Below are 280,586 nucleotides of genomic sequence, written 5' to 3' on the forward strand. Positions count from 1 at the left end.
AAACAGCAAAGAAACAAAAATAACAATGCAACCACATAAGTTGGTTGCACTGACCAGATTTAAATCAACACTTTCCACCCATAAAAGATTAACTTTATATTCTAATCTGATGTAAATAGTCTTACTAGGCATATTAAACTTAACTCCATATCCAATTGTAGTTATGTTTGTAACCTATTTGAAGTATGCTGCAGGGGTCTGCATTAGGTGGCGTGTGTTCCACAGAATTAAGTATATTAGTCAAGCAAAACCATAAGCAGAAGAGCTGTGCAGGACGTAGTCAGAAACCTCACACACTCTGACCAAAGGGAGTGTCCTTCCTCACACCCTTCCTCTTCACTCTAGAGGTCTCACTTTCAGGGTTGCAGCCAGTGCACTGCCAGAGAATAACTGAAGAGGTTTCAGAATAGTGTTGACTCAAAACATTTAAAATATGGTTTTATTTTTCTGAAGCATCTCTTTCTTATATTTTTTGACAGAATAGATTGATATATCTTATGTGGATTGTTTGACTATGCAGTCACTTACAAGGCCATAATTGCACTGTTTCTCATTTTGGCAAGTTACTATCATATATTAAATGTATTTTATTGGGATTTTACTGTTAACTAAAACAGAAATGTCACAATTTTCAATGTGTTTTACTTTAAAAAAAATACATATTGTATGAGTCCCCCTGAGATAAATCACTGAATTCAGCTTGTTTCGCTTTAATTTGTCATGCAGGTTTTATACAGGATTCTACTAATCCTTATCTATGTAATGATTTTGTTTGCTCATTCATCTTTGTAGAACCACTCAAGCATACACAATCAGATTGTATAAGGCGAATCTGTCAGCAGCAATTTCATCTCGTCACAGATTCTCATTTGTATTTCGAGCTGCAGTTTGATTATGTCAAATTCACACCAAACGCGTTTTGAGCGTCAGGCGCGTCTGGTTTACATTCAAAGTCTATGTGGAGGCGCGTTGAGGGACGTTGCGGCGCGTTTCGAGCGCTTAGCGCGGCGTGACTTGAACCGTTTGAACCGTTTTGAGCTTTTGACGCGTCAAAAGCGCCCAACGAGTCCAACGGAAAATAACGGCTGGAGCTGACGCGTCTGACGAGCCCTCCACGCGCGTTTTTGACGCGCGTAATGCGTTTGGTGTGAACGCACCATAAGCAGTGAATATCTTCCAAACTATTCAGTTTATCTGTTTGTTTTGAGCTGTGCTGCTGCTGGAAGGTTGCCTTAGTCTCAAGTCTTTTGCTAATGACCAGCTTATCTCTTTCTGGTGGGAAAAAAAACAAAAAAACAAGAATGGCAACTGCTTGTGTTCAGGATGTGACCAGCTATTCACACCATTTCATATGTAGACTAAAAAGTTTAGTTTGGAGTCAGTTTAGAAAAAGCTGACTCCATCAGCTTTTTCATTTGGTTTGCAGTGTCATTGCATGGCTCATGGCAAACTGCAAAAAAAGACTTCTTCTAGCTTTCTGTTGCCACTGCATTCTGGCTTGATTTGTGGAGTGCATGACGGCTAGTTTTTCTGTCAGCAGATTCCCCCACCTGAGCTGCAGATCTCTGCATCTCCTCTAGAGTTAGTATGGGGCATTTTGGCTGCCAGTTTACATAGATAGTCAGATGTCATTTAAAACCGGAGATTAATTGTGAAAATGGAGAAAACTCATCAATTTTCTCTTTTTCCATTAGTAAGCACCATTAGTGCTGACCTTCACTAGAATTCAAACTAGAAATATATGTCATGAAGTTAGCATTTGTATTAGTGTGTGTAGTTGTTTGGGCCTCAGTTCTCTCACATATCATACTCTCTTGACCTCCAGGACATCCCTCGAGGATCTTATAATACCGTAAACCAAGACGGTTTACGATTTAAGGTTTAATATGAGGATCATTTATAAACTATACCCATTTGTCTTTTGGGACTTAACTAATTTAAATTTGTCTTTCAGGACACATAAAGGCAGCTTCCTCTTTTTTTTTTTTTTTTTTTTTTGCAGAGTATTAATTTAAATATTTGATCTTGGCTCAACTCTAGTAACTGCCAGTGACGAAGATGAGAAGTGCAGAGACTTAATGATTGAGGGAGCCTGTTTCCAAAATAACACATGTAATATTCTAATGGTAATTAGGATTTAACTTGTATTTAGAACAAAATTAACATAAAAATAATAATTGCTGAAAAACAAAATGTCGGATAAACAGTTCTGGTACAATCTAACGCTTTCTTGATAATTTTCAATCAAATTATTGATGTGGTTTCCCTTTGCCTTTGAAGTAAATACGTTTATTGCTATTGAAAGTCGAGCTCTATAAGCGTGAGAATACATGACTGAATGGCTCGTTGGTGTGTTGTGGGGTTGATGTGCACATGCACACACAGAGGAATCGGTCTGACACTAAGACTGTGAAGATCATTATGAGTAAAAGAAATGAAATAGGAATGGGGAACTGAGAAACTGCTGTTAAAAAAAATCAATATCTGTGAAGGGAGAATGACAAATCTGAATGTAGACCTCACTCTCCCTCTAGTGGTTTACAGGTGATAATGTTCATTAAAGTCCAACTGTGAAAGAAAATGTCAGAGGGAACATAACCCTGAAATCCTAATCACGAGCGCAGGATTTTAAGACCTAAATGCTTCTGAAATCATGGTTTTCTTCACTCTTAAAATGGAAGAACATTTTCATCGGTTGCCACTATATTGCGACTAAATTGCAAATTGCAACTGACAGTACTTGTGCAATGCAGCGCACTACTGCAAAGGTTGGCATCTTACAACATCTTACTTATCCATTTTGCATTAACAAGCTTTCTAGAGCAGGTGAAAATCTATATCAAACTGCTCAAAAAATATAATTTGTAATATTTTAAAACACACAAAAGCTAGTCGGCAGAGGAACGCAGCATTACTACATGATTGGACAGGTGCATTAAACAACCCAGATTATTGTGTCATTACTTTATGCAGAATTTAATTCATGGTGCAGTGTTGGGCTAGTTTGATGCATTACTTGGCATGAAGTTAAATCTAATATTCTTACCATATACCTATGAAAGATGAGCGAAATGACATTGACAATAAAATTGCAGTAAGATACCACTCTATCAGTATTCTGAGTGGCTCTCTGAGCCTGGTTTGCCGCTTGTGTTGCTATGTAGCGTCAGGCTGCATGTTGCACACTCTTTCATATGGTAATAACACTCCAAAAGGGTTACTGACCTTATCCTTCACAAAACCCTGGTGACGCAGGTAGCATTACATGATGCTACAGTTTTTGAAATGTTACATTAAAAGATGGTGTCTTCTAAACTTTACCGGTTCTTAGCATCTCTTCTTTGGGATGCCACAACCCTTAAAGGAAATCGAAAGGACTTTCAGAACCAAATGTGCAAGTCCCGAGTTTTTTGTTTTACTACTTGTACACTTTTAGGCCATTAATGATCTGATTTTTATACCGTAAGCATAAGAACAGTGATGATGACATGTTCAGAAAAAAAAAGATGCGGATAACTGGGTGTTGATCTGTGAGCAAAGATAAAGACTTATTCATTGTCATCAACGTGGTTCAAAGAAAATATGAAGTGTGTTTAAAGAAATTAGCAATCTAAACTCTTTAGAGTGAGGACAGTTGTTGCGAAGTTTGATTTTCAAAATTCATTAAGAAGCTAAATGTGGAATTATTTTTAAGTCTATTAGTTGAAAGGGGGCAAAGTAGGTTACTTTAACCTTAAAAAAACAAACAAACAAACAAAAACAGGAAATCAGCACTGTTACTGTTGTCTTTAGATGAATATATGTCAGAGGATATGTGAGCTGTGAAATTATACAATAGACTTTTTGCAAGGACAAGTCACAGTTTCTACAGTGCTTTGCAGATGCATTTATTAAAGTATTTATTATCAACAAATTTCATTGGAATTTCATGTTAGACTAACAAAGTAATGCATGAATGTGAAGCTGAAGAAAAACAATCCATGCTTTTCAAAATGTTTCAAAAATAAAAGTCTAAAAGACGATGGATTGAGCCTTCTTTATTGTGACAACCCTAAATAAAACCCAGTGCAACCAATTGCTTTCAGATGCCACCTTATTACTAAAGCGTAGTGTTGTGATTTTCATTGTGACTCCAGATGCTCTGTGAGGCCTCAGGTTTTCTTTTAGACAACATTAGTGAAAACACAGCCTAATGAAGACCAAGGAACACAGCAGGTTAGAGAGAAAGATGTGGAAATGTTTAAAGTAGAGTTAGCTTACAATTCATATGACATCAATAACCTGGAAACTGAAATGGTATGGCATAACTACAAACCTATAAAGACATGGATGCTCACAATCTGAAGCAGCTTTAATCAGTGAAGCAACCAAGAGTAACTCTAGTAGCTCTGGAGGAGCTACCGATATCATAGCTTAGGTGGAAAATATGTGTGCATCAAGGGTTCTCAAACTGTTTCTAAGGACATTCTTATAATCCTCAAACTGACAACAGTTTTAAGCTGCATTTTGTACTCACTGTAGGAACTATCCATTAAAAAAATGCTCCCAATCTGTTTCATAGAAATGTAGACTTTATAGTAATTAAATTATATAACACATTAACAAGGGACACATTATTCAAGCTACAATTTAATCGGTGTCTTTTTTCAAATATCAAATCTTAAAGCTTCCAAAAATGAACAGAGTAAACACTGGATCAATTCAATTGAACCTATTCATTCTTAGCCATCAGTTTAAATACTTTTAAATTGGTTTAACGTTAACACAATCAATATATTACTTATTTTGCCTCATCAAATATTTACTTTGGGCTTTATTGCATTCAGTTGATCCACTCATCACAAACCTCAATAACCTCCTGAATAAGTGTGAAAAATGAGCCTGTCTCTCACAGCACAGTGTCTCTATTCTCGGAGGGACGGATGACAAACGGACGCTCAGAACATCTTCCACTTGTAAATGAACCCTGTGCTTATTCTTCATTACAGTCAGAGTTAAAAATGATGATTCACAGAGGTAAAGGCGAGCAATATTTGCATAGCCTCAGCGACCATGGCAGTAATTTGAGAGAGAGACATGACTTGCCTGATGGAATCTGGTCCTCAGTGCTAAGTTACAGAATAACACCAAGAGCTGTTCTTCTGTCTTACCATTTTCTGCTACAGCTGGTGAATTGGGTGTCATGCACCCAATCCCAGGCATCAGTGTTGACATCAGAGAAGTAAGAGCTAAAGTGCTCAAACAGGGACGTTGGGTTCCTTTGTACCTTCCTTTGTACATGTATGTTATCCCATCTTGCATCCTTCATCTCTATTGGTCTGTTTTCTTCATAAAAGCAGTGATTTTGTCTCTGACATAAAAAAGACAGAAGACCTTGGATTGAGAGGTTGAGGCTGATCAGTATGTTGAAAATGTTTGCAAAATATGCCAAGCTGGAAACACATTTTGAGTCAATGAAACAGTGTGCAATATTGATTTTTCTTCTGTCATGAATTCAGGCATTTTATTTGTGCTGCTGAGAAAGTCACTCCAAAACGCTCTCCTGAGACAGCCATGGCATCTGAGTGTGACATAGTTGTGCGTCATGTCCATCGATCAGATTTCAGCAAAGCTGACCAAACTTGATTGCAAAGCTCTAGATCACACCGCAGCGGGAGTTGTGTTCAAGATTTGATTCCATCATAGATTTTTCATGTCTTTGGAAGCTAGCTACAAGCCACAATGCTTGCATTGATAGATTTATTCCATGATGCAACTCCATGTTTTTTGCCAGTCATCACTGCTGCACCGTCGACATAAATTACCAGATGGTTTTCTCTTTGCAACTTTAGAAATATTCCAATATAACCAATTCAATGCGTGTTAGCTGTGCTCAGTCTTTACATGCATTCATTCAAAATCGCTATAGTCTTTCAGTGAAGAAAGACTATAGTGAATTGCAGACATGTACAAACCTCGAGTCTGCAGTCAGCGTCTGTGAATGCCAGTAAGTCGAGACGAGTGTTATGTTTGATGAAAGCAGAATAAGAACAAGAACTCAAGATAAAAAGAAATACAACAACATACTGGTGAGGATTGATCATGAGGGACTGACTCTTGTTTAACATAAGACCTACACAGTCACTAATCAAGAAATCATTACTGCTTAAACTTTACCTTTAATAATATAAAGTTACCCGATTTTTAAAGTGCAATCAGTAATACTTTATAACAAATTTATATCAATAATGATTTATTGGTTAATGTCAAGTTGTCATGACAAAGACATTTTGAATAATGTCAACTTTGTATTAAAAGTGTCATAATTAACCGAATGACACTTTATGACAACAGTCATAAATATTCATGAAGGCTTATTCATGTTCATGACAGGTGTTATGTCATGTTTATGACAGTGTCATGTCAGTCTTATTCAACCCCCTTCAAATAAAGTGTTACCGAATACTCATCATATCTCTTCACTTTGTCCTCAAATGGGAAACATGCATTCACACCAAAACAAACGCCACATTTTCCGTGACCACAAGTGTCGGTAAGTGGGCTGAGTGACGTCACATCAACCAGTTGGGCAATGTCTTCAGGTCACTGTGCAGGCTGCTGCTCTGCTAAGAGCTTGTTAGAAGGACACACTGATGCCAACACTGCTCTGTGTGATCAGTGTCTTTGCAAGAAGCCAATGAGGTTTGATTTTTCACAACGTTCAGGCGGAATAACACACTGACTGGTATCATGTCTGCATGGTGCACTTTGTTTGAAGTTTAATGATGCACAGCCAAGGGCTGGTTTAATGGGTTTGCTGTGTCCTTTGTGATTCAGAAATAAACGTGATGAGTGTGAGATGTCAGGAAAAAAAAGTATTTCTGAACAAATGGCTTTTATTAATCTCTACTCTGTGCTGACTTGCTCTAGTACAGGTGTGATTGTAGGTGGTGGAGAAAAGTGAGAAATAAATTGTGACACAGAAAAATAAAGGTAATATTTAAACACCGGATCTCAAAGGCACACAAAAATATCATTTTTCATAATTCTTTAAGTGTCAGCATGTACATAATTTACTTGAGTCTGTTAAGTAGTACAATTTTATCAGAACTTTATATAAATCTGTTTTATGCTGAAACAGACTGCAGCAAAAAAGCATTAAAAATGTATGCACTTTAAGAAAGCTTCTTCTTTCCATCACCTATAGACATAAAAATTGAGCCAAATTACAAATGGATAAAACAATATTTATAACATGAAGTAACTTTCAGAGCTTGTCATTTCTTTCTTTTTTTTTTCTCTCAGATAGTGTTAAGAAAACTTTTTCAATCTAATATGTCTGACTTCTGGTACATAATAACATCGAATATGTCCGAATGGCCAGTGAATGGTTTCGTAAATATATGTGATTTTAGAATCTGTGACCAATGATTAGTCCAGAGGCCAGAATAGCCTCTTCTTTTTACATGATCTTTGAAGTTGGAAAAAGGTTTCATGATCCTCAGTCGGTGTTTTAAAGACTTTCTATTTAGTGTAGAATGATCCAGTTCAGTTTTTTTACTCCTTAAAAAAGAATAATGACTTTAACACAGAATGGGAAGCTGTGAACTAGATTGGAGCTGCTGCACCATTAACCACACTTCTGGCATCGATATTTTTCTCACAGTTGTTACACTGCAAACGGTGGGGAAACTCATCGATCATTAACGGGACACATGTAAATATATAATGGACTGAAAGACTTTTTAGGAGGATATTTATGTAATGAGCAAACAGCTCATGACCTTTACCAAGTCTGCACGGGGGTATTATGTATGTAAAGTAAATCCACCACAGGCCCAGTAATCTAATATATTTTGTCTTCATAAATTCATGCGCCGTCTCAGCTTCCTCTTTCTCCCGTTTGTCTTATTTTGCTTTTATTCCTCTCCCACCTCCTTAATAACTTTCTGTCACCAGTGGCCATGAGACTCCATCCTAGACGTGATGTTGAAATGTTTATTACTTCTCCACCCGCCCCTTTCTCAATGTCTCCCCAAGTATTCCCTTTCTCCTCTCACCACGTTGTAATGCATTTAACCATTAGACTGAGTCCCGCAGGGTGACATAAACTTCCAAAGATGAGAGAGAGAGTGTTTTGTTCTGCCTTCATTTATCGCTCCTTTGCCTCCCTCTGCCTCTCCCTTCTGTGTTTCTAATGCGTTACTCGGCTATATGAGGTTTTCCAATAGGGCCGCTGAAATAAAGTCGGAGCTGATGCTTTGCCTTAATGGCTCCTGTCTCATCAACATCCATCACCATTGATCACGACACCAACGGGGGACGCACACAGATAAGCAGCACAGAGGGAGCGAACCTGACAGCCGAACGAATGCCACATATTTTACCCAGAAGTGTCCTGGCATTACTTATCATGCAATCCACCAATCAGTGTCAGTGGCATAAAGATCCAGCACACATGAACAGAAAAACTATTGATTCAATCTCTTATGCGTTCATAAGAAATCATCTTGGTGCCAAAACAGCCAGACCCTTAAACAGCCTCTTTTCCCTCAGCTGCTGAACTGCTGTTCTTATAAAATAACATTCCCTTGTTCTATTTTTTGTGCTGAAATGTTTTTGCTATGTAGCGATTTCCAGCCTTACGCTAGCCTGCAATATGAACTTTATTCTCTCTTTTTTACCTATGAGGCATAGCCTGTAACAATCAGTTTCCCAAGTGTTTAGGACTAATATAGTCAACAGGATGGACCCACAATTCAGAATGGGGGACATAAACGACAGGATGTCACATAAAAGCAAATAAATCAACAAAACAAAGATATTTTATTTGAAATTGTGCAAATACCATCAAAAATCATTCTCACCATACAGAGCCATGCAAAAATGTCCAACTACTTTAATTTTTCTACATTTGGTCATGCTACAATGTCAAAATTCAATGTGTTAGTCAATGCACAGTTGTGAGGTAGAAGAAAAATGAGGTTGTAACATTTCCCTTTAAAAATAAAAATCTGTAGTGTGACCTAGTGCAGATGTGAGGCGTGGAGCTCATTTCTCAATCATCAGGAAGAACGCTTCGGAACTGACCTTTCCTCCCTTCTTGGTACCTTATATTTCTTCTGTCATCTTGTTCCCAGTGCTGTCTAAACCTTCCAATCTATTTTTATTTCCCTACGTCTGCCCCTAAAGTTATTCTCTCTGTTGGTGGATTTTAATGGAAGTGACAGCAGTGAGCCCACCCAACGCCCACTCTTCTAGATTTCTTTTTCTCTCTCTCTCTCTTTCTCTCTCTCTCTCTCTCTCTCTCTCTCTCAAACACACACACACACGCACGCGCACACACACGCACAGAAATGAGTGTATATCCATAGGTGCAACAACAGACAACCAAAAATTTTGTGCACACAAAATGCTTTCACTCACTCATTCTGATGTGTGAGCACATTCATGTTTTCATATAATCACGCTCAAATTTGCTCACTAAAATTAACACGCTCTAACTGATGCATGCGCACACACACATACACACACACACACACACACACACACACACACACGCCCACACACCCCCACACACACACACACACCCTGCTCCACCCACGGCTTCCACAGCTGCCTCCATCCCCCCTATGCACCAGTTTGTACTCTTCCAGGATACATTGATCAGAGTCAAACATCCAGTTAATTTACACGCTTGCTTTGAAGACCAACACACAAAAACGCTGTGACACAAACTCTGGATGAGAAACATCAACTGTTGGGGACATGCAAGCATTCAGTCCAGAGAAAAATTGTTTAATCAGGTTCACCCTGAGAACAGGGCAATTTCCTCCCCAGCATTTCATTTTCCACTTAATGGAAAACACACAAATCCAAACACACGCTGCGGTGGTTTCAAGCGAATCCCCCTCTGCAGCGGGGGACTCATTTGTCACTGTATCAGAGTTTGCATTGATTTCCTTACAGAAGTTGGTGCAGGAATAGGAATTGAGCTTATTAGATTCTAAATTAGAGTCAAAGGATGCGGATAAATCACGATAAGTAAGGAAGGAGAATAGCCGTTTGGTGTAGAAGGCAATTCTTTGCAGTGCAGTTGGACAAATGAAACAGAGTTGGAACAAAAAAATAAAGGTGAGATTATGAACGAGAATAATAATGGCAAGCAGAGAAGGGGAAATGAGGAACATATCTTGACATTAGTTGAATTCCAACATCTGTGAACAGGCAATTAAGTCAATGTGACAAACCCTGACTTCATTCAGCCTGAACGCTGCAGATTAGCCACTATCTGTCCACGCAGGAGTGAACAGCAAAAAGGACACCTTGATGCTGACAGAACTAGTCATCCACTTGGCTCTGCAGAACGATAATTTGTCAAGCCCTTATAGTCTGGGCCTGCTGTGTCAAGTGTCTCTTTTTTTTTTGCCTCTTTTGGTTGATGTGATGATTAAGGTGCTTTGATGTCTAAATTAAAACTCCAAAGTCAGCAGTCTCAGGCTGCACTTCAAGGCTGCTGCCTGAGCTCAGGACATTTTTTTTAACAGCAGTATAAGCGTATTGACAAGCTGTCTTTGTGCTGAAGCAAAACGGTGACAGACTGTATAATTTCTAGTGCATCCTGTCTTCCCTAAATTACATTTCCAGTGAAGTAAACTGAAACAGGTGGTTGGATTTCAAATAACATTTCTGCTCATATAATCAGAAAATCTTATCAGGAACACATTTAGCGTCTTGTAAAAACAAAAAGAATTTGTAATGCAGACAGGGAGAAATTATGAAATTATTAATCCATGGGTTTCCATTTCCCTGGAGTGATGTGACAGAGACCCGTTTCTTTTAGTCACTGGCCTCTAGGGTTGAGCAGGACGAGAAGGGAGAAAGTAAAAACATCTCCAAAGCTTCTTGTTAGACAGTTTTAGCAAAAAAAAAAAAAAAAAAAATAGACATCTTGGGGGGGTGTCACCAAATCTCCATAGCAACCATTACACACTTTCCCTATTTCAACTGGTTGTTTGGGAGGGATGCCAGAATAAAGCAATTCTTGTCATACCACAACAACCTAAAAATGTGCATTTTGTTCAACTTTACTTGGACTTTAACTGGGAATGATTGATTTGTTCGGATGAGCTTATGAACAATAATAATAATAATAAAAAAAGAAGAAAACTTTTGGCATTTCAAATAAAGATGAACATGTTTCAAAGGTCCACACTGAAAATGGGTCATCACTGGATCAACAACAATCTTTAGTAAACATTTCATTCCTGCTGTAGAAAACCTCTCAGGTTAGCTGAGGAGGAGGACTAGGAAAGAAAACTCTTTGTGGCAAAGGAAGGATTAACAAAACCACCGGTGATTTAAAGAAAGTTGTGTCCTGGAGAAAACTAAAGAAAAATATTCAAATCAAAATATGGATTTTATTTTATTACTTTAGGAAAGTATATAACTGAGTTCAGTTTATTTATTTTGCTATTTCTTTACCATCTGGTGCTTTTTGAGATTAGGGAAATCGAAATGAAAAATTCATCCTTTCTTCACACAGAACACTATCTCTTCCTCTGAATAAAACCGAGTTGCCTTTCCTTTTGAACCTCATTATGAGGTCTTCCCCTCATAATAGTGTTTTTGTCACTATTTTACAGTGTGACAAAAACAATCTTAACTCTTTTTTAAATGATGTGCAGTTTTTAAAAACATCTTTTTTATTATTATTAATTTTTTAACCAAATATCCATTTAATTATGTTAAAAAAAAGGGGAAAAAAAGCTCATTAAAAACATTTTAGGTTGTGCATTTAAGGAGGTTTGGGGTAAAACCAGTCCTCGTCTGAAACTGGGAGCTCTGCTTGGGTTTAGATCTGATGACAAGAACAAAAGATTCTTCTTTATCATTTATCTTGTAAAAGATTTGCAAAAACTAAACCAAGAGACATTCATACTGAAGTTTTATACTCTCCTGACTGCACTGAATAAAAGCTTAAAATATAAAAAAAATGTTCTTCTGTGTTTGAGGAGGAGAGAAAAATGCATTGTTAGGCAGTTTGAGCTGACTTTTAGTAAATGGTAATTAAAGAAAATGGTAATTAATATATGTTCTCAACTTCCCACTCTGCTACTGCTTACAAATATTTCAAACCAGTTTGCTCAGAGAAGAACTGATGGTGCAAAAATCCACAGAGGAAGAAATATAAGCAAAGAGATGAGGAAGGAGGTGCAGGTGTGACCTAAAACCTTTTCTGTTTCATTTATCTTTTCAGTAGCATCTCTGTGTACAACTATTTGAACTAATATTAGATTTATATGACATAATACAACAATACAGTTTTGAAGTAAAGTTGTAAACTATATTCTTAAATAAATGACCTAATTGAAATGTGCATTTCTAATAAGCTTACAAACTTGTGTATTTAAAGAAAAGAAAAACGTAAAACATAATCTCTTTCAATCCTCTGGTATTTATGATGTGGAAAAGAAAACATTCCGGTCGTTTTAGTGTCAGATAGTTAAAGTCATTTTTTAATCTAAAAAAAAAATCAGGTTTTGACTGTTTTACCCAAGGGCCATATTGCCTTTTCTATCTTGAAGCGTTTCTTTGTGTTACATAATATTTCTTCCCTCAGGAAACAGTAAGTTCAAGTTTTTCCACATTTTTACTGGGGGTTGCAAAGAAATTCATAGGGTCCTATTTTCCACCCTTTGAAAAATTGCACTTCATTCTACATTTTATTTATATGAATATGTATTGAACTATGCTTCTTCTTTACATTTTTGCTTCTCCAGTCTGTTTTCATTTCCAGTGTACAATGTATTTGCTATTTTTGTTCCACTGTAATCTTTAGACTTTATGTGTTTATTAAGACAAACAACTAATCGGTTCCGACTTCTGTCATTTCATTTTCCTTTAAGGTGGTTCTGTGTGAGTGGACGATGCTAAATGAAGTGAAGACAATTACAGTGCTGTTAAAAACTCTCTACTGAAGAGATTACAAGAGGACGTAACACAAAACCGTCAGCTCTAATGAAAACAATTAACTCCCAGGACTTCAGCTCACACCAGATGTCTTGAAGGACGTTTAATGTCTGCTGTTATGAGCCTCACATTGCATCAATGGAATACTACCAGCAGCATCTATCAGTGTTTGTCCCAAGGCACAGTATCCAGTGAAGACTGCATTTCCTCAGGGGGAAACTCACACATTTGTGCACATCCGCAGTGTGCTGTATGTGCAAATTAACATGAAAGAGGCAGCCCAACTGGAAAATCATGCTCCTGTAAAAACACACCAGCATGCAAACATGTCACGTTTTTCTCTTGCGTTTGAATGTGATTTTGTCAAAATATTGATGTTATGTTTTGGGGTTGATTTGTTAAAATATTAAGAATCCCTGATCTCAAACGCCCACCCACTCCCACACACACACGCACGCGCATACACACATGAGCAAAAAGCCGTAACTACATGCCCCCACCTCACCATCCCCACACCATGTCATAAACCACCAGAGCATTGTAATAAGACATTGCAGCACTATTGCAGCACAACGGGCAGGATAATTTGCACTCCGGTGGCTTTTACTTCTAACCATTTGCACACACACTCTTACACATGTCCACACACACTCAAAACACACACTGATAATCCACAGGTAGATGTTTTGGAGGATTTTTTTTTTTTTTCACTAAAATTAAAATAAAATTAAGTTCATTTTTCATTCAATCTTGACCATGCAAAGATTCAGAGCACACGTGGGAGAGAAAACCTGCAACTATTTCAACAAAAGCCTACCTCTCCAGCTGGAGAGTTGTCACTCTAGTCAGCACACACACACACATGCACGCACACACACTTTCAATCAGTCACTTGGCTTCCTCTGAGCTGTGGTCACCAGCCAACAACAGCACCAAAAAATAAAAAAAAATTAAAAAAATCAACATTAACATCTTCGCTTCGTTTCTATTCCAGAGGAAACAAGTGTGAAAGCTTTACCTTGAGTCCCCTGCGGATCCTTTAGAAGCTGGACTGAACATCTCGCAGTCAGTGGATGCTGCAGCATCAGCAGAAGAGCAGAAAAAAGGAGAAAGAGATGGTGAGTGTGTATATCTGTGGGAAACAAGAAGAGAGAGGGAGAGAGAGTGAGGGGAAACGGAGCACATATAGGGGGTGGGTACAGCAATGAAGCCCAGGGTAGGGCAGCATCATGAGATGAGAGACAGTGAGAAAATGTGTGTGTGTGTGTGTGTGTGTGTGTGTGCGTGTGCGTGTGTTTGTGTGTGTGTGTGTGTGTGTGTGTGTGCGTGTGCGTGCGTGTGCGTGCGTGTGTGTGTGTGAAAGAATTGGAGACAGTGTTACCATGGAGAGGGCTACGCCTAACTCCTTTAAAGCCTTTTAAGGCCAAATGATGAAAAACAGAGGGAAAAAAAACTGAAGTTGGGAGAAAAGAAAAGGGCAGGTTATGTTTTAGGCAAAGGCAGAAAAGGACAAAATAAATGAGCAAAACAGAGTTGGTGGACAAGGAAATAAATAAGGACAAAGAGGGAGGAAGAGATAAGGGCACTGAAAAGTTTAAATATCACAACCTGTGACAAGATGCATCGTTGTCTGACAGAGACAAAAACATCACATTAGCCTCTTTATATGTTAATGTGCAGACATGGCAAAAACAAAGCACAGGCTCCATCAATTCCAGTGTTTCAATGTGTTATTGTGGTCTGAACCAGGTTCTTAGATTTAATGTTAATCTATCAAAACATGAAACAGATTCAATTGGTGCCATTATTTATTACACGAGTCTAAGCTAAAGTTTAGTGGTAGGTTCACCTTCAGTCCTAAGAAAAAAAAAATAGCTTAAAACGTTAATTTCCACAAAGCTATTACACTTTAATGCTCTTAGTTTTCAGATTGTTGGTGTGAAACTTAAAAAAGATCCAATCTAATAACATATCCCCGCTTTCTCTTATACGTACAGACGAGTGGATGGAAAACACCAGTGTTGTTTTTAAATACTTAGTACTTTGTAAAACATCCCTCTACTATGATTTCCCCTGCTAGTCTTTCAGAGTATGTTCCTCTGAGCTCTTCACATCTAAAGACAGAGGTTTTAGTCATTTTTCCTTTGTAAAACAGCTCAAACTGAGTCCGAGTATATGGGGGGTGGCTGTGACTGTCAAGTTTTATCACTGCATTTAAATCCGGACTTTGACTGGCATTCTATCTAGCACATCGGTACGCTTTGATATGAAACATGTCATTGTACTGTGGCTCAAAGTTTTCAATTATTGTCCTAATGGGCAGTAATCTGTTGCCCCGCTTTCAAGTTTTTTCCCAGCCTTTAGCTGGCTGTCATCCAGTATTGAACTGAATGACAACAGTCACAGCATGTTCTATTGTTTTGGTAGGTTTGTGACTGTGTTCAAAGTGTGAGATACTAACCTCCTGTTGTTGGCCAAACAATGCTTCAAAGTTGAATTCTGTTTTTTACATTTGCTTTATTTTTATTTTCTGGGTCTTGTTTATGCTTTTAAGTGCTGCAGGTGGCTGGTTGCACGAAAAAAAATATCTCACCACTACACCACTCTCTCAACCTGTTCCACATTTTTCAGATTCATAATTGTGGAAAAAAAGGAAAACAAAAGCTTAAAACCATGCGGTTTTCTATTTTTCATAAATCTGCACTACTGTGTGATGGTCTGTAACACCAAATACCAGTAAAATGCAACATACATTTAGATACATTTAGAGATGTTGAAGGAGTATAGATACAATTTAAGGCATGGTAAGTATTTTATAGCATGTGTTTTATGCAATGGGAGTTACAAAGTTTTTTTTTATGTGCTTAGCATGTTTTAAAGGTAAATAAACATCAAATATTCTGAAAATACTAAAACTATACACAGTGAACATGATGCGACTGTCTTCAGGATTGGTGAATTCACTGCTTTAACCTCAGAAGATTGTGCTGAAAGGGTTTAACTCTAAAGGTCAGTGACTCTGATATCTAACACACAGGGTCAGTGGCACACACTCTCAAGCAGCTAACACCATGGGATAATGGTTGTGTTTTATTCAATAAAGTGGATTCCCTTTTGCAATACAAAAACTATCAGTTCAGCTGCACATACACATGCATGTGGTTGGTATGTGACTGATGTGGAGCTCAGAGGCTACAGCTTTCCATTAATGGTCCTAAACAGAAAAAAATACATCAGCCCCTTTAAACTGTTTCTTATTGATTCTGTTTTTTTGCCTGCAGCTTTAGCAAAACGCATGGACAGAGAAGTCTGACTGAGAGAGAAAAAGCAAGAGCGGATAGCTGGTTTAATGAAATCTTTCTTAATTAATAGAGAAAAGCAGAGCAGGTGAATACTCACATGGTGTTAGTCATTCTTTGTCCAAAGCACACTTTTTTTTTTATTTGTTGAATTAATTTTGAGAATGCTTCCCCCTCCCCTGATTTCCACACAGCTTAATTCTTAGGTCTCCTTTGTTCTAATTGGTCCAACTGGTTGGCGTTGTCTTGGAAACCAGTTTAAAAAGTGCTGGCTTGAGTTCTGCTAAAGGTTTCAGATAAAATTAGCTGCAGTGACCATTTGGAGCCAGTATGGTACCATTTATGCAGACAGAGAGCAGTTAACACACAGAACACCATGTTGCTGAACAGTGAAATCATTTGTTTTGTTTTCAGTCAATAATGTTCCAGATCCAACGTTTGCAGAGGACATGAACTCAAACTTCTCTGAATAGAGATAATAATAAAAAGGACTTGCATGAAAGAAAGGAGAATACCCAAACCATACATTACTTGTACAGATTGAAGAACTATTTTTATGATCCAAACCACAGGAGTGTTGGCAGGTGTTGGATTGTGACAGCTGGTATCACTGCTGCATGGTGTTTACCATAGTAACAAGTCTCCCCCATAGGCCCAAATCTGTCTTATGAACAAGTGATGTGTCAGAAGCCTAGTCAGGGCAAGCTGACGGCACCTGCCATAGCCTATATGCCCAATTATTTATAGGCCCTTCTTTCATGTAGATAGTTTTTCTTGACATAATCAAAACATCAAACCCTGCAAGTGCCGTCTTTGATTTCCTTTTGCCTTCGCAACTTCCTGAGTCTTCATTGCATGGCGTCCGTTACTTCACATTTACCAGTTAGTTTCTCTTCCTTGATATGAATCTCCAGTTCCAAAGTGTCTCAGAAATTCCCTGTTGGATTGAAATGTGGTTACTGTGGAAGTCATTGGAATGAAGTGAACTATTCTGCTCGAGGAACCAGTTTGACATGTTTTGAGCTTTCTGACACGATGGTGCATTATCCTGCTGGAAGTAGTCATCAGAAGATGGTCACTGTGTTCATAAAGGGATGGAAACTGTGAGCAAAAAAAAAACCCAACACAGGTAGTCTGAAGAATTTAAAACATTGGTTGATACTAATGTCTCTAAAAGTGTCTGAAGAAAACATCCCCCACACTATTACAGCAGCACTGCCCATTTCTCACCTTACTAGTTGAATTTGAAATACTGGGATCAATGCTCATTGGAGGAAGTAACATTTGTAATTTTAGTTTCTGTTGCCTTTCAAGCATCTTGAACTAGTCTTCACATTCTTTTCCAATATCAATACAACATTTTCAATCACACAACTGCTGCTTACTGGATGTTTTCATTTTTCAGACCATTCAATGTAAACCTGAGAAGAGGAATAAATCATATAAAACTGCAGTTTCTTGAATTAATGGCACCATGGGTGAGCCCATACTTCTGTAAAGATCAGCCATTTAAAATGCAGGAAATTGTCTTCGATTCTGATTCAGAATAAAACGTAGTAACGGCTGATGCATGTTAATATTTTGCATTAGAGCTCTGTATTAGTATGCACGTTTCCTCTGCTTTATCCTCTTCCATCCTTTACAGTTTACAATCTGCACCTTTGATACAATTTATTATAACAGTGGACTGCTGTAAAGATAAAGACAAAGAGTGACACTAAACGTACTTCCCAACAGCAAATTTTGCCTTCCTAATACACCTCCTCTGCCAAAGCAGCATGACACCAAATTTACATAATTTAAGTGTGCTGCATTTCAACTTGTGAAATATAAAGCTTTCTTGTTTTTTCTGTTCTTTAAGAAATATGTTTCTCAGATTCTGCAGCAATGACCTTGTGTAGGAGGAAGTACGCTCCAGCAGGCTCCGTTGTGTCTTCTTTTCTCTACAGAGTCCAACTATTGCTCAGTTGTGAGGTTGATTTAATAGTATTAACAATTATTATGATGATGATATCTTTGTAATCAAGATCAAGATATAATCATCATTTGGTTGTGTCTATCTCTTTGTCTTAATCATTCATCATCTTGACTTAAATTTATAATTGATTATTGATCTTGTCCAAGTTCAAGTAAGAAGGTGCAAAACTAATAATAAAAAGGAATTTCTCTCATTTTGACATCAGGTGCTGTGTATGCTGCAGCCAAACCTTCATTACTCTCGTCACTCAGTATCTGCTTGTGTCGTCTGAAACCCCAAACAGAGGGGAGGTTGGACTCTGGTTTATGTCAGTAAAACGTGTTTCAGATGTTCCTGTCTCTTGTTTTCCATTGTATGCAAATATAGTTCAAAGTCGACTTTTCAAAGAAAAGAAATCTGAGAGAAAGTACAAAGAAAGCAATCTCAGATGCTGCGACATGTTGCTTCTGATTTTAGGAGTCACTGCACACTTTAGAAATAATAATACGTGACAGACAGACCTGCTTTGAAGAAAAATTTTTAGAGACAGAATTTCTCATTGCTAATAAGCAATATTTTTTTTCCCAAGAAGTGTAGGTTCTCTTTATTTTTTGTTCCAACTACATTGAAAATACAGACCAATGAAATCAATCAGTGCAGCCACAGAATAATTAAAGGCGCCCATAGAGGTAAACCAAGACAGCAAATGCATAAAAATGGACATAGTTGATCTAGAGCTGCAAATTACTAGAAAACCTTTGGATAATCGTTGCTAATGCAATGACTATGTCAGTTGTTTTGTTCTTTGCATCTGATGCAGCATCAGGGGAAAGGGAAGTGCGCAGGCAATTTATGTTACAGAGATGGAAATATGCAAGATTATTAACATGAGACTGGAAAGATAATGTGCTGTCAAGGATGACACCCTGACTCTTAAGATGAGAGGAGAGGAACATGTAAGAGTTGTTAATGGTGAGAGAGATCATTTAGATTTCGTACAGACGAGGAGAATTTCAGTTTTATCGTCATTAAGTCTTGAAGTGAACCAAGATTTCACTTGGTTTGGATAGAAAATGATGTTGGAAGAATGGAGTTAGATTTCCTAGATTGGTAGAACAGGGTGCAAAATCATGAAAACAGGTGTTAAATTTATGAACTATTGTCAGCGGGGATGATGCAAGTGATGAAGAGGAGGGGCCGAGGGACGGAGCTCTCCAGGGACAACAGAGATGACAAAAGCAAGTTGAGATCTGAACGACTGGAGTCGGATGACCCGACTGCGACCTCAGACGCATGACTCGAAATCCGGCTGATTGTGCAGGAAAAGTTGAGAGGGGAAGGAAAGCAAAGAACTTAAGCTTAGTTACTGGTGGAGTTTTTGAATCGTCATTTAATATAAACAACTTTAAGGGACTACGCAACTGTGGAGGTTGGAGGTATTCAGGTATCTGGTGATGGAGCGAGTTTGTTTCTGTAGCAGAATCACAGGTGTTCCCTTCATTGGAACAAATGATACAGCAACCTCAGAGTCCCAGAGCGTCAGTCGTCACATTACAACCCAACAGGACATTCCCAGCTTCCACACACACCGTCACGCCAACAGCTGAGGAAAGAAAACATAAGTTGGCGTTTCAATAAGGTTAAACATCAGTGCAGGTGTGCCGAGAAGGAAATTAAATCTGGTGTTTATGTTTAGGGACAGCGGTTACCTTTCTCAGCTCTGAGCCACGAGGCAGCCTTCATAGCAAGAAGTTCCCATTCGACCTTCACATCTTTTTGATGTCCATGAAGCCAAATTAGAGCCAAAATGGTGCCCCACACTTTCCTTTTGGCCTACTTAAAAGAAAAGAAAAGGTTGTTTAAGTTCATTTTATTTTATTTTCCTTGTGCTTATGCTGTAAAATGTCATGCTTCATTTTGCTGCTCAAATACAGCTCGTCTTTTACGCGACGCCAACCCACCGATGAAGGCCTTGTTTTTACCAACTCCTCTATGCTTTTTCCAAGAGCAGCAGCCAAACATGGATCAAGCAGCCAGCAGCCAGAGGCATCCTGCAGCGAAACGAGCTCCAGCAGCGGATCTCTGGCTGGCTCACAGTCTCCTTTTATCGCAAAAAGACGTTTTTGAAGAGAATATCAAAAGTTGAAATAAAAAGTGCAGCACCTTAAAATGAAAATGCGATTACAGAGACTGCTGTTAAAAGGACACATCCATCCTGCTGCTTGCTGGTATAGAATTAAAATCGTAAATGCAAATTGCATTTATAACATCAAACAAACAAAAACATCTTGTTTTCTTACCTCTATTTTCAATAGATTCACTTTGGTTCTTCTTGGAGCTGGAAGCTTTTGGTAAAAAGAAGAAAAAATGTATATAATCGCTTTGTTGATTTTTAATCTGTTTTACTAAATTTAAACTTAAAACAAATATGAGATCATTTTTACAATACACGTAAGCTTACAATGCATGGTTGAAAAACATACTGAGCCCATGTCCATCTTTGTTGTCATTGTCAAAACCCAGTTACTTGTTATTGAGGGACTTTTTACCTCCGCTCTCAATAGATAGTTGCCTAAATTAAGGGGTTGATTTTTCTAGGTTTTTTCAGTTTGAGCTTATGCAGAAAAAGAGAAGCAGTTATTTCATGGTTTTTTTACTCATTTTTGTGCACCAAATAAGGGGAATGTGGCAACGTCTTTGAACATTTATACGAGCCTTTCAGGTGATTACTTCATGCATTTAGTGAGATAAATACTAGCAAGCACAAACTAACAAATAAATCCACATGTTGAATATATATTATTTTTGAACCAAATTTTGGTTATTGCAAGGAGTCTAAGCATTATTCCAAAAATAGAGTTCAACAATTTATTCACCGCACAGAAGAAAACTGTATAAAAAAAAAAACAACAACAACAAAAAAAAACAACCACCAACGCATTTAGGAACATCTAAACTTTTGGCTTTAGAAAGACCGGTTCTGATCAAACTTTTATTTTCCGTTTAAGAAACCTTCTCAGTACTGGCTACTATGTTAAATAAACATCTGATATCTGTATGTTTCTTGAGTCAAAAATATGTTGCTTACCTGAAAACAGATTGTTTTTCCAAGCTTTTCCTGAAGATAAGAAATAGATAAAAAAAAATTACTTTAATCAGAATTTGTAAATAAAAAAAAATATGTATATAAAGATAATAACACATTTGGTGAAACAATCTGCTGTAACATGCAAACTGACTAAGGGAATTAAATTAGCAAGGTGAAACTGTATAGTAACTAATACAGCCAATGTCCAACAGGCCAGATACTTATCCAATAGTGCCCTCTGCAGGTCAAAATGTTACAATACATACAGGCCATCCCCCATATACAGGAAGAAATGTCAGGCCGTGTTACTTACCGAACTTACTAGCTGATGTTCTTTTTCTGATAGACGAGCAAATGCGTCTGAAAACTAAAGAAAGAAGAAATTATTTCAAAGTCATCGTGTTTTATCAAATTAAAAAAACAACAAAAAAAAAAACATTTCTTTAACATTCCCAGACTGTCAGACACACAATATTTGGTTTGATCCCTTTTAAAAAAAAAGGTTAAAATGTCAAAACAAGGTTAAAACTTACTGTTTTTTTCACCCCATGAATTATCAAACATCAGATCAATCAAACCGCCACGAAGCACTGGCACTGTACCAGAAAACAGTAAAGAGTTACACATCATTAGATAAAAAAACCCCAAAACATTACATTCCAGCCATGAAACAGGAAGTACCAACAAAAGGATCTCTGATCAAAATGATGTACTCAACACACAACATGTAACAATTTAAAAAAATGTCTCATTTCAGATTGAGCCCCATGTAGCCACTCACTGTATGTAGGATTCTCCCTGTAGATCAGCGGACCTTGAACAGGCTCCCCATTGCTTTTGTTGACGGCAATGAAGGCGGTGAAGATGCTGCTGACTCCAGACTGGACGCTGAGGTCCACCACCTTCTCCATTTCTTCCGGCTTCCCGTGCTCCCTCTGCTCCTGCTCCAGGGAGCGAATGAGAGTACGAGCAGCCAGCCTGTGGATTGAGGAGCTGCAGGGAAACAAAACAAATAAAAAATAAAATATTTCCCCTTAAGAGGGGAAATAAATGTGTATTTTTATGTCTACGTTTAAATTTAAAAGCAACCATTATTTGTTAAACATAACATTTTACCACTAGAGTTGTTAATACACTACCGAGCGAATGGCATATCTTCTTTCTGGTCAAAGTCTAGATCACATGCAGGCTGTAGAGAGAAGTGCAGCTGGTTCTGACATGGATGACCCGCTGTGGCAAACCTCACTGTCAAACAGCCATCGGCTGCTTCAGAACACTGAGAACGCACAACAGAAAATCCATGTGTTACTTTGATTAGAAAACAAAAAGCACATTTGTCGTCAATCCCAGAACTGTGTTGCTCCTTGCCTCTCCGGTGAGCTGAGCAAAAATCAGTGACCTCTGACCCTGGAAAAGTGCTGTAAGTGGTAGAGACAGAGTGGTGACAGAGACACCCTCGGGTAAATCCCACGACAATGAAATGTCAGTGACGAGCGGCTGCAAGGCGAATCTCAGGGACTGCATCACCTGAGGACAAATTTTAAATGTGTCAATAGCTAAACTGTGAACATGAATGGCGAGAGATTATCATTTTGACAAATAAATTCAGGTTAACAGAAAGGCTCTTATGGTGTCACATTAAGTTTCTTGTGAAACAAAATAACAGACTTTAAACATTTCAATAGATTTTCAGACCTTAAGTTTATTTTTTGAATATCGTTTGTCTTTTTTGCAGCGTGTGTAAATATCTGGGTTGAACTGTGTGACTTTTCTGGAAAAAAAACATTCAAAGTCACCATGCGAGTCTCCTGACTTGTGGAACTAAACGCAGACTTTCAGATTAAAACTGAAGTTGTTTCCAGAAAATGATCAGTAATTGGAGGCAACTAATGATTGCCTCCAATTTATTATTTGAGCCGATGCCAGTAATTTGCCCCGTATTGTTCTGAGTTTGTTATTTTTTTATTCTATCTTCCATTTGCATTTTTAGTGTTCTGCATTTGTTAATGCACTGAAGTTGCCTAAATAAAGAAAAACACAACTACCTAAATAAAATCAAATGATTCTTAATGCAAAAAAAATAAAACATGAGAATATTTCCAAGTTATGCCTCACTTTTGGTTGCATCCTTTCTTTCCCTACAATGAACTGAGCATGTCCGCCTCCCTCTCTGGCCATCCCATTGATAAGTTCAGAGCTGGCACCTTCTCCAATCCCAAAAGAGAAACACCTAGAGGAAATAAGCATAAATGCTTTCTACACATTTGTAAAATTTGCCACATTTTACAATACAGAAAAATTTGACTGGTACTGCGATATTGTATTGCAGTGGCGTTTACCTGTGAAATTCAGAGTGTTCCTTCACCTCATCCAGAACAGCTTTTGTGTAATTCACCTCACCATCAGTAAAGATGAAGAGCTAAAAATAAGGAGAAACGATTTAAAATTATAACCTGAAGAAAAAAGATGTTTTCAGATGAAAAACTTTAGACACGATGCAGGAATCCTGGAACTGGGAAATTTTCAGCTTGATCAGCTGATGAATACTCTGCTGTTTTTACTGATTTAAAGTGATCTGCTTTAGCATCAGAGAGGCAATTTAATAAGAAGAGAGATTAAGCAATAACAATACTTTAAAAGACAACAGAATTTTCTACAACATGTCTGCAGTTCATTCAGACATTTCTTGAATACTTTAAAGAGTTGATGCCCCTGCAGTAAGTGAGAACTGCGCTATGGTTAAAATTCCCTGCTAGCGTCAGCTTGCTGCCATGTGTGTTTGTGCATTACTTGTCTGGGATGTTTAGGAATGCAGGGCTGTCTGTAAATTTGTCGCAGAGGCTCCAGGATCTCCGATCCTCCCAGATCTGCGCCCATCTCCTCAACTTTTTTCACAGCCCGTTTAAGGTTTTTCTGGTTGTACTTTGCACTTTTACTGTTGGAGAAACGGTGCACACTTACTGCAAGTCTGTAGATATGTTCAATCGGAAAATCTACAAATGTCCATATTAAACTGTTTCTTCATATACTGGTCCTGGTAAAGAGGTGTAAAAAGCCTCAAAATAAAATAATCTAACTGCAGTTCCAGTATGTGTGCAATATCACACACACTTAAAAATGAAAATTAAACATATATATCCAAAGAATACAAAGTCCTACTGGTACAGTAAATGCAGGTCGTGAAAAGTATTAACTGCAGAAATGTCAATAAATGTGTCAACTGTTAATTAAAATAAGAGTTTCTCCTAACTAAACACATTTAGTTGAATTAAAGTGGAGATTTTTCCACCATATACATTTTTATTTTTTAATCTTAAGGCTTTTGGCGAATGTTTAGCAGGGGAATCAATAGCAGTAGCGCTGTATGCACTGTCCAAACTTACGGGAAGACTTGTTCGTAACTATCTCCAAAACCGTAAATATTAAAATAGCAGCCCATGGGTAAACTCTTCAACAGGAGCATCAGAGTATCCTTCAAGGAAAAAGAAAAGAACGTAAATGCCACGATATGACTGGAGGGCCATAAATCATAAAAATGTTTCTTCTAAAAGATGACCTTGGCACTGGCTATGCGACTCTGGCGACTTCCACAATATGTCGGGAAATCCATGCTCCCTGATCGATCCAGTAAGAACACAAACTCTCCACAGGAGGTGAAATTAGACGTCACAGATTCAGGAAATTCAGGATACAAGCTCACCATTACCGCTGGATCACCCATCAGAGTGCCTGAAACAAATGTGAATGCCAGGTACCATCATGACTTTGCTATTCATTCCAACACCTCCTGTGATTTTATAGAGCTAGTCAACAACATGGACAAAGTAAGCATTTAGTTTGAAAAGCACCATCATATTTAGTTTTCACAGTCACAATATCAATAATGGATGACGTTGTGCCTAATTGTTAAGCCTCTGACATTAGCTAGCTTGGATTGTTTTCTCACTCCGACATGTAAGTTCACAGTTGCACAATTGTTCTTTTTTTTATTATAGTTTTTTTCCCTTCATTTCTGTTTGTAATGTTTGATTTTAATAAATCTGTGTAATCACTAAAACTAGAAGTGGGAATTAACCTTGCTACTTTTTGACTCTCAATTTGTTTTCTTAAACCAGTTTTTTTGATAGAATCTGCAGATGTGAATTAGCTCATCATTAAAATCTGGTACAACACATTATATTATGACATTTATCCATGATCTGTATAAAATACTATTTTTTTTTAGGAATTATCCATGCTAACACACCCTCTTTAAAACTCAATTTGAGATTCCAGAATGACGGCTTCATATTAAGATTTTTTTTTTATCTGACAAACTGTAACAGAAACACAATTAGCTAGAGACATGGGTCATGGTAGTGGCATTGTTCATGCTTGCTCCTTCACTTGACCAGGAGAGACAGATAATTGACATCGTAGTGGACCTTCAAACAGCAATGCCAACCCTGAAAATTCTCTCTAATACATACTGCATAAAAAGTGTTCCTCATACTTGTGCTTCAGAGCGATAATTACAAACACAGGCGGCTGTAAACCTTTTACAATACTTCTAAGCTGGTTTAAAAGAGATGAAACATCTCCTAATCTTACAAACAAATCATGAACAATCTCTACCCACCAGGTTTGGCAGAGACCTGTCCTGCCTCCACCACAGCAGAGGGCCGGTGGGCGTCTTTGTAGTAAATGAGTAGTTCAACGTCTCTGTCAAACTTGTGTCCTGTAGCCAACTTCACCGTGGCCTGAGTTTGATCAGCGTTGAGGTACTGAAGAGGCTCCAGAGGACAACTAGACTCTATTTTAGAGACTGGATGAGGAGAGGACACTCTGGCAGAAAATGACAGACTGTAGGGCACCAGAGAGGCTGGAACTGAGGTCACCTGGACACTGGGACCTTCACTACCTGGAAACACGAGACAGAACAGACAGACAGTGCGTTTTAATAGCATTAGCACCCCTGTCAATTTTGAAGAGTAATTTCAGAACTTTATCCACCTTTAATGTAACATTTATCCTGTACAATTCAGCTGCAAAACATTTTAATCTTTGAAGAAAATAGTTTGAAGAAATGCACACTTTTATCACCAGGTCGTTGCAGTTTGTAAAATTAAACAGGATATAAGTTTCAATGAGAGAGTTGGCATACTTTGCATGCTACATTACAGAGAACCTCATGGCTTCTACAACCTAAACCAGCACTATCCTTCAAATACTGTACCGATGAAACCAGAAATTCACAGACACTGATAAAAATACAGCCACGGTTGTACCTCCAATTAACCCAGGGTTTCCAAAGCAATGACTTCATCACTTGGTCTTCTTCTGACCGTTTAAAGAAATAGCAGGCATCCTGTATATTAACTTCTGATTCTGAAAGACATTAATAAAAAATAAATAAATCACCTACATATCATTCATCTCATTATTGTGGCATTTGGCAAATAGAAATACTTTTGGTAATTCTAGCTAACCTAAAGCAAGAGCAGTTTGGTTGGATGTAACTTCAGGCAGTGAAAAAAGGTGCATGTGGCTTTTTTTCTTCAGTGTATGTAAACTTCTTCTTTCAACTGTTTGTCTTTCTTGGACAGAAGAAAGAATCGCCATAAGTAACTTGGCTCAGTTTGCTGACACTGTATTCTGCAAATATTTCATACTTGCGACATTTGCTTGGAGCTATTCTGCAATAACAGGAAATGACTACCTTGTGTTGTGTAATAAAGCTGAACATTACACACCGTGGAAATTTCAACCACTGTATGGCCCCAAACTTAGATAAAGGTAGAAACTCCCAGAAACACTTCAGGATTTTCTGTGTTTGTTCATTCAGAACTCCAGTAATGTGTTAGAATATACACCATGATGAAAAAAGAGCCATTTATTCCTAAAATAAAGCTCATTATCCAACATTTTCTTCCACAGTGGATGGTAGGAGCAACTGTGTGAAGTTTGGCATTTTTAAGTATTTTGCTAAGTATTATCAAGTTGGTTTCTGACTGTTTTCCTACCCCGTGGTTGGTATCGAGGGTTGGGAACAACAGGCAGACAGAACCTCAGCCCATCATCGGCCTGCACAGCCAGCTCAGTGACGTACTCCAGCCTGATGGAGGCGCTCTCTCCTGGAGGCAGACTGCCCACGGTCAGAGAGAAGATATCTGGACTCTCGTCACTCTCCTCCAATACGAATACCTTCTGACCGGAGCTCAAAGCGTCATCATACACCTGCCGAGCCTGCAGTCCACAAGAAACATGTCGACAATGTCCACTTCACTGTGATTTAGCTCCTTTATAGAGAGGACATTTGAGTCCAGCTCACCTGCTGTCTGTCCATCACCTCAGCTACAATGTGTGTTTCTCCAATCTGAGCACTGAAATGACACACAGCAGCATCTCCAGGCAGAGGGAAGACAAACACGGTCTCCAGAGGTTTGTCCTCCTTGTTCTCGAAGTTAAGAGTGGAGACCAGAGTAGCTACATGGTCCTTCACCTCCAGCTGAGCATCAATGCTCTTCAGAGGAACTGAGAAAGAAAGATCTGATTGTTGCAATAATAAAGATCTTTTGGATGTCAAATGGGGCTGCACAGTGGCGCAGTTGGTAGAGCTGTCGCCTTGCAGCAAGAAGGTTCTGGGTTCAATTCCCAGCCCCAGTCTTTCTGCATGGAGTTTGCATGTTCTCCCTGTGCATGCGTGGGTTTTCTCCAGGTTCTCCAGTTTCCTCCCACAGTCCAAAAACATGACTGTCAGGTTAATTGGCCTTTCCAAATTGCCCCTAGGTGTGTGTGTGTGCATGGTTGTTTGTCCTGTGTGTCTCTGTGTTGCCCTGCGACAGACTGGCGACCTGTCCAGGGTGTACCCCGCCTCTCGCCCGGAACCTGAGCTGGAGATAGGCACCAGCACCCCTCCCGACCCCACTGAGGGACAAGGGTGAAGGAAAATGGATGGATGACAAAACACACTGAAACATTATTTCAAACTATCTGTGAAGTCAGGCTTAATATTATGATTTGCATCATGGTATAATAAGATAAGAATTGTATTGCTTCTAAATTTAGTTTATAAGACTACAGCCACCCAGTTGCACCTAAACAGAAAAATGTCTAAAAATAATAATAATAAAAAAAAAAACTACAAATAAAACTTTTGCACATTACCTGAATCTTTTTCAGGGGTCAGCAGACAAAATAGGTTGGACATCCTTCCTGAACTGAGTTTGTGAGACGGAAACAATTTATTGGAAAATTAAAAATAAACACAAACAAACTTCGAGATTTAAACATTGTAACCGATTGATAGGCTAACATAACTGATGGTTTACAGTGTTACAACTATTAATCTTTTGAACCTTTAAATCAGAAGGGCTCAGCGGTCGGGTTTGGACGCTGAAAATCTGTCTTTTACATTTTAAAAGATAACGCTACACAGCCTGGGCTGCTATAGTTAATCCAAAACACAAATACCTTTACAACAACGTGCCTGTATTCAGGAGACAGGACCAGGAAGCTCTTCCGAAGGAAGTTTTCTTGTCAATCCTTCATGTTTTCAGTGTCTGTTACTTACTCAAGTCTCGCTCAGCGTCACAGTCCCTCCTGTTGGGAGCGCTCGTTTTAATACATGGGATTGGAGAAGGGGGCGGTGCTATTTCCCCGGTTCAGTTCCACAATAAATGGGTTATTTCTAATTTTTACCAATAAACTCGACTTTTACATGAATGTATTAAAATGAAACTATTCTAATATATTTAAATTTTTAAATTGATAATTTAGGTGTCCAAAGTCGGTCCTTGAGGCCCCATCTGATACGGATCCCCCTGCGTCTTCTTGCCGCTCCGCCCCGCCCCGACCACGCGGAAAAATACGCTCGTGCACGTGATGAGCACTGAGAAAGCACGATGCTCAATATTACCCATCAGATAAGCTTTCCCAGCTGTGTGAAGCTGACACCCCATCCACGTCAAAAAATCCAGCAAATAGTCTGAATGGTTAGTGCTCCGTTTGTGCAGGTTTGTGCCGTTAAAATTTTCGTTTGTGCAGCTTTCGTTTTCGAGAAATTAAAAGTTATAATTTTGACCGATGACGTCACCGTTCCCCCATTTTGCGCCAAAACAAACCAAAGGGGGCTAAGTTCGTTAGTGCTCCGTTTGTGCAGGTTTGTGCCGTTAAAACTATCGTTTGTGCAGCTTTCCTTATGAGATATCAAAAGTTATAATTTTGGCCGATGACGTCACCAGCCGCCCCAATTTTGCTCCAGACATCAACATTTTTTTCTTTTTCCCGCTGTTACGTCGCCGCCACCAACTTTGTTTTGGAGCAAGATGGGGGGATGGTGAACTCTGGATGACCTAAGAAATTATTTTTAGTATCTCAGAAACCAAAACTGCACAAACGAAAATTTTAACGGTACAAACGGATCCACTAACCATTCAGACTATTTGCTGGATTTTTTTGTGGGTGGGGTGTCAGCTTCACACAGCTCCGTTTAACCTATGGGAACGGTATGTGATGCCTATATTTCGCCATATTATAGGCATCAAATACGGCCATATTTCACCCATCAGATACCGTTGCCCCTATGATAAAGGGGGAGTATAAGAAAAAATTACATGAGAACAGCGAAAAAGTTGTACCTTCATAAACTAACCGCGATCTGATAAGCTCCACCCACTCAGTTCATTCTCATACCGAATCCAAACGCACCCAACAACTGTTTTATTCCTAAGTTGCTGTCAACACCATAACTGACAATTTACAAAACTTTGATGAAATAAAAGCTTAATTTTGGTATATTGTAAAGATTTCATGGACCTGATGAGCTACAATATGGACTCCTTCAGAATAACATAATATAAATCAGATGTCAACTCCATCAGAGTTTTTGTGACTCTTTCAGTGATGGTGTTGACAAATGTCACTTAAATGTGCAGTTAATTCATTTTAATGTATGTAAATTGCATTACTTCATATGTATCAAGTATTTCATTTTACTCACTAGTTTGTCACCACCTTCAGTTCTGTGTCAACTCCGTCAGATGGACTTTTTGTTGTTTTTTGTTTTAAATATTTCTTTTGCTTCTTGAGAAGCATTTGTCTGTAAAATCGAGTAAAAATATCACTAATAGGGTAATTAAATAATTATTTTATATTTATTTCTGTCAGATGGTGATGACAAAGTTCTGGGTCAAGTCCAATAAAAATGTAATTTTCAAAAAAATGTTGCAACTCGGAGCCTGCACCTTAGCATCTTTACATTTCCAAAACATTATTTGTCATATTTGTATGCATAAGCTTGAGGAATAATAAAAAAAAAAAAAAATGGGGTAAATTTAAACCCATTTTGTCCCTATTCTCAAGAATCACTGGAATAACCGTAATTTCCCAGAAACATCCTCCTACTGTTCCCAGCATTACACGCCTCTTCGTTTATTTCCCACAGGCACGATGGTGAACTGCTGTGGTCTGGTCACTGACAGGAAGGAACCACTTATCTGTTAGAAAACAAACTGAAATAACAAATTTTATGTTTGTTCCTCAGTCATGTTCTCTTTTTAATCTAATTGATTCACTTGTTTCTTCTCAGAACTTGTCTTAAACAAAATGCAGAACCATAGGAAGTTTAAACAGTTTAATTAGACACTTCAAAACAGTTTCTATGGTTTAATCATGTCCTTGTTTTGCTGCTTTAGTTCCTCTGAAGAGCATTGATGCTCAGCTGGAGGTGAAGGACCATGTAGTTACTCTGGTCTCCACTCTGAACTATGAGAACAAGGAGGACAAACCTCTAGAGGCTGTGTTTGTCTTCCCTCTGCCTGGAGATGCTGCTGTGTGTCATTTCAGTGCTCAGATAACCTGCTACCTGGTAAGTTTCGTCATAGTAACCAGCTTTGTCACAGCATAAGGTTATATAGTACAGAGAATTTTTATAATAAAAGCATTGAATTATGTAGTCAAGACAAATACATGGTGCTCATTGGGTAAAAAGAAAGAAAATAAAGATAATGTAAGTTTCAAATTCACCTTAGAAAGTTACAGAGTTGCTGTTGTGAATTAGAATCCACCAGTAAAAAGCCTATCCCCAAAGTCTTATTGTTGGGGGGAAAAAACGGAACAACAAGTTACAAACTGCCAAAGAACAGACTGGCTGGATTACAGAGAAAAATGGTGCAATGCTTTACAGGCTGACAAAAGCAAAATTCTTTATTTTTCTGATTTAGAATATTTCCCTTATGACTGACAAACACCGAATACAAGTCACAGCAAACTCTGAGGACACTAAAGCAGGTCGTTAGTGTCTTTCATACTATGACATAAGATCTATTGATCGCTCCCCAGGCGTCATGGACTGGTTTGAATACATCCAAATAATTGCAGATGTCATGCTACTTCATGATGCAATTCTGTTGAAATTAGTGTTTCAACAAAACAACAGCCCCCAAATACACCAATAAGTAAAAGTGGAAAATTAAGATTGTGGCATGGTCATCCATATCCCTGGGCCTTAATCTAAAAAAAAAAAACACATGCAAAAAAGTGTAGAGGAACTATTGAATATGTTCCAATCACTCTGGGCTGGTATTTGGTTGCAACACATATAAGAACTTCTCAGAAACAGTGGTTAAGCAATAAAACTTTGTGTAGTGATTCACACAAAAGCTTGACTCAAGTTTTTGTCAGATTATAGAGTCTGAACAAAGGAACAGAAACTAACTTTTGAACACCTAAAATAGCAATAGTTTCTCTTTTCAACTTAAACTTCAGCATTGTGATTACTAAAACTATACATTGAAGAAAACTCCTTAATTTTGACTAAAAATGTCTAAACAACATAGAAAGTGTTAAAATAAAAAAGCAATGTAACTTAATACATTTATATGTTGTTTTGCAGCCAGCTTATACAGTACCAATCATGATGTAGATCAGCAGTAATTAACACTTTTATTATGAAGAGGAAAATAAATTATCTTTTCTCACATGGACATGCTGCTTTGAAATACAACTTTGTACTTATCAAATATATAAATAACTACATTAATTACAAAAAATACCATTGCCATTTTTAAGGATATGCTAAATAAATAAATAAAAAGTACAGTCAGTCATATATGTCAAAATATTTCTGCCTCTAGACACAAGTGATTGAAGAAGATTTTATTAAACCTGATGGAGAGAATATAATTTATTGCCATTTGCACAGATAAGCAATAAAAGCACATTGAAAACTCAAGGAAGGTTTTTAAAAAGATAGAAAGGTTTTCCATTCAAAAACAAAACCTGAAGAACTTTAGAAGTACTGTCTTTAAAACTAAAACATGAGCTCAATTCCAATGCTTTACTTTAACTTATAATAGTTATCAGATAATTTAGAATGCTTTGTCATTTCATGTGAATCGGTTGTTGCTGTCCATGATACACTAGAAGGGAAAGAGGTGCGGTTTGATGAAGAGTAAGGAAATAAAAACGTTACAGCTAAAAATAAATTTGCTCAAAATGTAAACATATTCATTTTAAAATGGACCAGCAGAGACTGTAAGCAAATAGGCTACGTACGCAAGAGGCTGGGCTTCACCGTCAATGCTCCACCCACCCGGTGCGTTCCCAGAAAAACGAGCGTTCCAGATAGAGGAACAGCTGCTTTGGTTTTGTTTGAGCAGAAGCTCTTAACGCGCAGTAAATTCTGCATTTCTCCGTGAGAAGGGTCTGTCCTCACTGGTAAGCTTTCTTCTCTTCTTTTCTGAGTTTATTTGAGCTGACGCACTTGCTAGCACTTAGACCATCACAAACAAAAACAGCTATGGTTTGGCGTAAAAGCAAATCCAATGGAGTCATCGCATTTCTAAGAAAGTCTTCCACGTTACTTGGTTTGCATGCAGTCAAGCCCACCTTTTGACACACCCGGTTGAACTTTGTACGTTTTCTTGAGAAGATTTTTAACTGACTATTTTAAAATAAAAATATTTATTTTGGTAAATACTATCAAGCTATATCTTGATAGTGTCAAAGAAATTAAGAAAACTTTACTATAAATTTTTTGCTCACTTAAAATCTTTCTGTTGTTCAGTGGCGCAAAAGGTGGGTATGCAGCGCATGCAACGCATAGGGGCGCTGCACCAGAGGGGGCGTCAAAAACCCCGTCTGGAGGGGGCGGCGCGCCGATGATGCCCTCGCATACGCTTCACCGCGCCCTTACGCTCCTTCACCCTTATGTTCCTTCCTTTTGGAGGGGGGCGGGGGGGGGGCGCCGATTTATGTTTTCGCATCCACCTGAATAATATGTAGCTGCGCCCCTGCTGTTGTTTAACTTAACAAAATTCATCTAAAGCCTGAGATTTTTGAGATGCTTGTGGTGTGACACACCCTAAAGTAAAAATGCCGCAGTTCCATGCAGGTGCGGAGCTATGGGTGGGGTGGGGGGCGGCGGCCCCCCCGAACCCGGGCCTAGGGGGACCGCATGAGAGGCAGAATATGAATTCAGAGATCCAAGTCTGTATCACATCTGATGAGAGCTGGAGAAGGTGGGCCCTTTCCTGTTGAGTATGGTGTATGTAGATTATAAAAAAAACAGAATGGTCCCCCAGTAGATTATATAGTAGGCTGCCCCAGTCATTGTTGACTCATGGTTGCTAATAACTTTACAAGACCGAATTATTTTAGTGACATGGTGGTTGTAAAATATTGAATAAAACGTTCTGCTATATGAGTGGCTTAATTTTCATTCTTACATTTAACTTTATGACATACAGATTTACAAGTTGATTGCTGATATTGTCTCCAAGTGTATTCTGGGTAAAACACGTCGCCAACCATCCACAACGTCATCATCAGTCAGATACTTAGAAACGGATTGTAAACTAGGTAGATTGGAGCATTTGTACGTCAAATATGAGTGACTTTTTTTGGTATTTTATAAAATTATGTTTTCAGGAGCTTTGTTATTTTGGGTATAAAAGGCCCGGTTATTAGCCCCGACGCCGACTTGTTCCGTCACTGGTTCCACGATCTTTACTGTGAAGTTAGCAATGAAATTGCTTGTCAATCCTACTATGTGGCGCTTTTTGATGTTCCCATGCCATAATGTGGTATATAAGTGTAAAGATGATAATATATATCTATCTCAACATATACTTCCATGTACCACAAAACACAACCATTTAAAAGATTAATTTATTTAAAGTAATTCAATCTGATTTTTAAGCGCAATACTTCACTGTCATGTCCCCTTTATAAGTTTAAGTTTTTCCTGATTAATTGTAAATGTTTTCTTTGTTAGCTTGTGATATCAAAAAAGTAGCTGCCTACTTTAAAGCTTTTTAACCCATTTCCCCCCAAAGTTGTCTGCCTCACAGGAACAATGACAAACTGCTGTGGTCTGCTCACTGAAAAGAAGGAACCAGGTACTCGGCTGTTTGAAAGCAAACTACACTTGGTTTCTTCTCAGAAAGTATTTTAAGCACAGAAACTGTGAAGTGCAATAAGATATATTTCTATGGTTCAATCATGTCCTTGTTTTGCTGCTTTAGTTCCTCTGAAGAGCATTGATGCTCAGCTGGAGGTGAAGGACCATGTAGCTACTCTGGTCTCCACTCTGAACTATGAGAACAAGGAGGACAAACCTCTAGAGGCTGTGTTTGTCTTCCCTCTGCCTGGAGATGCTGCTGTGTGTCATTTCAGTGCTCAGATTGGAGAAACACACATTGTAGCTGAGGTGAAGGAGAAACAGCAGGTGAGCTGGAACAAAGATGTCTTCTCTATAAAGAAGCTGAAACACAGTAAAGTGAACATTGCTGACATGCTTCATGTGGACTGCAGGCTCAGGAGGAGTATGATGATGCTCTGAGCTCCGGTCAGCAGGCCTTCCTGTTGGAGGAGAGTGAGCAGAGTCCAGATATCTTCTCTCTGAAAGTGGGCAGTCTGCCTCCAGGAGAGAGCGCCTCCATCAGGCTGGAGTACGTCACTGAGCTGGCTGTGCAGGCTGATGATGGGCTGAGGTTCTGTCTGCCTGCTGTGCTCAACCCTCGATACCAACCTCAGGGTAGGAAAACCAGCCAATAGATGGAAGCACTCATATACATTTTAATTACAAACTAAGTGACTCCCATTTTTCTCTCATGTTGTTTCCAGGTAGTGAAGGTCCCAGTGTCCAGGTGACCTCAGTTCCAGCCTCTCTGGTGCCCTACAGTCTGTCCTTTTCTGCCCAGGTCTCCTCTCCTCGTCCAATCTCTAAAATAGAGTCCAGTTGTTCTCTGGAGCCTCTTCAGTACCTCAAAGCTGATCAAACTCAGGCCACGGTGTGTAGAGAGCTAATGTTACTGCTGGATGTAGTTATTACATACAAGATAAATCACTTCAGTTTTCTTGTTTCTTGTTTTCAACTGTAGGTTAAATTGGGTGCTGGACACAAGTTTGACAGAGACGTTGAGCTACTGATTTATTACAAAGACGCCCACCAGCCCTCTGCTGTGGTGGAGGCAGGACAGGCCTCTGCCAAACCTGGTGAGAACAGATTAGTTTAGGTGTTACTGATTAGTAAATGTTAGAATAACAGAAGGTTCCTGTTTGTTTTTCTTTTTTCCATCTCCAACATGTCCCAGACTCTCTGATGGGTGATCCAGTGGTGATGGTCAGCCTTTACCCAGAGTTCCCCCAATCAGTGATGTCCTCACTCGCTGCCTGTGGAGAGTTTGTGTTCTTGGTGGATCGATCAGGAAGTATGAGCTTCGGCATGAACAACAGCACACTGCAAGAAACTCGTATTAGCAGTGCAAAGGTATTTATCCATGTTTTATAGTTCAGATTATTTTAGAAGGGTGTTTGTTGAGAGTTGATGACTGACAATATCTTACCTCTTGTAAGATATTACCTTGTTGTTATTTTACTAAAGGTAATGTATTACCTTTAGTAATATCTCACAATAGATAAGATATTAGTTATCACTTCTTAAGAGACACCTGGTTGTCGAACAAATATGTCTTTTCGGACTTTACGAGCCATCGTTGCTGAGGGATTGTGGTTAAAATTAGCATGTATGTTTTGCGCTACTTCATGGGGTAATTGCAGTGAAATCGTACCCGATTTAGCCATTGCAGTTTTTTCCACAGTTGTTTTCAAAGCATGTTTCCTTCTCTCTCTAAGTGTGTTCTTTACTTCCTGTCTTTCTTTAGGACACTCTGCTGCTCCTGTTGAAGAGTTTACCAATGGGCTGCTTCTTCAACATTTACAGTTTTGGATCCTCCTTTGAACACATCTTTCCGTGAGTGACATCTAACTCCCAATCCTCAACACCCTTTAATAAGTTTCTTTTTTTATTTCATTTTTCTTTTACTAAAGATTTCACAGATTTCATGTATAGCTGTAACTTGGTGATAATTTTAAGAGATTATAGCCGTTTTGTGGCTTTTGATATTTATCATGATTTTATTTGACATATCTCCTACTTTTCTGGCAGTACGAGTGTGGAGTACAGTGAGAAGACCATGAAGGAGGCTCTGGAAAAGGTTGAAAAGATGGAGGCTAATCTTGGAGGGACAGAGATTCTTCGGCCTCTCAAACACATTTACAGCCAAGCCTGCATTCCCAAACATCCTCGGCAGGTCAGCTGATATTGCACCAAACCTGTTTTATCAGGTTTGGTGGGCGTCTTTGTATTCTTGCATAAACACTGTGGTTGTTCGGAATAACTCCTTGTGCTCCACAACTTGTGAAATGTTCAAAAAGCTGGTTGGTCTAATTTGTCACCCTTTGTTGCTCTTCATCCATGTTAACACCACTTGTGTTGTTACTAAAACATCAGAGATAGACTCCTCTCAGACAGATTCTCCACAAGACTTTCAGCTCCTGTTTGGTTCTGACACGTTTGGTGTTTTCTCCTCCCTCAGTTGTTTGTCTTCACTGACGGAGAGGTGGGAAACACCAAAGAAGTTACTGATCTTGTTAAGAAGAATGCAGGCTCCCACAGGTGAAACCATAAACACACAGATTCCCAGTCTGGTTCATGTTCTGATGCTATTGTGAGTTTGAAATCAAACTCTTGTATCGTAGGTGTTTCTCTTTTGGGATTGGAGAAGGAGCCAGCTCTGCTCTCATCTATGGGATGGCCAAAGAGGGCGGAGGTCACGCTCAGTTCATCACAGGGGCTGACAGGATGCAACCAAAGGTAAAAAAACAAAACAAAAAAAAAACTGTAAAAATGCACCAACACATGAAAATGTGATTATAGTAAAAGTAAATAATTTTACAACTATTGTTTGAATCACAGGTTATGCAGTCACTCAGGTTTGCACTGCAGCCAGCTGTGGAGGACATTTCTGTCTCCTGGGATTTACCAAAGGGAGTGTCTGCCACCGTTCTCTCTCCACCCATTACAGCTATTTTTCAGGGTCAGAGGTCACTGATTTATGCTCAGCTTACAGGACAGGTAGGGTCACCAGCATCTCACTTTGTGTTTTCTGTATCAAAGCATTTAGCATGACATATTGTTATATTTGTATCTATTTTTGTAATTTTTTATGTCTCAGAGTTCAAAGGAAGCAGGTGGCAGAGTGACAGTGAAGTACAGCCTGGCAGGTCATCCCTCTCAGAACCAGCTGCACTTCAATCTAAAACCTGCAGAGGACTCTGGGTAAACGCCTTATATCCTGGTTTGACAGTATTGGCAAGACATATCACAGTGTTGTTGAAATGAGGTAGTATTTTGAAAATGTCAAGGATCTCTGACACTGAAATATAAAATATTCATCCAGTCATAGTTGTTATATTACTGTTTTTTAAGAGACAGCGTACAATATGGACAAGTTGGTAGGACATCATGCAGCAACACAGAGACGCTCATAGCCAAGGGTAATTTAAAGACACCAGTCAACCTAAATGTAAACTTTTTTACTGTGGAAGGAAGAAGAAATACCAGGAAAAAACTCACCTTGTTGCTGCAAGGTGAAATTACAAACAACTGTGCTGCTATTTTTGTAGCTCCTAATTTGATGTAATAAACATGTTATTTCTATTTTGTCTTTTTATAAAAACTGTATATTTTTTTAGATTTAAGGTAAGATGTGGACATTTTAGGTTATCTTGGAATCAAAAGCAAAGCAAGAGCACATATTGAGAGGTCACCTCGGTACTCAAGTTTAAAATACACAAAGGATCAGATTAGTGATATTAACAGAAACTGAATTTGATTTAATTTTAAGAAATGTGGAAACATTATCTTCCTTCACCTGCTACCATAAATGTTGCTGACTGAATTGTTGATGAATAGTAAACAAAGGTAAAAAAGATTGACATTCCTCCTCAATGAATGAAAAAGTAGTTTATTTTACCTTTGGGACATAAGAAAAGTAAAGGAGCATGATGAGAGGAAAAGGTTGAAACTGAGAAAGGAGGCAGTTTGTGTTCATAGAAAACATTTGATCTCCATCAAATGTTAGATGTTGGATGTTTCTCCTTCCTGTCTCAGATTAACAGTCCACAGGCTGGCTGCTCGCACTGTGATTCGCTCGCTGGAGTCAGAGGAGAGGACACGAAGAGGACAGCAGGATGAAAAAGTGAAGAAGAAGGTGGTGGAGCTCAGCGTCCAATCAGGAGTAAGCAGCTGTTTCACTGCCTTCATTGCTGTCAACAAAGACAGCGGCAAGGCAGTTCAAGGACCGCTGGTGCGCAGAAATGTCCCGACAGGTGAGTGATTTATTTTTTTATTTTTTCAGTCAGTGGATTGACATTTGTTGATGTTCATATGTAATTTATATGAAGATGTAAGCTATTGATAATATTAACACCTTTGATCTCTCTTGAAATGTCTTTGTTTTCTCCGATTTTCTGCTTCTGATGGGCTGGCAGCTTTTCTACCTCAAAGTAAGTAAAGCATCAAAGAAATCAAAAATGCTAAGGAGTTTGTTGAGCACTCTGAAGTGTATATATATATATATATATATATATACCCTAACCCTATATATATAACATGCCGGCTCAGACGTCGCCCGGCCAAACAAGGTCTGCGTCAGGTGCTGGGGAACCAGAGCACCTTGATGAAAAATGGGCTACTGGAACAAGACGGAAATGGGCGAGAGACGAAAACATGGATCTGTTGGAATGCTACTACTCAAGTAACCCTAGTCAGAGGGGTTACATGCAAAGACTGAGGGTGGAATGGTTACTTCGACACCCACAGTCTACAATGACTGCCAAACAACTAGTAGCTCAGTGCTCCAACATCCGCAAACGGCAACTGCTATCACAACTTGAGATTGACGAGGTACAACACAAATGCTACGGCAAAAGGGAGGAGCCCAAAGGTAAGGTCAGGGGGGAGTTAACTACTCCCCACCCCGAGACTGGGTATGCAGCCCCAGTAATGAACGAACTATCAAAGCTGAACGAGACAGCAACTGACCTGAGAGAGAGAATCATGGCCCGAATGAACACCAGGCAACCCCGACGCCAATTACAACGGCTGAGTGAAGTACCATCAGAAAGTCTCATTCAAGATGTGAATGCAGCATTGAGAACAATCCCTACCAACACCATAACAGAAACCAATGAGCTGATATACAAGCTCGGCTTGAAATGCTCGGCTATAAGAGCAACTATGAGACCCAATATCCATCATGGAAAAGACGGAATACCACAAGCAAATGGCAACCTCGATGAGGTCACAAGGAAAGGAGCCACAGCCAAATACCTCCAACGAATAAGGCAAGTCCTGAGAAGCCAGCTCAATGGCAAGAACAAGATCCGTGCAATAAACAGCTATGCCTTACCAGTAATCAGATACCCTGCCGGAATAATTAGCTGGCCAATGGAAGAGATAAAGGCCACGGACGTTAAGACTCGGAAGCTACTAACCATGCATGGAGAATCCAGCACCCTGAGACTGTACACAGAGGACTTGTGAGTGTGAGAGCCACTGTCCAGGATGAAACATCCAAGATCCATAAATACATCAAGGACAAAGCCTCAATGGACGATGTGCTCAGCGAATGTCTCAGACAATGGGGAACAGAGGACGAGGTGCTGGAGGAACCATCATGGGAAGACAAGCCCCTACATGGGATGTACCACCGACAAATAACTGAAGTGGCTGATATCAGGAAATCCTACCAATGGCTGGAGAAAGCTGGACTCAAGGACAGCACAGAGGCCCTCATCCTGGCCGCCCAGGAACAGGCACTAAACACCAGAGCAATAGAGGCTCAGATCTACCACACCAGACAAGACCCAAGGTGTAGGTTGTGCAAGGAGGCCTCTGAGACAGTCCAGCACATAACAGCAGGATGCAAGATGCTGGCAGGGAAAGCATACATGGAACGACATAACCAAGTGGCGGGCATAGTGTACAGGAACATCTGTGCCGAATATGGACTGGAAGCCCCGAGGTCAAAGTGGGGACTTCCAGATCCAAACAGACAAGATGGTAATGGCGAACCAACCGGACATTGTGGTGGTGGATAAAGAACAGAGGAAAGCCGTTGTGGTGGATGTAGCAATACCAAGTGACCACAACATCAGGAAAAAGGAGCATGAGAAACTGGAGAAATACCAGGGCCTCAGAGAGGAACTGGAGAAGGCCTGGAAGGTCAAGACCACAGTGGTGCCTGTGGTCATAGGGGCCCTCGGGGCAGTCACCCCCAAACTGGAGCAGTGGCTCAAACAGATCCCAGGAACAACATCAGACATCTCAGTCCTGAAATGTGCAGTTCTAGGCACAGCCAAGATACTGCGCAGAACCCTCAAGCTCCCAGGCCTCTGGTAGAGGACCCGAGCTCAGAGGATGAAAGAGACCACCCGCGGAGGGTGAGAAGGGAATTTTTATATATATATATATATATATATATATATATATATATATATATATATATATATATATATATATATATATATATATATATATGTGTGTGTGTGTATTAGAGATGTGCCGGTCAGGTTTTTTCCTGCCGATTCCGATCACATAATTTTTTTTTTTTAATCATAAACACTACCGGTTACATTATGTGGAAAAAGGAACCATGAATTCACCTTAATTTAGACAAAAACTTGTTTTTAATAACTTTTTCCAAGAAGAAAACTAAACAAAACAGGCATTGTGCAAATTGTACTGCTATTGGTAATACTATCTTTAACAGACTGAAAACATATGAAGGCTCTGAAGAGGCTAAATAATACAAAGAGTCAAAGTAAAACCTCTCAACATTGCCAAAAAATTCAAGTATAAAACTTAACATTCAAAGGCAAAAACAGGTTCCATTACAATAAACAATCCTGAGTTACTGATGAAAACTTCCTGATAGCATGGCGGCTAGCTGATTACTGCTAGTTCTGATTGGCTGCTTCTGACTGAGCTGAGTAATTATGCAGAACAGGGAGGAGATCGATTCTTTTTTTAGAGATTATCTGTCATGTTAGGACAGCGAAAGTTTTAATACGTATGCTGCAGCTTTAATCAGCCGATTATGATCGGTGGCCGATCGATCGTCACACCTCTAGTGTGTGTGTGTGTGTATATATATATTGTAATTAATCAATTTAAACAAGCTACAATTTAAATGACTAGAGCATAATAACTATCCAGTGTCCAATTAAATGGATGGTTATAGTATGCTATTCCCAATAAAGAATGAATTGTTTTATTTAATTTTGGTTTAATTATCACTGTGTGAGCTCTTTGGAAGGGACAGACTTCCAGACATATTTGCTTTTTCTGTTGAAAATAATGTATCTACCATAATGAGAAGAGCTAAAACATATATTTTATGCACTACAAGATGTCTAGAGTGCTTAGAAATAGACATTGTATGAGAACCATATTTAATAGATAAAGTTACGATGACATATTCTCAAACTAGGACTGTAGATTTACAAATAAAATTTTAATAGTTGTAACTGTGTTTAACTTTGATTGAAAATGTTGATTCTAACTTGCTGTGAAGCATCTTCACCTGCAAACTTTTGTTAATTTAATATCACCTGTTGTTTTTACTCCTTTTCTGTTTTAGTGATGGCTTGTTCACTTTCACAACAACTAGATCGTAAGTAAATGCTTCAAAAACAAAGTAAAACTACAATAAATAACACAAGATATTTCTGTCCTATAACTTATTAATTATATGGTTGGTGATGTTGATGGTATGCTCTTATTTATTAAGGATGAATAGTTTTGTTTTATTGTGGTTTAATTCTTACTTTGAGATATTTTGGAAGAGCTCATTCAATGTATATTTTACCCTGTATTTTTTTTCTCCTTTTCTGGTTTTGTGATGTCCACTAGGCTCTAGTAAGTAAAACTACAAAATTAATTACATTGTCCGAAAAACCCTCAATAACAAATTATCATTCTCCTACTGCTTCCTGTTGTCTTCTTTTCTTTTCTGCCAGTAGTAACAGACACCTGTTGATTATGTGACTGGTGTGACACAAAAAAGTATTTCCATCTATTTCAATGCGAGCAAACAACTCATTGTCGAAAAATGTTTTATTTTCTCCAAATTGATGTTTCCATGAAGTAAATTTATCTCTGTATTTTCAGTTAGTGCAGTTCTATGCTTGTGAGAAGAGATTTGCCAATATAGATTTAGGAAGATTTACATCTTATCTGTTGAAAATAAATCACATTGTCTCTGGACTTAGACCACAATGTAGAATAATATTTTAAGGATCAAACTATGATGAGATTTTCTCAAACTAGAATTTTCAATTTGTTTGAAATGAAATTTGCTTAATTTTATTCACTTAAACTTTTTAATTTAAGAGAATTTGGGGCCTAACCTAAAAATCTCAGCAACTTTAATTTCCTGATTGATTAAATGTCAGTAAAATCCTCTCTGTCTTTGAAATGGTGGCTTGCAAACATATTTATACTCCTCAAACTTGTCCATATTTTGTCACAATACAACCACAAACAGAAATATTTTTATTGGAATTTAATATGAAAATTGAACACAAAGTAGTTATACAATTGTGAAGTAGAAAGGGTATGAATACTTTTGCAAACCACTGTATGTAAAACTAGTTTTACAAAAAATGTGTTTTTGGTAAATTAGTTCACTAAAACAAAACAAGGTACATGCAGAGAAGAAGCTCAGTGACAGTTTGTCAACATAAAATTTGATTTTCTTGTTTTGAGATGGGAATGGTCCCAAAATAATCAACTAAATGTAACAAAGAATTAGTCTCGTATTTGAAACAGTAACAAACTATTATTTATTTTAATAACACCTCTGGTACTTGTTTGTTTTGTTCCCCTCGGCAGTTTCTAATTGATAGTTTGTCACTGAATGTGCTTAGAGGTCAGACAGCATGCACCCCTACTGATTTAAATTCAACTGGACAGTCTAAGTAACTGATCTAAAGGTCAAATGAAATCAGATCTTAGTTTAATGATTCAGATGTAAACACATCCATCATCTACAGAACACATTAACACATGAGCCTTTTCACAGACTGCTCTTGTTTTATTTTAGCTTGTGTCTGAATAATTCTCACTAAATTTACATTTGTTTTGTCTTATGTTTCTGAAATCATTCACCAAGTATAAGGATTTGTGTATATTGGATTTTTGTTCAGCCATTTTGGACACATGGTAGTTCCAGGTCTTACTAGAGCCACAGTTAGATTGTCTGAAGTTGTTGTTGTGATTCTGATGTGTTTTCAATTGTCTGTTTTAGCTCCAAAGAAGAAAAAAGGTGGAATATTCTCTAGTAAGTAAATCAATGAATGATTCTCAAGCACATCATTAAACTGTTCTCCATCTATTATTGGTGATGAGAAACTGAATGACATCGTTTGGTCTTATTGTTTATTTAAATGGACTAACCTTAAAATTAGGAACATGTTAAATATATTGTTGAATGGTTCTGTCATTTAAAATGTTAGTAATCTGCAGCAGAAACTGACCATTAGATGGTGCTGTGTTTTCAAACACTGAGTCAGAAATATCCTCTTAGTCAATTTGGGCTCCAGCATCTGACAGGCATTGCTAAGTAAAACAACATCCAAGCCCTGAAACTACTGATGAATAAAACTACAGCAGTTAAAATTTTAATAAATAAATAATGTAATGTAATGTAACCTCTGTATATCGTTGTTGTGAAAGAGTAATACTGCTGTCAGATTGTCATGAATATATGGCAGGCAATAATTTTCAGTAAAGACGCCTCCTTCTGTTAACCCTCCCATGCTGTGTGACACTCGGACAACAAGACAAGAAGGAAGCGGGGGTTGTCCCGTCAAACCGTCAGTTCCCAAAACCACAGACTAAGAAAACTTGTAAAACTGTACTAACTTGTAAAAGTGGTGCTTGTAAAAGCTCTCTGCTTTTTACCACGCTTTATAACGTGGGAGGGTTAAATGATGCATTATTCAATTACACATGCAGAAACATTTACTTGTACCATAATGATGGATGACGTTCCTCAGTAATGCTAAGTTTCTTTTTTTTTCTAGACATCTTTCATAAGAACATGCTTCATGGGAGGATAGATGCAAAACCTTTTGTTATAGAGAGGTCAATTGGGTCAGCCAGGTATGTCCCGGAACCTGTGCAGCCCCATAAAGACCCTCTGCTGCAGCTGGTGTCCCTGCAGAAAGCGTCTGGCAGCTGGATGCTTGATGAAGATCTGGCTGCTGTGCTGGGAAAGACCAAAGAGGAGGTGGAAAAGACAAAACCAGAATTGGTGGGTTGTAGTCTAAAATAATAATTTTAAAAACATCTTATAATGTAAATATTAAATAGGAGTTTTTGTATAATAATAATAATTAATAACAAAAATTAACATTTAAGGTTGCAAAGAGGGGAGTTTAACTAGAAGCAGGGTTAACACCGACTTCCAGTCCATCTGACCAATTAGCCTAACATGCATATTTTCACACTGAAATCCATAGAACACAGAGAGAACACACATATACTTAGGGAGAACATGAAGGAGCCTCACAGAAAGACCCTTTAGTGAATTTAAACCCAGAACTAAGACCACATACATACTTACTTAGTAACTGCTGATCTCCAAGTAGTCAGTGAGATACTTCATAGTGCCGCCTCAGTGAAGGAAAGCAGCTGTATAACATCTCTTCTATTCGTTGTCCTGTTTCATCTCTCTGTGTTTCATCAGGTCAACAATGAAGTGTGGGCCTCCGTTCTGGCTCTGATTTGGCTTCATGCTTTTAAGATGGATGCAAAGGAGGAGTGGGAGCTTCTGTCTATGAAGGCTGCATCATGGATTAAAGCTCAGAACGGTAACATACATAATCACCAGGGAACTCCTGTTTTTAAGTGTGTATTAAAACAGAAGTTAAACTGGATGCAAAAATAACATTGGTGAATCTTTTCTTTCCTTCAGCTCCATGTGTGTCAGAGTGTGTTGAAGCTGGAAATAAACTGTTGGGTTGCAGCGTGAAGAAAGAAGCTCTGAGCCTCTGAGGTTTTCCATGAACAGCCTTCAGCTTTACTATGGAAACTATGCTGCATTTGTTGAGGATGTAATAGTTCATTGCTGTTCTTTCTGTGTTTAGTTATAATGTTCAGCCTTTCTATGCTTTAAGCAGTTTTAAAAAGCAAAGACACCAAAGATGTGTAAATATTAGTTAAATGGTGATTTTGTAACTAACTCACAAGCTGGTTTTCTGGACCAGTTGCAGTCAGGTTTGTTTGTAATGTACATCTTGTCAAATAAAGCACAATTTGTCCAAATTGAGTTTTGGCTTTAATTCAGTGAAATAACTCCAGGTTGGCAGCAGAGCCAGAATGGGTACTCGGGTAAAGAAGTGTTATTTCAAAATATTATTAGAATATTGCAATAAAATCACTCCCAGAGCGTACATTTTTTCTAAAACCTATTTACCATCAAACTCTGACATAATCCTATTAGAATGTCAGTAAAAGTGATGGAATTTGAGAGGAAGATTTGTTGAAACCTTGATGATGTTTTTTTAGTCAAACTTTTAACAATAGAAACATGAATCATTTGATGTGGCAATTTCACGCAGTTGAAAATAAACCATTGATTCTTTTATTAATAATTTAAACATGAAGCCAACTCTGAAACTCATTCTAACATCCACAAACTTCACATTAAAAGAATGTTCAAAACTCTCAAAATAAGTATTGCAACCCCCCGCGCCCCCCCAAAAAATATTCAAATCATACTTTTAGCTGGGAAACTAAACTTTGGGATACATTTACTGTTTAACTTCGATTGCTTTTGTTTAGGTAGGAAAAAACAGAAAGACGGAATCCTGTAAATATATTTTAGTAGCGCCACCTAGTGCTAAGTTTCTTTACCCATCAAGTTGTATCCCACTCGTCTTTCAGTGATGAAAGAGAATTCTGCTGAAACCAAAAAGTCCAAGACTTTTTAATTTAATCTTTTTTTATTATTCAGTTAGTATCTACAGACTTTATGCACATTGTGGCATAGGGACACTTTTTAAATCTAATGTAAATCTGACCTCTCACTGTGCTACTGTCCATGGTGCTGAAAAGTCAAATTTACATTGTTATTGGCTGACAAAATTACTCACAAAATAAATGGTTTCAGTATTGTACACTGCTCAAAAAAATAAAGGGAACACTCAAATAACACATCCTAGATCTGCATGAATGAAATATTCTCATTGAATACTTTGTTCTGTACAAAGTTGAATGTACTGACAACAAAATCACACAAAAATCATCAATGGAAATCAAATTTATTAACCAATGGAGGCCTGGATTTGGAGCCACACACACAAAGTGAAATGTTCCCTTTATTTTTTTGAGCAGTATATATACACTGGGGAAGACACTTTCAATTGTATTGATTGTCTTTTAGTGACTGGTGACATTTGTCAATGTTCAAAATTGGTTTATCCTCCTCTGTGATACATGCATAAATTCAAACATAGAGATTTAAGAACTATAACAAATAAAGGAAAGCAACACATGAGAAAAACAAAAATTTGAATTAACAAAAACCAAAAGAAAAAAAAACATGCCTGAGATGGAGCAACAGAGACTGCAAGAGGTAGAAAGCAAGAAGAAAAAGGAGCAAGCAGTCACAGGAAGTGATGGATCTTCTCTTACCCTCTTCGGTGGAGACAACAGCCACTCAATCTCTGAAACGCAAACACATGAGCACAAAGGCCCAGAGGAAAGGCTTTGGGTCTTGATGCCTAGCAAAGGCATTTTTAGTATTAAGGAAATAAATAAATCTTACCTAAAGTGAAACACTGAGTCAATCAACAAATGAATCAAAATGCATATTGATTATTATTTTATTAAGAAATTATGCAAAGAATATGAGCAATGACTCCTCTGACTAGTCCAGGAAAGTGAAAAAAAAAAGATGAAAGTATATCGCTTTTAATATCCACCATCTTTCTACAAAGAGGGGAAGAAAGGGAAGTATCCCGTTTCAGTTTAGTTCACAACTCTGGTATTTGCACTTGCAGACTGTGACCTTAGACGGTTCAAACCAAGTACGGAGAGGAAAACAATTAACTTGTTATCTTCTATATTCCCAGCAAAGTTGCATTTTCTCGTAAGTATGTAATCAACAATATCATCCAGATGCTTCCGTTTCTCTTGAATTAGTCCTGTAAAGTTGTTGTTTTCTAAGCTATGTATCAACTACATCAACACGATGTTCAATCAGATGTGTACAGGATAGAACACCTGCAAATTAATTAAGGTGTCCTCTATTTTAGGGTTAAAGGAGAGGGGACTCTATAGTGAGACTTGAACACTATTGAGAGTTTTTGAAGGATTGCATTCATTCAGTGAATCCCACCCTTAATAATTAATCAGTGGCATTTTGATCTTTGATCGTTTTTTTAAAAAGTATTAACATGTGCTCATGATAAAAAGCTTGCAAACATTTTTAAGCGATTTCTAAAATATTTTTTTAAAAAGACGAAAAGAGAAAATAATATTTTTTCTTCTAGGACACATATATATTCTACATATCGTTTTACGAATGTATTATTGAAGAGTTTGCAGACCGAGAAACAACCAAAGTGCAGTTTGTCTCCATGTGATTCGCAGCATGACAGACTTTATGCTCAAGCTCCACCCACTCAGTTCATTCCGTGAACGAACCCAAACTCACTCAGCAGGTCCGTGTTCATATTTCCTGCTGCAGCTTGAACGAAAATTCAGAGACAGCAGCGGACGAAGCTTCGTTAACAGCGGTCTGTAAACCTAAAACATATCTCTGTTATCAGCAACTGTTCTTACTGGTAAGTTTTCCTCTCATCTACTTTTGTTTCTGCAGTTCCGATTCGTTTAACGCTAAAGATTGATCAGAGCTAAAGCAGCTGCAGACAGTCGTGTTTTGAACAATTGTTGGTTTTAGATACTATTATTTTTTTATTTACAGCGATGTTTTCCTAAGCATCAGAAGGATAAAATACGCATTTGTTGTATTTGTTTATAATACGACGAAGACCAGACCAGACTGGTCTGTCTGGTCAGCTGTTCCCAGCGTTGCACGCCTCTTCGTTTATTTCCCACAGGCACGATGGTGAACTGCTGTGGTCTGGTCACTGACAGGAAGGAATCAGGTACCTGATAGAAAACGAACTAAAATAACAGATTTTATGTTTGTTCCGCAGTCATGTTCTCTTTTTAATCTAATTGATTTACTGACTCTTCACAGAACTTGTTTTAAACAAAATGCAGAACCATAGGAAGTTTAAACAGTTTAATTAGACACTTTAAAACATTTTCTATGGTTTATTCATGTCCTTGTTTTGCTGCTTTAGTTCCTCTGAAGAGCATTGATGCTCAGCTGGAGGTGAAGGACCATGTAGCTACTCTGGTCTCCACTCTGAACTATGAGAACAAGGAGGACAAACCTCTAGAGGCTGTGTTTGTCTTCCCTCTGCCTGGAGATGCTGCTGTGTGTCATTTCAGTGCTCAGATTGGAGAAACACACATTGTAGCTGAGGTGAAGGAGAAACAGCAGGTGAGCTGGAACAAAGATGTCTTCTCTATAAAGAAGCTGAAACACAGTAAAGTGAACATTGCTGACATGCTTCATGTGGACTGCAGGCTCAGGAGGAGTATGATGATGCTCTGAGCTCCGGTCAGCAGGCCTTCCTGTTGGAGGAGAGTGACGAGAGTCCAGATATCTTCTCTCTGAAAGTGGGCAGTCTGCCTCCAGGAGAGAGCGCCACCATCAGGCTGGAGTATGTCACTGAGCTGGCTGTGCAGGCTGATGATGGGCTGAGGTTCTGTCTGCCTGCTGTGCTCAACCCTCGATACCAACCTCAGGGTAGGAAAACCAGCCAAGAGATGGATGCACTCATATACATTTTAACTAAAAACTAAGTGACTCCCATTTTTCTCTCATGTTGTTTCCAGGTAGTGAAGGTCCCAGTGTCCAGGTGACCTCAGTTCCAGCCTCTCTGGTGCCCTACAGTCTGTCCTTTTCTGCCCAGGTCTCCTCTCCTCGTCCAATCTCTAAAATAGAGTCCAGTTGTTCTCTGGAGCCTCTTCAGTACCTCAACGCTGATCAAACTCAGGCCACGGTGGGTAGAGAGCTGATGTTACTGCTGGATGTAGTTATTACAAACAAGATAAATCACTTCAGTTTTCTTGTTTCTTGTTTTCAACTGTAGGTTAAATTGGGTGCTGGACACAAGTTTGACAGAGACGTTGAGCTACTGATTTATTACAAAGACGCCCACCAGCCCTCTGCTGTGGTGGAGGCAGGACAGGCCTCTGCCAAACCTGGTGAGAACAGATTAGTTTAGGTATTACTGATTATTAAATGTTAGAGTATCAGAAGGTTTAAGTTTTTTTTTTCTTTTTTCCATCTCCAACATGTCCCAGACTCTCTGATGGGTGATCCAGTGGTGATGGTCAGCCTTTACCCAGAGTTCCCCCAATCAGTGATGTCCTCACTCGCTGCCTGTGGAGAGTTTGTGTTCTTGGTGGATCGATCAGGAAGTATGGGCTGCCCCATGAATAACAGCACACCACAAGAAACTCGTATCAGCAGTGCAAAGGTATTTATCCATGTTTTACTTCGATAGTTCAAATTACTTTAGAAGGGTTTTGTTGAGAGTTGATGACTGGCAATATCTTACGTCATGTAAGATATTACTAAATGTAATAAAAATTTAAATGTAAGATATTGTAAGATATGTAAGATATTGCCAGATATTACATTACTAAATGTAATATCTTACAAAATTTAGTATCTTACAACAAGGTAATATATTACCTTGTTGTTATTTTACTAAAGGTACTACCTTTAGTAATATCTCACAATAGATATTAGTCATCACTTCTTAAGAGACACCTGCTTGTCGAACAAATATATGTCTCTTTGGGCTTTATGAGCCACCGTAGCTGAGAGATCATGGTTAAAATTAGCACGTATGCGCTACTTCATGGGGTCTTTGCAGTGAAATTGTACCCGATTTAGCCATTGCAGTTTTTCCCCCAAGCGATCCAAAACAAATTGTGCAAAACAAATCCTCATACTTGTGTCTGACAAAAATAATGTGTGAATATTTCTTAATCACTCACTGACACAAACTACTGTTGCACCTTCAACGATTCTTAAATACATTAATTAATTAAATTGAACTACACCTGTATGTAATTTGTCAAAGCATGTTTCCTTCTCTCTCTAAGTGTGTTCTTTACTTCCTGTCTTTCTTTAGGACACTCTGCTGCTCCTGTTGAAGAGTTTACCAATGGGCTGCTACTTCAACATTTACAGTTTTGGATCCTCCTTTGAACACATCTTCCCGTGAGTGACATCTAACTCCCAATCCTCAACACCCTTTAATAAGTTTTTTTTTATATTTCATTTTTTCTTCTTACTAACCCTTCCACAGAAGATTTCATGTAAAACTGTAACTTGGTGATCATTTTAAGAGATTATAGTACGTTTTGTGGCTTTTGATATTTATCATGATTTTATTTGACATATCTCCTACTTTTCTGGCAGTACGAGTGTGGAGTACAGTGACAAGACCATGAAGGAGGCTCTGGAAAAGGTTGAAAAAATGGGGTCTAATCTTGGAGGAACAGAAATTCTTCAGCCTCTCAAACACATTTACAGCCAAGCCTGCATTCCCAAACATCCTCGACAGGTCAGCTGATATTGCACCAAACCTGTTTTATCATTTTAGTCTTGCATAAACACTGTGGTTGTTCGGAACAACTCCTTGCTCTCCACCCCTTTGTGAATTGTTCAACAAACTGGTTGGTCTTATTTGTCACCTTTTGTTGCTCTTCATCCATGTTAACACCACTTGTGTTGTGTTACTAAAACATCAGAGATAGACTCCTCTCAGACAGATTCTCCACAAGACTTGCAGCTCCTGTTTGGTTCTGACACGTTTGGTGTTTTCTCCTCTCTCAGGTGTTTGTCTTCACTGACGGAGAGGTGGGAAACACCAAAGAAGTTACTGATCTTGTTAAGAAGAATGCAGGCTCCCACAGGTGAAACCATAAACACACAGATTCCCAGTCTGGTTCATGTTCTGATGCTATTGTGAGTTTGAAATCAAACTCTTGTATCGTAGGTGTTTCTCTTTTGGGATTGGAGAAGGAGCCAGCTCTGCTCTCATCTATGGGATGGCCAAAGAGGGCGGAGGTCACGCTCAGTTCATCACAGGGGCTGACAGGATGCAACCAAAGGTAAAAAAAAAAAAAAAAAAAAAAAAAAAAAAAAACTATGAAAATGTGATTATAGTAAAAGTAAATAATTTCACAACTATTGTTTAATTCATAGGTGATGCAGTCACTCAGGTTTTCACTGCAGCCAGCTGTGGAGGACATTTCTGTCTCCTGGGATTTACCAAAGGGAGTATCTGCCACCGTTCTGTCTCCACCAATTACAGCAATATTTCAGGGTCAGAGGTCACTGATTTATGCTCAGCTTACAGGACAGGTAGGGTCACCAGATCTCACTTTGTGTTTTCTCTCTCAAAGCATTTAGCATGACATATTGCTATATTTGTATCTATTTTTGTAATTTTTTATGTCTCAGAGTTCAGAGGAAGCAGATTGCAGTGTGACAGTGAAGTACAGCCTGGCAGGTCATCCCTCTCAGAACCAGCTGCACTTCAATCTTAAACCTGCAGAGGACTCTGGGTAAACGCCTTATATCCTGGTTTGACAGTATTGACAAGACATATCATAGTGTTGTTGAAATTAGGTATTCCAACAATTTCAAGGATCTCCGTCACTGAAATATAAAATATTCATCCCTTCATAGTTGTCATATAACTGTTTCTTAAGAGGCAGAGTACAATATGGACAAGTTGGTAGGACATCATGCGGCAACACAGAGACGCTCATAGCCAAGGGTAATTTAAAGACACCAGTCAACCTTAATGTAAACTTTTTTACTGTGGAAGGAAGAAGAAATACCAGGAAAAAACTCACCTTGTTGCTGCAAGGTGAAATTACAAACAACTGTGCTGCTATTTTTGTAGCTCCTAATTTGACGTAATAAACATGTTATTTCTATTTTCCCTTTCTATAAAACTGTATATTTTTTTAGATTTAAGGTAAGATGTGGACATTTTAGGTTATCTTGGAATCAAAAGCAAAGCAAGAGGATATCTTGAGAGGTCACCTCGGTACTCAAGTTTAAAACACACAAAGGATCAGATTAGTGATATTAACAGAAACTGAGTTTGATTTAATTTTAAGAAATGTGGAATTATTGATGAATAGTAAAGGTAAAAAAGATTGACATTCCTCCTCAATGAATGAAAAAGTAGTTTATTTTACCTTTGGGACATAAGAAAAGTAAAGGAGCATGATGAGAGGAAAAGGTTGAAACTGAGAAAGGAGGCAGTTTGTGTTCATAGAAAACATTTGATCTCCATCAAATGTTAGATGTTGGTGTTTCTCCTTCCTGTCTCAGATTAACAGTCCACAGGCTGGCTGCTCGCACTGTGATTCGCTCGCTGGAGTCAGAGGAGAGGACACGAAGAGGACAGCAGGATGAAAAAGTGAAGAAGAAGGTGGTGGAGCTCAGCGTCCAATCAGGAGTAAGCAGCTGTTTCACTGCCTTCATTGCTGTCAACAAAGACAGCGGCAAGGCAGTTCAAGGACCGCTGGTGCGCAGAAATGTCCCGACAGGTCAGTGATTTATTTTATTTATTTTTTCAGTCAGTGGATTGAGATTTGTTGATGTTCATATGTAATTTATATTAAGATGTAAGCTATTGATAATATTACCACCTTTGATCTCTCTTGAAATGTCTTTGTTTTCTCCGATTTTCTGCTTCTGATGGGCTGGCAGCTTTTCTACCTCAAAGTAAGTAAAGCATCAAAGAAATCAAAAATACTAAGGAGTTTGTTGAGCACTCTGAAGTATATATATATATATATATATATATATATATATATATATATATATATATATATATATATATATATATATATATATATATATATATATATATATATATATATATATATATATATGTATATATATATATGTATATATATATATATATATATATATATGTATATATGTATATATGTATGTATATATATATATATATATATATATGTATATATGTATATATGTATGTATATATATATATATATATATATATGTATATATGTATATATGTATATATATATATATATATATATATATATATGTATATATATATATATATATATATGTATATATATATATATATATATGTATATATATATATATATATATGTATATATATATATATATATATATGTATATATATATATATATATGTATATATATATATATATATATGTATATATATATATATATATGTATGTATAATGCAAAACAAAAGCAGCTTGGTTAAATGTGATTAACTAATTTAAATAAGCTACAATTTAAATGACTAGAGCATAATAACTCTCCAGTGTCCAATTAAATGGATGGTTATAGTATGCTATTCCCAATAAATAATGAATTGTTTTATTTAATTTTAGTTTAATTATCACTGTGTGAGCTCTTTGTAAGGGACAGGTTTCCAGACATATTTGCTTTTTCTGTAATAATGTATCTACCATAATGAGAAAAGCTAAAACATATATTTTATGCACTACAAGATGTCTAGAGTGCTTAGAAATAGACATTGTATGAGAACCATTTTTAATAGTTATGATGACGTATTCTCAAACTAGGACTATAGAATTGCAAATTAAATTTTAATAGTTGTAACTGTGGTTAACTTTTATTGAAAATGTTGATTCTAACTTGCTGTGATGCATCTTCACTTATAAACTATCCCTCTATGAATACTTTGTCATTTTAAGAAAACTTTGAAAACTTTGAGAATCCACAACAAAGTAGATGGTAGCATCTTTTATCAATCAAACAGAAACAGGAGAGAGTTTTTGAAAGATTTGTTTCACCACTACATCTGTTTTGATTAAATTATTCAGTCTCCGTATCAGACCAGATTGTCTGTCTGTCTGTCTGTCTGTCTGGCTGGCTGACGGGCGAGAGATTCAAACCTTAACTTTTTAATTTCTATCTTTTTTTATGTTATTTTTATCCTGTTTTAATTATTTTTACATGGGCCTGTGTCTTTAATAAAGGTGATGATGTTGATGAATATCTTTTTTTTCCAGATTGGCAACTTTTAATTTAATATCATTTTTTTTTCTTTTACTCCTTTTCTGTGTTAGTGATGGCTTGTTCACTTCCACAAAGACCAATTTGTAAGTAAATGCTTCAAAAACGAAATAAAACTACAATAAATGACACAAGCTATTTCTGTACTATAACTTATTAATTATATGGATTGTGATGGTATGCTCTTACTTATAAAGGATGAATAGTTTTGTTTTATTGTGGTTTAATTCTTACTTTGAGATATTTTGGAAGAGCTCATTCAATGTAGGTTTTACCCTGTATTTTTTTCCCCCTTTTCTGTTTTTGTGATACAGTTTTGAAAGATTTGTTTCACCGCTAAATCTGCTTTGGTTAAATTATTCAGTCTCCATATCAGACCAGATTGTTTGTTTGTTTGTTTGCATGCATGCATATATACATATATATGCATCCTTTTTAATTTCTATCTTTTTTATGTTATTTTCATCCTAATTTAATTACTTTTTACATGGACCTGTGTCTTTAATTAAGGTGATAATGTTGATGAATATCTTTTTTTCCAGATTGACAACTTTTGTTAATTTAATATCACCTGATTTTTTTACTCCTTTTCTGTTTTAGTGATGGCTTGTTCAGCTCCACGAAGACTAGCTCGTAAGTAAATGCTTCAAAACAAAGTAAAACTATAATAAATAACACAAGATATTTTTGTTCTATAACTTATTAATTATATGGTTGGTGATGTTGATGGTATGCTCTTACTTATAAAGGATGAATAGTTTTGTTTTGTTGTGGTTTTAATTCTTACTTTGAGATATTTTGGAAGAGCTCATTCAATGTATATTTTACCCTGTATTTTTTTCTCCTTTTCTGCTTTTGTGATGATTGTTCCTTATCCACGTCCACTAGGCTCTAGTAAGTAAAACTACAAAATTAATTACATTGCCCAAAAAAAACCCTCAATAACAAATCATCATTCTCATGCTTCCTGTTGTCTTTTCTTTTCTGCCAGTAGTAACAGACACCTGTTGATTATGTGACTGGTGTGACGCAAAAAAAGTATTTCCATCTATTTCAATGCGACCAAAAAACTCATTGTTGAAAAATGTTTTATTTTCTCCAAATTGATGTTTCCATGAAGTAAATTTATCTCTGTATTTTCAGTTAGTGCAGTTCTATAATTGTGAGAAGAGATTCGCCAATATAGATTTAGGAAGATTTACATCTTATCTGTTGAAAATAAATCACATTGTCTCTGGACTTAAACCGCAATGTAGAATAATATTTTAAGGATGAAACTATGATGAGATTTTCTCAAACTAGAATTTTCAATTTGTTTGAAATGAAATTAGCTTAAGTTTATTCACTTAAACTTTTTAATTTAAGAGAATTTGGGGCCTAACCTAAAAATCTCAGCAACTTTAATTTCCTGATTGATTAAATGTCAGTAAAATCCTCTCTGTCTTTGAAATGGTGGCTTGCAAACATATTTATACTCCACAAACTTGTCCATATTTTGTCACAATACAACCACAAACAGAAATATTTTTATTGTAATTTAATATGAAAATTGAACACAAAGTAGTATACAATTGGGAAGTAGAAAGGGTATGAATACTTTTGCAAACCACTGTATGTAAAACCACAGTTTTACAAAAAATGTGTTTTTGATCAATTAGTTCGCTAAAACAAAACAAGGTACATGCAGAGAAGAAGCTCAGTGACAGTTTATCAGCATAAAATTATTTGATTTTTTGTCTTGAGACAGGTATGGTCCCAAAATAATTAACTAAATGTAAGGATGGAAATGTAACAAAGAATTAGTCCAGCATTTTAAAGATTAACAAACAACTATTATTTATTTTAATAACACCTCTGGTACTTGTTTGTTTTTTTTTCTTCCCCTCTTTTCTTATGTTAGTGGTGTTTGATTCAGCTCCACAAGTTGATTGTAAGTAAAACAGTAAGTAATTAATAAAAGTAATTTGATTGCTGCAAAGGAGTCTGTTTGGTTAAATAAAGACATGTCTGAATATGTCTTGTTTCTTTTAGTTTGTAGATGTACGAGGGCTGTTTACATAATTTTTGTCAGGGTGACATAAAATCTATGCTCTCTCTTTGTTTTTTCTTTCTCTCTTTTTGGTCCAGAGTATGGATTGGTCAGCTCCAAGATGTAAATAAAGCCCAAAACAAATGATCACTGCAATTTCTTGGAGTACTCTGAACCAATATCAGATATTCTAGTTGTACAGCTTATTAATTAAATGAATGGTGATAGTATGATATTGCGATATTGCCTATAAAGAATGAATAATTTTATTTTTCAGATATTTTTGCTCTTTATTCGGATTTAATTTTCACTGTAAGATCAAAATAGATTGCTGAAGATTTACATTTTATATGTTAAAAATTAATTACATATTTTTCCTCTGTTCTTTTGTAGTGGTGCCTATGTGTTGTTCACTTGACACAGAACTTTGTAAGTAAAACAAAAAAAAGAAATTACAGTCATTAAATAATTTATGTAAATCAGTCTTTTTGCTTGAGAAAAATAATGTCTAAATATATGTGTTGTCTTTTTTAGTTTATAGATGTATGATGTATACTTTTTAGATATTTTGCTTTTTATTGGGATTTAATTTTCATTGTGAAATCTTTGAAAGAGATCCATCAGTATAGATTTCAGAGTATTTACATTTTATATGTTAAAAATGGTACAATAATTTTTTGTTGGTTTTACAAAAATTGTAACATTTGACAGTATAAAACCTGTTCTTTCCTAAATTAATGCTATATTACCTTTCTGCTATCTGGTTAGGGTCAGACACGATATTATGTATGAAATTGTGTGAAATAGAAAGACAATTCTTTAAAGTACTTCATACTTTATGTGTATGAGATACTATTTCTGTGCATAATCTAAATGTGGTCATATTTTTATAGGAACTTTGCATTTTTAAAATATTAGGTTTTTGAAAATTTTATTTTATGATGTGCTTAGATGTCAGACAGCATGCACCCCTACTGATTTAAATTCAACTGGACAGTCTAAGTAACTGATCTGAAGGTCAAATGGAATCAGATCTTAGTTTAATGATTCAGATGCAAACACATCCATCATCTACAGAACACATTAACACATGAGCCTTTTCACAGACTGCTCTTGTTTTATTTTAGCTTGTGTCTGAATAATTCTCACTAAATTTACATTTGTTTTGTCTTATGTTTCTGAAATCATTCACCAAGTATAAGGATTTGTGTATATTGGATTTTTGTTCAGCCATTTTGGACACATGGTAGTTCCAGGTCTTACTAGAGCCACAGTTAGATTGTCTGAAGTTGTTGTTGTGATTCTGATGTGTTTTCAATTGTCTGTTTTAGCTACAAAGAAGAAGAAAGGTGGAATATTCTCTAGTAAGTAAAACAATGAATGATTCTCAAGCACATCATTAAACTGTTCTCCATCTATTATTGGTGATGAGAAACTGACTATGACATCATTTGGTCTTACTGTTTATTTAAATGGACTAACCTTAAACTTAGGAACATGTTAAATATATTTTTGAATGGTTCTGTCATTTAAAATGTTAGTAATCTGCAGCAGAAACTGACCATTAGATGGCGCTGTGTTTTCAAACACTGAGTCAGAAATATCCTCTTAGTCAATTTGGGCTCCAGCATCTGACAGGCATTGCTAAGCAAAACAACATCCAAGTCCTGAAACTACTGATGAATAAAACTGCAGCAGTTAAAATTTTAATGAAAAAATAAAAAATGTTGTTAATAAATGATTTTCTGATCGTTGACTGTCTTAAGTGTTTCTTAATGAATGTCAGTCAAATTTCAAGTTTTATTTTCAGAATTTCAGAAGCAGAGAATCGAGTGAAAATACTGCAATTCCTTAATGGATGATAAATTTATGGAGTACATTTATAAATTCACCAGCCTTCAAAGAAAGTGGCAAATATCCTGAGAAAGATTGGCTAATTTCAAGAAAAATTAAAAGCTTCATTAATGATAATCTGTTTGCAGAACCTCTGTATATTGTTGTTGTGAAAGAGTGATACAGCTGTCAGATTGTCATGATTATATGGCTGGCAATAAATTTCAGGAAAGACGTCTCCTTCTGTTAACCCTCCCATGCTGTGTGACGCTCGGACAACAAGACAAGAAGGAAGCGGGGGTTGTCCTGTCAAACCATCAGTTCCCAAAACCACAGACAAAGAAAACTTGTAAAACTGTATGCGAGGAGCTCGTAAAAGCTCTGTACTTTTTACCACGTTTTAGAACATGGGAGGGTTAAATGATGCATTATTCAATTACACATGCAGAAACATTTACTTGTGCCATAATGATGGACGACGTTCCTCAGTAATGCTAAGTTTCTTTTTATTCTAGGGTTCCATAGTAAAGGGATGTCCTATAGGAGCAACGCTGCAGAAGCCATTGATTGTAAGTAGTGGATTGATTGATTGTAATGAAGTGGATTATTGAAACTCACCTCATGTAACCACTTATCAAGCTCTTTTCACTTCACATGTGATGGTGATTTAGATTCAGAAACGTCAGCCCTCAAATCTGTGCAGCCCCATAAAGACCCTCTGCTGCAGCTGGTGTCCCTGCAGAAAGCGTCTGGCAGCTGGATGCTTGATGAAGATCTGGCTGCTGTGCTGGGAAAGACCAAAGAGGAGGTGGAAAAGGCAAAACCAGAGTTGGTGGGTTGTAGTCTAAAATAATAACAATAATAAAAAATCTTATAATGTAAATATTAAATAGGAGTTTTTGTATAATAATAATAATAATGATAATAATAAGAATGATAACAAAAATTAACATTGAAGGTTGCAAAGAGGGGAGTTTAACTAGAAGCAGGGTTAACACCGACTTCCAGTCCATCTGACCAATTAGCCTAACATGCATATTTTCACACTGAAATCCATAGAACACAGAGAGAACACACATATACTTAGGGAGAACATGAAAGAGCCTCATAGAAAGGCCCTTTAGTGAATTTAAACCCAGAACTAAGACCATGTACATACTTAGTAACTGCTGCTCTCCAAGTAGTCAGTGAGATACTTCCTAGTGCCGCCTCAGTGAAGGAAAGCAGCTGTATAACATTTCTCCTTTTGGTTGTCCTGTTTCATCTCTCTGTGTTTCATTAGGTCAGCAATGAAGTGTGGGCCTCCATTCTGGCTCTGATTTGGCTTCATGGTTTTAAGATGGATGCAAAGGAGGAGTGGGAGCTTCTGTCTATGAAGGCTGCATCATGGATTAAAGCTCAGAACGGTAACATACATAATCACCAGGGAACTCCTGTTTTTAAGTGTGTATTAAAACTGAATGCGAAAATAACATCGGTGAACTTTTTCTTTCCTTCAGCTCCATGTGTGTCAGAGTGTGTTGAAGCTGGAAATAAACTGTTGGGTTGCAGCGTGAAGAAAGAAGCTCTGAGCCTCTGAGGTTTTCCATGAACAGCCTTCAGCTTTGCTATGGAAGCACCTGAGTGCAGGAAATAAAACAATACTTATGACCAAGAAACAGATGTACTGTTCAACATTTAATCATGTGTCTGCCAGTGTGCCTTGTGATATTTGCACCATATGAATAAAAAGAAGCTAAGGATCATTGAAATACTTTGTTTTTTATTTACTACAATCAATATATCTGCATTTTAACCAGTTTTATTGAAATTATATATATATATATATATATATATATATATATATATATATATATAAATATAAAAATTCCCTTCTCACCCTCCGCGGGTGGTCTCTCTCTTTCATCCTCTGAGCTCGGGTCCTCTACCAGAGGCCTGGGAGCTTGAGGGTTCTGCGCAGTATCTTGGCTGTGCCTAGAACTGCACATTTCTGGACTGAGATGTCTGATGTTGTTCCTGGGATCTGTTTGAGCCACTGCTCCAGTTTGGGGGTGATTGCCCCGAGGGCCCCGATGACCACAGGCACCACTGTGGTCTTCACCTTCCAGGCCTTCTCCAGTTCCTCTCTGAGGCCCTGGTATTTCTCCAGTTTCTCATGCTCCTTTTTCCTGATGTTGTGGTCACTTGGTATTGCTACATCCACCACAACGGCTTTCCTCTGTTCTTTATCCACCACCACAATGTCCGGTATATATATATGTATATCCATCCATTTTCTTTACATCCTTGTCCCTCAGTGGGGTCAGGAGGGTTGCTGGTGCCTATCTCCAGCTGACGTTCTGGGCGAGAGGTGGGGTTCACCCTGGACAGGTCACCAGTCTGTTGCAGGGCAACACAGAGACACACAACCATGCACACACACACTCACACCTAGGGGCAATTTGGAGAGGCCAATTAACCTGACAGTCATGTTTTTGGGTTTTTGGACTGTGGGAGGAGAAAACCCACACATGCACAGGGAGAACATGCAAACTCCATGTCGAAAGACCAGGGCCGGGAATTGAACCCAGAACCTTCTTGCTGCAAGGCAACTACCACCTGTGCCACTGTGCAGCCTTATATCCACCATTCTGTTTTTTAAGTGATTCTCCAAATCCTTTCTTAGTCAATCTGACCCTTAGACTGGTGTCGACCATTTTCTCACATTTCTTTGACATAACCCTTTAAACTCTATTTAATGGAGATTCAATGCAACATTTAGAGCAACTTTGCATTAAAAGTGTCATTATTTACCGAATGACACTTCATGACAACTGTCATAAACATTCATAAAGACTTCTTTGTGTACATGACAGGTGTTATGTCATATGACAGTGTCATGTCAGTCTTATGCACACCCCTTCATATAAAGTGTTACCAAAACTTGTTTGCGTGTGTGATATTTTAGTAGTGTATGTATGCAATTGTAGTATTTTGTATGTGCGTGAGCGAGATGTTGGTACAGTGTATGTGTGCGACAAATATAAGATTTGTGTGCGTGTGCGACATGTTAGTGATGTGTGCAATTTTAGGATTTTGTGTATGCGTGTGGGAGAAAATTTGTGGGAGTGTGTGACATTTTAGTAGTGTGTGTTTGCGCAATTTGAGTATTTTTTGAGTGTGCGTGAGTCTTTCGTAGTGTGTGAGAGACAAAACATAGATTTTGTCCGAAACGGCCCCTCATAAAAAGTTGTACCTTCATAAACTAACCGTGATCTATAAGCTCCACCCACTCAGTTCATTCTTACATCGAACCCAAACTCAGCAGGTTCGTGTTCATATTTCCTGCTGCAGCTTCAACAAAAAATTAGAGAGACAGCAGCGGACGAAACTTCGTTAACAGCGGTCTGTGGTGAACCTAAAACATATCTCTCTTATCAGCAACTGTTCTCTTATTGGTAAGTTTTCCTCTCTGTTTCTGCTGTTCTGATTCGTTTAACGGTAAAGATTGATCAGATCTAAAGCAGCTGCAGACAGTCGTGTTTTGAACAATTGTTGGTTTTAGTTACTATTATTTTCATTTACAGCGATGTTTTCCTAAGCATCAGAAGGATAAAACACGCATTTATTTGTTTGTTATACGAATAACCATCATTTCCCAGAAACATCCTCCTACTGTTTCCAGCATTACACGCCTCTTCCTTCTCACAGGCACGATGGTGAACTGCTGTGGTCTGGTCACTGACAGGAAGGAACCAGGTACCTGTTAGAAAACGACCTGAAATAACAGATTTTATGTTTGTTCCTCAGTCATGTTCTCTTTTTAATCTAATTGATTTACTGGACTCTTCACAGAACTTGTCTTAAACATAATCCAGAACCATAGGAAGTTTAAACAGTTTAATTAGACACTTTTAAAGATTTTCTATGGTTTATTCATGTCCTTGTTTTGCTGCTTTAGTTCCTCTGAAGAGCATTGATGCTCAGCTGGAGGTGAAGGACCATGTAGCTACTCTGGTCTCCACTCTGAACTATGAGAACAAGGAGGACAAACCTCTAGAGGCTGTGTTTGTCTTCCCTCTGCCTGGAGATGCTGCTGTGTGTCATTTCAGTGCTCAGATTGGAGAAACACACATTGTAGCTGAGGTGAAGGAGAAACAGCAGGTGAGCTGGAACAAAGATGTCTTCTCTATAAAGAAGCTGAAACACAGTAAAGTGAACATTGCTGACATGCTTCATGTGGACTGCAGGCTCAGGAGGAGTATGATGATGCTCTGAGCTCCGGTCAGCAGGCCTTCCTGTTGGAGGAGAGTGAGCAGAGTCCAGATATCTTCTCTCTGAAAGTGGGCAGTCTGCCTCCAGGAGAGAGCGCCACCATCAGGCTGGAGTACGTCACTGAGCTGGCTGTGCAGGCTGATGATGGGCTGAGGTTCTGTCTGCCTGCTGTGCTCAACCCTCGATACCAACCTCAGGGTAGGCAAACCAGCCAATAGATGGATGCACTCATATACATTTTAATTACAAACTAAGTGACTCCCATTTTTCTCTCATGTTGTTTCCAGGTAGTGAAGGTCCCAGTGTCCAGGTGACCTCAGTTCCAGCCTCTCTGGTGCCCTACAGTCTGTCCTTTTCTGCCCAGGTCTCCTCTCCTCGTCCAATCTCTAAAATAGAGTCCAGTTGTTCTCTGGAGCCTCTTCAGTACCTCAACGCTGATCAAACTCAGGCCACGGTGTGTAGAGAGCTGATGTTACTGCTGGATGTAGTTGCTACATACCAGATAAATCACTTTAGTTTCCTTGTTTCTGTTTTTCAACTGTAGGTTAAATTGGGTGCAGGACACAAGTTTGACAGAGACGTTGAGCTACTGATTTATTACAAAGACGCCCACCAGCCCTCTGCTGTGGTGGAGGCAGGACAGGCCTCTGCCAAACCTGGTGAGAACAGATTAGTTTAGGTATTACTGATTAGTAAATGTTAGAATAACAGAAGGTTCCTGTTTGTTTTTCTTTTTTCCATCTCCAACATGTTCCAGACTCTCTGATGGGTGATCCAGTGGTGATGGTCAGCCTTTACCCAGAGTTCCCCCAATCAGTGATGTCCTCACTCGCTGCCTGTGGAGAGTTTGTGTTCTTGGTGGATCGATCAGGAAGTATGGGCTGCAGCATGAACAACAGCACACCACAAGAAACTCGTATTAGCAGTGCAAAGGTATTTATCCATGTTTTACTGGGATAGTTCAAATTACTTTAGAAGGGTTTTTGTTGAGAGTTGATGATTTACAATATCTTACGTCATGTAAGATATTACTAAATGTAATATCTTACAAAATCTAGTGTCTTACCTCTTGTAAGATATTACCTTTAGTAATATCTCACAATAGATAAGATATTAGTCATCACTTCTTAAGAGACACCTGGTTGTCGAACAAATATGTCTTTTTGGACTTTACGAGCCACCGTAGCTGAGGGATTGTGGTTAAAATTAGCATGTATGTTTTGCGCTACTTCATGGGGTAATTGCAGTGAAATCGTACCTGATCTAACCACTGCAGTTTTTCCATAACGATCCAAACCAAATAGTGCAAAACAAAACCTCATACTTGTGTCTGACAAAAATAATGTGTGAATATTTCTTAATCACTGACTGACACAAACTACTGTTGCACCTTCAAAGAATCTTAAATACACTAATTAAATTGAACTACACCTTTTATGTAATTTGTCAAAGCATGTTTCCTTCTCTCTCTAAGTGTGTTCTTCACTTCCTGTCTTTCTTTAGGACACTCTGCTGCTCCTGTTGAAGAGTTTACCAATGGGCTGCTACTTCAACATTTACAGTTTTGGATCCTCCTTTGAACACATCTTTCCGTGAGTGACATCTAACTCCCAATCCTCAACACCAAGTTTCAACAAGTTTCTTTTTTTATTTCATTTTTCTTTTACTAACCCTTCCACAGAAGATTTCATGTAAAACTGTAACTTGGTGATAGTTTTAAGAGACTATAATACATTTTGTGGCTTTTGATATTTATCATGATTTTATTTGACATATCTCCTACTTTTCTGGCAGTACAAGTGTGGAGTACAGTGACAAGACCATGAAGGAGGCTCTGGAAAAGGTTGAAAAAATGGGGTCTAATCTTGGAGGAACAGAAATTCTTCAGCCTCTCAAACACATTTACAGCCAAGCCTGCATTCCTAAACATCCTCGACAGGTCAGCTGATATTGCACCAAACCTGTTTTATCATTTTAGTCTTGCATAAACAATGTGGTTGTTCGGAACAACTCCTTGTGCTCCACAACTTGTGAAATGTTCAACAAACTGTTTGTCACCTTTTGGTGCTCTTCATCCATGTTAACACCACTTGTGTTGTTACTAAAACATCAGAGATAGACTCCTCTCAAACAGATTCTCCACAAGACTTTCAGCTCCTGTTTGGTTCTGACACGTTTGGTGATTTCTCCTCTCTCAGGTGTTTGTCTTCACTGACGGAGAGGTGGGAAACACCAAAGAAGTTACTGATCTTGTTAAGAAGAATGCAGGCTCCCACAGGTGAAACCATAAACACAGATTCCCAGTCTGGTTCATGTTCTGATGTTATTGTGAGTTTGAAATCAAACTCTTGTATCGTAGGTGTTTCTCTTTTGGGATTGGAGAAGGAGCCAGCTCTGCTCTCATCAATGGGATAGCCAAAGAGGGCGGAGGTCACGCTCAGTTCATCACAGGGGCTGACAGGATGCAACCAAAGGTAAAAAAAAAAACAAAAAAAAAAACTGTAAAAATGCACCAATACATGAAAATGTGATTATAGTAAAAGTAAATAATTTTACAACTATTGTTTGAATCACAGGTTATGCAGTCACTCAGGTTTGCACTGCAGCCAGCTGTGGAGGACATTTCTGTCTCCTGGGATTTACCAAAGAGAGTGTCTGCCACCGTTCTGTCTCCACCAATTAAAGCAATATTTCAGGGTCAGAGGTCACTGATTTATGCTCAGCTTACAGGACAGGTAGGGTCACCAGCATCTCACTTTGTGTTTTCTGTATCAAAGCATTTAGCATGACATATTGCTATATTTTTATCTATTTTTGTAATTTTTTATGTCTCAGAGTTCAAAGGAAGCAAGTGGCAGAGTGACAGTGAAGTACAGCCTGGCAGGTCATCCCTCTCAGAACCAGCTGCACTTCAATCTAAAACCTGCAGAGGACTCTGGGTAAACACCTTATATCCTGGTTTGACAGTATTGGCAAGACATATCACAGTCTTGTTGAAATTAGGTAGTATTTTGAAAATGTCAAGGATCTCTGACACTGAAATATAAAATATTCATCCAGTCATAGTTGTTATATAACTGTTTCTTAAGAGGCAGAGTACAATATGGACAAGTTGGTAGGACATCATGCAGCAACACAGAGACGCTCATAGCCAAGGGTAATTTAAAGACACCAGTCAACCTAAATGTAAACTTTTTTACCGTGGAAGGAAGAAGAAATACCAGGAAAAAACTCACCTTGTTGCTGCAAGGTGAAATTACAAACAACTGTGCTGCTATTTTTGTAGCTCCTAATTTGACGTAATAAACATGTTATTTCTTTTTTCCCTTTCTATAAAACTGTATATTTTTTTAGATTTAAGGTAAGATGTGGACATTTTATTTTATCTTGGAATCAAAAACAAATCAAGAGGATATATTGAGAGGTCACCTCGGTACTCAAGTTTAAAATACACAAAGGATCAGATTAGTGATATTAACAGAAACTGAATTTGATTTAATTTTAAGAAATGTGGAAACATTATCTTCCTTCACCTGCTACCATAAATGTTGCTGACTGAATTGTTGATGAATAGTAAACAAAGGTAAAAAAGATTGACATTCCTCCTCAATGAATGAAAAAGTAGTTTATTTTAACCTTTGGGACATAAGAAAAGTAAAGGAGCAAGATGAGAGGAAAAGGTTGAAACTGAGAAAGGAGGCAGTTTGTGTTCATAGAAAACATTTGATCTCCATCAAATGTTAGATGTTGGTGTTTCTCCTTCCTGTCTCAGATTAACAGTCCACAGGCTGGCTGCTCGCACTGTGATTCGCTCGCTGGAGTCAAAGAAGAGGACACGAAGAGGACAGCAGGATGAAAAAGTGAAGAAGAAGGTGGTGGAGCTCAGCGTCCAATCAGGAGTAAGCAGCTGTTTCACTGCCTTCATTGCTGTCAACAAAGACAGCGGCAAGGCAGTTCAAGGACCGCTGGTGCGCAGAAATGTCCCGACAGGTGAGTGATTTATTTTATTTATTTTTTCAATCAGTGGATTGACATTTGTTGATGTTCATATGTAATTTATATGATGATGTAAGCTATTGATAATATTAACACCTTTGGTCTCTCTTGAAATGTCTTTGTTTTGCTTGGTTAAATGTAATTAATTAATTTAAACAAGCTACAATTTAAATGACTACAGCTTAATATCTTTCCAGTGTCCAATTAAATGGATGGTTATAGTATGCTATTCCCAATAAAGAATGAATTGTTTTATTTAATTTTGGTTTAATTATCACTGTTAGAGCTCTTTGAAGGGACAGGCTTCCAGACATATTTGCTTTTTCTGTTGAAAATAATATATCTACCATTATGAGAAAAGCTAAAACATATATTTTATGCCCTACAAGATGTGTAGAGTGCTTAGAAATAGACATTGTATGAGAACCATATTTAATAGTTACGATGACATATTCTCAAACTAGGACTATAGTATTGTAAATTAAATTGTAATAGTTGTAACTGTGGTTAACCTTTATTGAAAATGTTGATTCTAACTTGCTGTGAAGCATCTTCACTTATAAACTATCCCTCTATGAATACTTTGTCATTTTAAGCAAACTTTGAAAACTTTGAGAAGTAGATGGTAGCATCTTTTATCAATCAAACAGAAACAGGAGAGAGTTTTTGAAAGATTTGTTTCATCGCTACATCTGTTTTGATTAAATTATTCAGTCTCCGTATCAGACCAGATTGTTACTCTGTCTGTCTGTCTGGCTGGCGAGAGATTCAAACCTTGACTTTTTAATTTCTATCTTTTTTTATGTTATTTTTATCCTGTTTTAATTATTTTTTACATGGACCTGTGTCTTTAATAAACGTGATGATGTTGATGAATATCTTTTTTTTTCCAGATTGGCAACTTTTAATTTAATATCGCTTGTTTGTTTTTTTTACTCCTTTTCTGTGTTAGTGATGGCTCAGCAATGTTCAGCTCCACGAAGACGAGTTCGTAAGTAAATGCTTCAAAAACGAAATAAAACTACAATAAATAACACAAGATATTTCCGTACTATAACTTATTAATTATATGGATGGTGATGGCTCTTACTTATAAAGGATGAATAGTTTTGTTTTATGGTGGTTTAATTCTTACTTTGAGATATTTTGCAAGAGCTCATTCAATGTAGGTTTTACCCTGTATTTTTTTCCCCTCTTCTGTTTTTGTGATACAGTTTTGAAAGATTTGTTTCACCGCTAAATCTGTTTTGGTTAAATTATTCAGTCTCCATATCAGACCAGATTGTTTGTTTGTTGGTATGTATGTATGCATATATGCATACATGTATGCATACATGCATAGATACATACATATATACATCCTTTTTAATTTCTATCTTTTTTATGTTATTTTCATCCTAATTTAATTATTTTTTACATGGACCTGTGTCTTTAATTAAGGTGATGATGTTGATGAATATCTTTTTTTTCCAGATTGACAACTTTTGTTAATTTAATATCACCTGATTTTTTTTTACTCCTTTTCTGTTTTAGTGAGATCTTGTTCAGGTCCAAGAATACCAGATCGTAAGTAAATGCTTCAAAAACAAAGTAAAACTATAATAAATAACACAAGATATTTCTGTCCTATAACTTATTAATTATATGGTTGGTGATGTTAATGGTATGCTCTTACTTATAAAGGATGAATAGTTTTGTTTTATTGTGGTTTAATTCTTACTTTGAGATATTTTGGAAGAGCTCATTCAATGTAAGTTTTACTCTGTATTTTTTTCTCCTTTTCTGTTTTTGTGATGATTGTGCCTTATACAGATCCACTAGGCCCTAGTAAGTAAAACTACAAAATTAATTACATTGTCCGAAAAACCCTCAATGACAAATTATCATTCTCCTACTGCTTCCTGTTGTCTTTTCTTTTCTGCCAGTAGTAACAGCTACTTGTTGATTATGTGACTGGTGTGACGCAAAAAAGTATTTCCATCTATTTCAATGCGACTACAAAACTCATTGTCGAAAAATGTTTTATTTTCTCCAAATTGATGTTTCCATGAAGTAAATTTATCTCTGTATTTTCAGTTAGTGCAGTTCTATGCTTGTGAGAAGAGATTCGCCAATATAGATTTAGGAAGATTTACATCTTATCTGTTGAAAATAAATCAAATTGTCTCTGGACTTAAACCGCAATGTAGAATAATATTTTAAGGATCAAACTATGATGAGATTTTCTCAAACTAGAATTTTCATTTTGTTTGAAATGAAATTTGCTTAATTTTATTCACTTAAACTTTTTAATTTAAGAGAATTTGGGGCCTAACCTAAAAATCTCAGCAACTTTAATTTCCTGATTGATTAAATGTCAGTAAAATCCTCTCTGTCTCTGAAATGGTGGCTTGCAAACATATTTATACTCCACAAACTTGTCCATATTTTGTCACATTACAACCACAAACATAAATATTTTTATTGTAATTAAATATGGATATTGAACACAAAGTAGTTATACAATTGTGAAGTGGAAAGGGTATGAATACTTTTGCAAGCCACTGTATGTAAAACCAGTTTTACAAAAATGTGTTTTTGGTAAATTAGTTCACTAAAACAAAACAAGGTACATGCAGAGAAGAAGCTCAATGACAGTTTATCAGCATAAAATTATTTGATTGATTTTTTGTCTTGAGATGGGAATGGTCCCAAAATAATTAACTAAATGTAAGGATAGAAATGTAATAAAGAATTAGTCCAGCATTTTAAAGATTAACAAACAACTATTATTTATTTTAATAACACGTCTGGTACTTGTTTGTTTTTTGATTTTTTTTTTCTTCCCCTTTTTTCTTTTTTTAGTGGTGTGTTTGGGTTCAGCTCCACAAGTTGATTGCCAGTAAAACAAACAAGAAAAAAGTCATTTGATTGCTGCAAAGGAATCTGTTTGGTTAAATACAGACATGTCTGAATATGTCTTGTTTTTTTTAGTTTGTAGATGTACGAGGGCTGTTTACATAATTTTTGTCAGGGTGACATAACATCTATGCTCTCTTTGTTTTTTCTTTTCTCTTTTTTAGTCCAGAGTCATTTTTTTCACCTCCAAGTTGTAAGTAAACCCAAAACAAATGATCACTGCAATTTCTTGGAGTACTCTGAACCAATATCAGATATTCTAGTTGTACAGCTTATTAATTAAATGAATGGTGATAGTATGATATTGTGATATTGCCTATAAAGAATGAATAATTTTATTTTTCAGATATTTTTGCTCTTTATTTGGGTTTAATTTTCACTGTAAGATATTCATCAAAATAGATTGCTGAAGATTTACATTTTATATGTTAAAAATTAATGACATATTTTTCCTCTGTTCTTTTGTAGTGGTGCCTATGTGTTCACCTGACACAAAACTTTGTAAGTAAAACAAAAAAATAAATAAAAAGAAATTACAGTCATTAAATAATTTATGTAAATCAGTCTTGTCAATCATCAGGTTGGGCCACTTGGGAGCCCAATCAGATGACAGGGGGGGCACTGTCCCCTCCGTCCCCCCCACTCCATTCTAGGGCTGTGCCACTGTTTAGGTCAGCCAGGTCTGTCCCGGAACCTGTGCAGCCCCATAAAGACCCTCTGCTGCAGCTGGTGTCCCTGCAGAAAGCGTCTGGCAGCTGGATGCTTGATGAAGATCTGGCTGCTGTGCTGGGAAAGACCAAAGAGGAGGTGGAAAAGGCAAAACCAGAATTGGTGGGTTGTAGTCTAAAATAATAAAAAAAATAATAAAATTGTATAATGTAAATATTAAATAGGGGGTTTTGTATAATAATAATAATAATAATAATAATAATAATTAATAATAACAACAACAAAAATTAACACTGAAGGTTGCAAAGAGGGGAGTTTAACTAGAAGCAGGGTTAACACCGACTTCCAGTCCATCTGACCAATTAGCCTAACATGCATATTTTCACACTGAAATCCATAGAACACAGAGAGAACACACATATACTTAGGGAGAACATGAAAGAGCCTCATAGAAAGGCCCTTTAGTGAATTTAAACCCAGAACTAAGACCACATACATACTTAGTAACAGATACTTAGTAACTGCTGCTCTCCAAGTAATCAGTGAAATATAGTGCCGCCTCAGTGAAGGAAAGCTGGTGTATAACATCTCTTCTATTCGTTGTCCTGTTTCATCTCTCTGTGTTTCATCAGGTCAACAATGAAGTGTGGGCCTCCATTCTGGCTCTGATTTGGCTTCATGCTTTTAAGATGGATGCAAAGGAGGAGTGGGAGCTTCTGTCTATGAAGGCTGCATCATGGATTAAAGCTCAGAACGGTAACATACATAATCACCAGGGAACTCCTGTTTTTAAGTGTGTATTAAAACAGAAGTTAAACTGGATGCAAAAATAACATCTGTGAATTTTTTCTTTCCTTCAGCTCCATGTGTGTCAGAGTGTGTTGAAGCTGGAAATAAACTGTTGGGTTGCAGCGTGAAGAAAGAAGCTCTGAGCCTCTGAGGTTTTCCATGAACAGCCTTCAGCTTTACTATGGAAGCACCTGAGTGCAGGAAATAAAACACTGACGTTACTAATGACCAAGAAACAGATGTACTGTTCAACATTTAATCATGTGTCTGCCAGTGTGCCTTGTGATATTTGCACCATATGAATAAAAAGAAGCTAAGGATCATTGAAATACTTTGTTTTTTTATTTACTACAATCAATATATCTGCATTTTAACCAGTTTTATTGAAATTATATACATATCCATCCATTTTCTTTACACCCTTGTCCCTCAGTGGGGTCAGGAGGGGCAATTTGGAGAGGCCAATTAACCTGACAGTCATGTTTTTGGGTTTTTGGACTGTGGGAGAAAACCCACACATGCACTGGGAGAACATCCAAACTCCATGCAGAAAGACTGGGGCCAGGAATTGAGCCCATAACCTTCTTGCTGCAAGACAACAGCTCTACCAACTGCACCACTGTGCAGCCTTATATCCACCATTCTGTTTTTTAAGTGATTCTCTAAATCCTTTCTTAGTCAATCTGACCCTTAGACTGGTGTCGACCATTTTCTCACATTTCTTTGACATAACCCTTTAAACTATATTTAACTCATTATCCAACCAAACATTGTGGTATAGATATGAAAAGCTGTTTGGGACTCATTCTGTTCTCTACTTTATATGTTCCTATAAGAAACATTCCTGTAACTTCATACTGTAAGTCAGTTGTGCTCCAATAAATATGAAATACACCAATCACAGAAAAATTGACTGGAAATAATAAATACATGGTTTATAAAAAAAAATAAAATGAAGCAGCTAAGTAACATGATCTCCTTGGTTTTAGGCAGGTTGATCAGGAGGTGGTTCTGTTGGCACCAGTCCATAACGTGCCGAGTCACTGTGTGTGATATGTTTCACACGTATCTGAAGAATAAGCAGCTCATGTGGGTCACACGCACAGAAACACTCGATTTTGTTTGCACACATTTCCATCACCGTTTCACTGCTGAACTGAACCCACGTCTGAGGATTTATTACTGAGCATCAATACTTTATTAAATTGCTTACAGAACAGAATCAGCTGGCTGGCATCTTCACTGCTTCAATGTTTGTTTAAAGCTTAATAACTTTACACCATGTCGAGCAGGAAAATGAAAGAAGTCTGTATCTGCTGTTTTTGACAATAGGGCTGAGGGGTTTAACTGCTTAAAAATGTAGTCGTGTCCTTCAACTACTGTTTATTTCAGCGTTTTCCTGTCTTTTACAGATTTCATAAAACCATTCAAGTTTTATGCTCAGACCTCAGAAAGCAAAAAAAACACTAGCTCTGAGGGTTCCCGGTGTACCGGTCCTCCCAGCCCTTAAGACATTAAGACATGCTCAGATTGAATTACTTCTTTCTTGCATCCTCCTTTTTGCTTTTACTATGTGGCACTTTCACAGAGAAAGCGCCAAAAGTTTCTCCTTTGATCGACCAGCACTGCTTTTTACATCTGAGGTGTAGGAGGTAAATACACGCATTTCTTATTTGGATGGTTAGCCCGCGCATCACCAGGATAGCTTTCTCTCATAGCAGTATGGATGTGCATTGCAAATTAGACAAGGGTATAAATGTTGCTGTGCTTGGTATCATGTATGGTAAACGCTTATATCCATTTAAATGAGCAAAAAGCAGAGGCCGGTATCCACCTGCATGCTTCGTGCATAGTTTTTCCACATGGGGAGTGGTATGTGTGATGGGGCAATTCCTGTGTGTGTGTGGCAGGCGGGGTTGGAGTCAGTCTTGTCAGGCAAAATTACAAAAATGTGGAACACAGAGATTGGCTTTTAAATCCACAAGTGTCATCTTAGGTCAGACACAAAACACTCCAAAAAATGTAAAAGGGCCGCTTTAGCGCCACATACATCTGTGAGTGTGTCTGCTTAGGACTCAAGAAAATAAGAACAAAGGGGAAGAAAATTAATGGCATTTTTTTTATTTTTATTAATTTATTCCTCATTTATTACATGAAGATATTGTTTCAGTAAAACTGGTTAAAATCCATATGCTGAAAGTTAAGCATAAAGCTGCGCTCCATGGCTTCTTTGTTAAGCAAAGAGTGCAAATATCAAAAGGCACGCTGGCAGATACATGGATAAATTTTGCAAAAAGAAAATAAAGTCCTAAGCTTGTTCTTGTTAATCAACAACTTCAGTGTTTTCCTTCCTACACTGAGGTGCTTCCATAGTTAAGCTGAAGCCTGTCGATAATCCTCAGAGACCCAGAGCTTCTTTCTTCACGCCGCAACCCAACAGTGTATTTCCAGTTTCAACACACTCTGACACACATGGAGCTGAAGGAAAGAAAAGATTCACAAGTATTATTTTTTGCATCTAGTTATACCTTCTGTTTTAAACACACCATGGTGAACGTAACAGTTCCCTGCTGATTATGTATGTTACCGTTCTGAGCTTTAATCCATGATGCAGCCTTCATAGACAGAAGCTCCCACTCCTCCTTTGCATCCATCTTAAAAGCATGAAGCCAAATCAGAGCCAGAATGGAGGCCCACACTTCATTGTTGACCTAATGAAACAGAGACGAAACAGAAAACAGGATTATGCCATGCTGGCATGATATTGGATTGCAAGTTCTTTCAGGTATTGTATTAAAGCTGCATTATGTAACCTTTTTAGGAAACAAAAAAAAAAAGGAAGTTTTTTTTACATATTTGTTAAAACTGTCAATCCCATGTCAGTATGGGATGAGATAGATAATTTGTCAACGAAATAAAAATCAAGCTCCTTCCAATGCAACTACTGCAACCTGCAGAAGTGCACTGCTCCTGTTCGAAATCAGAGCCAGGAGGAAGATATTAGTGCTGTGGATCATACCCACCGCTCAAGTGGGCAGATGTGAGCAGCGAGTACACAGCGTTGATCGACAGTGCCAATATCTTTCTCCTGTCCCCGTTTGGTTGTTTTTGACCCAAAGCGGTGCAAAGCAATGGGAGGAGGCAGACATTCACAGATTATCTGTCTCACACTATGACATAGTAGCAATCATAGCCAATATGTAAAAACATTTAATACAAATTAAATTCTGCAGCTTTAAATCTCATCATTGTCACTTGTAAACTTTAATATTCCTTCTTTGTTATTACTGTACAAGAAAATAATGATACGTATGTTACTCTGTATTTTGCTGACCATTTTCGGTTTTAAATCTCATGTCATGGTGTGTGTTAAAGAGTTTAGTTTCATATGCTTGTTTAGTTGATCAACTCTCTCTGTTTACAGCTCAACATTAAAATATGTTGGTCGACTCGGTGGCCTCACAGGAACAAGGTTCTTGGTTCAAATCCCTGGAGACTTTCCGTGTAGAGTTTCTGTGTTCTCCATGAGGATTTTCTCTCTTGATACTCCAACAATGCAAATACATGGATGGTAAGATAAATGGCATCCAAAGTGGTTTTCAGGTATGAGTGTATGACTACATGTCTGTTTTTCCTGTATTTTACCCATTACCTCTGCAAACGATCTTAAACTTCCCTAAATGCAAACAACCATAAATATTAAGCAGATTTTGAAAATTGATGGATAGACTGCTGATTATTTCTCCTGCCAATAGTTTCACTTCCAATTTCCTTCATTTGGCAATGCTTCAAAGATGACGCCTTAAACTTAAGTATTCGTTCAGAACTCACCGGTGGTGGTTTTGCCTTTTCCACTTCCTCGCTGCTCTTTCCCAGCACAGCAGCCAGACTTCCATCAAGCATCCAGCAGCCAGACGCTTTCTGCAGGGACACCAGCTGCAGCAGAGGGTCTTTACTGGGTAGCACAACTTCTGGCTCATTGAATTCTACCCCAAAGTCTTCACTGTCATCATCGCAGTCAGCATAAAGGAAATTATCTGTGACAAAGAGAAAGCTTAATACAAGTCTAGGTCTTTGACTGGTGTCTGATAATGAAACTAAAGCTATTTTTATTACAGTTATTCTATAAATCCTATTCACAAGTAATTAGGAAAACAGATGATTGCAATATCATTACAGAGTATTGTGACAATACAAGTTACAACTAACCCACATTTTCAAGACACTATTCTTTCTTTTTCTTCATGGTCATGTCTACACCGCTGGGTGTTAGTATCTCAGCAACTAAAAACATACAGTACATCAAAAAGTAGATGCAGTTGACAGTGAAAGTCTACCAAACAGGCCAAATATATTATGGCCTAAAGGAAAAATAAAAAAAATCTATGGATTGCACCTAAAAAAAATAATATCCTATGAAATACTGCATCCTTTGTTATTGTGAAAATAAATACTCATTATGATTTGAACCTTACTTGTTGCGGACAGCCTAACTTATCTCACATGACTTGTCTCTCCAAAACTCTTAAGCAACAAGTCATGGGGGAAAAAGATGAAGTCATATCCCATTTTCAACTTGAGTAATTTTGTTACATCCCCTGTAGCTCTGCATCTAGAAGAAGTGTGTGTTTATAAGCCCTCCCCATTTTAATCACGGCCCTGCGGAGACTGCACTGGTAACGTTTTGAATAACATACGTCTAAATGTCTTGCATCAAAAATCTTTGTATTGGTTTTACAAGATCTCAGTGCTGCATTTGATGTAGTTGATTATCAAATCAAATTTTACTTGTATGGCACCTTTCAGCAACAAGGCAGTTCAATGCGCTTCACGTCATACAAAGTCACAGAACAAACACACAGTCAACAACTGAAACATTATATGTTGTGCAGGTCAGATTGTCGATTAATGTTTCATTGATTGTGTTTCAAAATGTTCTCTAAGTTGCCCCTAGCAACTACAAGTTACAACTAACCTACATATGTTTGCATTTTTATCTGTTCATAGTGTCTGTCTGTGTGGGGTTATGTGATTCACAACACCACACCGTCACCCACTGACCGCTGCAGATGGACGCCAGCCCCATCTATAACTATGCATGGGAAAACTGATGTAAACAATGGATGAATAGATGTAGTTATGAAAGTACACTTACCTGACTCTTGCATACCTCCACATATATCAGGAAGAGAATCTGCACATGATGAAGAAAAAAAAAAAGAGAATTAGAGGTAGACATTTAAAATAAAATAAATCAGTATACAAGGAAATTGCCTTGTATGCTTAAGTTCATGACACCAAACCCTAGAAAGTAGGGTCTAAGCAATAAATCAAAGAAGGCGCCTGAGATCTTATTTCAACAAGGTTTATGCCTGAAAGAGGGTCAATTATTATTATTATTTTTGTATGTTCTTCAAAAAGTTAAAAACAAGCCTAAAATCTTAAATGTTCAACTCTGAGCATCAAGAATAGACAATATAAGTTTGCCATACTTGCACAATATTTTGTGGTACTTATTGTGGCAACAATACAAGTGATAATAAAAAGTCATTTTGCAACCTCTTTGCTAGACTTTTCTAACCAACTGTATGGCTGTGATAACACATTACTGCAGTCAAAGCCCCACAAACAAATACTGGAATAAAAACATGCCAATTTCTAAGTAGGATTCCTTGAAACATCTCTGTTATATAAATTGTGTTTTATTCAATTGTTAAACTATATACAGTGTTGCATTCCATCTTATTTTTGAATTTATTGATACTGTCATTGAACCAACAGTGGAGAAAATAGCAAAAATAATCCTGGCAACAGAGTCATTTTTGGAGATTTTCAGATATTAATCGTAATTTGATCAATCAAAATTATCATCCCAGTTAAGAAATCTTTCACATCGATAAGTAAGCAAAAGCTGTTCACTGATTTTTCTGTACGGTGTGCTTGTCTGTAGATGTATACAGTTTTACAGTATTATCTGACATAAGCTCATAGAAAAACTGAGCAAACAGTAACAGGTTATGAAACATTTGGTTGGTGAACTTTGACTTGGTCTTTACAAAAAAAAAGTTACACTAAAAATAATCTATAAAGTCTACAACTTGATCATTCTTTTCTCATCTCAGTGTTAATTTATACAAGCTTACTTCGGTAATAACTTTTAGTTATCATTGATTGTAAAAGGTATCCAAGTATATAGCGACCATGTTTTTCAGTTGTAGTTTCAATGATTGATTGTTGATGAATCAGCTCTTTTTACTTACCTATAGCAGTCATACACGCCAGAGCTAGATCAGAATAAATAAAAAAGGAGTGAGATTGTGACATTTCATTCTAACAATTTCTTTCAGTCTAGGGTATTGAGGCCTTAATTTTATCTTTACCAAAACGATCTGACTAAATGTAAACTAAAATAACCTTTAAAGTTTAAATTTTCACTTTAAACAAATGACTATAAGGAAATCTGAGTGTGCAAGGTCATCTCAGTGTTAAAGTACATAAAGGTTTTTCAGTAAAATCTTTTAATAAATTTGTATCATGTGAACGACGGCGAGTAAAATACATGCTACTGATTTGAACAATATAATTAAAGCACATACTGTGGCTGTGCAGCAAATCATTGATTAACTTCTGTTCCATTTGTGTCAAATGTTATTCAAATTTTGTCGTAAATTATTGCTGATGGTAAATGCTGTCCAAGTATATAGTGAAAATGTTAAGTAACGGTGAGTTAGAGTTTTTACTTACACATAGGTGCACACGGAAAACTCATGCCTACATGGAGACACAGAGAGACATAAAAAAATAGAGTCCTAAGATTGAGACATTTCATTCCAATAATTTTATTTTTATTTTGTTGAACATGTCACTGAATACTATTTAGACACCTTCAGGATACAGTCAGAATATGCCGAGATTGAATCTCTAATGAAAAATGTAAAATTCACTTTACCTGCTTTAATCAACAGGTAAAATCAACACTTTTTTCACTTTATGTCATAAAATTCATACAAGTATTTTCAATTATTTATTCATTTATTTTTTTTTACATTAAACATTGTTTGGAATTGATTGAAAGACAAAATTAGTGAACAAAGAATAAGCTGATATATTAATTGTTACAATTATTTTATAATGCTTCTTACCAAAGAAAATAAAACTTAGTGCATAATAATTTCATAACCTGATACCTTAATTTTATCTTTACCAAAATTGTTAAGACAAAATGTAAAACAAATGTAGAATAATCTATATACTTAACTAAATATGGTTAAAATGAAAGTACACAAACTTGCTGCAGTATAATTTTTTAATAAATTAGTATCTCGTAAACAGCAATGAAAAGTACAATACATGCTATTGTGATTGTTTAACTTATCTCCCATTTGTGTGAAAATTTCTCCAAAATTTGTAGTAAATTATTATTGATGATAATTTACTACAATTATCATCAATAATAATTGATGGTAATTATTATTGATTACTTAAAAACACGAAGTAATCGTGTTTTTAAGTTGTAGCAGTTCCTCAGAGTTTTACTTACCAATAGATGCTGAAGCATAACAAGCTGTAGCCATGCTTCCCACTAGACCAGAAGAGATGAACATGTTTTAAAAAATAAAGGACAGAAAGACTATTACATTTTATTCCACAAATTGTTTTCAGAGGGTTGTGTTCTCACTTTTTGAATACACCAACAAATATTCAGACGAAGATTAAATCTGATGCTAAATGTACAGCTGGCCTGGTTTGCTCTTACTAACAACTTTGACAGCTTCAATACAAAAAAACTGCTGAAATTAGTTACAGCTTCTAAATTATTTCAGACTAAAATTCTATTAGTCCGTTACTAAATATATAAGCCACTGGAAACATCCTGGTGTGAATTTGGGATTTTTCCTAACTTGGCTCATGTTTTGTCCTTGTTCATGATGTAGAGAGTAAGATTCAATATAGATTATAAGTTGAATCATTGTAGTGGAAAAAAATAAAATCAGTATTTGAAATCAATAAAATAATTAAAAACATTGGAGAAAATACATGCTTCCCCCCCGATCAGTTTTTCTAAATGTAACCAGAAACGACCACAAATGTACATAGGAAGATTCAGTCCTAAGTAAAACATTTACATTAAAATTCATTTGAAATTAAGTTAATTTATTCACTTGGAATAGTAAAGAATTTGGTACTGCAGTGTCCAAACACAGTATGTGTTTAATATTATCAAACAAAGCCAAATCTTGTTGATCATAACTCATTTATAAAAACTAGTAAAGAGTGCAAAATATCCAAAGGGGTGAATACTTTTAATAAACACTGTGTTATGGGAGAAATTCTGCTTCTTCATCTGAATAATCTCAGACTGATCAAACAAGTTTAATGCCATCATATGAGTTCATATTTGCAATCAATAGGAAGTTTACTTACCACTTATACCCTATTCTAACTGGCTAATAATGATTATTTAAAAATAAAAATCACTCACTTCCATAGAAAGGTGTTGGGACATTTCTGTGCACCAGAGGTCCTTCAACGGACTTGCCACTGTCTTTGTGAACAGCTATGAAGGCAGTGAAAGAACTGCTCACTCCTGACTGGACACTGAGCTCCACCACCTTCTTCTTCATTTCTTCATTCTGTCCACTTTGTGTCCTCTCCTCTGACTCCAGGGAGCGAATCACAGTGCGAGCAGCCAGCCTGTGGACTGTTAATCTGCAGGCAGGAAGAAGAAAAATCTAAAGATGGAGTTCAATCTCTTTCAACATAAAGATCAACCCCTCTATCATATGTTTTTTTTGCATGCTTTCTGTAACATCCCCCTTTTTTCCTTTAGGGTACGGTTGGATTTCTGTCAAGATTGATTTTTCATTCATCATTGGAGTGAAACCAACATACATCAAATGTACAAATATAATTTCTCATTTATAAAGCAAAGAGTTGGGATCCTATCTAGACTTACATTTCCTCAGGCACCTTCTTTACTCTTCCAAAAGTATTTTGTAAACTAACCACATGGTCAATTTAGAAGCAGAGAAAGGGAGAAGTGAAGAAATTAAAACCAGCACCGTAGATTAAAAACATCCTCCACTATACAGCTGCACACTGGGTGAATCCTGACTATGAACACGACAAAACATCAGCTTCTTCGGACAACTCCTGATCACACCGAGTTTCCCCACCATAGCAATTCCGATACCCACAGAATTAATCTGCAAACATGATTGTCAGGTTTGACATGCCTGACCAGCAAGGTTTTACTTGACAGTAGCTCTAAAACAATGTTTCCCAACCCTGGTCCTCAAGGCACACTGACCTGCATGTTTTAGATGCCCCCCCTGCTTCAACACACCCCCTTCAGATGACTGCAATTCAGCAAAACCCTGTTAATCAGCCATCAATTGAAATCATGTGTGCTGAAGCAGGGGAACATCTAAAACATGCAGGTCAGTGTGCCCTGAGGACCAGGGTTGGGAAACACTGCTCTAAAAGACTGGACTTAAGCAGTCTGGTTGCCACCCAAATAGGCACCAATGAAATTCAGGCCACAGTTCATGAGAACTGCATCTGAAGTGGAAGCCCTGAAGATGTCCAACAACCCACGCTGCTCAGAGAGCAGTGGTGGAGAAAGTACTCAAAAAGTGTACTTAAGTAAAAGTACAAATACACAGACAAAAATGTACTCAAGTAAAAGTAAAACTACCACATTAACATTTGTACTTAAGTAAAAGTGAAAAAGTACTGGCTTTTAAAAATCCTTAAGTATTAAAAGTACTTGCTGAATCGCTAATACAATATCATTAAGTGAACCGGTCGTATTTAAATTTAATACATTAGAAATGTGCCATTTTAATGAACAATGCCACAGATAAAGCATGTTTTTATTATGTTCACTCTCTGTAACATAGTTTAGACTTAGATATTTGATTCTATGCATCATATTTTCAGGGATGGAAACATCTTGTCTCCTGTCCTAACTTAGCATGAACTTCACTTTTTTTGCCACTAGTGGCATTTATTTTTTTTTAAATCCAACAGAAAGGGGATGGAAAGAAGGTGGGTGGGGGAGGACATGCAACCAGGAGCCAGTAGCAGTTTTGTAGTCAAGACCACCTACCCATGACCACCACCCCGCGCTACGTGACACAAAAAAAAAAGTTTTACCTATCAAAATTGCTTCACAAATTGATCTGCAAGATCCACATTCCCATAAAATACCTAGATATTAAATACTTAGAACTGAAATAAATTTAATCAGTAAAGATCCGTCCAGAAGAATCGGATTGTTCCTGAATGTCATATTACTATATTGCACTTTTGTCACAGCGTTGTCCCATATATGCGACACCTCAGTCAACACCTCCACACAATAATTCAGCGCATGAGTGACAACTTTTTTTTCATTGCAGATGCAACATATGTGTCTCTGTACAGCTAGCTTTGCTAGCATCACGTCCACAGATCTTAGAGCTGTGGACGTGATGCTTAATACATTAGGAATGTATTAAGCTTAAAGAAAGGTTTCTTTAAGCTTTCCTTCCAAGTGACACTAAAAGTTGGACTAAGTCCCCACCGTCTGTGAAAGCGAAGCGCTGCTTATTTTACATGTCGCCATATCTTCTGAATTATGCGATTAGACAGAAGTCACGTTATTGCTTGGATTTTACAGCGCCACCTTAAGTCCCTGAACTTCACATTTTAACGGACAAAAAGCACAACGCGTCTTGGATGTAACGAGTAACGCGACAGTTTTGTAGAAATGTAGTGAAGTAGAAAGTACAGATACTTGCTGTAAAATGTAATGGAGTAAAAGTAGAAAGTACCATTATTAAATCTACTTAAGTAAAGTACAGATACATGGAAAATGTACTTAAGTACAGTAACAAAGTACTTATACTTCGTTACTTCCCACCACTGTCAGAGAGAACATGCAAACTCCATGCAGAAGGATCCCAGGATTGTCTTGCTGTGGTGCAACTGCACCATTGTGCAGCCCCTCTGCTAATAATATCCAGTTGACAATTCTTGACCCATACACCTTTGGCTGGAAATTTTCTAAAATGTCCTAAAATCTTGTTGATTACACAGGACACCGAGCCCCTCTAAAAAATAACTTGACACAAAGGGAACACTTTATATTGTAAAGCTTTTGAGCAACAAGGAAATATTAAAATACATGGCTTTCATGATAATCGTCTGACTTACACAATGCAACACAGTTGGTGCCTTAAAACAATGATCAAAGCCGTTTTACCCAGAGTCCTCTGCAGGTTTGAGATTGAAGTGCAGCTGGTTCTGAGAGGGATGGCCTGCCAGGCTGTACTTCACTGTCACACTGCCACCTGCTTCCTCTGAACTCTAAAAAAATTATTTGATTTGGAGGAAGAAATATATCTTTGGTACGTTTTAAATCTCACCAATGTAGTTTAGAATGATGCTTAAGGAGGAAACAGACAGAGGTGACCCTACCTGTCCAGTGAGCTGAGCATAAATCAGTGACCTTTGACCCTGAAAAATAGCTGTAATGGGTGGAGAGAGAACGGTGGCAGACACTCCCTTTGGTAAATCCCAGGAGATAGAAATGTCCTCCACAGCTGGCTGCAGTGCAAACCTGAGTGACTGCATCACCTGTGGTTCAAACAATAGTTGGAAAATTATTTACTTTTACTATAATCACATTTTCATGTGTTGGTGCATTTTTTACAGCTTTTTTTGTTGTTGTTTTTACTTTTGGTTGCATCCTGTCAGCCCCTGTGATGAACTGAGCGTGACCTCCGCCCTCTTTGGCTATCCCGTTGATAAGAGCAGAGCTGGCTCCTTCTCCAATCCCAAAAGAGAAACACCTACGATACAAGAGTTTGATTTCAAATTCACAATAACATCAGAACATGAACCAGACTGGAAATCTGTGTGTTTATGGTTTCACCTGTGGGAGCCTGCATTCTTCTTAACAAGATCAGTAACTTCTTTGGTGTTTCCCACCTCTCCGTCAGTGAAGACAAACAACTGAGGGGGGAATGTAAATGAGCTTTGGAGAAAACAAGTTTGTCTAACATTCCAGAAATGGGTGGAGCAGTAGGAGTTATTGTGGTGAACAACCACAGTATTCATTTTACATGGATGTGATAAACCTGATTTTTTGCTGATGCAACTCCTACAGTTGGTGCAATATCAGTGTGTATAGCTGACCTGTCGAGGATGTTTGGGAATGCAGGCTTGGCTGTAAATGTGTTTGAGAGGCTGAAGAATTTCTGTTCCTCCAAGATCATCCCCCATTTTCTCAACCTTTTTCAGAGCCTCCTCCATGGTCTTCTCACTGTACTCCACACTCGTACTGCCATTAAGAACAATACAATACTCCAAATAAAAAATTCATACTGAACAAAATAAAAAGAAACAAGAAACAACACTTTCACATGAACTCTTGAGTAGAAATTAAGGAAAGTTAGGGACTAGAAAATGTTTCCTCTTTTGAGTTGTGGTGGGTAAAAGAAAGAGATTACACTCACGGGAAAATGTGCTCAAAGGTGGATCCAAAACTGTAGATGTTGAAGTAGCAGCCCATTGGTAAACTCTTCAACAGGAGCAGCAGAGTGTCCTAAAGAAAGACAAAATGTTAGGAGCTGTAAGCGTTTCTTTACATTTTACATCAGGAGTGCCAATTACTTTATGACAAAGATTATGGCAGGTCATACTCTCCAACAATGAACTTTAATAAAGAAGGTCTGAACAGAGAAAGCAACTTGGATAAAAGTCAATAATACCAAGTGACTAAATTGCTAGATTTCTGGATTTGACAATGGTATGCAGTCTGATAACATTTTTGAGACAATTGTTTCAGTGTAGCAAAAGTCTGATTTTGTTCTTACCCTTCTTGGATAAACATTTAAATTGAAACATTATTTTAATTAGTCAAACCTAAGACATATTCAGTATTAAATAAAATGAACAGTCATCAACTCTACACAGAAATGTATGTCCCTCATGGACCAGATGAATTGCATTTAAGTGCTTTTGGGGTGACTGTTAAAGGGTTAAAACAAAATCAAACATTCCTTTAAAGTATGGATAAACACCTTTGCACTGCTAATGCGAGTTTCTTGCGGTGTGCTGTTATTCATGGGGCAGCCCATACTTCCTGATCGATCCACCAAGAACACAAACTCTCCACAGGCGGCGAGTGAGGACATCACTGATTGGGGGAACTCTGGGTAAAGGCTGACCATCACCACTGGATCACCCATCAGAGAGCCTGGGACATGTTGGAGATGGAAAAAGGAAAAAAAAAATATATAAACCTTCTGATACTCTAACATTTAATAATCAGTAACGCCTAAACTAATCTGTTCTCACCAGGTTTGGCAGAGGCCTGTCCTGCCTCCACCACAGCAGAGGGCTGGTGGGCATCTTTGTAATAAATCAGTAGCTCAACGTCTCTGTCAAACTTGTGTCCTGCACCCAATTTAACCTAGAGTTGAAAACAAGAAACAAGAAAACTGAAGTGATTTATCTGGTATGTAATAACTACATCCAGCAGTAACATCAGCTCTCTACCCACCGTGGCCTGAGTTTGATCAGCGTTGAGGTACTGAAGAGGCTCCAGAGAACAACTGGACTCTATTTTAGAGATTGGACGAGGAGAGGAGACCTGGGCAGAAAAGGACAGACTGTAGGGCACCAGAGAGGCTGGAACTGAGGTCACCTGGACACTGGGACCTTCACTACCTGGAAACAACATGAGAGAAAAATGGGAGTCACTTAGTTTGTAATTAAAATGTATATGAGTGCTTCCATCTATTGGCTGGTTTTCCTACCTTGAGGTTGGTATCGAGGGTTGAGCACAGCAGGCAGACAGAACCTCAGCCCATCATCAGCCTGCACAGCCAGCTCAGTGACGTACTCCAGCCTGATGGTGGCGCTCTCTCCTGGAGGCAGACTGCCCACTTTCAGAGAGAAGATATCTGGACTCTCGTCACTCTCCTCCAACAGGAAGGCCTGCTGACCGGAGCTCAGAGCATCATCATACTCCTCCTGAGCCTGCAGTCCACATGAAGCATGTCAGCAATGTTCACTTTACTGTGTTTCAGCTTCTTTATAGAGAAGACATCTTTGTTCCAGCTCACCTGCTGTTTCTCCTTCACCTCAGCTACAATGTGTGTTTCTCCAATCTGAGCACTGAAATGACACACAGCAGCATCTCCAGGCAGAGGGAAGACAAACACAGCCTCTAGAGGTTTGTCCTCCTTGTTCTCATAGTTCAGAGTGGAGACCAGAGTAGCTACATGGTCCTTCACCTCCAGCTGAGCATCAATGCTCTTCAGAGGAACTAAAGCAGCAAAACAAGGACATGAATAAACCATAGAAATATATCTTATTACACTTCACAGTTTCTGTGCTTAAAAGACTTTCTGAGAAGAAACCAAGTGTAGTTTGCTTTCAAACAGCTGAGTACCTGGTTCCTTCTTTTCAGTGAGCAGACCGCAGCAGTTCATCATTGTTCCTGTGAGGCAGACAACTTTGGGGGGAAATGGGTTAAAAAGCTTTAAAGTAGGCAGCTACTTTTTTGATATCACAAGCAAACAGAAAACATTTACAATTAATCAGGAAAAACTTAAACTTATAAAGGGGGCATGACAGTGAAGTATTGCATTTAAAAATCAGATTGAATTACTTTAAATAAATTAATCTTTTAAATGGTTGTGTTTTGTGGTACATGGAAGTATATGTTGAGATAGATATATATTATCATCTTTACACTTATATACCACATTATGGCATGGGAACATCAAAAAGCACCGCATAGTAGGATTGACAAGCAATTTCATTGCTAACTTCACAGTAAAGATCGTGGAACCAGTGGCGGAACAAGTCGGCGTCGCGGCTAATAACCGGGCCATTTATACCCAAAATAACAAAGCTCCTGAAAACATAATTTTATAAAATACCAATAAAAGTCACTCATATTTGACGTACAAATGCTCCAATCTACCTAGTTTACAATCTGTTTCTAAGTATCTGACTGATGACGATGTTGTGGATGGTTGGCGACGTGTTTTACCCAGAATACACTTGGAGACAATATCAGCAATCAACTTGTAAATCTGTATGTCATAAAGTTAAATGTAAGAATGAAAATTAAGCCACTCATATAGCAGAACGTTTTATTCAATATGTTACAACCACCATGTCACTAAAATAATTCGGTCTTGTAAAGTTATTAGCAACCATGAGTCAACAATGACTGGGGCAGCCTACTATATAATCTACTGGGGGACCATTCTGTTTTTTTTTTTATAATCTACATACACCATACTCAACAGGAAAGGGCCCACCTTCTCCAGCTCTCATCAGATGTGATACAGACTTGGATCTCTGAATTCATATTCTGCCTCTGTTCCGGTCTCCCTAGGCCCGGGCCGGGGTGGCCGCCGCCCCCCACCCCACCCATAGCTCCGCACCTGCATGAAACTGCGGCATTTTTACTTTGGGGTGTGTCACACAACGAGCATCTCATAAATCTCAGACTTTAAATGAATTTTGCGAAGTTAAACAACAGAAACAAATTTTAAGTGAGCAAAAATTAATAGTAAAGTTTTCTTAATTTGTTTGAGACATTGACCCTATCTAGATGTAGCTACCAAATAAATATTTTTATTTTAAAATAGTCAGTTAAAAATCTTCTCAAGAAAACGTACAAAGTTCAACCGGGTGTGTCAAAAGGTGGGCTTGACTGCATGCAAACCAAGTAACGTGGAAGACTTTCTTAGAAATGCGGTGACTCCATTGGATTTGCTTTTACGCCAAATCATAGCTGTTTTTGTTTGTGTTGGTCTAAGTGCTAGCAAGTGCGTCAGCTCAGATGAACTCAGAAAAGAAGAGAAGAAAGCTTACCAGTGAGGACAGACCCTTCTCTCGGAGAAATGCAGAATTTACTGCGCGTTAAGAGCTTCTGCTCAAACAAAACCAAAGCAGCTGTTCCTCTACCGGGAACGCTCGTTTTCCTCATGAGAGCGCACCGGGTGGGTGGAGCATTGACGGTAAAGCCCAGCCTCTTGCGTACGTAGCCTGCTATTTGCTTACAGTCTCTGCTGGTCCATTTTAAATGATTATGTTTTCATTTTGAGCACATTTATTTTTAGCTGTAACGTTTTTATTTCCTTACTCTTCATCAAACCGCACCTCTTTCCCTTTTAGTGTGTCATGGACACACAACAACCGATTCACATGAAATGACAAAGCATTCTAAATTATTTGATAACTATTATAAGTTAAAGTAAAGCATTGGAATTGAGCTCATGTTTTAGTTTTAAAGACAGTACTTCTGAAGTTCTTCAGGGTTTGTTTTTGAATGGAAAACCTATCTTTTTAAAAACCTTCCTTGAGTTGGCAAAACACACAAGAATTTCAATGTGCTTTTATTGCTTATCTGTGCAAATGGCAATAAATTATATCCTCTCCATCAGTTTTAATAAAATCTTCTTCAATCAATTGTATCAAGAGGCAGAAATATTGTGACATATATGACTGATTGTACTTTTTGTTTATTTATTTAGCATATCCTTAAAAATGGCAATGGCATTTTTTGTAATTAATGTAGTTATTTATATATTTGATAAGTACAAAGTTGCATTTCAAAGCAGCATGTCCATGTGAGAAAGGATCATTTATTTTCCTCTTCAGAATAAAAGTGTTAATTACTGCTGATCTACATCATGATTGGTACTGTATAAGCTGGCCTGCAAAACAACATTTAAATGTATTAAGTCGCATTGTTTTTTTTTAGCCAAAATTAAGGAGTTTTCTTCAATGTATAGTTTTACATAGTAATCACAATGCTGAAGTTTAAGTTGAAAAGAGAAACTATTGCTATTTTAGGTGTTCAAAAGTTAGTTTCTGTTCTTTTGTTCAGACTCTATAATACAAAAACAAAAACAAAAACTTGAAAAAACTTTAAAAAAAACTACAAAAACTTGAGTCAAGCTTTTGTGTGAATCACTACACAAACTGTTATTGCTTAACCACTGTTTCTGAGAAGTTCTTATATGTGTTGCAACCAAATACCAGCCCAGAGTGATTGGAATATATTCAATAGTTCCTCTACACTTTTTTGCATGTGTTAGTTTTTTTTTTTTTCTTTTTAGATTAAGGCCCAGGGATATGGATGACCACGCCACAATCTTATTTTTTCAATTTTACATATTGGTGTGTTTGGGGGCTGTTGTTTTGTTGAAACACTCATTTCAACAGAATTGCATCATAAAGTAGCATGACGTCTGCAATTATTTGGATGTATTCAAACCAATCCATGACGCCTGGGGAGCGATCAATAGATCTTATGCCATAGTATGGAAGACACTAACGACCTGCTTTAGTGTCCTGAGAGTTTGCTGTGACTTGTATTCGGTGTTTGTGAGTCATAAGGGAAATATTCTAAATCAGAAAATTAAACAATTTTGTTTTTGTCAGCCTGTAAAGCATTGCTCCATTTTTCTCTGTAAGCCAGCCAGTCTGTTCTTTGGCAATTTGTAACTTGTTGTTCCGTTTTTTTCCCCCCCCCAACAATGAGACTTTGAGGATAGGCTTCTTACTGATGGATTCTAATTCACAACAGCAACTCTGTAACTTTCTAAGGTGAATTTGAAACTTACATTATCTTTATTTTCTTTCTTTTTACCCAATGAGCACCATGTATTTGTCTTGACTACATAATTCAATGTTTTTATTATAAGAATTATCTGTACTATATAATCTTATGCTGTGACAAAACAGGTTACTATGACGAAACTTACCAGGTAGATTGCAATAAACAAGTTATCTTCATAAACCTGGGTCACCAGTGATTATTCCACAACTGTCAGTAAATCCATTAGTAAGTGATTTTGAGAATCACTTAAGAATAGCGGAAACATTTTGCTGGTCTCTTTTTCATTTTTCTTATTTATTACATGAACATTGTTTCATTAAAACTGGTTAAAATGCATATGCACAAGAAGTTGTATTTAAAATGTATTTATGTGTTACTCCTGGTTTCCTTTTCATGCAAACAATGTTGTTGCAAAAACAAAGTGAAGTCATAAGCTTGTAGAAACAGACTAAATCTGCTTTTAGATCATCATCAACTTTCATATGGAAAACCTCAGAGCCCCAGAGCTTCTTTCTTCACACTGCAACCCAACAATGTATTTCCAGCTTCAGCACACTCTGACACAGATGGAGCTGAAAGGGGAAAAAAACGGGATGAAAGCATTCATTCGATAACTTTCTGTTTTTAACACACAGTGTTGAAATGTGCATTACCGTTCTGAGCTTTAATCCATGATGCAGCCTTCATAGACAGAAGCTCCCACTCCTCTTTAGAATCCATCTTAAAACCATGAAGCCAAATCAGAGCCAGAATGGAGGCCCACACTTCGTCGCAGACCTAATTAACAGAAATGAGAAACACAAAACAAGATCATGCCAAGTGTCGCTTGATGGATTGCAAGTTCTTCCAGGTATTTTATTAAATCCCATTACTATCACTTAATTTTATTATTCTTTATTACTGTGCAAAAAAAAAAAAGATACTTATGTCACTCTGTATTTTGCTGACTATTTTCAGTTTGGTGGTTAGTTTTTTAAATCTCACATCATGATGTCTATTAAAGAATTTTAGTTTCATATGCTTGTTTAGTTGATTAACTCCACATTAACTCTCTGTTTACAGCTCAACATTAAAACATGTTGGTCGACTCGGTAGCCTCACAGGTACAAGGTTCTCAGTTCAAATCCCTGAAGACTTTCTGTGCAGAGTTTCTGTGTTCTACATAAGGATTCTCTCTCTTTGATACTCCAACATCTCCCACAATGCAAATACGTACGTGGATGATGGTAAGATAAATGGCCTATAAGTTGTTATCTGGTGTGAGTGAATGACTGCATGTTTGTGTTTCCTGCATTTCACCCATTATCTCTGCGAATTATCATAGATTTCCGAACTTGCAACCATAAATGCTAAGTAAACTTTAAAAATGTACGGACAGACTGAAGATTATTTGTACTACCTTTAATTTTACTTCCACTTTTCTTCATGTAGGAATTCTTAAAATAAAATGAATTTTATGTTAAATATTAGTTTAGAACCCACCGACTGTGGTTTTGCCTTTTCCACCTCCTCTTTGGTCTTTCCCAGCACAGTAACCAGATTTGCATTAAGCATCCAGCAGCCAGATGCCTTCTGCAGGGACACCAGCTGCAGCAGAGGGTCTTTACTGGGTAGCACAACTTCTGGCTCATTGAATTCTTCATCAGAGTCGTCTTGTAGCCCATCTAGAGGCAAGCCGGTTGTGGCAAAAAGAAAGTGTGATACAAGTCTTGACTGGTGGTGGTTAATGAAACTCAAGCTATTTTTATTACAGTAAATTCCACTCACAATAAGTAATTATCAAAACAAATAATTTTAATACTGTTGCCGAACATTGTACTAACGCAAGCAGTTAGTATTTCAGCAACTAAAATACACACTGTACATCAAAATATAGACATGAGGATGGTGAAAATCTACCCAACAGGCCAAATATATTACAGGCATGTGGAATTTGCATGAATGGCACCTAAAAAAAAACTAATACTCTGCCAAATGCTGCATTATTTGTTATTGTGAAAATACACATATTGAAATTGCAATGACTTTTAACCTTGTTTGTTCTTGTCTACAGCCTAACTTATCCCACATGATTTGACTCTCACATACTCTTATTCAGCATGTTCTGGAATAAGATGCGTGGTATCCACTCTGAAATGCTGCTCTCATCATTTTTTTTCGGACTTACACATGGATCATATTATATCAGCTGTTAAATCACTGCACTGGCTTCCTATTTTGTCGAAGGAAGGATTTACAGTCTTAATGGTTGTGACCCTAAATACGTTAGAGTTGCTGGTCAGCTATAACTCCTCCGCACCTCCATGTGTCTCCCTGCAACCATGGTTAGCATAGCTGGTATAGAAAGTGGATGAATAAGAACACTTACATGAATCTGGGAGGGCTTGAAGAAACTCAGTTTCATAAGCAGATTCATCAGCAGAATCATCATCACAATCAGAATCCACGTTTGCTGAAGAAAAATTCAAGCTGAGCATTACAGGTAGACCTCTTTAAAAAAAACAAACAACAAAAACAATAGCAACAAACAGCAGCATATAAGTAAATATCCCTGTAAGCATCAGTTCATAAAGCCATATACCAGAAAATAGGGTGTTTAAAAAAGAAATCTTTCATTACACACTATATAGATGTTGCTACCATACAAATGAAATGTCATATTTTTAACACAAAATTCAGTGCCTTAATACCATCACTAGACTGATAGACTGTGAATTTATATTGGTTTTATATTCTGTGCAGAGCAAAGTGACAAATTACATCTATCACTAAAGAAGTGGCGCCAAACCCCCTTTCGGACAGTCCTGTGAGCAAACATAATAAAGCTGGTATAGACAATGGATGCACTTACATGAATCTGGCATGTATTTAGTGTTTAAATAATCCAGATCTTTGTCAGAAGAATCATTGGAAGGATTCCACGCAATTGCCGAAGAAATAAAATAAATGGATCATTAGAGGTAATCAGACAATCAAACAAGAATATAAGTAAATCTCCATGTATGCATCATTTTATTAAGTTATACACCAGAAAGTAGAGTCTCAGAAAGTTGACTTCCAAATCATGACCGAAAACATTACTCTTTACTGCAGCTTATGTGGGTTTTTCACAGGTATTCCTGGTTCCTTTCATAGCCCAAAAATATGACAGGTTGATTACTTTCTCTAAATTGCCCCCTAGGTATAAGCATATATGCTTGGATGGTTGACTGTCCATTGTGTCTCTGCGGTGTTCTGTGATTCACTGGTGACCCCACTGACACCCAATCATAGTCGCCAGCCCCCCATATGTCCATGCATGGAAAAACTGGTGTAAACAATGGTTGAATAAATGTGGCTATAAAAGTACACTTACCAGTCTCTGGCAATGCTCCACAATAACCGTGGAAATAATCCATGCTTGCTGAAGAAAAAAGTCAAACGAGCAATAGAGGTAGATGTTCAAGAAAAAAAAAAATCAATGTACAAGTAAATCTCATTGTATGCAACAATTCATGAAGACATACAAAAGAGTCTTTTCCAATTAAAAAAAAATAATCAGAAATTAAATTTCTTGAAAAAATGAAAATGATCACAGCTAGTCAGCTCACTGAGTGCTCTTTAAATTTATCATACTTTAAGTTCAGTTTGACAGCATAGAAACAGCATAAGTTTAGTTTATTTAGAATTCCTCTTAACATTTGAACTTAAATCAATTTTCATGGCCATTTATGATAATTCATACAAAAAGATTAAGAATGGGAGATTTTATATCACAACTGGTTTCATTCATTGTTACAGTATCTCTATTAAAACTTGTCATGCATCCCAGTAATCTGAATGGTCACCTGTCCAAGGTGTTCCCCACTCTAACCCAATGACCATTCACTACCCAATGACTGCTGGAGGTAGGTGTTAACCTCACTTATCCTTTAGACCAGCAAATCTGGTATAAAGAATGGATGAATAATACACTTACATGAATCTGGCATGACTGATCCATAATTTGTTTCTTCATTTGTGACACCAGAAGAAAAAACAAACGGAGCATTAGAGATAGACAATCAGGCAATCGAAAGCAAAACAGAGAAACAACACACAAGTACGTCTCCCTGCATGCATCAGGTCATAAAGCCATACACCTGAGAGTATGGTCTTTTTTTCCATTGAAAAAATAATAATCTGAAACTAAGCCAAAAATGAAAATGACATCCACCTTGAGATTACTTAGCACTCAGAGTAATTTCACACCTGACTCGGTTTGATCGGAGACCAAAACTGCAACATTTGTTACATTTTGTGTCAAGCAAACCAAAGTCTTTGAAAAACTTGTTTCTCCCTTCACCTGTTGTGGCGTTGCACCAAGAAGCTGACATAAAAGTTGCTAAGTTTACTGAAAATATTAAACATATATATATTTTACCAAAACAGGAAAAAAAACAGACCATTCAAATATTTTCTGAGACATCTGGGTCCTGAACTTTGATTTTACCCTTGAAAAAAAAGCTATGTGGGCATTTCACTATTAATGTGCTCAAAGATAATTCAGTAAAGCTTTTTCAGAAACCAATATAATGTATTGTGCAAGTAGAAAGTGCAATACATGCTACTGATTTGAACGATATGATTAAAGTACACTGTGAATGCTGTGGCTGTGCAGGAAATCTGTGACTCATATTTGTGCTAAATGCCAATCAAGATTACTGGGACACCAATATTGATGGAAAACGTACCCAAGTATATAGTGATGGTATTTTTCAATTTGCAGTGATTACTTGTTGATGGAGCAGTTCCTCATTAAAGTTTTACTTACCCCTATAGTTTGAAACCCATAGATTTGGATCTAGACCTGAACCTGTATAAAAAGAGAAAGTAGTATTATTGTGATATTTGATAAAAATAACTATTTTCAGACAGTTCTATTTTACTTTGGGGAATACATCAATGAATACCTACTTAAACATCTTTAGGTTTGATTCAAATTATGTCAGAATACAGTCTAATCTCTAAGGCCAAACATTTTCCTAATTTCTGTTCACTAATTAGATTTGGATAGGATAATACTAGATTTTCTTAGTCTTAATTTGCTAAATGGTTGAAATAAAAAAGGAGAAAAAAATAAGTCACTCACATCTAAGGATAGGTGTTGGGACATTTCTGCGCACCAGAGGTCCTTGAACCGACTCGCCGTTGTCCTTGACAGCGATGAAGGCAGTGAAGGAACTGCTCACTCCTGATTGGACGCTGAGCTCCACCACCTTCTTCTTCATTTCTTCATCTTGTTGTCCTCTTTGTGTCCTCTTTTCCGACTCCAGAGAACGAATCATAGTGCGAGCAGCCAGCCTGTGGACTGTTAATCTGGAGACAGGAAGGAGAAACATCTAAAGATGGAGCTGAATTTCTCTCAACATAAACATCAAGCCCACTCTCAGTGACTTTTCCCTATTTGTTTTAGTTTGTTGTTGAATTTGTCTCAAGATTGCTTTCTCATTCTTGATGAGATGAAGAAAAACACCACAGTGCTTGGCCAGAAGCTTGCACTCTTTGCTCTGCTTAGGGAACTCCAGAGTAGTAGATATTGAACTACAAGAATTTGAGTTTTGAACATATTAGTGGTCATTCTTGGCTCCACACACCACTTTTGCTAATTTTCTTTCATTAAAGAGACTTTAAATGTCCCAAAAGCTAGATGATTACATGAGGAATCAGGACATTCATCCCCCCTACAAAATAACCTAAAGGGAAATAGAAATAAGATTTTAATTTCCTGTTACAAAGGACAAAATACTTTAAATGACATTGTTTGTGAGCAAGATGGAAACATTAAAACACTACCTGGTTTTTGTGACAATCATGTGGCAATTGCAATATGGTTATTGATTTAAACCAACGATCTAAGCAGCTTTACCCAGAGTCCTCTGCAGGTTTGAGATTGAAGTGCAGCTGGTTCTGAGAGGGATGACCGCCCAGGATGTACTTCACTGTCACACTGCAATCTGCTTCCTCTGAACTCTGAGACATAATTTTATTTGGAGGGAAAAATACCTTTGAAATGTTTTAAATATAAGCAATCAAGATGGTTAAGCAGGAAGGAAACAGAGGTGACCCTACCTGTCCTGTAAGCTGAGCATAAATCAGTGACCTCTCACCCTCGAATATTGCTGTAATGGGTGGAGAGAGAACGGTGGCCGACACTCCCTTTGGTAAATCCCAGGAGACAGAAATGTCCTCCACAATGGGCTGCAGTGCAAACCTGAGTGACTGCATCACCTATGATTCACACAATAGTTGTGAAATGATTTACTTTTACTATAATCACATTCTGATGAATTTTTTTTCACCAACTCATATTTTCTTTTTACCTTTGGTTGCATCCTGTCAGCCCCTGTGATGAACTGAGCGTGACCTCCGCCCTCTTTGGCCATCCCATAGATGAGAGCAGAGCTGGCTCCTTCTCCAATCCCAAAAGAGAAACACCTACGATACAAGAGTTTGATTTCAAACTCACAATAGCATCAGAACATGAACCAGACTGGGAATCTGTGTGTTTATGGTTTCACCTGTGGGAGCCTGCATTCTTCTTAACAAGATCAGTAACTTCTTTGGTGTTTCCCACCTCTCCGTCAGTGAAGACAAACAACTGAGGGAGGAGAAAACACCAAAAACGTCAGAACCAAACAGGAGCTGAAAGTCTTCAGGATCATCTGTTTGAGAGGAGTCTATCTTTGATACTTTAGTAACAGAAATTACTAAAGTGACAATTATGAGCTTTAAAGAAAACCAATTAATTCCATGACAAGGTGGAGCACAAAGAGTTATTGTGGTGGAAAACTGCAGTATTTTCATAAAATTTGAAATAATAACTCTGACTAGTGGCTCTTCTAGATCAGTGGTTCTTAACCTGGATTCGATCGAACCAGGGGTTCGATGAGTCGGTCTCAGGGGTTCGGTGGAGCCTCTGCCGCGTAAAGACTTGTGTAAAGTCGTGATGCCGTCCCGCTTTGCCGCCTCCACTTGCTGCAGAGGATCACGTTACATTGCTTAGCCAATCAGAGCTGCGGAGGAGCACTGATTGAAGGAGTTCCACTCTCAGCATGGATTTGAACGTTTTTACCAAATTCTGTAGCTTTCGGTGTACTTCTAAATCTGCTCCTTAGTCGCATGTTTTTGGTGTTGCTACTGCCTCTAGCGGCGTGGGGGTGGTAACACAACTAATATAATTACTAAATCAGAATAGGCCTACCTCAAATTATTTTTGTGTGTCGGGGTGGTGGGGTGGGTAGAGATCATAACCCACTACAGAAGGGTTCGGTGAAAGCGCATATGAAACTGGGGGGTTCGGTACCTCAAAAACGGTTAAGAACCACTGTTCTAGATAAACCTCCAATATCAGTGTGTAAATCTGACCTGCCGAGGATGTTTGGGAATGCAGGCTTGGCTGTAAATGTGTTTGAGAGGCTGAAGAATGTCTGTTCCTCCAAGAGTAGCCGCCATCCTGTTAACCTTCTTAAGAGCCTCCTCCATGGTCTTCTCACTGTACTCCACACTCGTACTGTAAAAATATAGGGAACATGTTAATGAAAACAATTTCAATAAATATCAAAAGCCACAAAACATGTAACTGTTTCTTGAAATGATACCTAAATCACCAGTTTTACATGAAATCTGCTGTGGACATAGGTAGTAAAAAAATCTAATGGAATTCTGTTTAGGGGTCAGATGTCACTCACAGGAAGACGTGCTCAAAGGTGGATCCAAAACTGTAAATATTGAAGTAGCAGCCCATTGGTAAACTCTTCAACAGGAGCAGCAGAGTGTCCTAAAGAAAGACAGGAAGTAAACAAGATTATTTGAGAGATGAAAGTGGTTTCACATAAAGTTCAGATTTCTTTTTATTACATAAAAATCTTGTAAAAATTCTTAAACAATTAATGTCTTATCCAGACCATTCAAATCCCATCAAATTAGACTTTGACAATGTTAAAGTAGCGGAAATCTGTCTCTTATAGGATGAACTCCTACCACCTTCCCCACATAATAATGTCAAACATTGTCTCAAAACATGGATAAATACCCGTGCGCTGCTAATGCGAGTTCCTGGTGTGCTTCTGTTCATAGGACAATCCATACTTCCTGATCGATCCATTAAGAACACAATCTCTCCACGGGATGATATCACTGATTGGGGGAACTCAGGGTACAGGCTAATCATCACCGCTGGATCACCCATCAGAGAGCCTGGAACACAGGAGTAGGTATGAGAAAAGAAAACCAACAAATTTTCTGACATTCTAGCATTTAATATTCAGTAACGCCTAAACTAATCTGTTCTCACCAGGTTTGGCAGAGGCCTGTCCTGCCTCCACCACAGCAGAGGGCTGGTGGGCGTCTTTGTAATAAATCAGTAGCTCAACGTCTCTGTCAAACTTGTGTCCTGCACCCAATTTAACCTACAGTTGAAAACAAGAAACAAGAAAACTGAAGTGATTTATCTTGTATGTAATAACTACATCCAGCTGTAACATTAGCTCTCTACCCACCGTGGCCTGAGTTTGATCAGCTTTGAGGTACTGAAGAGGCTCCAGAGAACAACTGGACTCTATTTTAGAGATTGGACGAGGAGAGGAGACCTGGGCAGAAAAGGACAGACTGTAGGGCACCAGAGAGGCTGGAACTGAGGTCACCTGGACACTGGGACCTTCACTACCTGGAAACAACATGAGAGAAAAATGGGAGTCACTTAGTTTGTAATTAAAATGTATATGAGTGCTTCCATCTATCGGCTGGTTTTCCTACCCTGTGGTTGGTATCGAGGGTTGAGCACAGCAGGCAGACAGAACCTCAGCCCATCATCAGCCTGCACAGCCAGCTCAGTGACGTACTCCAGCCTGATGGTGGCGCTCTCTCCTGGAGGCAGACTGCCCACTTTCAGAGAGAAAATATCTGGACTCTCGTCACTCTCCTCCAACAGGAAGGCCTGCTGACCGGAGCTCAGAGCATCATCATACTCCTCCTGAGCCTGCAGTCCACATGAAGCATGTCAGCAATGTTCACTTTACTGTGTTTCAGCTTCTTTATAGAGAAGACATCTTTGTTCCAGCTCACCTGCTGTTTCTCCTTCACCTCAGCTACAATGTGTGTTTCTCCAATCTGAGCACTGAAATGACACACAGCAGCATCTCCAGGCAGAGGGAAGACAAACACAGCCTCTAGAGGTTTGTCCTCCTTGTTCTCATAGTTCAGAGTGGAGACCAGAGTAGCTACATGGTCCTTCACCTCCAGCTGAGCATCAATGCTCTTCAGAGGAACTAAAGCAGCAAAACAAGGACATGAATAAATCATAGAAATATATCTTATTACACTTCACAGTTTCTGTGCTTAAAAGACTTTCTGAGAAGAAACCAAGTGTAGTTTGCTTTCAAACAGCTGAGTACCTGGTTCCTTCTTTTCAGTGAGCAGACCACAGCAGTTCATCATTGTTCCTGGGAGGCAGACAACTTTGGGGGGAAATGGGTTAAAAAGCTTTAAAGTAGGCAGCTACTTTTTGTGATAACACAAGCTAACAAAGAAAACATTTACAATTAATCAGGAAAAACTTAAACTTATAAAGGGGGCATGACAGTGAATTAAGTATTGCATTTAAAAATCAGATTGAATTACTTTAAATAAATTAATCTTTTAAATGGTTGTGTTTTGTGGTACATGGAAGTATATGTTGAGATAGATATACGTTATCATCTTTACACTTATATACCACATTATGGCATGGGAACATCAAAAAGCGCCGCATAGTAGGATTGACAAGCAATTTCATTGCTAACTTCACAGTAAAGATCGTGGAACCAGTGGCGGAACAAGTCGGTGTCGCGGCTAATAACCGGGCCTTTTATACCCAAAATAACAAAGCTCCTGAAAACATAATTTTATAAAATACCAAAAAAAGTCACTCATATTTGATGTACAAATACTCCAATCTACCTAGTTTACAATCCGTTCCTAAGTATCTGATTGATGATGACGTTGTGGATGGTTGGCGACGTGTTTTACCCAGAATACACTTGGAGACAATATCAGCGATCATGTTGTAAATTTGTATGTCATAAAGTTAAATGTAAGAATGAAAATTAAGCCAGTCATGTAGCACAACATTTTATTCAATATTTTACAACCACCATGTCACTAAAATCATTCGGTCTTGTAAAGTTATTAGCAACCATGAGTAAACAATGACTGGGGCAGCCTACTATATAATCTACTGGGGGACCATTCATACAATTGACAAGTGAAGAACTTGTCAATTGTAAATTAAAACAATAATTAAGAAAATAGGCACCCCAACATAATTTTTATTTTTGTATCTTTAATTTCTCATTGTACTAAGTTCTGTAGTGTCATTTTAGTTAGTCCTATGCTATTCCGCACACAACCGCTAGGGGCGCTGCCGCGTTGGTGGCATAGAGAAGATTGAGCACACAAGAAGAATAAATCTTCCAGTTGAATGAGAAGGAAGCTCAACGTGTGTGTCTCGTCTTTCCCATTCCACAGGTCAGTAAAAATGTGTTTTTATGTATATGTTTCTTGGAATAGTTGAGGAGGTCCTTGGGTCAGCTGTCGACTAATGAGTCGCGAAGTTCGTCTTGCAATTGTTGTGTACGAGGGCGGGACTTGTTCTGGGGGCTGGTTGGAGCTAGTGCTAGCGGGCCTGTGCACGTGTGTGTGAGCTAGCTGAGGAGCTAGCTGACGGACAGCAGAGTTCATTTGAGCTTGTGTTTGGCACTTTTTGGGAGAGTTCTCACTCAAGGGACATTGTTCTGGTTTCTCTATTTTATAGATGTGATGTTGTTTTTTGTGGGTTTGTTGAAAAACCTGATAAATCATATCTTTGTGTGAGGCTGAGTGCCGAGGCACAGTGTTGAAGAGGCATTGCGCCTTTTTTTTCAGTTTATATTGAAAGTGATTGTTTGGTTTAAAGTTATATTAGTCATTTCTGACGTAATGAAGTTAATAGTTCTCTACTGAAGCATGTTGTATATGAAGTGTGTTTATAACACACAAGAAGAATAAATCTTCCAGTTGAATGAGAAGGAAGCTCAACGTGTGTCTCGTCATTCCCATTCCACAGCATCACACGTTGAGGGAAGATCTAATACATTACCCTCAGCCATCCAAGGTTGCAGGGTAACACATACTTTAACCGTCCAACAAATTGCTTTGCACAGAAGTGCTTCGGTACAGGGAGACTGAATTTGAACAAAAGATGAAGGGAGAGACCAGTGGCAGGCTGAGGAAAGAGAGCTTGTAGGATCTCTCTTGGTATAGGGGCTGAGAGAGATCACACAGGGGACTAGAAAATAAATCTAACACTAAAGAATAACTAAAAACCAATTAACCTAGAGTAACAACAAATAACTAGACAAGAAATAAACATATAAGATCAAATCACAAAGAAAGGACTGCACCAAAGAAAATCAAAAACACGGCTGATCTAATCAAGGAAAAGGATCTAAAGAACACAGAAATTAACAAAACCCAAAACCCAAAATTTGAATTAAGCTAAAGAGCTAAAATAATGTCCTATGCTACACCTGCTTGAAAATATTTCCAAAAGCAAAATAAAGTTATATTGCTTTTCTTAATAATATCTGGTTATGTGTAATTATTAGCATGTCTTCCAGTTTGAAACACAATTTATAATGATGCATATTGGTCAAACATCTAACCCTAATATGCTAAAGTATCTCAGGGGTTACATATATTTAAAAAATGGCTAAATAACACCACAAACACATTTTTCTTCATTACAATGTATAAAAAAATGTCCTAATTACCTTTAGGAATATATATTGTTATATTATTTACTGAAAATGAATATGACACAAATATGATTACTTACCCTCCAGGATGCTGGTTCTGGTGACTGGCATCTGAGACTGGTGACCAATACGTTTTCTGATCAGTCTGAAGAATCGACCGAAGACACTCTGAACCGAATTATGTGATCTAGGAGCTGACATCAGACAAGGCATTTGATAAAATGTTAAATTTATGAAAATCCTTTTGCACATTGCTTGACATGGTTGTCTTTCTCTGAGCTTAAATCTTTGTGTGTCTTAAATCAGACACTCTACGTTTGAAAATTGTTTCATGTGTTGTTCTTACACGGTTCTCTCAGTTCTCCTATCAGACTACAGCGATCCATCATGACACCTGTGCCACAAGAAGCTTGATGATGTTTTGCTGCAGGAATAAATCTCACTACTGGAAAATAAGTAGGAAAAAACTGCATATGATTAGACACGCATCATAGTAAATACTTTCTTTTATGAATTTAGTTCTGATGAGGATGAAAACTTGTGAGACGTGAGTGCAGTGAGAGAACAGAAATTAAATCTACCCTGTTACAATGTCAAGAACCACAACTTCCCACTAAGAGAAACAAACTGATCTTTTTTCACCTTTGTATCCCAAGCATATGCTACAGAATCAAATCTATTTTGCATTACATGACAACAGCCTCTACTGTTGCATCTTGAACCAGATACCCTAATTGTCAAATAAGAGAAAAAAAGGAGACATACACAGAAACTATTCCTACCTGAAAGTACGAGTTACCAAACAGAATAAGAGAATACCCTCTCTTTTTTCTTTATTAACTTATAGCAGAGGGTTGAACTTGAGGTTTGACCTGTTTAAACCAATGATCAAAGCGAGTTCATGTCAGTTTCCTTTTTCATAAACTGTTTCATCTAGGCCTGCACTCTTCCTGTCAGATACGTGTTTCACGACAAACCTTTAAATATCAGATATGCGCTCCCCTCCCCCCCCAATTTTTAAGGGAGCCGCAGAATTTATGTGGCCTATCGTTAGTAAACTTTTTGTCAGCTTCGCTAGGAGCTTGGAAAACTTTTTTAGCCCACAAAACAACCAATACAATATAATCCCTGCGATGCATGTAATCACATGCAAATTATGTCTTTGGTCAAAAATGACTGCTGAGGCTCTGTGTCTAAATTCACCTTGAAATGTCTATATTTCAAGGTGAATACTAGAAATATAAAACTGACTTTTCTTAGCAAAAGAAAAGTCAGGTTCTGTCGTTAATTTTAGTCCACCTGCAATGAATGCACAATTAATTAAACATCACTTCACTGAGAATAGGAAAGACAGGAGAGCGTAGTGACTTTGAATGTAGCATTGTTGAAGCTATGAAATGGAGAAAATATTCAGTGACTTTGTTGTGCATAATTTAGGCAATCAGACGTGCAAATTAAAGTCTGCTGGGTGAGATCAATCTATTACTGTATATTACTCACAAACATGAAGCCACTAAAGAAAACCTCAGAGCCTCAGTGTTTCTCTGCACGCTGCAACCCAACAGTGTGCTTCCTGCTTCAAAGCGCTCTGACACACAGAGTTTGTTACAAAAGCTGTTGCAATCACAGAACAATTGCTGGGAAGGTGGCTGAATTTATGACAACAGGCATTCACATGAATAACTTCCCATTTCTTAATGTTTACTAAAAGGTAAAGATTATAAAACTAAAACTAAGAAGCATAAACACATTCACACTTCTCTATTGCTCCTTAGTTATAGGATGAGGCATCATGTTTTTTAAGTTATCAGCTTTAAAATGTATTGTTTTTACTTCTTTTTTAATGTAATTATTACACATGCATAATTAAAAACAGACTGAGGGGGTTAGCTCCTGTTGGAAAGTCGTTTGTTTCTCCAAACCGTTTGTCATTTCATATTCCTAGCGGGGTATTGAAAACCAAGATCTTCATGCAACCCCATTTCAAAAACCTTTAGAAGTCTGTTTTCCCTTTGTTGTTGGAAGATGTAAGAGTTTATGGGAAGCAAAGTCACAAGAGTTACCAAAGCCAGAAGAAAGTTAGGAACCAAGATATCAAAAGTAAATCATACAGACAAACAGAGGGATAAGAAATAAAAAGTTTTACTTTAATTCAAGTAATTTCAGTGGAAATACTGGACATTCCATTACAAATCAAAACGTTAGGAAAATATATGTTTTGTATAGTAATCTCAATGCCGAAATTGAGGAAAAAAGAAACACTAGCTATTTTGAGTGTTCAAAGATGAGTTTATTTTTTGTACAGACTCTGTATAATATGAAAACTGGTTGAGTCAAGCTTTCATGGGAATCACTGCGCAAATGGTTAATTACATAACCATATTTCTGAGAAGTTCTGCTCATTTGTGTTGTGACATGTCAGCTGATTAAACAGGCTGATCACCTCTATGCCAAGGAGCACTAAAGAAGTAATTCATGCAAGAGGAGGCCCTGCAGTATTGAGTCATTGAAATGGTATTGAGAAACCTGATATTTGTGCTTAAGACATTTGTTTTGGATTAGTCTAATGGTCTAATGTGATATTCTAATTTTCTGAGGCATTAATTTGGGGATTTCTTTAACTCTAAACCATAATCATAAAAATGCAACAAATTAAAACTTAAAATACTTCACTTCTGATACATCTGTAAAGAAATATTCCGTGTTTTTAGATGCAGTAGTACAATCAGCAAGGAGATAATTTGCAGCCTCCACCTTTAAATATAGGTCACTTATTTATCTCATGCTTGTTCACAGGATCAGTGACCTCATTGACTCAGCAGGATACCTGGAATGACTCATGGGTGTGTTGTGTTTCTAGTACACTATTAAGCTTCTAATAGTGCACTGGAAGTTAATTATTTGTCTTATAGAAATAGAATTTTTGTCAAAAGTGTGTTGGATCTGATTAGTTATGTTTGACTGCTATTATCGTGACCAGAACCACACATGCAAATATACATATAAATACCACTAAGCAGAGCTGGGTACTTACTCATGTTGGGTCGAAAGTAAGGTTACAACAACAAATAGTAACTGATAATTTGTTCAGAAAATGTTACCTGAACATTACTAATATACAGCAGAAAAGTCAAGGAAAGCTGGGACTTAGTTTTTCATATTGATGGAACACCAAATTTATTTTAAATGGAACATTTTCGTGTAAAATATCATCTTAAAATACCATGTTTAAGGAAGCATTCACTCAAAATCTGATTCATTCATATCAGTAAAAACAAGATCAGGTAGAAAAGAAATGTTCCTCGTTCTGATATTGAAAACCAGGAAACATGGAAACTCTTAGATTCCCAGATGCTCTTTTCGCACACTGCTGCTCAGCAGTGTATTTCCAGCTGCAACACACTCTGGCACACGTGAAGCTGAAAGAAATCAGATAAATGAACTTGAGAAACTGCATAAATTTACAATAAATAAATACCAAAACAGCACTCTGAATACCGTTCTGATCATTGAGCCATGATGCAGCCTTCATAGACAGAAGCTCCCACTCTGCTTTTTTATCAGTCTTGAAGCTATGAAGCCAGATCAGAGCCAGAATCGTTGTCCATACTTCCTGTTTGACCTAATTATGATGCAAAACAAAACTCATAAAAACTGAGCCACAAATCAAAGAGTATGACTGTGTAAAACAAGACATTGTTTGTTGTTCACACATGTGAATGTGCCCATGAATGGGTGAATGACGCTTTGCTGTACAAGTACAGGCCATTTTGCAGTTTACTGGAAGTTACCTGGAAATTACCAGCAGTGACTGCCTCTTTTATGTCTGTAGTTCCAGTTAATCCCAAAATAAAATTTCCTGGGGCTTTATTTAATTTTATTGCAACTTTAGTTGATGAATTGAATATGTTTTTAAATGAGTCTGTATCATATTTTTACATTCATTTGACAAAATCTACCTCTCCAGGCTTTGCCTTTTCCACCTCCTCTTTGGTCTTTCCCAGCACAGCAGCCAGATCTTCATCAAGCATCCAGCAGCCAGTAGCTTTCTGCAGGGACACCAGCTGCAGCAGAGGGTCTTTACGGGTATTCTTCTTTTCAACACGCATTGAGTCTGAAAAAACATGTAACAGCTGTTTCTGATCCTTTTGATGCATGTTAAAATGTGTTGGCTTAATTTCAAAATCAGCTCATTGAAATTTCTATCAATTTTTGGAGGCTCAAAAATCATTCAGTCACTTCCTGAAATTTTCTTCTCTTAAAATATTTTTTTTTTGCTTGTTGGTTTCTCAATTTTGTTTCCCAATTCAGTGTTGAAGGATATTATTAAAAATGATCCCTAAAGAACGGGAAATTTTGGTAGAACAGTCTGAAAAAGACTACTGTTTTAGAATTACTAAGAAGAAAAGCTAATCCATAAGAAAATCTAAGGCAATTTCTCTGCATTCTTATCTATTTTCATACTGGACCTGGAAAATGGTTTTAAAACAGGGTCTGGTTTAAGCATAAAACCACTAAAGATTGCAACGCAACTCATGTTTCATGTGGTTTCATGACTACACTGCGACGATAAAACTTAACCATGTATTGCATTGCTCAAATGTTTAATAAATCTTTACAAACCAAGACTGGAACATTATGGACATTTCTAAATAAAATCTGTGTATAAAAATACAAAATCTTCCAGAAACAAAAGAAATAATAGCATTTTTTTTAATATTTATTATAAATGTGCTCTGGACCTCTTTTGATGTCAACTGTTACGGCCAGTGGCCGTGTATGTTTTCTTTTCTTTCTTTTCTGTATATCTGCAGCTTCTAATCAAGTTGACTCCATTTGGAAGTGGACGCAGCCATGTACTCCCTGAGGCCTACAGTGATTGGCTCACCAATTGCCAGCTCCACCAATCCCTGAAGGGGACTCCCTTTTAAAACCCCAGACTGTTTCTTTGTTCAGACAGCTTGCTACTTTGTTGGGTGTTTGGGTGACATGGCTGTAAACTTGCTTTGTTAGCTCTAATAACTTTTGTTAGCTTTGATAGCTCGTGTAACTCACTTTGTCCCTGTGGGGGATCTTTGTATCTCGACTAGAGATTTGTAGTTTGTTTTTATTTAACCTGTACTGAAAGTCCATTTTGTTCTTAAGATCTTTGGTTTACAACTCTGATTGTTTTGTGGATTTTGTTTTATTTGGTACATTTTTGTTGTAAGTCCCTAAACTTTGATTATTGTTCATTTTTACTTTTTTTATTTTTGTCAAAACCGAACAATAAACCTTTAACATCCAGGTTTCTTTAATGTTACTTCCTCTTCCCCCTGGCTGAGCTGGGTCGTAACATCAACACTTACCACTAACTGAACGTTTTGGAGCATCAGTTTCTGAAGACTTCTCATGAGGTTTCATGAAGACACTGAACCTTTTCTTCATTTGAGAAAATACATTTGTGCCAGACTTCTTGTGGCTGGAAGCTGCTGACAAAGTAAAGTAAATGCAAGTTTTGTTGCAAATTAAAAATAAAAAACAGTTTGACTTACAATAAAAGTTTACTTCCAAAACAACAAGTGCAAACGATGATACAATTTTTTTTGACTGAATTACTTTTTAAGATGTGAAATTTAAAAAGATGTATTAATATGCAGCAGATTTGCTGATGAGTTGTTCATTTCATAATCGACCTCTGAAATGTAAATTAACACAAGTCGCCAAATAGGCATGGTGGATGGTTCAGGATACTTCATAATAACACAAGAAAAGTTTTTCTTTTTTTTACATCAGGATGGGGATATAGCATTTAGTGATTGAAGATTATTGTGCTGTTGATGATGCACATGAGCTATGAATTTGGTTTTCATAATAAAAGCCTACAACTGTATTGTCATGTGTAGCTTTAATAGCTCACTGGTGAAGTTAAATAGAAGAACAACTCATAAAACACTGTTTTAAACCTTGATCCATTGAGAAAATCCCAAACTTTAAGATATTTCAAAAACAGTCAAAAAATAAATATGTTTTCCTTTTGCATTTTAGGACTGTATTTATTCTGAGTTGACCCAAGTATATAGATTCTGTAAACAAGCATGTACACTTTATGAATGGATATAATATCAGTACACAAACTATTATACGTTTACAATTTTACATTGCATTTGCCTTGTTGCTGTATTTGCAAAAACAAACAGTGTACAACTAAAGCAAATTCATAGCCAGAGATTGTTACTTACATCTCAGTGGGATGCTCACTTCTGAGCCTTCTACAGTCTCTTCTACAATAAAAATGAAAAGTTGTTGAATAAATTGAAGGGAAAAAACAAACAAACAAAAAAAAAACAAAAATAAAAAAAACAATGCCTTCCTAATTTCCCTGGAGTCACAGCAATAAATTAAAAATTTTGAAAATACTAGAACAGTGACAAACAGCTTGAGACAACACAACCACACAAAGTGAGAAAAATGGTAAGAAAAGTAAAAACAAATGTACAAATCTTCTCCCATACGACTGAAGCTAAGCGTGACATGTTGCTGTCTTCAAGCCTCCCTGACAACCTCAAGGTAAGACTATCTATATGCTGATTGGTTGTGTAATAGACTTTGTTATTGTCCCACCATCACAAGAAATTATCTGGCGAGGTGCCATGAACTATTTGAAACAGCAGGACATTTTAAATTAAAATCTCTCCCTGTTCCTGCAAACTAGAAGAGGTTATAAATGAAGAATGTTGATTAAAAAAAAAACATATATTTAAATCAACACAGAATTTGTTCAGCAAACAGTCAAAGTCAAAAATCCTGGGCCATCTCAGGATGTAAATCCTAAAGGCAACCTATAGGGTGAGCTCAAGAGAAGAGATTGTGGATCATCTACAGAGATTGTACAGAGAAGAACAAAGATCCCACTCTGTTTTAGCCGCTATATTCTGAACTACAAAGTGAGAAGACACTAGTCTCTTTTACATATTGTTAAAAGTACTAAAAACAGTGGTGCAAGTGGTTGTGGTACATTTGATTTAATACAAAAACTCTCTCATGTATTTTCACACGGAATAAGTTAGAAAAATAGTTTAGAGTTTTCTAAAATTTTCTTACCGTAATGTCCTGAGGAGCCATCCCAATCACCCAAAGCAACTGAGCAGCAGCGTAAATCTAAAACGGATGTGAAAGAATTATTAGAATTATTATTACTTGTCCCTCCGGTTTGGTAAATAAGTCATGCAGCCAGCTAACCTAAATAAAAACATAAATAAACAAATGAACAACAGACGGACAGATAGGCATCATTTTTAGTGGATGCGAGTGGAGGATTTTCACTTTTAAGTCTTCCAGTAGTCTTTTCTTTAAGTTTTGCTGCTGAGGCAAATTAATCTTGTCCTATGCATCGTTGCAAAACATTAATGCTTTGTAATTTCTTGTAAGTCTTTAAAAACGCATGGAGTAGCCTACACATAATTAAAGAAAAAATGTACATTATCTTCAAAGTGAGTTTTTTTTCTGCTCTCACCGCCACGTCTCAAAAGGCCACGATATGAATCAGACTCCTGTGAATCTAAAGTAGAAAAGGCATTAGTTTCTCATGTGAGGCATTGAGCCAACTCAAACAAACAAGTGCTATGATATTTTGTTTTGTCCTTACTTGGTGTCGACCGGAAGAGGACTGATCCATAGTCTTTGCCAAAACAAGAGCAAAGACTCAAAATTAGCAACCATTAAAATATTACTTTCAATACCCATTTTTATTGTAGTTACCAGGTGATGCTTTTGAGTAATAGTGCAGAGTAATAATAAAAATACAAATTGTACACTATTTCCACACAAAAAAACAACTCCTAGTCATTAACTTGCCTAACACAATTTACAATTGAAATTCTTAAAATGTAAGAAAATAGATAGGATATTATTGCTAAAAAGTCTTTAAACCTATGCGTAAAACTTGACATTGGTTTCCATTCTATTAATCCATTAACTTACCTTGTCTTACAGGACGTGATTTTAATGGCTGAAAAGTATCTCCTGAGTTTAATAAATAAAACAATTTAAAGTTAACAGATAATGCAAAAAAATTAAGAATCGGTATCATTTAAAGAATATTCAATATTTTGTTTTACTGTTTCCAAGAAGTAAAAAAAAAAGTCACATTCAAATCTTTCAAAGTAAAATAGTAAACTAACTTAGCAGCACCATGAAATCTAGTATACTTTCAATAATATTTAAGACATTAATTTAAGCGCTTTACTTACCACATGATTTTTAGAGTACCGTATTTTCCGCACTATAAGGCGCATCAGATTATAAGGTCACCTTCAATGAATGGCCTATTTTAAAACGTTTTTGATATATAAAGCGCACCGCATTATAAGACGCATAGAATAGACGCTATAGTAGAGGCTTCCAGTAGTCTTTTCTTTAAGTTTTGCTGCTGAGGCAAATTGATCTTGTCCTATGCATTGTTGCAAAAAGTTAATGCTTTGTAATTTCTTGTAAATCTGTAAATACGCATGAAGTACACATAATTAAAGAAAAACCTACATTCTCTTCAAAGTGAGTTTTTTTCTGCTCTTACCGCTACGTCTCAAAAGGCCACGATATGAATCAGACTCCTGTGAATCTAAAATAGAAAAGGCATTAGTTTCTCATGTCAGGCATGGAACCAACTCAAACAAACAAGTTTTATGATTAAGAGGTCCTCACTGCATTTTGTTTTGTTCTTACTGTGTTTTGATTTCGACCGGAAGAGGACTGATCCATAGTCTATGGCTGGCAAAACAAGAGCAAAGACTCGAAATTAGCAACCATTAAAATATTACTTTCAATACCCATTTTTATTTTAGTTACCTGGTGATGCTTTTGAGTAATAGTGCAGAGTAATAATAAAAATACAAATTGTACACTATTTCCACACAAAAAAACAACTCCTAGTCATTAACTTGCCTAACACAATTTACAATTGAAATTCTTAAAATGTAAGAAAATAGATAGGATATTATTGCTAAAAAGTCTTTAAACCTATGCGTAAAACTTGACATTGATTGGTTTCCATTCTATTAATCCATTAACTTACCTTGTCTTGCAGGAAGTGATTCTAATGGTTGATAAGTATCTCCTGAATTTAATAAATAAAACAATTTAAAGTTAACAGATCATGCAAAAAATTAAGAGAATATTCAATATTTTGTTTTACTGTTTCCAAGAAGTAAAAAAAAAAAAAAAAAGTCACATTCAAATCATTCAAAAATAGTAAACTAACTTAGCAGCACCATGAAATCTAGTATACTTTAAATAATATTTAAGACATTAATTTAAGCGCTTTACTTACCACATGATTTTTAGAGAAATACTCTACTTTCATTTGAGTCATAGCTTATGTATTGCAATTTTCTTTAATAATGTACATTGCTTTCTGGAAGCAATGCACATTATTAGCATTTGGTAATAACGTTAACATTTGGTAATAATAGTCTACTATATCTATTCAAATAAATTCTCAAAACTTTTCAATTTCTATTGTGTCCAAGTTAGTAAAGGGAAAAAGAAAACCTTTAAATCTAGTGGTACCACCACAGTACAATGAGCATTTTTTGTAATTAATCAAATATATATCCACAGACTTGGGTAGTTCTTACTTTGCATTCCAGTATAAGTGGTGTTCAGCGATTCATATTCTGTGGCATAATAAAATAATTTTAAAAATTAATTATCGCTCCATCAAATATTATTTACAATACCTATGCCAGTATGTTAGTTACCAGGGGGTGCTTCATATGAATAATATCAATTATATATAAAATGAAGGACAAAAAAAATAAAAAAAAGACTCACCGGGTCCTGGAACACGACGTGAGTTTAATGGTCGATAATCAGAGCCTGAGATTGACAAATAAAATACTTTTAAAAGCAATAGATCATGCAAAAAATAAGAATAATAAATTTGTATCAAGTAGAGATTTCTCAATCTCTCACTATTTTCAAGAAGAAAAAACAAAACACACTAAGATAATTCAATAGTACAATAACTTAAAGGTACCACGACATACTGTATAATAAGCCCTGGTAGAATCCTATTTCCCAATTTGTCATTAATTTTCACTCTTTTTGTGTCTTAGTTTCATCAAGTTGTAACAGTAATATGGGGCTAAAGTCCAAAACAACAATGCTGTTCTCTCACATCAGGTCCCAGTCCTGCACAAAAGCTCTTGTATTTTTCACTTCTTCACTTTATTGAGCTCCCTGCAGAATAAACACCTCTGCACCACACATTCTAGAAATGAGTCATCAGGCTGCTGGTTACGTGATTGTCAGTGTAGGTTTTAGGATATATGCTCCTAACCTGTCTGCTTTTTGTGTTGCTTTCACCTTTGGACTTACAACTTGATCTTACAGGGATATGATCATCTAAATGTTTGGAATCCACGAGACAGAAATAAATGTGAATTTATTATTCCATCTAAGATTATTAGGTAACACTTTTTATTAGAATTTTTAGATAAAGGTGTTCTTTGCTTTGGTGATCATATCCATTGTACATAAGATATTAAATTAAAAATTGTTACTTTATATATATATGCAATTTATAAAGCAGATATTTGGTTTTGTGTCATCTTTGAACTCTGAAGCTTGATTTTTCTTTACTTTATTGTTACCCTTTTTTGTTCTTTAAATATAACCTGGTATGCTACATGGGCATGCTGCATAAGCTGTTTCAGGTTCTCCGTAAATTCTGAACATGCTTGAGTGAAGAAGTATTTCAATGTCATGTACTTAGAAAAATAGCACTCACTGGCTGTTGGAACATTTCGGCGTACCAGAGGTCCTTGAATTACTTTGTTTGTTGTTTTGTTGACTGCAATGAAGGCAGTGAAGGAACTGTTCACTCCTGATTCGACACTGAGCTTAACCACCTTCCTCTTGGCATCGTTGTCCATTCCACTGGGTTCTCTCATCTTCATTTCAAGTGAGTGAATCAGAGTCCGAGCAGCCAACCTGTGGACCGTTAATCTGCAGACATAGTAGAGTAATAAACTCTCAAAGAGATGGGAAAAGGGAATATTTGTTTAAAGCAACAAAAATATGGAGCCTTTTAAATGAGAACTATAAAAATGTTGGATTTTTTTTTTTTTCTGTGATTCATGTGATAGCAGCTAAAGAGAACACAGACCTACCAGCAACCTAAATGTGACTAACACTCAGCTGGACATGGGGATCATCAACATGGCAACAATCCACTAAGCATTAAACCATGAATAATTTGAGGAGAATAAATGACATCAAATATAAATTTAAGTTTCTATGAGGCTAAGCAGTTCTTCAGATTGTCCATAAGACATGAACAGAAGATAAAGACTTTCTCAACATGACTATAAGTGTATTTTCAGAAACTCTTCGACATTGTGTCTCCCTTTTTGTTGTGACCTTAGAGCCCGGTCATCACACTAAGCCTGAATGTCACATTAAAAATTAGCTTTGGTAACTTAGACCAGTAGCAGTGTTAAAACCTATATTGAACAAATGGTATTTATTTACATGTAGGTGGGTGTTTATATACATTTTCCCCTAAACTATAGCACACATAGTATTTTCTTTATATGCATTTGAAGTACATTTGTGAAAGAAAGATCCAAACAGATCCAAACAGTAAACCTGTGTGTTTTACCCAGTGTTTCCTGATGGATTGAGGCTGAAGTGCAGCTGGTTCTCACAGGGATGACCTGCCAGGCTGTACTTGACCTTCACACAAGCTTCTGATGCTTCTGAAATCTAAGAAAGCATCATTTGTCAAAAATTATTGCTAATTCCTGGCCCCAATAAAGCAACATCAGAATGGCACAGCTGTCAATCTGTATCTAACTCCAAAATCAGAAGGAATGACTTTCAATCTAACTAAGTCATGTTTCAGTTATGAGTTAAAAACTCCAGTTGATATTTTCAGTGACCACGTTAACTGCACCAACACAGAATAATTATAAATAAAATATATTTCTACAAGTTGTAATTTCCAACACTGTTCCAATGTGAGCCTCCTGTGAAACGATTTGAAGCAGACATGCTGATTTCTTTGAGGTCTGGCATCCTGATTCTAATTTTGACAAATTTAGATTTTTATTCTGGGGTCTGGGAGATTAAAAATCATGCTGGAACTTGTTAAATAGGTTTAGTAGTTTCAAAACCAACAAAAAATTGAAGAAAATATAAATGTAACCCCAAGTTCTTGGCATTTATCCTTTAGGTATTGGAGATTTTTAAAAAGTGCATCAAAGAACATGCGGTTAGTTGATGTACTTATAGGTTGAAATTGGTTGAAGTTTTAATCAGATTAATCTGTGATTCAGAAAAACAGCAACAAAAAAAAGATTTCTTTTAGTTTATTCACTTCCTGGTTTTTAATCTGACTGGTCTAAGTGAAGGTTGTTCTGATATTTCAGATTGCTTGTCATATCTTAACACATAGCTGCAAACAAATGGCAGTTTTCATTAGATTTTACATGGACAGTCTCATTGGTTTTGAGGTCAGGGTTAAATTTCCAAGTTAGAATGCTCTTAGAGTGTTTTGTTAGTTTCTGTCTGAAAGTTGAAACTTGGTAGTTTTAACCTCTAAACAAATATGGAATGCATTGACAAACATCACTGTCCCATTTTCTAAATCTAGTTGGACAATACTCCAAATAACTAATTAAAATCTGATATGTCTAGTTTGAGAAACAAATGCAGTTCATACCTTTCCAGAGAGCTGGGAGTATATCACAGACCTCTGACCCTGGAAAAGTGCTTTGATTGGTGGAGAGAGAACAGTGGCTGACATTCCTTTTGGTAAATCCCAAGTGAGTGAAATGTCCACTACAGTTGGATGCAAAGCAAATCGCAGTGACTCCATCACCTAAAAGCAATGCAAAACTGCTGTGACAAAAAATATCCATACATGCACCCAGATGGAAAATTTTGTCCAAATGGACCCATGGTGTAACATGCATTGTCAAATGACAATTAAAAGAAACCAAGGTATTATATCTTTCTGACTGAAATCCATCTTTAACACTAATGTCATACTTTTCTCACTTTACCACCGTGGCATGCATCATACAGAGACAGATGACTGACTGTACTTTGGTGCAGAGAGGTGAGTAGGAGTGAGAATAACATTTCAAGTCGCAACTTGTAGGCAGGGTTTGTACCCCAACAGCAAGGTGTGATCCTGCAAGTTTGTTCATTGCATAAAGATCAAGGTTACTCATTTCTTTTACCTACAGGACCTGCTTGTTGTAGAAACCCACAAATGGCTGCTCCATACAATCTTCAATGCGCAACTGTGTATTAAAAACGTGATCAATTTTGTTTTCTGTCTTACTTTTGGTTGCATCCTTTCAGTTCCTGTTATGAACTGAGCGTGACCTCCACCTTCTTTGGCCATCCCGTTGATGAGAACAGAACTTGCTCCTTCCCCAATCCCAAAGGATAAGCACCTACAAAGCAGCAGTTTGCTTAAGTTTGTGCCGATCTTGCAGACACATAAAAAAAAAAGCTTGTGTTGATCTGGTTTCACCTGTGGGAATCTGAATTCTTTCTGACCAGATCTAAAACGTCTTTGGTGTTTCCAACTTCTCCATCAGAAAAGACAAACAGCTAGAGAAGAAAGCATGAATTACGGTAGTTGATTTATGTTTCCTCGTAAAACTCTTCAAAAGGCATGAACTGAGAAATCTAAATGTTAAATGCAAACTTGTTTTTATTTTTAAAGGGAAGGTAAATAGAAGTAATCCAAATATTAACTGAACACAAGATGTAATAACCCCTTAAGGGATTTTGCTTCTACAAAGTAAAACAATAGGATCAAACTACTTGTCTGGGATGATTAGGAATGCACTGCTGGCTGTAAATAAGTGTGAGTGGCTGCAGGATTTCTGTTCCCCCCAGATCAGCTGCCATCTCTTCAACTTTCTTCAGAGCGTTCTCCATTGTTTTCTGGGTGTACTTCACACTGTTGCTATTGTTAGAAAGAATATTCATCAATCAACCTAAATATTTATGTAGAACTTAACAGAGGAAGACTTATGACTGGTAGTGACTTACGGGAAGATGTATTCAAACCTTGTCCCAAAACTGTAGATGTTGAAGTAGCAGCCCATTGGCAAGCTCTTCAAAAGGAACAACAGAGTTTCCTAAAGAGAGGAGAGTAAATAAATTAAAAAGATCCATCAAAGGACTTTACAACTAAGAACAATATTCATACTTTGGCACTGTCAATGCGACTCTGAGATGTTTTGTGATTCATTCCTGAACCCATACTTCCTGATCGATCCACCAAAAATATAAACTCTCCACAAGTAGTGAGTGAGGACATCACTGATTGGGGGAACTCTGGGTAAAGGCTGACCATCACCACTGGATCACCCATCAGAGAGCCTGATTTATGACATGAATAGAAAAATTAAAATCAATTTCATATTTATTTTTTATTATTGCTGAAAGATGCTCTGGCAGTCACATATGTGCAAGACAAACAGAGCAAAACAGAAATAGCAATTGACTACTTGTTAGGATACCATATACAATTTGTAGCAAAGCAATGTCTAGGTTGATATAATATCATGAATCTCATGTATGTAAAATAGTTCACTATTTTTCACTCACCAGGTTTGGCAGAGGCCTGTCCTGCCTCCACCACAGCAGAGGGCTGGTGGGCATCTTTGTAATAAATCAGTAGCTCAACGTCTCTGTCAAACTTGTGTCTTGCACCCAATTTAACCTACAGTTGAAAACAAGAAACAAGAAAACTGAAGTGATTTATCTGGTATGTAATAACTACATCCAGCAGTATCATCAGCTCTACACACCGTGGCCTGAGTTTGATCAGCGTTGAGGTACTGAAGAGGCTCCAGAGAACAACTGGACTCTATTTTAGAGATTGGACGAGGAGAGGAGACCTGGGCAGAAAAGGACAGACTGTAGGGCACCAGAGAGGCTGGAACTGAGGTCACCTGGACACTGGGACCTTCACTACCTGGAAACAACATGAGAGAAAAATGGGAGTCACTTAGTTTGTAATTAAAATGTATATGAGTGCTTCCATCTATTGGCTGGTTTTCCTACCTTGAGGTTGGTATCGAGGGTTGAGCACAGCAGGCAGACAGAACCTCAGCCCATCATCAGCCTGCACAGCCAGCTCAGTGACGTACTCCAGCCTGATGGAGGCGCTCTCTCCTGGAGGCAGACTGCCCACTTTCAGAGAGAAGATATCTGGACTCTGCTCACTCTCCTCCAACAGGAAGGCCTGCTGACCGGAGCTCAGAGCATCATCATACTCCTCCTGAGCCTGCAGTCCACATGAAGCATGTCAGCAATGTTCACTTTACTGTGTTTCAGCTTCTTTATAGAGAAGACATCTTTGTTCCAGCTCACCTGCTGTTTCTCCTTCACCTCAGCTACAATGTGTGTTTCTCCAATCTGAGCACTGAAATGACACACAGCAGCATCTCCAGGCAGAGGGAAGACAAACACAGCCTCTAGAGGTTTGTCCTCCTTGTTCTCATAGTTCAGAGTGGAGACCAGAGTAGCTACATGGTCCTTCACCTCCAGCTGAGCATCAATGCTCTTCAGAGGAACTGCAACAAAGGCAGAAATATTTTTGACATAGGAACTTTTCAGAATTTTTTACTAAAAGCAGAACATTTCCTTTTCACAATTGTTCATTGTTTTAAAATATTTTCTGTCAGAGGAACACTCTGTCTCTCCACACCTTGATTTCTCAGAGCCGTCAGCAGACCAAAGCAATTTATCGTCATGCCTGTTCTGCAAATGTATTTGCATAGGATCTGTTGTAAAAAAACAAAAAGAAAAAAGAAAAGAAAAAATCATTGTGATGAAATTTGCCGTTGTAATCAGAATTATATGAAGTTACCGGGCCTTAGTGCAATGACTCAAATGTATGAAAAGTTGAAAGCTATATGTCCAATAAAATAGATCCTGGCAAAAATAATTCACCACCTTTTTCTTTTCAAAAGATGTTTTAGGCAAAAAAAAAAAAAAAAAAAAAAAAAAAAAGACATCGACCTTTACTTTAGGAAGACAAAATATTGTTTAGACTATGAGAATATGCAGTCAAAAACAGCTGAAATCACACCTGAAAATGAAAGCATGGCCTACTGGTGTTTGTGGTGAGGGCAAACCAAAGGAGTTATGAGAACTAGTGAAGGAGGGGGAATCACAGTTTTATACCGTGGCATGCAAGCAAACCTTTCTGTATCACTAAATATTTTTCTTCACTTATACAAATAAAACCAATGTAGTTCCTATTTATTGGGATATTTATAACAAATGCATATCGTACACCATATCCTAAACAATTTAGAAACATGAAGGACAGAAAAAAAAATAATAATAAGAAAATGCGGAAATATAAACCTACCTGTGATGTTGTTGCAAATAAACAGAAACTTCACTGGTACCAGGCACTTATATGTAAAAGAAAACCAGGTGGGTGGGGCTTTGGGTTTTCACTTGGTCCCAGCTGCTTATGGATTAAAAACTAGTAAGTAATTTATTTTCCCTTCTTTCTTTAACTACGAAAATTTGAATAGTTATACATACAAATAAGAATGACTTAATAACTATATTTACACTTCATGGCTGATCTATTAGTTTGTTGGAAACAACTTGGAATAGTTTCTAGTACTGTAAGAAAACTGAATATATTTCCGTTTTCTTTCATGAGTTGTTGCTGTTTAGAAAACAGCAACAACTCATATTGAAGCTGAAAGAGCTAGATATGTTTAGGTAACGTCTACGCTAACAACCTTTAAGCTTGACTGAACCAAAAGGAGATTTATTAATCCAGAATGTGATAACAAGATAATGCAGAGCAGCAGGCCACCATATATGAAGGTGTGTGCCAATAAAGACCACCGCTGGAAGATTTAGAGTGCATAAGTACGACGGTTGGACATAATGGTGCCAACACGGGAAGTTGTTTGTGTGTAGTCTGTAACCAATAAGGAAACACAGTGACTGCATCTCTTATAAAAACTCTTTTGCCTTTGCTTTCCATCATATTATGTGCACTGATTTGTAATATGGGCTTATTTGTAATACAATCCTCTTTTCATTCATCTAAGTCTGTCTACCAGAGTCTTCACTACTACATCTCGCTGAGCCTTAGTTAAAGACAAGCACTTCAACCTTCAATACACTTCAACAACTAACCCAAGCAATCCATATTGGGAATGTGATTTTCTTATTTGTTTTCTGCTTTATGTAGGCCTTATTAAATTTAAAGTTTTTGTTTCCAACCACATATCAAAATGTGAAACACAATTTCTGCAATACACAACATCCAACTAAAGTAGCCTTAAAAACTAAGCACACACATGGGTACCTATTTTATCTTCTATTAACTCTGACTACAGAAAAGTGACTGTCCATCTTTGCTTTTAAAATACTGTGGGATGTGGTTACAATATTTAAAGCTCCAAAAATGATATTCGATGACAGTTGGTGCTTGATGGTGAACTCTGTATACCAAAGAACGAGTATGCTAGCTTCTGCAGTAGTTTTATTGAGAATTATATGTTGTAGCTGGGGAAGATTATCTAATGACAACATTCAAATTTTTAGCTTTACTGTATTTTGTTGACAGACCAGCAGAGGGGAAAAACAGCACTACAGAGCTCAAACAAAAATGAAAAAAAAAAAAAAAAGAATAAATGGGAACATCGGAAAACAATTCATGGAGTGCTCTAGGAATTGCAGTGCAGCGTCCTTACACCTCCTGAAGTTCCTGGATTTTGGGTCACAAATTCTCATCTACAACACAAAGAAAAGCTTCTCTTGCTTTGCAGCGTGAAAGGAATCTTTTAGCGTCTTATGCAGTCTTGGTAGGCATCTGCTGGGAAGTCATTTCACTTGGCATCCAGAAGGGTCATCTGTGTATGTGGCTGGTGTTGAAAGTGTTTTTCTCTGGCATATTAGAGAACATATACCATAAATTGTTACATTTGAAATATGCAGTTCCTGGTTTACAGAAACTATATTGTGGTTGAACTGGGTTGGCTGCAAAGTAGCTCAAGAAAACCTGGTACATTTAAAAACAGGTGAACAGGAAACCATCACTGTCAGCCGATTTCCAGTAAAGTCTGGGGTTTAGCAGACTCCACCTCCCTCACTCACAACATCTAAAATCCTTTTTTTTTGCACATAATGCAATGGTATTTGTGAGGTCCTTCTTCTCTTTTTTAAAATCAGCCAATCCTCTTGAAAAATAATATTGACTGGCAAGAAAGAGAAAAAAGATTATCATTTTCTGTTTTGTCCTAAACAACCTAGACATCAGCTTTGTGAATCAATCAAAAGTCTTGGTGAACAGGGAGAAGAGACACACGGCTGGAAGTTAAAGTTTTTGACAAGAAGTGTTTTCTTTTCATCTTGTGAGGAAAATTGAGAGTGATGGTTGGAGGGCATGGAGGGGGGTTGGGGTATGCCTAGCCTGAACACCCCGGTTGGTAATATATGCAACCCTATTGTATTGAATCAATGCACCATGGATTAATGGGGGCTAGAAGGAGCAGGCGGCTACAATGGGGAGGCTGCAAAATGAGATCTTCTGCCTCGTGGTAAGAATCAGTAAGAAAAAAAGTGAAGACCCAACAGCACCATTCAGACTCTTATCCAAGGGCAACAAAGTTTTTTCAAAGTTGATATCTTGGTTGTCATTCCTTTGTTACTTTTCCTCTACCAGCTGCAAATAAGGACCCAAGGACAGATAATTGAGTTGTTTTTTTGTTTTTTTTTACATCACATACAGACATATGTGGCTACACCCAGCAAAAGGATCTTCTGCTTCACAGGTTGCGGTGTTGCCATGTTCACTCTGATTTGCTGTGGTTTTGAATCGTGACATCTCTCTAAAAAAGTTTGATATCAGGAAAAAGCCAGAACACTGCAAAACATCCTCCCTGAACTAAGGTAAGACGGTTTGATTAAGCTCTACTGCAGATGGTTCGGATTTAACAGACCCTCAAGAGATCGCAGAAAAGAGATATTCAAGTAGAGTGGAAGGTAAAAATTAGCTTCTGTTTAGTTAAAATAGTACAGGCAAAATGAAACTTCTAGAAAAAAAAGATAGGATAGGAAGAAAAAAAGAAATGCGACCCCATACTAGTGTTTTATGCGCTCAAGTCATCAGTTTGACACCTGCTGAATACAAACTGGTGGGATGGAGGGAGATGCTGTTTACAGGCCACATGCTTTGTTTCAGTGTCTCTGGGAAACACTGAAACAAAGCATGAGACTGTGAGAACATCCAGGCTTATTGTGTTTGTTAAAAAAAATGAGAACAATAAGAAGAAAAGGCTGAGAACAAGATGAGGAACGAGTGGAAGTGGGACGGGGAAGATAAAGACAGAAAAAAGGAAACATCTTATTAAATGATATGGTTTGGTGATAATCAACATGTTGATGCAAACTCTGTTTTTGGTGTTCTTCCAAACTGCAGATCCAGACACTTTTTTGGACAATGGATAATTTGCTAAGCAACTGTCTGAATTTTGAGTCTTGCTTCTAGACCTTCTTGCCTACCGACTCATTATGTCACAAGATAGAGGAACCTGCGGCAGACGCCAGAGACAGATGTTCTGGTCCCTGTTGCTATGTCTTCTGCTGTCACCATGCATGGGGTTCTTTCCCAGCTTCTGGTCCAAAGTTTTAATTCTGTCCTTTGACTCATACACACACCAGTACATCACAGAACAGGCCATCATCAAAGTTTCCCTGGAGGTCCTGAGGGACACCACAAAACAGCGTGACCTCCAAGGAGAGAAAAATGTGAGGTTACGTTGACTTTGCTTATTTTCTGTCTTTTCTGGATCACATTGTGGTTAAATAAGAACTGATTGTGATAACAATATATCAGCTTACATATCATCAGAAGGCACCAACTTTTTTTTTTTTTTTTCCTGTCAGATTTACCTTGGCCGTGGATTCTGGAGAGCCGTGAGAGACGTGGTGAACTCCAACGCAAACGTGGACCTTAAGAGCGCCACTAAAGATAACCCGGTTTACCACTTTGACTCAGAAAGAATTGACGACTCTATTGCGAAGCTTCGGGAGTTCTGGACTCGGATTATTCTCTCAGTACGAGCCAAAGAGTACGCGGGCGCCCGTCACAGCTTGGGTCAGTTGTTCCATGCCTTACAGGTACAAACTGAACCTTGGATCGAGCTGAGATCTGATAATAATCATAATACTGTCGTCCTCACCGTTTCTGTTCTTTTCATTTTTCTTAAAAGCTATTTAGTCTTAGGGTTTGGAAAAATAAAAGTTGTTGTTTTTCTTCATGGTGAAACAATTTTTTTAATATATATATCAGGATTTCTACAGTCATAGTAACTGGGTGGAGATGGGCAAAAAATCAATTTACCTGCATCTCCTGCAGCCAGATGAGCCTGCTGTTCCTGTAGCTAAAGGTAAGGCGTTCAGATCTTTAATATGATAAAAATATCACTTACATCAAGATAAATGGATATCTGCTATTAATGCTATTTGTAAATAGCAATGTATATTTTTTTTTATTCTGCATATATAATAAAATAAAATATAATTCACAATGAAAATTAGAAAAGTACAGATGGAAATGCAATTTTTCACTTTTTCTTGTGGATACTCATGGTACAGTATATTGGATATATATTATATATATATATATATATATATATATATATATATATATATATATATATATATATATATATATATATATATATATATATATATATATATATATATATATACAGCTAAGGTGCATATTGTGACTCAGAGCTTCTAGTAACTACGGTGTGTTGTCAGTGATATTTGCAACTGAAATTGAAATGACTGCACAAATGAATTTTGTTGCTTGTTATGACCAGTAACATGGCACACTTTCATAATGGCACTTAGTACTTCTAACATAGTATTCTACTTTGCGTGTCACTAAAGAGTTCCTTCACAGCACACGCTGCATTAAAAACAGGCACTAAATCATTATTTTAGAATAATGAGGAATATAAAGTTATCATCTATGTTTCAACTATTTTAGTTACATCTGAAAATTTGTTTGTTATGCTGGCAGAAGATACACCAACCTGTAAGGACTGCTTCACTCTTACCTGCAGAAACAATCTCCTACCAACTCTGAAAAACTCAAACCTGCTCACCACCGGGTACACCACCAGCAGCTCTTTTCCCTTTAAGCCTAAAGGTAAAAGTTCATGCACCTGCAGTTCAGTGGGTTCCTTCTTTTTTTCTTTTTTTTAAATTGTGAGGTATTTATTCATTCTTCCTGCTCAGCCTGTGACCTCAGCAGAAACAACCTTTCTCTTACAGGCAAATGCAGCCATGGAGGCTTTTTTGACAAAAGTAGATTTCTGAGTGCCACGGGGGGGATCAACAAAGACACCACCTCATCAATCTTCTCCCCTCACCATTACCTCCATGTGGAAGCTGCAGGTTTGGCTGCCATAGCCACCCAGACTGCCCTGAGAGATCTTAAAGACACTGTGGGCCCCAAGGCCTTCCTGAAGTAAGTTGAGACTAATCCTATGAAATGCTCCAAACGCCTAATGCAGTTCTCTCAGTACTACTGTATGAATCAATGAAAAACATCCGCTGACAGGCTCTTCAGCGTGAGGCAGGCTCCTGCATTGGTGTTTGTCATGGACACCACAGGCAGCATGTTCGAGGAGATCACCGCCGCCCGACTCAGGGCTCACTCCATCATCCAGAGCCGAGCCAGCCGTGCAGAGCAGCCTAGCACCTTTCTGCTTGTGCCCTTCCATGATCCAAGTGACCCCACTTTCACTTTATGTTGACACGCTTGACAAGAAAATGGAGCTGTAGCACAGCAACTTATTCTTTCATACAGTTCACATCTTCATCTTTTCCTCGGCTTTACAGACAGCATGACAAGTAGGCACGCTTAAGGGGAAGCATAGGGGAACTTGACATTTAAGTACGGCAGTTGTGTGTTGGATCATCATGACATCAACACATGTCTGTCGTGTATGTAAAAAACTAAGCACTTCTGCTCTAATTGAATATTAATAATGCAAATCTTGTTTTGTGATATTTAGAATATGAAAATGATCAAATATATAATTAAAACCAAGGGAATGACTGAAAATGAACAAAGTTTAATTTCTGATTACCTTATTTCAGTAAATTCAAGGTAAAATATGAGGGTTTGATTGATCTGTCGTCACTTGCCTGGGTTTTATCTGCAAGGTTTTTCTATCTTCCTGATAAAAACGCATCATCCACCACAGCTACATGACCTTCTAAAGCTTTTTATCCTGCAATAATCACCAGTTATCCTATTATTTTTCAAGGAAAAAGCCAAATCATGAAAGTATATACATTATCATATCATATTATTATCATATGATGCAGAACAATAAAACACTCCCCTACCCTAACCCACTTCTTTTTTATGCTTTCTTAGAACAACAGATACAGAAAAAACAAATTGTGTAACTGTTAAAGTAATTTAGTATTTGGATCGCATTTGTTATAAAGTCTTTCCTTATAACTTTAATTTTATTGTTTTCACAATAATATATTTCTTTAATTTTAAAGAATTTGGACCAGTTTATGAAGCTGATGATCCAAACCAGTTCATGGAGCACATGGAGACCCTGATGGCTCTGGGAGGAGGAGATGAACCAGAAATGTGTTTTTCTGCCATTCAGGTAAATTTAGAAACTAAAAAATTCAGAGTAAAAAGAACAAAAGCTCATCATTATTATAATATGGAAGCCCTACTGGTGAAATTGTATTTATAGTGACAATACATCCTAAAGAAATATAGTTAATCTTAATTAAAAAAAAAAAAACGAGTGAAGTTAGAAATTATTTTTATGTGCTATTTTTTTGTAAGTCACTCTTTCATGCTTCTTTGAAGGACACGTAGATTCAGTAACACTTTGATAACTCTAAACAAAAAAGTGTTTGTAGATAATGTTTTATGGCATTACGAACACTATAAAGACCCAGACCTGAGTTGCAAAGCAGTTGCTGACCAACTATTCTCTAGTTTTCCTCTAACTCGTGCGTGACAGTCATTTGTATTAAAATCTTCTCTGTCCAATCTGATTGAAGTTGAACTACTTGGCAGAGAGGAAGTGGCTTAGATTATCTGGCCCTGCAAATCTTGCAAAAGTCGAGCTGCATTCAAAAGAATGTCACACTGTCTAGGTTTTTAATTTAATAATTTTTAAAAACCATTTATTGTCTCATATAATGTAGTTGAAACATTATCTTGGAGATAATGTAGCTGAAAATGATAATAAAACAAGTTTGTTTATTTTCCTTTTTTACTTTTTATTCCAAACTTTCTAAACTAAAGGCATCATATTTAAACTTTGAAATATATTTTCTTTTATTTGTGCCAAACAGTGTCTAAGTAATAAGTAATGACTTTCTATGACTGTGAAATACAGATGCAGGTCTCCTTTTTATCCACACGATGGCAGTGTTTGCCAATGTCGTTTGATGTCTGACTTTGTTTCTGCTCAACACTCAGTTGCCAGGCTTTTTGAAGAAGAAGTGAGTTCTGCACAAAACAAAAATACACATGCTGACGACCTGTGTGTGTGTTCACAGCTGGCCCTCAGTCGCAGCCCACCGGAGTCTGAAATCTTCGTGTTCACTGACGCTTCTCCCAAAGACGCTTATCTCTTTGATGCTGTGAAGGCGCTCGCGCTTGAGAAACGGAGCAAGGTGGGTTCAACTTTAAAGAAGAGACTTTAAAAAAATCCCAGCAATGGAAGCGTTATTGAGATCAACAGATAACTAAATGTATAACAAGTAAAATATTTTTACTCTTTATAAAAAAAATTATTAATATCTGACTTCATTATATGTGGGGAAAAAATCTATTATTATTAAATATGTTGGTTTTTTTTTGTTGTTTTTTTATAATTTGACCTGTTGCTCAAAATCATTCAGCAGATTTGACACTGTTAGAGACAATGTGATTGGTTGAAAATTAAATGGCTGTCCTGGGAAGCCAATCAAATGTTAGGAACAATATAAAGCGCAAAAAAAATCCAAATAAATACCGAAAAAAAAATAGTTCGTGATTATTAAATAATTTAAATATTTCAGTATTTGTACAATTAAAATATATTTAAATAATTATGGAAATATCAGTATTTATATTTATGAGCCACATTATTTCATTTTTTTAATGCTGTGTAGGCCTTGAACAACAAGGCTGAAAACACAAGCAGACAGCTACAAAGGAAGAGGTATTTGTGTTCAGCTTTGTGGTTGGACTTTCTGCAGATAACATTTCTCCTCACTGAAGAGCAGACACAGAAAAGCAGTAGGAGGAAGAGAAGCAGTAAGAAACCTCTGTCCCCCGATCGCTTCTCTCTCTACTCCTCCCTGTCGCTCGTGTCAGGAGGAATGGCTGTATTCACCACCAACTCTGACATCCACAACGTCTCCACCATAGTGGAGGACAACACTGCTGTGGACAAGGTAAATAGTTAACTCCATATTGTTTTTAAACGTATCACTCTTCCAGCTGTGAATCAAAGCTGCATACCAAACCACTCTCTTCTTCTCAGGTGACCCTCTTCCGTGCAAAAAGTGATCCAGAGTTAATGTCTGTGCATTCCTTCAGAGTTGACACCTCAGTAGAAAACATCATCCTACACATAACGGGCACCATGACTGAGTGTATCCTCACCAGTCCGTCAGGTAATGTTTGCACGGTTTCCAAAAGTGTATCATCCAATGCAATGTCAGGAGAACGTATCTGAATATGGAATTCTATGTCAAGAAGCATATTTTTCTTCTCTTTCTGAGTTAAAAGTCCACACAGTTCACCACCTCCTTCTTAGAATTCCTTATGAATAAATAAATATGTAAAATGTTATTTATGTAGGACCTTTCAAGCTATAGGTCACAGAGTTGTCCACAAAAAACATCAAAGCCAATAAACATAAGTACATTGAATAGTTAATTAAAAGCTGTTGAAAAACACGCTTTTTAAACTCATAGGGGAGAGTGTTGCAGAGTCCTGTACCGTTGCTGAGAAGGTTTTGTCACTTCTAGTTTCCAGCGTTGTATGTGGCACAACCAGCAGACAGTGCTCACATAATCTTAGGGATCTGCTAGAAAGTCCCAACATACATTCTCGTGATTGGCCATTCAAAGCCCGAGATCCTAAAGTCTACCCTGAGGAGTCAGTGCAGGGGGATGAGTGGTGGTGCGATGTGACAAAACTTCTGTGGTTTGGTCTGAAGTCTGGCTGCAGTGTTCTGTTCAACCTGAAGATGGCTGAGTAACCTGTTAATGTCTTCTCAATTTTCAGACAAAAGACAATCCATACTGAGAGAGCAAGGCCATCTAGCAGAGTTGGAGCACTTCCAGGGTTTTTATCGTATCAAACTCTTGCCTCCTGTTGAGGCTGGTCAATGGAAGCTGCAAGCCAAGAGTGACGATCACCTAACCTTCACTGTGATAGGTAAACAAAAACATATCTACAGTATGTTTTAACATGACCGGAAGTGAACTGTCAGTCTAAGAAATCTTTGTTTTCTGATTCATACTACCAGGTGACAGCAGTGTAGACTTCCTGTACTACTTTGCCACTGTGACTAATAATACACACCCAGGTCTGGCCAGAGTGGAGGGCAGTCCTGTGGCAGGTGAAGCTTTGTTTATTTACTGGGTGTTAATGTGTCTCTTTAAAAATTCTGCTACTTTAATGTGTGGTTACCATATATTATATATACATATATATTTCAGGTGCCCCAGCCTTCCTGGTGCTCACAGTGACGGGCCAATCTTCCCCTCCAGAGGGGTCGTTTTATGCGACGCTGCTTGGTGCTGAAGGAGAGAGTCTTCAGGAAGTGAAGCTGAATCAGTCTTCCTCTGTGCCCGCCCACGGCTTGGAGGAGCTTGTGGGCTTCGTGGACTACGTCCCCACAGTTCCCTTCAGTGTTCAACTTGCAGGCTTGGACAGCAGAGGGAAGAAGCTGGAGAGAGTTTCCACAGAGAAGATTCAGCCCACTCACGTTCAGATAAAGGTTAAAAAAAGGGTTATTTTTAATCAATTTGGTATAGCTGAGTTGATTTTCACTGTTTCCATGCTTCTCTCAATCTAAGTTAGTGCTAATCTCAGACAAATGTTCAGAAAATTCCTGCTTGTTTTCAAAAACAGAATATTTTAAAGTGAGTGTAAAAAAACAATCAAGAGTTCAAGAGTAGAATAATTCGGTTTTTGTTTGACCAGTCAAACAAAAATTCAAGGTTATCAAAACTTGCCAAGATTCCATAACAAACACTAAAATAGCCTTTTAATTTGAAGCCGATCTAGGGACCTTTTCTAGCCATTACCAAATAACTGGACATGTAAATAAACATGTCCAGTTTTGTCCATTTACAGTAATTTAGCTCTATAGTTTTAATAGTTCACTTATCACTTTGTGCATCTCAATCTCCTCAGATGATGTCGACCCCCCAGCTCGTACCAGGCCACCACACAGTGGTGAGCTTCACCATCTACAACCACGGTCCTGCTCAACTTTTTAATATAACAGCTGACGATGACTGGGGTTATCTTCTGACGAGGGGTCCACACAGGTACGCAGACAGAATAGAAATGAATCTGCTGAAGGGATATTGTTTAACTCTATGTTAGAAATTGTCACTCACGTTAATGCAAATTTGGGCTTTTTGTTAATCAGGTTGTTTGTTAAGGAACAAGGCTCTTCCGATGCAGAGGTGAGCCTCCTCACTCCTGCCACGGCTCAGGCTGGAGCGACTGTGACGCTCACGCTCACTGTTCACGCACTGAACTCACTGGAATCAAACTATGCAGTGGCATTTTTAACTGTGGTCCCTTTGGTGAGCAAAAGAAAGTATTTGATTCATACTTTCAGGCGTTAGTACAGACTCCTCCTTGAATGGTCATTGCCATTGCTTTCTGACAGGATGCTGACAGATCTCCACCGTCTTGCTCTGCTGCATGGATCCGGTCTGACTGTCCGGCGGATTGCACCAAGTCCAGCTGGAGAGCGTCTCTGGTCGTGTCTGACGATGTCCACTCTGGCCTCGCTGCCCTCCAGATGCAGAAAGGCGGCGGTGTTTTGACAGTTTTCAGCAAGCCGCCACCCATGGAGGACAGCTTTGAGGAGGCCCTGCCCGACCTGGAGCATCAACGCCCACACAAAAACAAAACAACCGGCCACCATCGGCATCACCACCACCGCACAGCCAGGTTACGGACAGGGGAGTCCCCTCTGAACGTGTCTGAGTGGAGACTGGCTTCATCGCAGCCCCTGTGGGTCGTGTACAAGTCCAGCTGCTGCTCGGCTCAAGCCGAGCTGCTGGTGTGGGACAAAGCTGGAAATATGAAGCGCTGTATTCTGACTTCTGACCAGCAGAGGGGACAGAGTGACACGACCACAGAAACCAGTGGAACCGGACGAGTAGCACTGACGGGCATCGTTTTCCTGTTGGTGGGCCTGCTGTGGTCTCCTCTGATGTAGATCTATGTGATTACAAATGTTTTGCGGCTAACTTCAAATAAATAAAAGTATTCAAATAAATGCTGATAATGCTTTAATGTGAAACGAATAATTATAAAATGCACCAAAGCACCACATTATAACTTTCCTAATAGGTTATGAAAATGTTTTAAAAGTACTAGATGGTACATTTTAGTGCGAGAAGTATAAGGTAGCAGTTCGAAGCAGGAAGATGGAGAAAGATAAATAATTTTAGCACCTCCCACACCTATTGGCACCACTGGTAAAGATGTGTAAAAAGCCTCCAAATACATGAATCCTTTGTTGCGACAGCATGATCTCTCACCGCAAACTTCTAATGAACGTAATATTTCATTTGAACACACTTATTTAGTGCAACAGGAAAAAAATAATGCTTAATAATTACCTTTCAGAACATTCCTGGTTTCACACTTATTGACACCTCTCCTGTTAATTCTTTGAACAGCTCTCTTTTACCACTAGAGCTTAATGGTCTCTTTTTACATGTAAAGTTATTGGAGCCCACTGAGCAAGGGAGATATTTCTCCATTCCTCTTTCTACAGTGTCTCTAACATTCAGATGTGTATTTTCTTCCCTTCAGGTCATTCCACAAATGTTCTCAATTATCTAGCTTTGGGGACTGAGATGGTGATGGAGCTTTTGCTTTCTTTCTGTTAAACCTTTTTTTTTTGATTTGGCTATTTTGACAGCTTTCCTGTCAAAAACCCAACGATTACTGATCGTTGCGTTCAGTAATCCCAACGATCAGTTGGGTCTCAGAAACTCTCAGGTGTTTCAACGAGCCACACACTCCAAAAAGATTTTACACACCTTTAGGATGGAAACAGGTTCACAGCATCACAGATCATCAAAATTCACAAGATAAACTAAACTTCAAAGTAATATTTACCTTTCTGTGTGTTTGGTTAATATTGGTATGGAGTGAAAGGTGGCTAATAAAAACAAATCACACCATACTCCCTAACCCCCACCCATTGAGAACAAGGCATATTTATACTCAAATCTGTCCGTGGATGTGGATTCTCAATCAGTCCAGTTCGTCCTTTGGTTAATGCAGATCTCTTGACTCGCATTTTGCTGCAGTACATTTGACACAGCACATTTCCCTTGTGCAAAACAGCTAAACAACATAATTATTAACTATTAACATAATTTTATCCCCCTACAATATCTTTTCACATCACTAATTCTCTTTGAAGGCAAAGCAGATCCATCCATCCAATATAACAAAAGGATTTATGAGTTCTCTATCTGGAATTAAAAGCCATTGCTACCAATCTCAATGTGCCCACCTGTTGAAGTGTGTTGAAATGAATGGGCAATATTTTAAGCAGTGGGTTTCGCTGTCCCATTCCTAATTTACATCTGTTTCACAGTTGTCAAGAGCTCTACGACGAGCTCTGTAAACAAAACATCGCCGACAGCTTGGAAATAATTTACAATTTCACTGAAAACTGATTAACCGTCCATACAGTTGTTTATTATATGTCTGTGCTACATAGAAAGACAACCAGACACACAGTTCAGAGATCAAGAGAAACTCTGGGTCTAGACCAAACCCGTTGGTATGTTGAATGAAAAGTGTGGCCAGAAAGAGCTTCCACCAGAGGTGGAGGAGAGAGGACACTGGGGAAGCAAGGTGGAGTTTCTCCTGGCCGTAGCTGGAAATGTTGTCGGCCTCGGCAACGTCTGGAGGTTCCCGTACCTCTGCTACAAAAACGGAGGGGGTAAGGTGATGCTGGATTTAAACTGATAATCATGGCTTTACTCTACGATAAGAAAACCTGAAGAAAATTATGCGGAAATCAGTCTGGTCAGCAGCCCGAATTTAAATAATATACAGTATATATATAGGTTTTTATAAATTAAAGCCAAGGTGAGATGAGATGCATCAGTCAGCTAAATAACAATTTTACAAAAAGTATATTATGCAAAGCTGTAAATTTGGGGATAAAAACTGTATTTGTTTCCCACTGCAAATACCAGAGTAATGAGCTCTATGAAGGGTAAAATAAAACAGGAGATTTGTTCCATGTTTTCTGGGGATTTAAGTGTTTTAAAAGACTTTTTCTTGTCAACTTGAGGTGATGTCTTCAAATCATCCCTGTGAGACTCTCATAGTTTTAGGGATTGACTGAAACCACGTGAGCAGATTTTTTTTCCCCTCTCTCAGAAAATGAAAAACTGAAAGTAAATAAATAATGAAAAAATGTCTAGGATGTTGCGATTTGTTCAAACAAAGAGTCAAAGTGCAACATTCCTGTTCTCAGGACCAATTGATGATTGTCGAAACGGTCGAAACATTTATTGATTTTAACTCAAGGTTCAAATTCTTCCAGGAGAACATTATCCTTCATGGAAACTTAAAATATTAAGCGCTTCCAAAGAAATCTTGTGTATTACTCTATTTAGGGATGTAACCTTTCAGTAATGAGAAACAAGTTGGGAGAGTGATCTGCAGACTATGCTCCAATGGATCCAATGTCAGTGGCTCACCTTTGATTTTATAAATGGTTTTCTGCACTGTTATATTCTAAATATCTTAGGACATTATTTTACTTTACTTTTCTGCCATTACAACATTTAAGGAGTTGTGTCTTTCTACATTTCCTCATGTTTTAAACTCAAACTTTAGCATATTATGTCAGGATTTTAGTTGAGACGCCAACACAAACAAGTGCATAGTTGAGAAATGGAAGAAATATGATGCAAGGTTTCCTTCCTCTTCACAATGATGCACTATTTTATGTTGGTCTTTCACATGAAATCCTAATAAAATTCATACGTTGTTGATTGCAACATGGGAAACTGTTAAGAAAAAATTCTACTATTCAAAAAACATCAAGAAAATGGTTCCAGTACAATGCAAATATCAGAATCTAGTGTCTTAATTTGTTGTTTTGATCCTCTCAGCCAAGTAGCTGATTATTTTTGTAAAAATCAGGTGCATTCTTGGTGCCATATCTGGTTTTTGTGGTGACCTGTGGCGTACCTCTGTTCCTGCTGGAAACAACCATGGGTCAGTACACCCAAGAGGGGGGCATCACCTGCTGGAGGAAGCTGTGTCCGCTAGCAGAAGGTAAGCCCTGCAGGACTTTACTCTTTGGAAACAGAGAAAGTAAAACATCATGAACAACTCACTGATAAGGTCAAAATATAAAATGGATGGTTCTCCCGCAAATAGAAGCTTAGAGTCACAGCAGCAAATTTCGAAATATTTAATCAAATCTTAAAGGAGCCCTTTCAGATTGTTTGCCTGCAAATGCTAACAAGATTGCTGATGTGTAGGACTTTCCTGAGGGTTCAAACATTAACCTGATTTAAACAGTTTTCTAACTTTACTTTTGTGTCTAAGTGGAATATCTCACTTCAGGCACTGGATAAATCGAGGCTTTTGTCGTTTTCTGTTCTGCAGGTATAGGCTTTGGAGGACAGCTGATCCTCTTCTACAGCTGCATGACGTACATCATTATTCTGTCCTGGGCTTTGCTCTATTTCATCTTCTCCTTCAGCTCCCAGCTCCCCTGGGCCAGTTGCAACAACTACTGGAACACAGGTTGTATGCAAATGTGTTAAAAATGTTCCTTGCCGTCAGACGCAACATAATCACAGAAGCATAGAGACAGACCTTTTTCACCACCATCTTTTTCAGATGACTGTGTGGACTTTTCAACAAACAGCACTTCCCAGTGGACCAACGGGACTAATTCCACCTCAGCGGCCACAGAATTCTGGGAGTAAGTAAAGCTAAGGAAGCTGCTCAGCTACTTACGAGGCCGATATGAAATGCGTTTTTGATTTTTAGACGGCGTGTCCTGGCTATCTCAGGGGGAATTGAGGAGGTGGGCAGCATCAGGTGGGAGGTGCTGTTGTGCTTGATTGTAATGTGGATCATCTGCTACTTCTGCATCTGGAAAGGAGTCAAGTCCACAGGAAAGGTCAGCTGATCATTTTTACAGAATCACTGGTGCTGCATTTATAAGCAGAAAAAAGTCTAAAATACATGTAGTTTTAGCTTAATACTTTTAGTTTTTCGGAACGTGTACGAAGCTTCAGTTGTTGATCCATGCCCTCTAATTACCTTTGGATATAAATAATATGTCACTCAGAAGACTATTTTCTGTAGTCAGCATTTGAAATGGAAGAATTAGTTTTAAAACCACACACAGTGAGGATAAAGGAGTGGTACAGGAGCTAAACAAGCCACTCCAACACAGAATGGTATCTTATGGTCACCATGACAACCGGTAGACACAAAAGCCAGTGGTTTGGAGTACATGGCAGGTAAGAAAAATAAGGAAATTTTTTCTGAACATCACATAAACATGCAAATTGTTCCACATTCACTGTTGTGCTTAGACAATACCAAGAATGATTTTTCAGAATGCAGAAAAAAAAAATCTACTCAACCTGACTTAACTTTTATCAGAATTTCAGTGAAATTATGCAACAGCTTATTGCTACCACATAATACACATGACTGTCAAAGATGCCAAAAATGTAGAAGGTGCTATTCAAAGTTTGGCTTCAAATTGTCAGCTTATGTTTCCCCTTTTTTCAGGTGGTGTACTTCACTGCTACCTTCCCGTATGTCATGTTGGTAATCCTTTTGATTCGAGGACTGACTCTTCCCGGCGCTCTTGAAGGAATCCTTTATTATCTTCTTCCTGAATCGTCACGACTCACTGACCCTCAGGTAGGCTCTGAGGGACCAAAGACTGAAGAAAAGCTGAGTTTTGAGACAAAACGTGGCCACTGATGCTGTTGTTGGGGCAGGTGTGGATGGAGGCCGGCGCGCAGATCTTCTTCTCCTACAGTGTTGGGGTCGGCTCTTTAACCGTATTGGGCAGCTACAACAAACACAATAACAACTGCTACAGGTAGAACAGCTTGTTGGTGCCAATAGGCATTCTGCATCTCTGCTGAAGTATATTATCCATGTATCAAGTACAATGAATGTGGCATTGCTCTGTTTTGTTAGGGACTGCCTGTGGCTGTGTTTCCTGAACAGTGGCACCAGTGTTGTAGCTGGGTTCGCCGTGTTCTCTGTGCTGGGTTTCATGGCTCATCAGCAAGGCATTCCCATTGCAGAGGTGGCCGAGTCAGGTGCATATTTACACATTTTCAGACATATGTAACGTCATCCTTATGGAAGTTCTGTGGGGATGTTTTTTTTCTCTTTTATTTTTAGCACGGACAGGAAACCTGGGCAGAGTTGATGGAAAAATGGACGGGGCTGATTTCAGGGCAATCCTCAAAGAAACTTGATAGTGACTGCAAAAGCTTAGAGACTAAGTTTCACATTCTCAGCTGGACAAAATCCCTGCAGCCAGAATCATTATAGAATGGTTGACTCTACATATTGTTGATTAAATACAAATATTGTGCAAGTTATATTTAGCATGTTTTTATTTTCAAAACTCAAAATGAGAACCTTTCCCAGTTTTTCTTCCACCCCTCACAGTTACTCACCCACCGGCGTTGATCCGTGACATAAAACCCCAATTGGTTGTGGTTGTAACATGACAACATTCCAAACTGATCTTACATGAAGGACTGAAACTTTCACTGTTTCCAGGAAGCAAATGTCATTGCCCTAAACAATTAAGTTCTGTTGGAAAAAAAGAAAAAAAAAATGTCTTTGCAAAAATTTCTGTTTATTCGTTTTATAAAACTCCACAGTGTTGTTAGTTTGGTTTTTACCTGGTAGGGCAGTTAATGGATTAATCAAAGCATATTAAAAGAAGGAGATTATTAAATCATCACTTTGACTTTGTTTTCCAGGTCCAGGCCTGGCATTCATCGCATACCCTCAGGCGGTGGCCATGATGCCTCTGCCCCAGCTCTGGTCCATCTGCTTCTTTGTCATGCTCATCCTCTTGGGTCTGGACACACAAGTAAGCTGCTCAGGCAACTGAAGGAGGATCATAAGTATTCATCTAAACATGTAATTCTGTTATTGCCTGCTCTCTGCTCAGTTTGTCGCCATGGAGGTGGTGATGACGTCCATCATTGACATGTTTCCCAGAGTTATGCGACGGGCAGGACGCCGGGAGATCTTCCTCCTGTTCTTCTGTCTGAGTTGCTTCTTCTCTCAACTCGTCATGATCACCGAAGTCTGTGTTCAACGTTAAAACTTTAATGTTTTATACCTTTCAATACTGAATCGTTCTTCTGCAATTGTTTTTGTCACAACTGTGAGGTCAACACTTGGAAGAAATCGTCTTTCATACATTTAAAATAAGAAAGTGATTTTCTTTTTTTTTTTTTTTTTTGCTGTTGTTCCAAGGGGGGGATGTTTGTGTTCCAGCTGTTTGACTACTACGCATGCAATGGAGCCTGCATCCTCTTCCTCTGTGTGTTTGAAACTCTGTCCATGGGCTGGGTGTTTGGTACGTACACTGATGCGATGGATGTTTTAATGTGTTCAAATTGTCAAAATTGGAAAGCTCTGATATGGAGAGATTGTGCAGTGAGGAAAGGTCAAAGTTCCCTCTTTCTCACAATATCTTTTGTGTAATTCAATAGGAAACTAGAAGATGTTCTATTGGCAAAAGAAGGATATACAAACAAAATATTGTGGACCACCTGATTTCATATAAAAAGTATTTTTCAACCTTGATGTCTCACTGCAAAAGATTACATAGATTGAAGGTTGGACTTATAGTGATTATTTCAAATTATGCTACTGCAATGCAAGATTAAATAGTTTGACTTTAGTTGGGGTCTTAATAATTGTAAAATGTTATTTGCACATTGTAAACCTATAAACGAAATGACTGATTAACTGTTAAATGTTACAACACGACTTTCAAACAAGTGCAATACAGTCTCATCAATATGTAATTATTTAGGGGCAGATCGGTTGTATGGCATCATAGAGGATATGACAGGGATGAAGGCCAATCCTTTCTTCAAAATCTGCTGGCTTTACCTCACACCACTGGTCTCGCTGGTGAGCCACCTGTCTCTCTGTCAGAGTGCTTTTGGTCACTGGATCAGATGTGAACTGTTGAATTCAGCAATTATTTATTCTTAATTTCAAACCAGAGTCTAACTAACCCAATCTTGTTTGCCCTTGCAGGGATCTTTCATATGTTCCTTAGTCGAGTATCAGCCTCTGACCTTTAATCGCTGGTACGTCTACCCGTCCTGGGCTTACGTGTTGGGCTGGGTGCTGGCCCTCTCCTCCATCCTGCTTGTGCCTGGGTGGGCACTTTATAAGATGATGACCGCAAGCGGCACACCTAGGCAGGTGAGAAAGCATAGCAATGTTTTATTCCAATTACATTTAAGATTTTTTTTTTTATTGTAAAGAATTTCCAAACTGTGGAGAAATTCTGCTAGGATTTGGAGAGTACTGATGAAATGAAAATGAATGCCACAAAAGTTTATGAAGAAGTGTCAGATAACTTTTTGCAGATTTACATCTCCTGTAGATGCTGATAACCCTGATTAAAAACATGTTAGATAAAGGATATCTCTACATTCCTATTCTGTAAAGTTACATTACAAAGTAGATTTTTAAACTATGAACATCTTTTGTTAAGGAATGTATTTCATATATTAACCCTGATGTGGCAAAAATCAGCAGTAATAACACAGCAACAGCATAGTCTAGTAGCAAACATGTTCCTTTGAACTTACCGACGCAGATCTTCTTTACTGTTTTGCAGCGCCTCCAGTACTTGTGCCAGCCTGCTCTGAGTGACTCACCAACTCAAATAAGAGGAGCTGAGCTGCAAAACAAGGGTGTTGACCTGATGCAGCCATTCATGGCCAACTGACAGCAGATGTACGGTCTGATGTACTGATGGAACTCCTTAAAATTACAATTTAACACGTCAACCAGCCTCACCTGTTGCTCTCCTGTGACGTAAAACAGCCACAAATAAAATCTGCTTCACGTCATCACCTTTAGAAATAACCCACGTTTTAACAGCACTGCCTCAACCGTGTTCAAGGTGACTCAGAGTTTGTTGTTGTTTTTTTTCTTTACATTCTTCAGATCTGCTCTTTATGAGATTTCATTCTGAACTTCCTTTTCAGATAATCTCCTGTGTTCAGCACTTAACTTATTCAGTTACCTTTTTTTTTCTTTTGTGACTCAGACACACAGCCTAGTCAATGAAATAACTGGAAAGAGTACGAAGATGATGTACTCAAGTAAGAGTACAGTTACTTTGATCAAATTTTACCTAATTACGAGTTACCAGTCTAAAATGTCACTCAAATAAAAATAAACAGTACCTCATTAAAATCTTACTTTAAGTAAAAGTTACCTTGCTTCTTGTTTATGAGCAGAAGAAAGTTTCACTTATGTATTTCACAATGGAAAAGAGGAGATATTGGTGTACTTTTGATTAAAGAAGCAGCTTCATAAAGAGAAATACAACATAAAATTCAACATATAATATATATCTCCATGAGATATATATATATATATATATATTTTTTTTTTTTTTTTTTACAAAGGCACCTCTGTCTTCCAATTGATGCAACAACGAAGGGATCTGATCACTAACCCACAAAAGGATCAATGCTGTTTGATTTTGTATATTTTATTTATTTTAGCTTTTTTCTACTCATTAATGGATATGATTTCAAATGTAACTGAGTAAAATACTTTACTCAAAACATGCACAAGTAAATGTTTTTCCAAATACATGCAAATTGTGCTGAATTGCAATAATGCTGAACATAAATCTTCTTGTTTTGGTACTAAGATTTACTTTCTTGAACTGATACTCAGGTTGTTTTCAGAAAAGTTTCTGTTATCAAGCTTCTGAGCTTACTTTTGCATTGGGTAAATGGGAATTTCCACTGAAAATGGAGGCAAGAGGCAATACAGTAGCACTAGTGTTCCTGTGAGAAGTGTACTCAAGAGTGGAACATGTAATATGTTTTCTGATAATTAAGTGCAAAACTAATATAAATAAATGCTTTTTTTTTCATTTTCACCCTGTGTTGCAAAGACCTGAAACACTTTACAAGTTTCAAACAGTAGAATCACTGGTGGTCCACAGCTTTCTACTACTTCATGTGCCAATAAATCAACAGCTTCTGTGCAAATAACCGTTCAATGCAAACCTTCCCTGTTTATATTTTCTTTCCAGAAAGAAAAGATGTGTTGTAAGTATATTATCACCTCATAGACACACTTAGCTTCAGCCTCTAGCACCAACTAGTCTGAATTTACTCTGAGACGTCACATTGCCTTTGACGAGCCTCACTTCAAAAATCCTGAAATATTCCATTAAATCTTAAGTTCTCTGAATCTGATCATTTAAGGGCAATAAGAAAGGGGAATTATATTTAAAGTCAACAGAAAATAATATTAGTGCGTTTAAAAAAAAACACAGAAATGGGATAAAAATACATATTTGAATAACAGGAAAACAGTATTTTTATCCATCAACAAATGATATTTCTGTGTGATTTATTAGAACCCACACAGTTTTTCTTCATGGGTTGATGAGACACATTGTAGAAATATTCACAGACACACAAACAGAGAAACTTTTCATAAATCGCTGTATTTAAATAGCTTACAATTCTGAAAAATTCTCCAAAAACCTCTTGAAATGTGAAAACTGGCCATCAGGCCTGCCTGTTGCATCCTCAAATAACACTTTTACTCCCAGCTGATTACTGACCATTATTTATATAAAGGCTTTTTGTATCAGTTTATGATACACTGAATAGCATTATTATTATAATTTTACAAAAGGGGACAATAGAGACATAGCATTAACATAATTCATGTTACATCCAAACAGTAAGAATGTTTTTATATTTTCTGTATCTTATGGGTTTTCATTCATTTAGTCTCAGCTCTAAACCAATTCGCTTTAGTACTCAATGGAAGTACGAGAATGAGAGTTTTAAAGGTCATCCATCCATTGTTTATAACCTCTTGTCCTAACCTAACCCCCAATAAACAGTCAAACTTTTAAACTTACACTGAAAAGTGTTTTAAATTAGTGAAGTAAAAGTCCAGAAACCAAAGAAAACTGAAAAATCACAAAAAAACAGTCAGCAGAGATGACAGCTGCTACATAAGAGTATGGTTTATCAAATGATTTTGAAATGCTGCTCATTTATTCTGTGCATGTCTTAAAAAGAGGTTAAGCAAAGAGATCACATATCATCTGAAGCACACTGTAGCGTTATTAATAAAAGCCTACAATACACAATGACACACAGCAAACCAAGCTCAGACTATCAACACACAAACAAAAATACCTGACAAGGCTATAGACTAAATAAGCGACTGAGTGGCAGATACTTGATATCTTGGAGCAAAGAAACAAACAGTGAAGTAGTTTGACATCCAGCTGAGGCTGGTTGACAGACTGCCCACCGTCTTCATCTGTAACAAACTGACTCCTACAACATTAGATGTAGCTGTGATTCATTTTAAAAACTAACACAGCCTAATGTTGCTTATAAAGGTTGATGTTAAACTGTTTAGTGTATATTTTAGTGATGGGTGGTTCTAAAAGCACATTGTGATTCATTCAGTGGTCAGGAGCAACAGTTCTCCAGGATTTCAGTCACCCTTTTTCCTTTTCCACCCACACTTAATCTTATCCAATTCTAGAGGTTTGTTGCAGTAAATGTGCTTTAATTACAGCACCCAAGAAGGCATTACTTTTAAGGAGAGTCACTGCTTTTTATCTTAGAAAAAACTTTCTTTTTTTTTTTCTTTTTTACTTATTTCACATCTCTGATCTAGACATATCTCACAATAAGTATTTCTAGCCTGTCAAATTATCCAAACTCCTCAAAAAATCATTTTGATTCCAGCTTGAAAGGCAAGAAGAAAATGCCAGTGAAGGTGAATATTTAGGTAAGGCACAGCAGCCAGGCTAGTTATCTCAATCTTTGAAGGCACTGCAGATCATCCTAACCAGTAGAGCTGTCAGGAGACATCATGGTCACAACGCCTGGAGATCTTTCTCTGATCTCAACTTTCTCGTCTTGGTTTACCTGAGATTGCTCTGAGCTGGTGTTAGAAAGGCATGAGCCTTCAGCAGCTTGCAGTATTTTTATGCTACCTAAAGAAATACTTTGTGGTTGACTGACTGGATCTGGATGTAATGGCTTCTGAGATTTGAGTGTCATGTTGAGGTTGGGATAGCTACCAGACTCCATCATGGCCTGACACACATGTTCCCAGGCTGTGACACCATTAAGGCTGTGGGCTGGGTTGCTGACAGCCTGGCAGAGTAGCTCTGTGTGTTGACGCAGCTGGGAAATGTCCTGCTCAGTGCTGTTGCTCTGGCGAAGGAGCTCCTTTGTACGCAAGGTAATGTCCAACAGACCTGACTGTCTGAGAAGTTCTACCGTGTTGAGGAATCGCCGATGGTGAGGACTTGTGGTGATTTTCCTCTGACGTCCTCCGTCTGAGTGATCAGAGGGCGCAGTGTGCAGACTAGAGATGGATGGAGATCCTGGGGTTGTGGACGAAATGGTGAAGGTGGAGGAGGACAAACTGTTTCTGCTTGACAAGGTAGTCAACAGGACAGAGTTTGAAACTGTCGATTGGTTGTGATGATGTCCCTCCGACTGACCTGTAGTTACTGAATTGTCTTCAGTCTTGCGTTCAGTGCATATCCTCTTCCTCAAATATTGGGATTCCTGGTTTGATAAAGACTTGTCAGGTGGTTTCTTGGTAGGATGTGGCGCTATGCGAGGGTAAGAGTTAAGAATAGGAAGGTAGGTGTTTTTTATTTTATTTCCTGTGACTCTCGAAGTTTGGGACTTGAAAGGCTTGTTGAGCTGAATCGATGCTGGCACAAAGCTTGGCTGATCCAGGCTGATCATATGGTTGCTTATCCTCATGCTGTTATTTACATGCAACTGATTTCTTTTCAGGGTTGTGGCTGGCTGTTGGGTGAAAGAACAGAGAAAAGAAAAAGGCAGCTATATCATTCAGGAATAAACATGGCACGGAGGAAGTAAGTTGTTCAAAAAGCTATGTATTGTAAGAAGGCTGTACCAAACTGTGGTTCAAGGAACAATTGAAAACATTTCACAGATAGGTTGAACTTGAATTGATAGACTTTAAAACAAACTCTTGACCTCAAAAACAGCTTCCTACTTTTGTTCCTACAGGCTTTAATTTCTTTCTGTTTCCATTTGCATATGTGCGACTAAACCTCTTTACTAGTGTAATTACCTTGATGATGTAGATGGGTTGGTGAACCTGTTTGGTTGCCATTACAGCAGGATTTCCAGTATTTCTGCCACCATGTACTTTACATTGACCAGTTTGTGGAGCTTCTGCATATTCTACCAATCTCCGCTGACTTTTGGTGCTCCTCTGGTCCTCAATGTCCGTCTGCTGCCAGTCGGAACCGTCTGGGAGTCAGAGAATACAGAATGAGGTAACAGGGTTCAAATCTTTGTCAAGCATCTTGGGAAAAAAAAACAAAAAAAACTTCTGCATCTCATAAAATGCTCAGTTGTGACTAATTATGTGATGAATCTGAATCTGTTTTCACAATCAATTTAGTGTATTTGTATAGCACATTTCAGCAACACGGCAGTTCAAAGTGCTTTACATAGTGAAAGCACATGGGATATTATAGTCAACAATTGAATATGTTGGACAATGTTCCACGTATTATGATTCAAAAGCAACTCTAAACAGGTAGGTTTTTAGTATAGATTTAAAGGAACTCGGTGTTTCAGCTGTTTTGCAGTTTTTGGTTCTGGGGATGCAGAGCAGACCAAAACTAGAAGACCTCAGAGATCTGGAAGGTTGATACAACAACATGCCTTGTTGTTGTATCAACAATGTAATGTACTTAATTTATTGTGGTGCTCAGTGATTTATAAACAAACAACAGTATTTAAAATCTATTCTCTGAGCTTCAGGGAGGCTGTGTAAGGATTTTAGATCTAATTTCGAATTTTGGAAAAGCTTATAAACGATCCATAATAAGTCTTAGCTTTGACTAATGCATTAATCTTTGAATGTGAATTTGGCTTTTAATTCTGTTCAATAATTGAATCTACTTTATGATCGGATGCCTAATGCGATAGGCTAAGCAAGGGTTTTAAGATGCAGAAAAGAGGAAAAACGTTTGGATGACTAAGGCTCCAAGAGGTCTAATCAACTTGCCAAGATCTGCTTGTGCTACATATGTTTATCTGGAGTATAATTCCTGCAACATTTGCATCTTGTTTTCCTTGGTGTCATATAGCTCCAAATACAAAATCCCCGACAGACGAAATTTGAACCAACAGCCTTCTACTCTGAGTTATCTTCTGGCCAGAACAACGTCTGTTTTGTTGAGATTTCCTGTAGATGTAGTCTGCAGGAAAACATCCTTAACACAGATTTTTTGATATATTGTGAGGTTGGCTTATTTGTGTACATTAATGTGGTTTTACATAGCTTATTAAGGCTATATGCACACATTTACCGCAGACACTTTAACTCACCAGAATACCCGGAGTCTTTTTCTGAGCTGCAGCTGGAGCCTCTTCTGTTAGAATCAACTGCATGCTTCGGGTCACGTACTGTCAGCAAGGTATTGCTGTTGCTCTTATCTTTCGCATTCTTGCTTGATGGTGCACAGGGACGGTTTTCCCTGAAACAAAGCTGCTCTTTCGGCATGACGGCCCTTAAAAAAAAAAAAAGAAAAAGAAAAAAAAAAGTGGTGTTTACTACAAGATAAAACATTTTGGTAAAAAGTTACTTGCAATAGTTTTAGTATCACTGAAACTTAACCAAGTTTACCATGTTGCAACCACAAGCTTTTACGTAGTTTATTGAGATTTTAAATTATAGACCTAAGCAGTGACTAGAACTGAAGTGAGTGGAAGAGAAAAGATCAATTTAAATTTTTTGTATTCAGGTGCCTTTACTCTGTCAATGTCCAGTGGAAATAACTGCTTTGGGAAGTTACATAAGTAGTAATTAGAGGAATTTCAGTATATCTGTTCTGTGAAGACATCTAAGGTTTGTAAGAGAATAGCTATGAAGAAACAGCATCAGGAAGACTAAGGGACACAAAAAACAAATTGAGGTTAAATCTGTAGAGGTTTACAGCAGTGTCAACATCTCATGAAGAACCATTCAATCTATTATCTCAAAAGACATTATAAGACAGCTTCAAAGGTAAAAAGGTATGGTTGTCTGTCTAAACTAAGGCGCTGGGCAAGTGGGGCATTACTCTGTCGTTGTCCTCTTATTTTAATTTGATTAATACAGTTTTTCTTTTTTTAAACATGCGTTTATTAATTTTATTCATAGCTACAATGATGCTGAGGGTATAACAGGTCTAAACAGAGAACAGCTTTTCTAAAGTTTAGACAGTTACTTCCCTGTGGAACTGAAAGTTATTAATTTAATTTTAAAGTTAAAAGTAAATTAATAGCTTTCAGTTCCACAGGGAAGTAATACAAAAACAACTGAATTAATCCTCTAACAATTGGACATGCCCTGGTATCTTCCTATTATCTTTCGGTGTCGAAATAAACAAAAAAAATCTATAATAATAATTAGCTGTGCATATATTCCATCTTTACCTGTCACAGGGCATTTAGAGCATAAAAATGCGTCGCTTGATTTATCGAAGCTTTCTCCACTCGTGTTTACGATATAATCAGCGGCGGTGGTTCCGTGAATGCACCACACAGTTCCTTCCTGCCCCTGTTGTGTTATGTAACATCCAACTTTAAGACCAGCCCTCTCTTAGACGCTTCCTTTCGCACTGCTCCTCTCATGTACACATAAATCAACACATTAGACAGACCCTGGGCAAATTTAAAGGTGAAGCCCCAATGTGGGCTTTGCAATATTGTGAAAAACAAAAAAAGTTGCAGTAGAATATTAAACGCATCTGTGGAAATAGGTAATACAGCACGTTTTCTCCCAAAAGCAGTATTGAACTTACCTTCAGATATAAAACAGTCGATTATATCACGATAATGGTCGTTTCCTCCTTCATCAGAACAGTTTTACAAAGCCAACAAATAGGTTAGCCAACAGCGCCATGTTGCAGCTGTTAACAGACGGATTTACGGCATTAAATACATTTATCGCTCTTTGATACACAGGCTACGCCAAGTAATGAACTAAACAGAAATGGGCTGAGATTCTGCAACATCTGTTGTCAAACTGGAGAGGCTAACAAAACAACATCCGATAACCTTCAAAATAAAAGTCTCAAATAACTCAAACTATGAAAACAGCCGCCAGGATCTCGTGATAAAATACTATTTTTGATTATTTTCTGTGCAGGTTATTATTACGGTCAACGGTTTTTACAATCCAGTTAGGAGTTAATAAAAAAATAAAAAAATAAATCTGAACGTGTCCGTCTTTTGTTTTGAAATGCAGACGCTGTTGTAGGAAACTTGATGACACTGTTTTCACATGAGAAAAGTGGCATGTTATGTCATTTGATCATGCGTGGACTCAAAATTCTTGTTTTCAAAAAGGAAATAAACTGTCAGAAGCATAACTAAATCTCGATTTCTGTCAGTGTGTCCTCAACTAACTGCCCTAGTTTGACTACATGCCAGGCAAAACAAACAGTTTTTTACCGGAGCACAGCGCTCATTGGTCAATGAGACAACTACAACAACCAATCATATAATAGTGCACGTACAGTTGGCATAGAGTCGAGCTCCCCACGGTCAAGACTCAGAATTTTATAACATAAATTCAAGCATAAACACCTTTAAGCTGGTTTGACTTTATAATTTGTCATGAAATACACTCTGTTCTTCAAATATCTTTTTTTTTTTTTTTGCTTAAAGTATTGAGTTACTCTTAAGTGTATTGAACAGTTTTACGTGTTATATAAAATCTGAAGAAACAGGCCAGAAAATCTGATTATGCCAGAAATTAGTCAAGGCAAATGTACAGTAGGTCACTGGCAGGAGAAACCTGCTGGCAGTTTAGAGCACCATGTATTTAATATGCAAGACAATATACAAGTTCATCCCAATAAATTAGACTAAAAGTTTATTTCTATAACCATTAAAGTGAAGCCCATTCACCACACAAAATAAGCTTTCATTTCTGTTTTTTTATGTGAATAATGACCTAAACTTGAATTTTCAGTCAACTGAAATAAAGGATAACAAAAATGGATTTTTGAAAAAGCAATTGCTCTGTTGGTCAAGTCCTTTCACAATATGCAGAGGCTGTAGTTATAGGAACAGTTTTCCTGGCTTGATTGCAAACTGACTATTTGTTGCATACTTTCCCCTTCCTATTTTCTGTCCATTTACTCTTCAATAAAGGCCTAAAACATTGTAAAATGTTAAAAGTTAATGCCTACAAGATTGTTGAACAGACAGTTGTCCAGCAGACAATTATTGACAATCACCAAAACAAAATTTAAGATGGCCTTTTAAAGTGTATTTAAGCATAAGAATAGAAAGTTAAGTGAAAGAAAAATGTACACCAACAGTGATAGAAGCCCCAAGACATTTGCATTGATATATTTCATACAGATTTTTTTTTTACATAAAAATTAATATTTTGTAGAACTGTTTTCCATAAAAAAATCTCTTTCCTCATGGCATGAGTCATTTTTTGAAGTGCACTTGTAATGCGTTTTAATATGACCATACCAGATCAAAACACATTACTGCCAGTAAGGAGGGAGAAAAAAAAAAAAAAAGTTTGCTAAAAAATAAAATGAATATTTTTGGGTATAGTTGTATATAAATAAGGTAATACCATGATAAAAAAAAAATAAAAAAAAACAGAAAAGACAAAACATTGCAGCAAACTTTATTTTACATTAAAAAGATTTCATACAACTTGACAGACAACCCACATCCTCTCCGCAAAAGACAAGAACACATCAGTACAATTAAAGTATTTTCTAAATTGGCTGCAAGTTATTATAAAACGAACTTTGCTACATTCTCGGCTAAATCCCATGCAAGGAAACACCCAATTTGTCAACATTCAGCATGAAATTTCTCACACTTCTGACCCTTACTCTGCAGCTCCTTATAAAACCCAAGTGATTAGTTCAGATTGAGCTTAGGCCGAGAACTCACGGTGTCCAAGTCAGAGATGTCAACTGCAAACACTCAGCAGACCTGCAGCATTATTCAGACCTGGGTGTCTACTGACTTGCAATGTCTTTGGGGATGAATATTTAATAAAAGTAGCACAGGTCTCTTGGGAGCTGGCTTTGGCTGCAGCACTAGCTAGAATATGCATGATCCTCAGCAGAGTAGGCTCACTGAAAAAGCAGCATAACAAATAAGTTCAGAACAAAATGAAGAGCCATTTTCACAAGAGGTACAACATATTTGGTCACCATGCACAAACAGAAGATTGACAAATTGCACACCTGCCAATATGGATGCTGGAGGCCAGACACCATGCAGCCTCTCCCTCTGGCGTCGGACATTCCTGCAAAACTTGGCGGGCCAAACAGAGGGCTGCGCCAGCCAGCTGCACAGGCAGAAACACCACACACTGGGCCTCCAGCAGAGAGAGTTCTAGTAGATAACGAGCCATCCACACCACCTATAAGTACAAGTGACCGCTCAGACTCCACCAGCATGCAACAGCATGAGGAAGATGACACACAATGTGGTTTTACCGCAGCACTGCAGCGAGCGACAGAGGCAAACAGGAGGAGGAAGTGCAGCGGGGGACTGAAGGACAGATCAAACTTGAGCGCACACAAAACTTTGCGTTCCATTCGCAGAAGCTGATGCTTTGTGTAGGTGTGGTCCATCAAGCTGCAGAGTCCAGACACCTGGAAATGTCACAAAAATGCTTTAGAACAAAAGTTTTTCAAAAACATGCCTCATTGATTCCAATAGTCTGTTGAGTTTTACAATGAATGGACCATTTATTCGGACATGCTAGATGACTCCAGTTTCTATAGTTGGGCAGGAGTGAGGCAGCGTACCTCTGGAAGGAGGCTCTCCTCTTTCTTTGCAGCAAGAAAGAGGCAAACCATGCCAAGGAGCTGGAGGTTGGCTACGGACACCTTCAGCTGTCGCAGGGAGCGGTTGAGGAGGTGCATCGCTAGGTAGAGAGTCTCTTCCTGGAACTGTAGCAGCTCCTGAAAGAAGTAAGCATCGTCTTTAATAAAACACGGTGGTTAATTTAGGTTTTGTCAAACCTGAAACTTTTTGCTAAATTCTTCATTTACTCCCAGGTACAGGTTAGTCTACGTCAGTGGTTCTCCCACACCTTTACAGACTCAATACAACTAGACTGCCTTTACAGCTTGTTTTATGTAATGAAGGGGGGAAGGTATGGACTAACTCACTGGCACCACATATAGTTCTAAGACACAAAGTTTGTTTGCGTTTTCAACTTTTAAGATTAAACTTCCAAGTTTGAAGTTAGGGGGGAAAAAAATCCCTTGACATTTTGAGTGGTAGAGCTTCCCCCCACCAACTCCAACTTAAAAATCCAAAATGTCCACCTTGCAAATAGAAACTTAGCAATGGCTGGAGTTTTAGATTTTTATGGCACTTGGTGGCTTCTACCGACAGCCACCAATCAGAATAATGGAGCAAGAAGGGAGAAGACACACAGCAAAGGCCTCAAGCTAAGGAGAAACTGAGGACAGCTGCATGTAGGGCTCCTTCACAGCACAACAGCTGAGGTTTGAAGTCATTTTTCTGCTGCATTAGATCACAAACCGAAGTACAGTATGTGTAAAATAAGCTTGGCTTGGATTGTGAATGACAATGGTCACCCGAGTACATTCATTGTCCAAAGCTGGTTCAATAACGTGGACTCGGGTTAGGTTTCACTCAATATTATTTCTTACTCAAAAGTTGGATTTGAGTGGTAAATGGGGAAACAGTACAATTACCAACACTTTCTAGTTAAACAGCATACATTTGTATTCACTTGGCAAATTATTAATATTTTTCTACATACCTTATAAACCCAGCCCACTGTTGATACATGTGACACAGTTTGCTAACCTTTAAGCTGATGTGATGGAGGTTCCCTACAATGATTTGTTGAGGTTTAATGTTGACAAAGAAAACCACCACTCACATGAACCTGAATGATCCACTCTACTAGGATAGCTCGAGTAGCATCAGTGAAATGGCGAGGGAGATCAGCATTGGGAAAGGAGTACTGCATTTGAGTTCTCTACAGTGTGTGGGAGGGGGGGGGTAGGGAAAAGCAAAACAGGAAAAACATCTTTAAATGAAACAGTTGCTGTTTAGCAAATTGTTCCAGTCCTCATGTTTCTCACCATCATGTCCAAGAACATGTCCCAGGCATATGTTCGATCCCAAATAAGGTCCAGATTCTCAAGTGCCATCTCGACTTCGTGTCTCAGTAAGCTGGGAACCAGGGTGTGTAGGCTGTGAAGCCCCTGCAGGTCGTGCGGGTAGAGGAGCACTGGATCCTCCACAGAGCCATCTGCTGCACATGGAGAAGAAGACCATAGAAAAGTCTTTTCATTTTTAAATAAAAACTGCAAAATACTCTTATATGGAGCCTTTGGCTACTCATTTTTAATTTACAATTCAACCCCCACTGAAATCACAACTTTTTACATAATTCGAAAACACACTGCTAGAATCATGCTCCCCTGTTACGTATTTGTAGTGCACAAACATCTCAAAGTGGACAGACCCGGAAGTGTCTAAAACCTGAAGACACTACCAGCCTTGCATGTCCTGCTATCCTCATGGAAACCCAGGATGATGACTTCACTGGTTTGCGTTGATGGCCTCCTTTCCTGTAGAAAAAATGCATTCATAAGTTGGGCTGCTTAGATATCCAAGCTGTCAGCTGGTTTGGTTCAAAGCACAAGGTGAGTGGGAGAAGGGTTGGGGAGAGAAACAAATCAGCCGCTTTAGGATGAAGGTGGTAAACAGGACAGCAGGCCTACCCATCTGTGCTCTTGTTCTATTTTGACTGGGGCCGTTCTGGACTCCTCCACTTCTACAGGCCCACAGGCATTAGCCCAAGTTCTTAGTGGGGCTCTCCTCTCATCCGCCTGAAGGGACAACAGATCGTCTCTGCTCAGATCATGGATATTTCTTTAAATGCCTATCACCTTGCATCTTTTGCAGGATCTTCGCAGAAATTTACGTTGGTTTCTGCTCTGGCCATATTAATCAGAGACTCTCCAACACCTGAGATCAACTAAACAAAAGGTTTTTTTCCCCCCCCTTCACATTTAAAAAATGAACCCATCTAAGCTTGGGATTTCACCAAAATGAGAAAAGAAAGCCACATAAATTTAGAATATACATTTAGAAACAGTTTTGATACATTTCATTCCTTTTCCTGTCAAATTGTTTGAAGACTGCTGAGCATATAGGCCATATAGTAAACAACCTCAAGTGGGTTGTATTCATAGCGATTGGCAAATTACATCCGATGATGCCATGGGATTGGATCCGATGAACACACACTGCTCACCTTCTTGTGTAAGTCCAACGGGGCCTTGGAGTCGCAGAACCCGGTCCTGGCCATGGTGACAGCCGGAGACGGAGTTCCCGTGTCGCGGCCGCTGCAGCTACTTACGACGGAGTTCAGGGGAGGCCTGGCAGGAGAAAGGAGCCACGCTGCCTGGAACGACGCTAATAAACACAGCTGGAAGACACTGATTGGCTTTCAACATCCGGTGGGTTCAAGTAAAGGGATGATTTATTAAAGAATTGACGCTTCTTCCAGTATAATCTGCAACCTCCACCAAGTACATATAAATTTATATATATTTATAATGCACAACTTTTCCCTTTCAGAAAGTCCGATCATTTTCATTTCATTTTTTTCTTCAAGCATTTTCTTTCGAGTATGTCACTTTATATTCTTTTCCCCCTTTATTTGCATTATTCAACTTAAGTTCGCCCCTCCACAGAAATCATGTAAATGCAAACATTTAATTGGGATAATCAGCAGATGCTAAGTGGAATACAAGACGGTGTTAAAAGATTTTCCGTCCACATTGGCATTCATGACTTAGGTTAATACACCACCAGATATTAGCAATCTGACTTATTGGGCTTTCTATAGAAATCAATGAGATCTGAAAAAATAAGTTGGTTTGTCTAGGTATCCTCTCATCTGCCTATTTCACTTATTTGTTGCCCTTTGTTGCATACGTGTTCACCTGACTTCTTCCAGGTGTGAAATTGTGCCACCTACTGCTTGTTTTGTGCAGGATGTCAATTTGTACCCATCAGAGGGACGTTGCATTCTAACTTTGACATCTGACTAGTAATTTTCTGATACTCATTGTTTACTATGAAGAATGTATGACTCCAATGAAGAACTCAGTCTTGGCAGGTGGTTGCTCGTACAGAGCCAGGTTTTGCTGGAGGTTTCTTCCTATTAAATGGGAGTTTATCCTCTATTGTCACAATGCATGAATGGTATGAGGGATTGCTGTAAAGAGAACAATGCAACCAATTGTCTACTGTCGCTTCATGCTCGTCCAGGAGGGGTGTATTGTACAAGTCAATGACTCTATGCAATCTGATGAATTTCCTTAGGAAACATTTTAAGCTATTTTGAATAATAAACTGAACTTGAAGCACTGTTTGATAACTAGGATCAGTTAGAATGTGACTGAATTGAACAAACTTTTATAAAAAGCCACAGGGTGACAACTGTTGTGAATTGGCACTCAACTAGAAGCAGGAGATCGCTTCATTAATTACAGTGATAATCAGTCTGATTTTAGTAGAGTCAACTGACACAACAGAAGCAAAACAAGGGCAATATTTTTTCAGAAAACATTAAAGCCACTTGCATTAAATGAGATTGGATTATTTTCAAGATTGCTCAAATGTCATTTGTGAAAAACAGAAAATACACTTGGTGAAAGATTGGAGATTGTAGTTATTGTAATTTAGTAGCATATAAAGTGAACAGATTTCTCATTAAGTGAAAGCAGAGCATAAAAGACACAGACACAGGTTTGATCAGTAAAAAGGTTTACTGGCACATTATAGTTGCAAATATAAGCTACCATACTGTAGCAGGTATCACCCGTTACATTGTAAAGTCTTAAAAGGAGGGTGGGAATTCCAGCTAGGACAGCATCCTCCCTTTAAAGATTGTTTTTTTTTTTTTCATTGCCTTCTGAGCATCAATTAAAAAAAAAAGAAAAATGAGAAATAAAATGTCTCTGTAACACCAGAATCAGGTATGACATTCCTGACCGTTGATCACATTCAGATATACAGAGAAACATGTTAACCATGGTAAAGCTGCAAATCAAACACTACAAAGCTACAGGCCTCCCCTTCTACTAATGCTGCATTCGAAAACAAGCTCCTTTTCCTTTTTTTTTTTTTTGAGTTTTTTTTTTTTTTTTTGGTATTTACATAATAATGAAGAGGCACTTGTTGTGCCAGTGTACGCCTACAGGAGAGGTCAGGGGTGTTCACTTGCATGTTCAGCTGTGAAGCATTGCTTAAAGCGTGGCCAACAGAGAGGTTCAATCTATGGCTTCACCACCAAGTTTAAAGAGTCCGGCAGCATCCCCTTGTGGCCATGATAGCAATGAAGGCAAATCCACAGTGGAGTCCATCAGTGCAATGGTTCTGATATCAGGCCCTGCCAAAGCAGGACTCCAGGACAGAGTATGATGACTGTGCCTGAGCCAGTGAGAAGAGGTGCTGGAGTTGTTTCAGCGTAAATCAAAGCCATTTGATCACGGTATTGTCTGCAGGAACTGAGGCCACCCCATGGTCTTTGCTGTGTTGAAAAGCTGCTGTGTTTTTTTTTTTTTTTTGTTTTGTTTTTTTCCTGTGTTTGAATCACTACGTTCACTCAAGCATCTAAACAGGCACGCTCTTTCACTCAGTCAAGCAGACAAACTTAAAGTCACCAACAAACAAGCAAAAATAAAAACTAACTCAAATAAAAATCACACAAACATAAATTAATGTGACAAGAGAGATGTCTTGGAGGACGCTAATTTGTTCATGCGAAACCTTCAAACACGTTAAGTAGTCAATGTTCTGCAATGTCTGTAGGAGAAAGCATTAAAAGGACAGTTTTATTATTATCAGTGCTACTGAGTAAGACTAGCTGCTGTTGTTCTTAACTCAAATACTATCAGGGAAAAATTAAGTTCAGGATTTATGAGGTTTAGTAAAAATTTAGGGCAGTATGTTAATACCTATGCCTTAAGAATGAAAGGTAATATAAGCAGAATATAAATGACAATTTCTCCATTCCAATGTACATTTTTAAATTGTAATTTAAAAGGGCTTTTTGGCTCAATATGGACCTAACCTATCATTTCTCTAATGGTATCCCCTTGAAGTCAAAAACTTCAGTTTAAGAAAAACAAAAACATAAAGAAAGCAGTTCAAAAAAACTTTAATATATTCATATTTTATATAATGTACTTAAAACCAGACAATCTGTCTTGCAAAATTTGAGAAACAGATGGACAAAAAGGGAGGAAAACTCAACAAACAAAAACAGGAAACAGAAAAAAAAAATGCTTTGATGTTCTGTTGTCACGACTTAAAAGAATAAAGCAAGATCTCTTCCAGCATCACGACATAAAAGTTTGAGTCAGCTTCTCTCAATCATGTGCCTTCATGACTAAAAGTATGCAGGTTTTCTCTTGAAACTAATACAGCTGATGTTTGGGCAGTTCCTCCTTTTTACAGGTGAATTAAAGGCAGGTCCAACAGGTCACACCTCCGTTGCTTCAAACAACGGACACTTGTGCTCGGTCACTTGAGGAAACAAATCAGGTTCTAAATGTGAAATGTTGACTCAAATCAAGAGATAAATGTCCAAAAAGTCACTTGGAATTATTTAGTTTTTTTTTTTTTTTAATGAAGGGAGGAATTAAAAAGCTAGGTTTAAAAATACTTCAAGACGTTGCACTGATATTAAAAAAAATATATATTGCTGAATAACCAATTCAGCAAGGGAGGAAGTTTTACAGAACAAAAAGACAGAGTAAATGCTTAAAACAGGACATTTTCTGGACAAGTCCAGGAAAACTGGGGTCAGAGTTTTATTCAGTCTTTATCAATATGTACACATGGAGAAACTAGCCTGGATCTTCTTTCTACAAAACCAGAGACTAGCTGGAATCCGAGTTTACAGACCTGGACTCCACGTGAATGAGCGCTGCATCACATTAGCGAATGCAGTTTCGACAGCAAAGGTAAGCCATGCAATAAGGTCTGTTTGTTTATCTTGACTGACACAATTTAACAGCCAGCAATCAGAACAGCAATCTTAAACTACACGGCTTCAAAATGAAAAACAGCCCACTGAGTGTTTGCGTAGTGTGTCCTCTCTCGCCCATGTTCCAGCAAAACGTTTAGTTTAAAAACATGCATAAAAAAATGACACAAATGGATGGCTGACGATTCAAACTGTTGTTCACTCGTTCCTCTTGCGCTCTCTCTGCACACACGCATACATTCATATCCTCTCGCCCATCCGCATATACACCCTGTGCAGTGCAAACACCGTAATGGCAACTCTCCTCATCTTCCCCCGTGTCCTTGTTTCCCTCCCCCCCCCCAGCTGTAGGAAAACCCTACACTTGATTTGTAACAGCAAGTTCCAGAAAGGGCACTTGTTATTTTTCTTTTTAATAAAAAAAAAAAAAAAAAAAAAATTGAAATATGGCTTTACATTTAAAACCGCAACTGATGAAAGAAAATAAAATAAAAAAATAAAAAATGTTGTTTTCCCCTCCCTCAAATATTTTTTTTTTCATTTTCCAAATTCAGATTACACTCTTTAAAATTCTACCAAGTTTGTTGATGTAAATATGTAGTTTAAGCATGGGTTGTTTGTTGTGCGTGCATGTGTGTGTGTGTGTGTGTGTGTGTGTGTGAGAACCTTGGGTACAGCTGGTAAAGATGAGGGACTTGCTGGCATAACCTGGTTTGAAGTGTAAAGGCTTTGATGTGGTGTTGCAGAGGTCCAGCAGGACGTGCAGAGACAAAGCTGCCAGTCTATTCAAACAAACCTGCTGAGCTCGGTCAGGCATGGGCCGTGTGTTGAATTCATACTTTATAAACTATATATTTTTTTTCTCTATGATTTACCTGTAATTGTGTCAAAGACAGAATGAAAAATGTGCCTTGTGCCACTTTTTTTTTTTTTTGTTTTGTGTCATTTTTTTTATTTATTTTATTTTTTTTTATATTCCTCACCAGTGCAAGGGTGCATGTGGGATTGGGATTGTGATTGTGTGCCAGCCTGCCTGCTTGTTCATGAGTCTTAGTGATCATTCCCGTATGCTGGCAGAGTAGGAGAACTGAGGGAAGTGTGTACGCTGATCTGAATCCTCAACATCTAAGCTGTCATCTGGAGTGTACACACAGAGAGTAAGAGAGAGAGAGAGAGAGGGGGAGGCGGAGGAGACAAACATTGGAAGTTAAAAACAGATGTAAAAGATCAGAGTTACACTCAAAAATTCAAAGCATATTTGCTTACACTTGTCTGGAGGAGTTATTGTAATAGATTGTGCTGTGAACTCATCATCGAAGTAACGGGTGTCTGTCTCTGATGTTACTTGGGGCTTGAAGGGGGGGATAAGCTGAGAAAATAGACAAAAAGAAAAAGAATCACTTTACAAACCGCTCGTCTTGTGTTGAATAGCACATCATGCATCTCTGTTTCAATCCTCTCACCTTTTTCTCAATCACGTCCTGCCAGTTTATCAAGGCAAAGAACTTGTGGGTCATTACATCTTTGGCATCGTCTGGTCCACCTCCAAGCCTGTAAAAGGAAAACAACATTACTATCACCACCACGTATGTGCCGGCTATAAATAAACATGCAAACGTGGCTATCAGAAACGAGCAGCGAGCGATGCCGACCAGTTTCAAAACAAATTTAGTGCGTGTTTTTTAGTAAGCCTGCAGGCACAGCTCAGGGTGCCAATATTAGCAGTTCTCCTGCGACTGGCAGAAACACGGGGACTTGACCAAAACAACAATCAATTATGTGCCTGTTTAAGACCATTACCCAGAACCGAAAACAATCAGCGAGGTACATGGGCTGCAATAACATTATTACTCTGTTTATAGCTGAGCTGCCAAGCACACTCAGCAAAGCATTAACTGCAGCAAAGTGTCGAACCCAAATAAAGAACATTTTCTGAGGCTTTACAGTTCTTTCTTTGGGAGATGAATCTATCAGCAGATGAATGAGCACAAACGGCTAATCCAATTTTATTCTTACTTTTTTAAAATCACCAAATCCCAACATAAACATTTACTCCTCCTTAAACAGTCCAACAAAAGAGATGACAACACATGGAGACAAGAATTTTAAATGATAAAATAGAGACTAGTAAACAGCATTTTCAAGTAAAAATAATAATTTTGCTTTATGCCTGGTTTCCTGTAGCACCTTGGATCTTAACACAAGCACCAATGGCTTTGCTTAGTCAACCTTTAGTGGCATTCAGAAGAAGCTATCTGTGTTTATTATGTGTGAGGTTGGAACAAACATGCGCTTTCTGAACATGCGCAGAAACCGTATGATTTTTACGGTTTCTGTTTACATGAGGTGTGTTTCCACTGCAAGAACCTGTTTCAGGAACCAGGGTTGTTTTCCTGGGGATATTTCTGAGCCTCTATTGTTTCCACTAAGAACCAAAGCCGAACCAGATTACCAGGAAATCTACCCAGGTAAGTGGTCCCGATAGGGAGGCACATTTCCTGCTAAATTAAGTTCGACAGGAGTAGTTCAATGTTTTTCTTACATTCAAATTTTGTAATAAAATCTGTTTTCCAAACTTTCGTGGAAATTTCTCTTGTTGCGTCTCTTGTTGTACAGACTACAATTATTAAAATCTGTGAATGCACCAAATTTAAAGGGATTCTTCCAACATGTCAAAGTGTCAATGTGAAATGAAAACAATAAACGGAGATCTTGACAGCAAAACGTCGGCTTTTAAATCTTTTAGTGTGACGCTGAAGAGGAGTGCGGTGAATGTGCGGGGTTTCTGAAACCATACGTAAAAAAAACCTTGCATAAGTGCACATGGGGTCAGTACGACCTGTCGGTCCAAATGACCTCGTCTCTTAATCCCAACTGGAGCCGATTCTTTTCTCTTCTCTGCTCCAAAAGCATGTAAACAGGAAGTCTACGGCACTTAAGCGTTTCAAAAGAGGTGTAAGGCGTCTTTAAATCATGTGGAGTGTAATGGACGAAACAAAATTAATCAGGGACTTATTGTTGAAAATTACCGCTTTTTTCATCACAATTGGAGCCTTTCTAATTACATGAGTCGTCTTTACTTTTAGTGACAAACTACCTAAAAGCCTCCAAGTCAAGTGGAAAACCTAGTAATTCAGATGTGACATGTTTTTAAAAATTGGTAACACTTGCAAAGCTGTAGCTTTCATTAATAATGTGCTTTATTTAAACATAAGCACAAAAACAATCAGTCTTCCTGGAACACACACTTATATATAGCTGGAATAGCTTAGTTTTAAATCATGTCTGCAAAATTTCCTTTATTTGTTAATATTTGCTATGAGTTATGAAGTACAGTGAATCAGATCACCAACCTTTGTTTGGGATCTTTTTTCAGCAGGCCTGCCAGCAGGGCCTTGCCCTCCGGCGCCAGGGTCTTCGGGAAGCGGATCTCCTCCATGAGGATGAGCTCAAACAGACGCTCGTGGTCCTGGTTGTAGAACGGTAACCGACCACACATCATCTCATACATCACCACTCCCAGTCCCCACCAGTCCACGGCGCGGCCATAGTCGTTGTCCTCCAGTACCTGATGGAGAGCAGACAAAAAAAAAGGGAACATTCAATTACGAAAGAAAACAAACGTTAAAAATAAAAGAAGAAGGAAGTAGGAATGAAGACCTTTTGTTCTCTGGTTACGCTGGCACTTTCAATAGAATAGCTTCACGTAAAGTTAAAGAGCAAATCTTAATAATTTAAAAACAGACATACACGTGAATGCAAACTACTAACAGTTTATGAGTTTATGATGCCTCACAAAGCAGAATATATAAATTCTTTTTTTTTTATGACAGTAACGCAAGATATAAATGGGTTTAAATGGTAGGATGTTTACTCAGTGTTACTCTCTATGTATCATTTCCCCTTTTTCTTGGCTTTTCAGGTATCATATTTTTAAACGTCACCCTACCAACACGTTTCTGTTTTCTTTCCTGATCACCAGAACGACGAAGGCTTTACCTCTGGCGCCAGGTACTCTGGAGTTCCACAGAAGGTTTTCATGGTGGCACCGTCTGTAATTCCCTCCTTGCACAGCCCAAAGTCTGTTATCTTTATGTGGCCGTCTTTGTCCAACATCAGGTTCTCCAGCTGCGCAAGAAAAGATCCAATTTAAAGTCAAATCACTTCAGCAGTATGACTGGCAGAGAAATGGGAAGTCTAGATAAAGCTTTTCTCCTGCCCCATCTACAGTATATCTGTTTCTCTGATCTGCTGATTATGATTTTTAGGGTTTCTGATTTGACTTTCTGAGGACTGTAACACTTTAGAGAAGATATATGCTGCAGGTTCTTAGATTCTACAGAAAATTAAGGAGAAGCAGGATTATTGCTAGAATAAAAGCATATTTCCTTAACATATTCTCTGAGTTTTGTTAAAACTACAAAACTATATTTAAAAGCTTATGCTGTCAATGGGGCCATAAGTCCCAGTAAGGCTTATTTTATATGAAGAAAGATAAAAATAAGCAACCATAATGAGCTGATATTTATTTCCTGAAACTTGACCATTTCAGCTCACCGCCTGACTGATTAGTTTTAAATAGAGATGCACCAATGACTTTTAAACCAACAACTGTTCAAAGTTCAAACTGAAAGAGGAATAACTGAGCTTCAGCTTCAAATGCTGCAGTTTCACACTGCAAGAAATTTCTCTCTGTCCCTCTTGAAACTCAACAGCAGTCCAACCACTCTGAATAGCTTACATGTATTAACCACAATCTGTGCGTCATTAAATCAAGACACTAATTACCTTTAAGTCCCTGTAAACGACATTGCGTGAGTGTAGATACTCCAGTGCTGATACTATTTCTGCACCATAGAACCGTGCTCTATCTTCTGTGAATATCCTGTCCCGGGATAAGTGAAAGAAGAGCTGCAAGAGAAATAACAATTTAAAAAAATAATAATAATCTACAAGTCAAGTGTCAGAATCTGCAATTTCAACATTTAACACCGTCTTAAAAACAGTAAAAGTAAACACGACATTTGCTAGATTTTTTTTTTACAGCATAACTGAATTTTAAAGCCGACTACTTTTCATTTCAACCTCCACAACAGTAATATAGAGCTGTGATAACAAAAGGCAGAAAAGGAAGCCTTACTTCTCCTCCATTTGCATACTCCATCACGAAGCATAGCCGGTCGTGTGTTTGAAATGCATATTTTAGTGTCTGAAGAAGAGAGGAAAATGCATGACTGGGTTTGAGGGATAAAACAGTCTAGTGCTTACAGACAAACAGCTCAAGTACAGGTGACCCACCGTTAGAAAAGGATGCCGTGTGTTTTGGAGAACTCTGCTCTCTGTAACTGTGTGAGCCACCTCATCCTACATGAACACACACACACACACACACGAATTTAGTCCATGCAGTGACCGAAAAACAACATACTACTTCTCTAACACAGTTTAAACCAACGGCTTTAATGTGATAGGATTTACTTTAGCAATGATGACTTCTTTGCGGAGGATTTTCATGGCGTAGTACATCCCTGTAGCTTTCTCCTTAACCAAGATCACTTTTCCAAACGTCCCTTTGCCGAGCAGCTTCAGGTAGTCAAAGTCACTCATGGTCTGGAGGAGAAAAGGTGTATGTGTTTACCGTCCAGCTAGTCTGAACTACTTTCTGTTTTTTTTATGTATTTTCAACCAGAATCAATAAACTGGAGATTATGTCAAACACTGGATGATGTCCGATGGTTCTGTTCTAGTTGTGTGCTAGAATTATTATTATTTTTTTTATTCTGATATGTTTGCACTGGATGCAACATTTACACAATACAATTTGAGTAAAGGCTGGGAAAAAAGTGAGATTAAGAAATATTTAACAATAGGTAAGGCTAAGACAATCAGTCTATAAATAAAATCTATAAAATCAAAGTCAATTTCAGGTTAAGAATCGACGCAAAAAAAAAAAAAAAAAGATAAAACATTTTGCTCCTCTTTTTATTTAAAGAATGCCCCCACCACCACCAAAAAAAAGGCTTTGAGAAAGAGGCTTACAGTTTGAACAACTTGCTCAATAAAGATGAGCTTAGCTGGACAAACACAGCAAGCGATTGGCTGCCAGGCACTGCTTGAGCAAATACTAACCACTTTTGAACGGGATTTGCACATAGCAATCTCCATCTCCTCTGCGCCGCTGCTGTCGCTGGGCGAGCCAAATTTTATCTCCATGGGCTCCTCGTCCTGCTGCTGACTCTTCAGGCTGTTTGCTACTGTCTGGATCACCTGCATCCATTCCTCCCTGACCCGGAAGGAAGCAGACATTGGCCTCGTCAAGTCTAATCTTATCCCATGACTAAATGACTCGGTGAAATTAAATCAAGTGACTGTGGGCGACATACTTTTAAAAGTGAGATGAATGTTAAACTAAACAGTCCAAAAATTCAGGGTTAAGATGTGATCAACCAACCCAAGTTTGGAGGATAATCTTTGTGTTTTTCAGAGCGGAGCCTCTGGGATTTTCTACCCAATGACAATTTCTTCGGTTGGAGTTAAATAATCAGGTCTAATCTGGCACTGAATCCTATTTTAAGCAGGATGGATGTTCCTACTTCCATAAACTACAAGGATTCATCTCTACGTAACAAACAAAAACCACTTCAGTGTGTTAAAATTTGTGTCTTTCTATCTTTACTTCCTTTAAAAGAAGTCAAACTCATCAACAATCAAACATGTTAAACATAGTGCTGCAATGACTCTGTAAACATGTGGTTTACGTTCTCATACATGTGGTGAGGAGCTCAGAAATGATGTTTGTCAGCTGTGTGTAATAACAGGCCGTCTAGTCGACATCCCGACAAATGTTTCACAGAGCTGACGTTTCCTTCTTTAAATGACTTCAGCTGACATACATGTATATATGCGAAATAATAACATGCAAATATTTAGCTCGTGGTTCAGCATGAGCGGTTTCAGTTTCAATTCATAGCAGAAATTGAAGAAATGTTTTTATATTTAACTTTTAATTTTTTATTTTTTTGCATTATAAACTGGATTTTTAGTTGTTAAGAATTTTTTAAAATTTTTTTTTACCCATTTCATTAAGGTCAAATTTATGACGAGTCTTACCTCTCGCTGTTGGTCTCCACATGGAAAGTCCGCTCTATAACGGTGGTCCACTGCAGACATCGAATTACAAATGTGTTGGGCTTGGGGCGCTCCGTCTTCATCAGCTGGCACTCTACAGAGCACAGATACATCAGACACTCCAGGCAAGACATGAAAACACAACAGCAGCTGGACGGGAAGCCAACCTGCGACGGAGAAGTTGTTGAGCGGCGGCAGGCTGAGGTCACTGGACACCTCCGGCTTGTCTTTGTATCCGATAAAGGATCCATCGCTCTTCAGGATGAAGTAGCGAGGTCGCCATGTTTTGATGTATTCACCTGGACACAAAAACACGAGAGACTGTGTGTCGGTGCTTCACCACTTCTTCTCTTGATATTTCTTTAATAGGAGGATGGTTCGGACTTTAGAGTGAAGTTCCAAGAAAGTGTCAGTCATAGTTCACTCATCTCTAACAGAACAATGTCTTACTGCCATTAACTTTTAAAAAAAGTGAATAAATCTTCAGAAGAGAGTAAGGCTAACAGCTAGTCAGAAGAACTAACTACTTTAGTATCTTAAAAATGTGTCTCCATAGGACACATTGCTTCCTCCAGGAAGTTGCAGCATTGCGATTGCAACTATTACTGCTCCTTCACTCATAATTCGTAGACTTCAAGGTTTCACCAGTCATCGCAACTTTTCCGCAAATCTGACCAATCACCTTAACGCTTTCTGTATTCTCTGACAAATTTTGACCAATCCCTGAGGCCCCTTAACTTTCTGTCTCACAATGTATCTTGAAAGCTGAACCAGCAAGATGAAAGTGTGTTTTATGCTTTTTTTTTTGCAAAAGCGACTTTGAGATGCTCTGCAGGTTTTTTTATACTGTGTAAACTTATCTTGTTAACGTCAATGGCCAATATTGAATTATTCTTTTGCACTTTGACAACTCCTCAGGATGTAATTTCATTGGTATTAAGGGCGCAAATTATACAAGATAACTGAAAACATAATTCGAGCTCAAAATTTCAACTATGTTAAGATGCTTTCTTTTTTGTGTGCAACGATTTCAACTTTTTGGAAGACCATATTATGGCAAAAATAAAGCTAAAGAAAAAGGTGAAATTTTGATTGCGATTCTTTGAAAAATGTGCAGCAAAATCAGTAACTTTAGACCACGATCACAAAAATACATCTCAACACCCTGGAAGGACGGCTACAGAAGGGAATATTAATTGTTCCAGTGTCTCTAAAGACCGTCTTTAGGTTTGTTATCGTTCTCTAAGTCGAAAACATCCATGTGTTCATAGTAAGGTTTCTCTAACAGCTGATGGTTGAATCAGTTTGACTGATCAGTGGATGAATTAGATATTTCCAACCCAACAAAGAAACATATGGCCTTATTTTACGAGAGGTAAGGTAACTGAAGCCACTACCTTCCCAAAATTTCTCTTGACAAAATGTGGAAGTATCCCTTTAAGTTTTCCCTTTGAACAAAAACTAATGTGGAGTCTTTAAATGGTGGGATCCCTCCTTGTTTCAGCACAATTAACAAATCAAGTCAGCATTTCCCTGGGGACAGGACGGGGTTCGACAAGGCAAGTCTGCATAGCCTACTTCATATTAGTTCCCCATCTTATGACGAGAGGTGTAGAAGAAATTTATTTTTCTGGAGATTGAAACTTTACTCCTGGGATGAGAGCAATAATGACATATTATATATGCCCCAGTACACTGTGTGCCATTAAGTTTACTGACATAAATATTGCGAACCCATTAAATGATGCCAACAGAAGGAGAATAAAAAAGAAACGGTGAAATATAAGGATAGACAGTGTACTAATACATTGTAAGAAGAACATTGTAAAGAGACAGCATTGCTTTTTTTCTGTCTGACAGCTCAAACATTAAACCTGAAAAACAGCCTTTTAGTAATGACTACCACAAGCAGGAAAATAACTTCAAAAAATAGCTTTAGTTTGGCACTGAGCTACCAAACCGTGACAATGTGACATCAGAAAAACACTAATGAAGCGGGCTTATTATTTCTGACATGAACTACACGTCATTTGTTGTTTAGCAATCTATAGTTTGTATGTACGTTGAAAATGGAGCCAACAGTACTCATAAATATAAAGTTTTCACACATTTGTTGAGTTTTTTTTGACACAAAATTAGTAAAATTATTTAAAAAGTCTTTTTTCCCCTCCTTTTTGTTATAATAAAGGCTAATGGACCTTTTTCATAATTTTACTGTTAAGGAATTAGTAGTCAGGCTAACTTCCTGTTTGATTGTTTCTTGGAAACAACTAAATCCACAGGACAAAACAGATCAAGGAATTGTTGAAGCTAATCACTTTAAAAAAATGCAAAAAAACTTAAAAAAAAAAAAAGCTAAATGGCAAAACATACTAAATTTTATGGTGCTTTTAAAGTCATATCGACCACTCAAAACACTCTACACTCGTCACATTCACCCAAACCCACTCACTAATGTGCACACCTCCAGCAAAAAAATGGTTTCTCAATAGCAGAGGGTCCAGACTCTCTGTATGAATGGAAATGAAGAATAAGGACCTGGTTTTCATCAGGCTACTATTTCATGCCGTATGCAACACACATATGAATGCCAATATATTTTGCTACTGTATATTCAAATATTTTATGATAGGCACAAAGAGCCTCTTACCTCTCTTGTGGAGCCATCCTTCTTTAACAACAGTGACTTCATCCATGCTGGGGCAGAAGACTGTTGGGGTAGGTAGGGGGCTGCAGGGAAGCTGATGGAAACTGGTCTTTTTAGGTAAGTGCCTCACAGTAGCTTAAGATTATATGATACAACACCTGGAGGACAAAAAACAAGACTTGTGAAGAATAAGCATCTTATAAAGAGATTAGCAGAGCACTCTACACATGTATTTGTAGTCGACATTAGAAAACACCTAACAGAAAAAATAGCCATGGGCCATAGAGACATAAAGAAAAAGAGAAAAAGCAAACAAGACAGAACCCAAAAGAAGTAAAACTACAACCTTTGAGACGAATGTTAAAACATAAAGTGAAAGCAATGTATGAAGGCAGCATATTTTCTCTCACATGTCTCTGAGAGCTGTCAACATAGCAACCTACTTGGAAAATAAATCACCTTCTTAAGCACTCTGGTGTCCTGAAATACAACTCCACAACACTGAAAACTGCTGAAATCTGCACACCATCATCATAAACCAGTCGGGTTGATCATGCATAGCTGCATATCGTAACCTTGGTCTTCTAACCTTTATGGTATAGATAAAAAAAAACAAAAAAAAAAACATGGCTGCTGTTTTTGAATTTCAGTGGTGCCATGTAAACCTTATAAGGTGCTCCAAGTCAATGATCAAACAGAGAGGAAGATACAAAGCTCTTCATTTAAAATGCAACGGTCTTCTTTTTTGATTTTGGTAAATGTTAGTGGACAGCCCCGGATCCAGGGTCAGCCCAGAATCAACAGCTTAAGTTAGATAATAGGTTTACCAGAATTTCAGGGAAATTCAGTGAAAATTACAGAGCTGAGTGTTTGTAGCTCACACAATAACAGAAATTGCTTTACAGAGCTAAAAGCAATTAAGAAAACACATTAGAAAAGATATAGAGTGGTACACAGGAGAACGACACAAATAAATAAAGACAACAACAAAAACCCAATATAATATAAAAAGATAATATGTTAGGTTTCAAAAAATCTTTAGTTGTAATAAAAAAAAAACTTCATGCAAACATGAAAATATTGGGGAAAAGTTCAAACCAATCATACATGTCAACATATTGCATGTTGCTTCTTTTTGTCGTAACCAATGTTGAAATAAAATAATAATGATTAAAATCACCTAAAAGCCATATTGAGCAGACACGTTTTTAGTTTTCTTTTTTAAAACATACAGCCGCAAAGGCTGTTTGAACTGCTTTGTTTACCAAGATAAAAACAGATAAGGCTTCTCTCGACTTCAGACCTTTTATAGCTCCCCATAGTTATCTACGTCGTGAGTGCACAGAGTACTACTAGGTAATTGCTTTTTGAGATAATAAATAAGAAAGCCAACCTTTCACTGTAAGCAGGTTTGTCCTCGCAAAGAAAAAAAACAAAAAAACACATGACAGTTGCTTAAGTTTACGCAATATTGTTTTGCGGCTTTAAACCCACAACTAAGCAGGGAAAGATACTGAACACTTATAGACAGCAAATAATGCGTAAAACTACATTTATTACAAAACCCATACATTACTACAATTAGCCCACTCTAACACAGTAACGTAAACACAGCCACAGCGTTGGAGGGTGGTAGCTAGCTAACAGTCACCAACCTTTCAGCTTTTAATGTGTGTTTTATTGATGGATATGACTAATATAACTTTAAAGATATTTCAAACAACATTAAAAAATACGGGCAATGACCAGAACACTGACCAAGGGCGCATTAAGATCAAACAAGGCATCTAGCCAAAACATATTTTTAAGCTAACAGCTAGTTAGCATGTTAGCCACCTGCGCTAGTTCTCATTAATATCTACCCTTACCTCGACTTCGAAGGCAAAAAATATCCGCAACCGTGGCTTTCCGAAGAACCACTGAGCTAAGCTGCACGATGCGCCGACAAGTTACGGTTGGGAGCTTGTGTGTACTGAACTCTGTCAATGATCACACAGCTTTAGCGCACTGCTCACCGAGCTTGTTTTCTTCTCTCGCAGCGGCGGAGACGGGCAGGAGCGGCGGCGTGCTCGGTCAGAAGCTGCGGCACTCTTTTACCTAAGCAAGCAGAGTGGTGTATAAAGTCCACTCAAGTACGTTATTGATGGCCGAACCGAGTTTATAACTTAAGACAAACAAGCCGCTTCTCTCTACAGCAGGGCCGAGCGCAAATCGTGACACCGCACCTCGTACTGGCACTTCCGGTGGCAGGTCTGACACCTGCCACAAGTGCCACTGCGTTCGGCTGACTTCGGCTGACCTCGGCACCTCTTACTGGCACTTCCGCTGACACCTGCCACAAGTGCCACTGCTTTCGGGACTAGCTGCCAGAGTTGCCACTGCGTTCGGCTGACTTCGGCTGACCTCGGCACCTCTTACTGGCACTTCCGGTGACACCTGCCACAAGTGCCACTGCTTTCGGGACTAGCTGCCAGAGTTGCCACTGCGTTCGGCTGACTTCGGCTGACCTCGGCACCTCTTACTGGCACTTCCGGTGACACCTGCCATTAGTGCCACTGTTTTCGGGTCTAGCTCTCAGTGTTGCTACTGACTTAGGCAAATGGACTACATATCCCATGATGCTTTATTACTAGTAGAAGAAGAACTTAAACACAGACGAAGAAGACAGAATTTAATAATTTTTTTTTCGCATAAATACTTATGTTAGCTGAATTCCTACACGTTTATTATATCATGTATGATTCGTTCATCCTATTTATTCACTAAAGTTCATCTGAATAATCCAGCCGACTCCTTCCGTCTTTGAATTAATCAAATACACAGAAGGTATCAGGGATGCCATTGGTTTCGGCACCTTTGTAACAGCTGAGTCTCGCCTCCACTAGAGCTGCTGTTAGATGTCCAGGATGTTTCAGAGCTGTCACAACTGTTTCCGATGTTTTGGGGGATGGCAATGACAGTTTTTTGAAAACGTGTTACTTATAATGCGTGTTTATAAAAAAAAATTCAATGGTAATTGTATATTTATCCATTTAACACTTTGAATATTTTTGACTGAGTTTAATTCAATCAAGATGGCCAATTGAATATACTATAAAGTGTCACTATTACAGTGGAACCTGTCACTATGTTCAAAGACACATCTGGTTAATCACACATCACTGATAGTTAATAGGACTTTTTACTTAATCAAAATGACATTCAACCCTTGCCCATGTTTATATCGCAGAACAGTGGCTGACATAGTGCAACAGGAAGCCAAATGTTGCAACTGGATAATAGTAATAATAATCAGAGTCTGTAAGCTATGGTAATTATTATGTCTTCCTCCTTACCTTTATGTCATATGTAAATAGGCTACAGCAATGAAAACAATAACCAAAAAAATCTTTGCAATGTTTTTATTTTAAATGTTTACTGAAATCTAGCAAAAACCTTCAGTCCTTTTTTGTCACAAATTTCTGAGCTGAACTTCTCATGGTCTTCTTTTTTTTCAAACACAAAAGTGAATGGCTCCACTGGACAATTTTCATCAGTTTCTCCATCCCAGTTCTTGAGGTCATGGAGAGCTTCCTCTGTCTGTTGAACATCATAATCCAGAACAGCAGGAAGTGTGAGCTGTCCCAAAAAATTCTCATTCTGGCACCATTGGGCTGCTGTCTTGCTGTCCCTCATGATTGTACTGTCCTGCACAAAATAATATAGATTTGTGTGATTATTATCTTTATACCGTTACCTTTAAATAGTAGATATTGGCCATTTAACCTAGATTTAAATATTTTAAGTTTTACCTCATATAAGCTAAATAATTGAAAGATTATTGTGTGCTTTTGTCATTTAGCCACATTTTCAAAACCACATACATTGAAATACTTATTGAACATAATCATTTGTTTTTAATATCAAGTGACTGTTGAATTTTTTACCTTTTCTGGTGTTTTGTCTTTCACTTTATCTCTAGAAAAAAATAATAAATAAGAAATGAGTAGGTAATGAATTCTTTCATACCCTTGGTCTACTATATCTACACATAAATGTTCTTTACCCTGAATCTTTCCGGACCGTTTTCTGAAGAACAACCTCTGCTTGGTACCGGCAAAGACTCATGGTCTTTTGCAGCCACTGGATCACAACCTAGAAAAATAAATTTTCAGAACAGTTATTGTAAAATTACTAATTTCATTTTATTATCTGGTCAAGTTAATTTAAAATTAGAAATAATTTTATTTATAATACATGTATTATAAATCCAAGTATGTATAATGCTGGTATTTATACAAGAATTATAGATATAAAAATCGTAAATGAATCTGAACTGATTCAGATTCTGTTTGATTCTGACTCAGTTGTTCATAATCGAAGTACTGATTCGAGTAGTTGTTGGTGCTGCGTCCCCACTGGCGATGGGTGAACAGGTTGTTCAGTTAGTTTGGGTGGTTTGACTCAGTGGATTGTGAACAGGAAGTACATTTTTGAAAATGTAAGAAATGTTGCAATATTGGTCAAAAATCGAATGGAATCTACTGGACTATAAAGTGTGAAAACACACCAAAACTAATATAAAAGACAATGACTACTGTATTATGCTGTGTTTAAATCAACAATAGTAGAAATTGTGATTTACATTCAAGACCAACTTCATAAATTTTTGCTAAGTAGATAAGTAATACATTTATTTTAAACACATTTAATGATGTGTTCACATCCTTTTTTAGCTAACCTCTGGCAGAATCACTTCTGTGATCATGTGTTGGTCAGCAGTTTCATTGCCAGGAACGCAAAAGATGTCTTCAAGTCGCATGATGAGGATGTCTGTCTGTAACAAGAAGGGATGCTGTTAGATCAGTCTGTTAGTTTTATGTTTATTGTAAGAACACACTCCAGATTTGGTATTTTACATTTTTGTATACAGCCTACACGTAACAATTGACTTTCAGTGATAGATATCAAAGTAAGTCATTACTTTGTATTGTATTTTCATATATAATTTTAGATTTCTTCTTTTTTTTAACCAAAATATTGTTCAAAGTTAAAAAAAAAATAAAGTATGAGTATGAAGAGAAATCTGTGTAATGTCAAACTGTACAGACTTTGAAATTGCACAGCTTGATATCCACTTTTCCTTTGAGTATTCTGTCATTACTTTACTAATACTGTAAAATGGTAAAGGTAAGCCATTGATTTTTATATTGATAGAATTTTTTGGATTATATTGCCTGAACCAGCTAATACATACCATCACATCATTAAATATGGTGTCATGGTCACTGTAGAATTTGCGGAGGAGTAGATCAAATCCTTTGTGTTTCCACATATACATCCTGTTTGACAGAATATCCCCGGTCTGCAATTTCTTTTCCATAACCTGCAAAATTTCATATGTAAAAAAAAAAATAAGAAAGGACAACGGAAAAGAAATGGTTTCAGTAGGTTGCATATTCAGCCATGACAATATAATAATTAGAGTAATAAAAATGTTACAGTACACTTAAAACGCAAATCCACATGCAGAAGCACATGCGAATTAATTGATAATCACATAAATAAATATCTGTGGGCAAAATAATGTATGTACATAAATTCACTTTATGTGCGGTCTAACACTCCCAATGCTATTTCCCAGGACAGGCGCAATTACACTAAGAGCGTAATGGCAACGCTCGGAGTTAGCTGTCGATGCGATGGCTTATAACCCTAAGCAAAGTCAACCACAAAAAATATTAATTTTATTGTAACCCCGATTAAAATAGTGTTAACTGTAACGCTATAATACGCTGGTCATAAATATATCAAGAAGGTATTTTTTTTAGCAACGATGTTTAAAAAAAATGGGGGGGAAAAAATCCCATGTGGTTGCAGGAAACGCTAGCGTAGCCTATGACTGTCGCAGATTGTAGTGTGTCATTCATGTATCATATGTTTTTGAAATCATCAAAAGCGTTGCAAAAGAAAATGAAAGACTTACCTTTGTATCAGTGCGTTCTCAAACGTTCGATCACTACTAAAAGCAGAGTCGTAATAACGTGGTCGTCATTAGGCTTTACGTAAATTTCTTGCACCCTCGGGTTGCCAGATAGGGCTTTGGCCAAGATGGAAAAACGTAGTAGTTGTGTAAAACGTATATTGTAGAAATTAATAAAGTTTGAAAAATAAATTAAAGCTTAATGATCATAATTTCTCATGGAGGAATAATAAGTTATTTGATCTTGATGTAGTAAATTCACACGTTGACTAAACATGAATTTTACAGCAGACTTCAAATTGCTGTTTAAAGTATTTACATACAATGGAAAATAAATATTGACAAATATTTTACTATGCATATACTTTGTGACATAAACTTGAAAAAATGTTGAAACATATCTGCCAAATAAAATAATATGTAAACAGCACAATTTTCTTTGAAAAAATCATTTGCATCTTAAGTATAAACTAAAGTAATTTTTATTTCCAAAAATATGTAACATTCTTGTTCTTAATGCTGCTTAAGATTCACACATTGTCAAATTTTTTGAGGTGTAAATAATTTGTGTTTTGACTTATCAATATTCAATATTGGTGTAAAAAAATTGAAGTTGTTTTAACTTGAAAGTGAAAATCCTCCTGCTGCCTTGAAAATGCTGTTGAAATGCATTTTTTAGCTCAGATTTTAGTCATTCTCTCATCTTTGAATAAGAAAACTTTGAAGACAATGAACCGAACCAGAAAAAAACACAGAGAAGCAACCTTCATTTATGCCACACAAATCTGTAATAAACTTGACAAATAATGAAAAATAGCGGGGATTAAATGTAATAAATAAAAACAAGTAATAACTATTTAAAAATGATTAACTGGCATTTTTGGAAAATTATGATAACATGTTTCTTTTTTTAAAAAATGCATTATCTTAACAAAAAACACTGAAAGTTATAGTGGCTGCCTGGTCTATTAGATAATAGACCAGGCAGCCACTATAACTTATGACATCCTGTGCACTGTCATGGAACCAGGCTGAACATAATGTCACTCTGGAATTGTCAATATCTCATGTTGCCACTGTCAGAAATGCTAACTAATAAGTCAATATTAGTGAACTTACCCGGTTTAATAATCAATAGCATTATATTAAGGTCATTGTATGAAAATAATTATAATCCGGAACTGACAGGAGCTTGTCAGCACTGACATACCATGGCAACCGAGTGTCAGTTGTAGTGGTAGGTACCTACTGGTAGCTATTATCACCTGTTGCAGAAGAGGTCCCATCTGAAAGCGCAGGAGTTGTCTTTCTCTGTTTAAGTCTGAACACCGGCTGTATATTTAAATATGTATGAGAATTATGTTGTAATTAAGATATATTTTATTTCTATTTGTTTGATCTAAAGTTATTCATATGCTACATTCTGTCTGAAACAGATAGAGAATGAGGTTAGCAGCCTGTGGCACCCATGGCCACCTTACTTGTGTCACCTTACCCAGTGGTAAGGTGGCACAAGTGGCACCTTACCCAGAAGCCCGTGGCACAAGTGACAGCTTATGGCAACTGTCAACATGTTTTCACTGAGGCTGTTTATTGGAAACTGAAATTTGAGACTGTATAAAAAATAGACCAGGGCATATTTGCTTTTTTTAAGGGAACAGAATACTTAACAAGAAATGCAATACTTTGTGCCAGATCCACCATTATTTTCATTAATTATAAATTCATTCATATTAATTCTGACACAGAAGCTGTCACCAAAGAATATTATATTTCTATTCTATTGTTTTCCCCACTAAGCATATTTAAATATGCTGAAGTATGTATAATACAATTAAAAATACTTTAAAAATACAACTGTTTATAAATATGGCTGCATGTATAAGGTTTCCAGTAACAAAACAGCGTGTTATGAAAGATTAAATGTTCAAATACGTCATTGTGCCTGTTAAACATATAACGCTGAGTGGAGCGGTCGAACGCTATAAGATGGCCGCCCTAAATCTCGTGAGCAAAAATAGGCGAGAGGGGTCCGTGAGGCGTGGGAGGTGCCAGTATGAGGTCGTGGCAACCCTTGGAAGGTGCCGAAGTCAGCCGAACGCAGTGGCAACACTGACAGCTAGACCCGAAAACAGTGACACTAATGGCAGGTGTCAGAGGAAGTGCCAGTAAGAGGTGCCGAGGTCAGCCGAAGTCAGCCGAAGTCACCCGAACACAGTGGCAACTCTGGCAGCTAGTCCCGAAAGCAGTGGCACTTGTTGGCAGGTGTCAGCGGAAGTGCCAGTAAGAGGTGCCGAGGTCAGCCGAAGTCAGCCGAACGCAGCGGCAGCACTGGCAGCTAATCCCGAACGCAGTGGCACTTGTGGCAGGTGTCAGACCTGCCACCGGAAGTGCCAGTACGAGGTGCCGAGGTCAGCCGAAGTCAGCCGAACGCAGTGGCAACTCTGGCAGCTAGTCCCGAAGGCAGTGGCACTTGTGGCAGGTGTCAGCGGAAGTGCCAGTAAGAGGTGCCGAGGTCAGCCGAAGTCAGCCGAACGCAGTGGCACTTGTGGCAGGTGTCAGACCTGCCACCGGAAGTGCCAGTACGAGGTGCGGTGTCACGATTTGCGCCTGCTGTCTCTCTCTCTCTACGGGTTTAATGCGGTTAGTCGCTTGCTTAGCATAGAAGCCCTCCGTCTGAGTGTCACTACAACAGCCCTGCAGACGCACACAATGGGAAGTGACGTCCAGCAAGCAGAGGGTCCACTGTACCTGAACGGTCGGTGTGAAAGTACACCACGTACTGCAGTATGACCTTAACCTCAAGCCGTCTACGCAAAGCTGGAGAAGACTTCCTGACACATGGGCTGGAAAAAAAAAATTATATAAAGAAAACTTAATCTAATATTTAAAATGAGCTGCCATTTATCTTCCTATGTATTGTGAAAGTCTTTGTGAAATAAATACAGATGCAGCGTATTTTTTTTTTTATTAAAAATTGCTTACAAAGTGCAGATAACATCAAATGAAAACAAGCTATTTCGCTCAGAGAGCTTTATTTTGCTGTCTTTGTTGCTTCCTTTGCAGGTAGCGAGCTCGAGCCTCGCAGACTGTGGCCTCATTGTTGCGTTTCTCCAGTTTCTTCATGACATCTTCAGCAGAAGCCTCTGTGGAAGGACACATTAATTATTCATAATTACTTTTTCAGACAAAAACATGTTACATGTTACAAGATTTCAAGTGGACAATTACACAATCCCATTCCTCAGAGTACAGATGTATTGGCCACACCTGTTCAAAGAACACCATGGGGACTGAGAAAGGGACCAAGCAGAGATTGTGCTTAAAGAGGAAACTAAAGCAAATACCACTCTTTATCTGTATCCTACAATAGAGCCCTGCAGAGGATAGTGAGGGGAGCTGAACAAGTCATTGCAGTGTCTCTTGGAGCTGCTGCCATTCAGCAAATGGTATACTAATATCAAACACAGAACAAAAACTGCTACACCACTTTCAGACTCAAACTATTCAAATCTGATCATTGCTGTTAAGACATTCACTTAATATATTGCCATTATTTTAAAATGTTTTGATCTGTTCCAAATTTTCTTGTCAACAGGTTTTTTATTTTTATGTTTTGTACAAATCTGAGTCAAGAGGAAAGGCCACCTAGTTTACGGTTTGTTACACTGAATGACATAATATTGGGAATAAAATGCTTGCATTCTGAGTTGACGGTAGCCACACAAACACCATGCTCCAGGAGATGTTTATATTGGCAAGTGAAATTTCATAAAAAGTCTAAACAATTTGGACTTTTTTTCTCTAATCCTGTTTTTAGTAAATTTATGAATAGATTTAATCACAGATTACAAAAAAATAGATAAAACAGAAAACACATCTAAATTAATACTTTGGACACCTTGTTGTCTTTTCGCCGCTTCTCTGCTCTCCCATTTCACCATCTCGTCTTCTGTAACCTCTTGTCTTGCCACACTGCTCAGCTCATACACGTCCACTTCATGGAGTTTGGGTAGTAAATCCTTAACCCACTCATAGCGAATAGGACACACTGTCCTGATGTACATCTTGGAGGTCACCAGCACGTCATGGAAGATGACCCAGTTCAGCTCGACGTCCTGCTCAAACAACTTAAACAACAACAAATAGCGCCCAGGCAGGTATGTTAACAATAACGTGGATTTTTGTTGCTGTCTTAAAGTGAAATATAGAAAAAGAATGCTTACTGATGATGACGGATGGATGTGAACCATAGATCCATGGCCGTCCATTGTGCAAAACGCTTTTCCAAAAGACCTGCTCAAGAAAAAAAATATGGTTGATTCACAACTAAAGCAAATCTAAACAATATGGTAGATTTGAGATTAACAAGCGAGTAGTGAATCCCACCGTCTCGCTAATATCAGTGATACCTTCTGGCAACATTGGTGAAGTATCCGGTGCAAAGGCACTGTCTGAAGAGTTCACTTTTATTCCCGTCAAAAGTTTCAAAAGGAAAATCTCTCCTCTGGAAAATACATTTTAAGTTACGTTTCTCAAAAGCATAAAATAGCTAGATTATAATACAATGTGATTATAAAGATATATATTTACATAGTATATGTAAAAATGCTGACAATTCTGATAAAAGTCTGTAGCTGTATGCACAATAACAATGATAAAAAGCAGAATAAAATTATAAACTGTAATGCATGATCAATAATAGAGGACAAAATAATAATCTGGATTGATATGCAATAATACAACACTTACTTTCTTGTTTTTCCTACCATTATTTTTTATTTGCAAGAGTCAACAAAATATTTTGATTCTCATCCCACATAAAGACGTAGGATGTGGATGTTGTACCTGCTGGAGGCGGAGGAGGATCTCTCTCAGCTGAGTCTCCACACTAAAAGCTGACTTCAGCGCCCTCCAATGGATCCAGTTCTCCTTGCACCAGCCTGATGGCCTGTCGCTGCAGAAAGGGGAAGAAAGGGCAAATGTGAATACAAAACATGGACAGACATTTTAGCTGCAGAGCATGTTGCTATATCCTTTCCTTACCTGGATTTGCAGGAGTTAAACACACTAAGAAGAGTGGCAAAATCGTTCATGCTGCCGGTTTTAGCAGCCAGTTCTCTGTGTTTCTTCGCTGCCTCTTTTTGCTTGTCAGGTTGACCTACAGGGGGGGAAAAAAAGAGCAATAAGAGGCACATCTCATGTCTTTATTGAACACCTGTTATTATACTCCTGCACATCATTTTCCAAAGGCCAAAACAGTGGCATTACTAACTATTCCCTTAGGCCATTTCTGATCGTCTCATGTTCGCCAAGATATTTTTAATTTTTCACTGGAAGTTTTCATATTATAAGAAGCTTCATCCACTGACCTGGCCTGATGAAGATGTTCTCCACAGACAGCATGGCCGCCACAGGGAGCAGCAGGTCCTGGCAGCCTAGTGAGGCGGATTTAAGCAGAGCCCTGGTGAGACCCGGGTGCAGCGGGAACTCCACCATGAGCTCCCCGAGCTTCGTCACCCTGCCTCTCCTACATCAGAAAGACAACGCCTCATAAAACGTCCGCGAGATCTGCAGACCAGAGGATCAATGTGTTCCAACACTCACCTGTCTATTGCATCAAACTGGTAGAGCTGTTTCAGTGCTTCAAGAATAAACCTTTCCTCTGGACAGTCCAGATAAGGAAACCTGGAATAAATCCACATTTCTCACTGAATAATTGATCAACCTTATGCGGCCGAGAATCAAAGACACAAAACAAACCGTGTACCTGATGACATCATGAACACCGAGACATTTCAGCGTGAGGATCACAGCGGTCAGGCTCGTCCTCTGAATTTCAGGAATCGTGTATTCCGGCATGCACTTCTCCCAGAATTCCTTGGTATAGATCCGAAAGCACTTCCCAGCTGAGGTTCTCCCAGCTCGGCCCGCTCTCTGTTGAGCCTCGCTCCTGTTCAGAGAAAATCCACACAATACCCAGTTCAATCTCTTTCCTCGTTGACGAGATCTGTCTCCAGGCGATGTTTGCCATCAGGATTTACTTTGAAATCGGCACAACCTCCAACACGTCCATGCCCACCCTGGAGTTGTGATTGAGCTGCTTCACGAAGCCGCTGTCTACGATGTACCTGAATGAAATAAAGAAAGGAGGAACGGAAACCTGTCAGAGAGGAGATACATTTCAAGGAACCCTATTCCAACCATATTTTGTACTGGCTAGCATAAAACACTTTCCTCAAAAAAACAAACAAACAAACAAACAAAAAACAGTTCTGTGCCACTTTTACATTTTTGATCATTTGTAATAAAGGTCAGTGATAAAGTGAATAACTTAAAAAACAAAACCCAGCTTCCAGAGCTTCTGCTGTTAACTCACCTGTATTGTACATTAAGTATACACTTATTTGCAGCCCGACTGAAAATATATATATATAAAAAAAACAAAATCCTAATGTTCCTAGCAAACCTGACCTACTTCCAAGCGGCAGAGAAAGCAACTAAAGTTGGGGTAAAGAATTTAGTGACAAACTTTACCAACAGACTAATGGGTTTTGATTTGTGACTGTACCTGTAAAGAAAACCATTTCATAATGTGGGGCTTGTTTTTCTATTCTATCTTAAGAGATGTACCCAAATTAAAAGTTGTCTTTTTTCTAAAATTCTCTATAATTCTTCAGTATGAGATCATGAGGCAAATGTAAGCAGTTAAAATGAAAACTGTGATTCTGAGTTGCTTAATTCAGTCAGATGTCTCATTACTCTGCGACTTGCGCTAAAAAGACATTGCAACAGGTAGGAATGCAGGGGTTTTGCAAATATATTGTAAGATTTTAGAAAAAATTTTCAACTTGTGGAACATATTTGTTTGGTAAGCTTCCAGGAGGACAAGCTCGACTTACTTAATACCATTGATGGTGAGGGATGTTGCTGCAATGTTTGTGGCTACCACACACTTTCTGATTCCTGGAGGAGGAGCCTGAAAGATCTGCCTCTGCTGGTCTGCAACAAGAACAAAAACGGCATCTGCAGATTACAGTGCAGCCTTTATCAGCACAGATAACATATAGGTGTGAAAGCGACTTGAGGGGACGTACCAGTGGGCATGGATCCGTAAAGAGGTAAAATGAGAAGACCCTCTACGGTCCGGTCCTGCACGTCGTAGCGGTAGTCTATATTTTCAGCTTTTTCGAACAACAAGTCACAGGCACGCTCGATCTCTGACTGGCCTGTAAAACATAGAGGACAAAGTTAGCAGAAATCAAAATCACACATTTTGTCACATTAAAATCAGTGCATTTCATTGGGATTTTTATTAGGAAATAATTTCCACAGAATTGTGAGGTAAAAGGAAAATACCAAGGAGAACGAATAAAAATCTAAAAAGAGAGGTCTGAGTGAACTTTTGTAGAATCACATTTCCATAGGGGAACCACTGCCCTGCAGCGTACGTAGGTAACACTAAACTAACCTTCACCTTAATTTCTTTCCATGACCCTTTATGTTTTTCCGTAAGTGCACAACTAATAGTTTCAGTCAAAAGATTCTCCCACCTCAGCTTTTCCCAAACCAAATTAATGATCTTTTAGCACAACCTGTCCACATTTTGAGGGTTGTGGTAGTACCATAATACAATGTGAGAAAAAAACCTTTTCAAGAGACTTGCTATAATGACAATTATCACTACTCACCAGTCAAAAACACCAGAATATCGCCAGCCTTTTCACTGGTGTGCACGTCCAGGGTCACCTTCACCACCTGCAAAGCAAAACAATACAAAATTCCACAAAAAAAAAAAAAATCACATGGAACTACACATGAACGAGACACAATACCTCTTTGACATAAAAGGTGCTTTCAACATCTTTTGGACCTACAGCCGTGCCAAACATGGATGATACAGGGAAAACCCTCCCAGGAATTTCAAAGACCGGACAGTTGTTGAAGAAAGAAGAAAGTTTGTTGGTTTCCAACGTGGCGGACATCACCACCACTTTAAGGGGAAAGGATCGTCCCTTGGTGGCCTCGCGGGGATTAGAGAAAACCTTCTTTAATAAACCCAAAAGAATGTCCTGTAATGAGAAAAAGCACCGGCTCAGTGCAACGGAGGGAGAAAGAGATTAAGCACACCTGCAACTACCGCAGCAGTCCTGCACAGTATCGTAAGCGTACCGTGTTCAGACTGCGTTCATGGACTTCATCCAGTATTACAACGCTGTACTGGGAAAGCGCCGGATCTGCCAGGACTTCTCGGAGCAAACATCCATCTGTCATGTACTTCAACACAGTGTCCTGCCACACACAGTTGGTTTAGTCATACCGTACATAAATTATTCAGTTTATTTTTCCATGTAGGACAATAGTGATCACTCACTTGTGATGTGCAGTCATCAAATCGCACTTGGTATCCAACCTCTCTGCCCAGAGTGCAGTTCATCTCCTGAGCGACCCTCTGAGCTACGGTGATGGCAGCCACACGACGAGGCTGGGTGACGCCAATCTTACCATCCTTATAAAAACCTACTCACACAGACAAATTAAAAGTAAAAAGTATAATATAAAAAACAATAAAAGAAAAATGTTAAAACTAACCAAAAACATAGCTATTAAAATAAGCACCGTTCATAAACATGGGAGCTGTTCTATTGCATGAATTTATAGAAAATATATTAAAAAAAAGTATTTTTTTAGTCGTTATTCCATGCACAAAGTTCCTCATTAAGATAAGGGAAGAAAATAAATTATAATAGACAAATAATTGACTTGTATTTGTTTACTTTGGAAGTTTTATTAATCCCCCCCAAGTGCAAACACTTGTCATATATGATTTCTTCTTGAAAGCACTGGTTCCAACCACTAAACCCCAGAAAAGTTCTCCTTATTTTAGATTTGGTGACTGTGAAAATCACAAGAGTAAAATGAACTCACATTCATATCATTAGTTGGAATTCATTTAAGCTTTGCTAAAAGGTACATTATCCTGATGACAGTGGCCTGTTTTAAGGGTTCATTCAGAAATGGTATTCTGCTCCCCATAACAAGTGGTTATCTGAGCTGGACCCCGACTGCAACACTGGGACTCGAGCAGTGAAGCCTCAGAGAAGGAGTTTCGCTAACACTGTAAAATAGAGTTTATTTGTTCCAGCGGCATCTTACCTGCCTGATGCAGGTACTGAGGGAGCTGTGTGGTTTTCCCGCTTCCAGTCTCTCCGGTCACTATGAGGAAAGTGCTGTTTCTGACCGCCTGAATCAGCTTGTTTTTGTGTTGATATATTGGCAGCTGCTTCGGCTCGCAGTCTTTGGGTGTCCATCTCGTCTGTTTGGACATAACCGAGAATTTTAACTACCGAATAACAAACTAATACACACGGATAGACCTCAAGCTCCTCGAGCAAAATAAAAGTTTCTAACTAAGTTACGAGGGGGAATAAAACTTCCCAACATTTTAAATCATGCGTTGAAAAGACGACATGATGATACCTCGAACACTTCCGTACACCGACCTATTCTTCTTCTTCTTCTTCTTTTGTTTTTTATTGGCGGCTGGCATCCAACTTAAGGTGCATTTACCGCCACCTACCAGACTGGAGTGTGGTCATCAGAGATCTCAGAGGGAATTACATCCACCTCAATGATGTGTAGGATGTGCAAATTCACATCCTAACACACTCATTAATACCTGAATTAATGCATGAGCATGCACTGGCATACACACAAATACTTGTTCATATCCTAAATACGACTCATTAACCCAGTGTTATTTAAGAACCTAAATAAGAGATTTCTAACATAACTTGATTTATTATCTAATAGACTAATCATAGACAGTCCTATATTCTTTCTGCTTAGTAACGACTTTAAAATCTGACGTTCCTCTGAGTATTTATCACATTCTAACAAGACATGCTCCACTGTTTCCACCTGATTGCAATAATTACAAGCCCCATTTTCATGCTTTCCTATTTTAAAGAGCGAACTATTAAGTCCAGAATGTCCAATTCTAAGTCGAGACATAACTACTTCCTCTTTCCGCCTTCCACTCAGATAATTACTATCTCCCACACTCTTTTGAATTGTATATAGTTGTCTCCCATTATCATGGTTATCCCATATCTCCTGCCAAATCTTAATAATTTCTTTTTGAATAATAGATTTACCCTCATTTTTACTCAAAGGGATATTCAGATGAACAATATCTGATCTCAAGGCCTGCTTAGCTAAAATATCTACTTCCTCATTTCCTTCTATACCTACATGAGCAGGAATCCAGACAAATTGAACCAAGCATTTATTGTTATGAAGATAAAGTAATAATTGATATATTCTTAATATCAAATCTAATCTGCTAGATTTACCAGATTTAATACTTAATAATGCTGCTTGACTATCTGATGCTATGATAAATGTACTTACTTCCCTAGTATCATTATCAAGCAACCATTCTAAGGCCAATATGATGGCTGATAATTCAACTGTAAAAACAGCTAAATGGTCAGCTGTTCTCCTCTTAATCAAGACTTTATGGTGTGGGATATTCACTGCTGCTCCAGTTCTACCACTATTTGGATCTTTAGATCCATCTGTATATATAATTATGTTGTCTTTATATCTTTCAAAATATCTATTAACTACAACCCATTCTGGAGTCTTTCCCTTTTTAAGAATTTCATTTAATTGAAGATCAACTTCTGGAGTTAAAAATAACCATGGAGGAATTTCAGATTGAGGAACTGTAGCACTATACTGGAGCATAGTTAAACCAAGCTGTTTTGCCTTTATTTCCCCAATCCATCCAAAACTATTACAATTTAATTTATGATGTTCCCAACATTCCTTCAGCACCATCTTAGTTGGATGATCACCCTTATGTCCTTGTAGGTTCACCCAGTACATGTACATTAATTTCAACCTTCTTAATCTTAAAGGAAGCTCACCAGTTTCTACTTGTAAAGCAGCTAAAGACGATGTTCTGAAAGCTCCACAACAAATCCTCAATGCTTGTGTTTGCTCACTATCAAGTTTTCTCAAATGACTGTCAGCAGCTGCCATATATGCTATACTCCCATAATCCATAATAGATCTCATGAGCGCCTGATAAACTCCCAACAGTGCACTTCTTGAAGCTCCCCATTCCTGTCCTGAGAGACATCTTAACAAATTATTCACTTTTTTACATTTATTTTGAACTGATTCTATTTGATGTTTCCAAGTTAAGCTTTCATCAAAGATGACACCTAAAAACTTCACTGTTTTCACTTGTTCAAGTTTATGTTTATAAAGATTCAACGTAACTTCCTTATGTCTTCTATAAAAGCAAATTACTTGAGTCTTTGCAATTGACATCCTAAAACCCCATTTATTAGCCCAACCTTCCACTTTCAAAATGGCAGCCTGCATCTTTTTCTGTAAATAAACCAGATTATGTCCCCGAATCCATAGAGCACCATCATCTGCAAATAAAGATTTACCTATACTACTATCTATCTCATCAAAAATGTCATTAATCATAATATTAAAGAGAATTGGGCTACACACACTACCTTGTGGAGTACCATTCTCAACAGCATATCTAGAAGAGAAATTCGCTCCTACCCGAACTTCTATTTCTCTACCAAACAAAAAATCCAAAATCCAATTATAAATCTTACCTCCTATACCAATTTTCCCTAATTTAATCAATAATCCTTCTTTCCATAACATATCATATGCCTTCTCAATGTCAAAGAACACAGCTATCACTAACTCTCTATTCGCTTGAGCTTTTCTTACTTCTGACTCTAGACACAGAACTGCATCCATCGTATTTCTCCCTTTACGAAAACCACTCTGGAATGGACAAAATTTATTTTTACTCTCAATAAAATAATAAAGCCTATCTGTAACAATCCTCTCCATTATTTTCCCTAATTGAGATGTAAGAGCTATAGGTCTATAATTTGATGGGTCTTTTGCATTTTTACCAGGTTTTAAGATGGGAATTATAACTGACTGTTTCCATTCTGCCGGAATTCTCCCAGTCATCCAAATCAGATTAAACAATTTTAATATAACAGTAAGAGATGAATATTTAAAATGTTTGAGCATTACATAACACACTCCATCCTTCCCCGGAGTTGATTGCTTAACATTATTAATAGCTTTTTCTAACTCATACATAGAAAAAGGCATATCTAAATCCTGGTTTGAGACTTCTCTCCTAGTAGTAACTCCTGGATTTCCATCCAATAAATCTAATTTATTACTTTTCATTTCTTCAGATAAATTTTCTGAACTATTCACCTTAATTAACGTTACTGCTAATAAGTCAGCTTTTTCTTTATTACTAACCGCCATTTTCCCATTTAATTCTAAAACAGGTAAGGAAAACCTCTTTTTAACACCATTCATTTTCTTAATAACTCTCCATACCTCTGACAGTTTGGTCTCTCTTCCAATGGAATTACAGTACTGCCTCCAACAAGCCTTCTTAGCTTCTCTAATAGTCTTCCTAACTATAGCTTGTGCTTTCTTATATTGAATTAATGCCTCAAAGGTATGACATCTTCTTACCAATTTAAAAGCTTTATTTCTTCCCCTTATAGCAATACTACATTGCTCATTCCACCATGGAGTAGACTTTTTATTTCCTCTTCCCTTTGATTTAGGAATTGAACTTTCAGCTGCATTAATAATAACAGACTTAATCTTTGAATAACACATCTCCACATCACAAAACAAATTCTCATCCAGTTTATTAAATTGACTATCAACTAAATTTTTAAATAACTCCCAATTAGCGTTACTTAACTTCCATCTTGGAATCTGTCCTTCCTCTTCTTTTATCACTTCAGAACCAACTGAAACTAGAATAGGAAAATGATCACTGCCCATTGGAGAATCACTCATCACCTCCCAAGAAGTAATTCCAGCTAATGTATTTGAAACCAATGTTAGATCTAAAACACTCTTTAAATTCCTACAGCAATCATATCTAGTAGTGCTGCCATCATTAAGGCAAACCAGAGAATGTAACTCAAGAAATTCTTCAACAGTCAATCCATTTGCATCTGTATTAAGACTCCCCCATAAAATATTATGAGAATTGAAATCACCACACCATACAGTCTTACCTACATTTTGATCATTTACTTCATTGAGATTCTGAATGGACAACTTCTTGTTAGCATTATAAAAATTTATCACCGACATTTGGTCATTTTCTATCCAAATCTTAATAACTATTGATTCATAATTTTTCCCTATTGATTCCACTTTATATCTTATACTGTCTAGTAAAAAAGTTGCTACTCCCCCTCCTTGTCTTTCTTTTCTATCATTCCTAATTGATGTATACCCAGAGATTTTGAAATCCAGATGAGGCTTAAGCCAGGTTTCTTGAATGCAAATCAGGTGAGGTTTAACTGTCAAATCTGAAATATATTTCTTAAACTCTAGACCATTACTAATAAGACTTCTTGCATTCCACTGGAAAATAATTAACATAACGAAGAGGGGCCACCACTGCATGATTGAGGTTGAGAAGATTGCGTCTCATTTAATTTTTCCTTTATTGATTCCCAATTAACATTTTTACAATCAAGATACTTTTGGGCTGCCTTCACTATTATTTGAATTTTTTCCGTTTTCCTTTGTGTTTGAGCAGTGCAGTTAACAACTTCTACCATGAACAATACAAAATCCTCCTTTGTCATGAGTAAAGTGTCACCTTTAATCTTAGAGCATTCTGAACAATTAGATCCTTCTTTTCCTCCTCCAGACACTTTCTTTGGGTATAATATTGGTTGAACAGGAACTTTTTTCGTTGCTTCCGCATAAGTAATGCCAGTAGTGACTTTGATTTTCTGAACTTCCTCAGCTCTTTTACTAACTATGCATCCCCTAAATCCTGAACTATGCCCACCTCCACAATTACAACATTTCAGCGGAGCCCCTTCCTCACATTTCCCATACTCATGATCCCCAGCACATCTCCCACATTTCTGTTTCCCCTTACACACTGCCGCGACATGTCCAAATTTCTGGCATTTAAAGCACCGCAGCGGCGGAGGAATAAATGGTCGGACATCATAGCTCATATATCCCACAAACACTTTATCTGGCAGACTGTTCTCTTCAAATTTTAACATGATAGAAAAACTATCACTCCTCTCTCCATTTTTATTTCTTTTCAATCGTTTGGCTTCCACCACTTTCCCTCCTGAAACATTAGACTTGATCTCATCAATTGGCACATCAGGTGGAATCCCCGAAATGACTCCGCATACATACTTCTTGTCATCCAAAAGTCTTCCTCTCACATTCTCACCAAGGATTCTTTTTATATTCAGCGCCCTTTCTTTTTGTTTAATATCATTACAGATAATCAATAACGATCCATCTCTTAATATTTTAACAAATTTCACCTTTCCAACCAGTGAATTGATTTCTTTTGTCAGCTTTATTGGATTCCACTTCCCAAAGGACACACCCTCTTTGACAAACTTCAGAACTATTTTAAATTCTGACATCTTAACAGTTTCTCCTTCAGCCTCAGAAACAGATGATTCTATTTGTTGTCTTGATTTTTTCCGTTTATGCTTAGCTTTTTGAATATGCCAAGGTCCTTCATTTTCCACATCATCAGCACCCTCTTCCATTTCCGCAAAATCACTACCTGACACATTTCCCTCTGACATCCTTCCAACCATTCACAGTCTGGTCGTGCCTTTTCCGCCTTTGCTCCCAATCCGTGTTGCCGTCAAGTCTTCTTTTCCTCCACCTCTGCTGCCCTTCTTATCAGAATTAAATGAGGACATTCCACCGACCTATTCTAATCTGCCATTGGTTCTTCTCTGATCACATGACATGGAAGTACCTACCAAAATAAAATACAAAAGCTAAAACGCCCAAATTTAATTCATACGCCAGACAAAAACACCCCCCCCCAGATAGTTTTATTAGAATGTTCTGCTATACAGACATACAAAAACAAACACGCACACACACACAAAAAACATGAAAAGTAAAACAAAATAGATAAAAAAAAATTAAAATGCAGTGAATTTCTAAAGTTCAAAACAGTGACTAAATAATTTCTGAGACTATTGAAACAAACAGGACAGAAACTAGTTGTTCCCCTTCTGAATGTTTACAGCAGATACAGAAGAGTTCTTCTCTCCTGAAAGCTGTTCTCTCCTGTTACCGGCAGACCCAACTCCATTATCATAGGGGTAGTGCTGGTGGAATAAAATGATCTGTAAGAGGAATCTGTACGGAAGGAAAAAGAATAATCAAAACTTATTGTAAATTAATTTATCTTCATCACTGTCAGTGATTATTTTAAGCGTTCTGCTGATTAGATTATCCATGTGAGGCCTGCACCAAAACCAACAGAGGACTCCCAAAAGCAGTAAAACTGTAGCACAAGTAAGGTTAAGAAATTCTTCTATTTTTTTATGTAAGGAAACTGAATCATAGAACTGTGCAAAACAAATTTGTAATCCTTTATATTCAAAAGGTTTTATGTAAATCACTTTAGACAGACTATAAAGATGTTTTATTTTCTTTGTAAAATACTTTGCTGTTAAATGAGTTGAACTGTCTCTATTTTGATTCCACTTCAACATCATACAGTCACCTAAACTGTAGCGACAGAACTTTGGGATCCATTTTGCAAAAACCTGTTAAATTACCCTCTCTTGAATGAGGTGATCATCCAAAGCCTTGACCTTTGGTAAACCTCATTTCAGTCCCAAGTATTCCCATGCTGTTAAGTGCTGATGGGTAATACAATTTGCTTTGCTGAACTGCAATGCCACGTTGAATCATTTGAATCAGTGAAAAGCTGCATCGCACTGTTAGACTTAAAAACAAGAAAAGAAAAATTAATTAAAAGCATATATAAAAAAGCAAAAACGAAGTATCTTATTTCTACTTACTGGAACAGAGTGTCACAAAATATGACTCCAGTCTTGAAGTTTTGTTTGCTCTTGATGACTGAGTAGGTGATTTTCTCATTTGCTACCTGCGAGACAAACTCACTCAAATTAACTTCCAAATTTTCATTTAGGGGCTGGAAGTAAATTTCTTAATACTTACCATAGACTGGGTGCCACAATCTGTAAATGGGAAGCTGGAAGTTACAGTCAGTGGACCTTTTATGGTGTAGACATTTATGGTTATGATCTGAAGAAATCCAGACTGAATCCAGGTTAAGAGGTGGAACTGTTTCATTCCTTAGAATGGTGCAGAAAACATTTTGGTGCAGAAAACCTTCCTTGATATGTTTGGAAAGTGATCTGTACTCTGCTCTACAGAAAGAATGCTGGCAGTCATTTGGAAGCGGTGTCTTCAAAGCATATAACACTTCAGGCTTTTTACATTTTGTCAATTTACAAAAACAAAACTCAATGTACTTTGATTTTAGTATAGTGTAGACTTGTGAAGCTAACAGACATGTTTACATTTTTCCTTTTACAAATAATACTCTGAAAAGCGTGATGTGCATTTATTTTCAATCAATTTCCAATTACCGATGTGTATGTTTAACTGATCTATAGATCTAGAAAGATTTTTGTCATCAAAATTGTTCAAGAAATGGTAAAAAAGAAAATCTTGCAAACACCATTTACTGCATTTGCACCTTCCATGTTCCTGTTGCAGATTAGATGACTGGGTCATCTTCGGTGGGCCTTTGTCTGCAGGTGTCATGACGACCACTTTGAAACTCATCACAGATTTCTGTTAGATTTATATTAATAAAAAAATTAAAAAAAAATAATTTCCTGAAGGAAAAATGAATGTAAATCAATGCAAATTGTTTTGTTTGAAGTTCACTTGTCTTTTCACAAAACACCCAATGGAAGCTACTGTAAAGACGATGAAGGACTTTGTTTCTCCTAGGAAATGGTGACAACGTCTCGCTACAGCAACAGCCTGGTGATATCCGCCTTGTTCATCTGTGTGACACAAACAAGTGCATAAAAAAAACCACAAGCGTTTCAAGACTAAGTGTCACCGTATATGCAGTCAAAGTGTCTGACTTGCCTAACACATAAATGCTGAAGGGAAGATGGAAAAAAATCCTCCTTTGATATGTACACAGACATCAAGTTGTCATGACAAATCAGTGTATTGTTGGTGGCAGTAATGTGAAACGTTGGAGTTTCAGATAAAGCAGTGACAGAGACCAACACAACCAAAATAAAGTCTGTGATGTTGGTCTTCATTGGGTGTTTTTTTTGTTGTTTTTTTGTTGTTGTTTTTTTTGTCTTCCTTTGTTGATGTTGCTGAGGATTTGCATGACAGGTGGAGCAGGTGATTCTCATTAACTTTAATTGGTCCCAGGAGACAAAAGTCACTACATATACCAGAGGGAGTTCTGCTGAGAAATCTAACTCAGAGCTCTTTAGGAAGCCAGAGACTTTTATCTCTACCACAGCAAGCTGACTGCAGATACAAGTCTGCATTTTCTTCTCATTGTCTGAAAGCTACAGAGGTATTGAACTGTATCTTTACATCAAATTATACATTAAAGCAATTTGTTTTGTGTTAAAGTGCACCAGTTTTAATAGGCTTGATTGGAATACAGTATGCAAATCTATATTCAGTTTACCTATAAGCCTAGAGAAAAGCAAACAATCATAAAATAGTTTTTATGAAAAGAGCAATGACTGCTCAGATTTAACAGTCACACTTGTTGAAAAGGGTACACTGTTCATTTGACACCCCTTGAGCCCCCAGGGGGAGCAGGAGAGCAACGGCAGATTTATTGATAATACAGCTCTGGAAAAAATTAAGAAACCACTGTACTGAACCCCATTGAAAACCTCATAGTTATTCCACCAAGTATTGATTTCCGGACTCTTTCAGAGTTAAAACATTAGTATTATTTCTAAATGAATATGAACTTGTTTTCTTTGCATTATTTGCGGTCTGAATGCACTGCATCTTTTTCATTATTTTGACCATTTTCTAGAAATAAAGGGTACATTTTTGCTTGGAATTTCACAGACATGTTGTCAGTAGTTCAAAGAATAAAAGAACAATGTTCATTTTACTCAAACATATATCTATAAAAAGTAAAATCAGAGAACTGATCATTTTACAGTGGTCTCAACATGCTGTTACCTTACACAGGTGGAAAGCCCTGTGCTTTTCTTTTGCACTTAGTTAATGATCATATTATTTGTAAATATAGCTCATTCACTGAAATGTTTGCTATTTTAAATTAAATTATGATGATATACCACAGACGGCATAGAACATGTATGACAGCCACAGTCTGTGCTGGACTCGTTTACACGGTGAACAAAAAGTCTTTTGTATAGCAAAGTGCAAAGCCATGATCTGGTAATGAAATTGTGTTCTACTTGTTTTGGATTGCCTAGCCACGATTATCAGAGGTCCGCTGCTTCAGATTCCTCTCTTACCTCTTTAAAAACAGCCAGGAGCAAGAGGACGCTGCACCTTGTGGTGTAGCTACAAATAGTACAAAGCTACGGTTGAACTACTTCACTTACCGGTCTTTCAGGAAGAACTGTATATCTGACACAGAAGCTGACAAGCTTCAAATATTTAAACACGAGGACAGTCTTTGTTGTGACTTACTGTAAAGACTCATTTACATTCTCACCAAAATATTCATGTTAGACAGGTTGTGATTTTTCATTCTTACCCTTTCACATAACCCTAATTGTTCCAATTAGATGAACAAAAAATAAACCTCGATTTTTTTCAGCCACTGTCTAAACTCCATTAATCTGAAAGCCAGGTGTTATTTTACATCTCCATTCTTTCACGAGATAAAAGATAGTTTAGAGAAAGTTTTTATTTATGATTTATGTATTTGTTTTATTATGAAAAAGCTTTAAAGATAGAAGATACAGAAAAATACATTGCAGATAGACTTACAAACAACATCATTAGTAAATATCCATCAGTGTAAACAAAACAAAAAAAACAAGCAGACTCCTGAATCGTCTACAGTCGGTTGAGTTGGTCTGTGCTCCTGTTGTAAATGGGGTTTTTGTATTCACACGCTGAGGAGGGGTGGAAAAAGTGGGAGAGCAGATCAATGCACGCAATCATTTCATCGCTAACATGATCCACAGACGAAGTCAGCACTCACAGTCTTTGGGTTTCCTCCTGCCCATCCCTGCTGTGCAACCAGACAAATACAAAAAAACAAACAGATGAGCTAACATGTTCCGCATTGTGTTTTCACACAATACGGAATTGTAATTATATAGATGATCAAATAAGATGTTATTAGAAACCCTGGGTACCTCTGTTATTCTCTGCTTGTGCTGCCATGGCTTGCTGCTTACGGATCTCTCCCTGGTTCGCTGTGAAGGAAAACAGATAAGTAACTCACCCAACAGAAGCAAAAGGAGAAAATATGATTACACATTTTAGCATTACCATAAAAATGGCGATTTATACTGGCTTGTCGTAACCTGCTGAAGAGCTCTGAAGAGAGAGGAGACATTTACTCCATCGCAGATTAATTCAGAGGTCATCAATGCTATAAAAAGTGACAATAATAAAGCACCTAAATGAAATCTCTGCTTTGTCCTCTGACTTTCCTCTCTTTGAAACCTGAACTCTTCCAGATTTGGATAAATTCCAATCCCACTCTGACCAGGCTGATTCCCAACCTGGTGCTGCGCAGCTCCTGGTTGGTCACTTGAATTTCTGGATGGGTTTAAGTACTGGTCATCATTTTCTGTTGTTTATGATAAACAAAAGGAAAACATTGTCACCTAGTTGTTCAGGTTGTAGGTGCAGAGGCTTTCTCAGCAATATGGCTAAATATATAAAACAGAAACTGAATAAAGAAAGAAGGAAATACGTGTGAACTCACCATAAACAAGATTATTGTCAAGATTATTGACTCCTGGTAAGGGAAGCACACAGATGTAGTGAGGCTTGTGCTTTCTCAGTATTTTCACAACATACTTACACTGCCATTTCTATTTAGATGCTGTTCAAATGACTAGATAGATAATGTAATGTCACTATGTGTTTGTGTTCAGTGTTACCTGCTGGAAGTCCGTTTACGCTGCCTTCCTGTGGTGGAGCACTGGGACCTGCAGTAACATATCATATCACAGAGGAATTTATATTATTAGAAGATAAACATAATATTTTAAAACGTCAGAAACTGGGAAAAGATACCCATTCTGTCCCTCTCCTTTCATTCCAATTAAAAAAAATAAATTTTATTTATTTTTTCTATTTATATTCTCAACTATTTGGGTGTTATAAATCTGGTAAGATCATCATCCACTGTAATTACAAGAAAGCTTAAGATAATCAATAAGCTCCTTATTGCCTATTTGTGGCTTCTTATTTAGACTGATAAAATAATATTTTTGTCTAAGAGAAAACAGCAACATTTTACAATCTTTTTTCAAATTAGCTATACTATGAATGAGCAGCTTTGGATATATCTATCGATGCTTGAAATGTGTACACAAATATCATGACTCCCACAACTGATAACTGAAAAATGTACAAGATAAGATACATCACAGAGCTTCTGCAATTTGTCACTCCAAACAAATTACAACATTCTTATGCTATGAACATTACTTTTTGCCTGATGTGAAAAATATGTTCTCAATTGATTCCATTTTATTGAAGAAATACAAAGTTTTTCTATTACATCCTTTAGTAGGAGTTATGAACTTTGCGGCTCCGATTAGAAAACTGTTTACCATTTTGCCTTCTCTAGCTTGCAGAAGAAAATTATCCTGTGCAACAAACTCGTGAAATGGGAGGAACAAATTGTCAAGTGTAAAGTACGTCTAGCTCACAAAATAATAATTATTACTATTTAGTTGTTTTTTTTTAATGAAATAATTATTTTTTTCTTTTGTAAAAATAGACTGTGAATGACCGTAGTACCTTGTCTTTGATGTATAAACAGAAAGTTAATGTATTATTTTACATTAACTGTGTTCTATTTCTTATGGTGTGGAAAACATTTCAGCTTTAATTTTTTGTCCAGTTCAGCATGAAATTCGGACCGCCCTATGCCAGCAGACTTCCTTGATGGATGAAAATACTTGTGATTTATGTGAATTGTACGTCCTTAATATTTATTTGCTTTACTAATTGGTTTAATATTTCTTGCTATTGTAGTCATATATTAATTCAAAACAAAAAGTCCATAAAATTAATATTGAAGAAAATCTGAATGATTTTGATTTTTAACTTCATGTGTTTTAAAACTTCAAAACACCAAGCAGAACCTTCAAATTTCTTTTGGGATTAAACTTTTTGTGATCTTACCACATACATACCTGCAGTTCCACTGACTGTAACGATCACATCTTCAGGCCTACTTTTGTTGGAAAGGCCTGAAAAAGAAAAAAAAGTAATGTAAAGAGATGTGCTAAATATCCAACATTTGTTTCCTATTCTAAAAAATGAATTTACAGTAACGTTAGTTATTTGGGTTGTCAAAATAATTTATTCAATAACTATATGTACTTCAACCAGGGGCGCAACTACATATTAGTCAGGTGGATGCAAAAACATAAATCGGCGCCACCCCTCTTCCCCCCTCGAGACGACGAGACATGAAAGGTAAAACTCGCTACATTTACCTCGCTATGTGCGCGAGGTGAAGGAGCGTAAGGACGTGCTGAAGTCTATGAGAATACATCATCAACGCGCTGCCCCCTCCATACGGGGTTTGGACTACTACAACTCTTGTGCAGCATCCCTATGCGTTGCATGCGCTGCATGCCCACTTTTTGCGCCACTGACTTCAACATTAATACAAACTGACCCATTCACATTTGCCCAAATAGTCACACTTCTTTCAGCTGTAACCACTAAAATTCTCTCAAGCTGCAGCAAGTCTTACACTTAGGGAACAAACATTGTCATGTTGTTAATATTTTTTCTTTCTACAAGAACAAACCTTGTGCCTTCAGAAATGTTACTGAAAATGGTATAGAGAAAATTTCTTGTACCACAATCAAGTTTGAAGTTTTATTATTGTGATAAACTATCACATTCATAGAGTAACAAGGAGGGGAATACTCACAAATGCATTTCAAATAGCAAAAGTAGCCGAAAAGGCTGAGGAGGATCAAGGCAGCTGCACCAGCACAGATGAAGATCAGAAGATACAGGTTACCTGCACAACAAGACGTGGTTTTATAAAGATGGGTTCACAGGAAACAATAGCTCATTCAGTTGGCCTCTGTTTTGTGCTTAGCCTTTGAGGTCTGCAACCATAGAAAGGAAGATAATGTGAGTCTCTGCAGAGGCTGTATTGACAAAACTAAGAAACTGGAGGGCTATATTTTTCTTACAAGCAACTCCACTCGAAAACAATTAGTCCCCTGCAGTACAACTCCAGATCTAAGGTTTCCAGCAAAACGATGATAATAGAATAGCTTTTCTCAAAGACCTGGTTAGAAAAGGCTTTGACTAGGTCAGATTTGGGTTTTAGAAAATGAACACGTCCGTGCGTGGAAAGATGGACCATTTTTCCTTCTCTTATGTGAGACGGCCGATATAATGGCAATCATGTGAAAGGAGATGAACAAAAAAGAGCCAAGTATTGCAGGGACTTCAAAGAATTGCTCATGTCAATAGACAGAAAGATAAATACATTAATAAACATAAGCCTAAAATACCTTTCCCCTGCTCAATTAAACAATTTTAAAAGGAAATTTAGAAATGAAAAGGCCAGAATATTTTTGATTCTTAAACCTCCAGTTCTTAGATATTGGTTTGATGTCATTACAGTTGTGAAACCTATTAAAAACCTATTAAATTAAAATTGTGTAAATGTGTTTATATCAAATAAAAGTCAAGGCTGAAATGAAACAGCATACCTTTTTCACCTTTTTCTTTGGACAACTTCACTTCAAAGCATTCATTGCTCTGCTCGCAGTAGTAAGAACCCATATCAGAGTTCTGGAGCTCATCAATGGTGATAGAGTAATTCCTCTTTGAAGCCTGGATGGGAAAGGTTTTCACTCGCCCAGATCTGGGATCCAGGTATTGAATGCGTCCCTTAGATGAGAGACGAACCAGGTCCACATTTTGTCCATCTTCCTTAGCCTGAGTCCAGTTGACCCAGTCGAAGTCATTTGATGAAAAGTTGCAGGGCAAGACCACAGAAGAGCCAAGTGGAGATCTGATTTCTTGAGTTTTACAACTTCCTTCATGTGAATGAGAATGAAGGACAGTTTCATAAAAAAATGCAAAGAAATATATAATAAACTTATAAGTAAATCCCAACGTAGACTTAATAACTGATGTGTTTAACAAGACTCTGGGTAAATGTAATTTTGTCTGCAAGTGAGTGGCAGTAGTTTGAATTATTTTTTCACCAAGATCTTTTTTCTTTAAAGGACACTCAGAGCATTCATGTGGGGTAGCAGTTTTCTTCATCACATCACAAGATTCCAGTAAATTACAACCTGAGCTCAAGAAGTATATCTTGTCATCTTAGAAACAGGAGGCCTGCTCAAATATTAGTCTCAATTTGTCATATATTTCTCAATAAAGAGGCTTGTTTTTTTTGTTTTTTTTTTACATGAAAAGTATCTTTGAAAATAAACATTTTCATTAAGCCCAAATTTCTGTATTGTTTCTTTTATTGTTCTGCTTTGATATTCTAATAATAAATCATAAATCAAATTTCATAATTCAGGAAAATGTGTTAATGCATAATTTTTTAACCAAAAGTGTATGTAATGGTTTCTTCATAGATATGAAATGGAAGTAAGATGAGACAAAAATGCAGTGCTTGGGTGCAGAAAGCGGTTTTCCAAATGACAGAGGTGAGAACTGTGCTATCTCTATCTGGACCCATCAGAACACATATCTTTTTTTTATTTTTCTCACACACTTTAAGCTTAATCTTTACTGTTCAAACTTAGTTTTTTTTCTGTTTTCATGTATTTACTTCTTGAGACAGATGTGTAGTTTGACTTTTCTTTAGATTACTGATATTAAAAACATCTTTTTGTTTTACTATGAAAAACATTCCTGTGGTGACGATCAGTGTAGATTTTTTTTTCAATAGTCATTCCACCAAATATTTTTAGTTACTTTTTTGTTGATCCATGAAGATTTGCTGCTTAAAAATTGTGTCCCACATCTGTCCTTTTAGGTTTTATCAATGCATTAGGTAATTCTAATCAACCAGGTTATCTTAGTTTGGGCAGTCGTCTTTCCTCCCACATCTTACTTCCATCTGCCTCAAGAAATAAATACATGAAAACAGAAAAAAACTGTTTTCATGTTTTCATGTATTTATAATCAGGTTATCGTAGTTTGGGCAGTCGTCTTTCCTCCTACTCCCCCACAGAAGCCCTTCTCTCAGGACTAAGTAAACATTTTGATTATTATTATTTATTTTTTTTAATTCAAATAAGCAACTCTCTGCATTTGGAGATAAATAGTCATTTTCCTTTGTTTGTTAGAATAGATTAAAGATTATCAGTTCACTCAAACAATAACTTAAATGTTGAGAATCTTGTTTAATAAAAAACTTTACTGCAAGGTATTTTCGAGAACTGCTTACTTGAATAGACGGTAGTAAATAAAAATAAACTTCAGTACTTTTCCACTGCTCAAATAAAAGATTCACTAATGTAGAAAAGAAACATATTTGATGCCAGAATAGATTTAAGGTACAAGAGAAACAGCATACCTGTCAACTTCACTTCAATGCATTCATTGCTCTGCTTGCAGTAGTAAGAACCTATATCAGATTTCTGGAGCTCATCAATGATGATAGAGTATTTCCTCTCTGAAGCCTGGATGGGAAAGGTTTTCACTCGCCCAGATCTGGGGTCCAGGTAAAGAATGTGTCCCTTTGAGGAGAGACGAACCAGGTTCACATTTTGTCTGTCTTCTTGAGTCCATTCCACCCAGCTGGAGTCATCTGATGAAAAATTGCAGGGCAAGACCACAGAAGATCCAAGTAGGCCGCTGACTTTATGCTTCTTACAGACTCCTTCACCTGAATGAATTGCAACAGTTTCATGAAAAACAGATCTAAGGAGATAAATAATAAACTAATGTATAGATCAAAATATATATTTAATGATTTATATGTTTAACAAGTTTGGTTAATTGAGCATTATTAATCTATATAATGTTTCATTTGGTGAATGTAGTTACCGGAATAAATTAACTTTTCTATACAATTTTAATTTACTGACCATGACTGTATGTAACCTATGTCAGGGGTGTCAAACTCATTTTATTTTGGGTCATATCAAGATCATAAATGAGGAACAGTAAAGTAATAAAGGAACAGTTGTGCCAGAATCTACTGATAAAACCCAAATGTTCAAACATTAATCAATAGCCGTCTGAGTACTTATTATAATTAAATAATGTTGAACATATTTTTACATTGATGTAATTTGATAGTTTACAAATAAAAACTGACTGGATTTGACTGATTAGAAAATAAAAATAAGCACACAACTGTTCATTTGAAAGTTCTTTTCATGTGGCCCACTAGAGCCTTGAGGGCCACATAAAAAGCTACGGCAGGCCGGCCGCCGGGCCGTGAGTTTGACACATGTGACTGAGACTTTATCTGCTACATCAACCCAGAGGAGACCATGACACCACGGGCTTGAACACTGAAAACCAATCAGAATCTGAACCGCACTGGCTGCATCACCCCGGAAAAAAGTAAATCTGAACAGATGTTTACTGGTTTTTCCACTTTGCCACTTGCCACTTTTGGTGTTTTTTTTTTATTTTTTATTTGACTTTTTCAAAGTCTGTTACACGCTGTTTCATACTGACCACATGTCAGCGTAACCATCCTGGCAAAGTTTTCTTTTTTTTTTTTCTTTTTTTTTTATGTCCGATTTCTGATTGGGTCAGAACTTGGGATGGGGATTGTTTATAAGCTGTTTTTCAAAAACAAGGAAAAGAAAATGTTAAGTGTTTGAATTGTGTTGACTGTACTTTTATACCACTTATATCTGTTGAGCCTGATATGCCAAACTACATCTCCAAATTCGTAAGTAAACACTTTTTAAAACATTATATTTTACATATACAGTTAACCAACATGTGAGATTCTGATTCAAATTCAAAAATACTCTATTGATCCCAGGGGCAAAGTAAATATTGTTATAACTCAGATTAATAAATATTCTTCAACGAGTTATTGTAGTTAGTGATGGGTGTTAGCAGGAATAATCTCTTGTATTTTAATGTGATTGTAGCTCCATTATGGAATATTCTTTAAGCAGTTTCTTTAAGTGTATGAAATGACTTCTTCATGAAATGGAAATAGAATGAGAGAAAACTGCAGTGCGTGGGTGCAGAATGTGGTTTCCGACCGACAGAGGTGAAAACTGTCCTGGTGCTATCTGGACCCATCAGGACACACTCTTTTTTTCTTTCTTCCACTCTTTAAATCTTTATTGTTCAAACTGATTTTTTCTTTATTTCTTAAAGTAGCTGTTTCACTTGACTTGTCTTTATTAAAAACACTTTTCCTTTTGCTATTCAAAACCGTACTTTGATAACAATCAATGTAGATGTCCTTTTATAGCCAGATATTTTTAGTTCCTTTTTTGTTCACCACCTCTATTTTCTATTTCCAAAACCATTTCCTCCTTAAAAATGGTGGTATGCACACCCATCCTTTTAGGCAGTTTTTAATCAGTCAGGTCAGAGTAATTTTGACAGCCTTCGTACCCCCCACTCTCCGTCAGAAACTCTTTTTAATGTTTGAGTGAAAAATTTTGATTTGATTATTTAAAGAGCACTAAGCGACTCTCTGCATTTGGCAATAAATACTAATTTTCTTCTTTCTTGTTAAAATAACTCAGAGATTATCAATTCTCTGACACTAAAACCTAAATGATGAAGTGTTGAAAACTTTTTTAGGCATTATCACCGAACAGTGGAAACCCCCACACTCATCTAGTGTTAAATTGAACAATTTCCTGTAACACTGGTGATTTCAATGTGATGCAAAAGGTCTTTCAATTGAAAGTACCAATTCGTTAGCTCAGATAAATCCAAGAGTATATAATTCTCAACCAAGCAAGAACTCAGGTTAGCTATTCAAACATAGTACTGGACATAGTGCTGTCTGCGGATATGTGAGTTATTTCAGGGAAAACTTGAAAGTCAATAAAAGTGTGATTACTATAAATAGATCATCTATTTTAACACTGCTCAACATTGTTCACAGTTTAATTTTAAAATAAGACTTACCATTTGAAGAGACACTTAGAACCCAGAGGGCAAAAAAGGGAATCCACTTGTCTGCTTTCATTGTCACCAGTCACACAATGTTTAGCAGCAGCAAGACGAGGCTGCTTTAATTTCTCCGTGCATCATGGGACAAAACCACAAGACCACTACGGCTCGGCTGCATCACTTTAGTCACCTACATACTTCTGCAGGGTTTCACTTTGTACAGCAGTCAACAGAACACCACAACTTTAACTTTTTCAAACTTGATGGTGATCACGTTCAGCTTTAAACTTTATACGGTTTACTGTTTAAACCAAGGAGGTAGTGCAGAAAGGACATAACGTGACAAAAGCTCCCTCCACATCCTGTTGAAACTTGCTGACATTTACTGAGCGAGGGACCTCCAAATAAGAGAGAGAGGTGCGATTTTTAGCCACCTTTCCTGTCCTTTTATGCCTCACTGTCAGTTTATATGAACAACAATTGCTCCTATGCAACACTTGGGTAGTCAGATAAAAAAAACAACAAAAAAAACATTTTAAACACACATTCCTGAAAAGTCTAAAAGTTAAATATGACATCTCTTTTTCCACTGCTGCGTCCTCTTGTCTCACCTTGGCAGAGTTGTGGTTATTTGTGTCAAAACAAACCAGAAGTTTCCTCTGATGCATTGAGAGCCCTGGGTATGTGCAGACACCTCACAGCCATTGCTCAATTTGAGTGGGCAAAATTCCTCAGAGAAATGTTGTTTTAAAATATGTGCACAAAACTGTCAAATAATTATTTTAGTTTCATATAATTCAGCATATTGTTCCTCAATTTGTTTTAGTAGTGAGAGTTTCCAAGTAATGAAGTCTTTGAAGACTTTTAAAACGACACGTAGATTTTTTTTGTTTTGTTCTGTTATGTCATAAACCAAAAGAAAGTTAGAGGAACTTTTTTGTTTTGTTTTGTGGCTGATTTAAAGAATGAATTATACTATGTGTCCCCACCAGGGTTTTTTAAAATGTCCATAATTCTCAAGCTGAAAGTTGGAAAAACAACCAAGGTCTTCTCACTGGGAAAGTCAGGGACATTTTTGACCAATCGATATGCCTTGCAAAAACAACTTAAAATTATTTAAAGGGAAAAACAGTCAAACAAACTCACACATCGACACTATTTATTTGACTGTCCTGCAACATATTTCTCAAATTAATCACACTGTACCTGAGAATCTATTAAGAAATGCATTATTTACTTAGTCACTGTTATTACTCTGGTCACTGAAGACATTAATCAGCTAATCTTACAGGATGTTGAAGTGAACTACACTGAAAAATGGTTGGGTTTGGTTGGATGTCATTCAAAGATGATGCAAAGCTCCATCATCTAACCTCATAGATGATGGAGCTTTGCAGGACAGCTGCCAGCACTGTGTTGGTTCACCATTGTCCATTACATGCAAGTTAATTTGCTTCAACCTTTCAAATGAGCAATATTGCAGTGCACTGGTATACATAAACCACAGGCTGAGAACTATGATGTTATGATCTTGGGGTGTTATTTCCTGTTTTTTTTTTCATTCTTGAGGAAACAGCTCTCCTTATTGGTTGGTTTCTGACTGATTAGCAGATACATCTACAATAATCATCTCATCTTCAGGAGGTTGTATAAGGTCAGGCATCCTCCAGCCCCATTATATATTTGGTTGTGGTCATCAAGAGAGTCCTTGAGATCAGTTCCTGCATGTTGTCTACTTGTGACTCACCGTTAGTATCTCTGCTTCTGCCTTCAGATGGTTTGGATTCCCCCAAGACCTCAGAGCTCAGATAGTAACATCCCCTGCTCTTCACCTGAAAACAACCTCTTACAATAATTTGTACCGTCGGAGCTACGCTTATAATCTCTTTATTTGAGTCAACCTGCTGTCTGAGTTACACCTGGAAATTTTGCACACGCCCACAATAATGGAGGGCAAAAAGACTATTATTTTCCTTCCCGTCCACATCCATGCAGCCACTGCATAACAATTCTGTTAACAAAATGAAACAAATTAATAAAATTGGTATTATTAATTTAGTGCAGTCCACAACAATCGGGAAAATGACACTGAAAAAAATTTAAAAAACCTCCAAACCACTAGTATTCTTTTTTTTTTTTTTTTGTCTTGCTCTGTGTTGGCTATGCTACAAACAGACTTGGTGACATGGCAACTGACTGACAACAATACCACTAATGTATCAGCATTACATGCAGAAACATGAAACCAATTCCAAAACAAAACATTCAGACCATTACAGTTTTCAATGATACTGCTCAGAGGTTATTGATAAGTGATCATCTCACCTGGATTTCTAGTTATTCTGGTGTTGATAATTAGTGGCGAAGCACTGTATCCCCTTTTCTTTAACATATTTAGTGCATTTACAACTTGACAGGTAAACTTGATAAAGTAAAAAAAATGCCTAAACAATTTCTGATGCAGAAAGTTTGAAAGACTACTGACAAACTCCTTTTGTATCTGATCTGTACATATGAAATGGTACCAAACATTCAGTTAACTTGCTCTTGTTTGTTTTTACGCAAGGTAACCCAAATACCCATGTTTGTACTATTTGTATATAGTAGGCCTGCATAGTTGTTAGCAATTTCTTTGGCTTCCTACTTTCTTTCTTGTAAACATTCTACCTATTCTAAGCTCAAATCTTACAGAAACACCATGGATGTTGTCACTGAAGTTGAAAAACAAACACTGACAGTTCTTAAAGAAAATACATTTCATTTTAATTCAATTTCTGGATGCAATGAAAATGTAAAGATGTATCTCTTTACATTTTTACATAATGCATATTTTCAAGAAGACAGATGATGCAAATAAACATAATCTTTAAACTCTGTATTTGTATTAAATGCACTTTACCTGTTGCAACATGTGGATGTAAGACCACACTACAAAATATTACATCAAAAATGAATCCTAGAGGTGAAGCGAGGAGCCATCAAACAAAAATACTCCAACCAAATCCAGAGCAGCAGCCTTCATTTTTAAGATAGACTCCTGGCAGGATAATTTTGTTTAGTTAACAGTAATGTGTGGGATTTTTCAAGAATCCATTGTAAATTAACATAAACATTTTTACATTGCCTCATGATAGGTTTTTTTTTTTTTACCACATGTCAGAGCTTAATTCTGTTAAGGTTTCTTAGTTTGGAAAGCTAGAATAATTGGAGAGGATGGAGCTAACAATAAGAAGAGGACTGCAGCCATGAAGACAAGAGACAAGAGAAGAGGCTCATTTGATCTCAAATTACCCATTACATCTCTGCTGATGGATCGGCAGTCCTGTCCTGTGTGAAGTTGTTACAGGACCCTGAAAAATAATAGAAAAGTATATATAATGGCTAATCCATAACATCAAACACCAGCAAACCCTAACTTGTTATTCTTGTAAACTTTTAATTTTGAGAGTGGCAGACCGGTACTCACGTTTTATGAAGTAGACAACAGCACTCAGAAACAGGAGAACAGCCAAGTAAATAAAGAAGTATCTCAATAGTGAAACGTCTGCATATTTAATAAAAAAAAATTTTATTGGACAAAGTGGCTTATTTCATGTTTTTAGCTTTTTCAAGGTGTATAAGCATTGCTGCATACATCTGAACTGACTAATGTTTTGAATAGGTAAAAAAACCTGAAAGACAAAAATAACACTTTCTTTCTTCACATAACTCCACTTCAAAATTGATATTCTTCATTTTGCCAGATCAGAGTATTTTAGATCACTAATGACGATGGAGTCTGAGGCCTGGTTTGGAAAGGCTTTCATTGGACTCCAGGAATTGTACATGCCCAAAATGATAGATGAACCAGGTCCACTTCAGTCAGGTGAGCCCATGTCACTCACTTAAGGTCATTTGATAAAAAGTAACAATGTAGGAGCACAGAAGAAACAATAATAGACCATAGATTTTTCACAAAAGTCCTCATCATACAATTCTTTTTGTGACTACTAACCCAAACAGGAAAATAAAAACTAGAAATATTTTAAAACTAAACTAAAACTTGCCATTCTTTTCAAACAACTTCTAGATTATTTTAAGCTATGTTAATAATTATTTAGGAGATTTGTTGTGTTGGTTAACTTTCGATGTGAAAAGCTACAATTATCCAATTCTGATGCCATATATTGGAAAAGTTTGTCTTGTCATAAAAATGTTAAGACTGAACTTAAAAATACTTAATTATGAGGATGTAATATAGGAAAAAATAATAATTTTTAAATTACTGACACTGAACTTTCAATCAGTGTCCTACACAACATTTTAAATGTACTCTAAATATTTCTTTGGCAGAAGAACACAAACACTTTATTTCAAACTTGAAAATGCATAGAAGCTAAAATTATTTTCTAAGCAATTTTAACCATTGTTTCAATATTTATTAGTTTCTCTTTCAAAGCAATGTTCACTCTATTTTTGGTCTTTGTTTTACAGTAACAAAAGGAAGAGGATGAAAGCAGCATACCTTTTTCACCTTTGTCTTCGGACAACTTCACTTCAAAGCATTCATTGCTCTGCTCGCAGTAGTAAGAACCTATATCAGATTTCTGGAGCTCATCAATGGTGATAGAGTATTTTCTCTTTGAAGCCTGGATGGGAAAGGTTTTCACTCGCCCAGATCTGGGGTCCAGGTAAAGAATGCGTCCCTTAGATGAGAGATGAACCAGGTCCACATTTTGTCCATCTTCCTTAGCCTGAGTCCAGTTGACCCAGTCGAAGTCATTTGATGAAAAGTTGCAGGGCAAGACCACAGAAGAGCCAAGTGGAGATCTGATTTCTTGAGTTTTACAACTTCCTTCATGTGAATGAGAATGAAGGACAGTATGATTAAAAAAAATGCCATAAATAATAAACCTATGTGTAAATAAAAACGTAGACTTAATAACTGGTGGGTTTAACAAGACTTTGGGTAAATGTAATTTTTCTGCAAGTGAGTGGCAGTAGTTTGAATTATTTTTTCACCAAGATCTTTTTTCTTTAAAGGACACTCAGAGCATTCATGTGGGGTAGCAGTTTTCTTCATCACAGCACAAGACTCCAGCAAATTACAACCTGAGCTCAAGAAGTATATCTTGTCATCTTAGAAACAGGAGGCCTGCTCAAATATCAGTCTCAATTTGTCAAATTTAAAAAAAAAAAAAATGTATGTATGTGTGTGTGTGTGTATGTGTGTGTGTGTGTGTGTAGGTGTGTGTGTAGGTGTGTGTGTGTGTGTGTGTGTGTGTGTGTATGTTTGTCTCACTAAAGAGGCTTGTTTTTTTACATGAAAAGTATCTTTTAAAACAAATACTTTCATTAAGCCCAAATTTCTGTATTGTGTTTTTTATTGTTCTACTCTAATATTCTAATAATAAATCATAAATTCAGCTCCATAATTCAGGAAAATGTGTTAATACACAATTTTTTAACCAAGAGTGTATGTAATGGTTTCTTCATAGATATGAAATGGAAGTAAGATGAGAGAAAACTGCAGTGCTTGGGTGCAGAAAGTGGTTTTCCAAATGACAGAGGTGAGAACTGTGCTATCTCTATCTGGACCCATCAGAACACATATCTTTTTTTTATTTTTCTCACACACTTTAAGCTTACTGTTCAAAAAACAGAGTTTTTTTTCTGTTTTCATGTATTTACTTTTTGAGGCAGATGTGTAGCTTGACTTGTCTTTAGATTACTGATATTAAAAACATCTTTTTGTTTTACTATTGAAAAGATATCTGTGGTGACGATCAATATAGATTTTCTTTTTCAATAGTCATTCCACCAAATATTTTTAGTTAATTTTGTCTTGATCCATGAAGATTTGCTGCTTAAAAATTGTGTCCCACATCTGTCCTTTTAGGTTTTAACAATGCATTAGGTAATTCTAATCAATCAGGTTATCGTAGTTTGGGCAGTCGTCTTTCCTCCCACATCTTACTTCCATCTGCCTCAAGAAATAAATACATGAAAACAGAAAAAAACTGTTTTCATGTTTTCATGTATTTATAATCAGGTTATCGTAGTTTGGGCAGTCGTCTTTCCTCCCACTCCCCCACAGAAGCACTTTTCTCAAGACAGAGTAAAAAAAATTGATTTAGTTGTTTAAAAACTACTAAGCTACTCTGCATTTGGAGATAAATAGTCATTTTCCTTTGTTTGTTAGAATAGATTAAAGATTATCAGTTCACTGAAACAATAACTTAAATGTTGAGAATCTTGTTTAATAAAAAACTTTGCTGCAAGGTATTTTTGAGAACTGCTTACTTGAATAGACGGTAGTAAATAAAAATAAGCTTCAGTATTTTTTCCACTGCTCAAATAAGATTCACTAATGTAGAAAAGAAAAATATTTGATGCCAGAATAGATTTAAGGTACAAGAGAAACAGCATACCTGACAACTTCACTTCAATGCATTCATTGCTCTGCTTGCAGTAGTAAGAACCTATATCAGATTTCTGGAGCTCGTCAATGATGATAGAGTATTTCCTCTGTGAAGCCTGGATGGGAAACGTTTTCACTCGCCCAGATCTGGGGTCCAGGTAAAGAATGCGTCCCTTTGAGGAGAGACGAACCAGGTTCACATTTTGTCTATCTTCTTGAGTCCATTCCACCCAGCTGGAGTCATCTGATGAAAAATTGCAGGGCAAGACCACAGAAGATCCAAGTAGAGCGCTGACTTTATGCTTCTTACAGACTCGTTCACCTGAATGAATTGCAACAGTTTCATAAAAAAAAACCCCAAAGAAATAAATAATAATAAACTCATGAATTTTAGAAGTGTACATCCTAGAGACCGCTTGCTCCATGTGAGCAGCCTGCTCAAATGTCAGTTTCAGTTTGTCAAATAAACTCATATTTCAGTGATTCTTGAGAATAGGGACAAAACAGGTCCTATGGATAAAGCATGAAATTTGAATAAAATATACACAAAATATATTTTTTTCAAATATCTAACTAAACTAACCTGGGTCATGTGAGCACAACAATGTATATTTTTCTTTTTTGCTGAATATTTTTTTATTTTAAACATTGTAGTCGGTGGATGATGCCTGTAAAAGCCCTTGTCCAGGAGCAGAACTCAACACATTCTTATAGTTTAAAACAATTAAAGAAATACTAAAATTATATATTATGACAATTAAGTATAAGTAGTCATATAAATAATTATAAAAGTATCGATAAATTGAATTAAAAATAATTTTTAGATATTTTCCAACTCCGTTGAAATATGTCCTTAGTTTTTGTCAACACCGTCAGAAATGAAAAGAATGTAAAAAAATCCGGCATTATTGGGGGGCACCAGAACTTCTGAGGACCCCATGACGTTGTCTTTTCTCTTCCTTTGCTAGGAGGGCTAGTTAGCTCCGGTTAGCTTAAGTTATTCTTTAGTTTTTTCTTCTGTTTTATTCCTAAGTTGTTTGTCACAACCATGATGTGTCAACTCCATAACTGACAATTTACAAAACTTTGATGAAATTTTGCGAAATAAAAGCTTAATTTTGGTATAATGTAAAGATTTCATGGACCTGACGAGCTACAATATGGCCTCCTTCAGAATAACATCATATAAATTGAGGTAGTTTGGCATTTCGTCAACTCCGTCAGATGTCAACTCCGTCAGAGTTTTTCTGACTCTTTCAGTGAAATTGTTGTCAAATCTCACTTAATTGTGCAACTAATTCATTTTAATGTATTTTACATGAATTGCATTACTTCACATGTACCAAGTTTTTCATTTTACTCACTAATTTGTCACCACCTTCAGTTCTGTGTCAACTCCGTCATGCACTGTCAACTCCATCAGATGGACTTTTTCTTGTTTTTTGTTTTAAATAATATTTATTTTATTTCTTGAGAAGCATTTGTCTGTAAATTGAGTAAAAATATCACTAATGGGGTATTTTAAAAATCATTTTAGATTTATTTTTGTCAGATGGTGATGACAAAGTTTTGGGTCAGGTCGATTAAAAATGTAATTTTTTTTTAAAAATTCGCAACTGGGAGCCTGTACCTTAGCATCTTCATATTTTCTAAACATTATTTGTCATATTTGCATACATAAGGTTGAGAAATAATTTAAAAAAAATATGGAAAAATTAAAACCCATTTTGTCCCTATTCTCAAGAATCACTGATTTAATAAATTACAATATGTGTTTACAGATATCCTTAATAAATTGTCCACCTAAATGGGAGGAAAATAAGGAAGGTTCCCATTAATTTGCACTGTCTGTCCTTAACACTGTTTTTGAATTGGGTTAGAAATTAATGATTTTTAAATTAAGTGAAGATTATTTATATTTTATATTCTTTTAAACAGAGTGTTACCCCAACCTAAGGCACAGTAATGCATTGTGAATGTAAACTATAAAGTTCAATAATTGTAAGGTAGAGGTATGTGAAGAGGCTGTGAGCAGTAAATATTTTAAGTGGAACTAAGACTGCACGGTGACAAACATTCAAAGTCTCCAGGTTTGAATGTCACGTTTTTGGTATTCATGAGAATCCAAAACATAAACAGGTAAAAGGCCCATGCATGATGGTTGGGATTGTGGTTTTTGCTGGTATGTTTCTTTAGGTTTCTGTGTTTTTCTGTAGTTCTGCTCCCTGTGAGTCTCTGTGACTTCCTGTCTCTCCCCCTTAATTGTTTCCCAGGTGTGTCTTGTTTCAGTGATTATTCTCTATATATTTAAGTCCACCTGTTGTCTCTGTGTCTTGTTGGGTCCTGGTCATTTATCAGACTTCATGTTGTTTGTCTCAGTTGTCACAGCTGAACAGTTTGTCCTGTGTCAGCTGCAGCTCTCGTCTCAGTCTTTATTCAGTTGCTACCAGTGCTGATGTTTCCGCTCTGCCGTGCTGCCTGTTACTTGGACTGTGTGAGCTGGTATTTTCATTCTTAAAATTCATCTTTTATCAACATCCTGGGTCCTGCCTGTGTTCTCCCTCACCTCACCCACACCACTTCATGACAATGATGGTGTTAGGATTCAATGGAAGAAGTTTCTTATCAGTGATGTCTCCAGCAAAAGCACAGTCATGTCTCTGCTGACGTTTAATGTTTTAAGAAGACTGATAGCCATGCAATATAATACAGTATAAGAGAAATATATTATTTGACATTTATTGCAAATACTTTTACATATTAATTTTAAGAAATGTTTGGTAATTAATCAGAGCTCAATATAACAACATCAAAAACATTGGGAACATTTGTCATATTGTGCTTACGAGCATATTTAAAACAAAATGTTTTAAAATGTTGAACATACATATGGCAATTTTAACAAATACATTTTAGCTTAAGAAATGACTTACTTGAAACAGATGTAATCCACAGGGTTAAGAGAATAATCCACTTGTCTGAATACATTCTCAGTATCTTCATGAATGTGAGATATATGAAACACGGCAGGGCTGCTTATATTCTCAAATACAAACCACAAGACTACCACAGTTGGTTCACGCTTAATTCACGGAAATACCTTCACTGACTTTCACATGTAGTCTAAAGCTTTTAAGAGAACGTCATGATAATGATACATATTGGATTTGTCTTTGTTAATCTTTTACACAAGAGTAGTGAAAAAGATTTTCAATTAATCAGTAAAGTACATCAGCCATGAACTATCAATGTGTAAGTTGCCAGCATTCCAAATTTATGCTTATTTTAAGCATAAATTTGAGTGATATGAAAAAATGCTAGTTTTGGAGCATGTAAAAGTCACAAGGAGTCAAAATAATCGTGGACTTTTCACTTTCATCATCATATAAGTTTGGTTTTAGATCATGTATTTCTATCATTCTTTGCAAATTTGTTGTTATTGCTTTATGAAGTTGCAGGTGCTTCCTCTGGTATTTGCATTGCAGCAGTTTTGGGGTATGTCACACTTCAGAGTTGTAAACAGTTCAGCCTAGTTTCTCCATGGGTAGACTTAAAATGTTAAAAAATGAAAGTCCTGAGATTAAAGTTTGAAGAATTTTAAGTTCAGTTTGGTTCTTTTGCCTGTTTGTGGTATCGTTTCAGTGTGTTTCTAGATCAAGCCATTCTTTCATGTGTGGCACTCAGAACTCTTCAGTACAAATACTTCCTGATTGGCAAGGGCATCATCTATGTACTAATATAGGCCTGATCTATAGCAGCAGAAGAAAAATCTTAAGTTCGTGACAACATTATGTCAGTCAGTGCCCCTTTCCACAGTTGTTACATACATGGTAGGTATGAGGAATTGATATAAAGTCAACAACACAAGCAGTCATCCAGTGTCACTACATGCATGTGCAGGAAGTTCATGTGTGTTCTGATCCTGTTCCTTAACTTGCTTGTTAAGTAACAGCAAGTTACTTAACAACTTGCTGTAAAATACAAGTTGTATTTTACAGCATGTAAGTTGGAATACGTTGGGGCTTTGCTCGTTTTTCTAGTGCTAAGTAGTTTAAGCAATATAATTAGGCATTTCTCTCCATTTTATGTATTCAAATATAAGTGGAAGATGTTAACATAAAGGTATTTTTCCTGAACTATGGGCATCTGGTTTCAATAAAATGTAAACAATCAGAAATGCAAATAACAGTTTTTATAACTGTAATTTGTACTATAAACTCTGTATGTGTGCACACAGATTTGCTAAGGCCACCATGTATGCTAAGTCTTTCAAAGTTGGAATTTCAGTTTCTGAACCAATTCTTGTCTTTTTTTTTTAAACTAGAAACTTAGAAAATCTAGCCTCAGAATACAAACAGAATGTAATTTAACATAAAAATAAAACTTCTTAGAAAAGATGTATTTTTTAACATAAAATTTTAATTAACAAAGAAAAATAACAGTAGTAATCTTGTTATAGGGTCTTTCATATGTTCATTTTGTGCCCCAACCCTGTCTAAATTGATGGAATAAGCTCTGATTTTTTTTGTCCAGGTTATCAGTTACCTTTAAATACTTTCATTAAATTTTACTGACTAAATTGTTTTTTAATAAATTGCATTTATTATAATCATACTTTAGTTATCTATAATTAGCATCTTTGTCCACATATAAATGGTGTATGTTTCTTGTTCACTGGTTCCTAATAACTTTATCCCAAAGGTATTGTTATTTAATGGGGAATATTTTTTGGTATGAAGACAAGAAGAAAAGCTTATTTTACAAGTTTTCCTCTTGGTTATTAGATAAATATATCTAATATACATTTAGATAAATCTTGAAAGTCTTCAGTTTTGATGTAAATTTTCTGTTTTTTGTTTTTTTTTAAACAAGTGAAACATTTCATGTATTGTACTGTTATACTTCTTTTTTTTCTAGCTGTGACTGACAGGCTGATGTCAACACCCACTCAGATGAGGGCTGACTCTACTCTGCTCTTCATCAGTGTAAGAAAAATGATTAAATTGGAGACACTGCCACCCGGTGGTATTAATGCAGCACCAGTGTATGGGAGTCACTACAAATGAACATTGTGATATAAATACAGTGACAACAATAAAACAATAAAACTGTTCACTGTCCGGAAACTGGAGACTGTTCTGAATATTAAATGTGACTTAGTGTTAAAGAGTTGTAATCTTGAGAATATTAAGTGTTTTCCTATCCTTTTGGTTTATAGAAGTGCAGCAGCTAAGTTCATATCTGTAATGTCTAGAGTTGCCCAGCAGGAGGCCTCAAAATGACAACTAGCACAAAACTAGCAGCAGCATCATTCTTCACAAGTGTTTATCAGTGACAAAGATCAGTGCTGCTATGATCCTGGCTATGAAAACAAACTAGTTCACATGTTCTTGTATTTTAGATTTTAGATGAATTATTTGAGCCAAATCAAGAAATATTGCTTTAATATGTTCACATCAACACAAAAAGTACAACTTCTCAGTCACATGGATCAATATACTTAGACTGAGTTTTTGTGGTAATGCATCAAGATAGGGTAAAATATAAATGAGGCCAAAACAAGATCTAACTTAACTAAAAGTATTTTATTAACATAATATATTGGCAGCTGTCTTCCAGAAAATAAGTAGAAGTGAATGTAAACCACACATAAAGTCTATGTTCCTTGTTTGCTGTTAAGACTGCTTGCAAATGCTATTGATCTACTGAAACAATGGGAGGTAATTAATTTTTGGTGTTTTTCCCAGATGTTTTATAATGGGTGTAAAATTAGAAATTAGGACTGATACAGTTGAAAGGTTGCACAGAGGTAACCTATTCATTTTTCTGTCACACCCCAGATTATCAAAGACATGTCAGTGTTAAACAAAGATAATCTGAGCAATTGCTGCAGCATGTGTTTTTTTAAATTATCTTATTCATGAAGAGTAAAGGGGACTCTAAATGATCTTGACCAAATATGAAAAGGTAATTATCCTCATTAGCAGCAGAACTGGTTGAGCCACTGTTGGCAGTAACAAGCTTTTCGCTAGCTGGCAATCAGTGTTTTTCATCAGTGTGAAAGGATTGTGACCCAACCTCAGTAGAGGTTTTCAAAAATAAACAGCCAGTTTAAATGAATACCACAATGCCACAGATCATTGTGCTGCTGCACAACTTGAATTAATATGAGCTTAATGTCCTGAACTGATGGTGAAATGTTCTTCATCTACTTTTGGCTTGTATTTTCTCAAAGGACCACACATAGTTTTGTAACACTTTCTGAATGACTAATGGTGGATGGAGAATTCCTAAATTCAACAAAAAGGGCCAGAACAAGTGTGTGTGTGTGTGTGTGCAACAGGGATCTTATTAGCTGTATCTTTTTAAAGGGTGACAGAACTTGAATTCACACACCTGACCACGTCTTGATTGCTAGACATTTTCAAATGTATGCACAATTGTGAAAAATGTAGACAAAGCTAAATCCATAAAAAAAGGATGGTTAAAATATCCTCAAATGCAAAAAAAAAAAAAAGAAAAAAAGAAAAAAAAAGAAGAAAGCAAGACCAAGAGCAAACTGGAGAGAAATTTTCAAAACATTTTATTAACACGGCATTTTCATTATTGAATTTAAATACAGTGTGACTTTTGTCACACTGTATTTTTTCAGCATTTTTACTTGTTTGTTTGTATATTCATATTTATTTCAGGTGATAGTGACTTAAATTCACAATGGTGCTTTCACTGTTTTTAACTTATATTCCATACATTTTTATTTAGAAGACAGTAATCCACTGCGTACTTTCTTCAGGCGGCATAATGAACTGTTTTGTTTCCCTTTGCTGCTCCTCAAGGCATGCTTTTGTTTTCCTGCGGGGTTTAGAGGTCTCCTGCTTTGCCACGCCCAGTTCAAACTCATGGGTGACTGACAAACTTCTGTAAAACTTTTCATGAGCGACTGAGACCACGCATTGCTTGGTGGCAGGTGAGCTGCTGTAAAACATGTGAAGCATGCAGCATAGAAATTACCTTTGATGTTTACTGTCAGTGACGCTTACTTTATTAAGTCTTTTGTTTCTGAGCAAATTTCCCAGCACCGTTTATAGAACAATATACTTTACGACTTGGTGTATGTAGATATGTAGTTCTTAAATGTGTTTCAACGATGTTCTCATACAACTGAGTTTTAGTTTAGCAACTGCAGTGCCTACTCTAAATGTAAGTTACTCATTACCCTATGTGAGAGACAGGATGCAACACAGAATATATATATATATATATATATATATATATATATATATATATATATATATATATATATATATATATATATATATGCTGAATAGATAATGTAAGGTGAGTTAGTAGCACAGTACAAACTGATGTACAAATTTAGAGATCATTTTTGATGAGATTTCTGTTTGATACAGGATGCAGTAACAAACTAGCATAATTTTGAAGAGAAAAAATGTCTTCATACATTCATGGAAAAAAAAAATCTAAATCATGACTTTGTTGCTCCTTCTTTTAGGACAGATCAGATTCTTACAAGTAGAGACTTCCCCACTGAAATGTCTGTCAGTAATAATCCAGCCATGCATTTTCTATATACTCTTAATCCTCTGTAGGGTCACAGAGGGGCTATGGACAGGACAGTAGTTCATCAGAGCAGAAAAAACAACTATAATCTCTACTAAAATATATATTTGAGCATAATTATATCATCACTCGAGGTCAGATTTCACTGGTTGACATGTGAGTTGTGGAGGACAGAACCATGTCTTTATTTATATTTCTTTTATTTGGGAACAAGATTCAGTTTTCAATCACATTAAGAATCTGAGCTGTTTGCTGGTGAACAGTTAGTTGACACGGCTAATAAGAAAGCGATTGACCTATTTTTGCTCTGATGACCAAATGCATTTTCATCCTGACCTCATCAATAAATCTGCTTTCCATTGATTGAATGAGGGAACTTTCCAGGAGGGCAAAAACACATCCCTTGAAGAAAACCAATAGATAGATAAATCTAATGATAGATTTTATTTATAATATCCTTTATATCAAATTGTGACCTGTAAGGGCACATTTGCACTCTAATGATGGGAAGCTACTGGATTGTAGCCACGGCTGACCAGGGGCAGTCGGACAGGAATGAGGCTGTCATTTTGTGCCTTCAGCCTTTCTGATCACCACCAGAACAAAACATTTGTGTCTTGCCCTGGGAAAAAATGGGAAAGAATAGACTTACCAGCTGCACCCTGTTTCTAATCAGCAACCTGTTCTTTATCAAGTAATCAAACTCAGCATCATTCTCTGTCACTCCCTGCTGGATTCTTCTGTTATTCACCTGGTTTCCTGGTTCTCCTCTTCTCTGTCCGTGTTTTCCTGAGTCCTGCCTGCTGCATCACATTTATGGTTTTTCAGTCCGTTTCTGTTTATTCATAGTTTTGAGTCTGTTGAATCTTCAAAGATTTTACATGTTCATCAGAGTTTCACTTTTTGAATAGAATAACTGAATACATAAACTTTACAAGTTATTTTACGTTATGGAGATATATCTTCAAAGTGATGTTTTTAAAGAGAAAAAGGAGTAAAATAAAATGGATGAGTTGTGTTTAGAAGAATAGAACAGCTTGTTCAGGGTGAGCTGTGGTTGATTCTAGGGTGTCTCCGTTTTGGCAGACTGCTCCTTTAAAATAACACACAGTTCCTCATCATCATGTGACTTTAGAAATGTGCTGTTATTTTTTTTAGTCAGTATCATATGTTTGTCTGTCAGCCTCTAGTCAAATTCTTATTAATTACCTAATGATTGAATTCTTCAAATATTTGTGGATGCCTCACATTTAACTTTTACAGATCCAAATCACGTTTATTACTTTAAGATTGCAGTGAGTTTCTCATCAGTAATGAAACCGGTTTCTGGTTATTTTCTTTTCCTTTGTTCTCCATTTTCTATTTTTAACACGTCTTGCTTTCAGTTTTGTGTCCTCTGACACCAGATCAAGACACATCTATAAAGTTTTTAATCTACACTTAAGTTTCACTTAAACATATATTTTTATGCTTGGAATTTAACTGATCCAAGTTTTATTTCCACCCTCAGTGGGGAAAGACACAATCAGAGTAGAAGTAACTTGAAACAGTTTTAGATTGTTCTGAATGACAATAGAACCATTCAAAACTTGGGGTAATGTTTCCTGTAATTCAACGCTTTATTGTCTGCGAAAACTCTTTTCTAAAACTTGAACAACTTTTTGTACAGGGACAATTAGTGAGTATGCAGTTTAGTAAGTACGGCATAGAGTAGTTTGTAACGCCCATTCCCAGTTTTTACTTTTGGTTAGGTTTAAATAAGAAGAAGAGATCATGTTTAAAGTTCTAAGTTTAAAATAAAAAACTCAGTAGAAGTGCAACAGTCTTTAAGAATCGACATTTCAAAACAATTTAACAGTGTATGACATCATACAACATTGTTTTTCAGTCAGGCTTCAGATTTCACTGGTGGGCAGATTGGTTCTGCAAGGCAGAATCTTTTCTTTATTGGTATTTTTTAATTTGAACAAGATTCATTTTCCACAATATGCACAATATGGCAAATCTTTATATAAACTAAAAAGTTGTGTGGCAAGAACTGAGCCTTGGGGTACACCTGTGTTAAAATGATATAAAATTGCAAATGTAAACCTATTATTCTCTTTTTTAATTTATTCTGAAACTATTCCAAAGCAATGTGTTCTTTTATTTATGGATATGTTTAACTTCTACCAACAGAATAATTTGTTAGAAACTCTTCTCTGTGATTCAGTCGCTTTCTGTGTGTTTTTAAAACTCATACAAATCACAAAATATGTTGCTTTGACGTTTTATGAGATAAAAAAAAGTCATCATCATCAAGTTCACATATTGAAACAGTAATAACATTTAATATGGTTAAATCTTGTACTTTGGGCATCATTGCTATTGTATTGCCACTCCCTGATCCTGACTACAGGTAACGTGAAGCAATGTGAAACTGGTTGAGATTTTCTGTGTGCAGTGGACACATTTTTGTGTGACAACTCGTTCATCAGCTTCTGCTTTAAATGTGGCAGACAGAACTTGTTTATTTACGGTGACGTGGCATCCTCAGGGTTTGTGTTACTTTTGGTTTTGTCAAGTCATTTTGTCCTGTTCATAAAATATTACAGAATGATGTGTTGCAGTACATACACCCTCCCAAACAAGATTTCTACCAGAGGCCACCATCTGATCAGTGGCTTTGGTGTATGTTATCCATCCTTCCTCTCAAAAGCACACTGCATTATGTGATTGCAAAGTGCCAAAAAAGGATTTTTTTACTTTTACCTCAGCACACCAGCTGTCCAGTGATTTCACTCTTTTGTACAGCCTCTGTCTGTGACTACATGCAGACAATGAAAAGATGCTTTTATCAGAGTGCACAACTCTGCTGTCCATTGTCAAGACTCCATCTTGAAAGCTCAGGGCCATGTACGTTTGGATTTTGTTATCCCTTTAATAATAAACACCATTCTTTAAAAACTGTATTTTGTGTTTACTTGTGTTGTTTTTGATTAATATTCAAATTGGTTTGATGTTCTGAAACACTGAAAAAAATTACAGGGCAAATTGTTTTCCACACCACTGTAAGAGAGTCATCTTATCTGGGGCTCGAACATGAATTCGGATACTCCAACCGAGTCAAACTGTCAATTTTATAGGTAAATATACATTGATTTAAAAAAAAAATTCTTCCAAGAACTATACTTTCTGAATTACGACAAGGAACCTTAAATGCCTCCTCTGTTAACCTAAAGTTCCTTATTCAACAAGCTGACCTCAGGTGGCTACAGCTCAGTGTTCACGTGAAATAAAAAGGCAAAAATGTTGATCACAGGTAAACAAATTGAGAAGGAATGACAAAAACATATGGCCTAGCTAAAACAAACAGGACGAGCAGCCACTCTGCGTTTTAAATATGTCTCATCATCATTACCAGCGGTAGAAGTAAAAGTATTTACATCTCACTCCCACATCAGAATACAAAGAAATCCTGCCTGACTTATTCACGTTTTCAATTAAGTCAGCCAGACAACACTGAAAAGTTCACCATGTTCACATGCTGATGTTCGTAGTTTCTAACCTGGCCACGGTGTGACAAGACAGTCAATTTTGCACAAATGTCACACGATACCTCACGGATTTATAGATCAAAAGCTTTATGAAAAAGCAGCACTCAAGAAGTAGACAATGTAAAATCTGGAACATTTTCTTGTTGAGTCACACAGAGTTGTATGTGCAGGTCTGGCATACACCCAAAGCTAAAGAAAAACAACAACTTCTTTGCTGAAACCCTGGAATTCAGCTGTTATCCAATTCCATACACAATCTGAGTGTGATAGATAGGAGATAATATCATAGATCATCAGAGAAATTAACAGTTAATCTGATCAACAGCAGTGATTTCCATCAGGAAAGGGTTAAATACAGTTTAATCCACCTGCAGGCGTTGAAAGAAGGGCAGGTCATTTACTGGAATATTACCTACAAGGAAGTGCATGCCTCAGGACAGGTTTGGTATGAGGTAGACTGGCAGTATAAAAGTCCTGCATCGGGACGTTTTTCCACATAGCATCCGACAACATGAAGGTCCTGCTGCTCTCCATGGTGGTTCTGCTGCTGTGCAGCACACAAGGTAATCAAAGGCTACTTCTCCTACTTTCAATACAGTATTTTGACATGAAATCAGACTGAAATGTTGCTTAGATTAAATCCTTATAGGAAGTTTGTGTTTTTATTTAATGTGTGACTCATTAATTAATGTTTCACACCCAAAAAAAAAAAAAAAAAAAAGAAAAACTGTTTTTGTCTTGGTTTTGAATTCGATCTCTTCTTTTCTAGTGCTCACACTGAAATGCTTCACCTGCCAGGATGAGAACGACACCATCTGCAAGACAGAGACGGTGTGTCAGAGTTCAACCCAGTACTGCAAAACCTACAGAAAGGGTAGGTAGAACTTATTCTGCTCAAATTCAGTTTGACGCACAGGAGACAAGCGACAGCCTTATGCAAGAAAAGCATCAACAAGGCAGAGGAGTTTTATTGACTGGAGGTTTTATTCACAGGCAACACACTGGCTCGAAGCTGCGAGCAGTTCTGTGCTGAGGACTTCTTCACTGTCTGCTGCCAGGAGGACCTCTGCTAGTGCTGAAGCGTCCGTCTGCTTTTACTCCCCTGTTACTACAAAGCGCAATGATGAAGGAAATTATATAAATTCTACCGCCAAACAAGATGATTTTACATATCAGAATCTTCTGTGATTTATTTTCAGTCCTTGTTTCTGCTTTTAAATAAAAATGCACAAATGTTGACCAAAAGATTTTCAGCCTCGTTCATTTTCTCCAGAAAACTGAGCAAACCGAGCAACAGCGAGTGTGAAAAGGCAGACCAGCCACTCACTCATACTCTCTTAATCCTGTCATGATGTCACTTAGCGCTTCACTGGGACGGGCCGGAGCTAAATGGGTCACAGTCTGTCTCTAATCTGAAAGTCAAGTCAAACTTAAAAAACCATCACATTTGCTCTTTTCATCATAGAAAAAGGTAAAAAGCACACAGAGAAGCTTAGGACTCTTAGAGGCATTGTTTGCCTATAAGAGTTTAATGAATAGCTTTGCTCATGTATTTATGGTGTCATCCCCCCCTTACAAGCCATTAAATCTTTCATTTAACTTTAAGCTTTACTCAATGGAGACAAAGCTTCCCAGAAATCATCAACCAGCACTGGTAAGCTCTTGCCTGGCAGCATTCCCACATTGTTCTTTGTGTTCAAGGTGTTTTCACACCCTGTTCTGTACAGCTCTGCTTCCTGTAAATCAAAACTGCAAAACAGAGTTTCACTCAGCAAATTGAATGCCTTTGCATATACTGTAAGTGACATTGCAACTACAACTGATCCTGCAAGCTCTTTCTCTTAAAGTTAAGATAATCACCTACATGCAAGTCCAGAAATATTAAGATGTAGATACCAAACCCTTAGGAAGGGTACAGCATACAGCAGCTAAACTAAATTAAAGAGGCTTAAGTTGTTTGATAGTGTGTCATATCTTTGTGAAATTCTAGGTCATGCTTATTAATCGCTCCAGATGTTTTCTCCAGAGGTGATGGATTAAGAGTAGAACCTATACAATGCATATGATGCCAAGCAAAGAACTCATACTGTAACCTTCTCCTGAACAAAAAGAAAAGCAGATCTAATGACTGGAAGCCATCACCATCTCAGTTTGACAAAACAAACACAGTGTGAGCTACAATTCAAACCTCAGCATTTCTTTCCATTGTGTAAGGGAATTATTGTGTTTTCTGAGGAAGTCAGTAGCTACACTGAGCCACAAGTTAAAGTCGGGGAAAATGTATTACCCACATGGGCTGCCCACACAGGAAAGAGCTGAGGCTGAGAAGGTGCAAACAAACGTGCTCTGTAGCTCAGGGTGTTTGTGTTCTTTTTCTAAAGATTGTGACACACGATAAAAAGAGGAGCGTATGTTTGCCAAAGACGAATGGTTTTCCTGCAAATGCATGCTTTTATTATTAGTCCACGTATTTTTATTATGCTATCTGCTGGTCTGACTGGATATACTGGTATATTTACTTGGGGACTCAAGCGCATTTTTTTCATTGTACACGTTTTTCTTTCATGCGTCTTTGACAATCTCTTCATCTGACAGCTGTAACTAATACATGTAAACATAATGGTTCTGTAAAGTTCATGTTCAAGGCAAATAAAAGCACATCAACCTCAGGCAGGTACAATTACTATGCAATTAAAAAACAAATTTGTGTTCATCGCCCCCATTATGGTTTTTTTTTTTTCTTTCTTTTAAAGATGTGTTTAAGCCTTAATAACATTCAAATGTTCTTTACGTGGAACAAATGTGAGCACATATTGGTTTTGTCTGGTGAACCGCAGTTATTAAATATGGTCATATGTCTCTCACTCTCAGAGTGCGGTGAACTCTGAGAGGGATTTTGGAGTTAAAATTATTTGGTCATTTAATTTGCAGGTAAGAGCCTTGATTGTGTAACACTGTTTATGTAATAGCCTTCTAATAATCCAGGCTAAATACAGTGATTGATCATTTCACTCATTTGTTTGATGTGCCTTCCAGACTGGAGGGTGTATTAATTTTTTTAGATTACTCTATGAAGCGACTCTCCGTCTGTCGTGTCGAAATCCTAAGTACTGGAATCCAAAGCAAGTATACATATTGTCTTTGTTTTGCTGTATTTGTTTTCTGATCTGAAGAATTTCTTCAGTCCTAATAGCCACAGGAAGCTTTCAGGCTTTTAATTCAAGAGGAAGTCATTTATATCTTGAGTTTAGTAGTACCCACCCACCTGTCAACTGGTCTTTTTTCACTGGAGAGGGATTTTGAGAACAAATCCTTGTCAATTTTTTCCAAGTGGTCCCACAGATGTTTACTTCTTGAAGTAAAATAATAACAGTAGAGGTCCACATTGTGGACTCAAGCTTGGTCACTCTTAAAATACACACACTAAAACCCAGTAAGAATAACTCACAGTCCACAAATGTTCTAAATGTTGTAAATGGCGTGAAATCTCTGTTGATTATTATTGATTATATATTTTTATTTATTTTATTCTTTTATCTTACAATCATGTTCAAAGCCCAAAGTCATGTTGGACCCAGTTTTAGCGACAAAGTCAATCGTTACTGTCATATATTTATACCCCAGTGTCACTTTTCACTATTGCACATGGACGTGGGTCAGACTGAGATTCTCATGGTATGAAAACCTAAAGGAAACATGTCACAGATTCACAGCTCTTACATAACTGCATTAAAAAGTGTAAAGCAGCATGGAACAACATTGTTTGTATTGCTGCTAAAATAACATTTAACTTATTGATCATTGCGCTTCGACTTATTTTTACTTTGATTTTAAAACATGTAGTTAGCAAAAATGTAAAATTGAATTGAATCCTGCTCAATTTAAAAGCATTTTCCAAATGCAAATGTGCAGAAGGCTGGACTTATTAGAACATCGCTTCGAAAATACCGTACGGTATTTTCGAAGCGATACGTGCAGTATTTGATTCAAGTTTGAAAAATAGTTCAAGTTTTATTTATTAGAAAGCATGAATCAATCATTGAGTGATTCATTTAATAACTACATGCTGTAGCGCCTGTGGCAGTGGTAAACAGCAAAATAAATGATGGATATAAGTAGAAAATGGCTGCCTCTACTTCCTATAATATAACCAGGTGTAAAAAGGTGAATGAATGGTAAAAGATTTTAAACAAAGACCTAATCTGTTGCCCCAGCAGTAGCAAGGGTTGGGGGGTGGGGGGGGGCTTGTTGTCATGAGTGTGTTCTGCCATAGCTGACAGAGTACTGGTGGTCCATCTATTGGATTAGAGCAGGGATTTCTCCATGGTATTAATCTGTGAAGACAGCAGGCGACCCGGGCTGGGCTCACTCTGAACTGTTGTGTCTCTCAGCCTCTGGCTGTCTGTCAGCAGGCTGTTTCTGCTCCGTTTCTGATTCCCTGAAGCGCACAGGACACGTTACAGCCAATATGAACCTTTTCTGCTTTTCACTGGTAAGACTCTTTTTTTACTTTCTGTGTGTATATTGTGCTCAGAGATGTGTCATGTGCAAAAGTTGTGCTGCAGCTGGGAGGTTGGGGAATAAAGAACATGAGCGTCTGTAAACCGAACTCCTCTGTTAAAACTTCACGCAGAGGCGATGTGCGATTAATGGTGAACTTTCACCAGAGCTAGACATGTTAAGGGATCCAACAGTGACTCTAGAGACAACAAAACTGTCCTGGTTTTGATTTGCAGGTAGACGTGATCAAGCTGCAGTAAATACAAAAGTCTGAAGTCAGTTTCTCTTTCTGCTAAGTCCTAGGCTTGGCTGTTTGAGATGTTTTAAATACCACTTTAAGCTCATTTGTTTCCTTTGGCTCACTCCCAGGAGGTGTCTTCATTGTTCTTTACAAATGAAATATTACATGTTTGCACAAACACACAACCCCGTGTTTGTGTATCTAGGTGAGGTCTTTATGTGTGGCTCTTAAAGGAGAGAGAAAACACCAAGAAATCTTTCTCTAGTTAAAGCACATCCATCATACGATCTCTGCGGTTGTCCAGCTGTCATGGTGCAAACTGATGAAAGACTTGCACTGATTGATCTTTTTGTTTTGTCACTAAAGTGTAATGCATGTAAAAGGGAAACCGAAACAAAATTTAGGACACAGAAAAAAAAAAAAAAACTCAAAAATGTAAACAAAACAGTTGATGTTTCTATTCCACTAATAAAAAATCACTGTGCAGACAGGACAAGCTGAACAACAGCATTAGATATTTGTTCCTAGAAGGAATCCAAACATGGCCAGCAAATTATAATCCATCTGAAATCTGCTTGAAGGAAAGTCAATCCTTCCCTGCATTTATTATTGATAAGCATATTTAAAAATTGCTTTGAGTCTGTTTCATATGCATCACATCCTTAGGGCTACTATTTTAATGCATGGATTTGAAATGCATATTTGTATGTCATGTTCTCACTTTATGGATTATATAAATGTATGACTCCTATGGGTGTGTGTGTGTGTGTGTGTGTGTGTGTGTGTTTGTGTAGTCAATTTTAGTTTTTAGAGTTGGTAATCTGCCATCAAAGGCATACAAAATCAGCAGTGGATCCCTGAAGCCTGAGCTACATGGTTTTGATGTACATAAAAGGACTTAGAATTTAATCACAAGATTTTTGATATTTACTCTGATGATGGTATTATTGCAATACCATTATCTCTTGTCTTTCAAAGGAGTCAACTACTAACTTACACAAGAAACTATATTCAATGAAAACATTGATAAAAGTTTTCAATTACAACAAATCATATCTGAGATTTTTATGAGCATTTCTCAACATAGATTGTCCAAATACTTAAGAACCAGGGGGAAAAAGGCGCTAAAGGTTCAATACAGGAATCCAAAATAGTTTCCTTGAATAGAAGGAGGCTGGGATGAAATGGGAAAATAAGTTGGTGGTGATGCAATGACTTGGCACTGTCATCCAGGTGAGTTTTATTCCACTGTGAATGAGGGGTTAACAAGAGTTACTGGTTTATGTTGCATTGTGTGTAGCACTGCCAAGGCAGTTATTGTTACAGCTCCTGAGTCCTTCGGGGACAATAAAATGTGATTTGATTTGATTTTCAAGTCATCCATTGCAAGCTTTTAAAAAGCAAAACCAGAAATGTATCAGATTCCACAGTCTAGAAAACCATGCTTGCTAAAATAAATGCTTTCTTCTCTTGTATGTCCACCTGCCATCAGGAGGGGTCTATGGACAGCCTGTACGAGGCAGTGCAGAGCTCCACCGACGGCCCGGCCCCGCCCATCCCTAGCCGCTCGTCCAGTCGCTCCTGCAGTCCAGCAGTGCTGCTGGATGACAACATGAGGTGGAGAGGCTCTGGAAGGTCTATATCCATGGTGAGCGGGGACATTTTTCACTGAGGCCTCAAACGTGTCTGCAGCAGGACTGGTGGACGCAGTTGGTCAGTGCTGCAGTTAAATCTGTGAATTACTGGCCTTTGTAAAGTCCCAGGATGTTTCAACGAAATAAAGCTGATTATGAAATGACTAACATATCCTGACAGTTGCTACAGAGGTCAGATCCTTTTTAGTGTATAAATTAAGCTTGTAAATCAAGCACTCCTCATGTCCATTTAATTGATCCTAACAGACTGCATGGAGAATAATTCATTGACAAACTCAGTACAAACTTCATAAAGTTTTTTGTTGAAAAGTAACTTTTAAACACTGAAGCGTTTCTTTTTCATTCAGGATATGCCACAGACACAAGGGGCCAACTCCAACAAAAGGAACAGAAGGTAAACTCATCAACACAAGCAAGCTACATGCTTTTTTTAAATATCTTGAATTTAATTTCTAATATTTATATCATTCCAAAATACACAGGAAATGGAATTGGATTAAAACAATTATACTCTACGAGTCTTTTTGAATGCACATGTCAGTCAGTCCAAAAAGGCCCTCCCTGCAAGTGAAAGGGCTTTCTCATTAAGAAATAATAGGGCTTGAGATGCTCCCTGTTTATTTTCACTGAGGACTTAATTCTGTAAATCCTCTGTGTAGCAAAAACAGATCAGATCCTCAGCAGGGCTCCTCCTCTCCATCACTTCATTCTCTCCATTTGAAGCATAGTCCCACTTTAACATGAGGGATTGACGCACAGTTGGAAGTTTAATTTTTTTTTTCTTTTTCTATTCAGCTTCACAGGAAGCTTTTGCCTCTTTTTTTTTTAGAAGAAAGGTCCTGCAGATTGTCTCGCCAGCAGGAGGTAGATTATGGGGCTTTGGGCCAGTTGAACTAAGCTTATTCAAGGTCCCGGTTGCCACATTACCTTTACTTCCTTTGGCTCTGGTTTACTCTGTTCTCACAGTGCCGTCTCTCTGAAAGCATATTCAGTTCAACATCTGAAACAACACGAACATTCCCTCTGGTGACGACGTTTTAAGCTCGTTGTTTTTGTATTTACATGGGTGAGCAATGTAATGTAAAGATATTGCAAAAATCCTCTGAGTTGACGTGCATAATATTCTGTGTCCTTTCCTTTCAGAACACACATATCAAAGTCCCTGTCAGACAATGAAACACTGGGTGAGTACCGCTTGATGAAATGTTGATCAATTTGAGGGCTGGCAAGAAACCCATTTGGTGCTTTATCTTGATCAGATTATCTAGGAAGCTTTAATTTGTATTCTATTGCTTCCTGTTTTGCTGAGGTGTAAAAATAACGTGACACAGAGGCCTATGTTGCTTAGCTACTTTCTAAGATGGGAAAGATAAGAGAACATACCACGCAAGAAAGAAACAGCGTAGGAAGAGAGAGGCAGATGTGACTGGCGGGCGAAGGTGAAACATACCATCCATGTATAGAGGTTAATATTATTATCAGATTTCTGAACTTTTTCTGCATGTTTCCTCCCCCCACTACCATTTCCTGTCAGAACACTGGAAATAACTATGATTAGTTCCACAAAAACCTTTTAAAAAAAAAAAAAAAAAAATGATGGAAAAATATAGCACTACTGCCCAAACCCCAGCTCATATCTGCTGTCAGAGTAACAATTAAAACATTTAAAAACAGTGACAAACAAGGCTGTATGGGGACCCACTGTCTAGCATGAATAGAGGTCTAAACGGCAGCAGAAAGAGCTTTCTTGAGCGCTTATAAAACACTATTAAACTATTAGATGTTACGTACATGCTGACCGGTTGTTTGAAATGCTTGCCAGAAAGAAAACAGTTTCATATGGCAAAGGTGTCAAATTTGCTTAAATGCCACTGGAAGTGTGTAATTTGATCACATGAGATCGAGATTTAACTTTTGAAAACAAATACCCTGCAGTGTCCAGAGTGAAAGAAAGTATGAATATAAGAATCGCTTTATGTCCACTGTTAAATACGGCTGTGGATCTGTGATGCTGTGGGCCTCTTTGTCTCCCACAGGTCCAGGGGTCCTTGTTAGAGTTCAGGTCATCCTGAGCTTTTTAAAACACTGGGACCGAAAGCTAAAAATAGGCTACGACTGGATGACTATTTCAGTCTCCAGACCTAAATCCTACAGAAAAGCTGTGATGTGAGCTGAAAAGAATAGAGCATAAAAGAGGACCAACGTCTCTCAAGAGATTATTAAAGTAGGGCTCTTTGGGCTTCGGATTAAAGAAATGTGATAGGAGAAGACTAAGTACCATCATATCTGTATTAGAGGACATGCAAAGTATTGATAGCAGGGTTACCAATCAGAGCCATACTGGGGATTTATTAAAAAACAATTATTTCTTCTCCGAGATTTCTTTGCAGACTAAATTAATGTAATCAAATTTAAGATTGGAATAAAAAAAAATTAGTTAAGATTATTTTGTTGGAATAAAAAAAATATGTTTCTTTTAAAGCCTCTAGCCTGTCTTTACCAGGGGTTTGGAAAAGTGTGACGGGCTTTAATACATTAATGTCTTTTGTCCAAGCTGAAACCGTACAACGCAGAGTTGTAACCGGTTGTAGTTGAGTCAGGCTGACGCAGCCTCACTTTTCACATCAAATCCCTGGGCTTTGCCTCTGTATGCCGCAGATAACCCCGGCTGTAATGCAGCGTGGCAGCGCGCCAGGAGCCGAGAAGATTTAATCCACATCACCAACAATCACAACGAAGGTAAAAATAAAATGTAGGTTAAGCTCATCCAAGGTGCACTGCAGCATTCATCCGGACTGAAAGCTAGATGTTGGCTTTCAAAAATCATGAAAACAAAACAAAACAATTTCTGTTAACTCTAGCTAATATTTGTGGCAAATTATGATAAACTTTTACTGTTGTATTTCATGTTTGTTTATGTTTAACAAATTACCTAGAAAGATGCCAAACAGACACACAACACAGTAAGTTTTTCGTAGTGTACCAAAACGTAAGTCTGTGGTTTCTTGATTTGTAATACCCTGGTTCGTCGGTTTTAATCATTTTCAGTGTCTTTCCTGAAAGAGTTAACAAATTGTTAGCAACACAACATTCAGCTAATCCTACTGGTTTTCCATCTTGGAACTAGAACCTAATCTGAGAGTTACGTGCTTCCCAAATCCAAAAAATGGCCAAGGCTCCAGTTCTTCTTTTTTGAACTTGTATGCTGTTAATGCTTATATTTTCGCCACCTACTGACACAGAACTGGCATTGCAGCTGAACTCCAGTGATTGTCTTTCTGAAGTTTTAGAAACTTTTCTTTTCAGTTTTGTTCACATCTTTCCACCTCCTGAAGTGAATTCAAAACATTTTTTTATTTTTAGAGATGAGGAAGCCTAAGCACCGAGCAGACAAAAAGGGAGGAAAAGGAGGACATCATAACGGCACAAAGAAAAAAGAGAAACAACAAACAAATCAGGTGAGCAGAGAAAGCATTGTTGATGCTGATACGGCAGTAATTAATTACAGACCTTTACCGACCCTCGTGCCAGCCTGCTGTGTGACGTGTCGCTTCGGCTGCTGGGATTGAGTGTGAAACCAAAAACCAGTTCATTTCGCATGAACAGGGACTTCCATCTGTTTGTGATCAGGTTTTAATAGTACTAATGGAAGTGCTGCTCTCACTGTAATGACTTGGACTCGTTGTAGTGATGTGTGTGGGGGTGGTGAAGGTTTAAAGACCTCATACCAGGTCAGACAGTGTCCAGTCTGATTAATGCCCATCATAGGGGGCAAACAAAGCAGATCCTGCCAGGGCTGGATCAGATGCTGTTTTCAGTGCGTCACTAAGAGGCTGCCTGGCTGCACGGATGGCGCTCCGATGCTACTGTTTATGTAACAGCAACACACAAAGACTGACTTAGAATTTGCTGTTTTGCTGAAAGCAAGAGAGCGCAAACACTGCCTCGTGAACAAAAAGACAAGGTGGGATGCTTGAAGGTAACGGGAGTAGATTTTGATTGTTCTGTCATTTCAGAGTGTCCATAGCAACGGAGTGATAACAGAACCCAAATCTGCTGCCAAAAAGAACCAAAAGAACGGAAAGAAACCAGGAGGAAGGAGCGGGAAAGATGTGTCCAAGAAAAGTCACAACAACAGAGGTGAGACAGTGTAGAAAAAATACTTACTAAAGGGTTTTGTCTCTCTGTGTTCTCCATAGACTAAATTGTCCTAAATTCCTGTGTGACTCAGCTTCTTTGCTAAAATTTGAGACACCGGAACATGTGCATGCAAGCAGGGTCACTTGAGTTCATGACTTTTAACATGTTACCACATTTTCAGTGGAGAAGGAGTCATCCAGCAAAAGCACAGCAAAAACTGACTCATCCAACTGACCATTGCCACATTTCCTCTTTTTCTCTGTTTGATGTTGCTTGAGGATATGAAGCCGTCCCGCTGAGTCTCCCCTCTGAGATATTTCTGGAAACCTTTAAACTTATGCTTTTCTGATACAGAGTTATCACAGTTTTTTATTCCCATTTAACTTTTCTATTTTGCAATAGACCAACACTAAATAGTGGCACAACACAGACAACTTTTTTAAATCTTAGAAAACTGTGGTGTGCATTTTTTTTCAGACACCCTTTGCTGCAATTATGGGTACAAGTATTTTGCAGCTCATGAAGGAAAGACCTTTTTTCCACTATTGTTCTATATTTAGCTCCATCCATTTTCCAGTCAGCTTTGCTCAGCACCTCCGTTCCACACCATGATGCTGCCACTATCATGTTTCACTTTAGGGATGTTGTGGTTATGGAGTCGTGCCACAGACAAGGTGTCACCTGACAGGACACATTATGTCACTTGTTTGCTTTGTCCAATGAAACACTTTGGTAAACTGTGAATGGGACTTCTTATGCCTTTGATTAAACAACGAGTTTCCTCGTGTCAATTTTACTTTGAGGCAAAACCTCTGCAGTGCACGACTGAAACTTGTGAATTGTATAAAATCATGAACTTGGGTTTTGGATCTCTGTAGCTCCTACAGAGTTACACTAAGGTCTTTTAACACCTTCTCTGATTAATGCTCTTCTTGGATGCCTGGTCTCCTCAGGTGGACGGCCATGTATTTTTTGGGAGTTTTGCAGATGTGTCATATGATGGATTGAATGTAAAAAATTAAAAAAAAGCTGGTGTATTTATTACCTAACTCTGTGATAAACTTCTCCTTAACTGTGTGCTGACGTGTCTGTGGTGCACCTCGTTCTTCATCATACTTTTTTTTTTTTCACAATTGTTCTTGGGTTTTTCTTTGGCTCGCCTCCTTTTCCAGTGAGTTCCCCACCAAAAACAATGAGCCCACCCTTGGAACCACAGTATTTGGACGTGCCATACACATCTAGACAGGATAGGAGGTTGTACCTGGGCAAATCCTCCACCCTCCCCACCCCGGACAACTCAAACCCAGGCCGCTGTGTGGACATGGTCAGCCTACCTGGAGGCGCGACACCCACCCACCACCAGCGCTGGAGCAACCCAGGGGACAGCAGCCCCGCCTGGGGGACCACAGAGCACACCTGCTGCCGGCCCCTCACGGAGTACCGCTTGCTCCCCCATGAATTTGCTTCCCTGCATGGGAAGGAGTGGGATGAGAAGCAACAAGCGGTGATGGACCAGAATGGAAGCCTAAAACGGAGCTGTCAGCTTCAACCAAAGGTGCCACGGTCTGTCACGGAGGTCGATCTGTCAGAGCCAAATGTAAGCAATAAATTATGTTCTTTAATAAGCTTAAAACAAAATACAGTAAAAAAAAAAAAGGTCCTTTAAATATTGAGCAAAATATGCAGAGAGGCAGAAGGACGTAGCCACATATGATGGTTTGCCACAGTTTCTGCGCAGATTGTAGACCACTTCCTCTGCTCTCTGCCTTAATACTGACTAGAAGAGGTAGTTGCTACCAACCATTGGGGGCTTTATGTTTGGAGGGTTGGGTTAACCCTAACCCTATCCATCAGAATACCTAGGACCAGTCAAATACATCATAATAGTAGTATGTGATGTGCTGTAGAGCAGAAGATTTTCCACACATAAGGAAAAAAAATAAAACGGGAAAACTACAGCATCTTGAAATCATGCAAACAACTTAAAGTCTGATATTTCTTTAGATGAGACAGACATCAGTGTATGTTATTGGAATAGACAAAACTAAGTAGTAAATAATTGTGATGGGGAAGGAAAATTATGCAAAACTGTTAAAGTTTTCTTTTTCTTTTTTTTTTTTTAAAGAAAACTAGAAGATGTTGCATCGTTCTGTGTTTTGCTCCCTGTCCACTGAAACTCCCAAGTAAAATGCAAAGCAATGGTTGTCTTCACAATTCAAATAATTAGTAAGTAGAGAGCTGCTGTGTGAATTTTCAGCTCAAATGCAGCTGTCAAGGTTTGTTGGAGAACATTAAATAAACTGTATCACGAAGGAGCACAGCAGAAATGTCAGGAATAAAGTTGTTAAGCAGAGTTAGGTCATTAAACAATATTATCAAAAAATGTGAAGTTTGGCACAAATGGACAGATGAGTGATCTCACTGAATGACAGGAGTGCAAGGAAAGTATGGATGTGCAAAGATCCACAGCTAAAATGGGAGATAATAGGGATGAAATACTCGAAAGAAAACTATAAGATTTCCTCTTTGGAGTTTTTTTTTTTTTACAAACCACTAAAGCAGGGGTCACCAACTCCAGTCCTCAAGGCTACCATCCTGCAACTTTTAGATTCACCTCTGCTCCAAAATGTCTGAATTCCCTCACCAGCATTCATTCCTCTCTGCAATAGGCTGGAAACGAGCAGTATATTTGATCCAGGTGTGTTTGAGCAGAGACGCATCTAAAAGTTACAGGATGGTAGCCCTCGAGGACTGGAGTTGGTGACCCCTGCACTGAAGAGACACATTAAAAAAATGGGAGAATTTCTTTTAGTCAGGTTAAGGAAATATTTAGCTTTTTTTTGGGCCAACATACAAAACAAAGTGTGTATTGACACCAAACACTGCACATCTGAACATCCCAACAATGAAACACGGTGGTAGCAGCGTCATGCTGTAGAACACAGGGGTTGACAACCTGTAGACTGCCTTTCATTTTCCTTCAAAACTATGTGCTACGTTGTCTTCATCTCATAAAATCCCAGTGAAATACATCAAATTTTGAGACTGAAACATCACAAAATGTGAAAAGATTCATTGAATGCTATTAGAGTTCAGTATATTCACTTAATGTTACCATATAGGAAATTAATCCATTCTGAATTGAGCATTAACTGTGGATTTTTCTATTGTAATAGTGATTACTTGTTGCTAATACCTTACAATAGTCTAGACAGAGCCAGGAGGCATTGCCCTGGTGAACAGTTGGCATTTCTCAGAGCACAACCCTCGCAGCTGGTCAGAGAGCACGTGCAGGATCCAGCATGTGTCACACAGAGCAGTAGTCAAAGCTTAACATATTGAGGGAGAAACAATCAAAGATGAAAAAATGGTCTTACATAGAGATTTAGAGCTGCCTATAGAGCAGCAGGGACACTGGTTCTTAGTAACAGATGGAGCTAAGACAACATTAGGCTTAAAACTAAAAATCTATTTTTGTGATGGCTTTCATTCTTATTGGGATGTGGCAGAAAAAAAAAATGGTTTTGCTCAGATGCTCTTTCAGATGTAATGTTTTGGCAGGTTTTGAAAATGATCAAATGATTTGCCATAAATTTGTTAAAAAGTCACATTTTGTTCTGAGCTTGCATATTTACATCATTGTTACTAGAGTAACAATTAATTCATGGTGAATTATTATACTTTTAGTTGTGTGTACTAAAGATCTGGAAACATGTTTGGATTGCAGAAAGGTGTGGGAGCACATAACTAAAAACAATATAATGCACTCCTCTCCAAAACAGAAGTTTTCCTTCTCGAACTAAGATGAACAACCGTCTCACCACAGAGCCAGGAGTCAGGGAAGTCATAGATTAGAAACCTTAATCTGAATAGCCAGGAGTTCATGGTTGATTGAATTGCAGCGGGATTAGGCTGAGGTTTTGTCTGTTGGATTCTTTTGTGCAAGTGACCAAATGAAACCAGCTGTGGCATAAACACGGCAACAAATCCCCACATGATGGCATCGGAGTGATCACGTTCTCCAGGAAGGCCTTCAGTCTGGTTATTTTATTATTTTGAACCGAACAACTAAAATCAGGATTGAACGTGTAATCTTTTTTTTTTTTTTTTTTCAAGGTAGGATATGCAGCTCGCTTTAAAATCGGTAGCCCAGAGAAACCGGAAAGCGTTTCGACACAGCAAAGTTGCCACTTTGAGCTGTTTCTGTGTCATACCTAAGTGCTTCCTCTTAATTTCTCACCCCATATTAAGAAATGACTGATTACTCCAGCATCATTTACCATCATCTACTTCCCTATTGTTGTTTAAAAAAATTATTTCTTTAGGAAGAAAAATCCTTATTACACATTTTCTGTTGTATTTTTATTTTTATTTTTCACTGAAATGAGACTGGTTGGGATTTATTGGCAGCAAGGGAATAATCGCATTATACCACAACATGACCAACAGTGGTTACGTGACTGACATTTACTTAGTGAAATTACTGGCCCAACTCTGTGGATTAACCACAGCAACACAACACCGGTAGCTAACGTGACGCAAGCGCATTCTCATTAAGTTGCCTGAGATAATATCGAAAAAAAAAAAAAACGCTGTAATTAGAAACCCCAAACTGAGCCGTTCCTGGAAGTGGCTGAAAGTGTTTTTTTTTTTTTTCTTCTTTTGTTTTTTTTCAAGAAGGCCACAAAATGCACACTTAAGCATTTGTGTTTTTCCCTTTCAAAGCAATACTGCAGCAAGAAACACAGTCAGTTGCCTCACATCCTGTGTTTTGTGAGGAAGTGGCCCAGTCAGCTCATCAGACAGTCAGCCTGAGCGTTAAGTTAACACATCACTGTCAGATCAGTGAGGGAGAAGCAAGAAAAGAGCAGCCAAAACAGCAAGAAAATTCACAAAGCTGAAAATGTTACAAAGAGCAGCGTCTAATGTGTCAGACAAAACAAGGAGCAACAAACCGAAGGTAGGTTTTAAAAAACTAAACATAACTAATGCTGGTGGGACAATTTAATCCTTTAAATTAACTTTGTATCATGTTATTCTTGTCCTAATGAATCAAACCGTAAATTACATGAAATTGTCCCTGATTTGTAGTTTAAAATATGCAAAAAAAAAATAAACATAAAAATAGATTCATCCAAACACTGGAATTAAAAATGCGAGTAAAAACAAATTTTCTGTCCATGTAATCGCTGGCAGAGAGCCGCACAAATCTAAGCAGTTTCTGCTACATTAACTCAATCTCCCCGACGGCTGTCTAGGAGCATAGAGCTCATATTTAACCAGGATTTCCACAGGATTAATCATTTATATAATTATTTTTGGTGCTCTGCACAGGGGATGATGTGTGTGTGTGTGTGTGTGTGTGTGTGTTGGGGAGAGGGGTTAGGTTTGGGAGAGATTATAATGACTTTTAGTTTTATGAAAAATTGGGAGTGCCAGAGAAAAGCAAGCTGTGAGTTCTCGTCCAGTTCTGTGCGGATAAAGTAGTGTCGTTTAAATCTGCCAGCGCTGCTTCATGGAAACATGTAGATAAATGGAAATGATGAAAGAGGGCAAAAGTTTGACATGTTTACTCATGTTATTTGCAAAATAATAGATGTTTTTGTGTCTTTGCCATAAAATAACCCAGATTCCTCAGTCTTTTATTAGCAGACAGTGACAGGAAATTTACCCACAAACTGTTCAAGTAAAGTAAGAGGACTTTTTTTTTTTTTTTTTTTGTCTCTTTTAGCGATCCACAAGCTTCGGTAGGTTTGAGGGTCTCAGACATCACTCATCACAAGCCAAAATTGAGGAAAATGGGACAACTATGGTTGGTGGACAAGCTTGTTTTTTTTGTGCATTCATGTTTTATAACAAACTTCAATTCCATGTTGCGTAATATAACACCAAAACCTTTGTCTTGTGGATACGCTATAGTACTCATATTTGCACAACTTTGAAAATGTGCATTGAAATTGGCTTTTAACTAAAAAAAAAATATGCATTTTAATGTAAATTTATGGAGCAGAAAAACAAGTGGTTTACTTAATTCCACCTTTTTTTCTGTCCACCATTAATCTCTTCAGCTCAGAGAAGAGTGCGACAGTCCAGATCCCGTTAGATCAGCTGGATTCGGCAAAAAGATGAAGGAGATCTCGCTGACCATGAGAAGAAAGATGGGCAAAAAGCACGCCAAGTCTCTTTCAGAGGAAACAGTGAGTCTTTTTTTTAAGATGCTTTCTTCACCAACTGGGATAAATCTCTTAACTTTGCATGACAAGCACTTCAGCTGACACAGATAACCAAAAACCCCCCTTTGTACCTGTCACAGCATTTACTGCAGCCCTGTGCTCTTCCTTTATCACATTCATCTAACACAAACCCACATCCTCACACATGACGCTGGCCTGAGCAACAATGCAATTCTGCTTTATACTTTGACCTGTACAGAATTAAAAAAAAACAAAAAAACATCCTCCTGCAGTTTCATACTTTGCTGTCGCACAGATTTGGAGATTCAGAGATGCTAAACTTTGAAATTTAAGCATCTCCATCTTTACCTGACCCTGTATGTTGTAGTTTACTCTCATGTCCTTGTTGATTATTATTTTTTTGCCTTTTTATGTGATCCAGGGGGACGACACAGACAAAGACCCAGAAGCAGAGACAGAGAGCAGCCCAGCAGTTGAGAAAAGCTCTGCAAAGACGAGCAACTCCTTGGAGAGTCTGTACAGCGGCCAGAGCTCCTCCAGTGAGTGTTTACATCCGATCCACACTCAGTGAAGTGTTAAGAACCAGAGCTGTGTATTTATCATTGGTTTACCGGTTCAGGTGGCGTCACCAGCGAGTCCAACGGTTCCAGCCAGAGAGACAGCCTGAAGCTGGAGGAGGACGGCTCCTACCAGGGTCAGTTCTGCGGCCGGGCTCGGGTCCACACCGATTTCGTTCCCAGTCCTTATGACACAGACTCACTGAAACTGAAGGTAACTTCCAGCAAAACCTGTCCTGCCAGTAATGGAGACTTAGACAGAAAATAACTTTTCAACCTTTAATTGGATTTTGTAGGTTGGTGACATCATCCACATCATCAGGAAGCCTCCGATGGGCATCTGGACCGGCATGCTCAACAACAAAGTCGGCAACTTTAAGTTTATCTACGTGGATGTTTTAGCAGAGGAGAAGGAGAAAGAAGAAGAGGAGGAAAGTCCAAAGATCAGGGAGCAGAAGCTGTGCAAGAGGCCACGACCCAAAACTCTGCTGGAGTTACTGGAGCGGCTGAACCTGGAGGTGAGGACAGGATCCAGGAGAAATCAATTCCTTTTTGTCAAGTTAGAAATTTAAGCTTTTCAGTAATCAATCAGATTCAAAACTTGATCTCGTAATTCCTGCTTAGTAACTTTCAGTAGCACTTAATATCCTGCAGTAAAATGTTGTTGGCCTCTTCATTAAATATAATTCCAGATTTCTTTGACCCTGAGATTGAATCTTACGTCAACTCTGAGAAAGGCTGAGATCAAAACAGACTTCCACCATAATAAAACAGCTCCAGTCCTAAGAACATCATTACTTTACATTATTTTATGAACCTTCATTCCTTTGTCATGAAGATTATTTACAGAGTCTACAGGCATTTACACATGTCTGATGAAAAGTCAGGAATAAAACAGCTGTTTTCTAGCTTTAGCTATTAATTCTATCTAAGAACAATGAATGCTGAATAATGACCTGCTACTTTATGAACCTTTCGTTGAGGGGGTCTGGAACTCAAATTTTCAAGTGCCACTGTTTGGGAACTTTTGGATGCATCCATGTTCCAACACTGCTGAATCAATGGCCGGGCCTTTGCCAAACTTTCTGATATCCCAAAAGAGGTAACTCGACCATTTGGTTTGGTTCAGGTGTGTTGAAGCAGAGGTGAATACAGAAGTTGTGGGAACATTGGCACTTGAGGAATGAAGTTCCAGACCCGTCTTTAGACCAAAGACACATTTATATTGGGTGTGTCAAAATCTTCCTATGAGGAACACATTCTGAGAGATGAACTTGAAAAGAATTTCTAGACTCCAAAATCACTCACAGTGACTTTCCACAAATTGAGAACAGAGCATGCAATCAGTCTTTACAAAAAAAAAAATAAATATATATATATATATATATATATATATATATATATATATATATATATATATATATGGTGCTTTAAAAGAAATTTATTTTATTTATTTTTACTTTGACCTACTTTCTTGAGTGATCAGAAATATGTTTCATCTTCAGTTCTCAGAATGTGTTTGGCAGTGAGATCACTGGTGTTGCACATCTCCAGCCTTCATTTCCTTTGTGAATAACAACTAACTGTGATGAAAATAAGTGGGACATTTTTGTGATGGTAGCTGATTTTAGACAGCATACATCTGCTTTTGGTCAATGCTAGCTGCCTGCTTGCTCAGTTATTCTCAGTTATTCTGTACTGTAGAGAAGTCTATAGGATGAATCTGTAGACTTTTCTGTAAAGTCTCTGTCAATAATTATCCATTTCAAACACGATGAGGGTTTAAAGCTTTATCAAACAGTGATCACACATGAAGCTGAGAGGTTTTTGAGATTAGAGATCCTTATGTTAGAAGTCCAGGTTAGTTTAACCCTCTTGAACTAGTCATTATCTGGAGCCTTCTGGATTTGCACTAAATATGCAAACAGAGTTGTTGTCTGCTGTGAGACGGAAGCAACGTATAACTTAACCTCACTTTAAAAAATAATCCGTCTATTGAATTGTTTTGCTTCAGGAATATGCCTCTGCCCTGTTGCTGAATGGCTACCAGACAGTGGAGGACCTGCTGCACCTACAGGACAAACACCTGATAGAGCTGAACGTCAAGGACCCCGAGCACAGGCGGAAGCTGCTCGCTGCCGCCGACTTCCGCTACGTAGAAGGTCAGCCGCATCCTGAGCAGTCATCCTCTCAATATGACCCAATCTTAAGAAAACAAACTAAGTTACAGAACAGAATCAGCACTAGACTGATCTATTTTAGCCATTGCAGAGACGTTCTCATTACCTTAGAAACTGTTTCAGGATAAGAACTGAAACAATAAGTTTTTTTTTTTTTTTTTTTTTTTTTAACCTGTAGCTGAAACCTGCCTCTGCCTGCGTGCCACTATGCACTTACGGCTCACTAGTGATTTCCTGTCAGTCAAACAGAAAGCGCTCACCAGGACAGAAGGCATTGTAATCTGACATCTCTAAGCAGGAGGGCTGATTATCACGTAGCTCTGAATGAGAACAAAACTTGCACTCGCTTGTGATTCAGAGAACTGCGACATCCACTAGTGGGGGTTGTGCTGCATCCGGCAACTCAGAGAAAATGTGATTGAGAAGCCACTGATTGTTGTTTATTTGTTTGGGTGATAGCGTGAGCCCCAACAGATGGCAGCCGCTGCAGCAGTGACGCTGCCAAGCCTGTTGACGTGGATGAGACGGCACTAATTTAATCAAGCTGCGCTCCATTAGGTTAGCGGGGATTAGGAGCTTCTGACAAACCACAGAACTGAGGAATGGTCCCTGCTTGTAGAGGGGGGAAAAGAAAGGAGACGGGGATCTGATGCATTCGTTTGCCTATCAAAAAAAAAAAGCTACCACTGCACTCGGAGGCACGTTTTACTCATGAAGAAACGTGTTCCTGTAGCAGAAGTAGATCAAAAGAAATATTAGATATTCACGATCAGTTTCCACTGACTTGCCACAGATGTTATCTTCTTCCATGTAGGCAGAAGCCCTTATCTCTCAACACAGTTTTTCTATTTTTTTTATTAAATTTGTTTTTCTTTGCGGCTGCAGGTGATGATACGAGCAATGCAGAGGAGCACGGATCTTCCCACGGCCAGCAGGAGGAAGACAGCGACTGTCCCAGAGACTCAGGCTGCTTCATCCCGTCTGAGTGTTCGGACACTAAGGAGGACACAGAGCACGTCACAGACACAGCGGAGGCATGAGGCGCTTGGCTTATCAGAAGGATTCTGAGAAATTTGGAATATAAAGTCACACTTTTTTCCAATAATTCTGATGAAAAACAAATCTAAAAATCCTCTCAACATGTAATGTTTACACCTTGTGTTCTGACCTGGAGCTTGTGTAATGTGGGGGCGCTTTGAAAGATGAATGAAGAGGGGGTTTCAGAACAGATGTTCAAAGTGTAATTTCATCCTTGTGTTGCATTATGAGGGTAAAGAAGTTACAGTTTATTGATATGAAGTCAGTTATATTTATTACATTCCAAATGATCCAGTGTTTTCACTCGCAATTGTTTTAAGCCTTTATTTGTCACAGATGAATCACTTTTATATTTCCCATCATATCCAGGCCCAGCCCAGCCTTCGACATTCAGTCCTTCATTTTCTCTGAATGTGGTGGTTCTGGTGAATGTGTCTGGCTGATGGTCTATCTTACACAATGTACATAATACGTGTATTATTTTGAGCATGAGTTTGAATGAGAGTGTCTGTTTGTGTATGTGTGAAAGAGTAAACCCTACGCTAAGTACATATGTATTTATCTGTTTTCACAACCTTTTGTAAATAAATCAATAAAACATATACAGTTATAATTTTGTCTTCATTCATTTCACCTAGAACTTTGTTTCTGATTTTTATCCACAATTAATAAAAAAATTGTATTACTATAGAAATAAATGCATTGTATTATTATTATTATTAGTAGTAGTAGTAGTAGTAGTAGTAGTTGTAGAAGGGAAAGAAGAGGTAGAGTGCAAGTTTGCAGGATGTAACATTTTATCCAGCTTAAAAATAATTTCTAAACATTGCTGCATTTAATGGTAAATAGTAAGTCGGATTCCGATTTCGATTAATGGATTTCCACCTTAATATGGAAAAGTTTCCCAGTTACGAACTTGAACAAGATTCTTCCAGCGTGACTGTTACATCATCTATAAAAAATATTTTAAATTAAGAGATTTTGTTTGCTAGTAAAGGTTAAACCACGATACAAATAACTTATTTTCTAGAATTTCAAAGCCTCCTTTCCCCCACTTTTCTTTCTTTCAGTAAAAGCCACGGCTTTACCAGTGAAGCAATTGCTGGTTATTTCGCCCGTTTGTCGCTTACTTAAGTCGTTTGATGCTCAACTTTACTACTACTACTACTACTACTATACTGATAATATACAATAATAACAATGTATTTTAGGATTTTCCTCCTTAATTTATTACGTTAACATATTTAGAAATTAAAGTCGAACATTAAAACGGTATGCACTTTATGCATCAAGACGTCGGAAGTTTCTGAGTTAAAATGCTCATTTCCGAGGTTTAGTAAATGCAACGTATGACGTGAACTTTCAATGTCTTTAGATGATTGGCTGAGAGCGCGTAAAACGTCACGAGCTTTGACTTCTCCCTGCTACTGATGGAAGTCGTAGTCAGTAGCTATCATGAGCTGAGCTACACTCATTATATGTGGCAATAACTGTAAACTACATTACCCATAATCCATAGCGAGCAGTAAAATGTTGACGTGTATTTTAGTTCAGTTGCTCCAGTTGTCTGAACCGGTGTTTCCATTTTAGGCACATTTTAGGAGTTTGCTGTAAGGTCCAGCTGTTTGTGACAATGTCCGGGGAGATTTCTATGATCGGTAAGTCTAATAATAAACAGCTTTTTAAGCTAAAACCAATTAGAGGCTCGGCTTCTTGTTCCACCTGTGTTTGATAACCGTTTCGGTTTCGTTGCCGCAGGTTCGGTGATCCTGGCCCTGTTTCTGGCTGGGTATCTGGGACAGCAGTACTTGCCTCCCCCCAAACCCAAAGTGATCGGCCTGGACCTGGGCACCACCTTCTGCTCGGTGGGAGTCTTCCTCCCGGGCAGCGGGGAGGTGGAGGTGATCGAAGATGAGGAGGGGAGGAAGAGCATCCCTAGCGCGGTTTCGTTCACCAGCACTGCGGTGCTAGCCGGTTACGAAGCCATGAATGTGGCGGACAGCAACCCTCAGAACACCGTATACGATGCCAAGAGGTTCATCGGGAAGATATTTGAGCCGGGTGTCCTGGAGCAGGAGAGCGCCAGGTACCCGTTCCAGGTGGGTCAAGCTGGGGCTCATTGTACGTGGGGGAAGCTTGGGTTACTGCATTTGCTGGCAAAGAGCATACATTTCTAACAGCTGTTAGTCCTTTTAAAATATAATATTGCATGTTGGTTTATAATATTTTATAATAAAGTTTAAAAATTGTTAAAGTGTAGGTGTAGCAGTAGAGATTGAAGCAAACGTGGAAGATGTTCTGGTGAGGTGAGGCAAAGCTTTAAGTTTTTAGCCAATATGCAAAAAGCTATGTGTGATAAAACCGATGCATCCTTCTGGAAACGACAGTGGCAGCATCATAATGTGGGAAGGCTTTGTTTTTTAGCTACATATATGTATATATATTTTTGAAGGTCTAGAAAAACCGCTACAAACTTCTATATTCTGTGCTGCTTTGTGTTGGTTTACCTCATAAAATCTCAGTAGTTAAAGTTTATAGCTTTGACTTGTGCAAATCTGAAACAGTTCATTGGTTGTGAATATTTTTGAAATGCACTGTAATTATCAAATAAATTCAGTTCAAAGCTGTACTAAAACAGATCAATGTTGCTCCTGTCATCCTTCAGATAACTTTAGTCCCAACAGCTTCTGCTTTTGCATTTTCCTTCCTTTCTAAAAGCCTCTGTCCTGCGCTTTGTTCTCCAGGTGGTAAACAACAATGGAAGCGCAGAGTTTGTGATCTCCACCAACCACACCTTCACCGTGAGCCCAGAGTTCATCGGCTCCAGGCTGCTGATGAGGTTAAAGAAGATGGCTGAGCGACAGCTGGGCGTGCCCATCCAGAAGGCCGTCATCTCGGTGCCCGCAGAGTTCGACGAGCGACAGAGGAACTACACGGTCCGCGCCGCTAACCTCGCAGGTCAGGTGATCAGAAGGACAGTTTAAAGCGACACGAGGCGCCTGATGTTGCTCTGTTCCTAAAGTGTCTGGTTGTGTAATCTTCAGGCTTATCGTGACGTGAAATTGCAACACTGACTGTCTGGTCGTGGTTTGACAGGTTTGGAGATCTTGCGTGTGATCAACGAGCCGACGGCTGCAGCCATGGCCTATGGCCTGCACAAAGTGGACGTGTTCAATGTCCTGGTGGTGGACCTGGGCGGAGGGACTCTGGATGTGTCTCTGCTCAACAAACAGGGAGGCATGTTTCTCACCAGGGCAATGGCAGGTAGTTGGATACAGCTATTAAGAAGATTTTTCTAATTGACTTTACAGCATGTAAAATTCATGCAGTGCTGCGAAAAAACATTGCATGAATGCTAAACAATCTGTGATGTAGCATTTTTTTTTTATACCTACATGTTTCACAATTGATAGATTTTATTTATTAAGAGGAAAACTCTCCAAACCTACCTGATCGTGTTTGGAAAAGAAATCACCCTCTTTGTTAAATCATATTTTAATTATGTTATCCACATTGAATTCACAAGTTTGACCCAGGACTTTTAATTGCCAGTGCTGTAGAATCAACATGTCTGTGTAGGATATTACGACAAAGCCTTATGAAGAACAGTAATAAATTATTAGTAAATTCAATATATTAGTAAATTGAAACCGACTTCTCTGGTACATTTGTGGTTCTGGAAAAGTTTGAAAAGTTAACTTGGACAATGCTTGAATTTCACAGTGGGGGAAAAAAATTTACAATCTTTGTTTTTACTCAGGTGATCTTTGTCCTTTGTCATTTAGTAATTATCTGACACACAAGGTAAAACTCTAAATTGGTAAAATCTGTAAGATGCATACATATTTATATTTATTTGTTTATGGACATGAAAAATAAATGTTTTATTTTCACAAAAGTGTGGAAATAAAGTGCAATACCACTTTGTTTCCCTTGTAGAATCAATATGAAATAATAAATATCCATTTTTAAAAAAAATAATATGTTATTTGCAGGTAATAACAAGCTGGGAGGTCAGGACTTCAGCCAGAGGTTGTTCCAGTACACCAGCGAGCGAGTTCGGCAGCAGTTCGGCGTCGCCCCCGTCCTCAAGGAGGACATCCACCGCCTACGACAGGCCGTGGAAGCCGCCAAGCTCAACCTCACCCTCCACCCCAGCGCCTTGATCTCCGTTCCCCTCCACCTTCACGCGCACGATGGCTCTGGGTCCCCGGAGGGGACCGCTCCTCCTCCGGTTCACTTCCAGGTGGAGGTCAGTCGCGAGCTGTTCGAGGAGCTCAACCAGGACCTCTTCCTGAAGATCCTGGTCCCGGTGAAGACGGTGCTGGCCGAGGGCCACCTGCAGAAAGAGGACGTGGACGAGATCGTTCTGGTGGGAGGGTCCACCAGGATACCACGCATCAGGACGCTGATCAGCGAGTACTTTGGGAAGGATCCCAACACGTCGGTGGACCCCGACCTGGCCGTGGTCACGGGCGTGGCCATCCAGGCCGGCATCATGGGCGGCTCCTGGCCGCTGCAGGTGAGCGCCATAGAAATCCCCAACAGACACCTTCGCAAGACGAACTTCAGCTGATCCTGAACCAGGAGGGAGGGAGGCTGCTGGTTCCTGTCCACCGCGACGCTCCTGGTGGTTGGAGAGAAACGGCCGACACAGGGAGCATCGTGTTTCTGTCTGCAAGCCGAACGTGTGGCTTCTTGAACTTTCTGTTTCCTCCCCGAGTGAGAAATGTGTCAGTTACAAACAAAATGTGTTGAAACACTTTTTCCAGTGTAGGTGACTTAAAAACTCGCTTGCTTTTTATTGCACACTCAGCCTCAGCAGCAACAACCTGTTTAGATGCGTTAACTGCTCTGTAGCAGGAAGTAACATGATAATTCAGGAAGCAGTTTATTTAAACTTTGAAGACTAGCCGGAACATTTTTCATCTATCTATCTATTTATTTATTTATTCTAGTTGCATTTCTCCGAGTGTGTGTGTTTTCAGCGGACCTTTGCTCTTCCATCTGCAAGCTGATGCACTGCGTGTCGGTGCCTTTTCAGAAAGCTGCTAATCTGTGTGAAAAGCCTCGCTCCATGTTAGCGCTTCTCATGCCGCTGGTTTACTGCAAATCACTGGAACCTGAAGTACGGCAGTACGCTCAGTTCATTTAAAGTTTCTCTGCAGAGGGGACTACTTCCCTCGTAACTCAAGTGTTCCGATGAGGTCCAGACTTTTCAGGTAACAAAGGAGGGATCGTCCCAGAATGCTCTCCGTTTTAGTGCCATGGTTTATTTGCCGCTAAGTAAAGTAGAAAAGACACACTCGATGCACTTTGACTCATAACTGTTGGCTAACTCTTCTTTTGTGCAATAACACACTGTAAACACATCAGCTTGGTGTTGGACTGTCTGCTTTGGCGGCTGAAGCTCAGTTCTGGCAGTCCAACAGAGGGACCAAAGTGTTCATCAGTGCCTTGTTTGTATAATACTGTTAAATGTGTTTGTTAAATGCAGAATGTTTAACAGACGTTTATGTGAAATCATGTCTAAACTGTTTAATGTATCTTTTTACAAACCAGATTTGAGCTTTTCTGCCTGTGTAGAAGGTCTCAGCCACGACCTCATAAAGCACCCAACATTCCTTCTGTAAAACATCAGTGTTGTATCTTTTGCCAAACTTAATTTGTAAAAAGAAAAAAAAAAAAAAAAAAAAAAAGTATAACCTGAATCCATGTTGAATAAGCTTCTGTGTAGAAACTGTAAAGATTACATACGCCCTTATATACAAGACCTAAGATCTATTTTTGTACTGGAAGTTTTCAGGATCAAACCGAAGTTACTTGATAAAGAAGGGAAAATGCTGTGAATCGCTGCTTTTCCACATTAAAATGTCATTCCTCATCAAGTCTAGTGGCCCTTTTCTCAAAAACCTCAACCATATTGTAACCCAGGCAATCCTTATCACACACTGATGGCCCTTTGCTCTCCTTCCAGCCTCAAAGATGAACATTAAGTTAAGATAAATTTTATTTATCCAACTTTAATCTTAGGAGTGTGATGCAGTGTTACCGGTCTGTACAGGTGCACTGAAATGTTGGTCCAATCAAAAATATTTTTATTTCCAATCCAACTATGCTTTTTCTACCTTTATTTTCTTCCTAAATTCTTATTCTTTTCTCATCAAAAATTGTTTGTATCCCCTTGTGGAAAGGTTGGAGGTTTGATTCAGAATAAATGCAAAATTTTGCTTTAAAGAATATATACAGCCTATAAGTTCATCAGGCCTCTGAGCAGATGTGAACCACTCACTCAAACCATATGACAAAAAAGAAAAAAACAAGGGTCTTGTTTTAACTTAATTTAACTCAAGATTTTCTTTACTTAGAACATTTCATGGAACTGGCAACATTTGGAGATTATCTGTAGAACAATCAGGATGAATGTTTTTATTCTGTTGCATCACAAGAATCAAACTCAAATGTACAATGAACAAAAGGCGACTGGTTTCCCAGTATGCGCTGCCTGTTCAACATGTAATATCCCTTCAACCAGCTTCACTTTATTTTCCAGTACAGTATTTACACCAGAAGTCACATGCAATACGTTTCCCGACATGAAAATACCAAAGAATGACAGCAAATCAAAGGCCAGCCTGTTCATCTTGTAATGATTAAAGTGTCACATTGTTAAGTTATCCCTATGATTACACATTCGTCATAACACTGCACACAAGGTAAAAAAAATATACCCAGTCAGAATCCATACATTATATTGAACACATTACAAAAGGAAACACAAACAGTTATCCAAGAAAAAGCAAATCTTAACCCCAGAAACCATTTTTCACCAGTTCTTCTGGTTTTACTGGGAGCACTGCTCACTCAAAGTCCAGAAGTTTCCAACACTTGGATCCAGTGATCAGAAGTACGGCAGGCGGGGAGTATCAAAATACTTTACATGCACCGTGTGAACATGGAGGAGAAGGCAAAAATGTCTGTAAACAGTATTATCTCTTTAAATATAAATATCAATTTCATGAACTACAGCAGAGACTGAAGGCAGGAGCATCATGCTGCCATAATATTTACAGATCCTAATATAATAATTAACTGCTTTGGAAACTTAGCTTTAAAAAAAAAAAAAAAAAAAAAAAACTGATGGGGAGCCCCTGAACATTTAGATATTGAAGTAGGAATCATCAGATTCAGCTTAAATCAAGTGCATGTAGTCTTGTGCAATAAACGTAAAGTCCGTGAGGAGAAACAGAAACGGTATTTACAGAGTGTACAGAGCGCAGCGGGGCGTTTCCAGCAGCTCAGGAGGCTAGGAGTTCTCGTCATCAGGAACGATGCTCCCTGCGTCACCGCAGTAGACAGAGAATCACTGGCTGATACTCTGATTGGTGTAGGAGTCAAAGCATTGCTCTTCATACAGCTCCTCAGCACTGCCACCGTTCCTCACCTCTAGAGGGCGACAGAGGATAACAAAAAACAAACGTCAGCATTCATTAACTCCTGCAACTTCCTAACTCCTACTTCCATTGAATCGCTCCATGGACTTACTTTTGCTCCCCAGGACTAGAGGTTGTCTAGACAAATTGGCCTATAAGATCTCCTACTCTATGTCCCAGTTGGAGGTTTATGGGGGAAGATGAGTGCGAAGAGATGGAATGATGGATGGATGGATGAGGGGAATAAGGGGCAAAGTAGGCAGAGAGGTTTAATGAGTGATGAGGAAATGTTTGGCGGAAAGGGGAGACAGTCACTGCTTGCGAAGAGAATGGATGAGGTAGGATGGTCAGGAGGCGATACGTCACACAAAGGATGCTGACGGGGGAGCCATTACTGAGGCTGAGCTTTGACATGGAAGAGAGGAAGGAGAGCAGCGACAACAATCACAAACACGCACATGCAGGTCGACAGGGATTCCAACTGATTTGTTACTGGTGAGGTTAAGAATTTAAATGGATTTATTTTTTTGGTGGGTGGGGGGGACAGCAGGATCCTACCGGAGAAGATCAGTTTCTCCTTCATGACGTTGATGTCTCGACTGGACGTCCTGACCGCTGCGCTCAGCATGATCTGTTCAGGATTGTAGCTGCGTATGCCGCTCATTCGATACCTGCACGGGTCACAAGGTTTGGTCAGAAATCACACAGAAGGTTGGTTTCAACTCCAAGTACTTTGCTTCCTCTTCTTGCAAAATGAACATGAGGGAAATGGTTTGGGGTGGAGTGGGTAAATATTCAAATTCATCTCTTAATTATTTCTAAATTTTCGCTTAGGTTTGGCTGTGAGATTTTGCTCCTGGAAAAAAGTCCTCTGCTGTCTGAGGACATGTCTGTTAAAACATCATGGTGGATTAAAGTATCATCTTCATCTCATATCGAAATTAGTTTGACGATCTGAGATATGAAGGTGGATAAAAACACAAGAAATTTCTCACAGGGGTAATTTCTATGACGAAACACCCATACTTCTAGAGTATCTAGAAGATACTCTAGAAATACCCTTTAAATTTAATTAATACAACACCCCCTGTTTTAAAAGGGTAACTAATTAATACATGCTAATGCTAATAAATACGTTCTGTAGAACGTTTTGGGTTGCGTCTTTTCAGCGGATAAGCTCTCAGGCTCTTCAAAGAGATTTTTCATGACTCAAAAACCTTCACACAATGGTTCCTAATTTACAGAACTAATGCTTGATTAAACCACATTCAGGGAAAGGGCATTATGCAAGCGAAGCAATTAATAATGCCGCGCATCCGCTGAGAATACGCTGCATTATTCAGCAGCACTGAACATTTTAATGAACGGACCTTCTGTGCAGCTGCGGTTTACGGTTTCCCCAGTTTTATTAAGGATTATTAGTCCATGTGGGACAACATGACCTTTACATTAATGAAAACAACCGTTCTGACGGATTTCATTAACTTAAAGAGTATAACCCACAGTAAAGTCTGAATAATGAGCAGAGGCAGTTAGATATGGAATGTATTTGTTTTGTAGCTTTTATAGGTAAAAACTAATCTTGATTATATTGTCCAACACATTAATATTGGTGAGATATTTCTTTCTAATACTATTTTGAGGTTTGGGAACATTGATTTTCCATTCACTTTAGGAACAAGTGGTTGAGAAAACAGGTAGCAACAACAAAGATTCAGATGTAGTAGACTTGATGAAGATGAGAATAAATACAGAAAGATGGTGGAATTGGAGATTGTGAGAAAACTCTGAATAAGATGTTATATAAACAAGGAGAGCAACAATGTAGAAAAACAAAGTGCCAAAAGGTCAAAAAAAAAAAAGAAAAAAGCATCAAACAAAAATAAATGTGGGTGTGCAAGAACAGAAACGGGATAAAAGTGGAGAAGACTTGCAGGTCAGAGAAGGTGACCTGGTTACCTGATCATGTGATAGCTGAGAGAAGATGCCAGAATGCAGCAGAAGAGGAGGAGAGCATGCACGGCAGGCAGAGGAGAGAAAGAGAGAGAGAGAGAACAAGGCAGAAAGACAAAAAAAGGACAAAAGAAGGCAGGAGAAAAGAGAGGTCAGTTTAGATGCCGGCAGAAGCTAAGGAGAAAACACACTTGTACCGGATGGTTACAAGGACAGAGAGGGAGGGCGGGGTGAATAAGCTCTCCATCCAACCGGGTGACAACAGGTCTCACCAAAACAAACAAAATCAGTTTTCAGAGAAACACAAACACAGGAGAAGTGTTGAGGGTTAATCTAGAGCTTCCATCAACATGAGGAAAGAAGGCGGCCGCAACAGCTAATAAACCAAAAGGACAGGCAAAGTAAATTAGCATTAGTGTTCTCCAGTCATTACTCTAAAGACCAATATTAGCAACTATTATGTAAAAGAAATACTAATAAAGTCAGACAGTCTGCTGTCCATTCGCTCTATGTGACACATTGGACCAGACTAAGCTGTAAATGTGGAAAAAATCCTAACATCAAAATGGAAAAACCTTCACCTTTGTATGTGCACTTGTTTTGACAACAATCACATCATAACATGTTTGTACTTACTTTTGCAAAATGAATATTCCTATGACTACAGCAAAGGAAATGAGGTCTGCAGACACCCATATCAGCTGGTAAGTTCTTGGGCTCTGAAAACACAAACATGCAGTTATCATAAACTTTAATTTTATAGAGTCCACCACTAGATGGAGCCATTTTTCCAAAACAAATTTTCAAAACCCCAAATTGGACACATTATAGTATACTACTTGGATCTTTTTCCATACTTGGTAAAAGAAGGAGGTGGTGATTTTAAATGAAAAGAATAAATAAGAATGTCAAAAGTGTCACAAATTAGTTTAGAGTGCACAGAAAGCATCTGGCAACGTCAGTTTTCAAACCTTGCTGTAAATTGTCCCTTGGATTTATGTCCGGACTACGACTGGATCATTCTAACATGAATATGCTTTGAAATAAACCGGCTCATTGTAGATCTGGATGTATAAGCTCATTGTCAAGTCCTTTGCTTTCTCTTTAAAAAGATTTTCCTACCAGGACTGTCCTGTATCTAGCTTCATCCAACTTCCCTACAACTCTGCACAGCCCCTGATTAAGAAAAGCATGAACACAGAATGACGCTGCCACCATTTTTCACATCAAAGAGGGCAGTGTTTGATTCTTTGCTACATACATTGCACGTAAGCCAGAAAGTTCAATTTTAGTCTTGTAGTGCCTTACTAAGGTTGAATCTCGCAATGCCAATAAACCTCAGTCTCAAGTGATGTCTAAAGGTAAATAGTTGCCATAATATTTAAAGATATTAGAGAAAAGAGGATTGAATACAAAACTGAAAAAAAAAACACTTTCTTTACCTCTCACCTCAACTTGTAACAATCTGCACTACTTTGCTTTAGTCCATCACATAAAACCACAGAATAATGCATTTAAAACTGTGGCTGTAATGAAAGAAAATTCAAAAAAGTTCAGGGGGGATTAATTCTTGTGCCAGTCACTACATGTCTTCATTTGAACACAGGAAGAGGAAGTTTAGGAGTTAAAACTGCTCTAATCTTGGTTCAAACTGACAGACAGCCCTGCAGATGCCAGAGCAGACCAAACTTGCCCTGAGCTCCACAGCAGGAAGTCAGGGGTCATGTCCACAATACGTCAGGGAAGGGGTCCATATGTTGGACCAGATGGACAGACTGGTCAAACATTATGGATTCATGGAGCAGGAGGAAAGCGGGTCAAAGAGACACAGTGTACCCATGGAGGGAAGTTTCAGTGGATGAATGATCCAGAAACCCAGGAGCTGAGCATTCTCCTCTCTGGGACTCTTAACGAGTCAGATAATGACGGCACACCAGGCACAGAACAGGAAACAAATATGTCCAGCTGAATGATGTGCGCTACATTTGCCTCATAAAAATGTTACGAGAAAAACACATAGACAACTATGTGTCATTTGAAAATAAATATTGAGTAAAGATTAAATGTAATGGGATCTGCAGACACAATGTGACAGCACTTCAGTTAGACCAACCTGCTATTCATAAAATGTATTTCATTCATATTAAACTTTTTTTTCCAAGCTGTGAAGAATGATCTTTAGTCAGAATAATTTCCAAAGTTTCCTGGTAAAAATTGAATTTTTGTCGTTTGTATGAAACTCTTAAATTTCATAATAATTTTTTTTGAATGACCATGTGTGTCCTGCTCCAGCCTAGAGATTGGTGACTTAAAGAAATGCCATATTTATATCTAAGGGAAACGTCTTACCATGAGCCAGATGGGAGAAGGCACCTTTCTGAGGATATGTGGGGCCTCTGAGGAGACAGCCGACACGCCGCTGCACCACAGCATCGAAAACAGCCACGGCTCGTTGACAGTGTAGAGAGTAAGGCTGATGTTGTTTTTGGAGAAGTTTCTGCAGGCAACAACAAGATTCTTAGAAGCTCCACTGGCAAACAGTCAGATCTCCTCTGGAAGCGATAACTGATCAGGGCTGGGTGTGTGGACCTACGTGATTTCATCAGCGTCCACTTGGTTGTATCTGAGCAGCAGCCCTCTGATACCAGAGCTGCGCAGATGTTCTGGACTGCGTTTCACCAGCGAGGTCTGGATGAAGCCAGGTACCCACTGCTTCACCTGCTCTCTCTCGTCATCCTGAGTCCACATCACCTAACGTGAACAACGACGGGGAACACGAGAGTCTGCACTTTCAAAACGGGTTGCATCAGGAAAACTGTTCCCAAGCTACAGATATTTCCCTCGTACCAGACTCTGAAGAAGTCCAGAATTCTGCACTACTTGCAGCGTCTCGTTGATCCATGTGGAGTTGAAGGGGTGATCGCGAGGAGGCCTCCGCAATCTGACAACTACTGTGATGTTGTGATCGGAGGCCATCTTGAGAAGCTGCTCCAGGCTGCACACCCTCTGCTTGGAAGTGAGATTCCTTTCCTTCTGGGACATGGAGCTTGCGGTCCAGAAGGGGTCATTCTAAAACAAGAAGGTGGGAAAAGCACATGGATTTAAGAGCAATTTAAAGGAAGGGGCATTTTCTATAATATGTCAATTCTGTGGTTGGTTCAGAGAATGAGACTTAATGGATAACAAAAAGACCAAACAGAATACAGCAACATTTTCTTGAATGAAGAGCAGTGATGAATTTGAAAAAATAAACTTTTGGCTATCACACCAAAATTAAAATAAACTTTAGTGGCAATAATTTAATGAAAGACAAATCTACTGAGGTCAAGGCAGCGGTTCTCCTAAATTAGTTCTGCGTTCATGCTTAACTGGATATCTGAATTTCCACAAACCCTTAGGGGAACATGATGGATCAGTGAGTGAGAACACACTGTGCTAAAGACAGACGGTTAATGGCTTTTACCACACAACTAAATAAACTCAAATAAGACACTAATTAATTTAGAAATGAATCATGCTTAGTGTATATTAGGAACCAGGAAGTACCTTGAGGAACCACTCTCCTGCGTTGAGCTGCTGCAGATCCGTCCAGTTGAACCATGAAGCTGCTTTTGTTTTTCTGTCTGGAAAAACCTCATCCACGTTTGTGGTTCTCCGCAGGGTGAGGTCGTGCATTAGGAAAGGTACGCCGTCCACACTGGTGATCAGACGAGGAATACAAAGTGCAAACCTTTAACAAACTCCCAAATGTAACATACGCTACTTTTTGTCCATCCTTTTAATCATTATATTTTTTATATACGATTTAATTTATTAAAGTTTAGTAACCGCTAATGCTCAATTGTAAAGATAAAGAAAAAAAAATTTAACTGTTTCCAGTGTACAGGTTTCTACATGACGGTGAATATGAGTAAACATGTTTAAAATAAGTGGAAACTGCAGGTTATAAGCTGGAAGGTCATGTTATTCAAGCTCAGGCTGGTGCACTAAATACTGCAAACAGGACTTCCTGGTCTGGATTATTTCCCATCCAAGGCAAAAGCATGATTCCAGAATTTGAATTTCAAATATTGAATGGGAATAAATAGAATTGGGTCAGGAAAGAATAAGCGTAACTAAGTTAAATACTTCAGTCACAACATACTCAAGTAAAAGTTGAGATTTTGTGAAATACCTAAAAAAAAACAAAAAAAACTACAAAATACAGACAAAGCCTAAGTGCATGGCAACCTTTTCTCTGTAAAAGTGCCCCAGCTGTGGCTATTATGTAGCTAACCACCCTAAATGTGTGAATGCCTGCCTGGATGTAGTGTGAAGAGCTGCGGAGTCCTGTCAACTAAATAAAGCGGTGTACAAGTACAGGCCATTTACCATGTATGGAGCCTAAACAGGGGGGACAGGAATCTCAGCAGATATTTATTTGTGTGGTTTCATTGTACTGCTGCTTATCGATCATTCTGAGTGTGTACCTTATGGCTACGTCAGCCTCCAGTCCAGTGACGTTCATCTGCAGAGCTCGCTGAAACGACCACAGCGTGTTCTCTGGAGCAAGCTGGACACAGAGTCGGAATAAAAGATGAAGTGATTGCAAGTAGGTCATGTCTTAGTTAACGGCATGGAGCAAAGAAATAAAACTATAGAAAACCTAATTGTTCCCATGATGTTCCATGCAGTTCCTCCAGTGAACATATGGGAATGTGTGCTGTGGATTGCTCTTTAACTCAGGTCAATGTCCTGATCGATACTAAAACATCACTTAGAACTGCCCCTCCCTTAGAGACCCTGGGAATACTCAGCTACTGGCTGTGAAGCACGGGGCAGGAATGCCGCTGCAATCAATAATGAGTCATTCTGGGAAACAGAGTCCTGTGATGCGAGCCATCTTTTTTTTTTTTTTTTTTTTTTATCTCCCAGGCCTGCAGAGGCACTCCTAATTTTAGATTCCACTGAGGATCGATCTCTTTTTGCAGAAATACCACAGAAAGCAGGGTGTGTCCTAATGTGAGGAACTACTTTTAGCAACTTGTTTTTGTGTTGCGGAGCAGTCATTGGCACGCTGGAGGCATAAATCCTTCAACAGCAATAAATCAATCCATGAGGTATCGAGTGTGAAATTAAAATGAGGTTTTTGTGATAGTATGAGCCTTCAATATACTCTTAAAAACATTTCCACTGGATATTAAATCTGTTCACAGGAAATTTACAATCACTTAGACATTTCTTTAGCAGTCATACAACAATTTATTCAATATATCAGGAAGGGCAACCCCCTTATTATACATTTGTTGGCTACTTTATTTAATTAAGAAGCTAAAGTAGTTAAACCAAAAACAACAATAATATATACCAAAAAAGATGTGAAAAAAGGAGATATTTAAGGGTTTAGCTTTACTTTTAACACATTCTGTAAACCAAAATTGAATGGACTCACCATGGGGGCTCCCTGGTGGCCAAACACCTCTGGCCGTGGTTTAAGGGTCCTGGGATCCATGATGCAGGGGGAGGTGATATAAAGTGGCAGAACATAAAGTCCTAGTAACACACTGAGGTACAGCAGCACAACCACCACCTGAAAGACTGGCAGACAGCATAACAAGCACTTACAGATGGTATCCATAGCATGACAATAAAGAGATCATTTTTAGAGGTTTGAAATATTTGCATTTATCACATGAGTTAGATGAGCAAACAGATATCTCTGTCATATCTGTACAAAGGCATAAAGATACAGTAAACAGCTTGTTAACATGGAGGGGAACAGCCACAGTAAAATCATTTATATCGTAAAGGCATTTATACCTTCTGAGCCTTTTCACATTGCAATAACAAATTTTAATGTACTGGGCTTTAGACCCAATTAGCACAAAAATTTGAAAATGCATGATTTATTTTGGATGTCTGTGTTGGTTTACCACATAAAATCTCACTAAAAAGTGTGGTTGCATGAGGCGTGTGAAGCATTTTGAAAGATGTAGCCTTGGTCTGTCTGTATAAGCCAGAATTCGCCATCAAAACTTACTGATTTGCATGCTGCAAAAATGTTTCCTCAGTCTCCACAGAAACCAGAGTGAAACAACAAACTGTAGTTTTGCCGTGTGTTATGTGCCAAGATTAGCTACAGTAGGAAGAGGCTGCTGTCAATATCGACTATTATACTGCAGCTACACACAGCAGCCAACATGATGGCACTCAGGATCCAGCTCGGAGTGAGCGAGCGATTATGGCTGTGAATGTGGGCTCCCACACAGACGCACAGGAGAATGTATTTGTTTCAAGGTCAGGTCCGGGGCAGGGTCGAGTGGCCAACTCCTGTTACACACAGGAGACTCGTGGATGGCCTTCATCCACCCTCGCACCTTTGATTTTCAAACACTGCTGTGCATTACATTAGGTTCCATGTGAGATAACCTAACCAAGTTCTTAAAGTCTCCTTAAAACATGGAAAATAAAGAACGACTCAACATCCATTTTACTAGTATTTAATTTCTCTCATAGAGTCTGAGTGACACCATCAAGTCCAATGTAAAAAAGCTGAAAGTAAATATTTAAATATTTGGCAAGTATTAAAGTCATTACAGGAAAAGACAGTACTTCTGAACAAATGAAAGATGTAGCCTTGGTCTTCCAGTTTCTTTTTAAAGTCTGTTTGGCTGTGAACACAACAGTTTGACCTCAGTCACATGAAATAAGTCTAGATTTTGCTATAATGTTCTATTTTATTTTTTTCTTGGGATTTGATTGGGAGTCGCTTTTTTAAATCTTGTACCTTTCAGATGACCTGCTGTTTGTTTTCATTATGGGTGCTTTCTATTTGATGGATGTGAAATGTATCATTGGTCCATAAAAGCTAAGAATGTTATGGAGTTAAAAGAAATAATCTCAAAATAGATAACATACAACCACTGATGGGTGGAAGTTGCAAACTAAAGTTGAAAGTTTTCCTCCAGTACTACTTGGCGATCAGTTAGGAAGTCGCTACATAGACTACACTAAATCTCAGCAGCAATAGCAGCAAGTTTATGCTAAGGGCACCAATGTCAACAAGGCTAGGAATAAACTGTCAGAGCTGCAAGTCTTCAAAACGAGTTCTAGACTCAAGGACAAAACAACCTCCATCTCTGGGGAGAAAAAGAGCTTGGAGGAATGTTTATCACACACACCATGGATGAAGGCCCTGGCCTCTGTCTACACCTAATTAATCATTCACCACCCTTTGTGTGTGTATGTGTGTGTGTGTGTGTGTGTGTGTGTGTGAGAGAGAGGCACTCAGACTGTCATATCACTTCATTGCATTAAAACACATTGCAACTCTACAAATACTGACACCTCTGGTAAAAATATGTAAAAAGATTCTCAATAAAGAGATCTATTCTTGTGGACATGATCTCAGACGATTGTTAAAAACAAGTTTTAATTACTGCTCTGACTGTAGATATATGCAGGTTTAGGTGAATATGTATTTTCTTGTAGCGATTACAACCAAGTAGCAGTTTCTCAAAGTTCTTAACTTAAAGTAGACATCGGCTAGCTGCTACACACTCGGCAGCACTAAAAGCGATTCATTAATCTTAGCCACTTCACAAAAGGTATTTAAATTAGACTGATTTTCATGATTTAAGGATTCTGTGCTACAGAATTGAATGACTCACAGTTTTACAAGTTTAATACATTTGGAGGGTGCTGTAACTTGAATCATAAACATACTTGTTTTTTCTGCACGTGCAACTTGTCCTGCAACAATCCATGACAAGGCTGTGGCTGCAGCAAGAGCCCCTACGTGCAGGAACGGACCTGTAGCCTGGATGGAACACAGGATACAGACAAATGGAGGCAAAACAAGTAAGAGAGAGAAGGACAAGAAATCAAGTCAAAGGAGATACACAGGCACAAAATAACAGTCATTATCTTGAGCCAAGACACCAGTGACACAGTCTGGCAATGCTAAAACCTATTATTTGGAAAGACATTCAATTTTAAAAGACCACAGTTACTAAGGAGTATTTGCAGCCACTTCAAACATTACTTGTAGTACATAATCTGACATGGATATACCAATGCAGTTTAAAGCAAAAGTTTGCATACATTAAATAAAAAGACTTAAGCACCTTTTTTTTCTCTCCATACTGTATGAAGTTTAAATCGGATCTAATTTCTCTTGTTTTAGGTCAGTTAGAATTACACAAAATTATTCTTGTTTGCTAAATACCACAACAATGACAGGGAGAATATGGCAAATATGTGTTTAGAAATGTCTTGAAAATCAGAGGTTTGCATACATTTCCTCAGATCTCAATTCTAATCCACCTAAAACAAGAGACATTTGTTCTGATTTAATTTCAGAGAAAGAGAGAAGAATGTTTCTTTTTTATTTGGGTGTATATAAACTTATGGTTTCAACAGTAAGCCTGTCAGATTTGTATTAATTTGATAAATATTAAAAAGAGAAACATGTGGATCACTTTGGCATGCATTAAATGTTACATATTATATATTACACTACTAATTGCAATGCTGCATACATAAAAGAATTACCACCCCTACACTTTGCATCATAAAACTGCCTCTACTAAAACTTATCAACTCTTCTACGTTAATCATCAACAAGGACTTTGGGAATTTTGTGTCTGACCTGCAAGGAGATGGGGATGATATCCCACTCTTGTGTCCATGTTTGATTAACTGATATTATCCCAACAATAGTGGTGAGTAAAGAAGCAGTTACTCCTATCTGTGCAGAGAGAGGAGAAATAAACAAAGAAAACAAAACAAAAAACATAATTATTAGTAAAATTGCAGAATAACCCAATATACATTTTGTGGTCGCATAGTGTCTGGCAACTTTATTTAGTTAGTAGTCTTTATCCAGTTAACAGCCTGCAGGTTTTAAGTTCAGGATGAATTGAACTGACCAGCAATAAATGAAAACATTTGCAAAAACAAGATAAAAAACACAAGCCTACGCTAGTTACAACTCAGATAAACATATGCAAAATTCATCCACCCCCTTACACCTCACAGTTACACAAACACACGCACACGCACACACACACACACACACACACACACGCACACACACACGCACACACACACACACACACACACACGCACACACACACACACGCACACACACACACACGCACACACACACACACGCACACACACACACACACACACGCACACACACACGCACACACACACACACACACACACACACACACAATCTCACTTTGTTGGCACGTTACCTTATGAAGCCAGTGCAAATTCAACTGTTGCCCAAGTGCAACATGGCAAAGTGCTAAAACCTGAAAAGTGCAAAAACAAGAAACACCCACACAAAGTACAGTTTAGAAATCAGTATTATGCAGTAATCTCAATGTGCCAAGCTGGGCCTTATGATGAGTTCAAAGCATTCTCTGTGAGAGCATACTGACCATTAAAAATGCAATGTAGGTGAATCCAGCAGCAGTTGTTGCTAGGATGGGAACGGTTCCATCAGTCCACTCCCCAGAGTTATTGTACAGGAACCTGCAGAAACAAGAGATTTCATAATGTTTCTTCTAATGATCATTCATAAACCACAAAGAAGCAATAAAAGCCATAAAAAACACAAGGTTTGGTTGTATTCAATGTAATCCAATGATTGATGTCCATTCATCAATTCATTCATCCTTATGGCTGGATGGACTAATTGATTAGACCTGCACAATGTCAGGAAAACAAGCTATATAATATAGGGTTAGTATTAGTGGCGATGATGACAACACTTAGCCTTATTGACATGTTTGCAGATATAAATATTTCCCATGACATGTCAACTAATGCACCTTCATACTGTACAACCAGAGATGTCGTATTTAAACTACAGCTCAAGAAAAGAGAGGCAATTCTTAGTTCTTAATTCTTTTTAATTAAATCATCAGTCCTAAATGGTTCATGATTGCTTTTCTACTTCAGGCATGGCTGCCACACTTCAACTAGACTCAAAGAAAGTAGCAACAATTACTTTCAATAATAGTAAGATTTCAACAAGATTTTAGAGACTGTGAGTGGATACCATCACAGAGTTATATGTATTTTAAGTAGTGCTAAAAAGACCAAAAAACTCACGGTGACTCATTTTAGAGGGAGTACTGGTTCCTTTAAGACTTTGACAAGCAAATTATAACACTCAGGAGGCCATAGCTTAATCATAGTTATTATTAATTTCATGGAAAATTGACAACTATTTTTTTGTCACTTTTTAAGCTTCAATTAGGGAACAAAAATGCATCACTAGACTATGAATAATGATTTTATCTATCCCTCCTGATTCACACACACAAAAATACATACAGGATAAACACATTTTGCTCATCCATTTTGTGACACTATATAAATACACACAAAGCTGCAGAAAAAACGGCATAGGCAGGAGTTCTGCCACATCAGCTAGAAGTATTAATCACAAGTAAAGCCTTATCAGTGATTTAAGAGGAACAAGGTCTCTTGTGAATGCATTTGTTCTGCAGATGGGCTCTGAGTCTCCCTGCAGCTACATCACAACAGAACATATAATAAGGAAGCAGAGATGTTATTGCTCTACTTATCTGCAGAGGGAAAAGAAAGTAACATTGCTAATAAAAAGGGGAAAAAAGACAGAGAGATAAATATCAGTAAACAAACTAGTTACTGCTGTTGAAAGTGCACTTGGCATTAATTTAGGAAACTCAGAAACAAGAAACAGGAAAAAATAAATAAGACAAAGAAAAGGGTAACAGGGTAAGTAGTGAGATAATTATTCAACTACAACACTGAGGTGTCATACATACTCAAGAATGCAATACAGGGAAAGGACATTATTAGAAAGTGACTTTGCAGATGTCCCTGAGAGTGGAAGCATGGGGGATGGGAAAGGAGGTAGGAGCAGAAACCATTATCCACCCCCATGTCAAATATCTAATAATAGTAACCATGTGTAGTTATAAAACAAAATATATACACCCTACATGTGACAAATCAGTATATATTTTTAACAGTCTGCCTGGAGTTGAATGAATCTCTCCCGTTTCTTTGGTTTTTAATCTTCCAGTAACTTTATGAACATGAAGATTTATTAATATATGGATTTTACCTACTAAAAACAGTATAAAGCTGCTTTTGTTGTGTAACAAGCACAAACTACCATGCATATCATCCTATAAACTTGTGCTTGTTCAAGAGAAAGTGGGGCCGAGTGATTTACAGTACAGAAAATGCTGGATGAGCCATCTCTCTTATATAATGTTGTAATCTACGGAGGCCTGGGTGGTCTCTGCTCAGATTAAGGATGAGGAGAGATTAAACTCCTGATTTAGGAAATCAACAAGTCAACAAGTATGACCAGAATGTGCGCAGTCACGGCAATATGCTGGCCGCCTTGTGGCTTCAAGTTGAGCCTAGTAAACATGGAGCGGCAGTCGCTGCGTCGACGCAGTACTCACCAGTTGAATTCATTGTAGTCGTTGTCTGCCTCCCACCAGAAGTAGGACCAGATGAGCAGCAGAGAGAAGGTGAAAAGGAGGATGAGAGACCACAGCAGCTCCCACTATATATTGACAAACAGAAAAAAATTCCACACATAATCAGTCCTTTATGTAGAGGACGGTAATTTATCTTACAAATGCTACTGAAGGTACCCCAAGAATTCAGCCGGTCACTGGAATCTTCCAATTTCACACTCGATGTAGAATCTGGTATTTTAGATTCTGATTCTAGTCCCAATGCAAGTAGATATCATTCATGGCAGTATGCCTCCTTAAGATTCCTGTGTTATGATAAAGCAATATTTTATGAGTGTTTTCTTTCTCTCAAAATGGAAAGCCGGACACAGCTTCTACTTACTTTTCCATATATTCAATGGACACATACTGAATATCCTTTGATATGAAGTACATTACATTTTCAGGTATGAAAAAAAGCAAAGGTTTCATGTTAAGAAGTAAATAAGACATTGTAGTTCTCCAAGGCTGGGTTTTAACTACATAGAGACATTTATCCATCTAATGTGGAGAACTTTATTGCGATGCAGAAAGTGACAACTGTGTTGAAAAATAGTTTCATTTTATCACCTTATAAAAACGTTGTTGAATCAGGTACATTTTCAATTTAATCTATAAATTTATTCATTTATAGATTCGACAGTAAATTTGCAGGTCAGAGTTGCACCAAACTCTACGATTGGAGATCAACCACAAAAATGTCTGAATGATTAATGGGAATTTTTTTTTATAAATTCTGCCATAGTAAACACAATGTAATGAGATGTGCACAGAGAAAACTAAACTTTCCAGAGGTATTGCAAGGCTTTAAATGATTAACTTTCTTCTGATTAGAACCTGAAGTCAGTCTGATAACAGACCTCTGCTGAGAGTATTCCCTCCTACGCTCTGCTCATTATAATCGAATAACTTTTAATAACTTCACATGCTGCCATGTCTAATTGCTGTCCTCGTCACTCTTGCACTTTGTACCATGAAAAACTTTAAATGGACCACATCTTCAGATGTAAAAAGAAAAAAAAAAAACTCGCGTGAGGGTTAAGAGATAAGACACCGGCATGCAGGGCAGACATATCTATTTACAATACATAATGTGTATAATACAGTAACCTCTTTTCTACCAGCAGGATAAAAGCCCGTCATTTCACTCTGAGCACTCAGAGTGAATTCGGAAATCCGCCAAATTAATTTATAATCCTATCAAGATTGCACGTTTATGGGGACAACCCTGACTGCAGTGTCGAGATAAAGTCACTGCGTGAACACATCTCTGCTGAGGGTCAAGGATCAGATCATTATCACCTCAGACAGCTGAGGAAACTCCCAGGTGACACAGCCTGACTAGCCTGCTTTTTTTGCTCCCAATACCAAAACTGTGTCTGAGTGGACTGAGTTACTGTTACAACAAAAAATGTACACATTTTTCAAGTACCGTGATTAAAAATCCTACAACATAAAAGATCTGAAGGTTTTCTGGAACAATCTTAATCCGTGTTTAATCATATTTTTATCTCATTGTAATAAATAAATAAATACATAAATAAATATTTTCCTCTCACTTCCACTTTCAGATACGGTAATGAGAGAACGCCTGTGGTTAAATGTCGTGACTGTTTCATAGGAAAAAAGGAAACAAAAGGACTACAACCTATTTGCAAAGAAGCAGTTTTTTTTTTAAGATATCCCATAAATTGTCACACAAAACAGGTAAATTTAACTCTGTAGGCTATTTTCATACCTTTTATAATCATAAAGCTGCATGGTCCTGCTTACCAAAAATAATTTTGTAGAAAAATCCATTCTAGGAAGAACATTTTGCAATTATTTTCAAAAAGAAGCTTAAAAAAAAAACAAAAAAAAAAACAGCATACCTACATTACATTCCAAAGAAAGGCCGTCTTATGATAAGAAAATCAGTTTTTGTTACAGAAAGCTGCCAAGGTCTCTGTTGGCACAAAACTAATCATGAGAACGGACTGACACCAGTTCCCAGGATCCTTAATCACAACTGGAAACACCTGGGACAGCCGACCTTGGCCCGTAGAGGACGAAGTTCTCTGGTTCCCCCCCACCACAGCATCCCTCTGGATAAAGACAGAGGACACCTAGGGAACTGTGATACTCCAGTCAAAACTATACTGATATTTTCTAGATCCCTTGCTATATTTTTGGGACTTGGAGCATATCTGTTTAATGTATTTTTTAACATAAAATGTTAATTTCCCTTTGGGATCAATAAATTATTTTTGAATTCGAATAACTGAGCTAAAATAGCCTTCACAGAAGGAATCTGGTATTTTTACAATAATCAAGCACCCTCCAAAATTATTGATGCCTTCTCTACAAAACAAAGCTTTGAAATGATCGTAAAGAACAAGTGATCCCAAAATGTTAATTTGCTGCTGAGTTTGTTTAACCTCCTTCACCTTCATGCAGTTCTGATCATTTATAATTTTATCAAGACCCAACATAAAAAACGTAAAAAAAAAATATATATATATTTATAAAAAATAGCTTTCTGGTCTGAAAGAGTTAAAACTGTGACATTAACCTGATGTTATTCTGGAGTCTTATTTAATTTCTGCGTGACCACAAACACTTTGCTGTGTGTAATGTGCTCTCATGTTCTCTGTTCCCCTTTCGTCCCACACTCTACAGTGAAGCTCGATCAGGCCGACATGATTTGATCTGCCCTGCTGATTTCACATCAACTTTCTGCATGACTGGCTTTTATTCCAGCACAAGACTTTGTGCACGGCCCCGACAGAGCGACAACACAGATCTATTAGAACGCAACAAGCATTTGAACAATAAAGAGGAGTTTATGCAGACAGAAATGCATGCCACGCTTCTGATTTTTAAACAAAATTATGGGATTGAACTGTATTTGGGTCATCAAAAAATAAGGTTTTAAATTACAAATACTAGAATGCAGAAGAAGTAGGTTAAATTTCTGTGGAGCTTATCACCACTGAAGTTAAAGACAAAGAAAAACAAAATACACAATATATTTATTAGCCCAGAGTTATTTCACTCCCAATCAGCCCTCGACAACTTAATACAGTGATATTGCAATGATAGTAGATTTGCGATACATCGCGCAGCTCTAAATCTAGGGACAGAAGTGCTTTCTTACTATAAGTTTGAGGTAATGATCCTAAAAACTGGACCACACCAGTGCTTCACACAGACAAAATATAAAAAAAACTTTCTAAAAATAAAGTATGTTGAAGTAATAAACTCTCAAAAACAAACGCTTGCTTCAACTGGGGAAATTTAACACTGTCATAAACTTCTTTTATTAAAACAGAAGTTGCCTTGGTGGTGAGACAACACTGGCCTTACATTTTTAATCTCGTCTAACAAAGTGAAGCTTTAGGGCGTCCGGGAGCCACAACAATACAGGACCACCAACATGATCATCTAATAAACTGCTATATGAGATTACTTTTATTCTTTGACTTCCTGTCTGAATATCTCTATTTGTCTTTTGTGACTCAGTCTAGTGGAGCGGACTGCAATACTGCATTTAATAAAGAAGCTTATTGGATTGGTGCTATGCATCTGCAGCAATGCTCTTATGGTTTAGGAATCAGTCAACATGGAAACGCAAAGAACAAATCTTTTCTTATTTTAGGAGGAGATTTTAGCCGGAGCAGATCTGTGTGAGAGGTTAGACATGAAGGAAAAACAACTCTGCTCATGTTGTTTTAGCAAAGACGTCCACATTTCAACAGAGAATTATAAGAAAGAGGACAATTCAACATGTGTTAGCACATATTGTATTATTTGCTTTAATTTATTGTTCCTGCATTTAGCAGTAATACCGTTTCTGGGTGCTCATCTCTACATCAATGCTTCTGATTCTAAGCTAGAACATTATTTCACCAACAGGTTTATATTGCAGATGAACATTTCCCCATTCGTTGTAAAAAGATGCTAACTGTAGCCGTCCTCTCTGATCATCTCATTTCAGTTCCCTTTCTGTTGCTGTACACGAAGCAAACAGCATGGCAGCTTGACTTGGCATTCCTCAACATACCGACACTGTGGGATGCCCTCGAATCCCAATTTATACAATACAGGCAGATAGTTTCTGTGAAGCAGAACGTCTGTCACTTGTCACATTCCTGAGCGTATCCAGATTAGTCCCTGGTATCTCGAAAGCTGTCCTGCACGGCTGGAGTTCAGCTGCACAACTACACAATGTAATCCGCTTCCCTTGTCATCTTAAAAAGTAAAAAAAAAAAAAGAATCCAACAATTTAATACCCAAGTTCACTTTCTAAAAAAATATATTAAATATATTTCCCATGACACCACATATAAGAAAAGGTAATTGAATTGGGCATAGCATGTGGTAGCAGGAATCTAGGCCGCATTCCAGACAAGATGCCAGAGTCAGCAGCTAAAAAGGCTGACCAACTCAGTTTTCTAGCTCTTATTAGCAATAATAAATCTGGAAACAACCGCAGTACAGTGAACCCATCTTCCATTATTTACAGTTGTTGGTGAATATTCGTGCAATAACATTTTTTTAAGCTTAACTCATTATGTAGGTCCTGCAATCGCAGGACATTCCTTATGCTCAGAGGGTGAAGGTGTCGTTTAATTACTGCTCAACACACGTAATACTGAGAATATTCAGGCCCTCAATGACGTTCAGATAAAGTTACAGCAACCTGGGCCGACATGATCTGCTGCAGGCAACACAAGCCTGAAAGGGAAAATAGTTAAAATGGGTTACTACCTGAAGTGGTAAAGGTGATAAAAGTGGATATTTCATGGTATTAAAAAGCTACAGTTTCAACACCTGCTAAAACATTTTGTCACATCATCTTACAATGTCAATTTATTTTATTAAAATGCCAGACAGAGAGCTGTAGAGACTTCCGCATCTGCTGCTGCCTACTGTACATCAGCTGGCTGAAAAGGGCTACAATAGCTTTCCATGCTAAGAGGAAAGCTACATTTTCTTTTTTACGATAATTTTCTCCACAAAAAGTGTAGGTCTTCTCCTATGTTTCAGTTGAAGTTATTGAATCAAAATCTCTTTTGTAGAGTAGCTTCATGTCCAAGTGACAAAAAAGCATTTTATTGAAATTTCTCGTTAAATATCTCAACGTCATTGTAAAGCCACTTTACAACGACACTACAAATGACGCAAAAGTTGCATTGTGTGACTCACAACAGCAACAAAATGATTAAAAGCTGACTGGACATCAATAAACAGAGTGAATGAAGATCAGCTCAATGTTCACTGAAGGCTGGGAAACTTTGCTCCTATTTTTGAAGCCTTTGTGTGCCTAAATGGAAATTCTCTCAATTATTACTGAGAGGCCAGATCGGCTTGCACTGCATGACGTGAGCAGTCTTCCTACAAAGCACCTTGGACACAGAAAGAAGCAGCACCACCGACACCTGCTCGGTCTGAATGTCTCACTACAGTGAACAGAGAGAGAGAGGGAGAAAAAAAGACATTGTATGATCCACTTATAGATTATGAATGAGTCCAGCAGCAGTTTCAACATGAGGTTCTTGGTTCTCACGCCTCTGGGATTGGATTGGATCGGGTAGAGTTACATGTACATGATACCTCCCCTTGATTGGCCACAGTTTGCTTACCGGGTTGTTTAACCAATCTGTCCTGAATGACGTCACTTCAGCTTGAGCCAAGATCCATTCTCAGAAGCAAGTGAGCCACTTCAACCAGGCAAATTATTTTCACAATTAACAGTTTTTAATGGAAGCCATATTGGAATCAGCAGGAAACAGTTAATTTATATATATATATTTTTTTTTTAAAGATTACTGAAAGCATCAAAACAAGACTAAAGTCTCTCTTGTGCGCTTTTAATGATTTTTATGTGAAACACTGTTAGTTCACTGCAGGGCATGTAAACAAGACACAGAAAAAACATTGTATTGAAGCTAGTGGAAAGAAACAGCCTGCACTTTGCATGCGCTAGCTGACTGTTTGCTCCCTGCACTCCAGAAGACACAAGCTGTCAAAGCAGAGGATGAGCACAAAAATGCTCACACAGCATTTTTCAGTTGGCCTGATACCACTTGGGATAGGAAACAGATCTACATGGTGTCAGATTTCAACCATAACGGAAACAGATTTATTTTATTTTATTTTTTACATTCTTTCTGAGTTATATAGGCCAGGTAAAACTAAGGATTCAAACCTGCCTGTGTCGTTTCTGCTCAAGTTAGATGTATTCTAAGTCAACTTCATGGATGGAGTTTAATCACCAGTTGACATGATGATTATTTATGCCCAAGGTTTTTGTTGTTCTACAGGATGGCATGTGGGTATGAATAAATAATCTAACTCAGCATCTGAGTGCATTGGAGAGCACACACCTCTGCACTCATTGAGTTTATTGCACCAACACAACCTGTGTGTCCTTTCCTAAATAGAGGAAGAAGGCAGGACAAATGGATCATTGAGTGTATGTTGGATCCTGTCAAGCATCAAATATCAGAAAATACAACCACAAAGGATCCAAACCTTCAAATGTGATCCAGAGAATAAATCGGACATGTAACAGCACTGTCATTTTTATCTCGGCTTTAATGATTCAATTATTTAAATTCTTGAGAAGGATCTGCCATCAGTGTCATTATCCGTTACCTTTTGTTTATAATAGATAAAGACAGAAGGTAAACTGGCAGCTACAAATACCATAAAGTCCTGAACCAACTCCACTTACAGAAACAAATTCAAACAGCAAACTACATTCACAGCAGCTCCTCTTGCTACAAGAAATGCATGCTTTTTTTTTTGCCTCGTGGTCCCAAGAGTTGTCTTTTTTTTCTTCATTTTAAATGAAAACAAAGGTAGCATTTGAAGATGGAAGAAAACAAATGACAAAAGTGAGGACGAGTGGAATGTGGTTTGTTCAGGCTACTGGACTGTCAGCTGAGAAGCTAATCTGCAAATAACCTGCAGGAAAGTCAATTATCCGGTTAGTTTTCATTCCCTAAATAACAGAAAGAGTACAGACCGGCAGAGTACATCACAAATTGTGTCCAATACTCCTACTCCAAAGGAATGTCAGGAAAGCAATAATTGTTGACCTTCATATCCATGTAATATTCAGTCAGTTGGACAGAGTCCCACAGCAGCAGATGCTCACAGCTGACATGAACATTGGACGAAATGCTAACGGTCAGACAGTGATGGGAGAACCAAAAGAAAATTTGCAAATTTTGCAAATTTTTTCATCATTGCAAGATTTACCCATATTAATCTCCAGCCAAAGGTCTTCTAATATCATGCAGCTGTAAATTCTGTGCACATTGCTGCAGGTGTGCTGCAAAACCTATAACCTAATGATTAGACAGAAGTCCAAATTAAAACCCCAAATAGCAATGGAAGAGCTAGAGACCACTGGCCGCGATCTACACAATAAGTGGCAAACAAAGAAACAGTGGACACAAACTGTTGGAGAAACACCGCGGACTAAAGAGTCAGGCACATTTCTCAGGCAAATCCTTTTAGAAATTGCTCTTGCCCTTTAATCGGACATTCCAGCTCTTACATTTAAAGAAAAATGTCCTTCAGCAATATAATTTGTAGAGCAGAGACATTGCTTTATGAAATTTTTAAAGTGAAATAAAAAAAAAAGGGCACAACATCCACACCATCCCAAGTGTGCAATATATTTAATAATGAAATCTTCCATTTTCGCCTTCTATCAACACTACTATGACTTCAAATCTTTGTAGCTTTTAGAGATTTATTTTCCTAAGTAATTTTGTGGAATATACATAGAACAAAATAAAACAAGGTACTCAATAGCAGTAATTAGATGCAAACAGCTGTATCAGTCTACAGCTCTCTTGCAGGCCAGCTACGCAACTACTGTGGACGAAGCCTCCTGACAACATAATCAGGTCTCATTCATGACTAGCCTGATGTGAGCCCATGCACACAGCTGAGGGTGTACACAGCTAATTATCTTCAGAGATAATCATTGGAAAACAGAGCCAGCTTCACCTCTTTCCTACTGTTCTCCTGACATTTGTCATTGCAGCAATAATGGAACTAATCATTCAATCAATGGGCCTCTCACAGAAAGTGCACAACTGCGCCATAAGAAAAAAATAATACATATCTGATAGGAACCAAATACGTGATGCACATGACGCAGGTCAATCATGTTACATTATTAGCTACTTTGGGAAGTTAAATCTATGCTTCCTAAACACTCACCTTTCCCATCAATATTTATGTTACTGTAGAGTTTGAATGACGCTAAATAAAGGTAGCTAAACACAGTATTTTTGGCCTGGAGTCACGATTTTCTTCTTTATGTGACGCATAAGAATGAGGGTGAGACCATTTGCTGACATGATAATTATTAGTTTTGAACTACCGCCTTCATGGATAAGTGTATGATCCACTTGTAGATTATGAATGAGTCCAGCAGCAGAAGAAAGAAATGCTTTATTAAAAAAACAAAAAATACATAAATAAGTTCACTGTGCAGTTACAGCAACCATGTAGGGGACACAGTCAAAGTGGAAGAAGCTGATCTGGTCACTATAGATCAAAGTTAAAACTTTTTGAAGCAAAATGCTGCGAACAGCATTTTTCAGATTCTGTGAATCGTGGTGTTGAAAGCATCGTGCTGCGGCGATGCTCGTCTTCTGCAGGGACAAGGAAGCTGGTCGAAGCCGATTGAAAGATGGATGGAACTAAATTTAGGGTTTTCCTGGAAAAAAAAAACCTGTTCTAGGATGCAAAAAATAAAGATTGGGGCAGAAATTTAACCTTCAAGCAGAGAAAACACTCCACAGCTACAGTTTCAATCAAAGCCTATTAATTGGTTTGGAAGGGTCGTATAAATCCAACTCAGAACCTGTGACGAAGTGTAAAAATGTCTGCTATTATTCACTCTCTGCCTAAACGGAGTTATTGAGGGATATTGCAAAGAAAAGTGAAAAGAAATTCAGTTTAAGATCTGCAAACCCTGAAGCGAAAGGGTTGACTTCGAACGGCTGAATATACATAACTCATGCCACACTCTTCAGATTATAATTTCCTCCAGAATGATGTCCAACCTTGTTGAGGCTGAAATTCAAATCTGCTTTTCAAAGACACTGTTTGTAAAACTGCATATTTTGTCAAAGTGAAAATAGTTTTAAACCAGGTGATATTAGGAGAGCATTTAATATATTTCATCTATTATGCGTTGTTAGAGCAGTAAATCATGTCAATTGGGTATAATTTTTCATGCACCGTTTAGTGTTACATTAGAGCTGACAACAGCTGAACCACTTAGTTTCCCTTAAATAACATAAAAGAGAGAAGATAGTGTGAAGGTTATTTAAAAATAGGCCAACAGCTTTGTCTCATCACCTAGCAGTCGTTCTGATTCTGTAGTAAAGGTGAGAAATCTACAAACCAAAATTAAACGTTCTTATGAGGAGAAGCTTGTTCCCCCAAGTGAAATGTCATGTACTTCGGGAAAAAGAAAGAAAGGGGGGAGCTCAAGCTGCCTCTCACCTTGGTGGTGTTGTCATGTGACCTCTGATAGCGCTTCCACCTGCACCCATAGATCCCAGTGATACATGACAAACACAGCTGGCGCTCATAGACTTGGAGGGGTTGGTGTTTCACCATGCTCCTTCAGTCGCTCCTGCTGTCTCAGCCACAGCTAACATCCCACTGGCTCCCAACGCTCCTGCAGAAAAAATAGAAACGACATCGATGATGAAGCGGGTGGGAGAAGTTGTGCAACAAGCCGTCTCAACAGCAACATGCCTGTCAGTTTGATGGAAAACATGAGCTGGTTCGAAAAGCACCATGTCTCTGCCACAAAGGCCGGCATTAAATTAAGAACTTGTTCAGAGGATCTGTTCTCAATGTCAACCGAGAATGCAACGAGCTTCCATCGATGTGTACAAGAACAGAAAAAAGAAAAATGAGAGTGAAAAGGTTCAGAGGAACAATCATCCAGTGAATACCACAATTACGTAGCAGAGCGAATTGGTGGCTCAGCCAGACAGTGGCTGTCTAGTCCAAAAGCTACCATGTCTGCTCCATTTATTCCTTTTATATCACAACCATAAAAAGCCCCACAAAAGATAACTGTGGGATCTATTAAACTCCATACTGATATGGTAACACTAAGTTTTGGAAACCCACATGGTAAAAATGACACTAACAACCCAGAATACAACATCATTAATTTGGTTCTGCTGTAAAAGCAACCATTATATCGCAGGTGTTCTGTTCTCAGTGTTGTTGTTACAAGGCGACTCATAAAATATGTAATATTAAAAAAAGAAAAAAACGTGCAGCTTCATTAAACTCTTTGACTGTTTGTGGCTCTTTTCAGTATAGAGTAGATCCTGTATATAATAACACAGGCACTGTGGTAGGAACAACATCAGTACACTGGTGAGCTCAAATCAGATGCTGTTAGTGAATATGGTCGGAAGTACCAGGGTGTGTTTGTGAATTACCTGAGTTCTTACTGTTCCCCCACCGATCTGCTGCTGATTCACCTCAAACACTCCATAATCACCCACAACAACAATTACAGCAACGCTGACTGTTATCAAAACTTTACCTCACTTTTCACAGACGTGACGGAGCCTGCTTCGCAGCTGCCAGGGCAACAAAACATTTGTCAATTTAAACATAAATGGCGCCTGATAAATGCAGTGATGATTAGATGTGTAAAAATGTTTCCCAGAGTCATGAACTTCTATTCCCTCTTTGCCTATGGTTTTATTCTACAATAGGGTACATGCAGTTTTGTGACATGTAATTTTTCAGTGCAATGGTGCATGTGTGTGTGTGTGCACCGCTTCTGCTATAATCAGGCTGTCTCACGTTCTAAACAGCTGCTAATTACCATGCGCAGCAGTGGCCGTGCTTCCCGTTATTACCAAAACTGCTCAGGGGAAGGTGGGCCTGACCCGAGAGGCCTATAATGAATCCGACTCCCCCCGGAAAGACCGCGAAGCTCTTAACTCCAATTGAGCCATAATGGTCCATCTGTTAAAATGAACTGAATGCTAGTTTTCCAACATGCAACACCGAGGGGCTCTGAGTTTGCAGAATTAATGAACAAGATCAATTGGAATTGAAAACAAGTGCTCTGCCAACAGAACCCTGAGCACAAGCAAATCAATGTGTCCCTAAATCACTGCCTGACCTAGAGGTTTGAAGAGAACCGAGAAGTGCCGTTTTCGTTTTCCTCTTAAGATCTAAATATGCTACAGCCATGAGAAGCACTATGAGTGTATCCAGAGCTGTCCATTTTATGTCTCTACGCAGTTGCCATGTGCGACTCCATCTGGTGAGGTGAGACGTAGATATGAAGCGCTTTAAGGTTGTTCTATGTTTGAAACTCTTATTTTGAAGTAAAGGAAATAGTTCTGGAGCTGTGCTGACAGCTCACAAACTTCTCATCAGGAAATGCCAACATCTAGTTACAAACACAGTGAGGAAGCCTCCCCATTTTTAAATGTTGTGTGACGATATTTTGGGTACAGATGGAAAAAGAAAGCAAAGTGACTGATGGAAACAAGTTGTAAGCACTTAGAAAACACAGCAACTTTCTGACGGCATTGATGGCAAAGGCTACAAGTGAGAAGCCACGCCCCTTTGATTATGTGCATGCAGCTAGGAGCCAACATGGTTAATTTCAGCAGATTGCTTTGTATGTTGTAAAAAGTAAATCGATCGGTAATAAATCGATTAATAAAACATTTTAAATATTTGGCAAAACACAAGACGGACATATGGCATTGGACTCAAAGGTGTAAGTTCTTACCCACAAAGCAAACATATTCAAGAATATGTCCCAACTCTTTCAAAAGTTTCTTTCCATGTCTGTAAAGTCACAAATGTCATCTTTAATCCTGTTCAGTGGGACATCAAAGAAACCTAGAAACGCACCCAGTCAATGTGAGATATGATCCTAATTAAGAAGAGCAGCACTGAGGTTACAGATTTACTACCCTGAAGTTGAAGGGTAAAACAAATTGTGCTTTTTTAATCAGCTCTGTCCCACAAGAAAATACTTAAAGACCCAAGTCGAATCACTGAATTAATCCCTTAATCGGCATGATGTCTTAGCAAGTGCTAATCAGTGAAGAATAACCCAGTGGATAAAGTTGAATAAAATTTCTCAAGTCTAACCAAACATCCTAGGTTTATCTACACAGTCATTTCCCCCCCCCCCCAAGAAGACTGATGCACCTCTGTAGATGACCAGAGTAGGTAGAGAAATATGACCATCAGCAGCAGTGTGGGTGTGTGAGACTGAAGACGAGAACTGAGACACAAAAGCTAAAACTTGGATTACTCATTCAGCCTCATCATCAGAAAACATGTCTCATGTTCAGCCACTTTTCAGACAAGCTTTAATTTAGCAAAACGTTATTGAGGGTTAGCCTGACTATTGTGATCTTGTTTTGTCTTGTCCATCAACTCCTTTCGTGTCTCAGTGAGATTAAAACAGGAGAAGTCAACAACTGATTAACGCTTTGCAAGGCAAGGACAGCAACCCGCCTATCACCTCAGTCAGAAGGTGTTTGAAGTTTGGTGAAAAACAGGAGATAAGAGGGTGCACGAAAGCCCCTTAAAACAGCTTTTGTCATCTTTTTTTCTGCTGCCTCATTTCCTCCAATCACAAGCAAAGAGAGAATATCTGTCTGTAGAGACGGAAATGCTTCAGCAGTTTCTCATTCGAAAACTTATTCTGACCCAAGAGCAATGGGAAAGGTGAGCACCAGAGACCCTTCAGAAAAAAAAAAGGTCAATTCACTACACTGTTAGATAAAGGTTCTCCTTAAGGAAACAAAACCATTGCTAGAAAAGTACAAGCTAGATCAAAATTATGGCTTTATACCAGGAACAGGTTAGATTCTGATATTATGGTTATAAAAACCTGCTGTTTAAATGGGGCATGGGGATGAGCAACATGGGGTTAACCCTTCACCTGTTTCTGTGCCGTGCCGGATGTTTTCCTTAGTGTAAAGATCAATGAATTAATATAGCGCATCTCAGCAACAAGGCAGTTTGAAGTGTTTTACACCACAAAAACATAAATAAAGTCATATAAACAACATACATAACATAAGAAACCAGTAACAAGCATTACATTTTGTTGAGTGCCATCATCAAAATCATCATTACACATCACATATATTGATGTGATTTAAAGGAACTGAGGGTTTCAGCTGTTTTGCAGTTTTCTGGAAGTTTTTTTTCCAGATTTTTGGATCAGCATAGAAACTGAATGCTACTTCTCCTCGTTTGGTTCTGGTTCTGGGGATGCAGAGCAGACCAGAACCAGAAGACCTGAGTAGTCTGGAAAGCAACAACAGCAGATCTTTAATGTATTGTGGTACTAAGCCGTTCAACAGTATTTTAAAGTCTATTTTCTGGGCTACAGGGAGCCAGTGTAAGGACCTTATACCTGGGGTGATGTGCTCTATATCTTCCTGGTTTTAGTGAGAACACGAGCAGCAGTGTTCTGGATCAGTAGCAGCTGTCCAATTGATTTTTTTTAGTCAGACCTGCTTGAAAAGTCATAGCAGGAATCCTAAAGGAGCTGGTTGCTTTAAGATGGAGAAATAAGCCCCTTTTCGTAGAGCTGAGAGGACATTAAACAATCTGACACTTTGCTTTTTAAACTGACTGCTAATCAATCTGAAAATATGTGGGTCAGCCATAATCCGAGAAAGATTAATTTAGCCACAATCCATCAATGTCTTTTGATTACTACACTGACAGAGGAAAGAGGAAACAGCATTACTGTAATTTATTTCCATTATTGGAACATAACAATGGAAACAAAAAGGGGAGAGAAGAGCCCATAAACAGATTTTAATGTGGGCAAAACCATGAGTGTGTCAATTTCTTATGTTGAGTGTTAAACGTTGCTCTCCTTTGTAAAAAGGACAAAACAAAAAACAAAAAAAAAAACCTACACATTGGGCTTTGGGACATTTTCTGCTATTTCATATGAAGCAAGAACCAAATTTCCCACGAATGTGGCAACAGCTAATCCATCATCCAATAGGAAGCAGCACAGGAGAAAAACAGACAGTGGATATATTTCTGATGTCACACATAAGATAAGCAAGCTTCAGAAAGATCAACTGTGAAATGACAGAGTAAACTTTTCATCTGCCATGCCAATGTTATGGAAGCTAATGATGGTTGGATTGGGCTAATAACCCGAAGAGTGAAATACACTGTTTCCCATTTTAATTCCCTCTAGTCAACTTAGATCAAGAATGTGATCATGGATGTCTGAATCTTTTGGGAAAATAGAATGAAATTTTCCAGGACTGATCGTGAGGTTCCCAAAGATTTAAAGCTTGGTCTCCTCTGGTCTGTAATCTGCTCTATGGTACACCCAAGAACATCTGCTCAACTCGCTTCGGTGACCTTTAGGAGTGTGCAAAGTTAAACAGAAAGAGATAAGAGGCTGTGCTAACCATTCTTTTGGCCTGAAAACAAACAAGATCTTTAATGAATCATAAGCAAAAAGTTGTAGCAGTTTAAATGGTTCAAATCTGGTCTCAACTTCAAGTATCTGAGGACAACTCCACTTTTCTCTGTCAAAGTACTGCAACAAATACAAACTTGCATCTTTTTTTTCTTTTTCAAATTCAAAAGTTAAATATTATCAATTCTAACCAAATGAAAGAATGTGCTAAAAAGAAGTAGTTTAGAATTTAATAAGAAGGATTACAAGATTGTTCTCCTAACCATTACCTGAATTTTGATCAACTCAAAACAATGCAAAAAAAAAAAAAATGGTACTTTTTGGTATGCTTATAGATCAAAACGTGTTCATTTCATGCACTACACTTTTTATACCATGGACTAAACTTTTTATAACCACACTTGGGCAAAATAATAAAAATGAGGCCCAGCTTTCTTTAATTTGGCAATGTTGACCTTCTGTTTTCCCATATGATCACAACGATCAGCCATACTGGAGAGGAATGTTCGCTAGACAGTTTAGCTAGCAGATTGCTCAGACAAAAGCAACATGAGTATTACTATGGAGTCTTGACATTACATCTTGTTCAAAGTGTAGCCTAAACTTCAGAAATAAAGAAATTCAGCTACCAATCACCGATATTAGCCCATTAACAGAAGGCAGTTTGTCACATGATTGTATTGCAGCCAATCAGAATTTGGATTTTTGTATCGTGAGCAAACTGATCACTTCACCATCTCACTTCAGTGCCCTCTGTTTTGTTCTCCCTCAGGTCAGAAGGAATGAAAAACTGTTCGGACAAAGATATTCTGAAAAAGGTGCCATCTGTACATCTACATGAGGGCCCTGCACCACCATCTGTGTGTTGACATCACACTCATCTCTGTCCTCCGCTGCGGCTTGGAAAGCAAGGACAGACAAGTGGGTGCCACCGTAACCAACGCTGCCATCTGAGCTCGCAATAAGCTTTCCCCTTAGTTCAAATTTGGCCATTTTAAACAGAATCATTCTAGGACGGTGCCATTATGACCCGTAGAGTATCAGGGAGGCAAAAAAGGGGAATCAACAGAAACAAAGTAGTTTTATGACACAGAAAACAAAAATGATGAGCTTTCTTTCAAAGGTAACTTGATCACTGACAAAATAACAACTCCCCCCAGTTTTATTGAGTGTGTACCTTTGAAATGAGTTCAAGTTGCAAACTAACAAAGCTGCCAAAGCAAAGCCTCCTGTGTTCTTCTGAGAGTAAAATTACCACCATTTAGCTAAGGAATGTTAACCAGTGCAAACAGGCTAAGGTAGAGAAACAGCAATATTATCAAGTCTCTGAACACAGGTTCCCATTTAACCAGTCGTCAGCAATCAAGTTTGCAACAGGATCTGCCTTTGGAAATAATAGGTTGAAGACGGAAGTGGATGCATCAAACTGGAGCTGCAGAGCTGTGACCTTCTCTGGGGTGGAGGGATGCAGACGTGCTGCTAAATGTCTACCAACTTTATGACAATCCAGAGCTGGAACAACTAGTCATCATTCCAAATGCAAGGGAATCTTTGTTTTTTGTATCGCATATAGTTAGGTATTTAAATCGTCATTTGAGTTGTTACCGTTTTGACACATCCACCAAATGGCCAGGCCAGCAGTGCTCTGCCATTTCACACAACTACTCTTTACCCATTTATTTAAATACTGAGAAACACGTTAATTTTCCAAGTTATGAAATCAATTTGATAAATAAATATTCAAATTATGTACATAGCTTAACTGAATGATTTTTCCAAATGTTCTAGTACTCTAGATTTGAACTGATTTTGATTCTGATCCTGATTTGGCCAATTTGATTCTTATAAAATGACAAATCATTACTAAACTAAACCATTAAAACAGCTGGTATGTACTGGATGAAACTCCTATGAGCAAAGCTGAAAGCCTCACATGCAAACCAAAAGTTGTGTTTCTTCATTAAAGCCAAGAGAAAGCACAGACATTTTAGTAGTATGCTTGGCGGTTTACATGGCACATTAACAACGCTCTTCAGTGTGGAAGTGGTTAGAGAGAGGAGGACTTTGTGTGCTACTTTCTGCATCACTGAGCTGCTAAGAATGACATCAAGGGAAAGGCAAAAGGTTAGCTAAATAAAAGAAAGCTGTATTTTATACATGACTGTGTTTGCTGTGCACTCAGGCTGCTGCTTTAAACAGGAAGTCTAACTTTACCAGGTCAAACAGAGTGCAGGAAAGTTGTTGGTTTGTTCAGTTTGAGCTTTCCCTGACAACCTCTGTCTGCCAGAGAAAACCCTGGATTTGACAATAGAAAAGTTAAGGTAGGTCCCAACATTGTTTAGGAAAAAAATAGGTTGGCAAATATTTAATATCAACAATATAACAGTAGCCAGTATCGGATGCTAAAAAGACAGTTTAAAATACCAATTCTGTAGTCATTTTGTTTTTTAACTTATGTTTTAAGATATGTTGGATTTGGCCAGCCAAAACTTTACAAAATCAGATATTAAGAACTAATCACAAAGCTCCTATTTTTTTGTTATGTCTTCATGTGGTGAATTGCGAACTTTGTTTTCTCAAAGTGTAATTTGTGCTTGTGTCCAATTATCAACCATCAGAAACATAACAGAGCCCAAAAACCTAGCAAACATCAATTGCAGAATCACAATTGATAAATTGTTGTGCAGTTTTGCATTTAAGCAAGTAGATAAACATGATTTCAAGGTTTATTAAGACATGAATTTTTGTCTACTTTCATCCAAAAAGTAAAACTAGAAATAAGTATGTACAAATAAAGTCATGTTTGTGGTGACCAGTGATTGACAAAGAGAGGATGACTTGACCCGGCAGCTTCAGAGTAGCCTGTAATAATAATTCTGACTCATTCGCCCTCTGGAGAACTTTGCACTTGTTTGACAGATCCGCCAGGTGCATTTCCACTGGTATATTAAGCCAACAAAGCAGAGTCCTGCATGTATTTATGAAAAATCATGTACACAGTTGTAGTTCCACTAGCTGGACATAAACATCAATTTTGGAATTCTAGGAATTCAGAAATTGAAATCAAGGTGTTTTAAAAGCAATTTGTTTTCCCTTTAAAGGGTTGCCTCAATTTTTACAGCACTTTCAAAGCAATTCCACATTTACTCTGCATCTCTAGATCATTTGCTAAGTGGCTCAGCTGTAACAGACTCAACATAAATGCACAGTGAAATGTTTACTTTCCCACATGGCATACATGATAAATGTCATGGCCTGGAAATATTATCATCATGCATCCTGCCCTCCAAATGTAATCCCCTCTAAGAGAATCACGTTCAGCTTAAATCAATAAGATATGTTCTGGGGGGGAGGGACCTTAAAAAAAAAAATAATAATAATATTCATCTTCCACTGCAACCCATTTGGTTAATTAACAGGTATTGTGGAAAATTATGTTAAAAAAAATAGAAAGAGGAACCTTGTGTCATAAATTTTGATCTGATCCCAACTAACCCTCTAAAGAAAACTCTCGACTAAACACATTTGAACCTCTAGAGAAGTCATTAATTACAGGCCTTCAGGATGATTTACAACGTATGATAAAGTTGCCATTCCGCTCAAGCTCTGCATGAAAACAAACAAGCCTTTGCTAATTTTGCTGAGGGCGTAGCAGTTAGAGAAGAGATGGGGTGGAGTGTTACTTCACAAATGGGAGTTTTAACGGTTTAGACGCTGGAGTGAAGGAGTCATGGGCTTATAAGAGGTTCTCCTGGTGTGATAACCTTAGGTGAAAATGAATGGTTCCACTGTTTTTATAGAGCAATTTAAAGCAAAAAAAAAAAAATCTGTATTAATTCAAAATAGAAAAAAATCAGAAATTATCCCTACCGGTGCTCAGATACTTTGACATTTACTACATTCATCTACAGGTGATTTTAATACACAGAATACAAAATAAACTACCTGCTTAATATGACTAGATTTCAATTGCAAATGTGCTTCTTGGCGACTGCAGTGTTAAAACAGTTACCATAACAAGCGCTCCTTTAGTTTTTACACTCCTGTTTTTGTGGAAGGGAAAAAAAACATAAAACTGTGGCGGGTTTTTTCCATCCAACTAATAGGCAATGTGCAGCAAAGGGTCAAAGCTGCATTATTCCAACTCTAATAATTTCTCTGAAAAGAAAAATGTTTTAACCCTGGAGTTGTGTCAAGAAAATAGTTACGGTTTTGCAATCCTAACCTATTAAAATCTTGGCACAGATGAAACTGGTAACCATTGCATACCTGGATCCAAGAACATTCTGTAACGTACTAACGCATAAACTAAATGTGTTCAACTCTGCAAAAGCTGTTTGCGGAAAACCATTTCATGATTGGCATCAACTTAAAAACAATGCGTTGCTCTTACTCTGTCTGAGGATTAAAGGAATAGCACCTCCAGAGGATACACCATTACGGATGTTTATCCATGTCGGCACCACTGAACTACAAGTCCTGCATTTGAAGCTTGTTATTGTTAGGTCAGGGTTAACAGTGTAAATATGACTGCGGTCTTTGAGGTTGAAACCTCCTGCTTAGACTTTCTTACTGACTGCAGTAGTAAAGTTACAGGAATGTTAGTCTGTGTTACCATGGTTATGAGGAATTTCCCTGAGCTACACACAGATGTCCACGCGATATATTGTTAAGAATATAAACCTGTGAAAGAGATAGCTTCAGTTAGCCCACACTCACCTGTCAGTCTGAGGGCACTTTCATTTGTTTTCTCTCCGTTCGGTAAAAGTTGAGCTCTCCGACAAGACAAGCCCAAACGGGGACACAGTTTGAGTCAGAGATACAGGCGCGGGGAAAACGGCAAAACGCTGACTGAGCTGAAGTTTTACAACGAAAGCAAAGGAGAAAACACCGAGCTGATTGAATGGTTATTGGACCAAGTTAAAAAACGTCCTGTTTTCAGCGTGACTGAGTCCTGCGTGTCTCTCACTCTGTGGGTTTGAGCAGGGTTACGTCCTGTCCTCCGCCTGAGTGGTTCACTGTACTGAAGGGTGGGAGGAGAGTGAGTCGGTCTATTTTATCTCCAGCCTGGTGTAATAGTGAGGGAGCGTCACCGTTGACTTTTTTCCAGCCCCTTCACGGCACGTGTAATTTACTCGATGATCAGACCACTGTGCAGCCACGCACGTTAAGTTGTTTAAGAAAACGGAAATATTGCTGTTTAGATTAGTTTAAACTCGCTTAAAAATAAATGTCCTGTTCATTTTCATCGCCAACACAATCCCCAAACAGACGAAGAAAACAAATAGAACGTCCTAAAGGTTGAAATAAGTTGACATGAGTTTGTCGGTCAAAAATCTGATGGTTTTGAACGCAACACATTTTATCACGTTTATCTTCAAGGATTGAAGGGTTGACATAAAATTTTACTGTTTGCATTTTCTATGATTGTTATTGTTTGATATTAAGTGATTTTTTTCCCCATCACTTGTCATCTGAATCATGGTTAAATTAGTGCCTAGAAAAAAATATTTATACCACTTGAACTTTGTATGTATGTATGTATGTATGTATGTATGTATGTATGTATGTATGTATGTATGTATGTATGTATGTATGTATGTATGTATGTGTATGTATGTATGTATGTATACATACATACATACGTACATACATTTCTGTCATCATACTTACAAGCTGCAAGAAAATGGGGAGTATACCTCAACTTTGCATATCAAGAGTACAAATCGTACCAAATTGTTCTTTGTGATTATGTTCTATCTCAGTCAGATTGTATGGTAAACAACTGTGATTACCAATTTTCAAGTCTTATCACAGACTCTCAAGTCTGGACTTTGATTTGGCCATTATAACACATGAATACACTTAGACATGAATTTATACTGAGCTCAATTTATACACAGATCCAAATCCAATTAATTTATAAAGCACATTTAAAAACAGCAAGTTTTTCCAAAGTGCTGTTTGAAAATAACATAAACAAAATTGATAAAACAAGACCATACAAAACACTCATAACAAACATTTAAAATATTCATAAAACAGAAAAGAGGCAGTAAAAAGAACATGTCAACTCACACTCAGCCAAGCGGCAATAAAAAGAGTCTTTCAGAGAGTCTTGGATGACTGGGAGACTTGTGTACACAAAGGGGTGCAAACGATTTCATTTGGGGATATCAAAATTAAAGGTTCTGAATGTAGAATGTAGCCCACACTTTTCAGATTTTCATTTGTCAAAAAAAAAAAAAAAAAAAAAGCTATGGAAAGCCCTGTGCCATTTTCCTTCCACAGTTGTGTGTGGTTTGTGTTTGTCATTTGAAATGCCAATTTTCTATGCTGAAGTTTACGGTCATAGTATGACAAAAATGTGAAAAAGTTAAAGGGTTCCTCATACTTTTGCAAAGCACCGTATCAGTAGCTGCAGATACTGTTTACTGGTATCTCATATTTCCAGATTAACTTGTCAGGAAAATATTGTTTTTTTGCAGGGCCATGATGTTTTGCTGTTTATGAATTGTTTTGAGAAATACATCTACTGTTTGGAAAATGTTAAGGATAATTGGAGAAACGAACCAAATTGTAATTAGATCAACATTCTTTAAAAAAAAGTTATCTGAACATATTTATTTTTTGTAGAAAACATCAACATTTTATATATATATATATGTATATTTTTTTTTTTACAAAAGACATAAGTAAGCACGAAAAAGTTTTTATAATGGATTAATATCCTAAGATTAAATGAAATGTGGACAGCTGAAGGTGTCCATATTGTGTATAAAATGTTTGCCAAACTCAGTTCAACGATAATCTGTTTTCTTAGTGTCAATTATGTCTTGCAGAAAAGCTGTAAAGAAAAATGTTTCCACAGTCATGACTGCTAAGATTACAGGGGAAAGGTGAAGAAGGCTGGAAAGATTTTACTGCCTAAAGGAAAAGAATGAATATACTCTGGGCGTGTCCCCTGAGAATACTGCATGAGAAACGCTTTTGTGATATGAGTTAAGTAACTTTGAAAGTAACTTAACTAAGTTAAGTAACTTTTTTAGTCAGCAGCTTGCATCTTTGTCCAGAGTTTAACTGGAAACCTTTTGGCACTTCAAAGGAACTGAGTGGCAACTCTTCAGAATCACTACAGAGCTATTTGGGATCAAGCAAGATAATTAGACAGGCAGTGGATAATTTAGTGAGCTAGTGTTTCAGATTTTTTTTTTCTGACGAATGCAGAATAGGTAGCACCTCCCGACCCCACTAAGGGACAAGGGTGTAAAGAAAATGGATGGATGGATGGATGGATGGATGGATGGATGGATGGATGGATGGATGGATGGATGGATGGATGGATGGATGGATGGATGGATGGATGGATGGATGGATGGATGGATGGATGGATGGATGGATGGATAGGTTCAGTACACATTCAAAGATGAGAAATCCCCTTCAATATGTTTTCTGTAAAATGTGCAAAAGCCAGCCCCTGCTTTAGTATGCATATATGGCATATCAACATATCTGATGAAGAGATTTCATTTGAATTGTAGCAATAAATTTTCTTCCTGCAGGGAGTCCCAGTAGGCCTTAAGTTCTTTCGGCAAGACAACACTCATTCTGCCTGACTTCCCGCACTTTCTTTCTGCTGTGCAGCCAGGAGACACATCTTAAATCTAGAGTTACATGACGCTATACAAGTATTAATAATCCTTTTTCAATAATTGTGTGTGTTTGCTTCTAAATGTGTTCATATTCTCAATCATCAGCTTATGAAAAAACTGAAAATCAAACTTTTTGTTATTGTGTCTGCTCCAAGCAAAATACCAAGTAGCCCATTTAAATTTCACTGCATGTGCTGTAGAAAACAGATTGATCTTTTCTGGAAATGTCCATGAAATAAAAGTACTTACTACTGCCACAACATTAGTTGCTCAATGTAATGAGGAAAAAAATGAAAGTTGCAGATGCTTTTGACCAGTCAGACCTTTCCCTGCTCCTGAGGTGCATTGGATTGCTCATTGAGAAACACAGATGGATTGATTTTGGTAGCAGAGATACCACCTGCTGTTAGAATCAGAGACATCGTGTAATGTCAGCAGTCAGTCATATCTGGAACACGTTCTGTTAGTTCCACTATACTGGTGGATTATATAAAAAATCTCAGTAAAATAGAAAAATAAATAAATATTCTGTGGATTGAAGAAATAATTGCAGATACTCTGCTATTGTCTCTTGGATTATCAGTGCTTTAAAAGCAACTGAAAGACATGTCCTATAGCCAACAATAAAATTTGTTCCCTATTTGGTCTTGAAATTTACATCGTTTTCCAAAAGCTCTGCCCCAAGCTGAAGGTTAAATATTTGGGATGGTCTTTTTTATAAGCAGTCATTTTCCCCTTTATTATGGATACGGTTTCTCAGCCAGCAACAAAAAAAAATATTCAGGAAAAAAGTGAGTATTGTGCTGATCAGTGAGGACAATGGCATGTGTCTAGTTAGTGAAAGTGTTAATTTACAGATAGAGACACACGTTAAGCTTAAAAAAAAGAACTGATCTGTGGAATCACAGAAAATCTTTCACATTCATCTCATCTCCAAGGAAACACTAAGAGCAGCGGTAATAATATGCAGATCAGCATCTGACGGAGGCAGAAGGCTTCGTGCACATCTCGACGTGAATTTCTTTAAACGGCAAACTAATTCACTCTATGAGTGCTACAAGGTGAAAAACACGAGAAGAGTTTGAATATTTGCTTTGCTTTCCTGTCATTAAGTCCTTATGCTTTGTGAATTTCAATAAGTGGGATGAACCATCAGAGTCGGCCCAAGGCCTACGCATACGAAGTCTCTGCTGAGGGCCGTCAAGCCATCAGAGGCTTTTCGTACATGCTTGAATATTAACAGAAACCCTTGATCTATTTTTTCTCTTTTACATTTATTCACTGAGAATGAGAATATCATTGAATTTGATTTGACATTTTCTGCACTTAAAAAGAAACAGATTTTAGATAGTTTTATTTTTCAATTTAAGATTTTAAAAAATAGGCAAGTTCAATTTGTCAAATTGCAAAGCGTAATCTTCATTGTTAGATTATTACATGGTTACAATCTGATGCTGCGAGTTTAATGATGTTGTTTATGTTATAATGTGTTCTTGAAACTAATTGTGTTGTTATCAGGCCACTTTTGTAAAATACATTTCTGATCTCAAGCAGTTTTATCCTGGTTAAATAAAGGTTGAAGAAGAATACTCTTATCTTTGTGTTTGAGCTTGGTTTGTTCACAATTACAATCTCAGCAAATAACCAATTATCAGCTCAGACAACTAAACCTGCTCCCTCTCCCAGATTTCACCAAATTGGTACCAAGATAATATACAGTAGTGATGTGTAGAGTCATTTATTTTAATTCAAATACATAGCTTGTCAGACTTCCAATTTTCTTTTCATAGGACTTAACTTGGCATAGCAAGTAATATTTTACATTCATCACCAAGGAAACCAAAAGGCTAGTTATAGCTCCTGAAATGTAAGAATTTGTAGTGCCTGACTTTATCAAGCTAAGTCTTTCTGTTGATTCTTTGAAGAGGAAAATATACAGGAGATATGCATGCCTGATTTCATTTTAAGCCCTTGTCTTAATTATCGTGGTGTCAAATCATAAAACAACACCTATCAGTTTGCTATATTATAATTAATGTTAATTGTGTGTCAGATAAATTCAGACACACCCACGCACGCACGCACGCACGCACGCACGCACGCACGCACGCACGCACGCACACCTTGACATTGTCTCTACAGGTGCATTTTCATGCAGGGGAGCAGGGGAAATGTTCCTCTCAGGAGGACTTCCTGTGACATATTCCTATTTGATGTGGCTGACCCGGGCTTCCCTGCTCCTCTCCCCACAGGCTGGCATTACTCAGCGGCTCCAGCTGCTTAGCTTTGTTTTGAACTCCACCCATTTTAAAATGCCAAACAGCATCCACAGACAGGAAGGGTTGGGATGGCCAGCAGGGTTCCTCCCAATAGGTTAGGCTGCATAACACAACAGTATTGGGCAATGAGTTTGTGCCTGCTGCTATCAGAAAGGAGCCAGAAGATAGTAATGCAGGAATTTATCCTTGGGGAAAAAATAGGAAAGAATAGCATAGTTTGACACCAAAGACGTCCAGAGGCTTAAAATGAGGTAAAGCTATCCTTTTGAAGATGTTCTTCTGCTAAAGGCATTGCTTGGAACCGTTGGATGGCAAACTTTCAGTCAGTGAGGTTTGCTAATTGAAAATTCACAAAACGCTCTGGAAAAGTATCTTTATGCTATTAGCTGCAGTATGAAACTATTTTTAAAAATATGTATTTTTTACATATTTGATGAAACTCTCTCTATGTCATGACAGCATGGTATGAGACAAATAATCTGCGGAAAGAATTGAGCGCCTCTGCCTTCTCCCAGTGCTATAAACAACCAATCAGATCCAGAAGGCGGGTTTTAGCACTGTCAATCACCTCTCTGTGTGATGCTGCTCGTCCCCCCATTTCACATCCCCTCTGCTCCTTCTGTTTATTCTGCCAATTGAGTATACAGAATGGATCAGAGTGGCAGTTTTCCACCACAGATTACTTTTTGCATGCCGCCTAAAGCGTTTAATTTGGGATTCATCTCAGGAGATTTTTTTCCTCCACATAACTTATGCTCATCTTTAAACAGGGCTTCCCATGGCTTTCTTTCTACAATGGCTACTTCTTACCAGGCAATATTTGCAGAGCACTCTGCTATCTGTTGTCCTATCAACAGATTCTCCCACCAAAGGTTTGGATCATGCTAACTCTGAAGGAATAACCATGGTTCTTCAGGCTGATTCTCTGACTGATGCTCTGCTTTCCTAACTTTTTTAGCTTCAACAAAAAGCTTTGAAGGTTTTGAGTTTCACCATGGTCTAGATTTCCTATATAGGATATTGTTTTGTAATCTAACGCTGCTTTTAGATTTTGCAAAGGACTAAGATTCCCTGAAAGTCTAATCAGTCGAATCAGACTCTTATGGATGTGGCTTCATACTTGGCTTAATTGGTAAAATGTCCATTATGGCTGTTGGAAGTTATGCTGAGAATTTTATCAATACCTGAAAATCCCAAATTTAACCATGTAAAGATAATTTTGATAACAATATATTTCACTTCATTTACATTTTACTGTATAGTGAAAAATTAGACATTATTTTATTCCCAGGGTGAAAAAAACCTCCATGCATGTAAGGGGGTGGGATTCATACGAAGGCTTTTTGTGTCACCTAGTGGTTGTTAATTTTCAACTCAAGCCAGTTTTTTTTTTTTTCTTCCAGTAGCAATTTGGCACAAGTTTAAATAATTCACCTTGATCTGATGCACAAATTAAAGGCTTATTCATAAATGATGAGGTTTTTCACACTTTGTTAGGAGATACAAATGGATTTTGTCGATGTAACGCAGCATATGTCTATGATTACTTGCCTTGGTGAAGATACTTTCAAATCTCTCCCACCAGGGGGCGGGGTTGTACTGCCTCACAGTTTTCAATAGTTTTTGCCAGTCTTTAGGAATACACTCAAACAAACTGAAAATGTGTCAGTCACAAAGAGACTAACCATCAACAGTTTGTTCATGTTTTGAAACCTTGTTCTGCATTGTTTAAAGCCACTGAATAAAAATATCACAGTGTCCACTCACCTTTTCCCAAAGGTTGATTGTTGTAATATTTCTGTTTGACACAGTCTGTTTACTATATATTTTATTGACTATACACAAAAAACTGGCAGTTTTCTCAGCAGTG

The 280,586-nt window shown here is 37.8% G+C and overlaps 25 protein-coding genes and 1 pseudogene across 44 annotated transcripts; 12 read left to right on the forward strand and 14 right to left on the reverse strand.

Annotated features, from left to right (window-relative positions):
* Positions 1–18,782: 18,782 nt before the first annotated feature.
* LOC106933836 (von Willebrand factor A domain-containing protein 5A-like) lies at positions 18,783–29,040 on the reverse strand. 3 transcript variants are annotated; one of them, XM_015013337.2, is made up of 20 exons: positions 28,748–29,039; positions 28,442–28,494; positions 27,606–27,808; positions 27,298–27,520; positions 25,914–26,195; positions 24,852–25,024; positions 24,679–24,767; positions 24,086–24,230; positions 23,635–23,714; positions 23,411–23,525; positions 22,664–22,822; positions 22,435–22,571; positions 22,077–22,288; positions 21,829–21,891; positions 21,609–21,662; positions 21,296–21,325; positions 20,508–20,552; positions 20,169–20,308; positions 19,917–20,040; positions 18,783–19,810 (listed from the first exon to the last, which is right to left on the reverse strand). In XM_015013337.2, exons 2-20 carry the CDS (start codon positions 28,482–28,484, stop codon positions 19,731–19,733), a joined length of 2,397 nt encoding a protein of 798 aa, XP_014868823.2. In that variant the 5' UTR covers positions 28,485–28,494; positions 28,748–29,039; the 3' UTR covers positions 18,783–19,730. The 3 variants fall into 3 exon arrangements, with proteins under 3 accessions (XP_014868823.2, XP_014868826.2, XP_014868825.2); XM_015013340.2 differs by having other exon boundaries at positions 27,606–27,657; positions 28,748–29,038; XM_015013339.2 differs by lacking the exon at positions 18,783–19,810 and having other exon boundaries at positions 19,917–20,043; positions 28,748–29,040.
* Positions 29,041–32,883: 3,843 nt separating this feature from the next.
* On the forward strand, positions 32,884–37,312 carry LOC106933843 (von Willebrand factor A domain-containing protein 5A-like). The gene is made up of 10 exons (XM_015013363.2): positions 32,884–32,992; positions 34,612–34,674; positions 34,801–35,003; positions 35,090–35,312; positions 35,402–35,568; positions 35,659–35,773; positions 35,872–36,047; positions 36,442–36,530; positions 36,726–36,870; positions 37,156–37,312. The coding sequence occupies exons 2-10, from the start codon at positions 34,632–34,634 to the stop codon at positions 37,237–37,239; spliced, it is 1,245 nt and encodes a 414-aa protein (XP_014868849.2). The 5' UTR covers positions 32,884–32,992; positions 34,612–34,631; the 3' UTR covers positions 37,240–37,312.
* A 1,524-nt stretch (positions 37,313–38,836) lies between these two features.
* On the forward strand, positions 38,837–45,953 carry LOC106933835 (von Willebrand factor A domain-containing protein 5A-like). Its single transcript, XM_088011789.1, has 7 exons — positions 38,837–38,950; positions 39,113–39,127; positions 42,265–42,297; positions 43,933–43,965; positions 44,711–44,940; positions 45,376–45,499; positions 45,604–45,953. Coding segments are annotated over exons 2-7 (501 nt in total). The 5' UTR covers positions 38,837–38,950; positions 39,113–39,126; the 3' UTR covers positions 45,684–45,953.
* Positions 45,954–48,337: 2,384 nt separating this feature from the next.
* LOC106912349 (von Willebrand factor A domain-containing protein 5A-like) lies at positions 48,338–56,625 on the forward strand. Its single transcript, XM_088011786.1, has 17 exons — positions 48,338–48,478; positions 48,755–48,802; positions 49,004–49,206; positions 49,293–49,515; positions 49,605–49,771; positions 49,862–49,976; positions 50,076–50,251; positions 50,915–51,003; positions 51,205–51,349; positions 51,622–51,701; positions 51,785–51,899; positions 51,994–52,152; positions 52,252–52,355; positions 53,137–53,354; positions 53,518–53,532; positions 54,906–54,938; positions 55,453–56,625. The coding sequence occupies exons 2-17, from the start codon at positions 48,760–48,762 to the stop codon at positions 55,491–55,493; spliced, it is 1,926 nt and encodes a 641-aa protein (XP_087867912.1). The 5' UTR covers positions 48,338–48,478; positions 48,755–48,759; the 3' UTR covers positions 55,494–56,625.
* A 649-nt stretch (positions 56,626–57,274) lies between these two features.
* On the forward strand, positions 57,275–60,465 carry LOC148155795 (von Willebrand factor A domain-containing protein 5A-like). Its single transcript, XM_088011788.1, has 6 exons — positions 57,275–57,310; positions 58,213–58,245; positions 59,230–59,283; positions 59,386–59,546; positions 59,997–60,120; positions 60,214–60,465. Exons 1-6 carry the CDS (start codon positions 57,283–57,285, stop codon positions 60,291–60,293), a joined length of 480 nt encoding a protein of 159 aa, XP_087867914.1. The 5' UTR covers positions 57,275–57,282; the 3' UTR covers positions 60,294–60,465.
* A 1,518-nt stretch (positions 60,466–61,983) lies between these two features.
* On the forward strand, positions 61,984–69,864 carry LOC106912346 (von Willebrand factor A domain-containing protein 5A-like). The gene is made up of 18 exons (XM_088011785.1): positions 61,984–62,151; positions 62,405–62,452; positions 62,655–62,857; positions 62,944–63,166; positions 63,256–63,422; positions 63,513–63,627; positions 63,726–63,901; positions 64,472–64,560; positions 64,763–64,907; positions 65,167–65,246; positions 65,328–65,442; positions 65,545–65,703; positions 65,804–65,907; positions 66,741–66,958; positions 67,917–67,955; positions 68,498–68,530; positions 68,777–68,791; positions 69,809–69,864. Exons 2-18 carry the CDS (start codon positions 62,410–62,412, stop codon positions 69,847–69,849), a joined length of 1,965 nt encoding a protein of 654 aa, XP_087867911.1. The 5' UTR covers positions 61,984–62,151; positions 62,405–62,409; the 3' UTR covers positions 69,850–69,864.
* Positions 69,865–70,518: 654 nt separating this feature from the next.
* LOC106932101 (von Willebrand factor A domain-containing protein 5A-like) lies at positions 70,519–71,649 on the forward strand. The gene is made up of 3 exons (XM_088011790.1): positions 70,519–70,693; positions 71,164–71,287; positions 71,392–71,649. The coding sequence occupies exons 1-3, from the start codon at positions 70,622–70,624 to the stop codon at positions 71,469–71,471; spliced, it is 276 nt and encodes a 91-aa protein (XP_087867916.1). The 5' UTR covers positions 70,519–70,621; the 3' UTR covers positions 71,472–71,649.
* Positions 71,650–73,425: 1,776 nt separating this feature from the next.
* On the reverse strand, positions 73,426–79,937 carry LOC148155796 (von Willebrand factor A domain-containing protein 5A-like). Its single transcript, XM_088011787.1, has 8 exons — positions 79,803–79,937; positions 78,861–78,902; positions 78,065–78,091; positions 77,581–77,604; positions 76,476–76,514; positions 75,152–75,357; positions 73,908–74,031; positions 73,426–73,798 (listed from the first exon to the last, which is right to left on the reverse strand). Coding segments are annotated over exons 1-8 (543 nt in total). The 5' UTR covers positions 79,804–79,937; the 3' UTR covers positions 73,426–73,718.
* Positions 79,938–82,564: 2,627 nt separating this feature from the next.
* LOC106932112 (von Willebrand factor A domain-containing protein 5A-like) lies at positions 82,565–85,809 on the reverse strand. Its single transcript, XM_088012119.1, has 12 exons — positions 85,767–85,809; positions 85,438–85,640; positions 85,129–85,351; positions 84,873–85,039; positions 84,668–84,782; positions 84,391–84,566; positions 83,824–83,912; positions 83,504–83,648; positions 83,241–83,320; positions 83,043–83,157; positions 82,784–82,942; positions 82,565–82,672 (listed from the first exon to the last, which is right to left on the reverse strand). Exons 1-12 carry the CDS (start codon positions 85,807–85,809, stop codon positions 82,565–82,567), a joined length of 1,623 nt encoding a protein of 540 aa, XP_087868245.1.
* A 3,413-nt stretch (positions 85,810–89,222) lies between these two features.
* On the reverse strand, positions 89,223–101,629 carry LOC106932113 (von Willebrand factor A domain-containing protein 5A-like). Of its 4 annotated transcripts, none has more exons than XM_088011781.1 (24): positions 101,533–101,629; positions 101,097–101,195; positions 100,831–100,944; positions 98,372–98,434; positions 98,043–98,245; positions 97,734–97,956; positions 97,478–97,644; positions 97,273–97,387; positions 97,012–97,175; positions 96,668–96,756; positions 96,345–96,489; positions 95,498–95,577; positions 95,300–95,414; positions 95,049–95,207; positions 94,846–94,949; positions 94,069–94,295; positions 93,751–93,792; positions 92,917–92,949; positions 92,314–92,361; positions 91,810–91,848; positions 91,327–91,410; positions 90,441–90,622; positions 89,612–89,735; positions 89,223–89,530 (listed from the first exon to the last, which is right to left on the reverse strand). In XM_088011781.1, exons 2-24 carry the CDS (start codon positions 101,137–101,139, stop codon positions 89,451–89,453), a joined length of 2,643 nt encoding a protein of 880 aa, XP_087867907.1. In that variant the 5' UTR covers positions 101,140–101,195; positions 101,533–101,629; the 3' UTR covers positions 89,223–89,450. The 4 variants fall into 4 exon arrangements, with proteins under 4 accessions (XP_087867907.1, XP_087867906.1, XP_087867908.1 ...); XM_088011780.1 differs by having other exon boundaries at positions 92,917–92,962; positions 93,749–93,792; XM_088011782.1 differs by lacking the exon at positions 101,533–101,629 and having other exon boundaries at positions 92,917–92,962; positions 93,749–93,792; positions 101,099–101,195.
* Positions 101,630–102,876: 1,247 nt separating this feature from the next.
* Positions 102,877–109,838, reverse strand: LOC148155797 (von Willebrand factor A domain-containing protein 5A-like). Of its 2 annotated transcripts, XM_088011796.1 has the most exons (12): positions 109,803–109,838; positions 109,454–109,498; positions 109,305–109,349; positions 108,713–108,754; positions 108,378–108,410; positions 108,246–108,290; positions 107,834–107,890; positions 106,972–107,013; positions 106,099–106,218; positions 104,710–104,864; positions 104,249–104,372; positions 102,877–104,169 (listed from the first exon to the last, which is right to left on the reverse strand). In XM_088011796.1, the coding sequence occupies exons 9-12, from the start codon at positions 106,175–106,177 to the stop codon at positions 104,090–104,092; spliced, it is 438 nt and encodes a 145-aa protein (XP_087867922.1). In that variant the 5' UTR covers positions 106,178–106,218; positions 106,972–107,013; positions 107,834–107,890; positions 108,246–108,290; positions 108,378–108,410; positions 108,713–108,754; positions 109,305–109,349; positions 109,454–109,498; positions 109,803–109,838; the 3' UTR covers positions 102,877–104,089. The 2 variants fall into 2 exon arrangements, with proteins under 2 accessions (XP_087867922.1, XP_087867921.1); XM_088011795.1 differs by lacking the exons at positions 109,305–109,349; positions 109,454–109,498; positions 109,803–109,838 and having other exon boundaries at positions 106,099–106,221; positions 108,713–108,821.
* LOC106932100 (von Willebrand factor A domain-containing protein 5A-like) lies at positions 109,212–116,877 on the reverse strand. 3 transcript variants are annotated; one of them, XM_088011792.1, is made up of 18 exons: positions 116,469–116,876; positions 116,132–116,334; positions 115,823–116,045; positions 115,567–115,733; positions 115,364–115,478; positions 114,963–115,135; positions 114,803–114,891; positions 114,572–114,716; positions 114,276–114,355; positions 114,081–114,195; positions 113,454–113,612; positions 112,392–112,495; positions 111,519–111,736; positions 110,561–110,605; positions 110,365–110,403; positions 109,803–109,844; positions 109,454–109,498; positions 109,212–109,349 (listed from the first exon to the last, which is right to left on the reverse strand). In XM_088011792.1, exons 1-18 carry the CDS (start codon positions 116,512–116,514, stop codon positions 109,267–109,269), a joined length of 2,091 nt encoding a protein of 696 aa, XP_087867918.1. In that variant the 5' UTR covers positions 116,515–116,876; the 3' UTR covers positions 109,212–109,266. The 3 variants fall into 3 exon arrangements, with proteins under 3 accessions (XP_087867918.1, XP_087867917.1, XP_087867920.1); XM_088011791.1 differs by having other exon boundaries at positions 109,214–109,349; positions 109,433–109,498; positions 116,469–116,877; XM_088011794.1 differs by lacking the exon at positions 110,365–110,403 and having other exon boundaries at positions 109,214–109,349; positions 109,433–109,498; positions 116,469–116,877.
* A 2,073-nt stretch (positions 116,878–118,950) lies between these two features.
* Positions 118,951–128,322, forward strand: vwa7 (von Willebrand factor A domain containing 7). Of its 3 annotated transcripts, none has more exons than XM_088011797.1 (17): positions 118,951–119,689; positions 120,219–120,547; positions 120,686–120,919; positions 121,092–121,188; positions 121,833–121,961; positions 122,087–122,282; positions 122,376–122,545; positions 123,335–123,447; positions 124,361–124,477; positions 125,072–125,242; positions 125,332–125,464; positions 126,081–126,233; positions 126,325–126,417; positions 126,518–126,798; positions 127,218–127,354; positions 127,459–127,618; positions 127,705–128,322. In XM_088011797.1, the coding sequence occupies exons 2-17, from the start codon at positions 120,311–120,313 to the stop codon at positions 128,260–128,262; spliced, it is 2,979 nt and encodes a 992-aa protein (XP_087867923.1). In that variant the 5' UTR covers positions 118,951–119,689; positions 120,219–120,310; the 3' UTR covers positions 128,263–128,322. The 3 variants fall into 3 exon arrangements, with proteins under 3 accessions (XP_087867923.1, XP_014866127.2, XP_014866126.2); XM_015010641.2 differs by having other exon boundaries at positions 118,952–119,782; positions 125,045–125,242; XM_015010640.2 differs by having other exon boundaries at positions 118,952–119,689; positions 125,045–125,242.
* A 1,428-nt stretch (positions 128,323–129,750) lies between these two features.
* Positions 129,751–136,071, forward strand: LOC106932109 (sodium- and chloride-dependent GABA transporter 2-like). Its single transcript, XM_015010643.2, has 14 exons — positions 129,751–130,011; positions 131,229–131,363; positions 131,700–131,840; positions 131,937–132,021; positions 132,090–132,222; positions 132,846–132,980; positions 133,061–133,164; positions 133,266–133,390; positions 134,069–134,181; positions 134,263–134,400; positions 134,574–134,676; positions 135,139–135,239; positions 135,369–135,539; positions 135,961–136,071. Exons 1-14 carry the CDS (start codon positions 129,852–129,854, stop codon positions 136,069–136,071), a joined length of 1,755 nt encoding a protein of 584 aa, XP_014866129.2. The 5' UTR covers positions 129,751–129,851.
* A 1,635-nt stretch (positions 136,072–137,706) lies between these two features.
* LOC106932110 (CLOCK-interacting pacemaker) lies at positions 137,707–143,823 on the reverse strand. 2 transcript variants are annotated; one of them, XM_088011801.1, is made up of 5 exons: positions 143,197–143,823; positions 142,829–143,021; positions 141,740–141,921; positions 140,469–140,650; positions 137,707–140,176 (listed from the first exon to the last, which is right to left on the reverse strand). In XM_088011801.1, the coding sequence occupies exons 2-5, from the start codon at positions 142,840–142,842 to the stop codon at positions 139,193–139,195; spliced, it is 1,362 nt and encodes a 453-aa protein (XP_087867927.1). In that variant the 5' UTR covers positions 142,843–143,021; positions 143,197–143,823; the 3' UTR covers positions 137,707–139,192. The 2 variants fall into 2 exon arrangements, with proteins under 2 accessions (XP_087867927.1, XP_014866131.2); XM_015010645.2 differs by lacking the exon at positions 142,829–143,021.
* A 1,209-nt stretch (positions 143,824–145,032) lies between these two features.
* ccnp (cyclin P) lies at positions 145,033–148,890 on the reverse strand. Of its 5 annotated transcripts, none has more exons than XM_088011803.1 (9): positions 148,692–148,885; positions 148,156–148,263; positions 147,927–148,002; positions 147,511–147,680; positions 147,306–147,404; positions 146,194–146,349; positions 145,879–146,037; positions 145,624–145,802; positions 145,033–145,512 (listed from the first exon to the last, which is right to left on the reverse strand). In XM_088011803.1, exons 1-9 carry the CDS (start codon positions 148,743–148,745, stop codon positions 145,344–145,346), a joined length of 1,170 nt encoding a protein of 389 aa, XP_087867929.1. In that variant the 5' UTR covers positions 148,746–148,885; the 3' UTR covers positions 145,033–145,343. The 5 variants fall into 5 exon arrangements, with proteins under 5 accessions (XP_087867929.1, XP_087867932.1, XP_087867931.1 ...); XM_088011806.1 differs by having other exon boundaries at positions 147,511–147,683; positions 148,692–148,867; XM_088011805.1 differs by lacking the exon at positions 148,692–148,885 and having other exon boundaries at positions 147,931–148,002; positions 148,156–148,178.
* Positions 148,891–150,194: 1,304 nt separating this feature from the next.
* akt2 (AKT serine/threonine kinase 2) lies at positions 150,195–164,425 on the reverse strand. 2 transcript variants are annotated; one of them, XM_088011800.1, is made up of 14 exons: positions 164,229–164,425; positions 162,217–162,371; positions 159,734–159,865; positions 159,549–159,660; positions 158,568–158,721; positions 157,917–158,048; positions 157,737–157,802; positions 157,579–157,647; positions 157,227–157,349; positions 156,438–156,566; positions 155,792–156,006; positions 153,902–153,989; positions 153,705–153,807; positions 150,195–153,575 (listed from the first exon to the last, which is right to left on the reverse strand). In XM_088011800.1, the coding sequence occupies exons 2-14, from the start codon at positions 162,260–162,262 to the stop codon at positions 153,496–153,498; spliced, it is 1,449 nt and encodes a 482-aa protein (XP_087867926.1). In that variant the 5' UTR covers positions 162,263–162,371; positions 164,229–164,425; the 3' UTR covers positions 150,195–153,495. The 2 variants fall into 2 exon arrangements, with proteins under 2 accessions (XP_087867926.1, XP_014866123.1); XM_015010637.2 differs by having other exon boundaries at positions 164,082–164,425.
* Positions 164,426–165,602: 1,177 nt separating this feature from the next.
* LOC106911264 (uncharacterized) lies at positions 165,603–167,424 on the reverse strand. The gene is made up of 4 exons (XM_088011808.1): positions 166,934–167,424; positions 166,259–166,347; positions 166,140–166,170; positions 165,603–165,900 (listed from the first exon to the last, which is right to left on the reverse strand). Exons 1-4 carry the CDS (start codon positions 167,012–167,014, stop codon positions 165,628–165,630), a joined length of 474 nt encoding a protein of 157 aa, XP_087867934.1. The 5' UTR covers positions 167,015–167,424; the 3' UTR covers positions 165,603–165,627.
* A 3,702-nt stretch (positions 167,425–171,126) lies between these two features.
* On the reverse strand, positions 171,127–183,285 carry dhx40 (DEAH (Asp-Glu-Ala-His) box polypeptide 40). 2 transcript variants are annotated; one of them, XM_088011798.1, is made up of 18 exons: positions 182,980–183,285; positions 177,332–177,678; positions 176,550–176,695; positions 176,348–176,467; positions 176,011–176,247; positions 175,867–175,933; positions 175,273–175,404; positions 175,078–175,177; positions 174,220–174,306; positions 173,946–174,128; positions 173,783–173,863; positions 173,548–173,705; positions 173,222–173,336; positions 173,024–173,132; positions 172,588–172,682; positions 172,402–172,471; positions 172,077–172,305; positions 171,127–171,321 (listed from the first exon to the last, which is right to left on the reverse strand). In XM_088011798.1, the coding sequence occupies exons 2-18, from the start codon at positions 177,501–177,503 to the stop codon at positions 171,200–171,202; spliced, it is 2,223 nt and encodes a 740-aa protein (XP_087867924.1). In that variant the 5' UTR covers positions 177,504–177,678; positions 182,980–183,285; the 3' UTR covers positions 171,127–171,199. The 2 variants fall into 2 exon arrangements, with proteins under 2 accessions (XP_087867924.1, XP_014866121.2); XM_015010635.2 differs by lacking the exon at positions 182,980–183,285 and having other exon boundaries at positions 177,332–177,693.
* Positions 183,286–183,753: 468 nt separating this feature from the next.
* On the reverse strand, positions 183,754–185,661 carry LOC148155798 (uncharacterized; annotated as a pseudogene).
* A 1,318-nt stretch (positions 185,662–186,979) lies between these two features.
* Positions 186,980–204,781, reverse strand: LOC106932098 (polymeric immunoglobulin receptor). Its single transcript, XM_088011809.1, has 14 exons — positions 204,707–204,781; positions 201,784–202,095; positions 199,887–200,207; positions 192,843–193,154; positions 191,014–191,343; positions 190,215–190,307; positions 189,463–189,519; positions 188,197–188,244; positions 188,019–188,051; positions 187,707–187,880; positions 187,577–187,624; positions 187,441–187,500; positions 187,284–187,313; positions 186,980–187,194 (listed from the first exon to the last, which is right to left on the reverse strand). Exons 1-14 carry the CDS (start codon positions 204,774–204,776, stop codon positions 187,136–187,138), a joined length of 1,947 nt encoding a protein of 648 aa, XP_087867935.1. The 5' UTR covers positions 204,777–204,781; the 3' UTR covers positions 186,980–187,135.
* An 8,512-nt stretch (positions 204,782–213,293) lies between these two features.
* On the forward strand, positions 213,294–214,135 carry LOC148155799 (uncharacterized). The gene is made up of 3 exons (XM_088011810.1): positions 213,294–213,453; positions 213,660–213,764; positions 213,884–214,135. The coding sequence occupies exons 1-3, from the start codon at positions 213,402–213,404 to the stop codon at positions 213,961–213,963; spliced, it is 237 nt and encodes a 78-aa protein (XP_087867936.1). The 5' UTR covers positions 213,294–213,401; the 3' UTR covers positions 213,964–214,135.
* Positions 214,136–219,129: 4,994 nt separating this feature from the next.
* On the forward strand, positions 219,130–225,371 carry LOC148155800 (uncharacterized). The gene is made up of 7 exons (XM_088011812.1): positions 219,130–219,279; positions 219,634–219,680; positions 220,430–220,470; positions 221,945–222,025; positions 222,650–222,744; positions 223,303–223,426; positions 224,599–225,371. The coding sequence occupies exons 1-7, from the start codon at positions 219,133–219,135 to the stop codon at positions 225,090–225,092; spliced, it is 1,029 nt and encodes a 342-aa protein (XP_087867938.1). The 5' UTR covers positions 219,130–219,132; the 3' UTR covers positions 225,093–225,371.
* A 2,793-nt stretch (positions 225,372–228,164) lies between these two features.
* Positions 228,165–234,008, forward strand: samsn1a (SAM domain, SH3 domain and nuclear localisation signals 1a). Its single transcript, XM_088011811.1, has 8 exons — positions 228,165–228,386; positions 229,158–229,238; positions 229,495–229,623; positions 230,042–230,159; positions 230,240–230,391; positions 230,474–230,695; positions 232,192–232,339; positions 233,243–234,008. Exons 1-8 carry the CDS (start codon positions 228,330–228,332, stop codon positions 233,395–233,397), a joined length of 1,062 nt encoding a protein of 353 aa, XP_087867937.1. The 5' UTR covers positions 228,165–228,329; the 3' UTR covers positions 233,398–234,008.
* An 887-nt stretch (positions 234,009–234,895) lies between these two features.
* hspa13 (heat shock protein family A (Hsp70) member 13) lies at positions 234,896–239,279 on the forward strand. The gene is made up of 5 exons (XM_015010633.2): positions 234,896–235,053; positions 235,154–235,494; positions 236,140–236,353; positions 236,492–236,659; positions 237,391–239,279. The coding sequence occupies exons 1-5, from the start codon at positions 235,029–235,031 to the stop codon at positions 237,969–237,971; spliced, it is 1,329 nt and encodes a 442-aa protein (XP_014866119.1). The 5' UTR covers positions 234,896–235,028; the 3' UTR covers positions 237,972–239,279.
* A 530-nt stretch (positions 239,280–239,809) lies between these two features.
* Positions 239,810–273,840, reverse strand: gdpd5b (glycerophosphodiester phosphodiesterase domain containing 5b). 3 transcript variants are annotated; one of them, XR_015765068.1, is made up of 17 exons: positions 273,505–273,840; positions 263,817–263,994; positions 254,241–254,344; positions 252,213–252,306; positions 252,024–252,083; positions 251,411–251,509; positions 250,486–250,579; positions 248,213–248,358; positions 247,251–247,333; positions 246,328–246,478; positions 245,629–245,850; positions 245,375–245,532; positions 245,131–245,278; positions 243,418–243,500; positions 241,387–241,499; positions 240,941–241,228; positions 239,810–240,841 (listed from the first exon to the last, which is right to left on the reverse strand). XR_015765068.1 is itself a non-coding variant. In XM_015010630.2 (16 exons), the coding sequence occupies exons 2-16, from the start codon at positions 263,931–263,933 to the stop codon at positions 240,759–240,761; spliced, it is 1,755 nt and encodes a 584-aa protein (XP_014866116.2). In that variant the 5' UTR covers positions 263,934–263,994; positions 273,505–273,840; the 3' UTR covers positions 239,810–240,758. The 3 variants fall into 3 exon arrangements, 1 of the variants encoding a protein (XP_014866116.2); XR_015765069.1 differs by having other exon boundaries at positions 240,941–241,233; positions 273,505–273,838; XM_015010630.2 differs by lacking the exon at positions 240,941–241,228.
* Between the last annotated feature and the right edge of the window lie 6,746 nt (positions 273,841–280,586).

This window comes from Poecilia mexicana, unplaced genomic scaffold (assembly GCF_051168715.1).
Source record: "Poecilia mexicana isolate PSO_F unplaced genomic scaffold, ASM5116871v1 scaffold_13, whole genome shotgun sequence".
Classification (NCBI taxonomy): Eukaryota; Metazoa; Chordata; class Actinopteri; order Cyprinodontiformes; family Poeciliidae; genus Poecilia; species Poecilia mexicana.

Coding starts and splice junctions, on each gene's coding strand:
- vwa7 (XM_015010641.2), top strand. CDS start 120,311: ATGTCACAAGATAGAGGAACCTGCGGCAGACGCCAGAGACAGATGTTC. Junction 125,465..126,080: donor TATCCTCACCAGTCCGTCAG/GTAATGTTTGCA, acceptor CTCAATTTTCAG/ACAAAAGACAATCCATACTG. Junction 127,355..127,458: donor CTGACGAGGGGTCCACACAG/GTACGCAGACAG, acceptor TTTGTTAATCAG/GTTGTTTGTTAAGGAACAAG.
- LOC106933843 (XM_015013363.2), top strand. CDS start 34,632: ATGACAAACTGCTGTGGTCTGCTCACTGAAAAGAAGGAACCAG. Junction 36,531..36,725: donor TCCTTTGAACACATCTTTCC/GTGAGTGACATC, acceptor CTTTTCTGGCAG/TACGAGTGTGGAGTACAGTG. Junction 36,871..37,155: donor TTCCCAAACATCCTCGGCAG/GTCAGCTGATAT, acceptor CTCCTCCCTCAG/TTGTTTGTCTTCACTGACGG.
- LOC106912349 (XM_088011786.1), top strand. CDS start 48,760: ATGGTGAACTGCTGTGGTCTGGTCACTGACAGGAAGGAATCAG. Junction 48,803..49,003: donor CACTGACAGGAAGGAATCAG/GTACCTGATAGA, acceptor TTGCTGCTTTAG/TTCCTCTGAAGAGCATTGAT. Junction 51,702..51,784: donor AAGAATGCAGGCTCCCACAG/GTGAAACCATAA, acceptor CTTGTATCGTAG/GTGTTTCTCTTTTGGGATTG.
- LOC148155799 (XM_088011810.1), top strand. CDS start 213,402: ATGAAGGTCCTGCTGCTCTCCATGGTGGTTCTGCTGCTGTGCAGCACA. Junction 213,454..213,659: donor GCTGCTGTGCAGCACACAAG/GTAATCAAAGGC, acceptor CTTCTTTTCTAG/TGCTCACACTGAAATGCTTC. Junction 213,765..213,883: donor CTGCAAAACCTACAGAAAGG/GTAGGTAGAACT, acceptor TTTTATTCACAG/GCAACACACTGGCTCGAAGC.
- akt2 (XM_088011800.1), bottom strand. CDS start 162,262: ATGGATGAAGTCACTGTTGTTAAAGAAGGATGGCTCCACAAGAGAG. Junction 159,866..162,216: donor AGGATGGCTCCACAAGAGAG/GTAAGAGGCTCT, acceptor TTTTGTGTCCAG/GTGAATACATCAAAACATGG. Junction 157,648..157,736: donor CACGGCATCCTTTTCTAACG/GTGGGTCACCTG, acceptor TCTCTTCTTCAG/ACACTAAAATATGCATTTCA.
- dhx40 (XM_088011798.1), bottom strand. CDS start 177,503: ATGTCCAAACAGACGAGATGGACACCCAAAGACTGCGAGCCGAAGCAG. Junction 175,934..176,010: donor GCACCTTTTATGTCAAAGAG/GTATTGTGTCTC, acceptor TTTGCTTTGCAG/GTGGTGAAGGTGACCCTGGA. Junction 172,306..172,401: donor ACATCCATCCGTCATCATCA/GTAAGCATTCTT, acceptor TTGTTGTTTAAG/TTGTTTGAGCAGGACGTCGA.
- LOC148155795 (XM_088011788.1), top strand. CDS start 57,283: ATGTGTTGTTCACTTGACACAGAACTTT. Junction 58,246..59,229: donor GAAAGGTGGAATATTCTCTA/GTAAGTAAAACA, acceptor TTTTTATTCTAG/GGTTCCATAGTAAAGGGATG. Junction 60,121..60,213: donor ATGGATTAAAGCTCAGAACG/GTAACATACATA, acceptor TCTTTCCTTCAG/CTCCATGTGTGTCAGAGTGT.
- ccnp (XM_088011802.1), bottom strand. CDS start 148,745: ATGGCCAGGACCGGGTTCTGCGACTCCAAGGCCCCGTTGGACTTACAC. Junction 146,350..147,305: donor AGTGGATCATTCAGGTTCAT/GTGAGTGGTGGT, acceptor TACTTCTTTCAG/GAGCTGCTACAGTTCCAGGA. Junction 146,038..146,193: donor AGGAGAGCCTCCTTCCAGAG/GTACGCTGCCTC, acceptor TGACATTTCCAG/GTGTCTGGACTCTGCAGCTT.
- LOC106933836 (XM_015013337.2), bottom strand. CDS start 28,484: ATGTCCAACCTATTTTGTCTGCTGACCCCTGAAAAAGATTCAG. Junction 27,809..28,441: donor GACCCCTGAAAAAGATTCAG/GTAATGTGCAAA, acceptor TTTCTTTCTCAG/TTCCTCTGAAGAGCATTGAT. Junction 21,892..22,076: donor CAGGGAGAATCCTACATACA/GTGAGTGGCTAC, acceptor TTTCTGGTACAG/TGCCAGTGCTTCGTGGCGGT.
- LOC148155796 (XM_088011787.1), bottom strand. Junction 76,515..77,580: donor GGCGTGTATGACTGCTATAG/GTAAGTAAAAAG, acceptor CATCATGTGCAG/ATTCTCTTCCTGATATATGT. Junction 74,032..75,151: donor AAAAGGCAAAACCACCACCG/GTGAGTTCTGAA, acceptor CTGTTTCATTAG/GTCAACAATGAAGTGTGGGC.
- LOC106912346 (XM_088011785.1), top strand. CDS start 62,410: ATGGTGAACTGCTGTGGTCTGGTCACTGACAGGAAGGAACCAG. Junction 65,704..65,803: donor ATGCTCAGCTTACAGGACAG/GTAGGGTCACCA, acceptor TTTATGTCTCAG/AGTTCAAAGGAAGCAAGTGG. Junction 66,959..67,916: donor GCGCAGAAATGTCCCGACAG/GTGAGTGATTTA, acceptor TTTCTGTGTTAG/TGATGGCTCAGCAATGTTCA.
- LOC106933835 (XM_088011789.1), top strand. Junction 44,941..45,375: donor AAAAGACAAAACCAGAATTG/GTGGGTTGTAGT, acceptor GTGTTTCATCAG/GTCAACAATGAAGTGTGGGC. Junction 45,500..45,603: donor ATGGATTAAAGCTCAGAACG/GTAACATACATA, acceptor TCTTTCCTTCAG/CTCCATGTGTGTCAGAGTGT.
- hspa13 (XM_015010633.2), top strand. CDS start 235,029: ATGTCCGGGGAGATTTCTATGATCG. Junction 235,054..235,153: donor CGGGGAGATTTCTATGATCG/GTAAGTCTAATA, acceptor TCGTTGCCGCAG/GTTCGGTGATCCTGGCCCTG. Junction 236,354..236,491: donor CCGCGCCGCTAACCTCGCAG/GTCAGGTGATCA, acceptor GTGGTTTGACAG/GTTTGGAGATCTTGCGTGTG.
- gdpd5b (XM_015010630.2), bottom strand. CDS start 263,933: ATGGTGAAACACCAACCCCTCCAAGTCTATGAGCGCCAGCTGTGTTTG. Junction 251,510..252,023: donor ATTTGCACTGGCTTCATAAG/GTAACGTGCCAA, acceptor CTCTCTGCACAG/ATAGGAGTAACTGCTTCTTT. Junction 245,851..246,327: donor CAGGAGAGTGGTTCCTCAAG/GTACTTCCTGGT, acceptor TTCTTGTTTTAG/AATGACCCCTTCTGGACCGC.
- samsn1a (XM_088011811.1), top strand. CDS start 228,330: ATGTTACAAAGAGCAGCGTCTAATGTGTCAGACAAAACAAGGAGCAAC. Junction 228,387..229,157: donor CAAGGAGCAACAAACCGAAG/GTAGGTTTTAAA, acceptor TGTCTCTTTTAG/CGATCCACAAGCTTCGGTAG. Junction 230,160..230,239: donor CAGCGGCCAGAGCTCCTCCA/GTGAGTGTTTAC, acceptor TTACCGGTTCAG/GTGGCGTCACCAGCGAGTCC.
- LOC106932100 (XM_088011791.1), bottom strand. CDS start 116,514: ATGACGATAAATTGCTTTGGTCTGCTGACGGCTCTGAGAAATCAAG. Junction 115,136..115,363: donor ACAGGCCTCTGCCAAACCTG/GTGAGTGAAAAA, acceptor GTCATAAATCAG/GCTCTCTGATGGGTGATCCA. Junction 114,356..114,571: donor TTCCTAATCATCCCAGACAA/GTAGTTTGATCC, acceptor TTTCTTCTCTAG/CTGTTTGTCTTTTCTGATGG.
- LOC148155797 (XM_088011795.1), bottom strand. CDS start 108,821: ATGATACCGATTCTTAATTTTTTTGCATTATCTGTTAACTTTAAATTG. Junction 107,891..108,245: donor TGGCCTTTTGAGACGTGGCG/GTGAGAGCAGAA, acceptor CATCCGTTTTAG/ATTTACGCTGCTGCTCAGTT. Junction 106,222..106,971: donor AGTGAGCATCCCACTGAGAT/GTAAGTAACAAT, acceptor TTACTTTGTCAG/CAGCTTCCAGCCACAAGAAG.
- LOC106932110 (XM_088011801.1), bottom strand. Junction 140,651..141,739: donor AAAAGACTCCGGGTATTCTG/GTGAGTTAAAGT, acceptor TCTGACTCCCAG/ACGGTTCCGACTGGCAGCAG. Junction 140,177..140,468: donor AACCCATCTACATCATCAAG/GTAATTACACTA, acceptor TTCACCCAACAG/CCAGCCACAACCCTGAAAAG.
- LOC106911264 (XM_088011808.1), bottom strand. CDS start 167,014: ATGCGACTTGAAGACATCTTTTGCGTTCCTGGCAATGAAACTGCTGAC. Junction 166,348..166,933: donor CAGAAGTGATTCTGCCAGAG/GTTAGCTAAAAA, acceptor TTATTTTTCTAG/GTTGTGATCCAGTGGCTGCA. Junction 165,901..166,139: donor AAGACAAAACACCAGAAAAG/GTAAAAAATTCA, acceptor TATTTTGTGCAG/GACAGTACAATCATGAGGGA.
- LOC106932112 (XM_088012119.1), bottom strand. CDS start 85,809: ATGATGAACTGCTGCGGTCTGCTCACTGAAAAGAAGGAACCAG. Junction 83,158..83,240: donor AAGAATGCAGGCTCCCACAG/GTGAAACCATAA, acceptor CTTGTATCGTAG/GTGTTTCTCTTTTGGGATTG. Junction 82,943..83,042: donor CTGACAGGATGCAACCAAAA/GTAAAAACAACA, acceptor TTTGAACCACAG/GTGATGCAGTCACTCAGGTT.
- LOC106932113 (XM_088011780.1), bottom strand. CDS start 101,139: ATGATGGATCGCTGTAGTCTGATAGGAGAACTGAGAGAACCGT. Junction 96,757..97,011: donor CTCGCATTAGCAGCGCACGG/GTATTTATCCAT, acceptor GTCTTTCTTTAG/GACACTCTGCTGCTCCTGTT. Junction 91,411..91,809: donor TAAATACATGCCAGATTCAT/GTAAGTGCATCC, acceptor ATTTTTCTTCAG/CAAACGTGGATTCTGATTGT.
- LOC106932101 (XM_088011790.1), top strand. CDS start 70,622: ATGCTTGATGAAGATCTGGCTGCTGTGCTGGGAAAGACCAAAGAGGAG. Junction 70,694..71,163: donor AAAAGGCAAAACCAGAATTG/GTGGGTTGTAGT, acceptor GTGTTTCATCAG/GTCAACAATGAAGTGTGGGC. Junction 71,288..71,391: donor ATGGATTAAAGCTCAGAACG/GTAACATACATA, acceptor TCTTTCCTTCAG/CTCCATGTGTGTCAGAGTGT.
- LOC106932098 (XM_088011809.1), bottom strand. CDS start 204,776: ATGAAGATACTGAGAATGTATTCAGACAAGTGGATTATTCTCTTAACC. Junction 189,520..190,214: donor TTGCTATTTGAAATGCATTT/GTGAGTATTCCC, acceptor TTTCTTTTTCAG/GCCTTTCCAACAAAAGTAGG. Junction 188,245..189,462: donor TACAGTCAGTGGAACTGCAG/GTATGTATGTGG, acceptor ATGTTACTGCAG/GTCCCAGTGCTCCACCACAG.
- LOC148155800 (XM_088011812.1), top strand. CDS start 219,133: ATGGACAGCCTGTACGAGGCAGTGCAGAGCTCCACCGACGGCCCGGCC. Junction 219,280..219,633: donor CTGGAAGGTCTATATCCATG/GTGAGCGGGGAC, acceptor TTTTTCATTCAG/GATATGCCACAGACACAAGG. Junction 223,427..224,598: donor GAAAAGTCACAACAACAGAG/GTGAGACAGTGT, acceptor CTCCTTTTCCAG/TGAGTTCCCCACCAAAAACA.
- LOC106932109 (XM_015010643.2), top strand. CDS start 129,852: ATGTTGAATGAAAAGTGTGGCCAGAAAGAGCTTCCACCAGAGGTGGAG. Junction 130,012..131,228: donor CTGCTACAAAAACGGAGGGG/GTAAGGTGATGC, acceptor TGTAAAAATCAG/GTGCATTCTTGGTGCCATAT. Junction 134,677..135,138: donor GTCCATGGGCTGGGTGTTTG/GTACGTACACTG, acceptor GTAATTATTTAG/GGGCAGATCGGTTGTATGGC.